The 243,170-nt window shown below is 38.5% G+C and overlaps 2 long non-coding RNA genes across 2 annotated transcripts; both read right to left on the bottom strand.

Moving 5' to 3' along the window:
- Positions 1-83,958: 83,958 nt before the first annotated feature.
- On the bottom strand, positions 83,959-140,686 carry LOC121074297. The gene is made up of 20 exons (XR_005822256.1): positions 140,490-140,686; positions 134,189-134,449; positions 131,230-131,310; positions 127,085-127,217; positions 124,937-125,065; positions 123,441-123,549; positions 120,530-120,657; positions 118,272-118,374; positions 116,708-116,811; positions 113,307-113,519; positions 111,227-111,388; positions 110,728-111,092; positions 108,991-109,067; positions 101,781-101,921; positions 99,102-99,235; positions 97,763-98,093; positions 95,577-95,669; positions 95,287-95,408; positions 88,389-88,502; positions 83,959-84,680 (listed from the first exon to the last, which is right to left on the bottom strand). It is a non-coding gene; the product is annotated as an uncharacterized LOC121074297 (long non-coding RNA).
- A 1,412-nt stretch (positions 140,687-142,098) lies between these two features.
- On the bottom strand, positions 142,099-219,649 carry LOC121074298. The gene is made up of 3 exons (XR_005822257.1): positions 219,557-219,649; positions 212,075-212,167; positions 142,099-143,786 (listed from the first exon to the last, which is right to left on the bottom strand). It is a non-coding gene; the product is annotated as an uncharacterized LOC121074298 (long non-coding RNA).
- Between the last annotated feature and the right edge of the window lie 23,521 nt (positions 219,650-243,170).

Below are 243,170 nucleotides of genomic sequence, written 5' to 3' on the forward strand. Positions count from 1 at the left end.
CTTGGTGGGACTCGTGTGTGCTTTTCAGTTGAAATGTGAAGGCTTTTCAACTAGCAGTCAGATGGTCTCTCTTGGGATTCTGCCTTTTGATATATAGTTTTGCTTCCCTCATAGTAAAATAAAAAAGCCACTTTTGCTCTCATAGCTCATGGTGAATGGTAGTTAAGAATACGCACTTTTCCTTCTGTGGCATCTGGACAGAATCCCACTGACCTTCCCAAGATCTTTCTTGTGAAAAGCTTGCACCAGCTGGTTGCAATGTAAGCCTTTTTAGCTGCTTGCTTTCACCTGGAAGGGAGGGAGAGAACCTCTCTGGGTGAGAGGTTAGAGAAGGTCTGGACATGTAAAATGGGCAGCTGAAGCCTGTTCCTGAAAAATAACTGCTGTAACTTGGGTTACCATTAACTTACTGCCATGTTTGGCACTTGTACATCAGTTCATGGGAGGTAATGACTGAACAATAATTATTGATTTTTCATTTCACATTAACGGTGTGGAAATTTCTGAATCTGTTAGTGAGGCTAGGATGCCACTGTTGACGTTCCTGTTTTGCTGTAAAAGAAGTGTCATCTTTTCTACCTGCACCCTTATATTTCTTATGTTCAGAAGTTGTATAGAATTCTCTTATTAAGGCATCAAAGTTTCACAATCTATAAAATGCACAAAAATTTGCAATGAATTTCAGTCCTGAAGCAAATATCCATTAAGCTTAAAATAAATAAATGCATTAGATCAATTATTTACCTAAAGCATACTGAGACAAATGACAAACACTGAATGACAGAAGAGAGATGGAATGGGGTGGAAGTTTTCTGACTCAAGATCAGTATTCAGGCAAATGAAGAGAGGCATTGGCTTCAGCTGGTGGAAATCCAAACAAGCTTTATCACTTTCTTTATAAAAAAAAACCAAAAACAAAAACAAAACAAAAACACAATAAACTAGAATCCTTTCCTAACTTATCCTGGTGAGAGCTGCTTTAGCGAACTCACTGACATTTTAGTTGTATAAAATATTGGGAATGGACAAGAGCTGAGACTTTGTTTTGAAGTTTAAAAAGTTTGGGAAATACACTAATTTTGCAGCAGACTAGGATTTTGGAAGGAAGTCAAACGTTTCTGTATCACATCTCCTATAGTATCATTAGACTTAAGAAACTAGCAAAATTCAACTGGAATTGTAGCTCAAAATGTTTCCACAACAAGAATAAAAGTATGTTTTGTTACTTCAAACACAAACATATTTATCTCTTGCTTCTTTGTTCTGTTACTGTCTGATCTTATTCCCTCCCTCCCTTTTGGCTTCAGATACCATTTTTCTCTTTTTGCCTGGTCCTCTGCAGTCTTCTGTTGTGGACATATTTCCTCTGGCTGCTGCTTCCCATATATCTTTGAAATCTTATTTTGGCACCCACACTAAGCACCTTGTGAAATACAGTTGTTGAGGTTGTTTAGCGTTTTCCCATGTTAGGCCTTTGTATTGCTTGCAGTAATAGCACTGCTGCTGTAACAAGAAATGCTTCTTTTGTATAAAAATGGGGTACAGTAAATATTCTTCATATACAGTACTAAAACAACAGCCTAAAGCTGTACTCCTTTGCATCATCTCATTTGGAAGAATAAGGATTGCTTCTAACCTTTGAGCTTGCACTGTATTTCTTCACTGCCTTTAACAGTGTTCTTTACTTCAATTGCAGCACGGTGGTTGGATTCCCGTGGTTTTGTTCTGCTGGAAGGTTGCAACCCACAATATTGCTTCAGTTACCAAGTCCCTCTGACGCTAGATGCTGGGGGCTGCCAGGGCCCCATTCCTGCTCTGTTCCATGCTGAAAACAGCCACGTGTGGAAAGGTCATCTTGCAGGGAGAGCAGTTCTCTGAGCAGAACAGTTCATGAAGCTCTAAACTCAGCGGTTCTCCCACATAGAGAGGCCCTGTTCTAGTTTGAAAAACAAAACAAACTAACCAAAAAGCTCTAACTCTGCTTTATCATAGATTCTTATGGGATTTTAAGCTAATCCTGATCCTGTTGCAAAAGATTGTTTGAGGAAAAGCTTTAGTTCAAGTAGCCATGTCAATATGTCTGGTTGCCTCGTACATGTGAGGTAACTTGGTAACATCAGAAGTGAATACAAATTTTTGGTACTTGGGTTTTGTTGTGTTGAATTCCATAAAAAAGATCTTTGAGAGGGTATTATTTCTTATGTGAAGCATCTGCTACACCTTGATTGCTATAAAAATAACTGATACCACTTCAGTACGACCATCCTACTCAAAATGTAAGCATCCTAGAATTTCCACGTCTGATTCTGCCAAACCATCTTTAAGTTTAGATGACTAGAAAATGCAAGTTAAAATGTTGAAATGAAACCTGAGTCTTTGGTGCAAGACCTCTGTGTGCACAGGGGAACTCAGAGACCTGTCAGTTTCACCGGTTGTACCTGTAAGCCTGCAGCTTTCTCCTTATAGAAAGTGGAAAGAACTAGCTTTAAAGCAGACAGGCCCGAGTGGCTGGATAGTAAATGAGATGATCCTCACTTTACAGAATCACAGAATGGCTGAGGTTGGAAGGGACCTCTGCAGATCATCTAGTCCAACCCCCCTGCCAAGCAGGGTCACCTAGAGCTCATTGCACAGGATTGCATCCAGGTGGATTTATCTTATTTGATTTTGTTACCCACAGTGTTGAAAGCTGTCTGCAATGTGTGGTACTTTGTACTTCTCCTTAAGCCTCAATTGCTTTTATACCATTGTTCTGAGAAGCCATTTAGAGAATTTTGAATCACTGTGATGATAGGACTCAGTCCTAGAGTCACTCCAAAGCACAAAGGCCCTATTGTCCTACCAGTTTCCTGAAGAGTAGTAAAGGAGAGTTTGCTACTTGCTGTTTTGTGAGTGGTTCATCACATGTTTTAAGCATGCCATGCAAGAAGAGAATCCTTAACAACCACCTAACTTAGCGATGAAGCCTACTTGGCACTCCTATACAGTGTGAACCTGCCTTTAGATCAGGCACCACTAATAGTATACATTTCTTCGCAGCAAGTGTAATTTCCAGGGTCATCCACCTGCTTTGCAACTGGGAACACAAACGTTCTAGTAAGGAGCTAGATTTTACTAGATACATTATTGGTTTTATTATGGCCTAATGGTCTTCACAAAAATTTGCACCAATTTTTGTGCAAGGTATGATGCTAATTCATGGTAGCGTTATTGGCAGATGTATTTCTATTGACATTTTAGTAGAAACAAGGTGAATTGTTATCATTCTGGCTGACACAATGGAAGTATGTTTGAATGCTGAGTTGTACTGACTTATCGACGTTTACCTAAGTGCTTTATCATCATCACAGCTTTAGTTTTATCCATCCTGTAACTGTTTAAACAGGACAACCATAACAACAGAAGGGGAAATTCACTGAACTATAACACAAATCTTTGGGATCAGAACAACATTTTAAAAAGAGACTAATAGAACTAGTTTGGCTGATTACGTTTCTGCTGGACTGAAGCACTCGGCTTTTCCCTCCATTTTAAATGGGATGAAGTGTCATTAGCTGAAATTCAGCAGATAACATGTTAGAGCGAAATGGTGGTGAGGAGAAAGCCTTTTGCTTCTTACCTTAGCAATCTGAATATCAGTAGAGCGCCACTCCACCTCATGCTTCTTGAATGACTGGGCAGAGATATCCCTTAAGTACCTAAGGAAGCAGCCTTCCTCCCACTGTCTGTATATGCCATCAATTATCCGTTTTAGGAAGAAGACAGGAGGCACATGTGTTCTTACAGGCAATTACATCATGTTCTGTGGACTCTTATGTTTCTTATTCTTCATATTCTGTAGTCAGTTTGTTTTTTTTTTTTACTTTAGTTCACCTTCTATTATTTGTAGTAATCAAATGAATGAAATCAAATCTTTACTGATGTTCAGAAAAAAACAGTGTGAGGCAATGCTGCTAGCATTAATATCAGCAGTCTGTAGAAAAAGCGTTTAGCTCTGTTAATAGGGAGGAACTATACTGTAGTAGAGTTTCCTGTATATCTGTGCTAAAGTGGAGCATATCTCATCCTAGTGAGGAAAGTGCAACATATGAAGCTATTAGAGAGGACCTGTAATATGGAGTAGAAAAAATGTCCAGATGAATGCACAAAAATTCCTTTATCATGCTGGTATTTGTGTTGACGCAAGCTATGTTATCCAAGCTGTCTTGATGGGCTTCCCTACCAATATAAATACAATGAGAAGACCGAGTAGTCTATTGAGCTGTTATGTAGCATAAATAACATGCACTGAAGCTCATTTGAAGTGTCAAAAATGTGTTTGATTATGTGATGTGATTTTACTCGGAAAAAACACCTCAGATGAGGTACGTATAACATGCACAAAGCAATGCAATCTTTTGTCTATCTTAAGGTGGTTAGAATGCTGTTGGTGAGCTTTAACCAACGTTTCAAATCATGATTTCACAGAATGTTACTAATATTTTGACACAAAAACATCACACCTGAGATCAGTGTTCCACTGTCAGATGAGACTGTTACATGTCCAATCTGTCCATAAGGTGGTTGTGCAATGCCAGTTAATCGCTTCAGGTAGTGCAATTCAAGAGTTTTGTTAAGTCAGTATTGAGTTGATTCATGCTTGCTGAAGATCTAGTCCAAGGTTCATAAAACATCGAAATACGAGATAACAGGTACCACAGAAATGCAAAATATCAATGAGATAAACAGATGAAAACTGTCTTTTATTTTTACTGATGAAAAAACCACAGAAGTCTGAAACAAAGTCTTATGCACGCTGGAATTTGCAGTGACTTCTAGGTTTTGGTGTCAGTTCTGTGTTTGCAATACAAATGCTTAATTCAACTCTATCCAGTATCTAGTAATTCACTTGAATTTGGAAACCTTGGTCACAGAGCTTGGGAGCCAGAATGGGAATGGCATGCATTTGAACTGGCAGGTACTGAATGACTGGCACTGAGTAGAAGTGACCCATGTTGTGAAGCTTTAGGGTGCTATTACCTTTGGAAAAAGTACCTACTGACAGTATTCCTGAAATACTAACTTTCTGAGGCATAGAGGTCTGTCCTTTTGAATATTCTTGAATAAAGCATAAGGTAATTCCTGTTCCAGGCATTATGTATGTGTATCCCACAGTGAAAAATGTGTGTCCTTGGGCCTGGTGGGACAAATTCTTCCCTTGGTTACATGAGAGAAAGTGCAGAGTAAAGATACTCTCTTGCTGAGTTTCTTCAGTGCTCAGTGATGCAAATAAGAGCTGAATTCATCCCATTGCCTGTATCTGGTGTTTTGCATAGAAATGCTCACTGTGCTGAAACACTCGAATTTGCAAGAATGTGTCTGTGTAAACCACTTCCAATTTTAATTTTTGAGCCATGCGCAAGAGACTCCAGGGAACAGTGTGTACTGTCAGCAGAAGTTATCTTTCTGATGAATCAGGCACATTGTTTGTACCCCTGCATTTGATAGACATGTTGTAATAAGGTCCTGAACTGCTTACTGTGTCTTTATGTACCTTCCCTCTCAGCAGTTGTAACTATTGTGCTGCTTGACCTATATTAATGGTACTACAAACAACAAGTTTAACCATTAACTTGAGAGCCCTGTTTAAATGGATTTTGCCAGGATATGAGAACTGAAGATTTAAGGAGGTAAAAATTAAAAAGAGGGCTACCCAATGCAAAGCTTTTTCAGTGCTTACTGAGTTGATGTGGAGAGTGGGAAGGAGTTCAAAGTTCTAATAAAACCTAAAGCCATTATTGCAGACTTAACAAGTAATGTCATTCAATGTATGGAAAAGCAGTATCTTAGATGTTTTGTTTGTTAATAACCTGTGGATTTTATCTGTTTGGTTATTCCAATGAGGCGTGCTTGCTGTTATCTATATCCACACATGCTCTGTAGCAAGAGAGGAATACGCAGAAGGGGGGGCTATATTGCCTGCTGCTGCTAACTGGGAAAAGGGAGACTGGTTCTCAGCTGCTTGGGGGGAGAAGGTGAAAGCTAGAGAGTCCAAGTGAAAGGAGCCAGTGTCAGAAGATGAGTGCTTTATACCGAAGGAGCAGTCTGATTTAGGTGAGCTGCATTTCAGGAACCTGAGTTCTTCATGCAGTGTGAATTCTAGGCTGCTTAATAAAAGCCAGAAAGCATTTCTGATGCCTATGCTTGTTGTCTCAGGAATAAGCTACTGTGCAGATCTGGGGTAACTGGCACCATGTGTACATAAAGCCAGTGGTGAATGTGTGATGGTTCAGTATCTGCTGTGATCTGTGCCTTCATGGAAAAGTGATTCCCTGTGCCTCTGAGGTCACTGACATCAGTGGTTTTTGACTGAGGTCCTGAATGGGCGGGCATTCAAAAGTTTAAGCGTTATGCTCTGGGATGCCTTGCTGAAAGCTTTGTCTTTCCTGATAAAGCTGCTTCATCTAATGCACGCAGGCATTTAAATCTGCTACTGTTCTCATTGGGTTATCTTGTTTGGCTGGGATTTCACCACTCTGTCTATATAGAACGTATGTAGGTGTCCTGTGCAATCAAACCGTGTGTGTCCTGCTGGGGCCTGGTAACTGACAGTGCCAGAAAGATGTGCTTCAGCTAAAAGTAGCAGTTGATACTTGTAAGTAAAAAAAATGGTTATGGTTCATTCTCTGCAGCTCAGCTGTTCTGATGCATTGTTACAGCTCTGAATTAAGAATTGGGTAGCCCTGTGCACAGAGCAAAGGAGTCTAAATGAAAATTCCACCTGCTTCTCTGAGAGACTCCTGCAAGAACTGTCACTGAGAAACAGATTTTTTTTTTTGTAACGTGAAGTGCAGCAAAGCATGCAGTTAGTCCTTATTCCTCTGAAGCTAAACTGAGATGTGTAGAATTCTGTCTCGCCACTAATACAGATATCTGGCTGAAATGGGTAAACTGAGACAAATGTGTCATCCTGTCTTAGGAGATGTTAACCGAGTAATGCTCTTTGGGCCTTGGTTTGAAGGTTGTAAACAGCTTGGTAAACACTTCAACCACAAAAAGCTTTGTCGTAGGAAGGGAAGCACTGAGCAGGTTTGTCACCATGTAGCAACATGTAAGCCAAGTCAGTGAGAGGAGCCCAAGACCAGTGACTTCCTTGTCTGTCCTGGATTCCTAAAGGAAGGCACGAAGCCACCCTGACTAGGAAGTGAGCTCGATTAGAGTCAACAGGAAAAAACAGAAACATTGGGAGCAAACAAAAGCACAGCTCTGCCAACAGAGTTGTTCTTGCCTCTACGTTTCTGCAGTTGTATGTTTTTCTTCAGATGCCAGTAATTCACATAGTGTTTGCGTTTAAGCAAATTAAACTGGTAAAAGCCCATGCATAGGTGATTTCTAAGGGTTATTTCTGCTCACATTAATTTCTCTTATTCCTGAAATTCTAAAGAAGCAAGTTTAGCTGAGGGAAAGCAGTTTCACAGTGTGTCCATATACAAAGCTACGATCATTTCTTAATGTGGATTAGCAGCCATGGTTTGACCCAGAGCAGCTATGGGAGATGGCCAGGCCCCTGTGGCTGCTGCTTCTCTCTTCTTGTCTCAGTCTATTCCTTCAGCTCATGAAACAGCTATGTTCAGAACGAGGGCACAGCACGGTGATTTAATTCCGAACATTAACTTTTGTTCTAGCAGCTGTGCTGGCTGGCACTCATGCAAGAAAACGTAGCATTTCCCCCTGTATTGGTACAACTGTATGATTTTTGTTTTGCTTTGAGCCTAATGGCATGTTCCGGCTTGTAATCATGAGAGGGCCTGGCAGATGAGCTTTTGAACTGCCTGCTTGACTGCAGCCCTGGTGAACAGCTCCCTACAGCTTTGTGTGCTCAAGGGAGCTTGCAAGTCACTGGAGTCTTCTCCTGGTGACTTTAGGTGGGGAGGCTTGCTTGCTAGTTTCAAGTCTCTCATTCAGGTGTTTGTGTGTTAGAGAAGGAAGGGAAAACTCTGAAGTTAAATAAACTTAATATTTCTGCCCCTCATTTGCCACTTTTCAGATGTGAGAAATGAACAAAATGTAGCTGCAAAGTGACCCGTATGTATATGGACAGGAGTTTAAATTGAAGCATTGTACTTCATGGCCTGTTGGAGCTTGCAAAGCAATTGTCTGCCAAGAGGAGTATTTGGGGACCAGGTGATGACAAACTGACACAACAGAGCTTAACTTGTTACTTTTTCTATTTTAGTCTGTCCTGCATTAAGTTATTCTCTCTATCATGCAGCAGTCATGATGGGATAGCATCTTTTAGTATCTTGATACTTTCTGTGCTAAAAGGTTAGAGTGAGCTGTCCTGAGAGAATTTTCTCTCATATCAGAGCTATAAACCTTATCTCAGTAAATAGAATAAAGCTGGCTAATGATCACCAACTTTATTTTCTTTTCTTTCAGGGGATAGGTTCGAAAAGATAGTAATTTTTTTCAGCAATACAAAAAACATCTTAGAGAAAATAGTCTTCATTACATATCAGTAAAGATAAGTAGTCTTTTTTAGGCTACTTATCACTACTGTTCTCATGTAAAGAGTGCAAGTATGGTGTGTGTAGCTACTAGGTGGACAGTTTGAGCATTTGTGTCTTGAGCCCACGCTCTTGTTACAGATGCAGACCTCCTATGGAAGAGAGTGGAAGTCCTGCATGTCTTAGGACTGTGATTTTTTTTTTTTTTTTTTTTTTTAACTGAAGACATCTCAGAAGATTAACTCATTAGAACCATCAGGGAGAAATGGGAACAACTTGTGTTCATTATGTGGCTCTTCTGAAATGGAGGGTTGCCAGCTGGAGGCAGCCGTATGTATGTACAGAATTGCAGCTGGGAGGATAATCTAAATTCCTTAAAAGCATCTAGATGGTGCTTGTATTATTGCAAACTATGTGCAAGGTAACAAGAACACTTATATCTGTTGTGGAATGGCAAGAAAAGTTTGGAAACAGCTACATTTCAAATAGCTCAGTGATTGAACATGAAATCCAGTTCTTCATACCTCGGGATCCCCATATGCACGTGTCAAACACAGGTTAAGAAAATGTGCAGAGCCAGATATTCCTTATTTGTATTGAAAAGACTGAGGCATATCAGTGACTCACTGAAAATCAGGACTTTCTGCAGCTTAGCATATTTGGACTTTTAATGGCATTCAAATTGACTCTCAGAAGCAGGTTTCCTACCTGAAGAAGCTTTTTTTCAGCCTCACTCAGTTGCTTTATCTATGAACTTCTCAACACTCTCCTTCTCATCACCAGCTCCTGGAGAGTTTCCCTTTACACAAGTTTTAATGCTTCTGTTCACTCCAGTGTTCTTATTTGGCAGCTACTCCAAAGGATGCACTGGTTTCTAAATGAAATCGTTCTGCTTCATTTGTTTCCTTGTGTTCATATCTTCTGCCTTATGAACTCTGCAGTAGTGCACACAGGTTATCAAAAACTCTTCTGTTAAATTATGCATTAACCAGAAGTATATGTTTACAGCGTGTGTTTAATGGCATATTACAAGTATTGCATAGTATAAGGACAGTGGCTCAGAAAAATAAAAAGTATGTTAGAGATGATAAACTGAACTAATTGCGATTTGGAACTGTGCAGATTGAAGTTTGGGAAGACCGGCCTCAGGAGTTGAGGCTGCTGTTCTCTGTGCAGGCTGTCTTGCAGCACATCTATCTGGAAAACCACCTCGGGTTCAGTGGTAGTTTTGCCTGTGTGAGGGTTACAGGGCTAGAATGCTTTTGCAGCACTATAGTACTCAGCTGTGTCAAATTATGTATTTTGGAGTGATTTGAACATTTTAATGATTGCTGATATTTGAAGAATGTTTTAGTGCTTTTCACAAAGCAATTGCTGTTATCAGCAGACCATTAAAGGGGTGCTGAAAGCAGACAGTAAATCTTACATGAGCAAATGTTGCAAACCTCTGACAAATAGGTACTGTTGTTGGGAGCCAATTCATGAGGAGGTTCAGAAGAGAAGAACCCATGTATTTCGGATCTACACCAGGAAATGCAGAGATGTATGCCTGCCTCTGTCCCATTGGTTGGTTTTGATCCTGTGAAAGTAGCATCCAGGCAATCAAACCAATCTGGGCCTGTGGTCTGCTAGCTACTAGTTCAATGCATTGTCAATATTAGTATTTGCTGAGAGGTATTTACGATCTGAGGAAATGAAGGCAAAAAGTAAGTGCTTGAGTACTTCTCTTATCCTATTCTAGTCATGATGAGTGTCCCATTTGGGGAACTGCATCTGGACCAACGTTTTGGGGACCCTGAATTGGGGTTTCGCTCAAGTTCAAAAGAAAACCTAGTTTGTGACATTGCTTGACGGTCTCAACGTCCTGAGGCCATTGTATTGCCCATAGCCATCAGAGAAAAATCTTCCTGGAGACGTACAGTAACTGAAATAGCTTTTACTTGAGAAAGATCCTGAAGTGCTTCAGGTATGGGGATATGGTAGAAATGTGCCCATAAAGCTACTTTTTTTTTTTTTTCTGTCAAATGTTTTACTGCTTCCACCCAAAACTCCAATCCTGACCACAAACCAGTCTGAAGTTGCATTTTTGTGACTGTCTCGTAAAAAGTGACACCACCTATTACAAACAACTTATTGGTACTTTTAACAAAGTTTTAAATATTTTATTTTTTGGAGAGGCTTGGACATGTGTATGATGTAATGGGCCAAATGGGTCTTCACAACAACTGTGCTAAATGTACAAGTGATTTTGTTGCTTTAAAAACAGGAAAAAAACTTGTGTTGCATCATTCTGGCTGGGAAGTGTTCAAAGTTATTGTGACAGGACTGTGTTTTGAGCAATTGTTGGTGATTTGTTTTTTAGCACACAAAGAAAGTAATAAATCTGTCACCCCGAAAAATCAGATTGTGACCTAAAGGAAGGAGCAAATTGTGGCTTTAGGTAAAAAAGAGTGACCTGTCTATGAGGGTCATTTATCATTATAACAAAATTGCTGGTGCTCTCCTAGCTGACCAGGAAGAAAGGCTGTGGTAAGCAGAATCAAGGGATGCAAGCATCCGAATATTTTTAACTGATCAATATTTTCAGGATTTACAAGCAGCCAAAAACCTGTCAGCATGCAGAGTAAGTGCACTGTGCATCTGTTCTAAACCAGAAAATTTGGCAATTAGAAATAAAATATTTTAGATTTAGAATAAATAGTGTAATTGAAAAGTGCATCTTACTATGGAAGCCCTTAGCAGCCTGGTACAGTGGTACAGAAAATGGGAATCAAATAAAGTTCCCAAGAAAGATGAAAACAATAAGCAAGAACATAAATCTCTTCAAGGTGGTGTTAGCATTACTTTTGAGTACTGCATGTGGAACACGTAGAAAGTCTCAGAAAACTCTCAGAACTCACTTGGGGTACGCTGTTTTTGTTTGAAAGCAGCAGTCCCAAACTGCTTCTAATTAAAAAAAGAAACAAACCCCCTAAACCTCTTTTTTTTTTTTTTCCTTCCCCCACACCATCATTTATTCTACATTATCCCCAATGTAAATAGTTGTACATGTTCTGCTATTTTTTGTAAGCCAAGTTCAATGCCCCAGCTGAGTCTCACACATTGCATTCATTGCAAAGGATATATTCAATGAGTTAGTCTGACTTGCATGAAATATCAGTTGAACATGCTTTGAAATACAAGATGGAAAAGAGGAATTCTGTTTGACAGTATTCTTAAGTATCAAGTCTGTCAGAATTAAAAATACTTGCAGTTAATTTTTGGAAACATTTTCCTACTGCTCAGTCTCTCCTAGCTGAGAACTTTCACTTTAATGTGTTTTTATAGAGTTCATGAAGGCATAATGAAAGGAAAGTGAAGGGGGGAACACAATCTCTTGTACAGTAATTTCCATGCCAATTGCTAATTTCAGTTGATTGCCTTAGTGCAGGACTCTCTTATCAGACCAGAACATCCAATGCTAAACCAATTCTAACGCATTTAGAAAAGCATTTATGATTCAGGCTATCACCTATTGTCAGGTATTACCAATATTGCGCTATATTAAGAATGCTTAACAAAGCTATTTTAATACAATTTACGAGGGCATTTCAATATATAAAGGCTGCTAAAGTACTGTACACTTGCAATGCATCATAGAAGATACTAAGATAAAAATAATGTAGAAGGTAAAATACTATATAGTTTGTAGTATGAGCTGTCTTTTTAATGCCCATTAATACTGTTTTCATTGTGCCTTTATTAAGGAAAACTGCTTTAGCGTAATTTTGTGCATAAATATTGAGACTTGACTGCATGACAATGTATAACTTCCTTGCCTGAGACCCACGTACCAAGCTCTCTGGTTTAGCTCTGCACGAACGTGTCCCTGTCAGGTTTTAGCACTTACCTGGAGGACTAGGCTGGACTGGAAGGATGGAACTGAAGTTTCATGACACATGCTCTAAATAGATTAGACTTTTTTGGCAGTTCCTTCCTTCTGGGTAGTCAACAAAGTTGGCCTGGAAAGTAACCCAAGCTTGTCATTAGATAACAGCCCTTTCATTTCACTCATTCCTGAGAATTAATATCTTGAGGTTGATCTTTATTCTGATGGCATGATTTTTTTCCCAATTCTAATTGGAAAAAAAAAAAACACAAGGAAATAAGTTCTATAACAAACATGTCTCAAATACAGTAATTTTGTTCAATTATGAGACTTAAGTTTTAGTACTAAACTTTGTGTGCTTCACCCTTGTGCTCAGGAATGTTTTCATTGTATTTGATCCACTTTTCCCTAAATTGATGCATATCCATAAAACAGAGTACTCTCCATGTCAGACTTGCATTCATTGAAAAACTGAACTGACTTTTCTACCCGAGACACAGCGCCAGCAAGGAGAGTAGCCTCATTAATACATTATTAACGGAGATCAGATTTTCAGCAGAGCTTTCATCTATTCTTTTTAATTACCATATGTATTCTGTTTTTGCTTTCATTAAAACCATTATCAGATAAGTTTCCAAATATCTTCCAACGTTTTAGTTGTAAACTCTGATTTTTGTGTGTAGAAAAAACCTTGAAAATCCTGGAAAATCCTGGCCAAAATTGAATAGGCAGGAGTTAGTTGCATGAAAGCCCTTTTCTGAATCTGGTTCTTAGACTTGTATCTGATTCAGCATATAGTAGCTATGGATTAGTAGAGAGGTAAATGTGTAGGTTAGTTGTTTTTTTTTTTTTTTTTTTTTTTTTTTTGGGGGGGGGTGGTGTGTAAATGTAGCATAAGTGTGGATTATTCTGGTCTTTATACCTAATCAATATCACCCAAAAAAGTAGGAGCATAGTTCTTACATGCGTTTGAACTAGGTCATTGCTTTCCTGCAAGATCTGGGCCTAGGCTGCAGGGAGGGAAGGGTCAGGCCTGCTGCTCAGCAGAGCCTGGGGAGGCTCTCCTCTCACTCCCAGCTAGCACTGCGCTGAAACCAAAACGGCTTCACCTGTGGCATATAGCTAATTCTTTCAGGAATGGATGCATTATTTTCTTCCTGTGCTGCAAAGATGTTTTCTCTTCCTGATACCTCAATGTTTTTCTTTTAATCATTTCATGAACTCTGGAAAAAAAATCCAGATTATGACGGTGGAGTAAGGCACAAGAAGAAAAGAAAACTAGAAAAAGCCTCCATGTTTGTAAGGTATTTCACCATAAATAGAGCTGTTTTCAGTATTTTTTTGAATGGATTTGAGCAAGGCTTGTCTGGAAATATGACATGAGACATCTAAGCAATACTGATATTGTTCTGTCCATAAGGTGCATTTGTATTCATTTCAGTAAAGATCTATTGTACTTTTGTCTGATTCAAGTGTTCCCTTAAGATTGAAGTTTACATTTTAGAAAGTGGTGAGATATTGAATTTGCTGTGCTGTTATAGCAAGTTGCAGACAGCAGCTGGAGGAGATATCTTCACACACTGAAACTTAGAATATTTCTAGTATTTGAGTATTAAACTTGATGCCGAATACTCTATTAACTGAGTAGAGGCTAAAGAACGTTTTTGGCATGCTCGTCCCTGAGAATTATAGTTGAGATTGAGTAAGCATGAAATAATTTAGGAAAGGAGAGCATGAATCAATTTGATATATTATCCAGGATTAAAACTATTAGGACTTAAAATTATTGTCAAATGTGTGGATAGTCATTCCTTCCCAATATAAATAAGTTAACACTGATAAATCCCTATAGAAATATTATTCCTAAAGACACTTTTTTGTGCATATCTAGATAAAATATCAAGAGTTTGAACTTTTGAATGCCATGCAAATACAGAAGCCACTTAAGGCCTGCAACACCACCACTGTTATTTTGCTCATATTCGTTAACCAAATTCTAAATTGCAATGTATTTGCCTTTAATCTCTTTTATGCTCAGTAGGAGCCATGCATGCTGCTAACCAGTTCCTCTTTAGCATTTTTAAGAACTTCCTGATTTGGATGTGAAGTTTTATTATGACAAAAGTGGCAGGTTTTGTCTAGCCAAGTTATCTTCTTGCTATTTTTAGGAACAACGTGCTTGTGTTGCGCGCCATAGAGAGGCACTTAGATGAGGCTGGGATGAGCAGCTAATCAATCATATCTAGATAATAGACATCAGAGATATTGCTTTGCAAGGTTTACCCTCTCTGATTTATACTAGGGGGCTGTTTTTTTTATGGGACTTTTAGAATATCTGTGACTGAATAATGCTTTTATGACCAAGCCACAAACACCTAGCCATTATTTCTTTGAAAGCCGTCGATCAACAGTTTGATTAAATTTGTACATATTTTGAGTGCATTCAGGCTGGATGCCATCAAGTGCAATGAACAGAAGGTGCTTCTAAAATAGTGGTATGGGGCCTGAATTGCTATTGACCATTGCCTTGCAGAGTCATTTACAACAGGGGGACGTAAAATACAATCAAGTCAGAAAGGCAGTGTTTATCAGGTGGCTGGTGCTCCTTTTACTCTGATATGAAAGTCTGCATAAACTTCAGCACAATGGGGATTTGAGCCAATGTCCATTAAACATCAAGGAACTCTCAGCTAAGACATTTCAATTAATTTTTTTGCCTGCTTCACTAGTCCTGAAGTGTTTAAAATCTTTATGTAACTCACTTGTAATACAATTACAAGGTTTAAAAACTTGTGAAAGTGAAAAAAGAAATGCACACCTACAGCTGGTGTATTAATACATGTCTGTCTTTCATATTTTGTTGGTAAGCAATTACAGGGCGGGGCTGCATTTGCATCTATCTGCTATTACTGTGCTGATCAGCAACTGGTTACTTCATCCACTTTTGGGTCCCTCAGTACAGGAAGCAATGGATGGACCTGGAGTGAGCTGTGTGGGCACTGCGGGATGTGTCCTGTGGAAGAGGCTGTGGGCCCAGTGTTCCTGCAGCAGCAGGGAAGAGGGCGGGGGGGCCTAATGGCAGGAGACAGAGCCAGGCCCTCCCTGAGGTGTGTGGAAGCAAAGCAAAGAACTGGCCGTAAATTGAAGCAGGGAGTTGGGAGTAGATCTGAGGAAAGAAGTCAGTGTAATGGAGCAATAGAACAGGTTTGGGGGGATGCTGTAATGGCTGTCTTGGAGGCTTTCAAGGCCCAATTGGAACAGCCCTGAGCAACCTGGTTTGGGTTCAGTGCTGAGACTGCTTTAAGCAGAAGGCTGGCCTAGAGAGCCCTGAGATCCCTTCCAGCTGGAAAGGTTCTGTGACTGTTTTTCCTGACAGGATTAGATGTTAAGTATGTCCTGGTGAATGTTACTGAGATTTTTTGGAAATGTCAGGGGGGATCTGGATCCTCCAGGAGACTTTGCAGGTGCGTGGAGAGGGGGCTGGAGCATAACTGAGCTGTCTTCCAGAGACAAATTATTACCAAAGAGCTGTGTCTGCAGGGACCCATTCTCATTTCTAGTCTCATTTATCTGAAGGGCTTTAGTTACTTTAGTAAACTCACTAAAATATAGCCAAAGCATACATTCTGCCATTTGATGGCAGTGTAGAACATAAAGCCACCAGCAGGGCAATTGCAGCAAAAGCTGTCGGGGTCTGTAGAAGGCTACTTCTGGGTGAATGATCAGGGCAAAATGCATGTGAATGTGAAGAAGATGTGATCAAGTTCCCTTTAACTAGAGTTTGGGCTGATGAGACTTGACTACCCTGATAAGATAAAAACAAGACATTACAACAGAAGCAATGGAGCTTAGCCTGTAGCTTACAGACAAAATTAAATAAAATACCATCTTAACTATATCCTTGAGGAAAACCACAATGTAAAGTGGAGAGAACTACATGTTCTTCAATGCTATGCAGAGGAGGCATCATAATGAAAAATCTTATCTAACTGTTTGTAAACTAGTGTTTTGTCTTGAATCCACCAGTGGACAGGCTATTCTGATGCCCTTCTGTTTGCTTTGGTCACTCTGGTCCTCATGTAATATTGCTTGCTTCAGCTCCAAAGCACCCTTCCTAACTAGGACATTTTTATTTAAACCCAACGTAAGTCTGATATCTTGGTAAGAACAACTGATAATGCTCAGTAGAAATAGACTGCAGCTTTACAGTGCCTAGCTTTATGACTGGTTACAAAACATTTACAGCAGGTATGGCCAGTCAGTCTGGTGGAGAGGAACAGCACCCTGATTCCCTGACGAAGTCTATCAGTAATGTATCATGCTTCCTAGTAAAAACCTTTGTATTTTAACGTGAATTAATATCTCCTGCTGTCTGACTGCGTATCCCTGTGTTGAAGTCCAAGAGCTAGGCTGGGGAAAGAACTCCCTAAATAAAATAGGCCTGCATTGTAAAAATGCTTCCGATTTTCCTCATTTGTTTATTATGCTATATGAAAGGGGGGTTATAAGCAAGTAGGCAATGTTATTTTTGGGGTCATGGAAATAAATTTAATTGCTCTGAAATAAAGCACTGATAAGAAACTATCACAGTGTAGCAAGAAAAACAGTGCTGTCAGTCCTATCCCTCTCATCTGGATCTCAACAGCTTTGCCTTCAGATGTGATGGATATAATGATCCACAGTGGGATGTGGAGGGATTTTCTTTATTGGTCATATGTTGATAAGGTGGGACTATTCAAGATGGCAGCAAAACTTTAACCAGAGTAGTGTTAGAGATCAGATCCAATAGAACTACTGTTACAGTTTAACTTTGCTCAAATGCCTTAAACAAGGCAGCCTGGAAGGAACAAAAAAAGTAAGATGTAAAGACCAGTACCAAAAATACAAGTACTAGAGTGCTAGTCTATATTAGTGTGATATATAACACTGTAGAGGGCATATCACAGCAGTGAATTAAATACAGAAAAAGGCATAGATCTGGCTCTAATCTGTTGCGTTATTGCAACGATTAGTAATTGATGCCTTGTAATGCATCTAGGACTCCTAAACAGGATCTGATTTTTTTTCAGTGGAGCAGCATATGGTGATCATGCATAGAGATAGCAGCATGAATGCTGCTAATTCATGGCATTTCCTCAGTGAAATGCTGTAGTTTCTTGATTGCTTTGGCTGCTACATCTCATAGCATCTGTGGTTTGAGACAATACAACCAGCAGTGGCTTGGTAATCATCTGGTCTTTTCCAGCTTAACGTGATCCAAAATTAACGTAACAGAGTATACACTCACTGACTGCAATGGGCTGGGGCAAACCAAATGAATAGCAAATATCTCAAAACATAAGCACGCACTGAGCTCAAGCAGAACTCACAACTTTCAGATATGAGTTTTTTGGCACTCTAAAATATACTCTTCATCTAATTATTGCTGTGAGCCTTTTGAGTTGTGTACTTTTTGTTAACCGGCCTTTATAGGTAGGTTAGTACAGTAGTGAACCATGTAATGTTACTGTACTTGGCAAATTTTTTTGGTTACTTCTGCCCTTGATTTACTATGAAGTGTTTTGGCATAGGTAATCTCCTCTATTGATATGTACGTCAGGGTTTGCAAATAGTATTCCTATAAACTTTTCTCCATTTTTGTTTCACAGGGTTTGAGCAGTTGTGTAAGGCGCCAATTTGCATAGTAGTGTACAACATACAACATAGTTCAGAAGTTGCTGGTTTACCAGAGATGTGAGATACTGTATATCTCTGAACGCCATGATGTGACCCTGTGGTTGTGGTCTAAAACCATCCTAGAACCCAAGGAACAGAAAAATCCTCAAGTTTCCATAGCAAACAGCTTTCTGTACTGCTTTACTTTGCAGAAAACACTTTTCAGCAGACCTGTAGCAGCAGCCAACTTCAGAACCAACTCATCTTAATGAACTACATACTAAATTACCTAGCTAGAATAATTTACAACTCAAAACCATTATGCATATCTAAGGACCAAGTATTTCTCAGGGGAGAAGACACTAAAACAGACCACTACAGAACTTCTGATCCATAGTTGGTAGTGGAGTGACACCAGTGTTAATGGGATGACATTCTCTGGGTTTGTCTCTTACATTCTCAAAAGAGAAGTGAAGCGGGATACAACCACTGCCAGATATTATTCTTTTCCAGTCTTGCAGGTGTTGAATATCTCATTATGGGAGTGATGAGGAGCAGAGTATCTTCAGATGCTGTAGTTCTTTGCACAGACTCAATACATAGAAATACTACTCCTCAATATTAACTATACAGATTGCAACCAAAATAAATGCACAAAACAAATGAAAAAACTGGGATCTGTGTCAAATGGAAAAGCATAAAATAAGCATGTAAAGGTGATCTAGACATTGTTTTTTTTGATAAGTTAGACAGCTTCCTTGCTTGCTGATGAAAGCAGTGATATGGACACTATTACGGCCAGTAATAAGCAATGATGTGAAAGAAGGTTTAATTTAAAACATTTGACACATTAGTTTTAAAAGCAAGTATATTTTCCAGTGCGTAGGAAGACCATATTGCTCTTGAATGTTTGCTTAGTAATCTGGGTGTAGCTATAGCAGGTAAAATGAACTTCATTAATTAAAAAAAAAAGAAGTTTAAGGCTAAACTTAATTTCTCATATCAAATCATGTTAATGTATCAGTTAAGCTTTAAGGTAGGGTCAAGATCCATTAACAAATAGCTGAAAATTTTGACTTGTAAACCTACACTGTTTTTTACCAATTGCAATTTATTCTAAGTCAGGAGTCATTTGAATTAAATTAGAAAAATAAGCTACCATATTGAGTCCCCACATTATTGTGGTTTCTAGGTCATGTCACACCTTGGTGTAATAGGGTGTGAAGTGTTCCAGTGACTTGCCTAAGATAGTACAGTGACCCTATGGCACATACAAAAATAAAACTCTAGTATAGCTCCTGATCCAGTGACCTATTCATGGAAGCATTGCTGCTGTAGTCTCTCTGAGAAGCAAAAAGCCTTTATGAATCACGAAAGATACATTTTAAAACATGTTTAGAGGCAAAGAAGTATTGCTACTAGGTAATATCTACTATTACCTTTTTTAGCCCCATCTCCAAGTCCATTTTGGCACAATACTGTTTTTTTTTTTGTGACTGATAACACCCTGCTTTGGATATTTGTGGAAGAATATTTCAGACAGGGACACTGTTCTGTACCCAGAGTAATTTACTACAGAGAATGCTGACTGAGGTGAAAGTCGTGGAATCTCCTGGCAGGCAGTCTGTGGTGCATACCTTTGCGTCACAGTGAAAATAACAGTAATGAATTGCATAACCCTGGTGTGGGGTCTCTGAGCTCTGGCATAGGTCTGGAGAACTTCTCTGGCCTTTAGCTAGATCAATTTAGAGGCAATCAAGCCTATACTATTACTGTTGACTAACAAAAATTACTAAGGGTCACGGTAACTACTAAGGGAGAGGAAAAGTGGGAAATCCAATTTCTACATGTAAATATATTTTCATATATGTATATATATCAACACAGTGGTTGAAACAGCTTTTTAGCCACAGTAAAGGACATCAAAGGGAGAGAAAAATCTCTACAGTGCTACTACTAGGAAAAGCAGCGAGGCAGAGCTTCCAAGATGCTCTGCTTGCTATGGAGCAGTGCCCCATTCAGCTCTTTCACACTTACTATATCCATGTCAAATGTCAGCTTGAAAAAGACAGGTCTGAGAGTATGCACATGTGTATAAGGTTAGATGCCAGCTGCATACCAGGCACTTAAGACAAAAAAGAAAACTCCTGACTCAGACAATGCTTCCAGAGCTACTGAGATAACAAACTGAAATTCTTAAAGTGCAGGATGTCCTGCTGCAAGAAGGGCTGTTAAGAAGAAGGTGGAAGGAAGCTGGACAATCCCAAAGAGAACCATTCACACAAACTTATTTTCAAGACCAAATCTGAAAACCAAATGTGCAAGTAAACTATATGAGAGAAACTATTGCAGCCGACAAACTTTGTCACCCCGTATTTTAAAGGAGATATGGCCAGTGTTTCATTGAAGGCGCTGAATTTGTTCTTAGATATTTGATAGGTTTTCATAAAATGAAGGTATGCAATTTATACTCCTAAGCTAATAGAAAAAATAACAGTTCTCATCTAGGCTTGATATGCATAAATATGCAACTTTAGATACACAAAACAGCATTGAAAGAAACCTTGGGTCTGCTACTACTTCCTTTCTAACAACAAAAATTCAAAATGTGCTTTAGGTAAAATTTTAGCTTTTAGGAATTTGTTTTTGCTTATTGTTAAGCTGTTCTTTTGTTTCTTTTGCCCAGTCCTCCTATAATCATGCAAATTGTTAAAGAAGAATTTTACTAACAAGTTACTGTGCTAAATACAAACACTGAATCAAAATGCCTAACACTGCTATTTGTGTGTATGTGTATATTAAAATGCATTTAATAAAGTTCAGTATTGGTGCATACAAAGATACATACACATGTATACATACTTACGAAAGTACAAACACTACAGCCACTTATTCCGGTTAGTGATCTATGGGGGGGAAGGAGGGGGAAAATAGGTTTAGAAACACTTAAAGGATCCATCCAATAAAATTGAATTACTTCATTTAGTTGACGGGGTGTTTTTGCCAGTAATAGCACAGAGTAACATACTTGACAACAGAAAACAATGTTAGAAGACTGCAGTTTGTGGAACATAAGGAAACAGCTTGTCTTAGTTCATTAAGATACACAGAAAAATGGGAGAATATCTTTGTTTTTATTCTAATCAATATTCATACATCTTAAATCTTTTACCCCCCCCCCCCCCCCCCCCCCATTATGCTTTCAATTATGTTGGAGAAATGTCCCAAGTCGATTTTTTCTGTTAGATGAGTATAATAGGACGGAAAAATATTAAGCTGAAGAAAAAATCCTGGAACCTTCTCACTGGCATCCATGCAATGTAGTTCTCAAATATCAAATGGATGTACATGAAAATTAGCTCAGGCTTTGCCTTAGAAAAGCGCGGGGGGGATGCCAAAGTTCCTATCCTATGATGCAATAACTTCTATTTTATTAGCAGAGCTTCAGTTTTCAGTTAAAAACAACCCAAACCTGTAATACATTCTTTATTCTGTTTGTGAGGTGACTCAATGCTTCTTCATGGAGCAACTGATGCAACTGTTCAGAAATTCCTTATGGGAGGACAGTTAAAAGAAAAAAAAAAATACCCAAAGTGGAAATTCAAATACTTTGTGTAGTTAAGATTGATTTATACTAGCAAAAAATATTGCAGACTATCCCATTGCTGGTTAAGCTTTTTCCTATTTATTCTACACACACGGAAAAGTAATATAATCTGTGGAACATCAATCATCCAACAGGCCCTATTTCCTCTGCAAATGCTAGTTTGTTTTAGATTTTCCATGCAAGTGCCCTTTGAGCAGATAACAGCGTTTAAGGTGTTTGCTTATTAAGCCAAATGCACAAATGATTTTGCTGTTGTATTCTCCCAATCTATGGAATAGTCTGCTACATCTTAAATGTGATGGGCATCTGTGGCATGCAGACAACACGTTTGTTTTGCACCTATATGTAGATAAATGTGTCAGTGCATTAGGAGACTTGACCTAATCAGGTTAAATGTGAGTTTGTTACCCATTAGGAGCAAAATGAAGTGGATGCTTAAAAACTGACTTTTCTGTGTCAGTCTGCGATATTAAGGATTAATTATACCTCATATATTGAGACCAGAGCTGATGGCATAATTCAGGTTCTGCTAAGGTTCTGGTTTGCTTCTACTATCAAATGGTTTGTTAATGGTCCCCAAATTTTCAAGTGCCTGTCATTTTGGAAACATTGAGAGTTAGCACGTTAATACTACAAAAACAATTGCACGTGCTGGTTTCCTTTACTTGCTTGGAGATCACTGGTTTTGAGGAAAAACGTGCAGATTTCACATTGTTTAAACTTGGACAGCTCTTCAAAATGTGTTTACATAGTATCTCTGTCATTTGGATAGTCCTTTTCATGACAATTGAAAAGACTTCACATCTGCACAGGTGGAATTTTTTGTTTGGCTTCACTAAAACCACTTTTTCATAGGTTAGATACCTCCTGTTATTTAGAAAAGTATCCTGTCTGGATTCTCCTGGCACTATTTTGGGGTAATAAGCGGCAATTTTAGCTATTCTAGTGATCTTGCAATATAGTTTCCAGTAAGTAAGGTTACCTTGAATTAACTTCTTTTTAATGACTGATAGAATAAAATAACTAAGCCTCTGCTGAACCTTAAAATCATAGAATATCGTAAGTACAAGGAACCCACGCTTCAAGTTCAAAACCATTAAAACCAATCAAAACCTCACACTATGTCAGTGGCTTGGCACTCCTGGTTTATTGTAACCTCAGTAAGTATTTTTCTTGCTTATTCAGGTAAAAGATAGTTCTGTTCAACACCTTTAGAGCTCCATGGAAGAGCTGAATGAGCAGCAGTACAGCCATCGCTACTGGGGCTATAGGGACTGCCTGGCGGTGGTACATGGTGAAAAAAAGCTCTTCTGAATGTGCTCTGTATCCTATGTGAGCACCTAAGTAGAAAAACATTTTCCTTATGTACATTTATGTATAAAACAAAAAAAGATATATGTATTAGATATGCACCAAATTATTACATTAATCACTTTTATTCACTATTTCTCAAAAAGGGCAGGGTCAGGCACTAGAACCACCCTGACCAAGCTAGCTGTTTTTCCCTGTAGGATCGGTGCTTTGCCACTAGACTGGTGAATTTCTTCCGTTTGGAATCAAATTCCTTGCCGCTGTAATCAGGCTGTTATAGGGGAGGCCATACACACATAGATCGATGTATCATTGATTGTCTGTTCTACCTCCTGTACCTTTTAAATGCCAGATAGACCAGCATGCTTTTCTTTGCTGTCACTGTTTTTTGTTTCGATCTGGTCTAGTATTCTTTTTCAGGCTGTAGCCAACAAGTGTTGCTCCTGAGTTGAATGCAGGAAACCACCCTTGCCAGTGATGGGTTACTGCGGCTTAAGGTAAAGTTTTTTCCTGAGGGCTGTTAAGAAGTTGCATATGCTGCTAGACAAGAGGGTCACTCCTCCTGTCTGTCATGCTAGGTTAATCTGCAGTCTGAAGGTGTCCTAGAGAAGGAAAAATATGTTCTGGTGTTATATAATTAGCATAAGGCAGGAGAAGTATTTAGGAAGTGTTTTATTGCCCGAGGGCAGCTGAGCATTACAAAGAGTCATTACTGAACTCTACCAAAGACTTTCTTAACTGAATATGAACCCTGGGAGCATCATCAGGATTACAGTGATTTCCTCTTGTCATGCTGTGCGTGCCAGGGAGAAGCACACAAGATAACAGTGTGCTGAATGTAGGTGTCCTTGCTTGTAGCCCTGCCAGCTGGTCTCTGAGTGCTCTCATGTACTGCTGCCCAAAAAAACCCTCTTGTGGGTGGATAGAGTCCCAGATTCTTCGAACTGTGGCCTATTGCTAGCTCTTTTCTGCACTTCCCTGGACAAGTTTAATAAATTAATTTATTACTCTTGTGTAATTGCAAGAGTTTTGGTATAACTTTTCTGTTCTCTCGTTCAGCTTCACATCTGGGTGGTTGTTTGGAAGCCCAGCTCTGCAGCACATCAGCAGGACAAAGGCGTTTCGTAAACTGACCAACGGTGCAGAAGCAATAATAAAATGAGTGAAAGAATGAGCTTGGGGGAGAACCTTCTTGTGAAAATAGGATCTCAAATGTGTAATAGTGTAGAAACATGCCACAACTTTTCTACCTTTCTCTGCTGGAAGCTTTGTGCTTGGGGGATTGGCTTCACACAACTGGGTTGTAAGTCTGCAGGATGCCTTACTGCTGGTTTGGTTTGGCTTGTTTGGGAGGCACGTGTGTTTCAGAGTATGGCAGGAGATGTAAATTCCTCCTTTTAAACATCAGGTTTCTATTATCTATTTTGTGGTGTAAAGCAGTTCAACTTATGGGTTTGAGAGGAATCTAATCATCTAATGGACCAGTTGAGCAGCTGTGGGACTTTTTCAGGATTTTATCCCTTGGAATAAACCAATTTTACAATATTTTGTGGTTCTAGGTGCATGCACAACAGAGGGAATTTTCAAAGTGAAATTGGTATGTTTTGGTGCTAAGTTTTACAACTCCTTGTTTTAATTCTGATTTCTCATGATAGCTGTTTCTTTTGCATTTTGTTTTGATTGTTGTATGTGCTGATGTGTGAGGTAGATGCTTATGCTGCTACCTGTGTAAAATAATGAGGCTGTGCAACTTCAGGGATGAACTCATGGCAGGAGCAGCAGAATTTAAACTAGGGCATATGCTGAAGCATAATCTCATATGCCTTGATATAAACTGATCTAATATGTACCTATTAAGAAACATAAAGCATGGACTGCTAGACCAAACCTTAGTGAAAAACCATCCCTATTTGGGAGACCTTGTAGGTTAGAAAAGTCAGAATGAGCTTTCTGACTCCAGCCTAGTGTCACTTGGGGTATGTTGCCTCCTTCCCCCTGCTGGCTTAGGTGCTGGCCTACCACCCCTGTGCTCTACAGTCATCTGGGAGCAAGACGGGGTTGTCTTCCTTTAGGACAGAGAAATCAGTCTAAGTTGGAGAACAAGAAGGATCTGGCAAGTCAGAGAACATATAAAAGCTTTTGAATGATGTGACAAACAGAAAAGAGCCCGTGTTACATGGGACTGCTGCTACTCCCATCCGAATGATTACCAGATAAGGAAAAATACAATCAAAGGAACACCATAATATTGCCAGAAGGTATGCAGTGCAGCACAGTACATGGCCATAAATTTGATGGTTATAACAATTTTCCCTACACAGTTACATACTGTATTACTGAAAGTGACTCTGAGCCCATCAGAAATCTTTTCATAATAAAGTATTAGAAAAAGAAAGGAAAACAGGAATGAGGAAAACAAGGAGAGTTCTTCGTGTTCACTTTTTCCTGAGCTATGAGGGAAAGTGTACCATGAACTCATGGGGGATAGCGATGGAGAACAGTAAATCTATGCCCCATAGCCACAGTCACACACAAAGGCAGAGACTAGCTCTTCTTCCTACGGTCTGTGCCAAGAAGAGACGAATACACCAGCAGACAGCTGGAGACTGGGGCATTCCAGATGATCCAGGTATATGGGTTTTCTTCCTAAACAGACACTTCACTAACTGCCATGTCCCTGCAACTGAGTCTCACTCTCTGTCCTGCTCTCTGTCCCCTTTCCTTTAGGTCTCCACCACTGTTCAACAGTGATGGGTACTGGCTGCTCCAGGACCAGAACTGGTATCACTCTTAGGTGATACCAGTAGCTCCAACACTATTTGGCAGGGCTCAGCTTTGTTTTCTTTCCTAATTCTTTCTTAGTCAATTCTTTCTTAGTCTTGACTGTCAATGGAGCTCTCTTCTTCAGAATGCATTTCTTTTTCTTAATAAATCCTTTGCTATGAAATTGTCATAAAATCAATGCGTTGGAGGAAATCCTCATTCTAATTTGACTTAGGCAACTACTGAAATCAGTCTACAATTCTTTTATTTTAGCACCAAAAATCACACTCATAAAAGATGTTGTAGTGTGCCAAGAGCTGAAGTTAGACTGAATAATAATCCCATGCAAGCTGATGACTGGTTGGCTCTCTGAGAAGAGGTGGTGTACTGCAGCAATGTGAAAAATGTGCGCAAGCTAAAAGTTGATGTAATTTTACTTTAAATATTGTAGAGGAAATAAAAGAAGTCACAATCTGCTTTAGTGTAAATGAACCAACTCAGTATCTTCACTGGCAGTTTGCCTGTTTTACTTAAAGGCCTAATTTGGCTCTGTAAGAACATACTCAATGCAAAGACACCGTAGAAGGAAGCCGCACACAATGCCTTATACTTCAGTTCTTCTGTCCCTTAAACTCCTACCAGGGGTGATTTGGCCAGGACACACACAGCGTGGCTAAACTTCCTTCTTCAGTATTGCACTTTTTTTCTTTTCCCTTTTAAACACGTGTTTTTTCTCTCCCTCTTGTACAAGCAGATGGTCTCCAGTTATATGCAGGAGCTCCTATTCCCTGGGTTGCTACGCAACAAAATGCATCCTATCTGCATCCTTTCTGTGCTGTATCCCGTTTCCGTTCAACAACTCAAAATAACCAGCTTAGTGCTTCAACATGCTGCTTCCTCTTTTCTACAGAGTTGAATATCTATCAAGTATCTTCCTGGGCTTCCTATCTCTTCCTGTTACAGCCTTGAAAAAAATGTGTTTGCCCTGAATTGATTTTCCTCATCACTTCCTATTTACATCAGTCCGCTTAGTGCTAAGGCAGGCAAAACATACATAAATGAGTCACGCAGCTGCTAGCCCATAAAAAAAAAAAGTGTCAGCCAATTGTGTGATGTTTGAAAGCAAGATTCTTCATTGTTGTCAGGTGTGGGGTTCCTGTTTGTCCTTTTTATCGTGGCTTTGTTTCCCTGCTGATACCAGAAAGTTGAAAACAAACTTTTTCCTTCTTTTTTCATACTGGACTTATGAAAATAATTTAATGCTGATCAGACTAAGTACAATTACTCTGTACCTTTGTTAATTTTTTTTAGGTGAACCTAATTCCCAGTTTTACCTAATGTTGGCTTTCCCCATAGAAGGGAATGCCAGCTCTGGAGAACCTCTCTGCCTTATTGCTTATCTTACAGATAATTTAGTAGGTTGGAGGACAGTGATTTATTTCACCTAATTTGGGCACTCTGAAGTTGAGCATGTGGTGGGTCCTCAGAAGCTCTGCTTCCTCTAGTCAATGGAGAAAGAGAGGCACCTTCAGTAATTGAATTGTAGTAATTCATTCACTGGGATAGGTGGGATGAATAGTTGAGACGCAACTTCTGATTTGCAGCTATAGAAAGAGTTTGGCTGATAGCTTGGCTGAAATGCCTGGTTCTTAGATTGCTGACGTGAACCTGGGTGTTAGCAGACTTTTTCTGTGTATCATTGTGAAATATTTCTTTGCATTTCTCCAAAATAATTTTAATTTGTTGGTATTCCTTGCTGCCATTTCCAGGGACAAATAATCCAACTAATGTTTTGGGGAGGAAATGAAAAATAGCTAAGAAAACTACAGGTATGAGTGACCACCCCGTCAGTCTGGCTTTTCATAATTGTTGTTCAGAGGTCATGTATACAGCTATATGGCTAAATATCACTTCTTTTTGTAGACTGCTTTTAGCCTATGTAACAAACTTCAGTCTTATGTTTCTGGAACAGCAGTGTGCTTTAAAAGCAAAAACACACTTTTTTTCTAATGGAAATTCCTGTGTTCAGATAATGATGATGCTAAGACTAGGTGAGTTTCAGTGACTGAATGTGATCTTCCAGCTTGTAGTTGAAATGAAGCTTTTGGTAGAGATTATTCAAGGCAGAATTTCAGAATGATGCTTATCCAGAGCTCTCTTTTAAGCTATGTATGCCTCAGGAAGCTCAAACCAAGACTGCTGCTACTCTCTTTGGGTGGTGGTAGCCTGTGCACAGGCTCAGCTCTGCTGGAGCACAGTCCCAGGGCTGCTGCTTCTCCTCCACCTCCCTGGTGTGCCGCAGAGGTGAGGAGGAGGCATGTATTTGTTGCTCCCCCCGCTGTACACCAAAGTTTTGGTTGCAAAGTTTTGGTAGTTCTGCTCATTCTGAGAGAATCTGCACAATTTAATGAACTTGATTGATTTTAGCTTACTACAGAAATAACAGTAAATAATATACAATAACTGTATTCATTTATAAAGTGCTACTTTCAAAATGCTGTGTATAGTACAATAAAATGAATATGCAGAAGATTTTTCCCCCATTGCATCTTTAGAAAACTATTTCAGTAACACAGAGACAGCATGGTTGCTGCAGTTCAGCAAGGTGTGGGAATTGCTGGATGCTATCTGAAGGGCCATGGGTGTGGGAATACAGCCTGGATGTTTGTTATGCTTTCTTCTAGCTTGAATGTCTTGGAAACTGTTCATTAAAAATAAGAGGTGAAGAATAGGATGGTTATAAGGAGGCTGGCAGAGATCATTCTTTTAAGTACTGTGAATCATTTTCTAATATCATGAAAAAGGAATGGAATTAAATTCAGGCGGTTTGAGGGAGTCCTACCCGGTATGAACTTTCACTGTAAAGATAAAATTGGCCTTGCCCAACGATGATGGAAGGATGCCTCTAGACAGATGTCAGTTGACAAGGTGGGATGCAAACTGGAAGTTAGATGGTGGCCCATGTGATTTAAGAAGGAACAACAACAACAAAAAAAGCAGTTCTAACCCATAGTTTATTCCTTCATTCCAATGAATCTGCTCATAGCCAAACATCTTTTCTCACATCTCAGGATCTGTGCACACAGGTACTTTGGAAACATAGGGCCCCACAGTCAGTAGATGCCTAACAAAAAGTAGTGGTAAATGCGGTAGGACTGGTATTGCTTATTTGATGTATGCATTGTAACGTGTACAGCTTTTTAAAGTCCAGTTTAAGATTTCTGGACTGAAATCAAGATCCGTTTTTACTAACGCAAGGTGAGCATAAGTTCTAGCAGCACAACTCATTCTTTTTGTAGATCTTGCTCTACTGTCTGACCTGCTTCCTTTTAATAAAGCAAATGTGTGTCAGCATTACCACAAAAGATAGGAAATGCTAGTTGTGGCCAAGTTATTTCACAATAAAAATTCTGTTGTGAAATATATGCTTCCTCTTAAATGAGGTCAATGCTTATTTCTTCCAAGTACAGAAACAGTGTATTTGCAATAATGCATATGAAGAAGATATTCTCTAGCCTTCATTTATAATTAGAAGGTATAAATAATATGTATATAAGGGTTATGACTCTGTAAAACTTACTAAAGAGAAGGAGTTCTGTGCTGTGTTGATATCTATCTTAGAGACAAGCAACATAGACAAAAACCAGCACAAATTATCACACCTTCAGTTCTCCTCAAGCAGTGGAAGTCTAGGTTTCATGGAGTGAAGAAGTTTGCTTGAAATACATTTGCCAAAAATTTCCTGATGCAATCAATTTCTATTTGAACTTTCAAAAAATAGTAGGTACCTTTCCTGAGCAATGGTGTGGTTGGTTTTTATTCTAATAAGAGAGATTTATACTCTCTCTAAATATAAATTGTCATACATGGAATGGGTAAGGCCTTTTCTAGGTCAGCCTGATAGCAATATGGAATTTAGAATCCACAAATTCTCATAGTTTTCTTTTACAAATAGAAATGCCACTAAGTTTATCAGAGTAAATATGAAGTGGACATTTGCAGACAAATAAACTCTTTTCTTCTGACATGCCTAGAGACTAGACAGTAGAAGATGATCTTTACTGATCTCTTCTGTGGTCAGGATCTGCATGTCTGCTACAAGATCCTGGAGTCAGCGGAACAGATGAATTCATGTTTTGTCTTGGAAAAAGCTGAACAGGAAGGTTAGGAAAAATCACCAGTGGGAAAAATCTTTGTGCTATCTTCATGTCAGCATCCAAGAAGTAAAAGGTATTCCTGAAGAAATTCTCTTCCCTATGTTTAAAAAAATAATTGTCACCAGGACTAATGCCTGGGAAGTGGAGAGGCCAGTCAGCGGGAACAGAAAGCAGAAATACAAAGCTGCAGCTTACCTAGCAAGAGATGAAATGATGTCCGTGCATTGCTCTAGTAGGCAATTTGCATTAATCATTTTTCTGGTAGGCTCAGGAGTGTGTGTCCATAGAGGGATTTTCTTTCCTGAACACTGATTGCCATTATACACAGAATTACTCTCAATATATTTCTGATAATTTTCAGGACCAACATAGAAAGGTTTGCAAAAGGAATATTGTACAGCCAGATTTTAATATGTGTCAATTATATTGAAATGTTTAAACACCACATCTGTCTCTATTATTGACACATCAATAGAAAATGGTAAGCATGGTAATTAGCAAAGTAATTGATTGTAGTGTTGTGCAGATCTTCTGCAAAGAAAAAAGAAACTCCTAATCACAAGACATGGATCCTTTGCTTGAGAAATGAGCTTTTTTGTTTCCTTGTTTCTTTGTGTAGCCTTATTATTAGGACTATTTAAGTCTATCTGGGAATTCGTACTAACTTTACAATACGACTATATAAAAATCAAGGATATATCAATATATGATACTTATGTGTAAACAAGCTATAAACAATATTGATAGAGAGACCAAGTTCTAACTTGGTCTGCTGGAATTTATTTGAAATTCATGAAAAGAATGAGTCCCATTAAAAAAAAATAAATAAAATGTACCTTCTCATGCACGCACACAAGCAGGGAAGCATTGTGCTGCCAGTTTAGCTACTTCAGATGCAAGCTAAGAGTTACGGCAAGCGTCCTTAAGAACAGTTGTTCCTGGCAGTGGTGGAGCTCCTGGCAGTCTTCATCTTGTGCAGACTACTTTCACTTCTTCAAGACTGGAAAAGACTGGAAGCTGGGAGTTAAACTGGGAGTGAGACAGCTGTGTGGGCATGAGTGTGGAGTCGGGCTAACCAGCTCAATGTAAATGTCCAGGCAAGGCCGTGGTGGCCTTCCGAAAACTTCAGAGCAGCTTCAAACTTTGCAGGGCATCACGTACACAGTATGTCCTTTGGTGCGGTGTCTTTACAGCACCGTGTATGTCCTTAGAGAAAGTGATTATGGTAGTCGGTCATACTGGTTTGATTATCTTAAAAGTGTTTTATTGTCCCATTGCTGGAGAATATATATATATATTTTTTTCAGATTCACTAACTGAACAATTGAAGAAGCACTGTAGTTATATAAGGATGTTACCTCTGAGTCCAAAGCAGTACTTCTCACTATATGTTTAAAAATATTTCTAATCCAAACTCTGTAGAAGGTGCTCACAAGGGACAAATAACTTAATATTGACATAGCCTTAAATATATTGAAAAGACATAAATCAGAATAATGAGATTCATAAATCTGTTAATATTAATGGGAAAACCTTTTGGGAAATGTAGTGTAAAATCAAAGAAAAAGATGAACTTGAGATGTAAGCAATGGCTCCAGTTAAATGAATAAAAAATTGGATATTTTGTTTCAATGCTTTCTCAAGTCAGAGGAAGTCATTACATCCTCTTGAAATTGTGCTTATGTCTTTAATACTGTCATAAACAGAACACAAATATTAGGAAAAATGCAGTAAAGGTATCTCTAGAAGCCTGCTAATAAATGAAAAGCCTGGAGCTATTTGTTTTTCGCATCATGGAATGAGGAAAGCACCATGAAGCCTTTCTTTCAAAAATTCTCTCCAGAATCGATAGACTGATTCTATGCTGAATTTCAAGGCTATAAAGCTTTATTAGCAAGAAGAATATGTATATTGTTATTCATCTGTTCACACTGCAATGGTTAAGGGACTGTCAGCATTTCCTTTAAAAAAACCCTATAATTTAACAGGAAATTCTAACACACAAAAATGCATTCTAGGCTGCATTTGACAAAGGGGCTTCCTTAACCATGTTTTCATAATTAATTCTGTTTAGATGCTTTATAGCTTGAAAAAAAGTGGACAGTCACATCCTTAGAGACGCATGCCATCTTATACCCACTGCAAAGTATTCCTAATGTCAGTAACTGCAAAAACAGTGCTCTTCATCTCTCCCCTACCTGGCTGAACCCCCTCTTGCCCATCCACCACCACCACAAGAAAGTTCCTAACTTAGTCCTCCTTCCACTGCCAGTTAACACGTCCCTTTGACTTCTCTGTGTTATTTACCTTTGTAGGGCTGCTGGAAATCTTTACTACACAACATGGAACAATGTCTTCTGTTAAAAACACTCATTTTTGGCTCTTCCATGGTGTTGAGGGAGATCCTAGATGCTAAGATCCTCGGTGGACTGGAAGCACTGCAGCTTGCAATTACCCCAAATAAGATGTTAGAACTGCTGCAATGAGTATGTTGGATGAAGATCCAGTTCTGGCTAAGGGTGAAGCACAGATCCACTGAGCCCAAGGTGGTGCTGGGCTGGCCCAGCCTCACCTCCCCCTTGTACAGGCACTGGGGTTGACCCCATCCTCCATCTTGCACTAAACTCAGTAACTGCTCTGATGTGGAGAGACCTCAGCATGTTTGCAGATGCTTCATAGTCTCCTCTTCAGGTAGTTTACCCAAATGATTAATCGTTCCCTCTGCAAAAAGCTGTTTTCTGTCTTAGCATCAACAGGTACTTTTTGATGTAGCAAGAAATGTTTTATCACTAGTGATTTAAATAGATGTTCATTGCACACGTGTCTAAAGGCAGAATATTTCTCAAGAGTGCTTGGGAAAGACTTTAGTAGCAAAGACAAGTTTGGCTGTTGGATCTAACATGCATTCATGCTTCAAGCACGTTTGTTCGGTGTGGGGATACCATACCTCTGGATATCAGATAAACCAAACTTCTGTACTTGTAACTGGTAAACTGCACTTGTCAGTGTGAGAAACAAGATAGTTCAGAAGTTCTTATGTTTCCTACGCATATCATAAAATCTTCAACAAATGTCTCAAAAATCTGTTTGATTAAATCTGTTGATTTTTTTTTTTTTTTCCTGAGGAATCATAAAGTGGAAAATATTTGAAAAAATTCTCATGTTCTCCATTTGTTAGTTGAACTGTCTCCATGCATAGGTGAAAGACCATAAAATACTGTTTGCCTCATCTTTAAAGTTCCCTCAAAGACAGTTTTCATTCATGTGTGGCTGGCTACCGTACATCAACAGTGTTTTCAAATCTCAGATCAATATCCTGGATGTTTTCAGAGAAATTAATTAGTCTCACTGAGGGGTTATTTTCCTAGGTTGGAAAAAAACCCTTTGCTCCATTTGATATTGACTACATAGTCAACTGGATAGACACAATGTTTACCCTCCTAAGAGGTCAATTTAAGTGCTCCAGGCAATACAGTAAGTCTAAGAACACACTTTTCTGCTGTTTCATTTGTAAGCATTGGATACACAGAGTCTTTGGTTAAGTAAAATTGTTTCAGGCTACTGCTCCACTACCTGGTTTTACTCAGGTTTACCCCTGATATAATATGATTCTTAAATTAGTTGTTTTCTGTTTAGGGATTGTCCCTTCTCTAGCATGAGTATATCTAAAAAGGTCTATTGATTTCAGTGCATGCAGACAGACTTCATAAAGAGGAAGTTCTGTGATCAAATAAGATTCCAAAGTATTGAATATAAAAAAATCTTACAGCATGCATTATGAAATCATTTTTGACTACAGAACACACTTATTTTTTCATTTTTTCACACCCCTAATTATATATTTATAGCATTTTGCAGCATAGGACTGATGCAACATTTGTTAGGGAGTCAGAAGCTGCAGTTCACATTCAGAAATGAAATGTTTCTGCAAGAACCTTCCTTGTCCACTGTGTAACTTCTCAAGATCCATCCTTTAAGACTGCAGAAAAAGTACATTTGTAAGATGTTTATGCTGTATTTAGAGTAGGGCAAAATTTTATCAGAAATTCATGTCTTAATCAGTTTCAGAATTTTCTAGAATTTGGACTAATGTTGCAGTGCCCCTCTTCTAGATGTGCAGGGCCCTCTACATGTTTGGAAATTGGAAATTTTCATTTTAATGTTTTATAATAATTTCTTTGGTTTTATTTCTTCTGCCTCCCCTCCAAAAACATGTTCTTAAAGATATATATAAAAAAATGTGATAAGTTTAAGTGACCTGAAAACAAAAGGAAGCATGGTGAACTACCACTGACTTTTAGTCACTAGTCTTGAAAGTCTACAATTTGTTACATTAGCAAGTCATCAGGAAATGAAACCAGTGATTAAATCCTCCCTTTATATGAAATGTCTCAGCACAGCTGAAGTTTACTTCCTGGGAGATATGAACTGCAAGACCACTAACCTCTGTTCTTTCTTTTTATTTCATATTTAAATGTTTTGGATCTTCCAAGAAACAATGAGACTTTCCTTTAGCTTAGTGTCTTGAATGCTTTCTGAGTTGATGGGAGGTGTGGATTGGGGTCCCCTTGAACATAAGATGAATTCAAACCCATGCTGTTTTCTGTGCAACAGTGCCCTTACCTCTGGGATCCTCCTGGCCTGGCAAGGTCTGCCTCTTCAGGATTATTATTTTAGTCCTCAGTTATTTTCAGTTTGTGACTTTGGAAATAACTGAATAGGTCTGTGCTGAAAACCACACTTGATGAATGCATTATTTGCTGAAAGAATTCCCTAACTCTGTATGAATAATTATGGGTTTAGGTGAATCCTCTCTGGAGAGTTTATCAGATCACTTTATTGTGCATAGAATAAAGTTAGAAACTCAGAACTTGTTCTGCAGTCAGCTTCCTGCCTGCCTATTAAAAGTGGGAAGCCCTGTTGGGTTTTCCTTCCTATGACAGCTTGCCCATAACTCTTTAATCAGTTTTCCATAGCTGAGAAATGTTGTTGGTTTTGTTTGTCACTGAGAACTACAAGTCTGTGTTCTCTTCTTGGTATACCCAACATGAATCATGGTTTATAAACATCCTGTTGGTACTGATGGAGTAACCGGGGCCTTAATAAGACTTTGATCTTTTCGAGCAGCTTACATAATAAGGCACAATGTTGGTAGAGTCTTCAAAGTGTTAACAAAAAAGACAAAAAAATCTTTTCTATGAGTGTTGGATGTGCAGTGAATACATTGAAACATTATTTAATGTGCCACTAGTGTTTCTGAGAACACCTAAAAAAAAAAAAAGACATATTTTCAAATTCCGGCATAAAACCTAAAAATAAATTTAACAAAATTATTCTGTAGTTCTGATCTAGGGACTATGACAACTGATTTGAAAATCCCCTCTATTTTACAATACTGTAGTCTAGAATTTCTTTCTATTCTAAACATAGACCATTCATAAAACAGTCAACAGTTATGAAACAATTTTTAAAAGTATCTTCCACAAAAGGTTTTTTTTTCAGACCAGACACTCCTTTAAAGATGACCCTGTGGAGTACAATAGATGGGACAAACAGTGAGAGACAAGTTTCAGATTGGTTTTGAATAACATCTGAAGCTTCATGGTGGCCTCTTTGATGTGACCCCAAGGGGACTGACCACCTGTGTTGCTTTGTGCAGTGATGATTTGTTAATCAGGAAAACAAGAAATACAATATGGCCTCAAGTAAATCTTTAAGTAATCTTAGATGAGATTTAGATTTTTTGGGGTGATTTTTGCATTATTCTTTACACAAAATAAATAATTTCATCAACATTAACTGCTTAATTCTGTGGTTTTTTGCATCTAGTCTTCCAAGATGATATATTTTTTCCATATATATATATTACTGTTTTCTGTAGACTGCATAAAACAGGTTACATTCTTGAAAGGTACAATCAGTTCATATGACCACTTATTTTCTACTGCTTTACAGATGTTAAATTTACTCAGGGTTTTTTTGACTTCACGAGTCAATACTGATTTTTGAATACATTTCTTAAGTCCCAGCTACTATAGCACAGTCTATCTATGCCCTCATTTTTTTCCCCCTAAGAATAGGCAAATGAACAAACTGTTATTCTTTTACAGTCATTTAGGAAAGACAAGGCAACGTAAACTGTCTTTATAGGATAATAAATGCTTACCTCCACACTTTTTCTTGTTTCCATGGATTTCAATACTGATCAATGAGGCAATGAGAAAAATTTCAATTTTTATACTGGTAGTAAATCGGTTGTGCTGCAATAGTCTAAAGTGGCTGTAAATACCTCCCTCTGTAATTTCCCAAACATTAAAAAGATATCTATTTCTTCAACTAGGCAGTTAATGTCAAGAGGATATATTGCATCTCGAATTTGAGTAATGAAGTCCTGGATTTGTAAGCATCCTGGTATTTAAGACATTTGCCAGTCATTTGTTTTCCTTTTCAGAGAATGATTACAAAAGGAGTAACGAGAGGATAATTCCAGGTGAGACTACAGAAATGTGAGACTATCTAGACTGAGCCATGCTCTTCTTCTCCAGAGAGCTCCAAACCATCATTAGTGTAAGGGTTTCTTTAGCAATGAGATTTTAGCTTAATTTTCATGATTTTTCTAGAACAAGTATCTGAAGGAAAACCCATTGCTGTTTAGGTAAAATTATAATTAGAGAAAAAGTTGCTAGGGAGTTCTTAAACTATGGATATACTTCGGTGAAGAGCTGAGTGATTAAGGAATGTCAGCTGTGTTCAGATGAGGACACAGAGTTGGGGTCAGGCCTGTTACACAGTTAGAAAGGAGTTTTAGGTCCACGGAATTATGCTGGTTTGAGTGGTATGGGAAAAACTCAGTGCCTTCTGGACTCATCTTACATGTTGTTAAGCCCCTACAGTGAATTAACTTTAATAGGACTTAAAGCTCTTCCTCACTCTTCAAGACCTGCCCTCAAATCAAGCTTTTAGGATTTAACCCATTAAGTGTCGAGACCAAGAGCTCAGTTCTGTGACATGCTGAACATCTGCTGAAAGATGAATGTCCTAAAATATTTCCAATTTCAGTCATCACCAGCGGAGCTATCAGAAACACAGGCATAGGCAAATATGGGAACACATGCCGATCGCACCCGTGGGTTTAGTTGGGTGAATTGCCTAGTTTCAGATCAGCAACCTGCCTAAGAGGTGTGGTAGAATACAATGACCAAATACTACGACATTGTTCTGTTAATTTAGTACACTGACATCATCAGATTAAGAATACATCGTCGTTTTGCATCCTGTTGTGCCATGTCTTTCTCTTGTTTTCTGACATAATGAGGTGGGGGTCAGGCTAACAGTCCTCTCCTCTGCTGCAGAATCCTTGCCCACCTCCAGAGCAGCGTCCTGCCAGGTCACAGCGCGAGGCAAACAAAAAAAGATCGCATCATTACTAGCAGCATCCAAAAGCATATGCAGAAATGCGGGAGTATAATCGAACTGCACAGGCAAACTTTTATTTCTTTATCCTGCGAGTTTGATTTGTAGAGTTAATTTTTCTTTCAAAGCATGCCTTTGTGATGCAATGCCATGGTAAGGATCTGCCTACAGTCACCCAGAGAAATGTATTTTTACCTAAATGCTAATGCAAACTCACAGAATCCACTTAGACTCAGTTCTGTTAAGTATTTTGAGATAGGTCCTTTTTTCAAGTGAAGTGTTGCCTTTTTTGCCTTGCTTACTTCAAATCTACCATTGGGATTAATTTGGTTATTTACTCTCAATAATGGAAATAAGTCAAAGGGGAAATGTTTTTCACACTGAGCAGGCACCATGTTCTTCTGGTATGAGCATTCTTTTCCTTTGTTTTTGAAACAATCTTTTGATTTCTAAGGCTTTCCTTTCATGACATTTAGGAGAAAAGGAAACTGCTGTTGAATACGGGATGCCTGGGATTTCTGTTTTATATTATACTTTTTAAATATTTGAACTCTGCTTCAGAACGGAACAAATTAGAGTTGAAACTGAAGGGTGGGTAAGTAGTTTCAAGGTTTCTTTATTTGATTTTCAGAAGTCTATATCTACCCTCCTCCAGTTTATATGTGAAGTACCTTTCTGCTCACTCTAAACAGTCTTATTATTGGTAACTTCTAATGAATAGTTACCTACACAGCAGCTGTTAATCTTCTTCATTATTAAGCTTTTCCAAAAAAAAAAAAAAAAAAAGCTCATTCCTCTGCTGTGTATTTTGAAAGACATATGAAAACTTTCCTCCTGAACAGTTTTATTTTTATTTTTTTTTGTTTATTTCATCTGTCTGTTTCAAAATACAGTTTCTATATCTCGCTTTCAGTTTAAAAATCCCCTTAAAACAGCATGTTTTCTCTTTCTTGGTAAGGAGCAGGCAAATCCTAGATCCGTATGTTGCAATTTTGTTCGGTAGAACACATGCACTGCTGGCACTGCAAGCTGGTACCTCCCCTGAGTCCTAGCTTGGCTCCACCTAGGAATTAGTGCCCAGTTCATATCCTTTCAACAAAGCGTTGTATAATCTCCTTGTAATTGTATTGGGCATATCTGCTGTACAATGGAAACAAACTTCAGAGATTCACGTGTTACATAGAAGGGCAATTGAGATGAAACTCATTTCCTAATATATTTTATCTATGCCAGCAATTTGGTGGTTATTATATACAGTAAGCAATAAAACTAGTTAAAAGATCATTAAATAACTCCCATGAAGTTATAATAATGCAATAAAAAATCTACCCAATACCGAGCACCGTGCTTCTTGGAGCTTTTTAATCAGTCTTTTCCTGGGCTACAGTCAGACCAGTGACCATAAATCTACCAGCTATCCAATCTCCGGCACATTTCCTCCTTTGCTGGGAGTTCTTGGGCCACCATGGAGAGAGAGCCAAAATCTTGTAATACTCACTATGGTGTGCCAAGCAACTGTTCAAAGCTAGAGAAATTGCTTTGAACAAGGCAGAAAGAAGTTCTGATTTTAAACTTCCATATTAAAGTGGTAATGAACTGCATTTTTGTACATAGCTTTGAAAATCCCCACTGTGGAATCATGCACTATCAAGGGTCATTTTAATAACATTGATTGTTAAAAGACACAGCTCCCAGTGTAAAACCAGAACTCATTAGAATTCAGGATAAAGCTGATTACAGAGGAATGCGTAAAATTGAATATTAAGAAGATTAAGAAGAGCTGGGCATCAATGCTATATTCCAAAGGGAAATCCATAATGTGCTTACTGTCCCAATCAGCGGTACCCAAAGGCAATGTGTACCTCTGTGAGTGTGCCCTACTGGAGAGGGAACTCTGAGAGTTTGGCCAAGGGTAACTATAAATATTAAAACCTTTATTATCAATGTTTGATAGAAACATAAAAAATTTATAGTTGTGTACAAATTCTTTCTTTTGCAGAGGAGACGCATGAGATTTTATAGTGCTCCTGATAAGTCACTCTCATTTTTTTTTCCTTTCAGAAAAAATCTAATTATTTCTGCCCAAATTTCTTTCTTTCTTCAATGGAGTTAGTGTCATCCGAAAGAAGCAAAACAGAATGAATAGCCAAAGCCCTGTATAGAGCTAATAGTAGATTCTGTATCAAGGTCATTCAGATGGGCTGCTGTGCTATGTTTTGTTTCTTCTTTTTCTTCTTCTTTTTTTTTTTTTAAATTTGCAGTCTCGTAGCCCCTCTGCCTCCTTTTGCTATTCAGTATGTGTTTGTCACAGACTCTCTCATTTAGAAACAAATGCATTCAGACATCTTTGGTACTTACAAAAGCATAGTCTCAAATTGCAGCAATTATTAACATAACAGTAGCACACAAGAGTTACTCCAGCATATTGCAAAACCTGTGAAGCTTTCAATGCGCTCTGTAAGTGTATGAGATAGAAACGAAAGGCAACTATCTACCTAAATGTAAATTTCCCCCTCCCCATAACATCTAAATGGAATTACTTTCCACATTGTTGAGAAGATTCATTAAGGGGACACAGAATCTTAAGAATGAAAACCTCTTTGTTTTGTAGTGGGAAGCTATATGAGACGTGGCAACCTTTATATATTTAAAATATGATTATTGTAATTGAAATGTAGAATTAACCAATCCTGCACTATTTATGATAATGGAGCATAAATACAGGCCTCCTGCACAATACAATGTGCCAAGAAACTAACTCAGAAGAGGTTATAGTAAGCCAAAGCAGATGTTTATTAATTTTCCTAGTAGCATTATAGGAATTAATTTTATAGTTTTGTTTTGAGGTACACCAGAACTCAGATAGGGCAAATCAGCTCTCCATGCTTTACTACTGTTTTCTGCCTTCTTATTTGATGTCTTTTAAGAGGTCAAAGAGATGGGGCTCACCAAGACCCTTTCCCTGCTCCAAGCATCACCTCCAGTGAGGCCCCAACTCAGATGAATTTCTTTGTGGCACTCTGCAACACGTAATCAGTAATCACCTCTTCGGTTGGTCATGTGCCCTGTGCAAGTATATTAACATTGTTGTTCAAGGAGCATTTGAGACACAAAAAAGAGAAGGAACCAGTCATTTAAAATATCTTCCTAGGCTTCCTGTTTTCCCATATAATTTATACTACTATGCCAGCATAGTCCTCTGCGATATAGTAGGCCTGCAGAAAATAATGTGAATTGTTTTAGTTGTCAGTGAAACTAGACTTCATGGACAACATGGTATACATAGCTGTATAAGGCCATGTGGATTTTCATACATTTTGAGAAAAAGTGCACTAACCTGCCATAGATACAGGTTTAGACATAGCAATGTGTTTGTGGTGGCGCTACTATTGCACTACTAAGTAACAATGTTCAGTTCAGCTACATTGCTGTAAGTTTATTTAATTTAGAATAACAAAAGCCATGATAGTATTAAGATAATCAAAACTATATGAATATCTGAAGTTTCCTTTGTATAAATCACTCTATTTTTGAATAGGCAAGGACTATAATGCACTGTGCTGCAACCTAGGACGAAGTACTGTGTGTTGGAAAGAGTTTCAGTAAATGTCCATGGACCCTCTCAGCTGTAAATGAATGTTTTTGAATAACACCAGTAATCTGAAGGTAATTAAAGTAGTTTATGCAAGGTGCAATAAACAGCTATTGTTGTGTCTACAGAACATTACTTTACGCTATTGTGAAGATGATGTCTTTTTAGCCTCCTAGCTGTTGTGAAAAAAAAATTCAGAGGCCACTAGTCTGAAAGAAGCAAGGACAAGATAATAACTAGAGACGCAATTAATGCCTGTGCTTTGGAATAGTACAAATTGTTACAACAATCACAGAGAAAGCTGTACAGAGGTTATAGGAAGGCAAGTTAATGCAATGCTTAAGAAAAGAATTAAACAAAGAGTGTTAGAAAGACCTAAATTACAAGAGCAAAGAAATGAAAATACAACTTAATAAGAAACAAATGTCGCATGCTGTGTATTAACAGTGGAATGCTTGCAGAAAATATGGAAAAGTCTTTGTTTACTCAACCCTGACTCATGGGTAAAGGTTTACATAAACTGGGCTTCTTTCCTGATCACAAGTATGTGGGAAGTCCTATGGGGATGGGTAGTCAATAGGGCTTCTCAGTCACTTGAAATCAGGCACATGTTTGGACTCAGTCATTTAGAGTAAAAACGTGGTCCCATAATTGTCAGCAAAAAGCACCCATTATATTACTGGGGCCAGAGTCCCACTGATGTACCAGGCTCTTCCTGTGTTACCAGTACTGGCCTCAAGAGCAGCAGCACAAAGTCCTGAAGTCAGGATCAGTCATGGGATTTCAGCCCTTACTCCTGTACATCAGCACATATTGCTGTGTGTATTCCCAAACAGTTTCTGGTGCTCTCTTTCATTTATTTGCAGGAATGAGCTCTTGTCTTATGTGAAAAGAGGGATACAGAGTGGCAGTAAAAATTGTCTTTAATGAACATACAGAGCAGATCCTGCTTTCAGTTGTGCCCTTTCAACTCCACTGAGGTTGAGGTCATCTTGCCTCTTACCAGGAGTCTGTCTTAAGCCTGCATCTCTTCCAGAAAGCCTGAGAGCCTTTGGGAGGATAAGTACCAGGACCAAGGAAGTGGGGGTTTATATAGAGGGACGTCAGAGCAGGAAGGAAAAAGTCACCTTTAAAGGACCACAGCAAGTGATGTAAGCCCTTACTGCAGTCTGTGGTAATGAAAGTAACTCAGAACAAGTAAGTATCTGACTCAGAACCAAATTGCAGCTGACCCATTCTGAATGGGAACTGGATTGTAGTTAACCTATTGCATCACTAATTTAACCTTCCCAAGGGAAAGGGATGAGAGTTACATACTTTTTTTCTGCCTTTCAAAAAAAAAAAAAAGCCCAATAATTCAAAGAAACGTCTAATGTTGGTAAATGTGCGTAGTAAGTACTTGATGGATTGAATGCATTCCCCCTTTTTGTGTGCTGACATCCTACACACTGCACAGGGAGATTCTACAGATGTACAGAAATGCTGCACAGGATGGGATGTTTCTTTATGGCATTTCCGTGTGCTTTAAATCTCTGAAGAGTTTTCTGTGTGTGTGTTTTATATTGAGTCATTAAGTACAAAAACAAACTTATTCACAAACCAACTTTGATCTAGATTTCCTGTGATTTATCTCTGCTGTCTATAGCATGCACTGAAACCCTACCTGATTGTTATTAGCTCCCCAAATATTTATATCATTCCAGATAATCAATGCTTATCACAGTTAATACAGATGTTACAAGTTCCTCAAAGAAAGGCACTGTCAGCATAATAGCATTTTAATTATTGCAGCATATGTTTTCAAATGGGCCTTTTGTTTACAGTATCAATTAAACAGAGTAACCATATATATCTAATTAATAGATGGTGTTAAAAGTATTGTACATGTAAATTACAGCTTTTCCCACGAAGTGTATGAACCAATAAGGCAATGTCTTGGAGGTATTAATGCTCACTTAATTAATTTAAATCATGTTGCTAGTGCTGCTTTCTGTTCTCATTCCCTTGCGTTTGCACTCTCTACAGGATGTTTTTCATTCAACTGATGTGTAAAACAAATTTGCTTGTGGGGGTTTGGTGATATAAAGTATCTGACTGGCACCAGTACATTAGTTATTCTACATGTAACTGAAAACATAAATGCAGTGTTTGGAGAAGTAGAGATAGCAGCATCTACTGGTTAGAAAGACTCAGAAGACATGGTCTTTGTTATCAAGTGTGCTGTAAGTTCATGGGGAAGTTCAGCAGAGAACATGCTGAGCCCTTCTGTCCCTTGGCTTCCCGGCTTTATGCAGCATCTTTACTCCCTGCATCTCTTTGAAGTTCTCTGAAAAGAAGTGCAATGTGTTTTGTTGTTGTTTTATTTTTTATTTTTTTTTAAAGAAATTTCAGAGAAAATTGCTGTCTTACCCACCTTGTAAGGAAAACTTGACATTCATCTATCTCCCTAATAGAATCTAGTCTAAGAACTTCACAAGGATATTTCTATAAGCAGTTCATTCATGCTTTAAAGAGGGAAATTATTTTTTGGTCTCTCTCTCTCTCTTAAAAAAATGTACTTGCTGTGAAAGATATCAGGAGCAAATTCTGCATTAAAAATATTGTTTATTTACTGCAGTTCCTAGTAGCAATTTACCATCACCTTGACAGAAAGGAACAATCCTTTCCTGGGAAGACAAATTAGTGTGGTGATCTTCCATACCTTAACTACATGCAATCACTGCAATCTCAAATCTGCTTTACTTGCAATCTGAAAATTGTAGGTAAAAGTTACATTTTGCCATGAATTATTATTATTATTTTTAATAGAGGAGCCTGCCATGTCTGGATCTGAAGTGATTTTGGAAAAACTTAAAATATTTACTAAGTATATAAAAGGCATACCTTGCTTTTTCAGGGATGTGTTTCTTCTCCAATTTAAATATATATATATATAATTTATATATATATATATATATATGTATCCTCTTTATCTGATATTTGATAGCCTGGAAGTTTGAAAAACAAAAACATGGAAGTATTTCCCAGGTACAAAGACTATTGACCATAGAAATGGTTTAAAGCCAGGAGAAATACAGTTCAAACAGAGGAAAGGCTCTTACCATGAGATTTCCCAAGGATCTGGATATTGGACCCTTTATGCATTTTAGCATCTTTATATTGACAGAGTACAAGAATTGATGTATCAGCCATTTCAGCAGTCTGACCTTCAATGGCAACTTCATTCTGAGCTGTAGTAGAAGTCTTATGTACATGTCTTATTTACTTGCTGTAGCACTGGATTACGATGCAAGACATTTCTAGTTTAATTTACTAAATACTTCAATAAAACATTTAAAATAATGTTTATATACATCTGCTCATATTCTTGGTACTTCTAACTCACAATGCTTACCATATTCAAAGTTTTCTTGCAACTCCTGGCTTTTGGAGTCAATGGATTAGTTGGAAATTTCAGCTACTGTTCAAAACACAGGCTTCAAAAACACCTGTGAAATATGAATTTTTCAGTTAAGATTCAAAAAGCATATAACATCAAGTTAAATGTGTATTTAGAAGAGAGAATAAGTTGGTCAAACATGTATTTGAGAATTTATAATCTGGCTGGATGTGTCTTTGCCTGCTATTTCTTAGCAGACATGCAGACCGAATATTTTACAAGTAGCTTTGGGCAATCACTGTAGATCTCTAGACTATATTTCTAGATTATATTTCTAGTTACATTATCTGTCAAAGGCATGTCTTTTCTGCTGGAAAATGGTCTCTTATATATCACATTTACTGTTGGTTTACTGTTGGTTAGTAGAACTCAAGTAAGAATTTGGATCAGGGCTGTTTTTTTTTTTGTTTGTTTTTTTTTGTTAGGCTTTTTTTCCTACAGGTTTGTTTTATACAGGACCTGTCCAGAAACACTTTCATTGTTGTATATACTTTGGCTTTATGAATTCAAAGGGATGTATTGAGCTCACTCAGATGGTTTCAAGATCATTGACCACCATCATAAGACTATTTAAATATGCAAACTAAAAAGTAGGCTAAGGTGAAGTTGACTTAGTTCAAGATTGAATGCCAAATCTTATTCCTAGAGGAAAATTGCACATATACAGATAATCTTGGATGCAGTGGAAATTCATCCTTTTTGTGATTCATTTGATTGCTTTTGTACAACAGCTCTGCTGAAGGTTTCTGGCTCATGCTGTGTGAGTGGCCGTCCCGTCCATATACAAATTGTACCAAATCAGGGTTAACATTAGGTGCACTGATATTATATTCACTTCCTAGGTGCATCAGTGAGAATAAAGGTCTAGCCTTTATTCTAGCCATTGACCTGGAAATGTAAAAATAAAATAAAATTGGGGAAAAAAAGAAAAGACAACGTTAGTATTGCAAATTCCATTTTAAGATTAAGGAAGTAGTCATAGGAGGTAGTTTTGATCATGCATGCTCCTCAGTTGATTTCTACTTGTTACATACCTTCATCATCTCTTTTACCCCTTTAAAAATATAGTGAAAGTGTTTTAACTCTGATAGTTAACTTCAAGCTAAAACCCCTTATTCTAATGTACAGACATGTATTTGTGAGCTGTATCCTCACTGAGTTCATCTACTTCATTGATCTCACTGAACAATAACAGCAGGAGATTCAGTGCTGCTGAACCTGTGTGCATTAGAAGGGCAGTAGATTAACAGTTGATCCACTGTTTTCTTTCAGCATAGATTGGTTCTCCTCAAGTAAAGTTTTAGGTCACTTCTGGGGCATCATTGCAGGTAAATGAGCACTGATTTTATTAGCCTCCCTGGAAGATAAGAAGGTTTTAGTTTTAATGAATGCAAGGTCAAATATTTGACAAAAAGTGAAAAGCAAAGACTGGAGGTATATATCTTAAAGTGAAAGAGGGAGGAGAATGAGTTTGAAAAGAATAAAACACATTGTTTAGTCAAAAAGAATGCTACAAAGGTCTCTGCGTGAATCTTGGGTTCCAGGAGTTTCTGCCAATTCCTTTTATTACTATTTCAAGTAACCAGGTACATATGGCATGTTTGTAAGTAAAGCAGTCAATGAAGTTAGTTACACCTCTGCATTTATTACCTTACCCCTGAGTATTATTAACTTTTACATTCCCCATAAAATATAATTTATCACTTAAATAATTTGCTTTGTGTCAGGGTTCAGTGTGCTCCAGTGCTTTCCTGCTCATTAAATGAGATATTTTTACTTAATGAGCCCAGAATGTCCTTTGCATTTAACATTAGAATTGATTTCAAACACTCCATTTTTATAACATATTTGTGTGTAATTTCAGAATGTGGACTTCATCCCACAATCTTACACTGAAGAAAAAATGAGCTACAAAGAATAATGATCCATGAATTCTAGAGAGGGACACGGTAAGTATGGGTGAGTAATTTGAAAAAAAAAAAAAAAGAAAAGAAAAAAAATCCTCACTATTAACTACCTGTACTTTACATTCTTTGATCTAGTTTGAAAGTTTGACTTATTCTTTGAGTCTGATGTTGCAGTTATTACACACACAAAACTCCATCAGAAAAGTGCGTTTTTAAAGGACAGCAAGGTGCTGATTGCTATGAAATTAACAGAATATAAAAATAATCCTATCTTTTGATGTACTCGTGTGATATGCTGTTTCATGTAACAGGTATTCTTTCAAAGATAGACAGTTCACATAGAAAATATGTATTCAGAGGATAAATGAATATCATGGAGCTATAGCAATATCCTTCTAATGGGGATCTGATTCAGCTCTTTGTGAATACTCACTTAGCAATTAATCAAAAAATGTAAGTAGAGAAGTCATCTGTTGTGCAGTAAATCATTTACTCATAACAGTTACTAGAACAAAAAAGCAACCCAAAATTCTGAGTTATCTCAATGATTCTAGAATAAATTCTGTATCATTGCACTTTAAATTTTGCTACCAGCTAGATCTCAGGGAGTCAACAAGTAGTTGAATCATGGATTCACAATTGGGTGTTCTTTTGAGTTCCATTATAACAAAAGTAGCCATCTACACATCAGCAGCACACCAATAATGTGCTGAGTGCTAGTCTGATCAGTAAGGGGCTCTTGATCCATGTCAATAAGCATGGCAAGAAAAGCTCAATAAAGGATAGTAAAGTTGAAATTTAATCCCATACCAAATGCTAATATTGTAATGTAAGTAATTTTTATTCTCAGTAAAAAAGTGAAAAAATTAGTAAATTAGAGAATAAGCAAAAATAAAACATTGGTATATTTAACTGAAATTAGAAGTTTCATTTTCAGACTGTTTTCAGCCTTGTATGTGTATTTATCCACTGTTGCACTTTCTTGCCTGATTAACAGCTTGGGCCTCTCACTCTGTCTGTTCTGCAGGACTAGGTGCTTTGGCTGGACTTCTTTTCCTACGGGGCATGTGCAATCATACAACTGCTGTGAGTCAGCTTGGTGTGGTGGAAGCTTATCCTGTGAGATGTGCAATGGTTACCATGGCATAGAGTGAGCGAAGGAGCACAAGCGCGAGGGAGCACAGGTCCCTTAACTGCAGGTAGGCAATCTGCGCCTGAGTGTAGCTGTTCAATACCTTCTTCACACCACCATTGTTGCCAAGGGAAATCTCAAAATTCTTATTCGACTGACTACCACGTTATCGGATACACGGATTTTAAATAATGACATAATAATAATTTATGAGGCCATGTCATGCCATATAAATCAGGGAAAAGTGGAACAGTTCCTTAACTGTGGTAATAGGAGTAGCATAGTAGTGTAATTATCCATACCGGTGTACTAAATATGAAATCTTTATCTTTGTCATGTAGTGAGAGAATAACAAACGTAAAATGTAGAATCAACTGTTGATTATAATTTAGTGAAGGGTGAACACACCCAGGTTACTTATTAACACTTTCACATAATTGTACAAGCTATTAAGTAACAGGCAGCTCTGATACGGATTGGAGAAGCAATGTCATCAGATGGGTAAAGTGTAAGGAAACCTACATTCTTCTTCTGGTGCTACCACCAGTGAGTGCATCGTGTTCCCACAGAAAATCACTTTATTTTGCTTCTCCTTACTGTTCTTTGTCCATTTTGTCCCTTTAAGCTGCAGAAAGTTAAGACTGGTGTGTTTGAACCTGTAACCCGACTTAAGAATACGGTTTTCTTTTTTTTTTTTTTTTCTTCCCTATTTTTCACCGTAGAAAGAGGGAAGAGTTTTTTTTTGTTTGGTTGTTTTTTTGTTTGTTTTCCCCTCAAAAAGTAGCACTACAGTTTGCTCCAGAGAGATACCGAAATATCACTTCAGATACTTAATGAAGTCCAAAATATTGTGGCATATTTATATGGACTGCTCAGACCTCAAAAGATAAAAGATAACTTTAGTACAGAATCAGAAAAAAAAAAAAAGTGCTCTTCATTTCATTACAGTTTTCAGGAGGGGTGCAAGGTATTTTAAATTTTGCTTGAATTATTTTACAAAATTATGATAATCGCTTACTGCTATGTTTCAAACTTCAATGCCAAATAATTTCTTTTTAAAAGAAAAAAAAGTGATTTCAGCAAGACAGGTAACTGAAATTGAAATCCATTAAAAATGAATTATCTCCTTTACTCTGGGCGAATGATAATTTGGTTGCTAAAAATAAAAATAGCGTGGATGCCTCAGTGTATGCAGAATGGAAAATGTGATGATTTCACCTACTTGAGAAACTACTGTGATGGGCCAGTAAGACTTCTGGGAGAGGGGTTTTCTACGTTGCTGAGTTAGAGTCAAGACTGGCCCAGGAGTTGCTCTAAAACAGGAGCCTTCCTTCTCTTCAGCCTGTACCAGTCTTACTGAAAATGAGTTTTGAGAAAATGCAGGAATGCTCTATAGGGGTCACTCCGTCTGTTCCTGTGACTGACCAAGACTTTCCATTTTATTACCTTGTGTACAGCTGAACATGGTACAGATAATTTTTTCCCACCAGGGAACTGCTAACACTGTTTTTTGATTGCTGTAATTGTTTTGGTCACAGTGATTTGGCAGTGTGAGTTTAAGACTGGTTAAAAGTATAGTTTCTTGTAGAAAGGCTCTGTCAGACCAGACAAAACCTGCAACTTACTGCAAACCACACACGTGATGTTTTGCAAAGCTGTCGTCATTGTCCCTAATGAAAATGGACTGACAAGTGCCCTGCAGCCTAACTGGAGGATCTTCATACAGGGTTATCTCAGGAAAGTGAGGAGTACATCAGTCTAGGCTAATACCCTGATATTCTTCTGCTATTCATATTTGCAAGTCTGAGACCAGAAATAGTTAAAGGGGAGATGGATGTCAGATGGGTACGTGTGTCCTTTAATCTGTATTCAGTGCCTGTATCAAAGGCTCCAATATGTGTATGTGTAGGCAACGAGTTTCACTTAGATTTATATTTGGTTTGTAAATCCACCATTCATAGTTGAGAAATAATCTATGCAGTTTCAGGAGAGGGTAAGATAAAGGTGCTTATCAGATTCCTATTGGGAATGGCAATAAGTAGTTTATAGCCAGTTTCAGTTAACATAAGCTTTCCATAAATAAGATACATAACTTTTTACATGTGTAGACTAAGGCCAAAGGCTCCCTTCACTCTTTGAGAGCACTGACATTAAATTTTTTATTAGTACCCGTGATGAATAATGCACTTGACTACAGTTTTGACTGTACCATTGAGAGAAACTACCATGTATTTCTTGGAGATGTTCATAAATAGCCAAGTTTAATGCTGAAAAAAGTTTTGTTTTTTTTTTTTTAATTAATTACTTCTTTTCCAAGTTTAAGTTTTTTCACCACTGATGTGTGCACCCTTTCTTGTAGCACTGGTATCCCTGTTGCTGCCATCATATTGTTTGTGTTCCTGTGGCTGGATTTCAGACTGTCACTTCTTTATGTCCTGAGGCTATGTGCTAGATCTGTCCTGGATCTAATATTGCTGCTGTCACACGCTTTGCCCATACTGTGTCTACTTGCAAACGCTCACAAACTCTTGCAGAGAAATGTACACTGCAGTTCTTAAATCTTCTAAACATTAACGACTGTCTTGTTTCGCATTACCTGCCTTGGTGTGTGAGTTCATTTGTGGGATTTGTGCACTCTCCTGCTTTTATATCCCAGATTCTTCACACTTTGCTATGAGTCTTTTAGTACTTGGACTGACTGTAGTATTTTGTTTGCAGTACTCCAATATTGGTTTCAATTCAACTGGAATAACTTCCCTTCACTACAAAATTCCAGGCTTCATTTTAGGTTGTCCATAGCCTCTTTCTGGGTATTTTGTACCAAACTGCAAACACAGTCTGTCTTTTTACCAGGAAGTTAACACTTCTCTCCCTATCATGAGATCATTGTAGTTCAGTCTGAGATCAATTACAGACCCTTCTGTGTTTTCTCTCTTTGTATTATTTGTGTGAAACTGAATTTCATGGATTGGGAGCATATTGCCTGTTGACTGATTCAAATCTCTTTGTAACCACTGGAAGTTTTAAAGGAACTTGAAAGTAGATATTTGCTGAAAGCTGTGAGTAATACAGGGCAGACTTTTACAGTGTCCCAAGGTCCTGAGAAGTGAAACTGCAGTAGGAAGTGCTAGCCAACCAATACATTTGATCTGAAATTCTGAATTTTCTGAATTTTGATCCGAAAATTGTAATTTAATTACAGAAAAAAGAATCTGTCAATGAAGCAAGTCCTGGTTTGTGTCTTAAAACTTTGCCAGTCTGCAACTATTTCCTTCTTTTACACGTTAAGTGCACAATGCCTTCACGAGGAAAATGGGCTTGATTCTCATTAGACATTGTACTGTATTAATGGCTTTGTCTCACTCATATTTTATTCATTAAATAATATTTGTCAATGTGTTTTTCTATTTTAAACTCTTACTGTAAAAGAGAGCATTATCACCTACAAGCATTTGATTCCTAGAGTGAATGCCAATACTATCCAGTCATGCCATAGTCTCCTAATTATGCTGAGGGTTTCTTTCCTAACAGCATTTATTTTAGGGTGTCAACAATACTTCAGTTAAATGTAGTGTAAAGTGCACTTATTTAGCAAACTTGTCCTTCAGAAAAGGTTTTTTTTTGTCTTTAAAACACCACTAGATTGTTTCTTTCTGTCAGTGCAGGATACAGTAGAAATCTTAAATCAATAACACTTTTTATTCCTACGCAACTGATGCATAACATCCTTCTTCACACAGAGGTTTAATGTGTTGTAAATTAATTATCTGGAATGAGTACAGGGTCAATGGACCTTGGTATGACTGGGTTGTAATGTTAAAGCGTTCCATTTCCTACCAGCCCTGCTCAGCTCTATTGCCGAGTCTTTTTTATGTGTCAGTTATGCCATCTTCTGCAGTTTGTTCCCTTAAGTGTTGTTAATGCCCCTCTAGGGCTTGATCAATAGGAAAAATTTGCTTTACCATAAATTTGTCCAACAATTTTCTTTCTTCTGAAGACAGAGTATCTTCATTAACTGTATAATGTTTCTTAGTAAACTGCTCTTACTCTTACAGAAGCTTAAAAGAATAGCCTTTCTTTTAAATCATATTGAAATTGCAAAAATTTTGAATAAGCAGATGTAGACCTAATTTTTGGTTTTAGGTACCTAAAAATAAATCAGCTATGCTTGAAGTTTCTGACAGAAGAAGTTTTGCTTTACTGCTTCTATGCAGTAAACCACATAGCTGAGTAAAACTGCTATTATCTCTGAAAAAATGACAAGAGAGATTCTCAGCCATGAACAGTGCAATTAAAACAGGTGTTCACTGGGTTTAAAGTAGTCAATTTCCTTTAAAAATCAGAGAGGCCACCTCCATTTTTTTTGAAGGCAGCTTGGCTATTAGTTGCTAGGGTAACAAGATCCAAGATAGTGAATAAGGCCTGTCCACACTGCACAGAAGTATGGGGTCAAAGATAAGAATGAAATGATGGTAGGAACATTCAATTGTAGATTGTTTCTATTTGTTTATTTTTCTTACTGGAAGAAGGATGGTCAAAATATGTACGTTCATAACTAAAAAGGTACTGATACTGCAGCATTTTAATTGTCATTGCTGTGTAACGGAATACACTAAAGTATTTAAGTAGCAAACACGTCTAATCTCACTGAAAAAAAAGAGATACTACTTAAAACTCATGGCATGTTGGTGGGATCCGTTTAATGTACTGTGCTGTGTCAATGTCACTTTCATAAACTTTTGCTGAAGTGCTTTTCCTACTGTATGTTGAATGATGTTGTCAGGACTGTGAGTCGGGGGTAGGGTGGATTCAAGTCTACTTTACTTCCCTTGATGAAAAGGTCACTGCCACTTGTAAATCTGTTTTACTCCCTGCACAGTTGTTAGTGTCAAAGTCTGTCAGCTCTGTGGGATGTTAAAGTTATACAACTGTGGTAGGAACAAGGATCACAAATTCCCAGGTGGTACGTCCCAAGAAAAAGTCTCTGATCTCTGTGTAAAAGTTCTGTAGAAAGTTTTTCATCCAGGATTGTCAGCTCACTTTGGCTTGATTGCAGAAATAAACAACATTTCTGTTTCATGCCTCCCATCTGGTGGGCCTTCCCCGATGATAGCTCATCACAGGGCCACTTATTATGTCTGTACACCACAGTTGCAAGTGAAACAATCTCCTCTGCTTTATTTTTTTAAGGCTATGAGGGCTCCAATTAGAGCACAATTAAATCTTGGCCTGCGTTGTGTTATGTGATTATGTTTTGACAAATCATCACAATAGATCAGCATCACAAGTCCTCACAATTATTCATAAATTTGAAAAACACAAGAATTAAACAAGAAAGAAAACAACTGACCAATGTGGAGGAGGGGGGGAAGAACCCCCAAACCAACTTTCTAACCAAAAAAAAGTAACTCTTTTTTTTCCCCCTTACTTAGAACATCATCTGAGCTGTTTTGTGTGTACGTAAGGGAAGGCTATAATTCAGTGGTTAGCCAGTACAAGTGGTCATAATTTACTAGTGAACTACAGCAAATGCAACAAGAGCAAAACCAGCTGGAGTGCCAACAGTGGATGCGTCCTGAGCTTGATTGACTGCAACATAAAGTGTTTTTCAGGTTTTGTACTCTGACTGAAGAGAAGATGGACATGAAGTTCTTTGCATGTGAAGTACGGTCAGCACTTTTAGGTGGTCAATTGTTTGCTTAATCCAAAGGCCACTGCTAAGACAGAGTCTTGAGTTTTTCACGCTGTGAGGAATTTCCATGTGACCTTGCAACAAAATTGATTTTTGATCTGAGTGGAGTGGTGCGCTGCTGAGGAGACAGAATGGGACCTGAAGGGGGCAAACACTGAATCTTTTTGGCTTGACTTTCAGTCAAGGTAACTCACTGGGGTCCTGAAGGTGATGCAAGTAAACATCTGCCAAGTGAATCTGTGTGTCAAGGCAGCCATTGTGGGCCAACTGGGGTAGGCGGCTGTGGGTGCATGTATATCAGTGTGCCAAGGAGCTATCAGCTTGAGAAGGAAGAGGGGACGCCAAGATTCTGGTTTCATTTTGCCTCATTTTTGACCAGCAAATGCTCTTCATCCATTCCTGGATCTGACCTAAGAGCTGCTCCATACATTCATTTCAATGATATGAAAGCAGAATCTTTAATATGAAGGTTTTCTTACTGTGTGTGAATGACTTGAGTGACAGATGAGCAAACAAACAAACAAAAATCACCCTAAAGTTTTAATTAATGAGGAAAAAAAATTCACTTCCATCACTATTAATCACTTATTTTTATAGATATTGTTCAAAATGACAGCCAGTTTGCCTTTAAGATCACAAACATTTCTTCTTAATTCTCCTTCCCTGCCTCCTGAGGGAATTAGCATATAAAAATTCACCTTTTCCCTTTCTTATCAGATTCATTTCTACTGTTTGAAATTGCTTAAAAAACAAATCATAGATTTTTTTACTTACATAATTAGAAAGCTGAATAGGTGCCTGTCATATCAGTGCTCGTATTTACCAAAGACTCACAATGTTAGACAGAGGGCATGTCTGAGGAATGTAAACAAACATCCACCTTATCAGGACTTTTACCACTGAGAAACAGAAAATAACATTTTTTCCTACCCTTCTGCCCTCCATTATCCCTCCAATTTCCTAGGCTTTTCTCAGTCTTCATATATTTTCTATTTTTCAACTTTTCTAGACACATGTAGATTAAGAACAATTAAGAACGGTAGGAATGATTCACCTAAGCAGGGAGAGAGGTTCCAGACTCACGTCTTCATATACCCAGAAGATGGGTATCTGGTATCTAGCTTTTTTATCACTCAAAATTAAAATGAAGGCATGCATATATGGTAATGTGTTTGTATACACTTTGGGGACAATTTCATCCCTTATAAAACTAGATTCTCATAAAACAAATGCTATACATATTTCAACAGAAAATTATATATCTTTTTTTGAGAACACAAATCCTGGCATCTGAGTAATCAGATTTAATTTGGACAAGTCATCTACATATATTTCTGGGCAAAAAGGGAATAAAACCTCGGGCAACAACTCTGCTGGTATTTAGAGAGCTTTGGAAAAGTTGCTTATTGATCAAACCTACTGACTAAATATTTGAGACCATTTACAGACAACAAAATGTTTAGAGCCTTTTGTGGGACTTACAGACTTTCTGGAGAAAAGGTGTGCCTACACATACAAGTATCCTGTAAAAATGACTTTTCCATCCCCTTAATACATTTATTTTAATTACTGATTTTTTAAAATGATTATTAAAGTAATGTGGTCCTTCTGATAAATGAGAAAAAGATTAAGTGCTCCTTGAGTCCGTGAGTCTTATTTAGCCATCCCATTCTGCAGGAAAAACGAATCCGAAATTGCCTTCTTGGATAGCCACTTTGCAGTTGTCTTGTTTGCTTTTGCATCTTTCTTGCCTGAACACCTGCGCAGCAGCATCTCCCAGTTATTGCTGATGCATGTCTCTCAGATTTAGTCCTTGCCTTTCTTCAAATTTTTAGTTGTATCTTTACTGCTTCCTTTCATGACAGACGTAATTCCACCCCTCTGGACTTCCTAAATATATTTCTTATGTCAGTCTCCAGAGCTCTGGCTATTTTATCAAAGTCTGAGACTATTATTATGCATCCTCTCTCTTTTGTTGTATTTTTAATAAAGCTTTCAGCATAAAAATGCACTGAAACACCCTTTCACATTCATCATGGTTTTCCAGCTCTTCTGTCTGCCTCAGTCAGTGCCATCCAAGTCACAGCCTCTTCTGTTTTCTTCTTCCTTCTTATTCAAAGAAGGTATTAACTCTTTTTAACTTCTGTTCTTAAATCTCATCTGGAAACTTTCCTTTCCATCTTGTTTTACCAGGTTTTGGAGTGCTCTGTCAGCTGGACTTGCATATGCTTTATTTTGTAGATGCAGTGACATGCTGGCAGGTTCCAGTGCAGCTTTGCTGGGTACTGCTGTAGTGTAGGCTGGGTGCAGTTCAAGGTTGTCTTTTCTTTTGGACTCTTAAGAGACTTCCCGGTCTTTCCTCCTGGGGGAAGGCATACCTTTTTACTTTCTTATTGCTCTCTAGTCTCCAGAGTGAATATTGACTTGGCGGAGTTGAACCTTTCCAATTTTTCCTGAGCTGTTTACTTTTGTGTGAGAATAAAACCAGTTGATATACATAACGTGAACCACACTAGGTGTGATGTTCCTAGGGCTGTCCAACCCCACAATGGGAACCTACTTACCAGTCCTAGCACATGAATTTATGAAAAAATTCCTTGTGTGAGTCCTTACTGGGGCAGCTCAAAAAAACCACATTTATTTGTGTGTCCAAGACTAAGGGACTTAATGCAGACATAAAAATTTGCAGTACATATTTGAAATACACATGAAGCATCAAAATGTTGTTGTTAGGCTGTATTTTTTTGAGAGAAGTATGGATGTGTGAGACCTGCGTCAATGGTTATGGAGTGAATAGACAACATTTTTAGAAAACATGGTTCAGTTTTAAAAAGAGGCTCACACAGGACAAGAATGAAGTCCCTACTCTTTTGGGATGGGAAGCAGGATTTGGTAAGGAGTAAAAAAATACCCAGGCCAAATCTTCAGCTGCTCTATTCCATGATAAAAGACCTTCTTTCATAAACTATCTTTTCTGAATGGAAGCCCTCAGCTACAATAGTAATTCAGGCTGGGAATGAGAAAAGAAATGCTGATCGAATTATGCTGAAAAAGAGAAAGTTTTTAAATGTTCTTAATTTGTGATAAACTTTCTGCTCTGATAAAAACAAAAACAAAACCGAAAACTTATCCTTTAATTTGCAGAAACATAAAGTCTTTAAAAAGAATGTGTCACAAAAACCTGTAACGCTTTAAAACCAAGTTCACCTAATTGCTTTTCTGCAGGCATTTTGAAGGAAAACAATTTAGATGAGCTAATGTATGCATAAGTGCTAAATATTTGAAACATTCACAGCCACCGCCACATGACAGCAATCCAGCCCTTGGGGTCAGGCTGTTCACTGGGAATTTCAGTGTGAGGAATCTCTGGCTAGCTAACCTGCCGGGGAAAAACTGCCAGCCCTTCATTCCCAAACCAGCATATGCTGTGCCATGTTCATTCAAAGAAGCTGGGCAACAGACCCATGTAAACTGTCTTTATTACTAAGATACTAAGCAGACTAATTTTCCAATCTGCTTCTTCTGGAACCATATATTTAATCATGTCAATCTTTTTATTGTTTCAACTGCAAGCTTTGGGTATGGCCCCACATGTTTAGTGGTATTCTACATTATTTATACCAACATTTTGATGTATCGTTTTATATTGCAAAAAACAGTGACACATGAGTTCCTTTATACAGCTGAACCAAAAAAAAAAAAAAAAAGAGAGAGAGAACAAAACCCTACATCATTTCCATACCCTCATCCTCCACTTACAGTTGTGATCTAGGTTGCCCCTATTGTTGGTTAATGTATGAATAACAGTGCATTTGCAACATGCGATCACATTTTACTGCAGGAATAAAGCAAGGTTGAAATAATATCTAATTTTCAGGCAGCATGCTAGTTCTCTCCCCATCAGCAGACTATTCTTAAATAAAGGTAACAAATTAGCATTAAAAGCTCTCCACAACAAGATGTGCTAAAATCAGACTGGATGCTCAGTGACCTGTGCAGAGAAAAGCATATGTAATACGTGGCTTTCTAGTGCTCCCAGTCCCAACTGCTGGGAGTGTCAATTATGTCACTACAGCTTTTCAGAGGTGGAACTGTCATGACTCAAGAAAATAACAAGAAAAAGAGGAGAAAAAAATAAAAGAATAAACTCCAGATGCAAGACGAGAGAGTGTTGCAAAAGGAGAGTGTTTTGTTCCAGCACTGGGTTTGAAGGGGCTGCCGTGTTTAGTGCAATGGGAGCCAGCTTCCCTGCTTTGTCCTCTGAAGTGGCTCATTGCAGAGCAGTAATACTATACCTTAATAAGCATAACACTGTGAACTGAGGCATATTTTTAAGTCAGACATATGGGAGGGAAACAGAGCAGGGCAGACCTGTGTTATTTTTAATGGAGCATGTGTTTGTCTTGTAAGTGTGTCAGAAGAAAAGGAACAGGTCTCAGGTTTCTTCTCACCATGTCTAACGTGGGATGGGCACTCTGCCTCTCCAAGTGAGTTTAGTGGTCTTTGATATTACAAATGACACAGGACAGTCTGGACTACACTAGCACCACACATTCTTTTCTACTGTTTGTGAATATCAGTGTTCATTTGAAGCTATCCTTCAGATGAAGTGCTTTAAAAACCGCAAAGACAAAGATAGTTTTCATTAGATAAAAAAGATGATAATGAGACTCTGTCCTTTTCCCAGACTTATTGAGTATGTGGTGGGGCATGTGTTCTGCAGGAAAACATATTTTCTTTTACATTCACCTGGAAGAGAGATCTTGCGGTGTGGAATTGATAGCTATCATGTATACCGTACTGCAGCCACTCACCTCTCATTCATAACATCAAAACCAGCATTAGAGTAAAAATGTTTGCAGTGAAATTCCAAAGGGCATTTTGAATTTCAATTAATATTGATAATGGTTTCTTTGATAAGTCTTGGGTCAAGATGTATCTTAAAACTATTTTCCACATTGCACAGAAAGTATATTCTGTCTTTGTGATATGACTGGATCTAGTCTTACGTCCAGCAGCCAGCTGAGGCTGCTTGTCTATTATAGTCTCTTCCACCATTCCTAACAAATGAACAAATAGCTAGATGCCCTGTGAAACATTTTAAATAGAACTGTCTCCTGGAAAAACTCTTACTGACAGAGACAGGTTCGATCCAGATCAAGGGAACCTGCTTTGGGATAGAGAAGATCAATACTGGTCACTGGCTTTTTTCTTTCTTTCTTTCTTTGTTTTTTTTTATTTTATTTTATTTTATTTTACTAAGAGGAGGTGAGGTAAGGATTATGATGAATAAAGTAAAACAGAAAACAAGCAATCTATGAACTGAAGTGCATCCTTCTTATTAAACCTTATTGTGCTCTTAAAGCAGTAGCAGAAGCTGTTGCTATGAACTCTATCATGCAAGAGGCTTTCAAAAAAGCATTTAAAACTATATATTAGCTAGAAACCACTTTGTCCACAAATTCTGAAAGAGCTGAAAGTAGCTTTTGAAAAGGAACCAATGTATTTGAAAAGGAACCAATATATTTCATGGCAGAGTAAATTAGCTGCTATTTTTTACTTTTTGAAGTGTTTGATCAAAATCCAGTGCTGAGCACAAGTGTCTTAAATTAATTCTATTTAGTGTGCTTCTCTGTTGGTTAGAACCTGGATCCTCTGACCTGGATCCTATATTACTAGCTGCCACACTTACTAACTAGTGCCACACACTAACTGCCACATATACCAGTCTTCTCTGGTATATGCATGAGAATGACATGTTTCCAGCACCAGCTGGAGGCGCTAAGGTTATGTTTTTATGTTTGGAAATAATGCACAGGTTTGTGTGAGCTAGACAGATCAAAACTATGATTGCTTTCTTTTATTCTAAACAGCATTATCTACTCTGATTTCACTTAACAATGAAGGTGCCAATTAAAAGGAAAGAATAGTCACCAAGACCAAATCATTCCAGTAATGGAAGATTATAAAACAGAATTAGAATGGTTTTACAAAGCAATGCTAGCATTATAGCCACAATATTCTCCATAGCCTTTGGCGAGGTCCAGGAATTCAGCCTACAATATAATCAATCCTTTGCAATCCATGAGCACTAAATTCATCATTAAAATGTTGTTCTACCCTTCCCAAACCTTCTACGTAACAAGCATCTGAGTAAGATGAAAGGCATTTATTACTGGTAACAGCCTTAAGGAAAGCAAAAAGAACAAATCTGGAAAACATATGCATATTTTTCTGGAAATGGGTACTATTCATAAAACATTTAGTGAGTTCAAGGTCAACTTGTTCTCTTTCTGTATACTATTCATAACAGGCATTTGACAACTCAGTGACAGTCAATCTAGCAGCTGAACTGAATATATTGGGTCATCCAGTTTAAATAAAAGCTAAATCTTCATTGTGGAATGATCACAACAAAACCAAGAACAACAAAAATCTTTCCTGTTTCTGACATTGCAATTAAAATCTAACAAATACCGTTACAAAAGAGAGGAAATAGATCTAATGTCAGTAAAAGGGAGCTACTTGAGCAAGCATATGTGTAAATGACAGGAGATTATGGTTCTTCACACCATAGTGTGAATTTTCTTCTAATTTAAGTGAAATGTTGTGATCCTGAGAATTCTACAGATTATTTTATTTTGCAGTATACATATGAGAAAGGCCACCGTGCCAATAAAACATTCAAATTTTGCAGTTACAATTATTCTGGACTTGCCTTCTCTTTTCACTCTCTACACAGGACCACCCTGAAGCCTATTCCCAATATTGACTATTTCTCAATATGCTCTGTTCTTCAATAAAAGGTATCCCATGGTGACTCTTGCCTACTGAAAAGTAACAATATTACCTTCATTGGATTGGAATCATGAGATTGTCATCTAATTTCAGAGCTGGTGAAAACAGCAGCCTGGAGAGCCAGCCAGACATATATTTTGGAAACCTCAGGAATCTTTTGTATCCATGCAAATTCTGAGGCCGAGTCCTTTTGTAATTTCAATATTATTTCTCCCTGCAGTTGTGTCACCATCAATCTTAATTTAAAGAATTTATTCTCTGTCCATGTATGGAAATGCATGGCTTATACCCATCTTTTATAAAAAAACCTCCTAACTAAATAAACAATAATCTGATACAGTATATGTTGAAGACAGATGGTCCTAAACAACGAGCTCATACTTTCTCTCCACCACTTCCAAATTGCAAAGCTATTTCTAACATAGTGAAAGTACATCATATCACCGATTGCCTTCTCTGTTTCAACAAGATATACAATAAAAAACAACTAGCAATTGTTTTGTGGGTGGGTTCACAGATTAAAGATCAACTATAAATTGAGAGGAGTATCAAGTTCACAATATACTTTGTTCCTTTTTGGAAACCATTACCTGGTTTTGTTTTTAAAGCTGCCACAGGTTTTCAACAGGATTCTTACTCTGAGAGTTCCATATCTTTCATCAGCTAGCACCCACTGAATGACTACCATTGAAGTTAGTGTCAAATTCTTCTGCAGACATTCAGTTGGACTCTCTGCAGGGATTTAGCTGAAAGGACTCACTGGAGGAATGATATTCCTAACAGTCACACCTCCCCCACCCTGTGTCTTTCAAATATCAGCTGTAAATATTTTGAGTATCTTCATTATTTAAAATTTTAGATCTCTTCCCCAATTTTGTAAGGTATTTTCGAAGTGGCTTTCTGCCTACAATTATAATATATGCTTGCAGTCCAGAAGACAGCTGACGAGCACAGTGAATCTTGCTTTATATTTGGAAACATCTGCTGTTTCATTTCCATGATGCACAGTGACGTGCTGTTTCAAGAGGAAGAACAGTCTGGTACAGGAGGCATTAGTTTCTGGTTATTTAATATGATGCTGAAGTTGGGATTCCTCTAATCTAACTCTTCTAAATCACCCTTTGGTGGTACGTCTCCATTGAGTAAAGGACTCCCAAAGAGCTGCTTAATGCCTCCCTGACTGTCAGACCATTTGCCAAGGCAATGACTGCCACCTCTAGTGGGCCTGCCTTTTCTGCTCTTCTTCCAGGTTGTTTTCTCATTCTCAAAAGAGAAGACATGTAGGCAATGTAACCCTGATGTGGAGGCAAAGCAAGTAAATTGACTGGTGGGACTTGTGTTTAAGGAGTCTCTGGATTCAAGGTGATGTCCTAGGGATATAGGAAAAGTTTTCCTTTACTACGTGTTCTACAAAGCAGTCATACCAAAAAACAGCTGTTTTCAAACATATGAAAACCGGGATGCATATTAAGGGAAAATGTCCTTTGATGAATCAAGACAATTTGGCAAAATTTTGTTCATGATAGTGGCAGAGGAAATACTGTTTTTGAATAGTCTATAAAATAATTTGAGCTGAAAACTGTTGCACCACTTTATGGGTTGGTGAAGCAAATGATTTCTGTCTTTGGTGGTAGGGATAGTTTTAACTCTTATCTTCAGCCGACTGAAAAAGGCCTATTTCCATGATGATCAACAGCAGATGAGTGCTGGATCCAGGATGGTAAGCTTGCTACCCCTGTGGTCTGACCGAGCGCTATTATGCTTATGGACTTTTGTTCCCATTAAAAGACTGGAGTTGAACCTTGGATAGGTTCAGAATCAGACCATATTTCTTTTGTTCTTTTCAGTAATAATTGTTAACGGTAAATTTAAATTGGATCCAGAAGAGAGCATGAGTGCTTAGGAAAACTGAGCACGTTTGTGTGGTGCTGGCTGGGGTCTGGATAGATCTCCTGCGTTTGTCTGTCTTCAATCACACTGCGTGCACAGAAATTTTAGACAATGTTGACAAAATATTATTTTGAGAACCATTTGTACTAATTTGTATTTAAAACTCCCTCATGCATTCATTATGTAGAAGCTTTACAATATATACATAACTTTTAGAGCAATGTAATTATGTAGGCCAGGAATTCTTTAATTTAAAAGGCTGGGACGGGAAGAGCTGCCTATTTCTACAGGGAGGGTAGACTTTCTTTTCCTCTTTAATTTAGATATTGGTGAAGTCTTTCTTCAGCGGAACTAAGGAGGAGTACATTTTGATCTGATTCAATTTGATTTGTCTGATTTCAGAATCTCTGTGATCAAAACTACAAAAATCAAACTATTCTATGAGCTGAACTGAAAGAAATACAATATAGTTTAATATAGCAACATTTTTTGGTCCTAAATGTTATGTCAAGGCTGTCTATCAATAATTCAGCTCCTATATAAAATATTCTTGCAAATAAGATACAGTACTTCAAAGGACAAATGATCAGCAGATATATTTTCAAAAAATATCAGTCTCACTGTTTACTCCATTGAAGAGTGAAAGAAACCTGAGGGTGAAAAATAAAACAATGCAAGGTTTTATGCTTGGAAGGAAAAATGATTCACATTTGGAACAGGTAGACTTCTAGCATGGAATGTGTCTTAATTATTCTATTGCTTTTTCTAATGCTGTAAACGAACTTACAGCAGATAAAAAGTGCCTAAAGAAATTAAACATCTTTAATGGCAAAAAAAGCTTAACTATGGAAGAAATGTATTACAAGTGTAGTGTATAATAATGAAATGGGCTGTGTCGAGGTAATGAACTCCAAAACGGAGAGCTAAAGATGAAAAAATAAAAAGAATTTCTTAAATCTCATTTAGAATACACAAAAGAATCAATACCTTGAAAAAAATCTATGAATTTGCCCTGAGGTGAAATGCTAAGGTGATGGGAAAAGTGTTTATTGTAAGACGACTATGTAAAATCCCTGCATTCATAGAAGCATGTTTCATGATTTTTTTTTTTACAGCTTGTTTCATGTTCACTTACATTATTTAGCAATGGGTTACATCTTCACCTTCTAAACAAGCTGAAGTGGCATTCTTCAGGTATCCATAAAGGAAGGAGTGACTGCTTATACCAGTGATTTTTAAGAGGTATTTTTGTTTTTGGAGTGATAGAAGTTATATCCCAACACCTGCAGCACTGCCTTCCTCTATTTTAATAAGATATGATTTAAACATCTAGAAATCATCAGATTGGCTTCAAAGCCATGGCTTAGAATTTAAGCGAGTACATTTGGCATGTCTAACCTTCCAGGCCTCATGGTTTTAGAAGTCACATTCTAACTTTTCCCCATGATCATGAGTATAGATGATTTTTTTCAATAAGTACTGGATTATTTTACACAGTCATGTGACTCTAGAAGTTGATGCTGAAGTATGCCCACCATAAGAAATTCAGATGCTACAGTAACTTGTGGTAGTGTATTGTTTTAAGTGTCATTTTGAAGGAGAAAGTTAAAGAAACAAACAAACAAACAAAATAACAAAATACTTTCTTCCAAGCCTGTTTTTATTTCTTACAGAGATCATCTCTGTAAGAATGATTTTTTCCTCCAGGCCTTTTTTTTTTTTTTTTTTTTTTTTGTTTGTTTGTTTGTTTTTAAAGCCAGATCCCTGTTAAACAGGGACCTCTGGCTGTTACAGACCTCTGGCTGTTAAATTTCATTTTCATATCTGTATAAGGAACAGTGAAGATAAAACCTCCTGAAGAAACTACCAAAGCTTGCTCTCATCCTGCAGGGACATTTTGGTGGGTTTCCGCTGCAGGCCTTTGCACAGCTGGGGAAATGGGTATTTATCCTGGTTTCCCAGCGCCTCCACTAATAATATGTCTTTTTATCCAGACTTACTTGTTTCTCCAGAGATCATTAGCACTATTGGTGATACACAACTTTATATTCCTCTAGGCAGCTAGCCAGCTTTACTGACCTAAGCAGTTATGAACCAAGATTTCCATATGGCCAAGACTAAAAAGGGAATATCACCTATGTCACAGAAAGTTTCTGAATTGGGGAAATGATGGGGCCACCTCACAAGTGAGAGATCATACATTGTTTCCAAGGACCCCATCAAACTTTCCAGAGGAACAAGACTTGGCTGGAGCAAAGGGCAGCTATCTTGCTTCCTCCCTTTCAGGTTACCCCATGGTCCTCATGTGCCTTTCAGCCCCCACGGAGTCATAGCATTTGAGGTAGGCCTCAAGCTACATGTGTTTACATTTTGAAAAGTGTTGTACATACCTATGATCAGAAAATGTAGATTTCCTCAGGGAACTGCATGCTGTGATACTTGAACGTACTCCAAGAGAGGCGATACAATAGTACAGTTAGAATACATCTACTACATCTATTGGATAGGCTCAACCTTGCCTTGGTAGTTAGTAAAGATCTTTAAAAAAACAATATTGATATGATGCTAGTGTAAACTGTGAAAGTAATATTAACCCAGTTGCCTCACCAGCCATGAGACAAATAATCCCAGAAAGGGATTGCTGGATCCAAAGCAGAATAATCAGTGTATTGGTGAAATACAGGGACTGAATGCACCAGTGAGTACAGATGAACCTCCCCCTTTCCCCTTGTTATTCCAAATAAGAAAGGTGAATTTTCAGGTTCATAGTGTTTCTCCTTTCCTCCCTCTTGCTTCATCTCTTTACTCCTTCCCTCTCCTACGCATTCAGAGTGGCAGACAATATAACTTCGTAAGATGTTTTGGTGTGGGTATGATGCTGAGATGGGATTTTTGTTTTTTCATTCTTTTGGTAAGGGAAGCTGAACAGACTCATATAGACAGATGGGTGAAGTGAAATAGAATATTATGGAATAATCTTCAGCCTTTAATGAGGAAAATGAGGTACAGGATGCCTAATGTTTCATTGACATCCATGAACAAAGACATAAAAACATCCAAACCTCACTGTGAGAAAGAAAGTTAAGGGGACCCCATGATGACCCACAGCTACGATTAGAAGGGTGGCCCTGGTGGCCATCAGGACAACAGGGATCCCACTTAAGTATCCCTGTGTGGCTGCAGGAGAGGCTGTGCCTGGTGCGTGGGGAGCAGCAAAGAGTGTTTGGTGAGTTCTCAGAGCGATGTTTTCCTCTTGTTTCTGCATAAGAGGTAATATTGACTTAAACAAAAATCATGTAAAACGGGTAGAACACAACTCCATGTTTCCTAATTTCTGTAGTAATTTCATGATTATGTTTCTAAAAGAAAGGATGCATCTTTATTTTCATAATTAACAGGAAATACATGTTATACATTAAATGTGACACAAGAGAGATGAATTATGCAGTAAGCTCAGTGTGTGCTGATCAGCACAAAGCCCAAGGCACATTCAGCAGAGTTTCTATGAAGATCTGTAATGAGTTTCAAGTACATCATTTCCTGATGGAGGGTAAGAAAACATCCATCAATGCTAATTTTCCCACAGTTTTTAGCTTTTTATGAATACTTTACAGCTTACAAAAAAAGAGATGAATTTCTAAAGTGCAACTTGAGAAAACTCTTTTAGTAATTAGAGAGCATTTCTAGCCAAAACTAATGAGGTCTGAACCTTAAACATGAGTCTGGTTCAAAGTTGACAAACCCAACCTCTCTTGTCTTCCAAAGGCTTAAATCAATTCTCCAAATCTGAACGTGGATATTTTGCTTTCTTCTTGAACTCTAAACCAGGGTTGTTATTTTGCCTTCAAAAGGTCATTTCAATTTGAATATAGGTGGTAGGCTCATTCCTGATTCTGTATTACTGTTTCACAGGATTAAGGATTTTAAATTATCTGAAAAAGTAAACTTTTGCTTTAGATTGGGACACCTCTATACAAAGATTGAGGGCTCTGTGAAGTAATGGTGACTTTGTAGTTGTGCACTTGATCATACACACCAGCTTACTCTTCTCTTAAGCTTCTGGAAAGCTGTTGCAGCAAAGACATTCAGACATATTAGGAGTAAGGTACTAGATTTTAGATAATGACAAGAAGAAGAAAGCAACTTTTCTAGTTAGAAAACTGTCCATTTTATATTAAATCTATTTGCTTAATTCCAGACTTCAGATAACCTAAACCCAAAGCCTGTGAATATTTTCCAGCTAATGCATGCTGCTTATTTAGTGAGGAGACATTAAATATATTCTCTTTATATAAACATAATATTAAACATATAGTATAAACATAATATATTAAATATAAAAATAATTCCTGTTATAGCATGGTAATTAACCCCTTAAGATCCTAGTGATTTTGGAGAACTTAGAGGTGGTTGGGTCAAGAGTTCTGAAGAGCTTTCAGAAGAAAGTGCTAAACTGGTTTATGTGGAGGATACCTCAGAGTCTGAAATGCATATATGGTTGGACCATGAGCTTACACTAATAAATGCATCAAAGCAGAGCAGAAGGCCATGCTGCCTTTCACAGTGTGTGTGGGACAATTATAGGAGGATGAAATCAGCATTCCTCCTACCAGTTATGCCGTCTTCCTTCTTCCCACATCTCAATAGCAGCAACAAGCACAAGAGGAACCACTGTCCTCTTTGCTCAGTAAAACTTGCCCTAACAAATAACATCTTGTTATTTGACTGCATCCGTCTCCTGCTTATGTCCCTCCATAATGTTAAATGAAAGATCTGTCAGGTCACCACTCTGATTTAATGATAATTTAAGACGATATTTTGTAAAGATAGAATTAAGTAATGTTTAAGTTTCTTAACATTGACTTCTTTCCAGCATCTTTCACTTGAACTAGAAGGTTTTTCTATATGCACTGAATAGACTTTATTTGATGAACCACGTAACCAAAAGGCATGACCTGTTGAAGGCAGGAGATGAACAACACCAAACAAAATAAATTCAGGTATACATAAAAAACGTAAAAGTGCTCTTAGTAATTAAAGTCACTTGAATTCTGCAAGACAGTCCTCACTTTGCAAATGTGCTTCAGTTCCAAAGCAGAGCTCCTTTCAATCTTGTTTATGTTTTTGTTAGTATTTACAGACATTTATGCGAATAGGTTTTTGTTCACAAAAGTGTTTTAAGGAAAGACAGCTTTGAATGAATCCAGGCATGACCAACAATACTGCACAAACACTGCATATTACTCTCTTCAAAACTTTTCAGCTATTCATTCAAGACACAGAAACAATTCCATGGGTCTGTGTGACCAAGTTATGAACGGTAAAAAATCATGCTTGATTACTTTGGATTTATACAAAGAAATAACATCCTTTTTCGCATCATCTATCCAGTGATCACTGGATATTCAGAGAAAGCTGGATATAGTTTCTCATGATGTGATATTAGGAAAAAAGACTAATTTAATCTTGATCAAAGTAGGCAAAAAGTCATTCAACTCTGGAACTAATACAAAATTATTTTCTGATGCAATATGGAATAGAAAAGTATTACTGAATATTATTCACTTATCTTTCAAGCAGACAAAACTTTTGTAGTCTAATATCACACTCATTGCCCTGTTCAGTATTTAGTATGTCAAGTGTGCACACTGGATCCTAAATTATACTGGAAAGCTTGAGAGTATATCAACATTTGCAGCATAAAAATGTCTTCCCTTTGATCATTCAAGCTTTCCATCACCCTAGGTGGTCCTAACTAATAAGGAACTGTGATCCTCTTTACTATTTGATTCCAGTAGCCATGCAACAGACCCCTTAGTGGTCCAATTAGTGCTGGCCATTATTGTTTTAGTCAACTGCTAAAACACTTATCTATAGATTCACGATCTTGTCTGTAAATCAGTTCCTTTTAACTGCATATTCATACGTCACTATATGAATGGGAAACAATATTTCCTGCTCTCTTAAGGATTTAAAAATTCAATGTCTTTTTCTTGGAGATATTTTTTTTTCCTCAATGCAAAAAAAGTGTGCAGGTGTTTTAATATATGTAATGTATATTACTGAGTGGGAGCCATAATCTGAAGTTCCATGCAAACATATACTATGAACAACATAAATCTTTGATTTTCTCTGGATATCTGTACGAAGTTCTTGGTATGAGAATCTGGTTTACAAGTCTGATATGCCAGTGTTATGCCCAGGCAGTCAGTGTTCAATCCCATGTCTCTGCTTCAGCAGCTCTGTCCCTTGTCTACCTTCTTATAGCTGCTGGGCACTAACATCCCTACTCGCTTTTTGTATTGAGAACTCAGAAAAATACACCTGCAGAGAAGGAATTAGCATCCTCAGAATTAAATACCTGCTCATGGTAACACTCTTTTGCCAGACAGCTATTCTGTAATGGATTTAATAAGGTGTAGTGCATGTTCTTGAAATCTTTGAACACAGGTGATCGCATACAGGACATCAGGAGTTAAGGAGAAGTTATGACAGCAGGATCACAATCACATTGAGCAGATGTCCAGCTGTGGAACAGGATGCTATGTATGTTTTGTTTAGATATTAGGTTTTAATGATAAAGGAAGAGGGCTTGATGGTAAAATTCATTAGCATGGTGACAGTTCCTAAATTTCTGGGGGAATTTCAAGCAATTGCAACCAGGCAGGTCCTCTACTAATTTCTTTCCTGTATTAAAAAAAAATAATAATTGAATTTGAGACTATTGAGAATGAGGAAGTTGCCAAGGGGAAAATGAGGAATGACCTATAGGTGCAGACCCACTCTCTACAGAAACCTTAGGCCTCCTCTTGCTTAGGTTATAGGTTGCTTTGATTTGCTGACCTAATAATTTTGGAAAATGTGTGTTTGTGATGCGATCATAGCAGGGTAAATGTTTCAGCTATGTAAGTTGCAGAAAGCCCTTTGGATACATAAATATTTCCCATCTTTGAGGTTTATGATAGTAACTTCCTCTCCTCAAATCTCGTGTAGGTAGCAGTATGCACCATGATCTCCCAGTACATGCCATGCCATGGCTTGTGACTTAGAAGCACAGGATAGTCAGTGGTTCCTGCTGTAGTGTCTACAGCACCTATGGCTGACCTTAACCTTATCTTCAGCCCAGTTATTCCATCAGGATACTTTATCAGGCTGAATTATCTGACAGTAGTCTTCCCAGTGCTCTGAAGGTCTCATGTCAGCAACCTGAAGCACTAAGTGCTGATTTTCAGCACTAGTCAGCTGAAAAAAAAAGTCAAACCTTTATAGTTTCGTTGCTATACAGTCCCTTAATTCCACATACTCCTTAGAGTTTGGGTTAAAACCTCCTGCTAGTGGAACATACAGATTTAAGACTTCGGTTTACTTCCATTTTAATATATAGGTGTAGATTTAAATATATATAGATGTGTTTTAAATATTTGTGAAAGAAATAGACTTAAAAGAGGGGAAGTGTCTAAGAGAGGAACGACAAAATAGATTTGCTCTGAACTGCCTAGGATCATTTAAAACCAATGAATTAAAAATCAGGTAGTCAGTGAGGGCTATAATTTACACTACAGAGGTGATAAAGCCTTTTGTGTTCATATTTACAAAGAAAGCATTAAACTACAGTGATTTTTGATTTTTTTCTTCCCACTAGGGAGAAATGTGAAACTCAATTTTACCCCCGATTGGAAAGGTGCTAATTTGTCTGACAAGTTGCTGGATTCTCAGCATGTTTGAGGTATCCTTGATGTATCAACACCTTCATGCTGAATGAAGGATGCCTTTAATGTGTAAATGTTTAGTACATATCCTATATCTCATTAGCCAAGAACAATACAAACCACACACAGGCAAGAAGGGTCAGAAACAAGGTCCAGTCAAAGAAACCATCTTTTATGTTCTAATTAAGTGAGCAAACATTTGGAATACATCTAATTTGCAAATAGTTCATCAAAAAATATGCTTGATGTTCATGGCCTAACATGTGTCCTAAAGGCCTGATAAGTCTAATATCCAATGGTGCATCCTGAATTCGTGTCGTCGTAATGTTGTTTTAAAGTTCTTACTGCAAGCAATATTGCAAAATATTTACTAAGAATAGTAGAAGCAGTCTATAACCAAAACATAAAGGTATACTTTTCCAAATTATTTCTGTTGTTAGTCTAAACCTTGGTAAGTTACATGTAACTTTAGAAATTTAGTTTCATTGGCTCTCTTGTGAGAATGAAAACATTTCTAGGCAAAATGAAAACATTTCCTAGGGAAATACCATCTCTGTTTGAATGAAAGGTGGAATGGAGATTCCAAAAGTATAACAACGTTAAAAAGAAGCCAAGCCGGTGGAAAATGGATACTTTAAAGAAAAGCTGGTAGAAATGTATGCATTTGCATTGAGCTGTAGCTCATGCAGAGCACAGGGCTGCTGGTGGTGGGGAGAGAGTTCAGCTAGATGTCTTCTGACGGGACTTTTCTGTCTGTGAGATGAGAAATGTGACAGCTCTGAATGAGGAATGGGAGGACCTGGTTGCCCACTGGTTATTCCTGCCATTTTCCTAGTTTTGAAAAGTTTTCCAGGCTGAGACAAGAGTTTCAAGTACAACAGGACTCTAAATTAGAATTTTGCTCATCTATGTTTCTGGTTGTTATCTTTAATCTCCTTCAGAATATACGGCTTCAGGTATTTGATTCCATGGTTTTGATAAATACAATAATTAACCATACAATAGGAAGGGAAACAAAGGGCAAACAAACTCTGCAATTTAAATATAGTAAAAAAAATAATAAAATCTTGGATTTTGCTACCATAGATTTTTACAAGGAATAGGAGGCACAGCTGAGTGGCACAGGCTGCTGAGCATAGCCAGAACTTCAGTGCAGCCCAAATGTCTGCTGCGGAGAGGGACAGGGAGACAGTGGTCTCCTGCAATCCATGGTATAAGGTCACAAAGTTTGCCACGTTTCTCAGTTACTGAGCTAGAGTATCAAGAACATGGCTATAGATGTGTTATATAGCAAAGGGTTTTTGCCAGTTGAGCTATAGCTACAGCTCAGCTGACCATCTGACTAAAATATCCTGCTTCTCAGCAGAGCTAAATAGTCTGTATAGACCCATTTACTGGTACAGCTATACCAATTACTATACTGAGCAATACAGAGTATGAGTTCATTGCAGTAGGTATTTCTGGGAAGTATTCCCAGCTTGTGGATTTTGTTTTATTTTTATTTTTTAAATCCCTATTTGACAATCCTGGGTACATGTTTCCCAGGAGAGGAAACATATTTTTAATACTGTGATTGAAAAATGGGTCTTGTTTGTAGTGCTGGTGAGATGCATAAAAATTATCTGCATCTATTTGCTTGTTATGCAAGTTTTGAAACTTGGTATTTAAATAAATCCCCATGATGTGTTTATGAAATTTTGCAAATTCCTTTTTCCAAGTTTAAAATTTTTAAAACAGCTCCCTCTGTCCTGCACCAGAGGTGGAGCACCTGCCCCCTCTAAGTAAGGGCACTGAGTTCTGGGACATGGGGTCAGAGTCTGTCCAAAGTGGCCTCCTCCCACATCCAGGGCACTCGGGCTCTCTGCCCAATGTGCCCCCATTGCCCTTCCATTGCCAGCAGTCGGGTGGTGCTGGGAAGCTGCCCAGCAGCCCCCAGCCGTCTCCTGGGCACCGCCGTCTGCTGTCACTGTTGTTCTCCTCTGGAGCAGCCTCCCCTGGTGGGCTTGTTACCTACCCCATTGCCTATCCCACTCTGGTGCTGGTTTAGGTGGTGACTCTTGCACTCTCTATAGACATAAAGCATAAGTTGGGCTTGAGCCCGTGGGGAGAAACATGGAGCTTCTTGTCCATGTGGAGCTCCTGGAGGGGGACAGTCATCTCATGTGGCCCTTGCCATGGTCCTTGCCAGTACCTGCTTCTCTGCAGACCACGTGAGGACTCTGATGTGCTGCACACTTCTGTCTGGCTGTGTTCCAGTGCTGCGCGAGAGACTAGAGAATCTCTTTTAATTGCTGTTTATCCCCACTACACAAAATCAAATGCCATTTGTCAGTCAGTTGCAATAGTGTCCTCATCCTGTATATGGGTTCATTCCTTCTTTCTGCTTCTCTTTTCCAGAGGTTGATCCCTTTGAACTGCCGAAACCTGATGACTTGCAATCAGTAGTCTGTAAAACAATAAGGTCAGCAATGTGAAGATTCGGATTTTCCTGCCTCTAAAAGCAGACTGCTGTGCTGGGCCAGTGAGGTGAGTCTGACTTTAGCTGACTGCCTGATAGAAGAACAGAGCGAGGAAAGGGATTAAAAGTACCTGGAGACGTGTTGAGCTGTTAATACAGTTTCTGTCCCTTCTTATATATAGATGGGGGAAATATGGCTGCATAACCTTCAATAGGTGTGACTGATAAATGTCATTTTCTTGTTCAATATTAAATCACTGACAGACCCTTTGACTGGAGATTTGTTTTCTAAGGCCCACGTTCTACACCGTAACCTTGCAAAATGATTAGGGGAATTTACCAGCCCAGTCATAAGATTGGTCTTTCCAATGAAGGTGAAACAGCAGTCCAGTTTTACTTATTTATTTTTAAAATGTTTTCTTACCAATAAGATTATACTTACTTGTTCCACGCAAATAGAAATTTTAAAGAATTGCATGAATGGCAGAAATGTTATATGCTGCCATGCTTTGATATGAAATACAAGTTTGGATACAATTCCTAAGATGGCCTAAATTCAAGTTTCTAAACTGGATCTCAAAATAAAGCTGGCACCAGCAGCTCTGGACAATTTGTTTAACTTCCATGCACAGGGGGGCACATTATGTAATTATATGTAGCACAGAAAAAACTAGCATCATACTTACCTACAGTCCAACAGGCCCACTTCTGAGTGGATCAATGCTGGCTCATACATCCATTTTAATCTGGCTCCCCTGAATGCAGCAGGACCAGGGGTTACACCCAAATTCATGTTGCACTCAAAAAAATAATAAAAAAAAAAGAAGTAAGGATCAGGCAGCCAATCAGTGAAATGATGCTGAAAGAAATTTTCCTCAGATTTGACAAACTGGCATATACATGGCCTCAAGGGGTGCTGAGGTATTCAGAAATGCTATAGACAGTTATGTCCACATCAATATGTCTGTTATTCTTCATCTAAATAACAGAGAGAATATCTGTGACATTAAAAAAAAAAAAAAGAAAAAAAAAAGATGAATTTGCCTAATATGTGAGCAGGGCTGGGATCACAGTCCTGCATTGATGGAATAGCAGGGAGTGTCCGGGGTCAGTGGGTGAGTGGCAGAGCTGTGTGGGGATGGTTGCATGGGGCCAGCTCACGGTGCTGCCCCAGCCCATAGGTTAGCAAGGCCGGGTGAGCTATTCATAGTCAAGAACTTGCACACAGAACATAGCCCTTAGAAAAAAGAAAATAAAGAAACTGTTTTTTGACTAAAAGGTTGAAGCTTATGTGGTTTGAGGTTATCGTCTGATGAACAGTTTGTCCAAGGAGTTATTGCTAAAGTGATTACTGAGTGCTGTGGCAAGTGTTCCAAATTCATCAGATAAATCACGAGCGAACCAGCCACAGCAGCTGGGTGACATGTTCCTGTGTCTGACTGGCTGATGAAAACTCTCTGGATTAGTTAACTGTATAAATACACATGATCACAAAGTAGCTGTAGGCTTTACATAAATTCACCGTGTTGGTTTGTAGTACTACTTGGAACTAGTAGAAGTTCCCACTAGTCAATTTACTAAGTGCTGTTAAACATTTATGTTACATTAGTGTCTGTGGCTTAAATCAGAAAAGCTGCAAGAACTAGCCAGCCTTCACAAAGTTCAATTTCTGCCTGGCAGAAATTAGCTTGCATCAATTTGAAGAAAACCTACTGTAATGAAGTCTTCCTGTTGAGAGTGACCAAAACAGATCATAGGAAGGAGCACAGCAAATAAGAAAAAAACAAACACCAAAACTGTTAGGAAGACAGACAAGGTACTTGAATAATTTTTTCATGGACACTTTGACTTTATTGTCTATATTCATTTACTTTATGTCACAGAGTTTTATGTCACAGTAGCAGTACTCTTAATAGGAACAAAACTCCATCTCTGACCTAATACAATAAGGACAAACATTTACATATTTAACTTCAATTTAGCTGTCTGTACTGGTAGGAGTGAGAGGTAGAAGAACTTAATTACACTTAGAGATCTTGTGGTTGTTCTCTTCAAATACAATTTTTCAAATCCACAGACAAAGTTATGTTTTTGTTGGGGTATTGATCGTAGATTGTTTGTACACTTATCATGGATCCAAGTAAATATTAATTTCAGATCTGAATCCGACTATTGGATGCCTACACATTTATTGCTGCAGATTTTGAAAAGATTTAGTGGGACGCATGTGTAGAATTGTGAAATCAGACCTGGATCCTTGGAATTGCTCATTGACCATAAGCGTATGGAAAGAAGAGCACTGCTGTTCTCCTCTGGCTCATTTTTAGTTTTGGGATTCCAGTAGGCAATGCTAAATGTGAATCCCCTCAATGCTGACCCCTCCTGCATTCCCCTATGCAGCTGCACATTCTGAATGCTGTAAAAGCACATCACATAGCACAGTGGGATCTGCAAACTTTTATACAGTAGATGAGCCACAGTAACTGTTCTGGTTTGAACTGGATATCATAGATAGTTCGTGCAAGTTCATGTACGAAAAGCCATATGCTGAAATGAAAACATAAAGAGGTAGGAAAAGACAAACCATGCCTTTGTTTCTGTGAAGCGTTTCATAGAATCAAAGAATGATAGATTATCCCGAGTTGGAAGGGGCTCGCAAGGATCATTGAATCCAACTCCTGGTTCCACGCAGGACCACCCAAAAATCAGACCAAGTGTCTGAGAGTGTTGTCCAAGTGCTTCTTGAACTCCAGCAGGCTTGGGGTCATGACTGCCTTTCCAGTGCCTGGCCACCCTCTCGGTGAAGAACCTTTTCCTAGTATCCAGTCTGAACCTCCCCTGGGTATTTTGCCCCAGATATCCAAATATTGATGCCCAAACAAAGCCAAAGAATTTATTGTTCCTCTTTCATTAATGGTGTTTGCCTGCATAGCGTCAGGATTATCTATAGCTGAGACAAAATTCACAGTTCCCAGATGCATATTCCACTTCTGTGCTGCTGGGAAGGTCTGGCAAAGCCTCTCCTTGTTTGTGGGCACGTTGCATTGAACCATCTCATGGTGCGAGTTCAGGCAGCTTCGTTGTGTGTTGCTGCCGGTGCTGCTGAGGGGAGCTGGACGGGATCTCTAGCCGCTCCAGCCGGCTCCCATGCCGTGCTCCTGGCCGCTCGCGGGGTGCGCTGGGTGGGTGTCTGTGTGGCAGCGGCCCCATTGAGCTGCTGGGAGTCAGCAGCACTGCAGAAGCCACGGGGTGGCTCCTGGGTGTGCCTCAGCTCCTCGCTCTTCCCAGATAACTGGCACTGGAATATAAAATTGCTCTGACTCCTTTTCTTTCCCTGGTGTATAGGGGCGTGCATGTATTTAACGTATACATTCACAAACCATCCGCCTTAGCACTGTTTTCTCTTTTCCTAGATTACCTAGAGCTTCAGCTCATTTACAGCACTGTAGTTCATTGACTCAGCAGCACAGACAGTCAAGGATACACCCCCTGGGTGCTTCATTTTTTCCACACAAGTTCCCAGGGTGCCGAGGGTCATTTTCAAGGCTTGTGTCTGTCTAAGGCATTTGAAGGTCAAACCCAAGTGGTCTGTGGAGCTGCTTCATGCTCTGAAATCATGTTCTTCCAAAACTGGTATCTCCTGATATGGAAACAGTATCCTGTATGTGGAGATAATTGATTTTGCCCTTGGGAGCAAGCAGGGTGACCTTTTCACTCCTGGATGGTGGGTCTTGGGCACAGCCTTCCTACCAAGGAAGCCGCAATGAACCAAACACCCACGCCTTATATAAGGCGTCCTGGCAACTCAGGCACAGCCAAGCTAATGTTGAGCAGAACTTAAATTAGTTATTGTAATTCCATTCAAACTGAAACTTCATGTGTACTGACAGTATTCAAAGCACAGGATTTTGTTTCAGTTTTTCTAATTTCTAATTTCTTCGGGAATTTGCCTACTGGGCGTGATGCAGGATTTGTGCCAGGTGTTAGCTTTTCCTTAGGCACCTCAGTGAAATAAGGGGCAGTTAACAGCTTCCACCACCTGACGCTCCTCTTGACTTCTGTGGGCAGATGTTCAGCTCTTTAAACTTTCAGAACATTTAAAGAAATGTGGCCGCTGACCTCTGAAGCCCAAGGGGAGCTGGGCGGCTCTGAGCCTGTGAGCAGTGTACAGGCCCCTGCTCCGCCCAGGTGCCCCCTGGCACAGAGGAACCGCTCTGCTTTCTCAGGGACATTTGGATGTTAAATTCATTTCTCACGGTGGCCTTTCCCTCTTCTCCAGTCTTCTTCAAAATGACCAGCAGAACCAAAATTGCATTTGATTAAAAGAAAGAGAACGAGCTGAACTCCTAGCAAACAAACACAGTTTGAAATTTTTACTTCAAAAGCACGGCAGTAGTTTACCAGCAAGGACTGACTTCATTAATATTGCCTTATTTGTGCTGTTACCATTACAGTTTTTCAGTGTTGCTGTTCAGAAACATTTTAAAGAGCCAACTGTTGTACTGCTTTGAAATCTCTCTGTCCAGGAGTGAATCTTTGCATTCATTTCCAAAACAATCAGCTCTTCCATGTGGAAGCTCTGCAAGCTGATGCAAGCTCATCAGTTGTCAGAGACAAATAAAAAATAACAGGCTTCCTTATTCTACACCACTTTGCTTTTCTATTCATCGTCTCCTTCCACATTTCCATATTTGCTCTCCAGCAGCAGCTACAACAGGCATGTGATGGGGTAGCACACACACGCATGCATTCATGCACGCATGTCAATAGGCTGAAAAAATGAAAACCATTGCCTTATAATTCCCCTATATATTACTCTTGTATCATTTTTCCTTCCTCCTTATCATCCTTTCTTCCTTTCCCGGTCCTTTATATCTGTACATCTTCTCTGCTAGCATTTAATAATGCTGTTAACTGCCCTGACATTGTGAATCCAGGGCTAACTGCGACCCCAAACTGCTGCCATTTCCAGGGCCTCGTGCTGCTGCGCACTGGCACTGCTTTTTGTGGTGCTAGAGCCAAATGCAGAAACCCGACATAGGAGCTGTGCAGGACACAGGGAGCTGACCTCCATGAAGTTACCCTGAAGTCATTCTGCCCAATTAGATCCAGAACCAGACCCTTATATCTTCTGTGTATGGCAACTGAGACCTACTTTAGAAGAACGTCAAGTAAGAACGTGTTGAAGGGCGATAAGGTGAGAAGCAGGCTTTTGTGCTGAGCTCTGGGGGTCCTGGCAGAGTGCAGCACTGCAGGAACGCACCCAGGTGAGCCCAGCTGCCTCGGCATCGCTGGCATGTGCTGAAGTTAGGTTTCACCACTTCAGGTTTCACCCAAGCTACTTGGGTTAATAGCGTGAACAGACAGCAAGCAAGAAACATTAATGCAATGTTGGCAGCGAAATTAGCATCATTTCCTTGTCGAAATGTTGTGCACACCAATAAACACAGCAGTCTGAACAGAAGTTTCCAGTCCTGAGCAGTTACGTAGCTTGCAAATATTTTGTTTTACAGTTGTGGTCTTTATGCTGAAGTAAACTGCAAAAACATTGAAAAAAAAACAGTTCTTCAGGGTTAAAAGAAAGAGTGGAGGTAAAATAAATATGGAACAAACTAAATGTGGGTGCAGATGTCATCACAGCAGATCCGAGAGGCTCCCACTTCTGAGTATGCTCCCACGAAAGCCTTTTTGATGAGTAGCCACACGCACGGAAGAATTTGGGATTTTTCAGGGTGATTGTGCGGTTGCAGGTAACATCTTGAAGGGACGGGAGGAGCCCAGCGGCAAGCACCGGGCGGGCACAGCGCGCTCCAGCCCCGGCTCCGGCCGCCACCTAGCGGCTGTGCGGCCCCTGCTGGGGACAGGAGGGGCTCTGCTGGGGGCGGCAGGGCTCCGGCCTGTTCTGCCCGGCCTCTGCTCTCTACCTCGGGTGGATGCAGAGCGCTGCTTGCCACCGAACCCCCTGTTTGGAGCGTCTCGATTAAGTGCAAAGTGGGAGGAACTGAACCTTAAGAACCCGCCCCCTCCCCCCCCCAAAAAAAAAGAAAAAAAAGAAAAAAGGAAAAAAAAAGAAAAAGAAAAAAAGAAAGAAAAAAAAAGGAACTCCACCACCAAACAAACTAAAAACACCTCCACCAAGCAAACAAAAACAAACCCCAGCCCCCCGTTGATTTCCTGTTCATTTTCACTGCTTTTCCTGTAGTCATTTATACTATATTATTAAGAGGCCCTCATACTCTGACACCATATAGCACGATAAAACTAAAACACAGGTTTTTAATCTGTTTTGTTATTCATTTGTACCAACTTGGTAAAGCTACTGAAAGCAGGAGTAAGGGCACATGCATTTCTAAAGACAGGCTTTGTAACGTAAAAATGACAGCAGCTCCTAAAATACAGCGCTGTTCTATAGAAAAGCAAGTAAAATAACAAAGTACACTACAGTTCAGTTGTTACACTGCTGCTGTCAGTCAATGTAATTCCTACCAGCTAACAATAAAAATGTTTTGACATGCAATCTTGTATACACTTCAGTAATAGTTACCTAACAGGAACTTTCAGCCATGGAAATATTTCTTTTTCTGCTGCCTTAGAATCATGAACATTTTGTTGCAATACAAGTCCTGCTTTACAGGACACCTGCCAATGGCAGCAGCCACCAGAACCAACTTTGTGAATTGCATTGTACAGAAGAGACGTAGAACACAACAGTTATATTTCATAATAAAAAACAGCTTATCATCAGGGACAGAAGGCTTTAGTTTCTTACAGAAAAATACCATCAGATCAGACGGTGCTTGTAATGGGAAATGGAGGCTCTCCCAGTTGCCTTTGGCTAGTTAAGTTCCTTTCAGGCTCCAGCCTGAGCCGAGGCGGTGAGGTGATTACGTGTTGGGTGATGATGGAGCTAAGGGGTGCCCAGCTTGTGCTTAGCCCCATGGGCATTAACAGCACCCAGCACAAGCAGAGGCTGACGCAGTGGTTGTGTCCACGATGCCTCCATCCCCAGCTCAGGAAGGCACAGGAGTCCACAGCTGCTGTTATGGTCACTCCCGCAGCGCTCAAAAAGCAGCTGGATGGTGCAGGAGTGCTGCTGTGCTGGGCTCCCCACCACACTCCTTTTGGAGTCACGCAGGGATGTGGTTTGCTCTCCCTGTGGAAGAGATCTGTAAATGATTTGAAGGTTCAGAGTTCAGGGGTGGTTTGGAAAAACACCCGGCAGGCTGCAATGCCCGTGGGGGAGCGGTCTTGTTAGATAGGTTGTCTCTGGGTATTTCTGGCATTTCACCTCCTGACTGAAGTCAGGAAAACTCAAAGAAAGAAAAAATATGGAAAAATACATCCAGACACTTCCAAAATTGGAAACTAGTTTCCTAACATTTAGTCAAAAGCACAAGTCAGTTCTTGTTTTAACTGCCCAGTCCTCCTTGGAGTAGAAAATATTCAGTGCAATTTCCTTTCAGATATCAGATAAGCAGCATAAATAGCCACCCAAGAATCAGAGATGTGACTAATTCCCATTCATTAGAAGTGTGCAACATAAATAAATATTTGTTTTGCTACTCATTAATTATACTGGGATGCCTCCAGCTCTGTCACATGTATCCATGTCTGCTTCCACACTGTCGCCTTCGAATAAATCTACGTCGCCATTCTACAGGTCTGTACCAATGAGAGGAACCAGGAAAGGCTGTGAGCTACGGGCATCTCCCCCACTGCCTCTGCAATGCTGGTTTCTGGGGATATAGGAGGAGGAGGAGGGCTCCAGAGGGTAAGATACAGCTACTAATTTTGTTACTGGCATAACATCCTGTGTCTGAGGTTCAATTCCCAGATGGCTTTCCTAAGCCATCAAATTGCAAATACTGCTGGGGAGTTTTGTAATTCACCTCAGCAGTATATGTAAACACTACTTAATGGATGGCTTTAAGGCTGTGTTCCTGCTCCCAGGATTTTTCACTGCAGTGTTGGAGCTTTCCCTAGGGCTGTGCACAGTTTGCCATGCATCCAGGGACCAGGGAAACTGTGCCATTACAGTCCAAGTTGATTATGGTTTTTAACAGAATTATTATTATTATTATTATTATTATTATTACTATAAGAACTTTGAGTCACCAAATCTAAAACTTCCCTTGTAAATGTATCAGTTCTGAGGGGAAAGTTTCTCAAACAGGATGAAATGTCTGTATAGGAAAAAAAAAAAATCTTCAGTGATTAGGGCACTTGCATATGGGAGCCCTACAGTCAGCAAAGAGTGGTGATTTATGAAATAGTAAGCCAGCAAGGGAATCAAGCAGAGCAAGGATTTGAACTTGCTTTCCAGACTAGTTTCCCACTCATTGGTTCATGGGCTCAGTATACCCTGTTAGTGCCAATCCATTTTGTAGAGCTAGCTAAATATTCATTAAGTTTGGGATAAAAACAACATAAGACAGCAGTTACAGTAGCTGCATGAGATATGGGCCGATCACGCTCAAGCCCTTGATTCACGCTGGTCAGAGGAAAGGCTCGTACACAGATATCATCTCACATACCGTGAGCTTATGCAGGACATGGCTCTCCATTCAGCATCACCCAGAAACAAACACAAATTCCTCACATATTTTTCTCTTGATTCTGCCTACCCCAATGTAATGGAAATGAATAAAATTAAAAATTGGGCTGTACATTTATATTCCCATTTTCTGTCTTACATCTCATTACTGTGTAAGCCTGCTTTTAAATTGTCCACAGTGCATTTCTGGCTATTCCAAGATTACCCTGAAAGAAGTCATTTTGTTTAACTTTGAAATTAAAGCTGGTGGGAATGGAGGATGCCCCAATATTAATTATATTAACAGAAAGTGATGGTGCGAGGTCAAGGGGAAGTGCAGAGCCAGAGTGCTCAAAGTATCATCAGCTATGTCACAAAAACAGATGTGCTCTGGTGCTTCTCCTTTCCGCGTATGGGGAATTTGCTCAAGATCAGGATCTTCCGTGATCAGTGCCTCAAAGGTTTTTGTCCCATTCTTCTACTTTCTACTTTTCAGAAGGGGTCATGTATATTTCTCCCTTTTCCTTTTGTTACCTATTTAAAAAAAAAAAAAAACAAAAAAAAAGAAAAAAAAATGAAAAAAAAATAAAAAAAAAGAAAAAAAAATAAAAAAAAGAAAAAAAAAAAGAGGCCACAGCATGAAGCAGTGGCCCAGCTCTGCCTGGTGCTGCAGTGCCCATTGACAGCAACCTCACGCAGAGGTCCTGGTGCTGAGAGGAGCAGCTCAGCATCACCTGCTGCACACCTGCCTGCCAGTAAGATGTGGTCAAAGGGGCCTTTTCAGGTAATCTGCTGAGCTAGATGGTAGCAGTAGCCCTTTAACATGAGGAAGACAAGGGGCAGTGAGGCCTCCCAGGCTCCTACTTGTGGTATTTCATCTGCTGGATGCTGCAGATGCTGTACGCTCAGTGAGAACGACAGGGGAAGCTAAGATTAGTTTTTAGCACAATTTTACATTCTTCTGTTCTGGGCTTGTGCCAGATCTTAGTGTTACTCTAATGATAACTGTAGGGGATGTGTACACACGTGAACTCACTTTACTACAAAAATCAAAAGAGAATGGACATTTACAGCTGATAATCCAAAATGTAACTGATCTATCTGTTGACAGAGAAGTGTTTATATGACCAGAGATTCAGAAACCTCCAACAGGTCGGCCAGCCTGCCCACAGCAATACCGTGTGAGGTACCGTAGCATGCTGCAACGCCTAACTCCTCTGACCTGAGCGAGAAGGTGTGCATTGCCCCACAGCTGCGCTTCTGTGCTGACTTGAAGCAGAGGGAACATGCGCTGTTGTGCTGGGCTTTGTTCCACGGGGCTAGGCTCACTATTTAAACCACATGGTGAATTATGAGTGTGTAAGTAGGAGGAAAACTAAAACATATTTCACTGGGTTCTAGAAAAGCTCTGAATGGCTGTCATTTTTATCAAGGTTTTGTGTGTTCTATCCAAACACCACACAATTGTGCTGTACCATCAGAGTAAGGTGGGCTACTGCATTACACATTGAGAGGTGACTACCTCAACTGCAGTGGGTGCAGCTTGTATCCCTGACTCTTAGAAATTGAGGCTGATGCTCAGAGATGAGTTTTTAGGTGGTGGAGAAGGATTGCTAAGGTTGGAGCTAGACAGTTCCTTTTCCTACCTATGATGGGGTATTTCTAGTGATTTGTAAAGCTGTCCAGGATGAGCTTTTGAGATTCAGGGAGCAGCAACAAAATGGCTCCTATGTTTTTCAGCTGCACCTGCAGTTAACAGGAGTTCTGTAGGTTGGTTTCACTGGTGATTTGAGGGATGACACCTTCTCCTGAAATGACTGTTCACAATTACACTTGTACTCTGATAATTAGGTGGCATTCACGGCCAGAAAATTGAAGCAGTGTTAGATGATTTTGAAGCTGTGTTAGTGCTGAGCCAGAGTGCAAAGGGTGTTGGAGCTTGGATCACTGCTGTAATGCTGTACCTGCCCTTGATTATATTACTGAAGCTCTGTGGGATGCGGTTCTCTTGTTGAAAATAGAAATTAGTGGTATTTGCCTATCACAGAACAGCACAACAGGCTGTTAACTCAAGTGGCTTGTATATGTGAAGATACGCTGAAACTGCTAAGAAAGCTCCACTAGCTAGTTGGGTTTTGGACCTGAGTTTATTTTGCTTCGCTGCATTCCAGTGTAACAATTGCAATGGTTCATCTTTAATTTTGTGTGTCTTTCTTCTAATCTATGCACCAAGCTTGGCAGCAATATCATCAGGAAAGGAATTGAAGAGTCAGGGTTTCTGACAATTTGGGCTTGAAAACATTGTGGGAGAGCTTTCAAGATTTTGCTGTCTTCAAACCAGAAATGCAGTTTAGCTTCAGTTTATCTTTAAACCTAACTTTAATGCAAAGCGTAGCTTCACATACTGCAGTTTTGACTTTACCTAATAAAAAATACACATAAAACAAGTAGAAATAGGAAGAAAAGACCTACTTTGCAGAAAAAATAGCCTGACAGTAGAGAATGAGGGAGCCTGACAAACTTGTGGTGTTCTTGTTCAGCTACAGCGAAGGCAGATTAGGGATAAATTACTCAGTGAGCAAATGTCTTGTTTTCTCAGTAACTCCACCTCTTTTGGGCATCCTGCCCTGTCCCCACCCCTTGCACTTGTCTGCATGTCTTAATGGCAGTATTCATGCAGCTGGTAATTTATGTGTCTGAGAGAGAAGATTTACACAGAGCCTTCCCTTCAGTTATTCAGAAAATTTGAGATACAGTATGGGATTTGTTAGGTCCCAAACTCTAACTTAAAAATCACAAACGTCTTGAGGGCTAGACTTGAGTGAGAGAAACTTTACATAGAATAACTCAACCAGAAGTTAGTTCTTAGGTCTTCACTTTACACCTAGTTACAAAAGTTTGTCTTCAAAATAAATACAATGCCTATTGTAACATAAGCACACAGTAATTTGGCTCCGACTGAAGCAGTTCGATGTGCTGCTCTGGAAGACAGACAGAGCTGATCCAGTTACTGAAACCTACTTGATTCAGTTGGTGTCTCGTGTCATAAACACGAATTGTTAATTTCATATTACTCATAACAGGCGCACTGTGAATGTTTGCAGAGTTTATAGGATATCAGTTACAAATGTAATTATACCAGCCATTCCTTAGGACTGACACCAGTTTCAAATTAGAAGCTGACAGGCCTCACCTGCTCCTGAGTTCACTGACAGGTCACCTTCTTGTCATTTTGGCTGTCCCCCCATCAAAATGACATCTGTGTTCATAAAAGGACAGTGAGGGACTCTAAGTTGTTAGAATTGTTGAAGAATAAGAATAAGGTGTCATCTACTCCAATAATGTAGTGCTTAACTTTGGCCTTTCAGATGGCGTGATGCTTGTAGCACCTGACAATGTTTCCAGATACAAGAATAGCTGGTTCGGAGGGGCAGCAGTTGTTCCCTCTTCTACCCATGGATGCTAGGCATTCAGCTCAGCCCTAGCCACAGAGTATAGACAATCCCAGAGACTTGAGCAAAAGGCTTCAAAATACGTTTACCTTTTACATAAAGGAACAGTACATTAGCTTAAATTGAAACATTCAGAGGAAGTTATTACACATTCAGATTTTTTAACAACCTATGAAAGGCTAAAGGTAAATACTGTTCAACAAACAACTGGATAAAATACATTTTAAACCTTTACAATTTGTTGGATATTTGCATTAATTTATTTACATGCCATTTATGTAGATGCAAACCATAATTTTATGTGGAATTGTCCTGGCTCTTGAGAACCCATTCCTTTATAACAGAAGATTCTTCATATTCACTCAGTTAATCTAATGCAGTTGAGGTAGGGCAGTCCGATTCCTGTGTCCTGACACTTCTCAAAACTAGGAAAAAGTGCATCCACCTTCAAACACAGACTTTGGAATTAGTTTGTTTCTGTCATTAAACAAATGGAAATGTCAAGATCCAAACAACTTCAAACTTTCCAGGTTAAAGATCTGGGCTCCCCTAGATTTCAAGTTTATTTTAATAATTACATGCACTAATATAGGTGTGCCTCCTATGGAACAGCTGTACATATATGTTCCTAAGGCTTGGGTTTTACAGGGAGTTAAGTAAATGTATACATATAATCCCATTGAAATTGCCTGGTCCGTTGCTGCTGTGTGCAGAGGAAGGTCTCTGGGTGAGCTCCCAGTCATGGGACATTAAAAGCTTTTCTCCTTGCAGCTCTACGTGCTGGACAGGCCCATTCTCGCCTTCAGCTCACGTGTATGCTGGTGGGAAAAGGGCACAGACATATTCGTGAGAGGGTAGGAAAGGATAAACAAGATGTTGAATTGCACTTTGCCAAATGAAGGGCTCAGAGCAGCCAAGGAAAATCTTTTTTCTTTTCCTCTCACTAAATTAGACCTTTATTTTTGTCTTAGACACTGTGGCTAGCAGAGCTGTAAGGACATTCACAGTTATCATAGTTGCCATCATTCTCTGAAATCTGTCCTTGATTTTATTTTCTGCTCCAGGAAATATTATAGTATTGTTATTTTATCTATCTTAAATAAACCTGAGGCCTGACTACTCATGGTGTAAACAAGCATGACTTCAGGAAAGCAATGCTGATTCATGCCATCCGTGTGTCTGAATCTTAATATAAAAGGGAACATGTTACTAGAGAGTAAACAGAAGCAAACCTTTGTAATAGAAATTCATGTCATCAACATAGACAACCCCATCCAGTGATCAGCAGGAAAAAAATACCCAAGGTAGATTTACACAGAAGCCACCACTTTTTTTTTTTTTAATGATTTGGATATTGATCATTTTTAATCTTCTTCTCAGAACAACCGGGAGATCTATTATAGCTTGAGCCAGCCATGAAAAGCAGGTCCGTTCTTTAACCTGCACCAATTCACTTGGACATATTTTATATCTCCAGGGATTCAGCCACAAAGTCCATTAGAGCATCAGATGCAGTGAGGTCAAATCAATTGTCCATACTGCAGACAAGGTAACCATCATTTACTGTAATTCTCCCCCGTCATGGTAGAGGAGAGGAAAGGTTAAAAGCTGTATTACCACGAGGCTGCCTCATCTATCTTTTAGTATATTGGTAATACCTAAACATTGCTTAAAGAACTGAATGTACAATCTTAAATCTATGTTAAACTGGATTTAAAGGTTAGATTGCCAAATCAAAAATTTGCTAATGATATTTTCTTCAAGGAAAAGCAGGAAAAAATACCTTTTTTTTTAATAAGAAAAAGCAAAAAGCTTTAAATATATTGTCACATCTGACAAGACCCATCCAAAGCAATACTGAACATTCATCTCAGAATGACCTGAATGACTGATATTTATCCTTCCCTATACATAGATATATTTACCTATGAAGTAATTTGCTGTCATCTCTTTAAGCTGGAGATGCTACGACAGTCCAAAAACAAAAGAGGAAGTAAATTCACGATGTATATTTTGCACTGTAAATCAAGTCCTTATGTGTTTGCACTCTAGGATGGGCAATAATAATTGACTGAAGCAATCACTGCTGTGGGAAAACAAACGTCCTGGCAGTGTCGCATCTGAAGGTCAAGTCTGATGACATAGTAAGCACCTGAACTCTCACTGACTCCTGGGGAGGTGGCGGTCGCTGAGCACCTCCCGGAGCTCGCCTGGCGGGGACAGATTTACACAGTCATTGGGTCTGGGGGTGAGGATGCTTTTTCTCCCCCACCTCCCTCTGTTGGGTCTGCAAAGTCATTTATTTCCATTACACTGCCATACTCTCTGGCTCCTCTGCTCTGTGTTAGCTGCATGAAACCAGAGAGAAAATGCAGTTCTGTGCTGCCAGAAACTATGTTCCTCCTCCTTTGAATAATTGTGCTGTCCCTGATTCACTTCACATGCGCTGATGTGTTGCTTGCATGCAGGGGAACCATGCCCACCCCTGCCATGCATGTGAGAGCTGTAGCGCTGCAGCCCAGTCCTTGTAGGACTCTGGTGAAGTGGGAAGCAATAAATCCAGCCTTTTCTAGGTTAATCTTTTCTCTTTCCCTGGATTTCTTTAATCCTGGTCTATTTTCTTTGAGAAAGTGATTGAATGAAGAGCTACTTAGATTTTACATGTTATAGAAATCTTTTCACATCTGTAGAAATTAGGCATTTTTTTTCCTTCTGTCTCAGAAGCTAAGTTGCAGAGCAAACATACACATGCATTTAAAGTAGAGCCAAAGAAGTAAGGAACAGAAAATAGTTGCTGTTACTAGTTGCATATCAAATATATTTCTATGGCTGACATACCTTCATGGTATTCATCTTGGGAGACAATGGGAATATAGTGGGAGTGTAAGAGCTGATGGTGTAGGTTACAGATTAATAAATATTTTTATAATGAAGCTTATTTTTAAATGTTAGGGTTTAGTACTCAGCATAGTAAATTCTAATTTCAGGTAATGTGGGTATTCAGTAACCATAAAAAGAAACTGCTGTAAGTTTTGTATGTGCTGAAGGAGAGAGAAATGTGCTTTCGATTAGGTATTACATACCATTCACTTAGCTGCTTTTCCTCTTCTGTTCCCTCTTTTTATCGCTTACCTTAACACAGACTCTTTGTGGTTCCTTTTTCTCAGTTTATTTTACCCATCCTTTCTGAATTCATCTCAATGCATGTCTACTCACAGGTTTTTCACTAATCCTCAGAGCAGTGCAGATTGGCATTGTGCCATAAAATAATAATGTTACAACTATAAATCTATAGCGGGTAACTCCTTACAAAGTTAAGTACCAGAACAGCTAATGTTATTCATTTATATTTTAATAAACAAATTATGAAATACATACATAAGGAGAATGTAAGGCTAAGAAAGAAAGAAATTCATCCCAGAGTTTGGAAAGAAATGAAAGGTTAAAAATATACTTTCCTTCATAATAGCACAAAATTAGGACTGCATGCAGTTTGCATGGTCTGTTGTTTTCCTTGTTCTGGAGTACCTCTCAGACAGCTCACAGTTTAGCAGTACCCTCACTGCTGGTACGTATTCTGCAATGCTAATTCAGAGAATGGTCCACTGGGTTATTTAGCTGAAACTGGAGTCTCAAAAGAGATCAGACAAACTTTGCTGTTCTTTGGCTTCAACGGATATCACAGCCCTGGCTGAAAGACCACTGAGCTTAATAGAAAGGCTTTGGATCTGGAAAAATGCTTACTGAAATCAATGAGAGAAAGAGCTTTAACTCCAGTGGTTAACACTTCATTCTGGCCCTTTTCTCAATAGATACAGGCATTGGCTCTGCAATGCCTAGTCATTTTATAAGATCAATACGACAAACCTGACTTGTCCAATGGGTGTGTGTTTACTATGTGCTGTCTTAGCATTACAAGTCAGATCAGACTTTTGAAAAATGAGTATTTGATTTTACAATAATTCCAGCCTGTGCAGCAAACAATTTTTTTAAGGAAATCTGTTTAACCAGGAAAATCACTAAGGAATTCCTTAAGAGTTATATATAGCTTTTAGTTGACAGACTTCCTTAAAGAACTCCTTTTTCTATGTCTACAGTAATTAAAATAAAAGTTGTCCTTCGAGTATTTGCTGTTGGCAAGATGTATTTAGTTTAATTTCCTCCAAATGCTAAAGAGCTTGCTACAGTTACGGAGTAGTTTGGTCTTGTGAACATGAGAGAGATTCAGATTCTCAGAATTTGTCATAAAGTAATATATTCAAGCAGACATTTTTGATTCTCCTGGTCACTCTGAGAGAGTGCAGTAATTGCCTGTCATTGCATCAGTAGTCACTGTCCTGGAAGCCGAGTTAATAGCACGACAGCTGTAGCATTACAGACAACATCAGTGCAGGGTTTGGGGGACAAAATTCCTCTCCAAGTAACCAAAAAAGGCAGGCCTGATTACATAAAATGGTGACATTAGACAGAACTGTTCTGAAAACATGCATGAAACAAGCAGAAGTGCATTTGTGAGCAAGTCTTACCCTGGGTGTGGCTTGGGTTATGTCACTGCTTGACTGTTTCATGTTAAAGATGAAACACAAGAGTTTCAGTAGGAGGTTACCAAGGTCATCTCTTCTTTTGAAAAGTAACTTACTCTGTTAAAAGTTGAAATGCGTATTAATGAAAGACATCTTACATCTGTATGCAAATGTTTCCTACAGTGCTATATAGGCCATCAGAGGAGACTTTAATTACAACTTTAATTCCTGCTGAATTCCTGATGTTCAGAACATGAAAATAAGGTGCCAGTATTTGTAACCAAATGAAAAAACAAGTAGCTTAGAAAGAACACACACAACCACAAACCAAACCTAAATGCTTAATTAAACATTTTGGTATTTGCTTCGGGATTGGATTTTGGGCTGAAATTTCTTGTAACAGTTCTTCAAGGGCTGAGGGAAAAGCATGGAAACTGGAGAGTTCTTGCTTTACACAGATGCATCTACTTTGCTTACGAGTTTGTTAACTAACTGTCATCGATGATGATTAAAAGAGCAATGTATATTTCTCCAAACCAGCAAAATGGTGAGAAAATAGATCAAAATGAAACATTACGGTCAACCATAGAGTCAACTGGAGAGGTCCCAGATGACTGGAGACTTGCTAATGTGACACCCATCTATAAGAAGGGCCATAAGAAGGACCAGGGGAACTACAGGCCTGTCAGCCTGACCTCGGTGCCAGGGAAGGTGATGGAACAGGTCATCTTGAGTGCAATCACACAGCATGTGTGGGACAACCAGGGGATCAGGTCCAGCCAGCGTGGGCTCATGAAGGGCAAGTACTGCCTGACCGACCTCATCTCCTTCTTCAACCAGGTGACCTACCTGGTGGATGAGGAAAAGCCTGTTGACGTAGTCTACCTAGACTTTGGCAAGGCCTTTGACACGGTCTCCCACAGTATTCTTCTGGAGAAGCTGGCAGCCCGTGGCTTGGACAGGTACACTCTTTGCTGGGTTAAAAACCAGATGGATGGCCAGTCCTGGAGAGTGGTGGTGAATAGAGTGAAATCCAGCTGGTGACCGGTCACCAGTGGTGTTCCCCAGGAGTCGGTGTTGGGGCCCATCCTCTTTAAAATCCGTATTGATGATTTGGGTGAGGGAACTGAGTGCACCCTCAGTAAGTTTGCAGATGACACCAAGTTGGGGGGAACTGTCAATCTGCCGGAGGGTAGGAAGGCTCTGCAGAGGGACCTGGACAGGTTAGATTGATGGGCAGAGGCCAGTGGGATAACATTCAACATGGCTAAGTGCTGGGTCCTGCACTTTGGCCACAACAACCCCATGCAGCGCTACAGGCTTGGGGCTGACTGGCTCGAACACTGTGCAGAGGAAAAGGATCTGGGGGTGCTGACTGATGCTCACCTGAACATGAACCGGCAGTGTGCCCAGGTGGCCCAGAAGGCCAATGGCATCCTGGATTGTATCAGGAATAGTGTAGCCAGCAGGAGCAGGGTGGTGATCGTTCCCCTGTACTCTGCTCTGGTGAGGCCGCACCTCGAGTGCTGTGTTCAGTTTTGGGTCCCTCAGTACCAGACAGACATTGAGGAACACAAGTCCTGTGAGGAGCGGCCAAGGGAACTGGGGTTGTTTAGTCTGGAGAAGAGGAGGCCCAGGGGACCTTATTGCTCTCTACGACTACCTGAGAGGAAGGTGTGGGGAGCTGGGGGTCGGCCTCTTCTCACAGGTAACTAGTGATAGGACTAGAGGGAATGGCCTCAAGTTGCACCAGGGGAGGTTTAGGTTGGAAATTAGGAGACATTTCTTCTCAGAAAGAGTGGTCACGCGTTGGAATGGGTTTCGCAGGGAGGTGGTGGTGTCACCGTCCCTGTGGGTGTTTAAGGAAAGGTTGGACATGGTATTTATGGAAATGGTTCAGTGGGTGGTATTGGTGGCTGGGAGGCGGTTGAACCAGATGATCTTGGAGGTCTTTTCCAACCTTAATGATTATCTAAAAGATCTTCTACTTTACCACATTCCCAGTTTAAACAAATTTGTCAGATTAATTCAAGGATAAATTTTCCAAGATTTTGAAAGACAGAAAAGCAGTAGAAATATTTCCATGAATTAGACAAAGAAATCTATTTGGTTTTGTCCTCAATGCCCTCACTTCCAGCTCTGAGGTCAGAGTTAATATACTTTGCTGCTGAATGGAAATCTGAAAGAGAAATTGGCTTTAAACAAAAGTGAACATAACCAATTTATTTTCATTACTGAAGTTGAGGAAAATGCAATATGTGTGAAAGGAAAAAGTTATATTATTGGAATAGGAAACATTTATTTTAAAAAAAGTAAAAAAAATAGGAAAAACAAAGAAATTAGATGGTTTTTAAATACAATTTTAAGTAGGCAAAATATCCCTTTCAGCACAGTGTGGGATATAACATTAGTCTTAATTGTCTGTGATCAAAAAAACTGTGTTTCCTCATAAGAACTTTCCCAATAAGACTTTGCTACCTTACCTCATTTTTACCCACAGAAGGCAAACTGCTAGATTTTTGGAGACTGCTAGCAATGTTTTCATTCCTATGACAATTAGTTCATTACTAATCTTGACCATCTCTGCGATGAACTCATGAAGAACTTTAACATTAAGAAGCACCTCATAAATCATTTACAATAAACCTGAAGGAATATTGAGCATTTGTAAATATGACCTCCCTTTGCAGGATTTGTCTGTCTTTTTTTTTTGTTTTTCTGAACCTTTCCTCTAATTATCTTTAAATCTCCATGAAAGTAGCTAAAGAAACTGGAACTGAGATTTGTAGTAATATTAGTCATTTTACTAATGGATATTCTATAGCTTGTCCGTTTTTCCACTTCCTCTTACCTGGTCCCTTCATAACTCAGACAGTTAGACAGACTCTTAATACCCTTTGGTTGGAGCCAAGGGGTCTTACGAATGTAATTTATACAGTAGTTGTTGATTTAAATGGCAAAACCCCCAAATCTTATGCTTTTTAAAAATGTAAATCTATCTGGATCTCATTAACAGAGGTTCTTGACTACAGTAGAAACTCTTTAATTTTTTCAAAAACTATTCGTTTTATTCATGAGATTCAGCTCTTGTTTTCCAAAAATACTATGGAATCTGTTGGTTTTTGTCCAGTGGATTCAGCCTAGAGTAGATTCTAGATCAGTAGAATGTAACAGTAGATTTATTTTAATTCTGAGACTGAGAAACTTCTAAGCAGCTATTAAAAAAAAAAAAGGTTAAAAAGGGTAGCTGCATATTAGAGACAAAACTTTGCCCATGAATAAAAAGCTTTGCTACTTTACTATTCCATTCTGACTGTATGGAAATCAAAACATAGCAAGTCTGCCTTATCCATAATATCTAGAAAACCTATGTGAATGAACCTCCATTTGGGAACAGCTGAGGATCTCTGATGGTAAAAAAAATTGTGTGTTAATTTGTGGATAAAGCTATTCTGATAAAGGTTGTCACACTGTTTATTAGTGGAGTCATAACTTGAGGAGCTACAAGGTTGCACTGACCTACTTCCTGAATAAATTTGGCACTACTCATTGAAGGTCCTAAATGAGAATTATGCTGGTGGTGAAGTATGGTACAGGTTTATTTTATTTATTATATTTTTGTAAAATCCAACAGTATCTACTACTTTACTTTTGAATTTGGGATATATGAGAAGTATGGTAAAGCAATGCAGGTGGTGTTTCTTTTTGTCTCATGCTGCTCTGTTTAGCACATTTCTGCTAACGAGACATAAAATACGCAGGTGGGCTTGAGGAGCCCCTATTGATATTTCAGATCTCTCAAGACGTCACCATCTACCAGATATTGTCGTCACACCTGGCACCTATTTTGGAAGGATACAGGTTTTCTTTTAAGAGGTTTTGCCATTTTAATGCAGAGAAGTCCATGGAAACTGCTTCTTCAACTTAAAGGATCTAACAAGATTTAAGATTCCACTTGTTTCCTCTCCCTGTTATGTTCAACAGTTTATAACTGCATTGCAAGTGTTCATAAAGAAGACAATAGTGCAGTATAATCAGTTCAGACATAGATTACTGGCTCACATAGTGGCTAGTTTTGAAATAAAAAATGAGGTATATCTTATTTTGCAGCTACGTATTTTATGAGCAAAGCATGATTTTATTGCCCCCACAGAAATCCCTTGCTGATATCCATACCGTGTCCTGCACTTGGTCTTGCAGCATTTTGCTTGCATATTACTAGTTAGTGTACATCTTCAGGTTTGGCTGAGAAATTATGAGATATTTGGATAAGCCCCGAAATGAAGATACAGAGCACTAGGCCTGCTCTCTTTTGCTTTTTTTTCCTCACTTGATCATATCAACTTCTGGTTTTAAAATGATGTATTTTGAGGGCAGTATAACAGAGCTCTGAGGTAAGATATATTTTTATCCAAAGAAAGATACAAAATCATGAAAATTATACTGACTCTGCCTTCCTCCCTTCTTTGTTTTTTTTGTCTTAAGCATCTGCATTATTGGAGGACAATACATTAATCACATATCTCACAAGCCAGAATCGTATGTGGCTTGATCAGTTTTGGGGTAAAATTTAGCTAGACTGCCTAAAAATGCTTATTGGTCTCTATGGATTTGTGCTGAATTTATTTAATATAAAGTGTAATATAAAAAAACCTCTCTGCAGTTAATTAGCCTCCAGGTTATTGCAGACCCAAAGGCATTATATTTGAGTTGTCACTGCAACTTGCAAAGATCAGCAGTATTTAATTTTTGTGTAGCACAAAGTAGATTGCATGTGCTTATCTGGCTAATGTTAGTTCATTGTTTTCAGAATCTAATTTCATTTTTAGTTTTCTTGGCCCTTCAAGTTGCTGCCAAACATCATGAACTTTGCTGAAATCAGTTATGTTCCACTGAGATAGTAGCAGTTGAAATGACAGCAGCAGTAGACCTGAAGGTTCCTCCAGAATGATGCTTTTGTAGCTAGCGGCAAGATTTGTTTCTGTTACATTATAAACCTAAAACAAATAGGGCTCATTCAGACTCCTTAGGGATTGGGCAGACCTAAGCTTATTAATTATTCCTGTTTCCTAAGGAGACAGCATCAGCTCTCCTTCATTTGATAATCCTGTTTTCTCAGAAAACGTTTACACATGTTCCAATACCAAGTTAGCAGTGGCAGGAACTCTTTAGTGGTTAGAGAAGTGGCAGAAGGTTAAATCATCTGACTTTGATGTTATGTTGATTGTTTACCCGTAGTGTACAGTAACATCTTAAAAAAATGAAGCAAAGTGGGTGTATTCATTACTGGACAAACACAGCTGACAAGTTAAAGAATATGCGACTCTCTTAAGCTGAGACCAAAGTGCTTCATTTATAATGGAGATTACGGTAAGAACCAAATGAAGTTGTCTAAGGGAAAATGATGTCTCCTGAGCCTTTATTCTGGTTTGGCCACAAGTTAATAACATGACCAGCACTTAACAACAAAATGCAGGACTGTATTATCTTTTAGCAAATGCCAGTCATGTGCAATCCAAACAGGTCAATTACTAGCAAATCTCTGAAGATCTCCTGAAACCTCAGAAGAGTTAGAGATGCCAAGAAAATGTCTAGATGCACAGAGACACAGCAACAGAAATAGGGCACAAACCAATTTGCAGAAATGGAACTTAACCCTTAGAGGGAAGAACCCTGGCTGCTACATATTCATTTCCATTTCATTAAATATTTATGAAGAGACATGCATGTAATGTGATTCTAAATTATGGAATAAGCAAATGGGATCTGTGATGTTTCACTCATGGTTAATCTATTTCTTTCAACTTTTCTGTATCTTGCAGGAGTAATGGACAAATGTGGCTTTTTTTTTTTTTTTGCTTTTTTTTTTCTTCCCACTAGCATGCTAGATATTTGAAAATTAACGTTCTCTTAAATGATTCTAAATCAGCACACACAAAATAGAGTGTAGAGGCCAATGATAGCCTATTCTTCAGCTCAATACGCATGTCTAAGACCTATTAATATTAATGAAACCTACACACAAGCATGTGGGGATAATTGACCCCATTAAATTCCACTTACTCATGAACTACTTTGTAAGGTTTGTTCCTTAGTTATTGTAGGTTTTATCAAGGATGAAAGTTGGAACAGCATGTATCCCAACAGAAGACTATTTCAAAAATAGCTTTGTGAAAATGAAAAGTAAGTACCACAAAGAAACATGTTTTCATCCAGACTTTCACTGTGTAATGAAAATAACTTTATCTTGCTTTAAACAGGATGGTATCATTAGATATTTTTCTCTTTCTTTGACTAGCTTTCATATTAAATGTTAGCATATTGCTAGTAAAGTAAAAAAAAATAAATCGTAAACCCAAGTTTTTATATATCGTTTGATTTAGTCGTGCCAACAGGCTCCTCTGTGAGATACCAGCTAATCAGCACTGGCAGCTCCAGTGGGAACTGGCAGCTCCCACCCCCTAGCACATTTCTGTTTACCTTATTGTTCTGAAACTAGCCATGATGCACAAACATGTCTTGTGTTTACAGACAGGATGGTGCACCTCCCTTCACCACAATAGCTTTGGCATGATGGTCAGTGCAGCCCCATTCATGCTTCTGGGTAAGATGAGGTCTCACACTGCCCATGTCCCTAGGCACACGGAAAGGAGACATATTCCTACACTGATGGGTGATAGTGTTGTCTTAAGGATTTTGTTTCCATTCAGACATTTGATTTATGTGAATGTCTCAACTGCAGCATTGTGAAGAAAAAACCATGCTCAGAAAGCACTGATAGAGGAACACCATTAACTGCATCTGCTCTTACCCCTTCAGTAACAAACTCATGGAAAGGGGGGGAAGCACAAGACAGGTATCTTCCCAGTGTTCATTAGAGAGACTGATAACATTTACTGACCTGATGTGCTCAGCTGAGATCACCAGAAAGCTTTACTCTTCCTCACATAATCCTAGTCACAGAGTTCCCAGGACCCAGGGAGATTCACAATGCCCGGAGAGTTCACGTGTCTCAGTCCATTCCTGTGGAGCAAAACACTGGTTGGGGCTCAATTCTCCACCCACATTTCCCTCCAGCATACATACTGTACAGATATAATTTGGGGCTGTGACCTTCAAAGGTAGCTAAGGAAGGGAAGGATGGGAAGGTAGCTAAACATGGGAAGGATGAGCAGTATTTCAAACACATACCTGGAAATCTGGCCTTTGAATATTTTTTTTCTTCTGACATTCTGGGAATCTTGTCTTCACTGAGTTTTCTTTAATGTTTTTTTCCCATTCTGTCTGAAAAGGGGAGTAAACCAAGAGAGTTATTCTGTTGTCTATTTAATGGCTTATCCCTAAATGTATGAAGATCACTAAGTTCACGCAAGAGAATGCGTCTAGCATCTCTCCTGATTAGTGCTAAGTGGAATTTGACACTGTAGACAACCATATAAGAATTACTATTGTCTTATATCAAATACATGTTATGTTCTCCCTGACCAGGAATGGCTGATCTCTTTCAAGCTGATCTTTTCTTTAGAAGAAGCAGTCTGTGTCATACAACTGGTTTTGCATTTACATGCAATCCCCCCAGACATATAGAGGAAGAAGGAATGCTAGTGAAAGAACTAGTATTGCTGTAGCTAGTTCTTTGTAATAGATACTATTCAAAATAATTTTCCTGACAGTACTGTTACTATTTTCTTGGTAACAATCTCAAACAAATATCACGAACAATAAGATCAAATCTTTCCCAAAAGGAGCACTCAGACAACATAAGTCGTTGCACTCCTTATTCTTTGTGCACAATACAGAAATTAGTATTTTTACAGTCTGTCACCTGGTTCACCTTTAAAATCCCCTTGTTCAGAGCTCCAGTGCACCTGAAGAAGGGCCCAAAAATCACGCTTACCTTCAGCTGAGTCTACACAAGAAGCAGTGTCTCCATAAGCTTCAGACACAATGCTACTTGCACCGGACCCAGAATGAATAATCTCCAGACATGAGTTACTGGCACAATTAGAGCAAGAGCACAGCTGACTGACATACTCAACAAAAGAGCTTTGGCAAAGGTTACAATGGAAAAGCATATAGAGGAAATTCACTCTTGGCGTTGAATGTACCCTAGTAAAAGCAGGACCTACTACTGATTAACAAGCTCAGACTCTGCAGACCAAATACCAAAGGATGAACAATGGCAATAACATTCTGTTATGTCTCTCTACGGCATGCATGCAATTTATCATTAACTTATATTCCATAGGCAGCTCCAGCAGTACATTTTCACAGTCTAATTGACGCATACGAGGTTTGGCTTGCAGCTTTCAGAAAAAATCACAAGCACAGAGAATGCAGTTCCATCCAGCAAGGAAACCAAAGCCCAGCAATATTAGTTACAACTGCAGTTGTGTCTCCAAGGGTGCACATTTAACTGGGCAGCTGGGGTTTCCTCATAAAGCATAATATCTTGCTGATTTCTCCACAGAGCTCTACTAGATTTGGGAAACATGACCGTCTTTTACAAGAGGCAGGAGAACCCCTCTCTGAGGAATGTATTTTTTCCCATGTCAATCATTTTGATTCTTTTTCCAACTTCTATCGGTGTGTTTGCTTCAGAAGTCAGGCTTACTAGTTCCTAGTTCCCAGGGTCACCTCTGAAGCCTTTCTCACAGACTTTCATCTTCCTTTTCCCTACCTGTGGTACTAAGGTCAGTGCAAACAATTGTTACTGGCAATTTCACGAGTACATTCAGAAATTGAGAGTGAATGCCTCTGCTTCAAGTGTTGTACTTGTTTGACTCTTTAATCTGTTGAAGTTCTGAAGACACTTTTGGTCTGACAGGAACCTCCCTGTCCTGATTACTGATGCATTTACTTTTCTTGCAATGGCTTTCTTTTCCATAACTGCTCTTTTTACACCTCTGTCATATGTTGGCACCACCAGTTCACTGGTAGCCTTCTATAGGCTGAGGAAACTAAATACAGTTTTATTATTAGATTTCTATGTTTAGCAAGTCACTCTTAAAAACATTGTTGGCTTATTTATTGTGGTCTTAGCTTCTATGAGTCTATTTCTTCACTGGACATGACTTACTTTCTTACATGGCTTTTTACTTCTCATAGCCTTATTCTCTGCTGTTTTGACAGGATAACTGCTTTTGATATTTGAAGAGGTTGTTTAATGATACACATTTATGCTGAACCTTTATTATTCCTTTAAGCAAACTCTGTAAGGACTGTGCTAGCTGCTCCTTTATATATTTGACTTTGCCATTTTAAGGTAAGTTGCTGCAAAGCTGGATATTTCTAACTTTGTCTTTCTGTGAGGAGTTAAATTTGAGAATGGCAATATTAGTACATAATTCTTTCCCTTGTAAATAGAAAGTTGGCACCTTAGCTCTGCTGAGTGTCTGACCACTAAGTGGTATTGGCATCCAGGTATCTCAGTTAGTGTCTTACATCATCCTTCACTCCTCACGTAAGCCTCAGCCTTCTTATTTTTGGTTATACTGTCATTCCAGAGCTGAATGGCGCAGCTGCTCACAGGAGTAAATGGACTACTCTGGCATGCAACCCCGCTCTTCTGCAGCAGCCATGGAAGAACCTTCTTGGGGTTACCCACTGTGAGGTAAGATGCTGGGCACACGTGCTAGAGGAGGCATAGTCCCCAGTGGAAGGAGCTGCAGACACAGATATTAGCCTGAGTTTCCAACTTCTCAAGTCCTGTGAGAAACAAAGTAATTTATTTTTTTGGTGAAATGCAACTTGTGAGGAGACTTCTTCTGAACTCAGTACTTGCATATTACACTTGACCTGCTGGTTGGGTAACACAATATGCCATTATCTGATTTCTCCAGTGCTTACAGAAAAAATACTTCATAATTAAAGCATTCACATTCACCCATACAACTTCAGAGTTTGCAGGACTGTTGTGTTTCTAATCATGAAAAACATGGCTTTATTTAGATAATAAAATAGCCATAAATAAAGAGTTCACAGGAGCAGGCTGACAAACTTTTTATATGTTTGGTATGTGTACAGTGATGTAGTTTGTAGTGACAGCACAGTGCTCAGAAGAGCAGGTCATATTCTGCTTCCTATTATACCACTGTCAGCCCAGAGAATTTCCATCGTCTATATTTCAACCAGTTCAACTAAGATAAAGATCTCTACGCAGGATTTCACAGCTTCCTTTTTTTCCCACTGTATTATTAAAAAAAAGGAAAGTACTATAGGAGTCAAATTACTTTCAATATTGTTTCTGATAATAAATAAATGCACTACAAATGGTTTAGTCTTAACCATTACTCATAATAAAATCATAAAAAATGGCTGAAATAGATTACAGTAAGGTATCAAGCCCTCCTCCTGCACTATTATGAAATTTAGGTATGTGACACAAGGCAGTGCCTATCAAGATGACTGTCACTGGAAACCAGGCAGGGTAGACATGCTAGGTCTCACAATGAGTGAGACTTTGGATCAAGGCCCCTGCCCTTACATTATTTGTAGCAAGAATAAATAAAGATGAAATTATAATAAAGAAAAGAGAGAGGGCAGTTCTGGGGGGCAAGTGAAACAAGCATTCAAAAAGCACATATACAAGAACCACAAGAAAGAAAGTGGGTAACTGTAAGCTGTGGTGGGATGGCAGAGAGGTGGGATGGCAGAGCAGGGTCTGGGAACAAGCACAGGTGTGTGTAAATGCAGGCTTGGCCTCCCAGCTCTAACCTGCGGAACCGAGTAGCCCAGACAGATGAGCTGGGAGCCCTCCCAGCCTCGGCAGTGGGGCGCTGCCTGCCTGTGCTGGCTGGACCCAGCAGTCCTCGCCATGCCTGCGTTCCTGTGAGTGCAGCTGCCTTTGTCTGAAAGGGAAAAGAAAGCATGAAATATATCACTGGTTGGGTGGGTACAGCAGGTGATGCTGTAGCCTATGAGTACATGCCAGCCCGAGCCCCATGAGGGTTCAGTTACCTGGCAGAGTAGAGCAGGTAAATTGAACTGAAAACCCACAGACAGCAACAAAAGTAGGGCAACATCCACACATGAAGCCTGAGCAGCTTAGCTTACACTAATGGAAAAAGGGATTTGAATAGCTAAAACCTGCTACATCAAACTGAGATGAAAATACAACTCTAAGCATATATTTCTGGACTGCAAGAGGACTGGTAGAGAGGAGAAATGATACCCATCTTACTCCTGTCCCGGACAATTTGCTTTTATTCCCCATTTTTTAATAACACAGAGAGATGCTGCTATCTGTCCAAATCACAGCTTTTTTGTATGTAAATTCAAGAACAACTGGAAACCTGGTTCCAGGCTTAGGAGTGAGATGTATATACGTACCTTCATGGCACGTATACACAGCATACACATACTTATCCCCAGCCCCCATGTTTGTCTGCTTCCAAGTATCTGTGTTTCATTATGCACCCTCACAGAAAGTGATGGCAAACAACTACACAGGAAAAAAGTTATTTTTAAAAAAAATCAAACCTGGTACAAGCTGTTTCTAAGAGATAAATATAAAACTGGTATTATATTTTGAACTCTCAATTAATCAAATGCTGTACATGAAAGAGCAAAGGGCAGATTCTGCTCAGATTTGTAGCACTGTAAAAAATCTGAAAAATTTGCTATTACTCTGTTCATAAGTACCACAGAAGAATCTGCCATTTTCTTGTAATGGAACTGTATGAAATAATAGAACTTTGAATTTCAGGAACTTGTTTCTCAGTGAAGATTCTCATTTCACAACTAAGATTAGCTGAACTCTTCACCCAGTCCCACAAGAGGGTGGGTGCCCTGCAACTAGACAGGTGGCTCCTGCAGAAGGTCAGCAGAAATGTTCATGTGTACTTATTTTTGCACAATATACATTGATTCAAACTGCTTCTGAGCCTCTCTCCCCCCTTTTCAATAGGAATTTTATCATGTTTTTAAATCTTTGCCAATATCAACGTGGGCAATTAAATTTCACACAAAATAGTGTGGGAGCAGCAGTCTCAGTTCCCCTGGATAAACACTGGACTACGTGCTGTTTGTGTTTGACTATGTCAGCCATGAGCTCTGTAAGTATGAAGTCCTGCCAGGCAAGACATAAATCTTTTGTCAATGAAAGGGGTACATTATCAGCTTCTCAGCTGTTTCTTTTCTAAACAGCTACCTGAGGTTTAACATAAACATTCAACATAGTTATTTAAAATAAAATAATAGTAAAAGAACACTTTCTCTCATGCATTGAACACTAATGGCAAATCAGAGAGAGCAGGAATCAGTCCTCACGGCAGGTCCCAGCTCAATCTAGAAATGTGGTAGTGCACATTTGAACTTCTGAAGAGGCAGAGACTTTAATAAGACTTTGGCTGTAATACACTTCATGCCTCTGGAGTCAGTCCCTTGCAGTGAAGGTGCCAGATTAAATCCTGAGAAAACTGGGTAAAACTTTGCTGGGTTAATGAAGCAGTCTCCCCTGGAATACGTTCAGTCCAAGCATGGATATTGGAAGAGAGGTATGATGAACAGGGATCCTTATTCTCAGTGAAAGTATTGTTCCCAGCTATCTTCACATCTAAAAGTATGAAGAAATTAAACTGCTGACCCACCAAAGACCAACAGCTTAAAGGTTCACAAATTTAGTAGCTCTCCATGGATCCAGTCAATCTCTACTCCATTTTCAACTCCTGTAGATGTTGAATTTGGAATTCTAGACTCACCCCTGAAGTAAAGTAGCAATTACAAAACCCACAGAACTGTGGGGAGTACAGAGCAAACAGGATCCACATTGAGATATGGCTTCTAGCCATCGGGTGCTCTAAACTCACTGAGAGCTTTACCAAGCCATGCTGGGTACAGAGAGTCAACTGTGCAGGCTTAAGGCACACAAAGGAAAATAGCATGCAACATGCCAAAATACAGAATTGTGCCTTAATCACAGAGTTCAAATTTGGAGTTAAATTTATTCAAAGCTTTGGAGCAACACTGCTAAAGGAGGCTGGAGAGGGACCGTGTTTTCAGGTGGTACCTTCCTTCACGTTTGCTAAGACCTGTGCTTTTTGCCTGATACCTAAGAAGTCTGATACAAGTATGACAAAAACGATGGATTTATTGTCCTGCTCTAAGGTGCTAGTATCACCCATGTCTCCTCCCAGGTAAACAACCCATCCCTAATTACTTTTTCCCATTAGTCCCAGTTTTGTTACATCCATGCACAACTTTGGTATTTGATACCACTGCAAGGGGAGCTAACCCTTGTGATATGTGCTAGGCACTGTTGGCCTTGTACTAGCCTGCTCCCCAAAGCATCTCCAATGCTCACTCTCAGTTTTCTGTGAAGTTTGACTGTTTCTCACAGAACATCTCCTTGTGTAATTGCTCTCAAAACCATCTTGAAATGTGCTAGCTTCTTACTGTGGGATCTGTTATCCTGTTCGGTTCGGGGCACCTCAGGACTCCATCACCTGCCTGCAGCCCTGGGAGTCAGCATTGCTACCTCAGTCTGCTGGCGTGCGAGAGAAAGGTATGTATTCTGCTGGGACTAAACAATCGTAACTGCAATAAATAAAAAGTAAAACTTACAAAGTTTGTGGATTGAAAGTGACAGCCTTTTCTCATGCTGATTAGTTTCTGATCACTTACGGAATGAGTTATTAAGTGGCAGAAGAGGATCTGCTATCTGGTCACAAATAAAGGTAAAACCTTCAGTAAAATGAGAGCTTGAAAGGGTCATAAAGATGTTTGTGATCAGTCTATGGAACTGGAGGTAAGAAAATTACAGTTCAAGAGAAATGTCTTTGAGTGAGGAAGAACAGAAAACTAAATAAAACCACAGTGTTTGTAGGAGCTGTAGATAAGATTATATGCATTGGATTTACATAGGTCCTCAGAGGAAAATAAAAACATCTCAGTATAAAAACATCAGCTACAACAGCAAAGTGGATAGGCTTGGAAGCATAGGTCTTTTTATATGCAATTTGGAAAAACAAGTTATGCATACATGATTTGTTGTATTTTTGTTGTAGAAGGCTTTAACCCATTTTTATGATTTTAGGATTAATAAATGTTATCCAAGTCAAGCATAAAACAAGCAGCACCTCATTCAGCACACTCACTGGAATTTCCAGTGTATTTATCATTTTCTACTGGGATCGTGGTTATAGCAATGATTAGAAAACAATATGGCAGGAAACTCTTGATGTTAAACATTTGAGTTATGTATCACAGATTGTCTCAAATTCTCTGACTTTTTAGATTTAAATCTTTTCAAAGTTTTCCTGAAGCTTTTGGCACGTTTTCTGCAAGATATGTACAAGAGAGACAGAAGAGTCATGGAGGACTCTTGCTTTCTGTTATTGTTTAAATGCTGATGCTTAAGGTTTAAATTTACAGAGAACAAATCATTCTACATCAAAACTAAGGTGTTGCATGTTTATTTACAGACCAAGCTCCAGTAGTAATGTGCATTTGTCATGGAAACTGATTTGAATTTAATTCTAAACCCTGTTTTGCACCAGGAAAATGTGAGTTTCATTTTACTCGTCTCTGTTTTCAATTATAATTTGACAAAAGAAATAACTGCATTACCTATTTGATTTGCCAGAACTTTATCCCAGCACCACCTGTTGAGCCCTCGGCACTTGAATCCTGACATATAGCAGAGAACAAAATTATGCGGTTGGCATACTAACTAGTAAGGATGCCAACAAAAGCATAATATAGCCTTTGTACTCAAAGTACAACAAAATATATATTAAGCTACCAACTGCAAAGGTTTAAGAAAGCCACATTTAATTATACATGAACATATCTTTCCAACAAATAATTCAGTAGAAAAATGGTATGGAAGTTAGAAAGGACCCCTTTTGTATGATTTGCTTTGGTAAATACTGCAAGCGTAAAATAAATAAAGTTTCACAATACCGTAGTAGATTTACATTAGAGATGGCAAGAAGATAGCCAGCTAGTTTATACAAATAGATGGGTTCAACGCTATCAGCTTCTCAGTTTAAACAAAATGCCCCATGTTCATTTCTAGTGGGGAAGCTGATTAGCACAGCCCTGGTCTCCCAGGAAGGTAGAAGAAGAGGCTCTTAGCACTAACCCCAACCAACACCTCTCTTCTGCCAGCGACTGGAACCAAAGGAGTAAGGATCAACTGTGTCTCAGAGACTCTGTCTCTTTGCCACAAAAGTCATCACAATTGCTTTCCTGGCACCAGAACTCTTCTGACCCGAGGTCTGCACAAAAGACTGGGTAGAACTTGAAAGGAGATAGGATGGGCCGGTAGGGATGAGGCAAAAAACACCGCTCCCCAGTTCTGCAGAGGTCGGAGGAGCTCTGTGCAGGGGTCTCTAAAGTCCCCTCCTGCCAGGGGGCTCATGGACTCAGCCTCTGTGGGAATGGGCTTTTAACCAGGATGTGAAGAAAATGGGTTCAGTTTTCCAGGGCCCTGACCTTCCTGTGATCTTTCCCAGACAACAGCTGCATCTGCCCCTAGGATGGGCTTTATTTCCCCAGAGTTTGTCCAGAAATAAGAGTGAGATCATTACAGACTTCATAAGGGAGTGTTTTTAAGTTTAAGTGTTTTTAACTGATGACAATGACAATTTACAGATTTTTGTCACCCTCAAAAGCCTAAGAACAAATTAAATCTGGAAATCTGACTGTAGCGTTGCTACTTCAAAGAGACTGTTGGCCAGGAAAATGACTTTGGATGGAAATGAGTATGTTCCAAGGTAGGAGAAAACAAAGAATGTAGTCTTGCTCCTGCTCACCCAGAAATCACCACAACTCCCCTCATACAGAACCAAGGATGAGGACAGGGTGAGGCAGAAAGCGCTAACTGACATGCAGGGGAGGGAAAAGAAGGTTGGGAAGCATAAAGAGAGGTTAATTGCCAGTTTTCCAGTGTTGCAGCAATTCTCCTGATGCATTTGTGCAGGGCTGAGCACAAAGGTTTTGATGTCAGCTAAGGCTCAATATTAGAGTATAAAGTATAAATGAAAGACCACTAAAACTTTGTATAAGAAACCAAAATACTGTAAGTTAAATAAAATATCTAGAAAATCTTTGAGAGAATTGTTGAGACAATGAAGGATAGCTTTAAAATAGCTTGGAAGAAAATAGCTAGCTTTGCAAACAAGCAAAAAAAAAAAAAAACCAAAAAACAGCTGTAAATCACAAAGTAACCAAAGGATTTTACTTACTAAAGCAACTTTTGCACTATAAGCTATTTAGCTAATTACTATCACCTAAATGGATAAAGTATCTCCTGCTACCTGTTAGCTATCACCAGACACCATGTTCTGATATACAATTCTTGAACAGTATATATGCAATCAAGAAAGTTCAGTGAGTGAGAAAAAACTCCGAGAGAAGGTGGGACATTTCAAATTGTATCCAGAAATCTGTAGAATAATTATGCATATGAATTAGTTTCTTAGTAATGTATCGCAGTAACCAGCATTCAGCATAGACTGGGGAATCTCTGCCTTTGGAGGGTTCAACTTGACTGGACACAGCCATGAGCAACTTGATGCAATGAGACCCACTTTGAGCAGGTGTTGGACCAGATGACCTCCAGAGGTACTGTGCAGCCTAAATTGTTCTGTGGTTCTAAAACTGACCTAAAGATATCAGATTTTTTTCCTTTAAAGATGTTATTAAGTTAAAAATAACTGAAATGCAACTTTATCTCTTATGTATTTCAAGGTTGGAATTATTTATTTACTATTAATAACTGTTTAGAAATTATATCTTTGTAATCCATAAATGGTCCTACTAATGCACAATGGGTGCCAATGGTGTAATCCCAATTAGACAATAAGAAATGATTTGCTAAAATGCTAAAATGTTGGCTTGAAACTTAGACCAATATCTTAATTATTCTATGCTGAAAATGTAAAATGACAATTGTTAATGAGAAAAACTTCTCCACAAAGTTGTAATAGCAACTGTAAAACACTTGCTAAGAGATAGACCACGTTTAGGAAAGCCAAATCTAGATGATCTTACCTTCTCAATTCCAAATATCCTTTGTGGTAACTACATTTCATTTAGGAAAATAAGACCACAGGAAGTACACACATAGCAGGTAGTTTGGCATCTGCCATTTCTAGATTTCTCAGATGTCTAGCAGCCAAGAAAATGTTCCAGCATTTAATTCATTTCAGATAGCTGATCCAATGTAATCTTTACTCTTGAAGTCTTTAGATGAAATATCTGGATAGTGTCCCAGTAGGGCACTAAATAAGCCTCTTATAATAGAATCCCTCATCTTCTCCTAATTTTTCCCTTGTTCAAAATAACTACAAAATCTGAAATCACATCAGGGAGCTTTGATAATGTTTCTCATAAACCACTAAGAAAACTCATTCCAGAAAAGCACGGCATTTTTTTTTTCCTTCTTTACAAATAGCCTCACAAAGACACTGAAAAGACACTGAAAATACTGGGACACTTCCTTGTCTGTCAGAGATGCAAGGAAGCTGCAGGTGGATAGATCAGAGCCTGAGAGCTCTACAGGGGACTTTTTCAGGCTCAACTGTGCTGTAGGGAATGTAATGAACCCATCTGGAATATTTTGAGGATATCATTTCAGCTTTAAATTGAAATTTTTGCATGTAAAAGTCATGAAAATTGTGAAAATTTACAGATAGATTACAGTGAGCTCTGCAAAAGGCAGCACCTTTTCAGGCAATCTTTGAGGTCTACTCTGAGTAACCCAAATGCCCCAGATATGCTCAGCTGTGTAGTCTTTCAACACGTTATTGCTTCTAGTCCTGTGTATCATTATGTAAGGTGGGATTCACTACTGAATTTAATTCCATTTAAATCTGGACCACTTTGGAGAATTCATAATTCTGGAACTAAATATCAATGTTTCTCATATTGAGTACTCTGATAGCACACACACATACTTTAGTAGAAACCTGTGATCCCGGGAATCCTTTCACTTTAAGCTTGAGTTTGCCTGTCAATGAAGGCGACTGAGGTCAGCTGGCTTAAAATGACTAACCTATAATCTACACTTCCTGAAGGGATAAGTAAATCCAAAGAGAGAGTCTCATAAATTCCTAGAGAGATCTTGGTATCATAAAAATAGATATGACAACACTCAAAATTTGTCCTCTGTCTTGACACAGAGGAATCACAATCAGTTTTGGTGCAGTTCCTCAACAGGAGATACTTCTCAATGTGCTTTTGAGCAGCCTGCACCCTCCTTTTCTCATGACAACTTGTCACTGATCCTTCTGCCAGCTTCCACTGATAGTGAGATACCACAGCTGGGCAATAGCACATGCCAAATAACAGATGTGGGAGAGAAAAAGAGCAAGGTGTGTTTTCATGCTTCCCCATCTACTTCACTGCATCTCCTCCTTTACATCATCATTTGTGAAGATGCTTCTGTAGAACTGCCTTGGGGGGATGCAGGGCACAGGCAAGTATTTTTAGAGAAAAATCCCAACATTTGAATAGGATTCTCTAAAAACTGCTCTAGGAGCTAATGTATTTAGGAATTAATCTTGGTGTGTATATATATATATATATATTTTTTTTTTGATCTAGCTATTAAAGAGCTACATCAAGAGTAATATTTGCTATTGCATTCTACAGAGTCTTTGCTCGAACTTGTCCTGTTCTGCATCCTGCCCATCATAATCACATCGTTTCTCCTGCAACCTGAGCCCTTCTCAGTTCTGGAAACTGGTTGAGATTCACCCAATACTGCTTCCCAACAGAAAGCGATTTCCTGTCTCAAATGACTAAACTGTTGCATTTAGAAGAGAAGAAATTTAATTTCACTGTCATCCTCTGAGCTAGCAAGATGATTCATCAGTTTGCATACGTACTGAAGGCTGCCAGTGAGGAGCATGCTTTGGTAAGAGGCACTAAAAAGGGTGATGATTTCATTTGGCAGCACCTAGTACTGACTGTTTACACTGGCACTTACCCATTTAGGCAGCTATGTAGACTAGGCAACTTAAGAAACAGGCATGAAATTATTACTTCAAATTGTCTTCAAAGACTTGTCTTGATTTATGATTGTCTTAGAATACATAAACACATTTTACCACAATGATTTTACCCATTTCAAGGGATACCCAATACACAAGGGATTTTTTTCCTTCGTATGGCTGTAAAAACAAAACCACCGTGGCTCTTGCCAAACTTGCTCAAAGTTTACATGGATTTGGTTGGACAAATGTGGAACTATATCCAATGTTTTGAGTCCTGGCCCATTCACCTCCTTATATCTCAGTAGTGCCTCTTCCAAATTTTAATGCAGATTTCTGACTGAAGTTTGTTTTTGTTTGAATTATAATATTTAAAAATCAGGCTATATGAAATAGGATGTCATTTTGGCTCTGTAAAATGCAGCTCTTCCTGATTTTTTTTTTCCTAATTGGAAACAGTAGCCAGTGATTTCTGCTCTGCTTTTCTTGGATGATGCTGTTTCAGGGTTATCCATTACCTGTAGGAGCAGTTGTTCCTCACATGCTATTGAAATAGATCATCCTGTGATGGCGGTGGAGGTGACGCAATATTATACTCATGGCATCTGGTAGAGTGGCAAAAAAACATGGGGCTCATCCTGTCTAACTACCAACTTCACTAAATTTCTGTGTGGCGGATACCTGACTGAAATCACTGGGGTGCTCTGCTGGACTTTGTGATGAATTGCGATGTGTGTTATTTTCAAGAACTATACAGTAACGGAGAAAATCGTGTTTGCCCTTAAGTCTCAAAGTGATACAGGAGGAGAAGGGAAAATAACTTTTTCCCAACAATTAAAACATATATTTCAAAGATTATGTTATTGTGCATATTTATAAACAAGTACAATTTTTTTTTTCAGTGTCTTTGGAAACAATCGCAACATAAATAATTGTCTGGAAGGAAAGATTGCAGACAGTAAGCTAGGACGTTTGCTTGGTTGTTTTTGGCACTCGTGATATTTCAATGTGGGCTTCCCGGCCTGTTGGTGCGTGCGGGACTCCTGCCGGGCGGTGTCAGTAGTGCCACCGGCTGTTCCTGCAGCGGGTCATCCCTCCGAGGCACAACTTAGGGCAGCGGCAGGCCGGCTGCCTTGTGCCTCTGCTGCCCCAGGAGATGGACCCGAGGCCGGGGCGAGCTGCGGAACCCCCCGGCGGTGCGGAGACCCCCGCAGCAGGAGCGGGCTCGTTCAGCCCCCACCGAGTCCAGCAGAGGGCGCTGCAACACCGCGCGCGGCACGCATCTGTGGTTTTTATTATTTCTTTTTTTAGTCAAATGAATCGCCATTCTTGCATTTTGTACACATTTGTGGCTGAAGATGGACTGTCCAAAAAGACTGTCCAAAAACAAGGCTTTGCATTTCAGCAGTTTAAATCTTTTTGTGCCTTTCCTCTCAATTTTTTCCCCCTTCATCTGAGAACTTTTCTCTTGCTCAACTTCAGGGCCACACTGGGCAGAAGGCGTAAGCAGCTCCCCAGGTGCACAGGCTACGAGGGGCACACATTATCCAGCTCCTTCTACTTTCTGGGTCATGCCCAAAGCTTGGAACCTAGCACAGGTATTTCTAAAACCTCTTCCTGCAATATCTCCACCTGCAGAGAGGAAAGTAAATTTGGTTTATTACCTGGTGCTTCTTCCTCTGTGGATGTGTTTCATATTGCGTCATCTCCAGTGCTCCTCTGAACTTTGTTTCATAAGTACCTACGTAAAAACAAACAACAAACAAACTACACATGCAGAAACCCCTGGGTGCATTTATATTATTTCTCTACTCTTGGATTCCTTAATATGAAATAAACTGAATCAACCATTTCGTTTTACCTTTCTATGCTTAAAACAATAATGAAATATGACAGTTTATGGCTTTTCTCCTCTGGATGGCAGTAACTCCTGCTTAAACGTTCATGACCCATGACTGCAATATCCCACAGCAAGGGATTTCCTTTTCTTTGTCAGTGTACGATCCAAAAGAAACATTTAATTTCATCCATTCCATTTTTTTTTTTTTTAAATCTAAATTTGAAAGCTAAGTAAGCTTTTAGATCAGGAATCTGTTTAATGTAAAAATCAAATTGCATGAGCTCAATGTATGAAAACAGAACAGGAATCAGAAGAAAGGAATTGATGCTAGGTATTTCTAGCTATTTGTATCCGAATACACAGTTCATAAAAATTAACAAATGTTCCTGAGAAAATCAAATCCCTTGGCATTAGACAATGAAGCAATACAAAAGATAGAAAAATGTACTGGTCTGAGAGTGTGCTGTAACACCTGCCACTTTAAAATGTTCTCATTGTAACAGGGAACATCTGGATTTCTGAACTGCTCATCGCAATGTGAAATTTTGAAACAGAAAATACGTACAGTAAAGGTAATTTCCAAACACCCACTGAGCAGACACATAGGTTAGTTTAAACAAGAGAGACAAGAGGGAATTTAAGCCCTCGTCCCTCCACAGCTGACCAAATAACAGTTTTTCAGTACCGGAGTGATGTTTATGTGTAGGACTGGGGTCTAGGACTAGCTGCATTGCCTCGCAGGGCTGGTAAAAGTGATGCAGTTCAGAGCAACAATTCCCAAAGATGAGAGCCTGTATTTATACGACGGAGCCCACACTCCAGGCAGGACCGAAGTCCCTTGACATCCTCCCACTGACACAGAGTGGCTGAGGTCTGACCTTCAGCCAGCCAGCCTGATTTCTGGGGGTCTCCAGCTGCCGGCTCAGCAACAGCCACTGGTGCGGCACCGCAGTGGCGTGAGCTCTTCTTTCTGAAGTCATGGAGGTGCGTTAGAATTGTTCTGCTCCCAGCCAAATTCTGCTTTGGCTTTCCTTTGAACTTCTGCCTCAGCAGCTGGCTTCATCAATGCTACATCACTTTATCATGCTTTGTATCCTAATGTACATAGCTATAGCAGGGAAAAAGTATTTGACCCTACATGAGCATTCAGTTCTTGGCCTGTAGGCCGAGATGGGCCATGGGGGTCTAAGAGTATTTTTGAGAGGTGGGTGTTTATCTAACATGAGCAAAACTTTACCATCTCTTTTTAATACCTTATCTGTTTTCCAATAGAGAAAAAACCTTACTAACCACATCTTTTCAGTGGAAAAAAAAATAGCAAATTTTGCAAGTTTTTTATTTTTTCTAGAATCAAGGCACTGTTTACATTCCGCCCCCCCCCCCCCCCCCAAATTGCTAGTGCTCAGAAAAGCCACTTATTTATACCGATGTGTTTCTACTACTATTGTCCTGATATTCAATAACACAGTAAGGTTTTGTCCATTCAGCTATTTTTCCTACATCTCAAAGAGGGAAGCAAAACAGTTTTGTGTAAACAAGCCTGTCCCATAAAGGGTCCTACCTAAGAATTGGAAGTCCTCTGTGGTAACAGAAACATCAGCTCAGCACTGAAACAATCTCCTTCAGGAAAGCACAGTGTCTCCTGGGATTCTTTAATATGTAAGGGAGCAAATTTTGTTACTGTCCTCCTGGAAAAAGAATGGCACCTACTTGCTGACATGAATCCAGCTCCAGAGTGTGGAAGGCAACAGAGAACCAGCAGCATACCAACTCGGCCCTCTCCTGCCTGATGGTCCAAGGTAATTTGCATTGGCAGCATAGCAGAGGTGCTCAATAGGCTTTAAAGACTGAAGATATCACAGGGAGATAAACTGCAAATAACTCCAAGCTACTGCCCTGGCCTATTTTTTTGGAATGCCAGAAAATCTGAAAAATAACGACATGGGTGCAACTAAGAAGGTAATATTAAAGCTTGCCACAAAGCTGATCTTTCAGCCTTTCAAGAGATGAATAAAGGTAAATAAATCATCTGTTACAGCAGTTTTACTGCAGGTCCATACCTTTGAGATTCCTTGATCTGCCACAAAATTTTCTCTGAAGACTTCATTAAGTTCTGGTCCTGGCACCAGTTTGTCAGCAAATGACAAAGCACTCTGAGACACCTTCCCCAAAGGTTCCTCTAAAGCACATTTGTGAATGCCCGTTACTGTTCATACTGACTTCTGAGCTCAGAAAAGCAAAGAAACAAACAAACAAAACAACAAAAAATCCAAGTAAAGAGAAAATATATGAATGTTGGCATATAGAAGTTCTTTCCTGTCCTATCAAACATAACTCCCTCTCCCCACTTCATAGCATTAGTTTGCCTCCCTTCATTCTGGTAGCAGGTGAAAAAATGACAGAAATAAGTACAAAATATTAAATGGATGAAATGGTCACCTGCAGATTTATTTTTACGGTATAATTTTCTAGGTATATGATTTGTCCGAAGCGTTAGAAGGAGGTTTCTGCCATATAAAACATAGCTGGGCTATGTAAATCTCTCAGAAAATGCAATTTGCCTTATGAGTAATTTGAACAGCATTCTGTACAGTCTCTTTTTTGAAAAAAATGCGATTCCTTAATCTCTTTCCCTTAACTCCAGTGTCTGTACCCATTTCCTAGATGGTGATATGTACTTGTGGCATGGCATGTCAGAAGTACAGAGAGAACACATGCAACAATACATAAGTTTTAAAGTTGTATTTTTCATCTTCCTGAAACACTAAAATGGAGGCCAATGGAAAACAAAACGCTTTCCTGCAGGGTGCCGCTGTGACAGCTGAGGTCAGGAGAAGAGAAGGCATGCAATACGTTTCAGGCTGAGGTCCAAAGTCGAGAAATTTCAGGTTTATTGTGAGGACAGAAGAGCACTGTGCACTTGAATTTCTATCTGTTGGCACTATAACTAGAGCCGTCTAGTCAGAAGGTTAGGTTGTAACTAGAGCTCAGTTTGAAAGGAGGTTTCAAACAGATTGCAAATTCCTTTTATTACGAACTCCTAAATTAAGTGAGATTATCTAAAAGACAGGTTTATTTTTGAATCCTGAGTCACTCTTTAAATTATGAGTTATGGGATATGGTCATTTTGAATTATAATTTAGAAAAATATGTATGGGATTTGTGCTAGCAGACCTAATGTCAGAAGTTACAGAATTGCCAGTAGTTTGTCCAGAAAAACACTCACTCTTGACTCGTTTTAAAATAAAGAAAAATAATTCAAAAATCTGCTTGAGACAGCAGTCCTGTCTCCCAGACTGGAGATGTTTTGCACCCCTAGAACAGAACTTAACTGCAAGATGACTTGTTCTCTGTCTAAGAAACGCGATGTTTCTTTGAAATATTTCCTCCTACTTCCCCAAACTAATTAGCAAGAACAGAAGTCCAGAGCCTTACAACAAGACATCAGCTTTCTTGTTTTCTAATGCAAATACAGTGGTAGTGGAGCCTTACAGCACAGTCTTCGTGCTTGGAAGGAGCGTAGGCTTTCCCCTTCAGTGCTAGAATAATATTGAACATGCTTTCTGCTAAGTGCCACATGTGTTATTGAGTTCTCTGCAATGTTATATGAAAAGACAATACAAATAATATTCATCACTGTTACTACTACTTTCAGGTTTGTTTCATCTGAGCAAGGTCTCTTGTTGGCTTATCTTTATGTGCAACATCAACATGCTGATTCTACCTTCAGGAATCAAAGAAAAGAAGTTCATCTGCTTGGGATATGCACTTGTTTTTAAAAGAGTTATTTCTTAAAAATAAAAAAACAAAAACCAAAGACTATGGGTTGCTGGTTGATGGAGTTTCCCAAGGCAGACTTGTCATTGTTGATAATGCATTAATCACAATACATCAGGATGTCACAGAAAGAGATTTTCCAGGGTTGGCTATGCCTTTTGTATAGCACTAAGCAAGAATGACTAAGGCATAAAAGGACATACTGTGGTAAGGCACTTTTGTGAGTGAGGAGTGCAAGGGCAGAGAAGACACATGTAAAACTAACAACTTCTGCAAGCCATGAAGAAGTTAGCAAGAAAAGAAGTATAAAGGGGAAAGCAATTAGAGGCATGTACAGAGAACAGGTATGCATCCAAAAATCACCTGTAAACAAGGCTGGGAAGTCTGAAGGATCCAGAAGAAAGAAACTGTTTTTCATGTGATAGCTGCAGAGATCTGGTTAATTCAACGTCCACGGGCTCCCTTGTGCTGAAGCTGCTGAATCTGAAGAATTTATTGCAGAACAATCTGAGAAGTATCTTGAATCTTGAAACTCAGTTTCACACAATTAAACCACAGCACCTCAATGGTCAAGGGCTATAAGCAAAAAGAAAGGACAGAGTCAATTTGCAAGAAGTATATGTCCTGTGGTAGAAGTCCAACTTATATTTAAACTCATTTGCAAACTGGTTTCTTTGCAAATCAGTAGTATACAATATTTCTCTCTGCTCCTAGCTTCCCCACTTATACTGTATGTACCTACACTATCTATCTGGTTTGATTTCCTTTGCTCTGCCTCCTACTGTATTCTGTATGTTAAGGTCCCAAAGGAGCCTTCAAATTTACAAAACAGTCCCTGATATAGTTGAGTTGTAGTGCTACTTTTCTGTGAAACTCTAATTCATAAGTTTTTTATGACACCTCAGTTTTTTATGCACCCCCAAAGACCCCTCCTCCTCAGGTGGGTGTACATACTGGGGTGTTCTGAATTGCACCCAGGTAATCAAGGTCTCAAGAAGCCATTTCAAAGGTCAAAAATTGCCAAGGTATATAGTTCTTGGCTAAGGGGACTGCCAAGTCTTTGCTTCAGTAACCATTCAATCTAAGGGGGTAGGGGCTGCTTTAGCAATCTAATGTCATCTATCAACTGCCTTTTAAGACGTATCTGAGAGCTAATCTGCATTCTACAAAGCAGCTGCAAAAAAGGACCAGTGATGCTAAATCACAGATCAACAAGCCATTAGTATATCTGGCACACACTTTTCTTAGATTTTATCCAAGATTAAAGGTGTTCTTTTTTTTTGGTCATCTTTGTTGGCAGTACAGAAGAAAGAATGTCAGTTACAGAAATACTCCCTTTTGACTGATGGGAGTTGTTTGCTTTAAGCAAACTACATAAGATTTACATAATAAGAATTAATACAGGAGGTTTTTTTTAATCAAAAGTAAAAGATTGTTTTTGATTTCACATCCTTAAATAGCATTAAGCCAAACTGTCTGATGGCTAATGAATAATAATAAAAGGAATAAATATGCCTTGTGTGTGATCCCCTGCTGAAACCTTGGATCAGTTATACCATTCGGGAAGAGACAATTGCAGTTGAACATTATGCACAAGACTTATCCCCACTTCACTTCTGATCTGGCCTATTTTCCTGCATTCTCATCCTCAGAATCTAGATACCGTGTTTCATTGAAGATAACACCTGAAAGATCTTCCAAAGAGTGCATGTCTGTGCATGCAAAACAAAGCAGCTCAAAGCCCTCTTTCTGGCTCACATCACCAGAACAGACACAGAGGGAAAAAAACCTCTCTATGACCTGGCGTTTCCTTTGCTGCATCTGTGTGTCGGTGTGTGATTGGCATGAATAGCAGGAGGGGACAGAGTATGGCTTTCAAGCTTTACAACTTAGCCCTAGACAGGCTGCCTCCAACAGGTAAGTGAAATGAAGGAAGAATGGGCCTCTTTTTATATTGATAAATCCAGCCTACTCATGAGCATTCTTGAAAGCGTGCAAAGTTCTGTTAAGAGTTTTATCAAGCATGTATTACATCAACTGGCTGCTACACCAGCCTTCTAATCAGCTGTTTTTCCTAGCAACAGTACCTAGACAATAAGCTCACGTCTATTGAAGAAGCACTTCACTGTCAGCAAAGATGTTGTTACAGTAAATCATGCTTGAGACCAGGTGTACAACCAGAAGGACAGCCAGGCCCGCAGGTTTAAATATGCTCAGATGCTGGGGGAACTGAGAATCTTTAAAAAATTGTCAGTTCTGCATATCTGAGAGTCCCTCCTCGTGAGGAAGAAAATGTATTTAATAAGTTAGTGGGGGAGTCAACAGAAATAACTGTCAATAATTAAACACAAGCCTGTGAGAAATGCCCTTTCCAGATGCTCTTTTTTAATACAACATGGGTTTGTAATTAAGTTTTAACAAGGTTTCTTCAGCTCTATAAGGGCTTTGCATAAAAGCTTTTGTGGAAATGCAGAGGAAAGAACTCCTGATCTAGAAAAGAGAAAAAGGCTGATGAATATAGTTTCTTTTGTTACACTGTGACTGTTTTCAATTTCTTGGATTAAACCAGGACAGACTTTGAGAGACTCCAAAGATCTGAGCATACCGAGAGACTTTGAGCATTCAGTTTTTCATCACTAGCAATATTAAAATCCCTGCATAAGATTATTCTTTGTCTCGTACTTATATAAATAAGGACTAATTCTACTTAGGAAATGCAGTAGCTTGATTTAAAGGGAATTATTTCTGACCATTGAAAATGGTAACAGAACGTGTCTCACACTGAAAATAAAAGCCAGGCCATAATCTGCTCTGCCCAAAGAACAGTAACGTATGTTGCAATCCATATCTATGCACCTCATCTGAAAGAAATCTGATGAGTTTTCCTGAGGCTATGCTGGGATAATTGTATCTTTGTCCATTATAAATTCACTTATATTTTTATAAGCAAAGCAAGGGTCCCATTGGCACTATTAGTAATAATCCCTTAAGAGTTTTCCAAAGATATGTCTTGCTTAACTTCAACAGGGAGTTAACTAAACACTCTACAGAAATTTTATTTTTCCTCATAAGCAACAATAGATCCCTGTAAATGTAAAGCAAGTCATACACAATCAAATACGCTGGCATAGAAGTAGTCATGCTCTCACTCCTATAAAAAGTAAATAAATGGTGCCAATAAAGACATGCCAACATGTAAGAATAAACCTTTTGTTTTAAAGCGTATATAACTAAAGAACGTTTTATAAGCTTTTAAAAATTCATTAAGACTCAGGCCTTGGCTGTTTGGAAAGCTTTCTCAGTGACTGGATCACCAGAAGACTGTTTGGGGTGAATTCTGCGTTTTCATGTATAGAGGCCACAGAGCAAGAAAAAAGCTCAGTTTACTTGAAACTGGGTTCTATACTCATTAAGTTGTCATAGAGAATAGAAATAAATTGTCCTTGCCTGTCCTTTCCATGCAACCCTATCCGCTGTAGCTACAACCAGGGAAGAGTAGTTTTTCCATCTACACCCTGAGCTTCTTTTTGCTGTCTTGGGCTCACTCCAGGGGTGCAGGGAACTTTCACAAGTTTCCTGAAGTACTGCTTACTGACTTCTTACAAATTTATACAGAGAATGTAATGGCTAATGCATCTGTGGTTATCTGCCAAACTAATGAGTATTTTTTCACCTAGAAAGTATTAAAATGTTTTATTACAATAGAAAGCTGTCATATAAAATTCACATGACAGCTATTAAAGTGGAAGTGTCATAGGAATTACCATATAGGAACAGCTCAGTACTCCATCTAAAGCAATATCCTCTCTCCCAGTGCAATCAGCCACAAACATCTCAAAGAGCGGGCAGGCAGTAATCAGGACATGGTCTAAAAAACAAGCAACAATATTTGGATCCATATACAAATTTTCCCAGAGAGCACTGGAGTACATATTTCAGCGCAATCTTTGTGTTCTTAACACTAAAGAAGGTGCAGTCATGCACAGAGGAGATCTCCTAGCTTACATACTCATGCACAAACATTTTCTACACTTTACAGTTAGGCAAACTTTGTAAGGTAATTAAGGGCTTGGGGATCGCTCCTTTACTGTACAGTGAACTTGCATGCAATACGTCCCAGTCATTACAAGTAACTGAGATGTCTAAACTGCAATGGTGCTTACAGCTGGGCTTGTTCTAGGAGATAACTGTGTTACAGAAGCAGCCCTGCCCTTTTTCTAAACACTTTCAACCTGGCAAAGCTGAGATGTTGCATGAGACAAGACAAAGACTAACATCATGACTTGCAGATGATGACACAGGATAGAAAGGTGCTTCTGCACCTTAAATTTAACTGAAATAAATGCAAGTTTAAGCTGCCACTCCTACAGTTAGACTTTTATACGGTTCTTCCAAGGTGCCTGTTTGTACCAAGTATAAATGTACAATACCATGATTTAATGCTGAAACTGATTTACAAATAATAAAAAGAATCGCATCAGTCAAATTTGTACCCTTTCATTTAGTATCAGTAAAAGTGCATATACCATGCAATACCTAGATGGATTTGCCAAGCCATCTGAAGGATGTTTATTAATATAAAAAGGTGAGTGTATTGCCTTTGGTAGACAGTTCACTACTTTATGAGGTAAGCAACAGTTGTTTCAGAAAATCAAACAAAACCCATGACTGCTTCCTTCATTTTCTGACCATCTGCATCCCTTTGGAATATTCACATAAAAATGACATATTTGAAAAGTTTTTTTTTTTTTTTTTTTTTTTTACAGAAACATTTAATTCTCATTCACAGTTTACTGTGAACAAAAACTTCAACACTTCTAAGAAATTATAAAAGAAAGTGATGAGCACATAAGATTCTTGCTACATCTGTTATGGAGCAGAAAAAAACAACACAGAATCCTAGAAGCCTGGGCAGAGGAACAGAAAAACTGGAGGAAAGGGCTGTATCCCAGGGACAGGTACATGTGTGACTGTGTGGCACAAGCTCTTACTCCAATAAAGCTCAGAGTACTTTATAATGAGACAGTAAATGAAGCACAGGCTATACCTTCCTAGTAAGAAAATTTCAGAAAACTCCACTGAATATTTTCCTTCTGAAGGACTTTTTTTTTCAGGTTGTCTAGTCAAGGAGAATGATCTAAGCTAATATGTCTCACTACCACTAAATGAGCATAACATGTTGCTTAACCTTCAGTACATTAATAGTATCTGGTATCCAACTGATACGAGGCAACTCATATTTCTAAGATGACAGAACCCTGTGGCTCAGTTGTGAGATTCCAGATTAAAAGATTTACAGACCATATAATAATTATAATACACTCTTACCTAGATTCCAGGACTTCCTTCATGGTTTCAGTGATAGTATTTCTCTCCCTGGTATTAACTGACAGTAGGTTCATTGTTTGGCGCTGTGAAATTTCTTGTTGCCCTATTTAGCAAAGACTTATTTTAGATATTTTAGTAAACAGTAATATACAGTTGCTGTATTGGCAAGGGATATGTGGATTTGTTCATCTAAGTTTTGTAGGGTGGTTATACACAATGGTGTCTGACAAACGGAGCTGTGGAATCCATGGCTTTTGGGCTCTGGAGCACTCTTTTCTTCCTGGGCATTCTTTGCAGTGCTAAAATCTGATAATGTGTAGTTGCATGTTAATCCGCCTTGTCAGCATTTCTGAAATAATCTAGCCCAGTTGTTTTTGACCTTTTTCAATTTGCAAGCCTTTAAATGTTTTCCAGTGAAATTATGAACCCTCTCTGCACTCTGAATTTAAGCTAATGGGTAATAAATAGTCTTACATTCCTTAGTTACTTTTCAGGGATTGCTTGGAAATGGTCCCTTGCAGTGGTTGCAAGCCAGGGGTTGAAAGCCACTTGTAATTTATGGCCAAAGTCACAGCTAGATTAACTTGGCATAATTCCACTGATTTCAAAGGAAAATCTTTTGATAGTGTCAGTTAGAATAATGCCCAGTTTATTGGACATTAGCTGAGGAACTTCCCCTGGTTTTAGTCCTCATCTGTAGCTTTTACTGCAAATAAGACTGAGCTCCATTTCAATGTAATTAATTATACCTCCTTTGGGAAATATTCCTTCCTTACTACCCAGACCAGAACACATCAAAAAGCCCAAGAGGAATCTTAAAAAAATTTACTTAGGAAAGCTCATCAGACAGTTCTTAAAATTTTAGTTAATGCTTGTTCTTAGCTGTGTCCTAGATGTCTAATTTTTAAGATGACTTCAATCTGCTAACACCTTTTGCCTCAGTGGTACAGTGTAACATACATACAACTCTATATAGGCTATACACTTAATAATATGATTTTTGCTTGGATTTCAAGTAGTTCTACTGTTGAAGTCTTGAGGTCTACTTTTAAGGTCATGGTATCAATGTCTCTGAATTGAATTACATCAATTTACACCAGATGATCCTATGCCCAATTAAATTAAGATGCTCGAGGTTCCTCATAAGTGCAAAGGAAATAATGTTGCTGCTTCTTCTGTAAGGGAAAAGCTCAAATATGAAGGTGGGTATTAAGAAAAGTAACAATTAGGTCTGAAATGTTAAAAACTGGATATCTTTTTTGAAGATAGTTAAAAGTATTTACATTTTAAAAGACAAGAAAATCTCTGAAAAATTAGAGAAAAATGGAAAATTGTCCTTTATGCTGTTACTGCCTAGCTCACTTTGCAGCTCCACCACATGACAACGAATAACTAAAGAAAACTATTATTATGCAAACCACTCTAGCACAAAAGGGTATTACATATCTGCTACAAAAGGGGATTTCTTTAAAAAGCACAGCACATTCAGTGTTTAGGGTTTGCAGTTGAAATTCATGGCCTTGCTTGCCAATATTATCATGCAGCTGGGTATTATGCTATTGCTTTACTCTGAGGGGAAAAAATCACAATAAAGATATTCAAATGGATTCATATTAAACTGTTGTATTCTCTTATGTTGCAATATCAGTTTTTAATGATTTCTGGCATCTCTTCTCTAGCGCAAAGGTCACAATAAACACTAGCCATAGAGACTTCGATTGCAAACAGAAAATGCCAAAAATGCACATCTTTTGATTTAAAAATTATCATTGGAAAACAGTGTTAGGCATTATTATTAGAGAAGGCTTCTGACAATATCTTAAATTGGTGCTGTAAATAAAAAACAGGGTTAAATATTTTATTTTATTTATTTTTTTAATCTTCCCAGAAATTATCTCCTATTTAAATTAAAGCAAAATCAGCTGACCAAAAACTTTCCTGGAAGTAAAAGATTAAATGTAGCCTCTCAGAAATCATAAGATCTTTATGACACAAATATTTGAACATGAATTTGGATAAGTAATATGTCTTTTCAGGGCTAAGTGCTTCCTGCTTCTTCTGTATACAGTCTTAGTCTCATGACTATTTTGAACCACCTTACTAAGCATCAATGATTTTTCTTATATTCTTTTTAAAGAATGTTTTGTAAAATTCCATATCAAGTCACTCAGTACAAGTCAAACAATTTAAGAGGAACAGCTTAAACTTTTTTTCATTTGCTTATGCCATTTTCCTCTCTTTGGCTCTTAGATACATACATCTCTGGGCATCTATCTTCAGCCTTGCTTGCAAGTCCGTCATGGTTTTGTGTTCTGTTTGTCCCTCTGTTGCCTGAGCATTGCCATCACAAGGCTGAATGATATGCACTCTGTGGTGATTTAATGTACTGAAAAACAAAGGAATGGCAAAAAAAATGAACGTTTTGGTTCTAAATTGTATGCATGTCATCAGTTATTTAAATTCACTACATGTGATTCTGATTTTCTGTCTTCTTACCTTTTCCTTCTAAGCAAATTATTAAAAAATATAGTTCCAAGCTTGTGTGTCAAACATAGATCAAAAATAAACACCCACATTTTGTAGTCACCAGTGTGTCTGGTACTTATGCTCGCTACATCACTGCAGCCTGGTTAATCAAGATTCCTGCTTTCAGAAACCTAAGGAAACAAGTCTATGTAATCAGCAATACAGCTCTGTAGGTAATGTAATATTTCCTAAATTACTGTGTGCAGCAACAGGACACCATGACATAAGCCCTTTTAAAAGAGGTAGATCTTATTATCTTATCTTCTCCATTTTATTGATGGAAGATTTATTCACAGAAGCTTGGAGTAGTTCAAGGTAAAGCACCTCTTTGCAATGCCAAAGCTACTCTACCCTCATGTGGAAGGTTTGCACTGTTCTGATGATTTTGATGACTGACCATTGCACATAGTGCAAGCTTGTGAACTTGTGACATTGGCAGTGTTGCGTACAACCTCCTGCTAGACTAGCTGGATAGTGTTCATATGCATTCCTGTATAAATTATCATTTACTCATGCTTACATTTAAGCATGATACTTTTTTTTTTCTTTTTCTATTTTTAAAGAAATTGTCCAGCTTTCTGGAATAACCAGGAAAACAATACATAACGAATACAAAATGAAGAAAATGCACTAAACAAGATAAACTAATTGCTGGTTGTAATTAATTAGTAATTATAAGCCCCCCTCACTCCCCATAGTCTCAACCGCTAGCAAATAATTTACTTTCATGAATTCAATAAAAGCAGGCAAATTTCAAAATATCTTAATCATTATTATTTTAATTGACAGATAAGGTCATTGGTTGTGATTGCATCCAAAACTTTTATTTTTTAAACTAAGAAGGGACACAAGTAGGGTCCTGTTCTTAGACTGATAAGAGATCAGAAGCCTAACCAAAAACCTGTAGCCAATACACAAAATATTTAGTCTTTATTGTCTACATTTTGGTTTCAGGCTCTTCTCAGCTGAGAGTTGATCTGATTTAACTGGCTGCAGCAGAGGGGAGCATTTATTGCTATGTTTTCTAGCATTCTTCAGTTCTAATGACAAGAAGCATGTCAGGCACTATGACAGAGTCCTGGCCATTTGCAAACCCCTCGTGTGATGGCTTTCTAAGGAATTAAGTCACAGAGGCTTAACAGCGTTATGGTCCTGGATATCCCTGGTTAGAAACTAAGGGAGCTCCTTGTGCTGCGCTGGTAGAATTGTACTTCTGTCTAGTGCAGCATCATTCTGAGGCCAAATGCTCTTACTGCTCCCATTTAAGCTGTATCTGCCTTACACTTTTTGTCTCAAAATACCCTTCAAAACATTTCTTCAGATTGTCTAGGCTGTGTTATTAAAATGTCTTGCTTAATCTCTGTTAATCATCGTAAATTCTGCTGAAATGTGAGGGTCAGTTTTTACGAAATAGTATTTGTAATTACTGCCCCACCGTACTGTTCCACAAGCTGAAATTGACCATAAGCTTAAAACCAGGACACACAAGTGAACCATGTAGTTTTTCCTTCAGTTAACCCGTCAGCATGGCTTCAGAACAAGGTTTTAAAATAGCACTATCTAAAAAAATAATGATGTTATGAATCACCACTTCTTACAAGACCTTTTGAGGTTCTCCCTTTTCCTGTTTGTAAATCCTTAGTCTTTGCATTAAAATTTTCTCAGACAGGAAAACAATAACAATTGATTTACATGGACAAAAGCAGCTTTTCTCAGTTTTCAGTCCAGCTTCCTCTGAGATCTCATTGACCTCCAAAGTTCAACTTCTTCCAAGAAAGTTTTCTTTGGGATTAATAGCCTTCAGCATCAAATCACTGTTGAGTGCTACAGCCATTTTCAGTGCTATAACTAAGGCTGTATCAGCATTTCCACATAAACTCTTATTTCCAGAGATTTATAGCTTGCCTACAAAAATATAGTTTTATGCTGAAACTTGGCAAAAAAAAAAAAAAAAAAAAGCTCAGTATGGGAGTGATTTTACTTTTTATTTTGGGAAATTTACACAAATCTGTGGGTGTTTTTAGACTGAAATTCAAAAGAGACCTTGACTTGCTATCTACATCCTATTGGTGCCTTGGAGAAATCCCAGCCTGGCTTTCTAAGATTACAGATCTACTGATAAATTATGTAAGGGCAATAAAAACTCCATAAAAGGAGTTTTTAAATGGTTATTCCCTATACTAAAGATTCCCAGATTGAATCTAGTCACTTATTCTCTAGAAGACATTTTAATCACTAGAAAATTCCAAGACTTATTTGAAGATTTTAGTCAGCCATGCTAACGTGATACCAACAAAGTGCTCTGCAGTAAACAAAGAAGTCTGATGTTTCTGTTACATCCTCATGCTGACTAACTGAGCAGCATTCTGCCCCTTCTGCAGTTAGAAATGCTGATGGACTCAGGGATGAAGATGCTGTTGACTACACAGAAGAGGCTCAAGAAAAGCAGAGGTGAGGAGCTTGGGGAAACCGTGGCCTCCTGCCTTTTCAGGACCCGTGACAGTTCCCTGGTGGCCCCGGGGCTGAGCACCAGGACATCACTGTGGGAGAGAGGAGGAGGCAGGCACCTTTCTCTCCAGCATCGTGAAATAAATCTTCATGAAAATTAGAGCCACTTACAGCAAGATAAGAAGAAATACCTACACAACTCTGCTCTGCACAAGCCCTTTCAGAAGAGATTTGGAGGCACCATCTGGAGGTAAAGATGACAGAGAGATTCCATGGAGTTTCCAGTTTCCTTTATAGGTAATTCCTGCAAAAGGGTGATTTAGTCCTGAGTCATTGCTACTAGGGATGAAAATACAAACATGACACAACACACAAACATGTTCAAGGCTACAGGCTACAAATTTAATTGCTTCAAAGAAAAACATACTCAGCTACGATGATGACCCAGTGCAATACAATGGTTCCCATGACTACTCATTTATTCCACAACAGAAATCTGAGCAAACCAGAGACAATACCCTGTCCCCAAATCCCCCCAAACTGGTCAACAAAACTGAAAATGCCCAGGCAATCTTTTCTGACAAGTATGGGATAATTTCTAATGTATGTGTCCAGCTACAGGATCACTATTTCACTTCATGAATACAAATCATGTATTTTCCTGTTGATCACCTGCCATATGAAGGGAAAGGCTAAGTCACCCCTTGGACCACCCCTTGTTTCAGAAATGTCAGTGACTATCACATTTGCTCGTACAATCCAGACAGATCACCCTTAAATTCATTCCATTGTTTTCAAGCAGAAAGATGTTGGCCCCCCAAAACAGCAAGGCAACATCCTTTGAAAATGAGGCACTGGTTACCATAAAGAACCAACAGTGCTGCATCTGAGTAGGAGATACTAACCTTCTTATCTTTGGGAGTGATCCATTTGAATTTGATCCAGAAATCTTTTTTGAGAGCTGCTCGTTATAACTAGACAAATACAGCCTAAACTCAGAAGCTTCTTTTGAAAGCATAATGGCAGGGAAACTTCACAGATGGGATTAGAAGTAAGATAATGAGGTAGCTTTGCAAATGTCTAAAGGAGCTCTTTCCAAATGTAAGGAATGGCATAGGATAAAGCTTGAAACTGAGTGACTGAAAGTCTAAGAAGTAGATGGAGGAGGCTGGCATCATGGGCTAATCAGTGAAAGAAGTGATTTCTTGATCCTGAATGAGAGATGATAGGTAGGATGAGGTGAAGCTATGAATGGCTTTGAAAGGCAAGACAAGCTGCTTATATCAGATAGAAAAGGAGTGTTATATTTGACAGTCAAAGTGATGGGCTAGGAAAATGATCTCTGCAGTGCTATGTAGTATAAAATCATCCCAGCAAAATTGCATTTGTCAAAACCAGATGAATGGATATTGCAGTAATCAACTGAGCTTGGTGACAATTTACATATATATTAATTCATGTATAATAATCATCATATAGTAAGTTCTATAACTCACTTCCATACAATTATTTTTAACAATTTTTGGAAACTTACGCTGAAGCATGTGCGGCATAGTGAAGTGGACAGTTTGTTGGATGTTTCTTATAAGATTCTTGTGCAACATTCTTGTAAAATTTCTAGTTTTCTAAAAGAAAGAAAATGACAGTCAACATTTTTTTTTCCCCTAAAGTCTTTCATTTAAATACAATACCTGAGGACAATGCTCATATCCACAGCATATTACATAATGACTTTGCTGGTGGTCTTGGTTTATTCCTCTCTGGTAGCAGAGAAGAGGTTGCCCATGACAACTTGGAGATGACTCTGGGAAGTCTGTATGCTGGATAACACAGAGATCAAGTCACTAGCATACCATCTCCTAGACATGTAGATTTAACAGCACTTCTCCACTTTGTTTGGAACAGTATTAGGTTATAGTGGTCCTGGCTGTAATACACAAAAAATTCATTTTATTCCCTATTGTATTATATCTTTCATTTCCCCCATACAGAGACTGACTGCTGCATGCACATTCTTCCAGGGCTTTTCCTATTAATAGACAACTTGGCTTCACACGCTGAAATGAAGGAACAAGGTTTCGAGTGCCTGCCTAATTTAAGCAGACCATATGTCATAAGTTATAGTATCCTGTAAGTAGAGAATGAAATAAAGCAAGATTGAGAGGAAAAATAGCTTCCTACCATTAGCTGGCCTCTCTGACTCAAATTTTCAAAGACATTTATTTAAGTGTGCTCAGAACTATTTACTTGTTCTACGCATCATGTGAAGTTATGCATATTTCTAATGTATTCTTAATGGGGGTGCTGTCTCAGAAGTAGAAATTCTGAGCAGTACTAGAACACAACTAATAAGGTAATGATCCTGAATTTATTTTATTTATTTATTTATTTTCCTGGAACTGCCTTTAACATTTTTTAGTGTGTCCAGCTTCACATTTTTCTGCTTTGGCTTTCCAGCTTGCAAGAACTGGAGTACAGTTGTTTACTATTTATTCAGTGTTCCATGATTGTAGCATAATGCTACAAAAGCTATTGCAAATTTTTTTTTTGCTAATGTAAAATACACTATTGGATGAAGTTTTTTTTTTTAGCAAATTAAATTAATTATTATTGCTTAACCAGCCCATCTCTGCTGCATAGTTGAAATAAATGTGCTCTTTCAGACTCTGAGTGGTTATCTAATCAGCATTCCTCACAAATATTTGTCTCATTAGGACTAGCAATCACATTTTCCTAGCAAGTTGTCTAGTGCTGGGTGCAAACACAGTCAGAGAACTAGAAAATGTAAAAATCAGGATTTCCATTTACTTCCTCCCACTCATCTCACACATTTCTACTGTATTATTTCTTGTTCGCTTTGTCTTTCTCTAGATATCTCTTGAGAAGCAACATTGCCAGATCATATCTTTCATGTCAGGGAATGAATAAGAGCATGGTCAGCTGACAGGCATGCATGCTTGCATATTCTCAGGTTTTTAGGAAGTGTCATTCTGTACTTTCAGTATAAATCCAATTTTCATTACCTTTATGATCCAAATTGGCATTATCAGAGGTTTATGTTGGTATGAAAAACAGAAAAGGAAGAAATTTCATAGCAGACATAGCTAAAAACTTCATTGTTTTCTTATTAGTACTACTTGTGACCAAAGAGAAGAATAAAACATTTGTTGTCTCAAATGGAAGAGAAAAATCTTTGGGGAATAAAATCTTTGGATAGAAAAATTTGTTGGGAATGAGGAGGAATTTTTTGTGCATATTTTAACCAGTCATCATCTGGCTGCCTTATGAATTTGTAATACTGCATATTGTCTGCAGTTTAGATACTCAAAAATCAGAAATGAATAAAATTTAACAAATAAAAGCCACACATGGGAAAAAATATCTTCCCAATCAATTATTCACACTTGAAAATACTATAATTAAACCTCACCTTTTTTTTCTACTTAATTTAGTTAGTAACTTAGACTTGAAGGTGATGTCTATAGCTAAAAGAAAACAGCAAATATGGGAATAGGGAAGTCTGATTTTAATCAACAGTTAAACTTATGCAATACAAAGATCTAAGATGTGGCACACTGTCCTTGGGAACATGTCCATGGAAACAATCCATGGCTCCAGTCCTATAAACCCTTCTGTGCTTTATGCCTGTTTTATGTCCATGAGGACCAAGTTCATATTTGTGTGATATCCAAGAGAAGGGAAAAAACATTGAAAAATCACCTTTGATTGTATATTGGACAGACTGGTCATCCTGCTCTATTTCATGGTAATGCATCACCCCACTGCAATTATCTGTGAATTTCTAGTCATTTGGAAACCCACTAAAAAGGTAGACTAACCTGATATTCCGTGCAGAGTTTATGGGCCAGGAGTCCGCACTTTGCAGCCATGTTAATCTGCTGCCTAACTGTATAAGCTCATCTGCATCCATACAACAAAATCGGTGTGTTTGGGTCACGATGTCCTTCATTTCTGCAAAAGAAAACCAGGTATTTTGGTATTTCAGTTTTAAAGCACTGAGAAAAAGACTTTTTTTTTTTTTTTTTTTTTTAAATGCTTCCCCTTTTGCTTAGACTAGTGGAGATGTAATTTAAGGAACCATGTTGGCACATCGCATAGACAACATCTTGGAAGTTTCCTTAGAAGCCTAGCAAACAAGGGCCTGGAGTTGCACTGCTGAATTTGCTTCAGCTTGCTCAATGCAAAAGAGAAACTGAAAAGTCAGGCTTTCCCTGTGTTCCGTTTGAAGAAAGAATTGTGATTGTTGGCAGAGGAAGGAAGGAACTAGGACAAAACAAGGGAAGGAAGAAGTTGTTTTTTATTTTTCACCAGCCAGCTCCTTAATTTTTGCTGCCAAGAGCATAACTGTAATTTACAAGACAAACATAAATCTATTTAGATATTATTTAAATTTAACTTAAATTACAGAAAATGACATGTCATTTGGGATGAATTCTTTGAGTATATGAATTCTTTGAGTATATAAAGAAGGGAAAACGAAGAAAATACACATATGAGACAAAGGTCATACTGATGTCAATAGCAAATGTTTCCAGTCAAAAATAAAGTTTCTGTTCACATTTAATGTATTTTTAACACATTGCATATTTGTTTGTTTTTAATATTATCTCTTATTACAGAGATATGGTCAGAGATCTAAATGTACTTAGGTGTTTCAGTCTATAAATATTTAAACAAGGTATCCTTGAAGCTTGACACTGAAGGAAGCCTCCCTGTTGTCCTCCTTGAATAACGTATATATATTTTGGACATAACTAGGACCAAAAAATGTAGAAACAAAATAATTATCTAGATAAATTAGTTAATTGCTGCAATTATTTAATGTAACATCTTTTAAGATTCATGATGATGGTATAAAGGTTGATGTCATGAGATAAGTTGTGAAGATCTTTCCTGCAGAAACATTACCGGAAAACATTACTCCAGCTATTATAGACAGATTTTGAATATATTAATATTATTTACTAAAGCCCATCTGAAAGATAGGCAAAACCCATATTTTTGGGTGGGGACACCCTATTAAACCACATTTTGTAATGGGACACCCCATTACAAAAATTGGCCACTTAATTACTTGCCTTAAAAATGACCTATTTATCCAACCTTCACAGAAGAAATGAAAGAAAAAAAAATGTTTACAAACATTAAAAAAAATCATACTACCTTATTTTTTTGTTTGTTTATCACATTATAGCTACAACTCTGACCACAAAGAGAAACAAGAATTTAGACTTCAGTATAAACAGCCTCCAGAGTAACAGAGCACTTCATGAGATTCCAAGAATCACTTTTAAGCTGAAAGATGGAAAAAATCAATTTCTGCAAATTACGTACTTCATAGAGTAAGACTTCTATAACACATACTTTATGATAAGGACACAGTGTGGGAATACAGTTAAAGAAATCTGCAGCAAATTTAGTTAGACCAACAGTAAGGAGGCTATTTAATTCGGTTTCCATTGATGTAATGCCTTACATTTATTGGAGGACTAATACCTTCCATACATTATGTTAAAATTAGACCTTCCATTCTTTTTACTACATACTTTATATATATAGCGTATAATAGCGTATAATAGCGTATATATATATACGCTACATACTACATACTGATTCTAAAATAATTCTTTTCACTGCCATTAAGGAGCACGGGTGGAGTAATGGGACCATGCCTAGAAATATAATATGAAAAATTTGTGAAAATAAAAAGCATGAACATAAGAGAATAAAGCAGTGTTTCAAAGAAATTAAAAATCAAGCAGCCAGACTTTGTCTTTAAAAATTTTGGAGTTTTGTTAGATTAAATCCAACAGAATTATATATTCAACCAGATTTTGGATCAATGTGCATATTCAATATTTAAGCTAAAAAATTATTTATGATTATAAATGTAGTTCAAAACCTTATAAGAGCGTCATCACAAATGTTAAGATGTCTCATAACCAAAGTCCAAGTAGGAAAAAAATCATGTTATCCAAATGATACATATTAATTGGAGTCTTCATTTCAATTGCAAAATACCTCAGCTACAACTTCTTTGAATGGGGACTGAGGATGTGCAGCACTTCTCAGAAATTCCCCCTTAATCAGGACTAAAGAAGCAGCTGCAAACATCCAAATAGGCTTCAGCTTGGTGATGTGTTATGTTATTTCAATTTGGATCTTAAGTTTGACCAAATTTCATAGTGAAATCATCTTCATTTTTTAAAATATGGAAATGACTATGATCATCAAGAGGTAAGACACTGATTTTATTTAGTTTGAGTTTCTATGGGAACTTTGCAGGTGCTCTCTTCCTAATGGATGCTGAAAGACGATGGGTGTTTAGTGTTGTGTTTCCTTCCTTCCTTCCTTCCTTCCTTCCTTCCTTCCTGCCTTCCTTCCTGCCTTCCTGCCTGCCTGCCTTCCTGCCTTCCTTCCTGCCTGCCTGCCTGCCTTCCTGCCTGCCTTCCTGCCTTCCTTCCTGCCTGCCTTCCTTCCTGCCTTCCTGCCTGTCTGCCTTCCTGCCTTCCTGCCTGCCTTCCTTCCTGCCTGTCTGCCTTCCTGCCTGCCTTCCTTCCTTCCTTCCTGCCTGCCTTCGTTCCTGCCTTCCTGCCTGCCTGCCTGCCTTCCTGCCTGCCTTCCTTCCTGCCTTCCTGCCTGCCTGCCTTCCTGCCTGCCTTCCTTCCTGCCTTCCTGCCTGCCTTCCTTCCTGCCTTCCTGCCTTCCTTCCTGCCTTCCTCCCTCCCTTCCTTCCTCCCTTCATTCCTCCCTCCCTTCCTTCCTTTCTCTCTCTTCCTTCCCTCCTTCCCTCCCTCCCTCCCTCCCTTTCTCTCTCTTCCTTCCCTCCTTCCCTCCCTCCCTCCCTCCCTCCTTCCTTCCTTCCTTCCTTTCTCTCTCTCTCTCTCTTTCTTCCAATATGATAACTGCATTTTAACGTAGTTGGGAAAGTGGTGATATCATTTCAGTGAGTGGTATTAAATGAGATTTTGAAGCAAGATAAGCACTTCTACTTCTGTAGTGTTTCTTTCCAGATCCAAAGAGGACAATAAGCTCACAAAGCAGAAAGAGACTAATGGCAGTATTCATTTGGCTTATGGTCTGTCTGGAAAAAGGTCACCTAGCTGTGCGATCTGGGATTTAACTATGGAGTGTTTGCTTTTTTGTGGGAAAGAAACAGCCTTCCACAGTAAATAAATATATAAATAAATCATTTTCTCAAAGTATTCAAGGATGCAAAATTCATAATAAAAGTATTCAATGTTTTCTCTGATATTTTTTGGGCAAGTATCTCATGTGAAGCCAGGATCTGGTGCATGCCTTAAAAACTATACAGCCAAAAAAAAAAAAAAAGGCAGCAATCTCTGAGAAACTTCCTTCCACTTTTCAGCTGGTGGGACTTGGAATCACCTAGGATGTCATAAAAGCCAGGTAGTCTCTGAGGAAAGCACCGTGAGGTGGAGAAAACAGTGTTACATTTTTGACATTTTCCTCCAAAAAGTTTCATATTTTAAATTATTATTTATGGTCCATTAAATTTGAAATAATTAATTTTTAGACAACAGTGTTTCCCAGCACAGCCATAAGCATTGGAGAAATGGTCTACTATTAGAAATGGCATTCTCTCTCTTTCAGAAATTTACTGATACCCACAAAAACTTGCAGTTCTGTAAATTTTCCTCAGCCACCATTGTCAAATGGAAAACCTTTGCCCTAATGTAGTCTGAGGTCTTAGTATCTGATATGGAAAGATTTTGAAGCTAACATTCACGTTTTCAGTGACTCTGCCACAGTCACTGTTTGTACAAATATGTAAACCCCCTAATTGTACAAAATATCAGTCTTTAATGGGAACACCAGTGCTTGTAATGCCTGTTGCATATCTTTCTCATTCTATTCAAAATCCAGACTTGCATTTCACCCTAAATCTGTCTAGTGTATGGAAATGTCTGAATGCTCTTCTCTCTTGTACCCGGAAAAATACCTGTTGAAGGCTGAATTAAAACTTCTTTTACTTCTAGTTGTATGAAATTTCATCAGAAACCTTCCCCTGCCGTACACAGACCTATTGGGAGAGAGTTTAAACAATGAAAAGATAAAAAATGCTAACAACATACAAGTCATTGACAAGTACTTTTTAAATTCACTAATAAGGGGAAAACTTTCAATGTGAGTTTCACAGGACTACATTTCAGTATTTTGAAGTACTTGTCATTTAATGAATACGTGTTCAGGCCCAATCAGGCACAAAGTCATGGTGGAATTACACTGCTTGATACCAGCTGCAAATGAAGGGGTGGATGGGCCAGTCATTTCCTACCTGGAGAACTGACTATCATCAAAAAAAAGGGAATGAAAAGCAGCATACAGAATGCAGTAGACTAGCAAGCAGGGCCTGTGCTTCCACACTCTACTCTTCCTTTAGAAGCAGTGAAATAGTAGCATTTTAAGGACATTTCCTGAAAAGATATTTCCATTTAAATACACATAAGTGCCTACAAAAATATGGACTTAAAATATCTTGAAAAATAACCATTAGTCTAATATTTGCTTATTTTTTGGAAGCTATAGGTGAATTCACTGTTGTGACATGTTTCCTCTGAATTCTCCTATATCTTTCACAGTAAACCATAGGAATTAAAAAAGCATTGCTGCACTTTCTGTAGGGGGCAGTCTGATCAAAGTTTTTATTTTGTTTTCTATTAGGAAAAATATTGGGAAAAACTATTTTGCCAAACCAACATGTAGAACATTAATGGTCAATGTCCAAAATGTTTTCAGTGCTGGTTAACTAGAATTATTTTAAAATTTGTCTAGTGGAGTATTCAGAATGAGTCATGTAGAAATGAATATTGATGTTGCCTCTGACCTCAAACATTCATGGTCTTGCACAAGGTCACATAAGGAGACCATGGAAAGCTTCCACATAACTGACTTGATAATTTCTCTCCTTAGTTCAGCAAGCTGTATATGTGATATATACCACATGGTTTTCAGAGCATTCAGAATCACATTAAGTTCTCATAAAATTCATTTTGTAACTATTTAATTGTGAATGACGATAACTGAAAATATACAAGGAATGTTGGGGCAGGGAGACAAACTGCAAGGGATAGCATTTTGCTGCTGCTGCTGAGGTTATTTTTAAATCTGGCAACGATTCTGTCACCATTACAAACACTGTTTTTCCCAAAAAGATATTCTGAACACAGCAAAAAATTCCAAAACCAAAGACTAAGAGTTTTAGAAAAATAAAATGCAAAAGCAGCTGCTTTGCTTCTTGAAATCTTTCTTGGATCTCCTAAAATTATTTTTTCTAGAGCTACTATGCTTCTGTGTGTTCCAGACATATTTAAAGTTTTCAAAATATTTCTTATGCAGATACAAATGCACATATTAAAGAATATGATTCAGACCAGAAAGAATGATGAGTCAGTCATATATGCAGCAACATAATGAACCAAATGACAGGAAAAAAGGAAATGGCAGATTAAGGATTCCTTAAAGCCTGAATAAGAAAAACTCAGATCACACCGAGAATTATGTTTCATACTGGGAGTTATTTAAAATGTGGCAAAGGAGACAGAACCCAGAATAATGAAATTCCAGTACCCAAGAACCCTAGGCACCTCTGGAACTGTGTGCAGTGCTTAGCAAGAAAATGAGAACATTCAGGGCCCAGTACTTTTTTGCATTACAATGTCTTTCAAAGAGCAGGCTGAAACAAAACTGTCCTGCTACAGTATGAATCTTCAAAAGTACATGACTTTGCCTAGAGTGGGAATAATAGAAGCACCAGCAGAAATAACATTTTTGGATCAACTGAACATTATGGAAAATATAATGAAAATTAGATTGGTCAGGAAAAATTAGATGAGGGTTGAAAAGGATAGAAAACCTGCATTAGCTTGGAGGACAAACAAGAAGGTCTTTACTTACTAGGTCCCATTATGAATTTGCTCTGTTAACTTTAGGCCAAAGCAACAACAAAGCAACAAACAAGTGTTTTTGTGTTTTTTTTTTTCCTTGAAAAAAAGAAAAAAGAAGGAAAAAAAAGAGGAAAAAAAAAAAGAAAAAAAGGAAAGGATTGGAGTGGAATAGTTAGAAAAGGTGAGTTTGGGTGGTCTTCACTTGGCAGCCCCAAGGAATTACTACACTCTATAGATAGTAGGGATTGAGGACAATTTTCTGATGTTCTCCCAAGAGTGGCAGCCAAAGATCAGGGTGTAGCTGTGTCACTGCTCTCATCTTCTTCCCTCTACTGCAGCAGCAGCATCTCAGGGCTCTGCTGGGCTATGGATGGGCATGAAGCCTTCCCTCTCTTTTCCTAGAACATAACCTGGGAACTGTTATTATTCTCTGAACAACTGCTCCTTGCCTTCTCCAAGAGAAGTTTGTTATATGAATAGATAGAAAATAGATAGAAACTAGATAGATAGAAAAACAGATAGAAACTATGAATAGATAGAAAATAGATAGAAACTAATTTTCTTGATAGAAGTCCTTTTACAGATGTGAAATGGATCCCTAGGGGGAAAGGGATCCCTAGGGGGAAAAATAAAGGAGGGACCAAATCCTCTCTCTACAGAAGACCATAGCTAAGCTTCTACTCAGTTAGCTACAAAAGGGTGAATTACAAATGGTGGGTTTCACGCAAAGCATTTTTATGGCTGGAGAAAATAACAAATAAATATTTAAAAGTGTAAGATACCTCATTTCTATCTAAAATACTTCTGTTTTCATATAGTTTCATAAGGCCTGTGGCTATCTACTATCACATTATACTGTGACTCTCATTTGTATTCGTTATACCCTGTATCCTGGTTGGGGGGTCTAACTATTAACCTCTACCTGCAAAATATTATGCAATTAATTTACACAAGTGAGATAGTTCTCCCAGCTCATAAAACCTATTAGCTATAATGGCTACATTAATTACTTACAAGAGTAAGACCAACTTGAGGCTTCATTTGGCATCAACTTTTCTTTTCTAGGAAGAATGTTGCCAGTTGCTGACCTGCCAGAACACTGTGTTTTCCTTCCTTGATTTCCTCCTGCCTTTATCATCACTAAATCTTGCACGTCTCCACAGATCCAGAACATGAAATGCTATGGTCCTGTGGGATGCTCCTCTGGACAGCAGTTCTCTGGGATAACATTTCCAAGTCTCCCTTTTTGACTTCCTTTTAGAGAATCCTACAGATCTGTAGACATGAGCACTTTTATAAAAGCTTACTGAATTTAGGAAAATATACTAATCTTCTAAAATTGGGTCATTTCACTGAAATATGCTTGTTATGGAGTTATCAGATCCATCTTCCAGGAAAATTGTCAGCTCTCGATAACAGCACTTAGTCACTCTTCCACAGCATGACTCCCGTCCTTAATCATCATCAGTAAAGCTAGGACTTACCTGTTTGATTCTGCTCGGGAAGCTATTAAAGCATGTTACTTCAGCTGAGCGATATCTTAATGGGGAAATACCACAAAATGGAAAACTTAACTATGTCCTGAAAGAAAGCTTCTAAATCAAAAAGAATGCCCCCCAAACCAGTCAGAAGGTACAGTTATTGCTCATCCATTCCTGCCTGTTTTCAACATAGAAGAAATAATAAACAACATAAAATGCTGAAGACCTACCTGAAAACAGAAAGGGTAACATCATTATTGTCAGACACTAAGGAATATGACTTTGTCAATTAATGCTCTTATCTTCCACAGTCTAATTGGGAGCTTGCATGAATAGTTAATGGCTGAGGCTGGATAGCAGAGAAGGGCAAGTCAAGATCTGTCATGCTGGGATCGCTTGCTGTCAGACAGGCGAGGCGGCGGCTCGACCGCCACTGCTCCCCATGCGATCTGGCTGCGTCTGCCAGGATGGGGGAGCATGCTGGTGCCCTAAGGCAAAATTCTACCCAGCTGATGAAAGCATGGATGGGTAGCTCGTGCTTTCTCTAAGATATTTTCATATCATTAGTTTTAATGAGGCAGTACCCAGCACCCCATGCATGCCTTCACTCAGCCATGCCCTTTGTGCCTTGGTACACATCATTTAAGTCTCTCAACCCCGCACATTCTCTGATGCTTCATTTCCCCATCCTTAATCCTGAACAGGCACAGGACTTCAGCATGGATCTCACACAAGTGGATGGCCTACTGAAGGGCTAATGCAAAATGCTAATACCCCCCCACCGCCCCCTTCCCCCAACAAAAAAACAAACCAAACCAAACCAAAAAACAAAGGGGAGACCGAATCTGGCTGAGCACCAGCACTCACCAGAGATGTGGCATCTAATCAATGTGTCTCTAGAGCAGGAAAGAAAGGTGAAACTGGCTGACCTGCAAAGCAGTTTGGGCTGACACTGTCAAACAACTACATAGTTCTCAACTTGAACACTGTCACATGAATATCACTGGGGGTCTGCCAGCAAAGAAAACAATCCGCTGCATCAAACCGAAATAAGGACAAAATAATCCTACTTAATGCTATAGAAAATTACTGCAGGAACTCAGATCTGTTTAGGCCAATACAACATTGTTTGGTACAAGATAAGCACTGGTGTAGTCAAGTCTTAAATAATACAAAGTAGGGACCACAGAAAACAAGACTAAATTAATTTGCAAACCATATGGTTCTCAATGAAGGCATATATTAATATGTTTTAAGAAAATATGTTTTTAGACACATTCATTATCTGTTAAAGGATACCGGATAAAAAAACTATGCTTGCTGTTTGTGTTATTAAAGGCATGTTTAATCTCTAATTTATATGAGGATTGGTGTTTGTGGGTCTATAATAAACACAGAAGGAAAAGAATAATTGGAGGGTTGTAAAAGTATTTCAATTAACTTTTAATTGTTATATCTTCAAACATGTATTGTAAGTCCCGTCCTTTATCCAGAACTAGACATTCACAATAATTATCTTGTCATTTATGGTAAACTCTTGTTTTTAAGAAATATATGATGCTTGTTTAAATGGACTTTAGGAGTGATTAATAGAAGTTCATTTCTTTAAATGGAACTGCGATTTGCTGTGTGTATTGCTAAAGGATGCAGTTGCTAAGACACTAGTTAAATAACTGGAAGTTGATTGCACATGTAAATCCATGGAGATTGCATTCTGTCATGCATTTGTGCAGTTTTTAAAGATCCCAATGAAATATCTTGAATGCTGAACAGGCAGAAGCTGCATAGATTTAAACAGACAAATCTTCATCATTAACTCAAATAAAAACAAGATAAAATTAAAATTAGATAGGGAGACTTTATGTGACCAAGCCATGCACCCCTCCCCACCAGCTCTATTTTAAAGTTTAAAGGTTTAATTTTTTTAAAGTTATTATTATTATTTTCTAGTGATATCTTATGGTAAAAGACACAGATATTCTCTGAGAAACCAGAATATAACTGCTTTCCAGCTGTCCCCTCCTTCCCTTCCTCTCTTCAGGTGAGTGCCTTGAAGAGCAAACCGTAGTCATGTTCCTTCTTGCTTGCTCCCATCTGTCTCAGTTTCCTTCCTGCAAGCCCCACTCGGTACTTAAATAAAGAACTCCCCACACTGAGGACAGGACTTTGTAGCTCGAAAAGTTGAAAGGTTCTTCCTTCCAGCTTTAACTGAAGACAGAATTGTAAACTTCTCTTCCAAAGGGTTAAAGGGAAGATATTTGCTTTTTCTTACACAGGTTTTCCTACATATGAAGACATTTTTTCCTCTCAGTGTTCAAAACCAGAAATACAAGGGAAAAAGCCCAACTACTATTTTCTGTCCTAGCATTTGCATTCCACTTCCAATATTTGCATTGGGCATGTTTAGACATGTCCAGATTTGACTTTTTTTTTTTTTTTTTTTTTTTAAAGTTTCCCAAGTTCATCTAGAGCAACAACATTCAGATATTGCATCAGTTGCATTCTCTGGTTGAGAAAACAAATCACTACCTAAAATCTGAACAGGCCTTTTTATCACTTGGTTAGATACAGCTAATTAGGGTAGCTGATCTGATTGATAACAAAAGTATTTAATACTTTTCCACCCAGTTTACTATGCGCAGCTAAAGAAGTTTCTAGGGGCAGTACGTGAAGATGATTCAGTTTGGAATATGTGAGTGCAACTTTGATAATAACGTTCAGCAATAAATCATTACTTTTTAAGAACAGCTGTTGTAAATTTAAAGCTTAATGCTTTATATTTATGATATGTTTAATAAAAATAGCTTAAATCATTTCAAATAATCTAATGCATTAATATTAGCAACCAGATATGCTTCTGGAATTAAATATTACCAAAGAATTAATATTAAATTGGATTTTATATATTAATCAAGGCAAGTCTTTGTCTCTATCCCTGATGACTAGATAGCAAGAAAACCATGGCTGGATGCTGTTTCCTTTAGAGGGCTACAGTATAAACAGGGATCTGGTCATTGTGATGAAAGGGATTCTAAAAGTCACAACACACTCTGCAATCAGAATGAGATAAATTGGTAGCTGAATTGGACGCTGGCTCCACAAGTGAGCAGAAGTCATCCTCCAAGGGCAAAATAAATGTACAGTGCCTCTGGCAACTACAGAAGAATAACTCCAGTGTCATTTGTTTCTGGAGCAAAACCAAGCGCTGCCAAAAGGTGCCAATGACTGGGACCCATGAGCTCGGCCTGGTGTTAGTACCAACATGCTCAGACAGAAGATTGCATACACTAAGCAGGGCGAGGGAAAGGAAATATTACTCCTCCTATTTCACAGACAGAGGATGGAGAAGCTGTAAGAGAAGCTATCTGCTGCTACTTGCAGTGAGCACAGCTGCTTTCAGTAGCCAAACTAAATGCAGAATGGCACCGTGCCACAGACATCTCCTAAATGACTTTCTTAGGCAGGGACAGAAAATGAATCCAGTCAGATGGTCGCCAAAGCCACTGCCTTAACCACATTTCCCTTTCCGTTCCTCGCTTCTCCCTCCTCCTGCTCTCTCCCCCTCCATGGAGGCAGTTTGCACAAGAGTGCGGGGAAAATGGGCTTGGCCAAAAGACCGTCCTGTGCAGTTCCTTCTGCTTTCCTCACTTTTGGGTCATTGAAGCAGTGTGCTCAAAATTCAGCTTTTATCAAATTTATCACCTTCAATCATTCTCTATTAGACCCAGTAGCATTTCTCTAAACTGTTGAACGTCATTTTCTACTGGTTCCTTTATATTGTACAGTGTGAAATAACAGATATTATATGTTACCTGCAATTGTAGATAATTGGGTCACATCCCCAGAAGCAAATTAAAAAATAACACACTTGGTGATTTCTTTTGGATCTGAAGAGGACTGGTTGCGCCATCTCACTTTAGTGAGTTTATATATATATACATCTCTATATGTATGGGAGTTACTTATGGAAATAACAGTAGCAGACCTGAGTGGTAAGCACTGTAATTCAGCAATACAGCATCACTGTCACTTTCTGAACTCTGGACGAAAAATATCAAAGAGCCTATTTGTGCCCTATTATGAAGTAATGAGTATATACAATTTCACGTCTCACAGCTAGAATACTGCCTGTCAGAAGATACACTTTGATTTTTGTTAAGTATAATATCCACATTTTCTTTTTGTGCCTTTCAGGCATACAAAACCATAGGGTCCATTGGGATCTATGTTGTTCTGAGAGAATCATGCAAAAAGAGAATATTTGTGTTTTGGGTGGTGGGTGGGGAGAAGTTTCCTCCTCAGTGTTCCAGGCCTGATCTCTTACTTCATGTAAAATAGACCAGAGCTACATCCTTGTCTCTTTCCTGCCCTCTCTTGATAGTATTTGCATGGGACAGGAAAGGAAATGCAAGTGTTTCTGTTTTTTTTTTCTGCTGCTTAGATAGACCCTGAAGTGGCTGGCAGCAGGCATTTGAGGTTCTTTTTTATCTGAGTAAATGACAGTAAAGGGAAGTCAACAGTCGTGGGGCCAGAGTACGCACTTGCCCTGACTCTATGCCTTGCCTGTTAGATCCCTGTGGGTTGGTGAAGTCCATAGTTGCTGCAATGTAATGGCTACCAGCCTGTTTTTCGTGACTTACCACCTCTTGGGCTCCATTGCCACAGCATCTTCTTGGAGACTCTGGCAACCAGGACAGGTGAGAGTAGCTGTTATGGACAGGGATACTGAAGCAGCTCTCTTTGCTCCCTCCCTCCTTTCTTTCTTTCCCCTCAGCACTCTAACCACAGAAAGTCACTTGTATTAAGCAAAGACTTTACATTAATTAAATTTCAAACAATTAGACAAATGTAATATTTCATTTCCACAATTAAAAAGAAAAACATGCTTGTCATGAACTGACAATCATCAACTTAGTGCTTTGGTTCCTAGGGGAAAAATCACTTAAATACATTGCACTTGACCAGCATTTCTCTTTCTCTACACTTTAATGTGTTGGTCATAAAACATCCATCAGAGAGGATACAGGTGCTATAGATGATTGCATGTATAGACAGGAATAGGCAGGAGCTTGAGCATTATATTTATTGGCTTGGCTGTTTATCCTTTAGGCTAAGGTCGTATGCATTAACCTAGCCACTTCCTAGATTTATTTTAAAAGAAAGAATAAAATACATGCCTAGTAAAGCTAGAATCTAAATGATTCCAGGTGTGGTGTTCAGTGACCATACAGCTAGGCCCCTGTAAGAGATTTAAGTTCATTTAGGCCCCTGTGGGGCATGATGACACCCTTGAGCTATCTATGCGGGTAGTGCAGGTCTGAGGGCACCATCCCCAATGCCCTGAGGCCTGCACAGCTGGCAGCAGAGTAGGTGCCTTCATGTGACACTAGCACACCATGTGCTCAGCCTGAATCTCTTTGCTTTCCGTGAACATCCTCCTTAAGTTGCTCAGCTGTCTAACAGTGATGGCTTAGCATCATTGACTGCTGACAGCCAGGGTGCAAACTATGGGCTATGTAACACAACTGGAGGAGGCTGCCATTACTAGGAAAGTGGAGGCAATAGAAACCTGGTGCTGATTTGGTGTGTTGAGCTATTTGCAGTAGAAAGATAAGTGTTTTGCAAATCAATACCTGGGAAGAACACAAAGGAAGTAAGGGAAAGAAAAGGGATCAAAAAAATGGATCCGTATCTGAAGGCAGTGGGAATTATAGCACATATTGATAGACCTTTTAATGGATAATTCATTAATCTGTTTTACTCACACTTGCACTAGACATTTAGAGGTCACTTAACACCTCACTAAATTATGCTATGTACATCAAAAATCATACCATCTATGTAGGGAGATGATCACACTTCTAGCTTCCTGCCAGTCTTACGTGCTTGGAGACAGCTTCTGCTAGGTTGGGTTAAGCATCAGCTGTATAGCCATCACCACATAAGAGAGCTGTACTGGATGTTGGGGAAAGAAAGAGAATGGAACACGGAAAACATCAAAGGGAATCAGCAAGTATTTTAGAGAAGGTAAAATTATGGGGCCCCGAAAAACATGAACAATTTTCTTTGACTAAAGTCCTTCTATCAAGTTCCCCAGAGCTGTTCCAGTTTTCCATTTCTGCCACCAGCTTCCAATGTACTTTCACAGGCCACTTAATCTTTGAGAATACATAAAATATATATATTATTAGTTTCTAGAAATAAAAATATGATCTCCAGGGTCCTCTCCTCCCTAATCCAAACCTCATGACCTTCCAGAGAATAAATCTCTTTTTGAGATTTCAGTATTCTGAAGAGCTCTGAATACAGCTGCAAATCACCTCAGCCTCAGTTCAGATGTATGGGGCCAGCTCTTCCATCCAACTCACAGTAACACAAGAACCGTACTTAAAACACACTGCTTTGCTGTTTTCAGTGCAGCAGACAGCCTCCTCACAGCCATCCTCTGAAACAAAAAGGGTGAAAGTAAATTGCATTTCCTTAGGTGTGGCTAAGCCACATGTAACATAAACAGTTCAATTTTCTCCCTGCTTTTCATTTATCCCCAAGAAAAATACTTCCTGGTTATATTTAGCATTCTAAACCAGTCTCGAGAAGGGGCACTGGGCAGGGTTTGTGGTTTCTGCAAGCAATCTGCTGATCACGCCATCTTGGGTAAGTCATCCCTCATGCACAGCCATGGACATGTTGTATAGTGAGTTCTTTGGGTTTGCTTCTTTTGTCAGGTCAGTAAAACTCCTTTCCTTTGTTTATAAACAGAAAAGCCTTACCCAGGAGGACAGCAGAGCATGCCTGGCAGGTGTGTCGATCCCACCTCAGGGTCCTCCAGGGAGCTGCCCACCTCTCAGGCCAGAGCACACAGGGGGCACAGCTAGCTCTTCTGCCAGGAGGCACCAAAGTTTGGCACAAACCCTCTCTCTTTCAGCTCCTCTCCAGCACAACCAGGTCAGCTGTATGGGAGACATATATTTTCTTCCTCCAGCCAGTGATTCGTCAGAACTGTTTCCCATGGGCTGGGGATCTGCAGGAGGAGCACAATGCCACCTGGTGCTCCTTCTAGGGTGAGGTGGCTCGCACCCCCACATTAAGTAGCAGTTACACACCAAAATGTACCTGTGAACATTAGTGCCATTATTTTAAATACAGAAGTAATGCCAAAAAAGGACAAAAGTTTTGTCCCTCCTCAAGAGCCTGAGGTTACTTCTCATACACTGAGGTTCCTCAGGCTTGCAACTCTGTAGCAGGGGGGCGTTCCTGGCCGTTTTGATCAGAATCTCTCTCCCAGGGACTGGCCATCATTTCTACAGTTTAAGGGATTCACCTGTAAAACCACAACAAAGCCTGCAGAGAGATAGGAGAACTTCAAGAAAAAAAAGTGCAGCTGTTTTCCTTTGTAGTTCAAGATAAGAATCATATTTTTACTTTAAGGAAATGAGTGTAATTTTTAAATAGCAAAGAACAGTATGAACATTTTTCTGACCAAATGCAAACAAAATATTTTTCCAATGTAGTAGACATGCTGATTATTACAGGTAGTCTCAGTAATCAGTACAGGGCCGTCTTAATTTTCTCCCCTGAAGCAAAAAGAACTTTATTATCTGTAGTTGAGATGGAATTTGTTGAAATGGAGCTCAATAACTATTAAATAAACAGGCCAAAAAATGAAAGAATCTAGGGGAATGAGTTGAAATAGTGAGATACATCATGAAATGTGATTAATGACACCCAGGGAAATATAAAATAACATGTTTCCCTGGAAATGGGCTGTAAGTGCACAATGTCTGCACAATATTGTGCATCTGCAGTTCTCTGTCCTGCCACCTAATATCCAAATTGTCTGCCAGTATAAACACAGCTGCTAAATGTCTTCTACAACTGCAAAAATAATGAATCTCCACTTTCTTCCCAGCTATTGAAGTATATTTTTACAGAGACAAATGCAATGTTTACCCTTGTTCAACAGAAGACAAAGTTGATGCCCAACATATATGTCTTATTAACACATTCAGATTCAAATATCATAGATCAAAGAAACAGGATGGTTGTTTTATAGTATCCACGGATGAGATGAGATTTAATGTTTTTGGCTTGAATAATTTCTCATCTGGTTTCTGCATAGATATATGCCTACCCTTCAGTGCAGAATCACTGTTTTAATTATATTTGACCATCACTACAGCTTTACTGTATCTAGTGGGATTGAGGGGGAAGGATAAGAGATCTCCTTTATGTAAACTCCACTTTCCACATTGTGGATTGGCTTGCAGACTCTGCTGGATAAGTACTGTGATCGGTTTCTCCTCAGCCTGGAGACATAGGTCTGCAGCAGCCGGGGGCGTGGGAGACTCCAAGTAACAATTTTCCTGTTATAATACTAGCCTGGACTGTAAGAAGTAATTTAAGATAATTTACTATGTTGCATTTACTTAAACAATTCCTTTTCAGAAAATATAACTAAGGCAAACCCAAGTAAAATGGAAAATGATAGTCAAGATTTTCAAACACTGTACTCTGCTTGGTCTTTGCCTAGATAAAGACAGCATTAATGGAAGGTGGGGGGACAGGAAAGAAAGAAAGAAAGAAACAAAGAAAAAAAAGAGAGAAATAAAGCTACATAACCTTAGGAAGGGTACCGATCTATTTATATGCTTCCTGGAATGCTCAGAACATTTACTCTTACTGGCCACAAGAAACCACTTTTGTTGTGCAAAAGGTTTCACACATGAACTGAAGCCAAAAACTTTTTTCATAGTACTGTGGGAAGAAAAAATATTACTGTAGAGTTTTGTGAACTACAGAGAGAAAACAGTCTGTTGACCTGATAAAACTTGTATTTAAGAAAACACAGCCACCCCCCACAGCCTCCTTCAAATCATACTCTTGAAATTCACCTCTTCTGTTATATGGAGAGAAAACTGGCACCTAATCATCATCAGGCACATAAGCAAAGAAAAATTACATCTCTAGACTAGCTAAAAACTAAGCATATAGTATCATTTTTTTTGTCAGCCCGTCTCTCACAATCTATACCTCATTCTTATCTTATCAATCCACCAACTCTTCCACTGGGATCCTGTAGGGAAAGGAATATGCCTTGCACGTGAACCAGCTACAGCCCCCTTTTCTACTGTCTGTAATAGAAATACCAAAGAATTGTAATACTTTTTTTTTTCCTATTAGAAAGCAAGACAGATGATGAATTTTAATAAAAGTACAAAAAAAATATAAAATTTCAACCTTTACATGATACTTAAATCATTAAAGACATGTTAGGAAGATTTGGTCAGACCGTTCAATTGAGGAATAAGATACAACTTCAGTCCTTTTGGGGATCTTCCATCTATCTTTCTCATTTTCAAAATAACTTTTCCAGCTATTTAATTGCTGGTGTTCCTAATCTGATGTATTATGAAACAAGATACGGCTTTTGGATATGACTTTGCCAATGATCACTCCTGGTCTGTAGTTGTGCTTGATACAGTTACAAGTTGCCGCATGGATCAGACTGGCATGTTTGGGAGTGGGGAGGGTCCAAGTCCTCTAAAAACAGCCAGTCCACCTTTCCAGCAGGTAAATATATCTGAACTCTTGTATCTGAATCTTGAAGTACCCACTTTGAGCATTGCAGCTGGGAGAATACAAACTGAAGTTGAATCCAGACTTTCTTGTTGCTAGCCTGAAATTCATAATTGGATCTAGGAGCCCAGCTCTCTGACTTAGCTATGAGTTTGTACTCCAAGCCTTTGCATTTTTGTTCAAGAGCTTCACATTTTTAAGTAACGGTTAAAGCTGAAACAAACAGCTGCTCCTGCTGAGAAGCAGTGTTTGCATGCTGTTCTCATCCTCTGGGCTGGCCCCGAGGAGCAAACCTCAGCAAGCACGTGGTAGCGCTCTTCCGAAGGGGCTTTGGACATGGCTGCACTGGGGTGGAATAAGGTCCTGGTGCCAGGTACAGCTGTCGATTTTGCTAGAGAAAAGGCAGGGTAATGCCTTCAAAGCCTGAGGATTTATGCTACCCCACATTTATTCTGACATAAATCACAACAGGAATTTAACTACAGTAGCATTATGGGCAGATGTGGGCACAAAATAGAGTGAGAATGGACATGCTGGGAGACAGTGTCTGATGAGATGCCCCGAAAGCAGGCAGGCAGGCAAGGGAGGTGGGGATGAACAGTGCCGACGTGAGTCCTGCCTTACTGACGCTGTCCAGGAGAGCAATATTTGACAAGTGTTCAAGTACCAATTAGGAGGAAGAATTGAACTCTCATCTCTTTTCACATGAGAGGCATCATATCACATCATGAAAGAAATGGGGATGATTTTTCAGCCTTTACTCACTATACATTTCCCTTATTCACTCCTTTCAAACATTTTTATTTCAAAAAACAAGCCTCTCATAGTTATTAATCTGCTAAAATATATAGCTTTTCACAGACAAACATGACAGCAAGCTGTCAAGGTAACAAAGGAGGCTTGGAAGAGGACTCGGGTCACTGGGAAGGCATGCACTTACTATGAAAAGCTGTTGGACAATGCTGAGGAAAAGCTTGCCAAAATGCATTGGAAAAAATGAAGTGGCCTGATCATTACAAGAGATCGGTGTGTGTACTTCCCAGCAGCTGTGGTAGGAGTTGCTCATGGGTACTGTCCTCTGATGGTTGAGCTCGAGGGATTTTAAAAAGCTACATAGAGAAGACCAGACCTGCAGAGATCTAAATCTATTTCGCCAGTAAGGCTACAGGAGAAAAAAAAAAACAAAAAGGAGAAGCAGTTTTCAATGCAACTGTCGTCTTCCTGCCATAACAACGTCTTTCACGTTGCCAGCAAAACAAATCCAAATGATCACAAACACACACCTCTCAGGAAGTCTGCCCTCACTGCTGGCTTCAAATATTCACCAGGTTTTTGCAGCGCTGAAATTATTCCTGCATTGAATCCCAGAATTACAGTGAGACACCACCCGGTCTGTGGTTACAGGCTGCAAAAACGAAGCCTTGGAGCGGGTGCTGGGCGCTTCCATCGTGGAGCAGAGGGCTCAGGCTGTCCTCTGCTTCCCCACCCCTCACCATGGCTTTGACCTCCAGCCAGGGAGTGCAGGGAAACCCCCAGACCCCCCTCTTTCCTCTGCAGTCATCCTCACCGCAACCTGTCACCTTTTTCAAGCAGCCTCACAACATTTTAAAGAACAAAACGGTTGGTATGACACCTTTCATAATAATAAATACGAATAGCAGTGCTTTTGTGAATTTAGGTCAATGCATCACCCTTAGAGCGCATTATAAATTCATCAGAATCACAGCCTGAAGAAATTTTTTTCTCTGGCATCAGCTGCTTTTAGCCATGCCACAGATCTTTAGCAGAATTTAAACTCCAGATTAAGTATTGATTGAGTTTAAATAAATTATAATATGTTATAACCAGAAAGCTGGGCTGTGACTGGTGTAAACAGTTTCCCTTTTTACCTCCCTTCCCACTTCAAATATTGACAAATTTATTCACTGCATTATGACTGTAATGAACAACCAATTCCAAAAGGTGTAATACTGAAGTAAGTACTAATTTAAGCAGCACCTTCACCTACTTGACATATGAATGAATAGAAATTATAAATTAGGTACAGAATAAATATATCAACTTAAAGGATTATGTGAACAGGAATAATTCCTAAAGAATTAGCTACAGCGAGAAAGTAAATCCAAAACTGCAGCTTATATTAACATTTGATTACATTTCAGATGCTTTGTTCCCTTTTTTAAGGTTCAAAAATCTCTCTGTAATGATGGCTACCAACGAACTGTAACACAACAATACACTTTTCTGTCATGTTCAGTAGCATCAGCTGCTTGTGTATGCAGCACGTTATTTCTGGACGACTAACAGGTGAGCATACCATGCCACGCTATATTTAATAGGAACTGAAAACTCACACGAGCAGGTATTCAAAAGGTAACTAAGGTATAGTTACCACAGCCAGATGAGAAACAAAACAGGCCTAAACTTTATGGAAAAGAAAACAACTATGTGCTGTACTGCTAAAAAGAGGACAAGAGGACACATAAGGACATATAGTTTTGTGTTTGACCTATTTTGGTTGATTTAGTTTTCAGATTTTGTAAGCCAAGCTCCAGTGAGTTCCTGAGGAAAAAATTCTAACTGGCATTTTAGTGTGAGTCAAACCTCACACAAAAAGTGCTTTGTGCATCAAGATAACATTAGGAGCTGTCTAGCTGCACGTACCAAAGGACCAGTTTGAACAAAGCAAAACAGAGCTGTAATGGACTTCTAATAGCAATAATACTTGCACTTCTGCAGTACATTCCAATCTGAGACCTGAGTACTTCGCAGTGTGTAAAAATTAAGCCTACTAGTTGGAAACTACAATAGAAAACCATTAACACAATTTTACTGATGAAGAAACTGAGGCACAGAGAAGTTAATGACATTACAAAGGTCCTACAGCCATCGGGATGCCAGCCTGCTTTTTGGACCTCCACAAGGGCACCAACTCCCTGCTCCAAACAGCTCACCTGCCAGCTAAGTTGCTTGTTTGACTAATATTTCCCTCGCTTCACAGACAATAAAATACATCTTCTCCTTTAGAGGTAGCTTATTTCCTGTTGCTATTCCTACCAAGCTGATGACAGGAACATTCATTCTTTTAATGAAAACACAGAGGGTTTGGGGTATGAGAGCAGTTCAGATAAAGTCTGCTTAAGTTGGAAAGAGTGACTGAAATTGCATATATCACCATATTGCAGCATCCAGACATAAAGTGTGACAAACTTTATTCCAGCTGACATGGTGAGCAATTGCCCATTTTAAGAGACATTCTCAGAACTTTACCAGCAATATTCTCTTCAGACTGTACATGTAGGAGGATCCTGATATTCTTTCAACTCCTAAGTCATTCACTGTGAATAGAAGTGGCAAGCTTTGAATTTGACTGTTTTTTTTTTTTTCTAGTTGCCAGTGAGCAGCTGTGATATTTACAGCTTTCTTTCCATTCTCTGCTAAGAAAGCAGAGACTCTATGTGATTGCTTTATTCTGAAAAATATAATAAATGAATGATTTTTTGAAACATGTCTTTTTCTAGTTAGATCTCACACTGCAGTTAGAATAATCCAGTCCTCTGAGGCATTAATAAAATCAAGAGTTAGATTTACAGCGCTTTGCATTTTCACCTGCTACATCTAGCTTAACCACCACTGAAAGCTTCTTGGAATTTTACTCCACGGAAGCCAAACTTCTGTTTGGCCAAGCAGGGCTTCCAGCAGTACTGGTACATATAAATGCATAGCCTCAAGGGTGTATCCAAAGGCCTTCAAAGATTAGCACAGAAATGCCACAAAGCTGAGAGGGGTGAGGGACAGAGTTCAAAGATCAGGCAGTAACAGGAGGGAATAACAGTTCTACCTCCTATGCCATGAGAAGCATTAGGAACTTGTCATTTCAATAGGGTTTCTTTAACATGAATCCAGAGCTGCTGCTTTAGTGTGGTTACCCAGGGATATGTGAGGGACCTTCTCATAGTCTAGATGTAGCTTGTTCTTTTTGGGGAATGAAATACGTGTAAATTCAGTAATCCACCCTAAAAAAAACCAACATAACTATGCACCTTATGCTACTAAACAGTAGATACTTTAGTTGGAGAATGAGGTTCAAGATGTATATCCTTGTATTTTTCATACATGTATCGTACTTATATGATATCACGTGTATCCTTTTCCATAGATATATATGTGAAAACATTCCGGAAGGAAAAGTAAAAGGTACTGCTAACAGCACTTGCAGTGCTAACCTATTAGGGTCACGGCGCAGTAGGGTAAAGCTGACTAAGACTTCTGTATTTGTAGAGCATGAGTATTTTAGTGATTTCTAAAATTGGTGTCCTATTGCTAGGAAACCTTTAGGCTTTGAAAGAAAAATTCAACAGCGCAGCATCTCCCTTTCTCTATTCCCCTATTCTTTAGGGGTATAACAACCTTCCACATCCTTGCACAGAGAATTGCTATAGTGCACGAAGCCAATCCTTACAGTGGTCACATTAACATACGTATCTGACACATCAGAAGTGATCCTTTTCCACACATTTATCATGCTTATCTGGTGCCTTTAGACTAACGTTGTCTTGCTTTCTCTTTGCTTGAAAGCCAATTAATTTTATATTTGTAAAATAACAAAGCAGCCACCAAAGCCTTGACATCTCTGCATTAGCTCATATTTGGTAGACTCCTGCATTTACTGCTGTGCAAATGCAAGACCTGTGTGATGATGGCTAGCTGTGTTTGAAAATTCTTTAGCCCGAAAGCCTGGCAAGAATCTGAGAGGAAGTGTTAAAGCAACCTGACAGAAATCCCCTGCAGTGCTTAAGAAGAAAAAAAAAAAAGAAAAAAAAAAAAAGCAGCCTTCCCTCCTCCCAGCTAAACCCTGAAACAAGGTCAATGCACTAGAAGGCTCTGAAAGTAATTTTTTATAAATAAATATCCTGGGGAATTAGTGCAGTCACATCCCTAAAATAAAGGTAGTTATGAGTATATAAGCATTTCCTTTACATGTTGGGGATAGCACACATCAATCAATGTGAGATTAAATGCAGCTCTGACTGCATCCTACAGAAGAAAGCAATATTTTTTCTCAGGAAGAAAACTGGGATCAGAAGCTTGAATCAGCGAGTTGTTTAAATGCATGCCTAATGTTAAGCCTGTGAACAGTCCAACCTCTTTCGACATGCTGTAGTCACAGACCCCTGAAAGGGCAGTTGTGGTCCTAAAAAGCAAAGCCAACGGCGCAGCAGTAAATGCAGGAGACTACCAAACATGACCTAATGCTGAGACATCAAGGCTTTTGTGGCTACTCTGCTCCCAGATTCAGTCTCCCTGATATTTACCTCTGACTGATTCCTGCTGGTCAAGGAAAGTGTCCCTTCTACACAACTGGTCAGCTTTAGTGCACTGGAATAATTTGTTTTCCTTTAAAAGGAACCAAAAGTTTTAATCTCCTCTGACTGCAGTCAATAGCAACCATTCTTCTGGTCAACAGAGTATGAATTACACAAATATTCACTGTAAATCTAAATAAAACGACTGAGAAAGGGCATTTTCAGGTTAAAAAAAAATTACTTTCTCTTGGAAAGGATGTAAAAATTCAGGGAATTTACATATTTTGTGACATCACTGGGAGGTTTTCACTCAGTGTAGAATGGTTTTCTGACTATTATTTCAACTCTTCCTCCTCCCACTTTAATTTTATATAGGTTCATTGCTTATACAGATTTCATTTGCTTAAAGGAGAAGAGTATGGAAGAAAGGGGATCATTAAGTCACAAATCCACTTATCTCCACTGCATCTGTGCTCTTGTTCCCTAAGCAGCAGTAATCTCCTGCACTCTGGAAACCTGCACAGGTTTCTCACGGGAGAAGCACAACATCTGAACCAGGGTGAACGCAGCGGTCGGCAACTGGGAGAAATAAAAGCAAGCAAAACCCAAAACTAAACAAAAGCCCAAATCATAAACTTTTAATTCCTCTTCCATGAGAATATCAAGTAACAGTCATTTAAATGAAGAAGATATTTAGGCCTTCCTATTTTGGAGGTAATTTTCTAAGGTTTAACATGCAGCTAGAAAGCATACCATTCTGTATTAGCACTGCCTGATCTTCAGTTCTGCTTATCGCTGCCTGCCATGCAGCTGGCTTGCTTTCTCTCTTTGAAAGTCTCAGGTTCTTTGCAGAGAAATTATGTTTCCCAAATACAGATGAGAATCATGATGTTATAACCATTTTTCAGAGCCACTATGCACATTACTAATTGTGTACATGACTCTCTTGACTGACTCCATTGCATATGCTGAGATTAGCGATTACCAAAACATCATTATAAATTATAAGGTAAGGCAGCTGAGGCCAGCTTTATATTTCTGGCTTGGTTAAGGTGTTGATAGCCTGTACTGAATGGAAATTCGTGTGAAAAAATGAGGTTGTAAAATGTCCTTTTTCCTGAACTGTTAAAATGATAAATACTAAATAAACATCTGCAAGTGAAATGGTTCCCTGCTGTCCAGCAACTACTCATCTAAACACCTAAGCAAGTAGCCACAAATGCAGCCAAGTTCAGGTGTGGCATCCAAAGCAAACAGGGAACACACAGAGCAGTGATCACTTCATAGTTTTTGGGGTGTAGTCTTTTAAATCACAAGCAGAAAGATCTCTAATTATCCAGAGGCCCCAATTCAGAAGATTTGCCTGGATATTTTAAGTGGATGTTACCAAAACACTGAAATTACTATAAATAGGACAAATTCAGAAAAATATTTAGCAGAAAAAGAAATGTATGTGCACAAGTAGGTATAGCAATGGAGTGTATCTCATGAAGAAGAGAATAAAATCTGAATCTTTTGTTGTTGTTACACAGCAATTTGAGCATGTTGGGAGCTGAACTATGAGCTAACACAGATTTCAGATACTATGAATAGTGGTAGCAGAAGAAAGAGAATTAGATGCATCTGGCCAATTTAAAATGTATGATCTGATCTAGGACTGCAAACATTTATATATATAAATATACACACAAGCCTTCCTTATCTTGAATATGATCATGACTGTCTCCAATATGTAGACAAGAAATTGCTTGGCACCCCGTGTCTTTTAACTCTTAACTCTTTCTTTTAAGAGGAGCTAACACAGTCCAAGTTACAAAAATTGTGGGATTATATTCTTTACAGAATAAAGTAAACAAACATTTTCTTACTTAATCTATTTAATGAAGTGCTGTTTACTGCCAGTGTCTAAAGCACTTCAGATAATAAAACCTAAATCCTTGATTCTAGTGAGAATTTTAAGTGCAAGTTTTGCGTTTTTTTTATAATGTTACCTATTAAATGCTTTAGCTGTGGCTTCAGGAATTTAAGGAAATCTCATTTCTGAATGTCTTTATCCCCATGTCTTAGAAGTTAGGTCATTTTTTGACCTACATTAACCGATTTATACTCCTTCAATGAGATACGCGATCAATACATGACTAACATCCCATGCATTAGCACTGAATATACCAGAAGGTTAAAAGGTGCACATTTTTTTCCATGAAACCTTTTTGATTTTTCATTTTCATGATTTTTATAAAACCAGGGGTGAGTAGACCAGTTTTAGACCTAGTGCTGTGGAAGCTGGAAAATGATGCCACTTAGGCATTTTTACCCTATAAAATATCATGTGGCAGATAGTTTCAAAATTCCCATACAGTGCCCACAACAGTCTAGCAGAAATCCACATGCCACATATGAGAAAGGTCACAAGCTGCCCAAGAGAAGCCACTGATAGGGCATGAGATCTAGCAAGGCACTGTACACAATTTGCAGAACTGATTCGGGATTGTATTCCGTTTTAGGGCATTCTTGAAAGGAATCTTTTTGATAAAGAAAAGGTGTAGCATGCTCCATGCTTCCCTGAGCAGTTTCATTTTGAAGTCTATTTTCTTCTTTTTCTAAGTGAAATATTTTTACAAATTCTGTATTCAATGGAATAGAAAGAAGAAAATAAGCATTATTTCTATTTTATCAATTTCTAATTTTAGTTCTTTTCACGTTTTGTTTGTTAGGCATAACTAGGTCAACATTTTCGTTCTTTCAGGTTGAAAATCCTGTCTGAAGAAAAGCAAAGTTACTTGTCATGAAGCAAAGCAAATGGCTGTGAATAATTTATAAGAAAGTAAAAATATTCTGCTTTTGAGATTTTAACAGAAGAACAACCTCAAGTTATGAATTATTATAATTACACTGAAATATGCTCTTCCTCCTCTGATTCCTTTGCTGTGATCACTGCCACAACACTTTTTGCTCAGATGGCTAGCACTCTCCTGAGCACTGCAGACATGGATGCTCCAGGCCCATGGCCAGTGCCCTTTGGACCATGATTTATCTGTGATTACAACCCTGCTTTACACTTCCCTAAACATGTTCATTAAGATTCTTGTAGGTTTCTCTCCTTACAGAGGGTAACATGTAGGTGTTAAATGTCTGGTGGGCTGGGAGGTGATAACTATAATGCAGCTGGGGCTCCAGAAGCAAAACCAGTGCTCACAGGAGGTTCGGGGCTCATTAGTAAGACAGCACGCAGAGATCTGCACACCCACTGCTCAGGTACAAAGCAACAGCGATATTAGGTAGGTGGGTAAATTCTTGGCATTTGTTTAGCTCCAGCTCCTAAAGCCAGTATTCAGAGAGATTTGTTGTCATAATATTAACAAGGTCCTTCTCTGTATAGAGACGGTAAATTTTAGAAACACAGTACATTGAAGAGAACAGTAAGATTACAGCAACTTGATTAGGAGAGAATTCAGTTTCACTAATGCTCTTATTAAAACGCCTGCAATTAATGTGTGAATTCTCTGTGGTTTCAAGAGAAGAAGATGAATTATTTAATAATAAACTCTGTCACTTCTTTCTTTATAATCTTTTATACACTTTCTGCAGTACACCATCTTTAGCATACTAAAGTTGACATAAACCACCATGATTCCCAGCATCTTTTTCTCATTAACAGAATTCTGATTTTTAAGGGTGAACACCTAAAAACACAAATTAAATGACTAAAATGTAGGAATGGATATATACATAAAACAGCTTCCATAAATAAGTCAACATAATTTATTGCAGTTGGCACTGGAGTCAATAAGTTCATGTCTTTGTGTGACAAATAATCTCCTACAATCCTGACACACTTACACTGATAGCTAACTGGAAAGAAAGGGCAAGGAAGGGCATCCACAGGTTCTTATCAGAATGACTGATTCCAATCATTTGCACGTGTAAGATTTCAGCAATGCACGCAATATTTTTACATAAGGTGTGGTCAGATACACTAAGAGCAGTTTAAAGTGTACAATGCTCATCCTTCTTGCCATGCCATTGATTAATGACTGTTTGGCAATAGCTTGAGTCTTGAAGGAACCTGAACATCTCCTCTTGTTCTTCAACCTTAGCCCTGGATCAGCACAATAAATCCTAGTTCTTAATATGAAGCTTCTACCCAACATTCTGCCTTCATAAACAACTGAATTCCTGACTGACATATTTCTTATGGTTGTCCTTTCACTTTGCAGCCAGTGATATTAACATTCTTTGACCAAAAATGGGTGGTAGACATTAATTTTGAAGTAGGAGATCTAACTAATAGTGCAGGACAGACAGACTTGCTGGAAACAGTCCTGCTTCAGATCTGCATTTTGGGGGGACTCACAACATAAAATATAGGCCTTTAAATTTTAGACTACAGAAAAGACAAAATATCTATGAACAGATTCCGAGAATCCCAACTAACTGGCCCCCAGACATACTGAATGCCATGTATGCAAATTATTTTTTTGTATTTTTGATACTGTACTTATATTTTATGGGTGACTATAACAGGAATATGAAATTTGGATATTTCAAAGCTTCCCCCAAATTGAAAAAAAAATATTTTCTTTCTCGTGAAATGCCACAGAGTTATTACCACAGCTCCAAGTAAATTTCAGATTAATGTCATGGTGACTTCCCTTGCAGAAGGGCTACTGGATATCATCTCACATTTATGTGCTATTAAATTGTTTTCCTTCTTCCACAACTCGCCATTTCTGTAAAGATCATGCAGAACATTACTGGATTGGCCTTGCTGGGCTTACAACACACCATGACATACCACAGAGGGAGTTCAAAATTACTCTTCATTCAATTCCTTCACATTGCATGGCAAAAAAAAAAAAAAAAAAAAAAAAAGAATCACATTTGCTGTGGTTGCCCATGCCTTTAAGGAATTCTTACTGATTTGACCTTCTATTCCAGGTCACCAATTCTCTCAGCTTTGCAGTCTTAAACAATCTTGGTGGAGTTACACCTTTCTACAACAGAATTATGCCTTCATCTTCACTTTTTCTCATTGCTACTGTCCTGGTTTCAGTTAGGACAGAGTTAATTTTCCTCCTAGTAGCTGGCAGGGTGCTATGTTTTGGATTAGAATGAGAAGAGCGCTGATAACATGCTGATGTTTTAATTGTTGTAGAGCAGTGCTTACACCAAGCCAAGGACTTTTCAGCCTCTCTCTGTCCTGCTAGCGAGCAGGCTAGGGATGCAGCAGAAGCTGGGAGGGGACAGACCCAGGACAGCTGACCCAAACTGGCCAAAGGGGTATTCCATACCATCTGACGTCATGCTGAACAATATATAGGGGTGGCTAGCCGGGGTGGAGGGGGGGCCGGCTGCTCGGGGATAGGCTGGGCATCGGTCAACGGGTGGTGAGCAATTGCATTGTGCAGCTCCGGTGCTGGGACACTAGTCGACGACAGTGCTGAGTACAAATACCAGGTTAGAGTCATGACCAGATACTTCATCATTTCATAAGCCATCGTTACACCACACAGTACCATAACAATCTTAACCCAGGGCCCGGAAAGGGTAAACAGCACGACAGGGAGCACATACGGAAAGTAACTTGCTATAATACTCAATTTGGGAAACAGGCACAGCAGACTTGAGATTAAGGCAATCAACATTGTGACTAGCAACTATTAAGCAGGTCGAATACTTATACCAATTTTAGTTTAACACACTCTGGTCAAATCTGTCGATATCTCAACCCTTCGAGCCCCACGTTGGGCGCCAAATTGGCTGTTGTGGTTTAGCCCGGCTGGCAGTCAAACACCACACAGCCGTTCGCTCACCCTCCCCCCTCCCTCTCCGGGATGGGGGAGAGAAACGGGAAAGTGAAGCCTGTGAGTTGAGATAAAGACAGTTTATGAAGACAGGGAAAAGAATAACAACAATAATAATAATAATAATAGTATTAATAGTAATAATGTGTACGAAATAAGTGATGCACAATGCAATTGCTCACCACCCGTTGACCGATGCCCAGCCTATCCCCGAGCAGCCGGCCCCCCCTCCACCCCGGCTAGCCACCCCTATATATTGTTCAGCATGACGTCAGATGGTATGGAATACCCCTTTGGCCAGTTTGGGTCAGCTGTCCTGGGTCTGTCCCCTCCCAGCTTCTGCTGCATCCCTAGCCTGCTCGCTAGCAGGACAGAGAGAGGCTGAAAAGTCCTTGGCTTGGTGTAAGCACTGCTCTACAACAATTAAAACATCAGCATGTTATCAGCGCTCTTCTCATTCTAATCCAAAACATAGCACCCTGCCAGCTACTAGGAGGAAAATTAACTCTGTCCTAACTGAAACCAGGACAGATATCTACAAGCTTAAACTAAACCTTTCATGCCTTTCACCACTGTGTAAAAGAAAAATGTGCTCAGATTCTTCTACTCAGAATAATATGCTGAACTTCAGAAATTAAAGTTTATAAGTGACATTTGCACTGAGAAGTAAAAGTAAACTATCCCAAGTAGCCCACCATTAAGCGATATCCAGCATATGGCTATACTGCAGGATTTTCAGGACTGCACTTGCTGAGTATCCTCTAAGGAACTCTTTTCTCTAAGCTAAAAGCAGCCTTAGGTAGGTGCTGATCACCCTTCTTGTAATTTTCAAAACTCCCTCTGAGTTTTTAATACCCAATTCCGTTAACTTCAGCAAGAACTAGGCCTGCTAATCCTATAGGTAGGCTAGAAAATCTTCGGCTGTATGCAGGTGCTTCAGAGATTAGAATGCTAATCACTCACACTTAGCTGCTACTGTCAATAGAAGAAGGAAGGCGGAAAGACAGCAGAAAAGAGAGACAGACAGGCTTGGATTAGCAGAGAGGCATATCTATCCCCATGTGCTTTTGCCTTTTCCCAAACAAGAAAAAATCAATCTTCTCTCCATCATTATTGTCCTAAAGTTCCAGAGCCTGAAGCAGAAGACAGCTTATAACAAACCATACCTGAGAATACAAAGCAACAAGGGGTGGGGGGGGGGGGGGGGACGGGACACGACACGACACGACAAGTGCCTTTTCCCCTTCAATGGATCATTTCCTTGTAATACTTTCAAACAGATTATCATTTTAATTCTAGAGAATTTCCTAAAACCAGAACACACTTCTGCAGGAAATGCGTAGGATCTACTCATATCATATAATCTTTGGATATTCAGAGATCTTTGGAGAGGCTGCTCTTTCACCTAAAAGTTGATAGCTATTGATCCCCCTCCCTTACATAGTAATGGCCTTCTGAAGATGGATAAATGAGTACTTACATTTTCAATAGATTTTACACCAATGCAAGCAGTTATTCCACCGAGTCACATGTGATTTCCTCCTTAGAAAGAGGTGGGGGAGATGAAAGGGAGCTATTCTGTGACAGTAACTGTATTTTTACTTTTTTGGTTTTGATTTATGGATTATTATTATTATTTTCTTTAAGAAATAATATCCATGACTTTTCATATTTGGAAATGTTTTCATATGGGAAGGTGGCTGTTACAGTGAACAGCTGAATCATATTGCAGGGACTACTGAGAGCTGCCAAATTAAAACCAGGTCTCTCTGAGAAGCTGAAGGAAAGCAGGATATCCTATAAATTAAAATGAGAAGTTCTTTATACAGTCTAACAGAGAATCATGAAATGCATGATTTCCCTAGGTTTTGGGGTGGAGAGAAATACCAAAGACAAATTCTTGTTTTTTCAAAGACCTTTCAATGCCACTTAAAGAAGATATTTAAGAGATTGTAAGACAGCATTTATGCCCTCTCATGGAAAGGAGGCATTCGTGTTACAGGAAAATTAAGTCTAGAAAGTTTATGTTCTGATGCAAGATTTATTGGTACTGTAGCCAAAGAATTCCCACAACCTCTTGTCTTTGTCAGAAAATGTTCAAAAGAGAGCTCAGTGATGTCTCTCTTCCTCCATACCTGGTCTTCTGGGGCTGAGCTGCTACTTGGCTTTAAATGGGTCAGTTTAGGACATTATTATTATTATTATTATTATTAAGTTAAAATAGTGCATTGACTCTTACTGTGATGATTATTTTTTTTTTTTGGTCGTGGTGGTGGGCTAAAACAACACTCTGTGTGACTCTACTGCCTTGAAGCTAATATAGAAATTTACTGGTAAGAAAAGTGCATGGACAACTGTGTTTGTAGAAAACTCCCGTTAAACATCCTTTGCAAAAGTACAAAGGACTTAACATGACATAAGGCAGCTAAGAACTGAAATATTTGCCATGATAAATTACTTGTTTCAGTGTAGCCATATATTGGGGCAATTACTGAGAAAGCAATAATGCAAAATAATTTATGCTGGTAGATCCTAGTCTAATAGAATTGCTGACAATTTTTCTTTACTTCATCCTAAATAACTTTTATTATGGCAGCTACTAATATCTGCAACATAAGAATGTGGCAGTTTTCTGCTATGGGCAGAAGAAATAGAAAAATTCAGTGTGTCATGGACTCAAACAAAGAAAAGTTGTGGTAAGTTCAGTTTTCTTTGAGTGAGATTTTCCAAACTGCATGTGGAAAACCACATGAAAAAGGAAGGACATATGTATGCATTTGAAGAAAACTGCTTTTGTCTTCTGTAATGCCAATTAGAGAGTAGAGATGGGTCTTTTTTTCCGCGGGACAGTTTGTGTCTTCATAACCATGGTAGGAAACAAGAGGGAGGCAGGAGATGGCTCTAAGCAGAAACTTAAATTTATTCCTGTCAATGCTGAGAAAAGTATCTGGACTTAATTGTTTCCCAAATGAAGAAAAAAGAACCTGATAAGAAAAGGTTCCAGACCTCCTTGGATGAGAAACCATGACTGAGAAGACATTAGGAGGAAAATGAAGAACAAATAATAAAGTTAAGACCTACAAGAAGTAAAAGAAATCACGTTGATCAGCAAGCAAAGGTACTTCTTAAGGCTGGGAAATGTATGAACAAACATTTGACAAAAGTCAAGTTTAGCTCGTATTGCAAAGGAAGTTAAGGCAATCACTAAGGGATTTTCAACCATACACAAATACAACAAAGTAAAGGTGTTATCACTAAGCATTTGACAATAAGGATGAAACATGGACTAGACTCAGATCTAAATAAAAATGTAAAAGCACGAATGTATGAAAGCACAGAAAAAATGGGAAAAGCGATAAAATGCTTTAGTGATTTAAATGATTTAGTAGAGAGATCTTATGCTATATCAAGCCATCGAACTACCTGGCAGAGCTGATTTGCTTGCCAAAGGAATTATAAAAGATTACTTCCTTCTGATTAAGGCATTTGAGGGTGGTGCCACATGAGAAATCATTAGTTCAGCTGAGAAGAAGAGTACAAGGGGATGGAACCGGCGGAGGGAAGCACAATTGTGTTATGCAGAAAACAACTGCTGGACTCACGGCTCCCTGGGAGCTGAGCTTCCCCAAGGACCAGTGTGGGAACAGATGTTCATGTCTCGTGTTTCCAGTAATGGTTGTCATAGAAAAGAGAGAAGTATGTTAATGCAATTTAATGATGACACCAAAGTGGGATGAACTGTACATATAAAAGATAGTCCAAATATCATGGAGGAAATGGTAGGTGATAATGAAAAAAGTGAGAACCTTTCAATCTGAAATGATAGAGAGGAAAAAGGACAGGATATGGGATGAAGACAGGACAGTCAAACATCCCTTGTAATTCCTCCGTGAAAAAGGCAAATGCTGACCCAGTGTGTTTCAGTAGTAGTATTTCCAGTGATAAGCAAAACCAAACATTTTTGACAAATTGTGTAGCATATACAATTCTGATCACTCACACTCAGAAAAGCTATGTTAAAATACGTGATATAGGAGTGGTATGGAAAAAACTACACTTAGTTTACTCAGGAAAAGAGGAACAGCACTATTTTCAAAGAGAATGTCTATAGTAAGCAAATCTGGCAAAGGACACATCCTGGTTTCCATTTTTCTACAGAGCCGTCTTAATTGCATACATTTATAAGAAACCTGCTCCCCCTTGCTTAGACCTTGGCAAGTGACTGGCTGCAGCCTCTCATTTCCAGGATGTTGCCTCATCCTTGTTGCTGAGCCACCAACCTACATTCCTCAGAAATGCAGAGAAACAGGAGAGACCAGCAAGCAAGCACATCTCTGCCTGATTACTTCATTGCTCTTTCTCAAGCCAAAGCTAACTGCTGCAGTGTGAGCCATGAGGCTTTTACTTGGGTAGACCCTTGGGTACAGCTCTGCTTTCTCAGCATGCCTCACAGCGGGAAGCAGACTCTGCAGTTAAGTGAGTGCCTTCCAGCTGAATGAACTATCACGTACCGAATTTAAGAGCTTTGGTTGGCACGCATGTTTATTTACCTCCAGCATTAGATGTAAATGACAAGGCAGCAAATGATCATCCTTCCCCTTAACAAAATGATCAGAGTAAGATATCTGCAGTACAGCAGTGACAAGGAGATGGAAGAGGAAAATGTGTTATCCATCTGTGACATGGAGCCATGTGGCTAATTGCTTCATCCTATAACTGGCCACTCATCAGCACAGAGAGACACTTTCCGTGACAACCAGCTCCTTAATACCTGTTCTCATTGGTCAGCTCAGAAACTGCACCCTGCTGCAATAGTCAGTGAAGTGGAAGGTTTTCTAAGCAAAATAACCACCTGCTGATCATGTGCCTGCTCTTTGGTACTCCCTTTCCACCAGACAGTGAGCAGTTCTGTTGGCCATGAGGGGCAGATCAGCAGGAAGCAGCAGTTATGGTTTTGCAGGGTGCAGAGTCAGCCTGGTGCCCTCCTTATCTGAAGTCGGATGCTCCTTGGGAGCACTGTGATACAGATAATCCTTTGACTTATTTCAGAGCTGCTCAACAGGCAAGAATCTGTTTCAGCTGTCATAAAAGAGAGCTCTTTCATAAAGACAGTGCAAAAATAAGAAGTGTGATTTTTCTGATATTCCAGTTATGCTCACATGCTCGTCCAGTGCACCCACTGGTCATATGGCTTGTAACTATGTTTCTTTTCTTTCTTTCATCATTAATCTCTAAGCAGTGAATCTATGTGCAGGCAATCCTGCATGAGACAGAGCCAGCAGGAGACAAAATGAGGCAAAGAGGATTGCATTTGACAGAGCTGTTTAAATTAATTGTTAATTTTCTTAGAATACCGGGGACCTGTCTATAGCTCCAAATCTCCATAGCTTGTAATCTTATGAGCCATCTGTCTCCCTGTACGCTAGAGAAGGCTGTGGACTTCAGAAGATGATGAAATATTGGGATATAAATATTGAGGGGGTGGCAGATTATTGCAATACCTAATCCTGCATCTTGCAAGATGATGGGTTCCCTGGCCTCCCACTGTGGTAAGGGAATACAAGGCATTCAGCATCTCCAAGGTCTGAGCTCCAAAACACACACACATTTGGTAAATTGGATCAATTTTACTGTTAGATATGATGAATGGACGTGCCTGTGTTTCTGTATGTTTACTTTAAATTTAAACGTATATTTTACCCATTAAAAAGAAAAAAAATAACATTTTATGTTGTATTCAGTAATACAAAACAGGAAAAAAAACCACAAACAACAACACTCAATCTATTGACCTTTAAGATATGCTGTAAAACTGTGTCTTCACTCAGCTTTGTAGAGGACAGGGACCGGGTTAAAACTAACCAGTACTTATCCATTTTTTATAGGAGGGATGTCTTGGATGAAAAGAGCTCATATCTTCTTAGTGGGTTAGGGCATATATTACATTTATGTCCTAAAATGCATAAACTCAGTACATAATAGGAGATCTTCTTTTTAATGTAAATTAAATATTTACAGTGAGGTCTGGTCTGTGGTGATGAAATTAATTTGGCTATATATCATCCTCCTGAAAAATGTGACTTTGAAAGACAAATAAATGTATTTTCAACTCACAAACTCTTCAGTGTAATAATTCACGTCCTCTGTGGCTTTGTATCTCAAGAGAGACAATATATCTTGTAGTAGAAGATCAGAGAAGAAATTTAGGAGACCTGTGTTTCATTTCTAGTTTAAGAACTGAGAGGTTTAAAAGAATAGGAGCTACATAATATCTTTAGAACTAGCCTTCAATCACCTCTCTTTAAGCTTTCCCATTGTAGCAGTATTTATCTATAAAACAGTTTGATATCATTGTCTGAACTGTATTTTTTATACGATTATCTATTATGTATTAATTATAATTTACAAAGAAACTCAGACACACTTCAAGATATTACAATTATGTTTAGATTCATACTATGATATGTAACTGTGACATTTTAACAAATAATAAAACAAGTGCCTTCTCCCAAACTCTGAAAATAATCAACTGTGAAGCACAACACAAAATAACTCAGTTCCTTTTCTTTTAGCCATCTAATTAACAAAGCACCAACAGAGCCTTCTCCTAGGAAGTCCAAATGAAGCACTGCACTTGTTACCTTAGCCCAGATCAGCCTCGTAACACTGATTTTCCAATCCTATGTTGCTTTTTTTAATTAACTACCAATCCATAATATTTTCTTATATACAGTTGATTGATAGAGCTTTTATAAGACAACTATCAACAAGTCTTTTAGTGAAAGAAATTGCACAAATAACCAGCTTCACTGAATTCCAAGAAAAGTCTTATAAAGTAACTAAGAAATTGAAATTTTTCCCTTCAGATAAACCCCAGTGAAAATATGGACCACAGATGTTTAAGGTCACTAGCTGGACAGCTGTTATTATCTCCATATGAACATCTATATATATATATTGTCACCTACAGCATTGTCCAGACTTTTCGCAAGTTTATTCTCCTGTATAGACGATTTTTCTTTCTAGAATTCCACAATATATCAACAAATGCCACTAAAAGAAGATGCCAGCACGTTAGGCTTCTCAGGTGGATAGCAGTGATGAATATTGACAAAGATCAGTGTTATTATGTAATATTAGCACATATGTAAACGTGTTGAACCAAGAATCAGGCTTATGTAATCTTTATAAAGATAGGATGGCGTAATGTACAAATTTGTAATGTAATTAATGGGCCATTAATGAAAATTCTTTTGAAGCTTTGATAATTCAGAAGTTCTCTGAGGAATGTTAAAAATGGATTTCAGGCATTTGTTACAGAATAAATCATGTAACTACTAAAATGGTTCTAATGCACTAGAAAGCACACTGCAGCAGACAGAAAATGATGCTACCAACCTTATCAAAAATTCCAGAATTGAAGTATCTATATGTTATATAACAATACTCTCACTGGACCTTTATTTGCACACACTACAAAAATTAAAAGTACCCATCTTTGTCTGAGAGGTGTCAATTTTGAGAGCAGTTTAAATCCTACTAGCTTTTTGAAAACAATGAATATGCAATTCAGAAGAATACAGATTCTTTTCTTCTGACTACAGACTATTGGAAAATGTTATAATCTCATTGTTCTAAAAGAAACAGCAAATTGAATTCAAATATCTAGTACACAAAACCAGTGTCCCATTAAAAAATGTCGATCTACAAATTCTGCCTTGAGAAGAGGTTTTCAATCATAAATATTCTAACCATGTTACTTGACAGCTCAGTAAAGACCTGCTGGATGCACATCTTAACTTCATCCATGTTATTCTAATGCTGAAGGAAAATTGCTCCTTAAAAGCATCTCAGCCCATGTATAAAAGAAGGGAAGAGAATATATATTTTCACCTCATCATGAGATATTCCGTCCAAAACCAAAATAGTGCATTACCCAGTTTGTTTTTTTCACAATTGCTAGTTGTTTCAGTAGGAGGTTGCTGGGCCTTGAAATGAAAACTTTGACTTATAATTACATAAAAATTCATCCTAGTCTTAGTTTAACTCATGAACCAGAGATGCAAGTTTATTTTAACCACTTTGCACCCCTCCAAATGCAAAAAAATATATAATATACTGCAAGGTGATTTATAAATATTACAGAAGAATTTTTCTTGACAAGGCATAAGAACACAGATACGTATGCTGTTGTATACAGAAGACCTTTCTTGCATTTGGATTTCTAGGCAGAATAAAACAAATACCAGAAAGCTTTAACTGGCTTGCTTTTGTTTTTTGCATTCCTTCATATTTATATTAGGCACTTCACTTTCTAAAATTATTGGCCTTATTTTTGAGCTATGATTTATGTAACAGTGGCTTTTTACTTTTCATTGTTTATTTTTCTTGCCTCATATTTAGATTGAGCATGCTGCAATGGATAATATAGCAAATAACAGTTCAAACTTTCTGTACGTTAACATTTTGGGAGCTGGAGAAAATATCCTTTGAACCTAGAACTGTTACTCACCTAAGGCATCTGCACAGGACTGGCAGATATGACCAGCACTTACAGTGCACTTACAATGGCAACTGGAGGTCAGGCAGAATTCCTGACATTTAGCTACATAAATTACTCTCCTGTTCATGTGAAAACATGCATAAAAGCTTCCAGATACAAGAGATAAGCTGCTTTATGCTTGTATTTGTCATTTGGTCAGGAAATGAATACGAAAAATGTAAACAGCACAACTTAGAATTCAACATGAAGAATAAAATTGTGGGCCTACAAATCTTGGCTCTCACATTCATCTCACAGTGTAAAACCAGTTAATTGTACACACCAGTCTGGCAAGTGTCACAGGCAGTGACAATTCTGAGCTGCAGGAGTCTGCCTCTTGGTATTAATACTTTTATCTATTACAAGGTTTGCAGATACTTTAACTTGCAGTATGAGAATACACTAAGATATTCTCAAAAATTTGTTACTACAGGCAAAAGCAGATGCTACCATCATCAAGCAAGCTCACACGGTAAAAGAAACAGGCTCCCAATCTCTCTCAGAAAAGTACTATAGAAACATTAAATATTTTCCATAAAACAGTGAAATCTCTGCAAGAAATGATCCTTCTTATGCAACCTGCTCTCTGAATTATTTTTACAAAGTTATCTCCATATCTCTCCAAGCTGAAATTTTTGCACCTCTGTCAGGAGACAATCTATCTCAAACACTCAAGTTTTGTCAACTTCTTGATGGTGACACTGGTCCCACTTAAAAAACTGGCACATATGGCTGAAATGTTTTTACACTACCACTGATAAGTGATGGTTTACAGCAGCTGAAAGAACTTGCATCTTGTATTTTGGTACAAATTCCCAAGAAGGTGTTTTTGTTTTATGGTTGGAGATTTTTTTTTTTTTCAGTGAAGATTTATGTATGAGGAATAAAATACAATCAGAAAAAACAACATGAGATGGGATCTCATTTGCCTGGGAAAGCACATGCCTAGCTATATGACTTAATAGTGCTCCATTACCTGTTTCCAACACCATTTGTAAGTGCCCAATATTTTTTGATTGTCACATTTCTACAGACAAAGTTGTTCATTGTAATACCTACTGCTAAAATAGTTTTGTGTGCTCAGGTTTATTTTTAAATTCAGTTTCCATTCAATTTCAATTCCAATATAACTTAACAGCTCAGAGTGACACCAGATCAAGGTAGCCACGGCTTTGCATGATCACCTCTTAAAAACCTCCAGGGATGGAGAACCCATGGTATCTCTGGGCAGCCTGCTCCGGTGCTGCTCTACCCTCCTAATGAAAATGTTTTTCCTAATGTTCAGTCCAAAATCTCTCAAGGTGCAACTTGTGGCCATTGCCCCCTGTTACATGATTTGCCACTATGACAAAGTGCCTGTCCCTGTTGTCTTTGTAACCCCCTTTCAAGTTGGTTGCCCTTAGCTTCCTCTTCAGCTGAGTAAACAAGCCTTTCCTACTTTAAAAAAAAAAAAAAAAAAAAAAAAAAGCATTTATCTTTGTGGGGTAAATTAAAATAACACTTTCTATTTAATAGCTGAATCATCATTTTCTGTGTATTTTTAGTTTGCTGTCCTGGAGAATAGCAGATGTCACTTAATCTCTGAACAGGGCCTGCTTTCAACAGCAGTCTTGCTACACATTTGATGGTAACAGGTGAATTTAAAGATAATATTTCTGGTACTAGTAACAGCATAAAAATATCAGTTTAACTTACAATGCTATCAATACCTAATAGTGTTCTTTGACATAGGTAGTTAATGCTATTCTTTTGTAATTCTATCCATAAAAATGCTACATCCCCAAATTACCATCATCAGCGGTTGACAATCTGGCATCTTTCTCTTGAAAGCATTACTTCTCTGACATGCTATAGGATACAATAGCAAATACCTGGTTCTGGGAATCCATGAGTACTTTAAAATAAATCTTATGTTACATCACTGTGAATACAAAGCTCTTGTATGTGACTTGCTATGTTTCCTGTGCTATGTTGAGATATTACAAGCTAAACTGGATCAGGCTGCATTAGTACTTTCAGGGAATACCAGCACCTAGATTCTTCATACACTGGTACAAAAAAAAATAAATTAAGTATTTGAGCATTTATTCCTATATGAATACCCCCAAATCACACCAGCATAGAGTATGCTATGTTCCTCAAAATGGCCACCTGTAGAAAGAAAACTCCAGGTAAATTCTGATTACAACTGTGGTGACATTGGGACATAAAAGTGGTAGCTTTCCAAGCTATTTTTAAGACAAAAAGTAAATAAAATGATATTTGAAGGTCTTACTTTATTCTTCTGTTTTGTAACAAAGTTTCTCATTGCTTTTGTTCTCAATGTGAAGCAGGATGTGCAGGAGTTTATAAAACGATGCCCTTCTGCCAAGCTTGCTGTGAATGGCAGGGCCTGTTCTATCACACACTACTACTTCCTTCAAAAAGGTTCATCCATGGCCAACCTTTCATTTACCCACTTATCACAGAATTCAAAGAAAATCACTAAAGGCGGAAAACATCCAAGACACCCTATTGTAGAAACTGATTGTTATGACCTGCTTGAAAATATCTTCTACATATAAGCGAAAGGCTAATTAAAACAGTGAGACCTTCCAACCCATGCCCATACTGTCCATACGGTCTTCAAGACAGGACCGAGTAATTGCAGGTAATTATATATATATTCTCTACCAGCAACTGCCTTAAGGTTCCTCTCACATTCTGGCTGAGGCTTCCTACAGGGTTTCAGGCCAAAGCACATAGAAGGACATGAAGCATTTGGCCCCTGAGCAGCTCGGCTGGGCAGGGTGGAACAACTTGTTGTCCACGCAGGGTGTAAGTGCCGGGAGGGAGGTGTGGGCTCCCAGCAGGGCGCCTCCCTTGCAGCACCCTCTGCCACTTGCTTACCAAGACGAGGCCACTCCTATCCTCATCCCTTCTCAGGACTGGGCTGTTGCAATGTAGTGGTCACTACAACATCTCTACCATACTCCTGTGAATGACTACAAAGATAAAAGGGCAAAGAAAGCCATCAACTTGTACAATGCCAGAGCACTGTTTTAAGTTAATGTAACAAAATCAATCACAATGAAAAAGTTTCAGAAACTTTTATATGCAATGCTCAATAAAACCAAGAATTTTGGGAGGGCTTTGGCAAATAAAAATATCAGTGCTATGAAATCGCTCTAATCATGTAACAGACTTTTTTTTTTTCTGCTTAGTTTTCATCACATTGTAGGCATATTGTTTATATATTGCTTAATGGCACAGATTTACAAGAGAAAGAAGGTGCTGAGTTTTACAGAGGATACATAATTTTATTAATCTGTCTGTGCCCTTGGGCAGTTACTGCTGATCCTGGGTCATCTTTGCTCATGATTTTTTATGACAATTGGAGGATTTCTTTCTAAAAATGAAGCTATAAAAATCAGAAGAATTTACTCATCTCTCAAATGCAGCTGACTGCAACCCCAACATAGAAAACAAGAGTGCAGAGGACAAGCCAGATCAGAGAGTGACAGGGAGTACTATAATATGTTTTCTTTGTAAATCAGACAAAAGACATGTTTACAACGAAAAAAAATAGGAAACCCTTCCATAATATTAATTTACTGTACTAATTTAAATTGAGCTGTGATTTATGAGCTCTGCTGCCTCACCAAGAAGTATTGTAGAAGTATTGTACCCTGAAGCCAATACTTCGTCTTTAGATTGTCTTTTGGGACTGAAATGAACTACAACAAAAGACATTTTACATATCCTTGTTTCAATCAGTTTCTTCCTATTGATTGGATAATTTATTCTTCCTTTTGCTGAATTTGAAGGGATTTTAACTTTTAGTACTCATTTATATCTAAGTTTCAAAATTCACATTAGTAAAGAGTTTTTAAGAAGTAATCACTGTGGCAATTCAAATATCATCTATGTTAATCCTAACAAACTGCATTCAGATAACATTAATGGGCTGATTTACAAGTAATAAAGCAAGGATGGAACTATTTTTAATTTATCCTGCTGTGTTCAGATATTACAACACATATGGCAGAGGAGATTACCAGCGGTTCTCAGACCCTCACGATTCTTGAGGCATAACAAAGCAGATTAATGATGGAGTAAGAAGGTCAGCTCACGTATAACGCCACCTTTTCTCCTGGATTAATTCAGGGCTAAATTTTGGCCCAATTTAACATAAATTTTCATTTTACTTGCTGATTGGGGTCATTGTCTTATAGCAGAATAGTAGTGAATTCTTTGTCTGAAGGAGATGGAGGATTCCCAATCCAAGAGGTTAAATATCTCATTTACTCTCTCACTAGTTCAGGTTCTGGATAACAAAAGTCAGTACTTGCCTTCACACAATTGTCGAGGAGATAATGCTTTGCTCTCCAGATGTAAAAGTTAATACTAAAGTAGCACCACTGCAACATAATGAAATAAATAGGGGAGACAGCACAGACAATATTTCTGGTGAATTTCAGGCCATTTGGGAAGAATAAAGCCAATCACGTATGCAGATGAAAATAGTTAATGTCTGCTTAAACAAACTGCTCATCTTCTCTGTGAGAAAGAAATGAAAAAGAACAGTAGGTGAAGAAACTAAAAGTATCTGATAACACAACTTGGTCTCAAATGAATTAGTCGTTAGAGAAGATAGTTATTACCCATAAAATTAAATGTTATAAATATAAATATTGCTTGAGAAAAACTGATATATCTCCAAGATTTCATATACAATCTCTAGCTGTTTTCTGATAGATTAATTATGTCCTAATCAAACCATAAAAAAGCATTTAATTAAATGCAAAGTCGTGTACTCCCATGTAATGGAAACATCAGCATGATAAATGCTGTGCAGCTGTAGTGAATACATTGTAATATCCATGTTTATTGGAAGGCAAAGAGAAACAGGTGTGGTCTATGGAGTAAGCAATGGATTTAAGGCTAAGAGAACAGGTTTCTAGATCAGGGATAATTCCTGACGTTTATTTTGTTTATGGTTATATTGATTTTTAAGCCTCAGTTACAAAACAAACAAAAAAATTGCTTCATGGCACTATGGGAGACTGAATTCCCCATACTTGGTATTGCCTCTTGAGATGCAGAGTGCTCTGAAAATTAACTTACCAGTTTACATACAACCCTTTTTTTTCCTTGGCTTGAAAGTCAACATCTAAACCCAGTTTTCAGAAGGAACCCGGCAGATCCTTCACTTTCCTTTAGAAAGCTGTTTGTACTAACATAAACTGTCAGCCTTTACTTCCTCTCTTCATCTTGGAAGAGACAAACACAGCTTTTGACTGTAGGAAAACAACAGCCAGCTTGGGTCAGCACACTAGCCTTTCCATTGAGTGGTCTCTGTTAAAACCCATGAATAGATGAGGGTGGCCGTGGTAGCACTGTGACCTCCCGTAGTTATTAATCAGAGGTGAGATACGACTGCCTTCTGCATGCTCCAGCCAAGCACTGCCTGGACAGGCATGACAGGCAAGGAGAGGCTGAGCTGGCAGCTCTATGTACGGATGGCTCCCAGATAAGAACATAGGTGTCCAATTTATTAGTGGTTACTCTCATTAGAAAGGCCCATGATCAGTGCCAGAATTAAAGCCCCCTGAAGCTAAAGTGCAGCAGTATAGGTGAGATGGATAAGAAGACAGACAGTGGAAAGCCACAGAAGAGAAGGAAGAGAAGACAAGCAGAAGGGCAAAACATATGATCAGGAAGAGAAGCCGAGCCAGTGAAAGTCTCTCATAAGCAGCAGGGAATTGTTCAGTGGTGCTCACATGAGCTGAAGTTATACAGACCTTGAGCACAAGAGTGACAAGTTCACTTGGGGTTGTGCTGGACTGAAGTATGCTACAGAGGAGCTCACAATATCATCTGGACAAGGGTGACCTGCCTCATTTTCTTGCCTTTGGTAAGAAAAGCTGCAAGCTCACAGAGTGTTTCTGTGCTATCCTGAATGATCCCTGTCATTAAAAGTGATTTATTAAGCGAGATGATGAAGACTAATGCAGAAATCAAAATAAACGTCTACTGTTACAGATACTAGAAACTTATATTTCCACTGTGTTGTATGAGGGAATTGGAAGGCTGCCTAAAGATTCAAAAAGGGGTATTGTGGTGGAGTGCCTTGTGCTCCTGCTCCTCCACCTGGAACATCTAAAATATCTTAGTGTCCCTGCTTAATTTGCTACAGCCTCAAAAAAATATTCAAGAAGCATTAATGTCTCTAACCAGAGCCTTGAAAGTAAGGCATGGTTATTTTTGTCACTAAGAACCTTTTAGGAAAAAACATTGGTTAGATTATTTAGTACATGAATAATATTGTGCATCACGATTTCATCTTTTCCAATTCATTCAGATTTGAATGAAATCGTTAGATACACAAATTGTCAATGGTTTCTAAAAGGCAGAAGATTAAAACATTGTAATGTGAACAACATTTCATCTGCAGATTTCTTAGGCCGGTTTCCTATATTCTGTCTGAAAACTTCCTGGTCATTTGAACTTTTACTATGAACGACTACTTATCCAAAGTGATCAAGACGCTACCTGCAAAGAAAAGTACCTTTCCTACTGAAGAGCACTGAGAACAAATGCTTTTATCACAAGAGAGATCACAGGACTTCCTAAAGCAGTGCCTGGGGAATAAACCGAAACACACAGCACATGGAAACACAGGCGTGTGGAATGGTTCCTTATGGGCTTTTGCTCAGGGAGAGGAAGACAGGAGATGCTAAGAGCTCTGGGCAGAACTCAGTTAATCGAGCAGACACCTAGACTCAGTAATCAAAATTAAACTTTTATAGAACCTATTTGTTAAAATAGAAGATAATGACATTTCCAAGATCTTATAGACTTCATCATCACCAACCTGGTGCATACTTATGCCCCTGTTATATTTCTGTTTCTTCGGGAAGGCTGAATAAATAGCATTGGTTTTAAATTGAGTGGGGGAGGAGTGAAAGGGGAAAGAGGAGGTGCACACAGAGGTCACTCGAGAAATCTTCTACCTACCAGTAAAAAAAAGTTGGAAACATTAGTCGTATTACATAGTAAATTAAAATAGAAAAATGAAGTATCCAGAAATTCAGCTGGGGCTCCACCAGCTGATGATACTGCTCAGACTACTTGATGAATCCTTCCTTACTTGACTTTTTGCATCCCCTCACTCAAGATACACAACTCTCTGTCAACTCTCCACACAACAATGATAATATTCTTAGCCAAAGATGGTTACTATATCATACGGAAAAGAATATGTATATCTATAATTTTGTTAGTATAGTTTTATATTAGTTTTTTCCTTCTCAGATGTGAAGGAAGGAATACAGACACAAAGTCACATTAGCACCATATTACGATGTCTCGCAGTCTGCCCCAGTTCTGCATTAAAGAAAGTCTTACTGTTAAAGTTATTTCTGTGGACATGGGGGAGTGCAGCACATTTTTTTTCTTTTTATTACTGGATTAAAGATTTTGCAGCATACTCTAAAGCACTTCAGGGCTTCCTTATGAAAGAAAGCTATAAAAGCGTATTTGAAATGCTTCTCCTCTATGACAAACAGTTGTATTATAATAGAAAAACGACAGGGTATGAGCTAGAATTTATTAAGCTTTCTTATGTTGAATAATGTTTAGATTAATAACAATTAGGTAGAATAAAAGCATGATGTGAATGTGACTAAAAAAGAAATATTTAAGCCATGTGGTAGTTATTAATAAGTCAACATAATTTTTGACAGCTATCTAAATATCTTAAGAACCTTTTCAAAGTCATGGACCATCTAGATGCAAAGAAAGAAATATCAAAATATCAAATATCAAAAGAAAGATAAATATGCAAAAGGTAAACACCAAAGTATGTCTATATTCTAAAGAAAACAAGTTAACCAATGGGGAAGCCAGTGGAAAGTTTCTGATGGTACTTTTAATAAATTTTTAAAGATACTTTGGTGCCAAAAGATGCTGATAGATTTGTACAGGATTTTTAAAAATGTCCTAAAAGTCCTGAAGGATTTATGTACTTAACATCATTTATGAGAAAAGCCCTTGCTGATGATTTAATACACAATTACTTAATACTACATAGTATTTTCATCAAAGTCTTAAACTCTAGTCCAGCACTCCATTGATTTACCTGGGGCCCAATATTGGCTTAAAGGTTGTTTATAGGTTTAGGGTCATGATGGCTAGCACTTAGAAACTGAATAATAAAACTCATCTAAATTATACATGGCTACTTTAAAAATAGAGACAACACAAATGTCACTGGCATCATTAAATAGTAAACAGTACTGTCTTTCAAAAACTGGAGTTATTTATTATGTTGTGTGTCCATAGACACCATATAAGAAAAAAAAAAAAGATGCTTACACTTCATTCACTTTCTGCCATCAGGTTAAATAGTACATGCATTTCTGACAGACTAGAACAAGTCCAGAAGGTATTATATAATAAGGCGAAATACACAGATTTGTACTTGTTTTGATAGTGTTCTGCACAAACTGACTGCAGACTGGCTCTGCCAGACCCGCTGAACATCTCACCCCTGGGCAATGGGGAAGCCAGTGGCCACGGAGAGCCATCACAGGACGTGAGGCAGCTCAGAGGTGTACAGCAAATGCAATCACTATTTGCAGCAACAACAATTTTCCACTGTGAAAAGTTAAGGAGTGGAGCATGTTGCCCGGAGAGAGAGAATTTTCCATCCTCAGAAATTGCCCACATCTGACAGAACAAAGCTTCAAAGACCTAGTTTTGAAGCTGTCCCTGTTTAGAGCAGGAGGCTGGATAAGGTGACCTCCAGAGTTCTCTTCCAACCTTAGTTTTCTATGAATCTTTTCTTGTGAAGCCTAGAGGGAATGGACAAGATCATTGTATCCAGTCCTCAGCTGGGTGCTGACTGAGGCTTGCCCAGAAGATGCTTAGTTGAAAGTTTGATAGCTGCCAGCAAAGCAGTCAGTATGGACACAAACCACTGAGACCCCAACAGAAGTTGTCATTTTTAAGGGAACAAATTTAGCCACTAATTTGAAATAATTACCCAAAATGATAAATATGGCATTTATTCTTTTATAATATGCTAAAAATTATCTTTGTTTGGGTGCCTCAGCATGACCAACTGAAATGTAACTGTTCTTTTTTGTTCCAAAAATTGCACAGACCCTCTGTCAATTTGCCCTTGCTGTATGCTACACCACCTCAGTGACAAAATCAACTTTTTAGTCACTTGGAAAATAAATAAGCCACAGAAAAAGCATAGGATAAATTCAGTCTAAGGAGCTATTAATTTTAAATAAGAAGTAAAATTAAATTTTACCTGTAGTAACCTGCTGCAGCCTTTCTAAAAAAAATAATATTAATTTTGCAAAATCCTGTTGGAAAGATTTGCCAGGTGCTTCAGGTTAAGAATGCACTTAAACACATGCTTAACTTATAGCATAGGCTTAAGTTACATGAAGTTACACACACCTAATATTAGGTATTTTTTCCAATGCCTTTTCTGAATGAGTACAGTTGTTTCACTTTTCTGCATACATTTAGTCCCTTCTATTTAAGGGACTTCCTAAGGCTACCAATCTTACAGACAAAATGCTGCCAACTGAGAACATTTCATTCTGCTACCATTATTTTCATCAGTATCTGATGTAGTGGTGGCTGCTATCGCTGTCCTCCAAAACAGTGCAGTAGAGGCTACTTTGCACAGTAAAAGAATGAAGAAATGACATGAGAAAGCAATTATGTGGGAAACATTGAATCAAGCATTCCCAGATGGTATATTTATATTGAGAATAAACTGTAAGGGAGCCAAGTTGGAAGTCTGTGAAACTTCCACCATTGTTAAAGGGACACTGTCCATTGGTCATGGGCCCCCAAACTGCAAGTGAATTCTGCAAAACTTGGGATGAAATACAAAATATTAATTAAAACTCAAAGCAGTATTTTTATTTATTTATTTATTTTAATAAAAGTATCAATTTCAAGTCCTAAGAAGTCTAACAGCAGCATTAAGCAGAGGTACGTGAATCCAAAAATAAAACTGGATGGAGACAGAAGTCAGGCTGTTTTCTCGTGTCATAGACTAGGCTTTGTGAAATACAGAAAACAAAAAGGAAAGTGATAGATCCCAAAAGAGGTATTTGAAAACTGTTTCCATTGTAATGAACTGCATTGTCAGGTCAGCATTTTTACTTTTATTTTTAAAGTACAAGCTTGGTTGACAGCAACCCTTTAAAGTCCATTACATTAAATGTCAATGAAAAAGAATGAGTAATTGCTCAGATGCAGCAATGCCAGCAGCAAGAGCAACCAAAGCAGAAAACAGATTGGGCAAGATCTGCAAATACTCTCAGGACTATTTACATCACAACTCAAGATATATGTAACTAAAAGCCCCATTTTAATAAGAACAGACATTCTACTTCAGTCCTATTTAGCTTTTGGTGTAATGAGATGTAAAATTTAAAAAATAACAAATCTAGCAATTTTATACTCACCAACAGAGGTAATGTTTAATAGCATATGTTATCTTTCAGCCTTTTTTTTTTAAAAAAAGACCAGAAATGGACTACATTCAAGACCTTTGGTTTTTTATTTCAATCAGTCAGAGGTTTGGGTCAGAGCAACTTTCATCCCTCATAGAAATGAAAAGTCTCTGCATTTTGCATTTGAATAAGTATTTATATCTACCTTATGACTCTAAAATATAGGCTGAAAATGTGCATTTTCTAGTGCATGTTGCCTATAATTCGAGCAAGAATTAGAAACTGGAAAAAAAAAAAGCTTCTTTAGATGTGTTTAAACCTCCCAAATATCTGGGTGAAGTTCACCAGTTATTTCAGCTGAACTTGTTCACCCATATCGAGGCAAACCTACAGCAAATCTGAATGGAGCAAATTAGAAATTCATTAGAATTTCTTCACCATTATTCTACAAGATTATGTGTGATGCAATGAACGTGTAATCCAGACTGTAGCAATGTTGAAAAAAACCTGGGACCCGTGGAATACTCCTAAATATTGCAAATACTTCAGTCTTTTCGTTCTTAAAACAGAAGTTGGTTAACTGCAGAGAATGAAGTTTGAAAAGAAGCAAAACCAAAGTGACATTATCGTAATCTCAGGGCTTTATAGACTACTTTCAAAGTCCCATTGAGTTATAGCAGGCATGCAAAATTGTCCCTTTCCTCTTAGTGCTAAGTGTGGCTGGGAATGACTTGACATCACACCTCCAGCAGCTCTGTAGCGATCATGCCCACTTCTCACACACACAAGCAAACTACCTGCTGTGATATATCATCTAGTTTATTCACAGACCCTACAGCCAAACGAAATATTTTGTAAAGCCACTCATCCATTCCACTTGACAAAAAGTTATGCTGTTAAAAAGATTTGAAATGGTCATTAGAGAAAAGGAAGATGGTTCTGGTGAATAGCCAGAGCCTGGGACAAGTTGAGTTTTGGACACCAAAGACATTACTCATGTAAAAGCCTGGGCCCAGCTTCCCTCAGAAATGGGCAAAGTTCCCAATTCCTTCAGACATCTGTTTGATATTACTAGACTCACCAGGGAAGGATTCAAGGAGAGCAGAGCTGGCTTGGCCATGGAGGCAAAAGTCAAATTTCCTGGCTTGCCAAAGAGGGTTTAGGGGGTCAGAGGGAAAGGGGACTTGGAGGGGTAAGCTGGATTCAGGAAGAAATGAGGGACAGAGCAGCTCCAGGGTGGGAAGGACCTCCAAGGTTAACACAAAGACCAGGATTGAGAGAGGAGGGCACAGTCTCAGGAGGATTGAGAGGAGCATCAGATGGGGCTGGGTGGGAAAGGGTTACAAGGCAGAGTCATGGAGCACAATGAAGGTGGATGCTGCCCTTCCTTTCTCCTTCCCTGCCTGTCCTTCTTCTAAGCTCTGCCCTGTTTGCTTGAGGAAAGGAACTGCTACTCCTGCTGGGATGCCTGAGATACCTGCTCTCCTCAGCCCCATCCTCTGCCTCCACCCAACATGAGCAGAAGCAGCCTCCTCCTCCCTCCCACACCCCAACGGCTCACTCTTGATATTTCCAGCCCCTGAAGAAAAAAGAAGAAAGACTGGTCTGGACCTGGCACTTACAGTGGGGAGGGAAGACAAGGGATGGGCTGAAGTGTTGAAGGCAAGAGTGGGAACAGTTTTGCAGCCAGCTGCAGAAGGATGAGAGTCCCCCAGCAAGAGACCCCAGCCCTTCACTGCGGGGCAGGGGTGGGACACTGCTCGGGATGAAGTGATCAGTGCTCATGTCCACAACCTCAGAGGGCACAGACAGACACGGTTCCTCCAGGGGACATCAGAGAGCTGGCAATGGACTGTCCTACTGGGCTGCCAGTAAATCCGATGAAGAAAATAAAACTAATGAAAAGAGTGCTTTTTAGGGAGTTGCAAGAACTAAGGGGAAAAAAAGTGCATCAAAATGATTATATAATCTCCTGGAATAGATCAGTGAAATGGACTAAAAAAGGGAGACTTCATCCATGAGTAGGAAGATATGTTTCTGCACTATGCAGCATGAACAGATAAGTTCAGGAACCAAGAGATAATGTGAATAATCGTTTCTTCAGATGATGCCAGAACATAAGTGAGGCTTAGAGAAAGCACCGTGCTGGTGAACACCCAGTAAAATGAAAGCAGAAGGCTGGCAGTATACCTGAAATTACTTTTATTTATAAACAGCCAGATAGTCTGGCTTTTTTTCTGAAGTGCCCTGGATATTTGTTAGTAGACAAAAAGACAAATAAATCACTAACACCTGAGCAAGAGAACTGAAATGAGCACAGCACTGCTTTCTTGTTCTCCTCCAAACGGGTGAGCTCACAAGTTACCCTAAATCACACAACCAGCATATGGTGCGTCTGGCAGATTAGTGGTGGCACACACAGAGCTGCATGGAGCTGGCCCTCTGGTGCATCAGTTGGTATGTGCTGGCCAGACAGGTGCTAGCTGCAGCCCCAGAGAGCCCTGCCAGAGCCCTGCAACGGGCAGCAAGGCCCAGCTGCTCACAGTAGCTGGCACCAGATACAACGGCAGCAGCACAACGCGTCCCACAGCTCCCACTGGGGGAAAAACTCCACTGAACTCAGTGGCTGCTGGTAGGAGTAAAAGGTCAGTGTGGCCACTGCGGTGTGAACCAGGGATGGGTGAGGAGCAAAACAGTGGTAGGTCACAGGAAAAAAAAAAACAACAGAAAACTTCTGCATCTGATTGGAAGAAAATGCAGCAGCAGAGTCTGTTATTGGCACAGTTTTCCCAAACAAGCTATGGGGCTGCAGTCCGATTTCAGACAGCAGATCTGGGTCTCCTCTAACTGAAACAAATGGGTATTTGCCAGCTACTTCAAAGGAAGTGTTTAAAATGAGACAGTTAAACAGCTAGGAGAGCTGATGTAATCATATGTTAACCCAATTATCCTTTCCAATATGTATTTGTCAGCATTTAAGCCCATCTGCCATTGTGGGACCCAAGAGCCTAAATTGTACAGGTCCCTCTTGAGTGCTGGTCCTGGCTAACCTAACAAATTCTGTGCCATATGCAAATTTTAATCTGCAAATGTTCTCTCTCATTTCCAGACCCTACAAAACAACTGGTCTTCTTATGGGCACTCCACAGTTAATTCTTTGCCACTCTGGAATTTCACCAATTTTTCTATTTTATCTTCTACTGCTTTACAAATCTCTAATCTACAGCAGCAATCTACCTCTAAGCCTTTGAACACATGGCTATCTTAATAGCCTCTTTGGAGAGACTTTGCAAAAACAATAAAAAATTAAAATACCATAAAACAAACAGCTCCTTTATTCACTCTGATGTTGACACAACAAATAGATGCTGGTAATGTATTTTTTCTTTCCAATAAAATATTCCTGTTTATTGCTTTTATAACTTCTTTCTTTTTCTGCAGGTGTTTTATTATTCTCTCTAGTTACTCTTTTAGTCCATTTACCTGGGACTTCAAAGAAATTCCCTGGTTTCCAATTTCTAGAAATATGCTATGCTTTTCCGGTAAATAGGTGCAATGTCTACTATCCAAGCTGATATAAATTCAGGTAATGTGATATCTTCTGGCAGCAAATAATCTGTGCCTCAACCAATCTAATTTAATTCATATGTAACTATAGCCATAGTGGGACAAACAGTGGGACAAAAACTCAGCTAAAATGTTTACTACAATATTCAGAGTTATGAGCTGTAATACTAAATGACAGTTCTGTTTTTATGATTTAAGGTAAAATAAAAGGCCTGTGATGTATTTTTTCAGTAACTCTGATGCTGCAAGACATTTTGAGGTGAAGGATCCTAATTCTCATTTTTACTACAGACTTGTCAGTAATACTCTTGCAGGAAAAAATAATCTTTTAGTGTGAGTGAAAATCACTTCCAGTTGGATTACAAGGATACTTGAGTACTATGTTGAGTTGAGGTTTGAGAAAAAAAATATATATTTCATGTGCATGAAAAGTCAGTAGATATAAACTGAAGTAGGAAACAGTTTTCATTTGTATCAAGCAGTTTTCTTGCAGAATAGTACTTTGAATGGTTATTACAGTTCATAGATGTAGGTAGCTAAATTTGTTTGAGCATGTAGACCCTGTGTTTCAGAGACAGCCCCATGCTAAGAGCATAATTTAACATTTGGAACCACAGGAAGGGTTCATTAGTATAAATGTCTGCAATACTAATCAAGGGAAATAATGTTCTAGTCTGGATAATAATTAACATTCAACCGACTCGCAAATGTAAAAACCAGGACCCTCAAAATACAGGCATCAATGAACTGAAGGAAACAGACATCTAATTTTTTTAACTACTTGAATTCCCTCTTCTAGCAGACTACCGTAAACGCTTAAGGGAAATGATAGCAACAGCATGCTGTGCTACAGTGAACACTGCATTGCATCTGGTGAATGGAGTCTGTACCTTCTGTTGTGCCTGGTATATCTTTTGTACTCTGAGAGACAGCCAAGTTTACTGTATCTGAATAGGGAAAAAAAAAGTAGAGGATTCCATCACGAACCTCAAATGTGAGTTAAAAGCAACAAAGTGACTGCGGTGTAATCCTCACTGCTTATATATGCCAGAATAAGATCAACAATTTTTTTCCAGTACAACCGCCAGAAAGCAAGCAAGGAATAGTACTAGACTAAACACAGAATGTAAAAGAGCATAGAGAATTGGGGTCTGTGCTAGAGGAAACATGAAACCCCAATGAATGGAGCAGAATAAATCGCAGACAGTTCAGAGCAGCGTTTTAGGTTCCCCACGTGGGCGCTAACAGCGGAGTTCCATGAGGTTTTAGCAACGATACATTATGCTATGACAACTAAAAGAGTTTGCTAAATTATTTAGGCATGAAATCAACACACCTCAGACAAAAATAGCCAAAGTACATTGAGCAAAATAACTTAAAAATAAAGCACTGAGTCTGAGAGGGAATGCAGTGGGTTTTGTTCACCCAACTTGCTATGCTCTTGTTTCTCTGGAAACGCTCCTCAAGTGTAAGCGAGGATATCCGAGCAGAGTCTGTTCTGGAGGTAAATACGCTGAAGGGGTTTTCATGCTGCGTGTCCTCTAGGGTGGGCTGGGAAAGGGAGGAGTTCTACAAGGAAATGCACCTCCTCCTCCTCCCTTCCTCTCGCTCTATTTAGCTTTGATTAATTCCTAGTAGTGCTGTCCCTGCATTCCCTGGCTTTATTTGTTTGTTTAATGTTGTTGTTGTGCACAGAACACAAGTGCCTGTGTTTTTTCAGGGACGATGTTAGCTTTGCAGGAAATGCATCTTTTCCCTTTCCCCCCTCAATAAATTTTCTTCTAAGAGAGTAACAATTGCCTTTTGCTGGCAATTCATATTTATTAATTCATTTTCTTTTCCTGCATGCTACTCTCACAATATAAACATAGTGGGTTTTTTGTTTGTTTGTTTGTTTTTAACTTCTGTTGGATGTGGCATGATCCTGCTTTCAGCATACAGATTACACAGGGAGGGCTTGGGAGAAATCAGAGTTGAGCGCAGAAGCTGTAATGTATTCGTAGCCCTTGTATGTTCAAAAGTGTATTGCATGCAGTGCATCACAAGCATTCACACATTTCAGATGATGCACTGCCCAGACCCTCAAACAGAGGGGCAGAAAATGTGAACTATCAAATATGCCCAGCATTTGTGGGGGAAGACATGCAGCAGGTCTGGATTCTTGTTTTAAAAATTAACAAATAATCAATTTCAAAGGAATACTTGTCCAGGAGCTTTCCTGAGAGGAGGACAATTAGCCAGGAACCTTTCAGACCTCCTGTCTTTTCCCAGTATTGGCAACCAGGGCCTGGACTCTGGGGAAAGACAGTATTGAGTTTATCAAACTTGAAAGGCAATATAAGCTGGTGGTGCAATCCTATGTCAAGGGCCTCAGAAGTAAAGGATAACATCAGGCCTTGGGACGTTGAATAAGAGAAGGGAGACAATTCCTCCCAAAAACATGGCCTAGTTTAGTGGCCAGTTCACTTTTCTCATTAAGAACTTCACCATCTTTCAGGGCAGGAGGTATTTCCTTCACAGCCACCTGTCTCAGGCACTTTTTCACTATGACAGCTCATTTTCCTTCTCCTGCAATATCCCTACCTACATCTCTAGCTCCCTTTTGCTACTTACAGAAAAGTGGGCTTCAACAGCAGGCTCCTCAGGATATTCCAGGCAGAGCCATGTACTAGCAAACTATCCAAACAAGGGATATGCGGTAAGACAGAAGGAACGAGCTTGCCAGGCCTTATGGCTGGGAACGGTGAGTTATATAGAAAGACCATCAATTCTTCCAAGAAGGAGACGAGGTGACTTCTGGCAGCTTTTGGCACTGGGTGTTGGTTTCCATAAGCTGAGGACAGTTAGCTCTAGAGGAGGTCAGCAGGACCAGGAGCCACTTCTGGAAGCCCGTTTCTATCTTACTAGAGAAGAGGAAATCACACAGGCAGCAAGACAAGTTTTCTAGCATGAGTGCTAAATGAACAAGAGAGCTGTACATTTTGGCAGCTCTGCACCATACTGACACCATGACATTTTCATAGTTCAGCTGGGCTGAGCAAGACCCTGATTACCAGATTTAGCCAAGGTAGCCATGATACTAACTTCATGCCACTGACTGTGCCAGGCAGTGCAGCCCCAGCAGCACAGCTGAGCACGGCTGTGGATATTTGGCTTTTGGCTTTCACACAGCTAGGACAGTGTTGCTTGTCTGGTACTACAGCTGGGAGGCCTGAGGCTGCCCGAGGCTTTCCTTTCCTCTCCTCCCCTCTCTCTCTCCCCAGGAAAGCACTGGAGCTGAACAGCAGTCGCTGTACAAACTAGGGGTAATATACGGGACCTGAGAAGAGAATGAGCAGGAAGTCCTAGTGCCCATAATCCTACCCTGAGTTGGAAGTACTGCCAGAGACAAAGTCCTCCAGAGAGCTGGTGGCTCCTGCCAAACCTTGCTGAAAAGGTATCCTGCTGTGGTGGAGAGTGTGGTCGGTTGTCTGGCATTGTGAAAGCTCGCAGCTCACAATTCATTAGAAGTCTACATTAATTGCATTCTGTAGAGAGCACAGAAATGAAGCTCTCTTATCAACACAGTATCTAAGAAATAATAACAGCAGTCTAAATCAGAGAACAAGCTGCAGCAAAACTGGCCAGTAAAGCCTTCTAAAAGCAGATGATAAAAGATCAAATCATCATTAAATCACTTTAGTTAGATACAATACTTAGAAATGAGTGAATACAGCAACTTCTTACCCAGAAAGGATGTCATTAAGGGAACAAATATTACGATTAAATGTGAAAATAAATTTCTTTAGTCCTCATTTCAAAAATATTCTGGAATTACCGAGTTTTATGATGAAGAAACAGAAGAAAAAAAGTTAAATACACACTTACAGGACAAAGTTTTCGGTTAACAGAAAGAAATGTCTAACATCAGAAAATCATGTGCCAGTGATCTGACAGCAGAAAAATAAAAATGTCTTTTTTTTTAGGGCATTGAGAAGGTCGGCTCTTTCTACTGCAGCAGATCAAATGTCTCAGCTTTAAAGAATGACAGAGAAAATGAAACGACAAGAAAGCAGCCAAAAAGGAATTTGATTATATGAAAATAAACAGCAGCAAAACTGCTATGATACTGCCATTTTGGGACTAGCAAAATCCCATGTTTTAGTTTACCAGTTCTCCAGGAATCCTAGCCAAAAATTCTCTTTGATTCCACTGCTTATAGTAGATATACGCAGAGAGCATGCATGTACAGTTAGACTTACACAATAAATACTCAAATACTAAACTCCCCACACCCACAGACTTCACCCTTTAATTCTCTTGGTGGTATATATGAATGGAGTATTTACTTTTCTACAGTGATGTAAAATTAAGTTAGTGAACATGAGAGTTGGGCCCTGATGCTTTGAAACTTGTGGTCCTGCTTCCCGGTTGTGCAAGGCAGTGGGAGTGGGAAACTGCAGAGCAAGAGGCCGCCAGTGCCACTGCTGCTCCTCAGAGTATTCGGAAGGGTTTCAATTCAGACCACTGTAGTATGAGCTATTGTTTCCACTGTTGTTTCTCTTGTAATCCATGAAGGCTATTTAATATGGTGTGGGAGGAGAGTATTTAAATAAGAAGGGGAAACTAAGGGCATGAGAAAGAGTATGCAAGTGCTTCATGAGGGTATTCAGCATGTGACTATTTCTTGCAGTCTCAAAACAAAAAAATACCAGATATGTGAGTTTTAGATGTTACAAAAAAAACTGTGCTTGTCAATCTGTCGTTCCTAAGGTATTTTTTAAACTTATGCTCCTTAAAATTCTAGTGGAGATATACTGAGTCTGCATTCATACAAGCTTTAGTGGGACCAGTGCTGTACTGCATAATACACCCTCAATGTATTGATCTCATTTCACTGCAAGGTAAAGAGCTGCATTTTAAGAATCAATACACTCACTCTTCCCTAAAGTTACTACAGAGATACCAATTCTAAGTTGAAAAATAGTGGTGGAGTCCTCATGCACAGACCAAACTGCTAGAAAATATATGATGTGAATAACATTCTATCTTTTTTTCCACCACTGTCTGATTTGTATACAGTTTGAAATTCAGTTTAGATAGGTAAATAAAATGAAATTTTATTGGTGTCAAGAATGTATTTTTTTTTAACTTAAAAGTTCATCCAAAACCAGGTTCTTGTAGTTGAGAATCTGTTTTCCTCCTGCTACACAAGAATAACTTCTATCAAATTTCAAGAGATCATAATATGCATTAATTGCATTTAGTAATTTTCATCGTAAGTTTCCCTTGATACTTTTGCTTTTTTTTTTTTTAATTTATATTATTATCATTATTTTTTCCCTGACAGGCAGGCCAGAACAGCTTACCAGCACCAACTTATTCCCTTATACAACAAGAGAACTTCTCCTAGCTTGCCCCTTTTGGTTATTTATCACCAGTGATCCAGGTCAGAGGCCCTTTTGGAAGTGGAATCAAGTGCCTGCAATTCTATAATGCCTTGTAAAGTATTTTAATCTTTTTTGGAATTTCCCGTTCTGGACTTAGTAACACTTTCCAGGGGATTTTAAACTAAGATTTAAACTTATAAATCCAGTTTAGTAGAATGGATTTTGAAATTTGTAAAATGACAGCCAGCAGAATCTACCTTAAAATAGTCCTTTAATCATTCCCTCTTAATGACCAGGCATTATGAAAATGACCAGACATCCTGCACAGTGTTTATCAGTATAACTATCAGCATATCAACATTAGCATAAGAAAAGAATGTAAAAACTAACTGTCAGCATTTTTAAATCAACTGTTAGACCCGCAGATGCATGCAGGATTATACAGCTTCTATTCATGCTCATACTGAAGAACAGAAAAGTCACGTAGGTACAGGTCCACACAGAAAATTTCTTGTCTTACATGTGGCAGGTACGATTACTACAGGCCATAGGAGCCTGCCTGGAAGAGCAAGGTCTGATCTGATAGGTAAAACCACTTGATAGGATCAAGACATCTAACAGTCGCCTCTCTAATCTAAACTGAAGAGGTATAATTTCCCCCTGAATCACACAGAGATGAAATGATACAGCAAAATAAAGTGTGGAGATGTGCTAGATTGCTTCTAGTACACAACCTATCCTGAGAATCAGTCTCCTAAATTGCTTTACAATTGCTACTTAAATAAGTGGAGCTAAAAGTACATATTAATGTTTTCAGACTTGTGAATATAAAAGATAAAACGTCCTATGCACATAAAATCAGAAGTGATTTAAGAAAAAAATACTCACATTTGATTGACTTCACATTGGCATATTAAACAGTGAAATAAAGATTCTAAGGGTTTAAGTCTGAAAATCCATTTGAAAATGTGTTAGTCCTTTTCTCTGAATTTTTATTTCCATCTATTTGATATGGACTTTGTAGACTTAGTGCTACATTCAAGGAAGAGAAAAGAATTAGCTGCTATGTCACTTATTGACTGCTTGGGATAGACAGCACAGAGAGGAAAGAATCAGAGTTGTGCTGTCTGCAGCAAGCAGTAAGTAGCGTCATCTCTGTAATAAGTGCTCAAATCAGATTATTTCTGTTCTCAAGTTTTAATCTGTTTTCTTATGTTTGCACTTGGATTTTCATCTCTAAATAGTCCCCTCCTGACTACTAGGCACCAATATTCCAGGTCCCTTTTTTTTTAAAAAAAAAAATTTTTTCTATTTGAAAAGGTCAGCTTTGTAGTTTAGCATGAGCTCCCTTGGTTTTGTAAGGCCGTTTTAGAGTCTGTGCTTGCAAGGCTTCTACAAATTAAGCATTCATTGGCTTGATGAGGAACTGTGTGGAGACATTTTAGGAATTTGGTAGTACAGCTTTTATTTTCACCTTGCAAATAGAGAGTGCAGGCATATAACTTCATTCTTCCTGACGGAAGAATGCAAACAAAATGCAACAAAGCTAACGGAAAGGTGAGAGGCCTATGAATCTGGAAATGATCTTCATTTTGGTGTAATCTAAATGAGCTTATTTTTGCTGAACCATGAGCACATTTAAAGACTTTTATTTATTTATGAGGGGTTTGCTGAAATATACATTAAGGTCCTAAGGTCTCATTTTTCTGTATAGAAAAAAGGACACTGAAATAGTTGGAAAACTGATGTGCAGTAAATATCGTAAGCAGATTGGAGGAGGCTTTTTTAGCAGTTTGAAGAAGAAATAAGATCACGGAGTTCTGTACTTGCATCAAAATGGATAGTAAGCAGAGTAGTGTCTGTTTGACTGACATAAAATAGCTGAAATCATGTGGCTAAGAATTGCTGTTTTTGCTCTGCCCCTTGGGTTAATGTAGAGAGAACATTCACTGTTTGAGTCTTGATCTCTCCAACCATAAAATGTGAAAGACAACATTATCTGGCTCAGGGGGATGCTGGGAGATTACATAATGTTTGCACAGCTATTTTAAAATGTGAAGTACTGTGAATTATGAAGTATAATTGCTAAGAGTGAAGACTTAGCCTCTCTAAAGAAAATGAGAGAATGGCAGATTCTGCAGAACATTGTTTTAGAGAGTGCCCTTAACCACCATAATCTACACTATTTATCTATTTATGTTAGAACTGATCAGAACAATTTACATGAAAAAGACACCTGACTGTAGTTGTCACTGAAGTGTACTCAATCCGATGAGAAAATCATTAGCAAGTTAGCACTGTACTTTCAAAAAGTCCTCCTTTCTTCTACGCCTAGTCTTTATAAGCTACTTAGTCAATAATTTAATTCTTTCTATGTCTGTGTTTCAAGTTGGTTCAATCTGGGCTGCTAAGTGGTGCTTTCCTTCCAAAGGATTCATTTACTAAGGAATCTTCTTCGCCTTAAGTCTTTTATCTTCCATGGGTGCTGCTTTACTCATCACTAATTCACACTGCGCATTGCAGGGTACATCAACATCTGCATCTTCTGGATGGAAAGTTTTCATTTCTCCCCCTTTAAGAATATCTGTCATTCTGCAGTCCCAGTCGTCAGCTCCTAACAACCTTCCCAGCTGTACAGAAATGCATTCTGAATAAACATTGGAAGGAAGGAAGCATAAATATTTGACAGCATTCACAGTCAAGGCAGGTTATTAAGCACTCTGCATTTCAGAAGAATACTCAAGACTGTCTTCCAATGAAGTATTACAAGTGAGGCTCCAAGTGTTTTTTAATCTAAGTAAGCTTTTAGTTTGGAAGAGGCTATTAGTGACTGGATATGAGAAGAGAAGACTGTGGACAGGCATAACATTTTGCAATTTCATTTTCATTTTGACTGCTTTTGTGATTATTATATTCCACATACCTGACTCTTTGTTACTTGGAATTTCAAGCATGTCCGAAACGGACACTGTAACAGAAGTTATAATGAGAAATGAATGACTTCTTCCCAATGGAGTTAGTTAATGCTTATCCCATAGGTCCAAATTTTAAGTGATTTGGTCATCTGAAAGACAGCTTGGTTCTCTCATTCTCCATATGGGAGATGTTTAATGCTACGGTGTAGTCATATAAAACTACAGAGGGAAGCATTAAGAAAGAGAATAAGCTGCTTTTATTCTCTGTCAACACCCTCACTAGAAATTCAACTATTTCTCCTATAATGTCTATGTGAATGCCCATTTAAGTATCAGTTGGGTAGGAACTGAAGCATAATACAGAAACATTATTGGAGGGACACTCTAAGGAACATGTAAAAATCAAATTCTGAGACATCAGACTCAACAGTTACTTGGCAGAACTCATCATTTCTTTTAAACTGAATTCTAAAGTTTCTAGCTTTTCTCAGCCTGCTGAGTTCAGACCAACTTCAATAACTTCATTTAAATTAGCTCCAAATATGTTTTTCTTCATTAAAATAATAGCACAATTACATGCAAATCTTCCCATGTTCATAGCAACACCAGCCATTTGTTAGAAATTTACTTGGTATACACATACATCATCAAATCATTGCAATCATTATCATACTCTTAATCTGTGGTCAAGTGCCCTTCATACTCTTCAGAATATTACATCTCTACTTTGGACTTATTCAGAATCACCTTAGACTTAAGCAGCATGTGGTCACAAACCAGCAAGTATCTGTTTAATTTCTTTTCTCAGAGGGTTCTGTCTGCAGGCATAAACTTGTCTCTAATATGAACTACTAGTGCTATTTATTGTATCCTCCATCAAATAGGATAACCTTTCTATTTTATAGTGCCATTAGTATACATCTCCCCCAGATGCACTGCCAAAACTACCTGGCAGCATGGTCTACAGTCCTTGCTCTCCCCACTTCCATGGAGCACAACCAAGAGCAGAGCTGTCAGCAGGTCGGTGGGGTGCCTCGCTTCTGCCTGTCCCAGGTCCCCTGGCTCATGCCTGAAAGAACTTACGCATGCATTAATGGCAACAAGTGCTACATCCTTTTAAAAGTCCCACTAAGCAACCTTCACATCCTTAGGTACCTAAAAACACGTCCATAGCAGTTAAACTAGCTTTCAAAAACTGGGCCATCTGAGATAACGAGGATATCTGTCATAAACCCTTGAGCTTTGCAAGCACGGAAGCGAACAAGAGCACTAAGGTATGTTCAGTATCAGAACATGCATTTGCTTTTCTGATTGCATGCATTCTATGAGTACGTAACAGAAAAACATTGTAGAATATTCTATGGGAATGGAGAGCTCCCTGGGAAGTTTATTAAGTAATTTGTTGTTCTGGACTGTCCTGTGAGGGACAGCTCTTGTGCTGACACTCATTTACACACTAGAGTCCTCTTAACAGTAACTTGCTGCCCTTACTGCTGTGGTCAGTGATCTATTTAATTTCTGAAAACATTATGGTCCGGGCTGCTGGAAGGCAGAACATCCTCACTCCAACCCTCCTACACCTGTGCGGAGCTCTACTGTGTCGTCATGGTGAGTCCAGCTGGGGCTTCTGGCACGTGTCTGCGCTGGCAGAGCCAGTTCTTCAGACTACAAAAAACATAGATTACCAAGATTTTTCCAGTGATGTCAGTAGAGCACTTTCAATGTTGGAGTTTGGCAGGATAACATTCTATATTAAAACATGGCTTTTTTTGACTAGACATTGGCCTAAACTTGATCTCTTTTCCAAACAAACCCAATCACTGAAAAATTACATATAGAAATGACTTACACAGTGGATCTCTTTTGTGACCAAATAAACACGATCAAACAAAATTTCCTATCTGAATTTCTTCTGCATGCTCTCTTTCTGTTCAGATTAATGTGAGATTTGCCATATAGTAGGGGATGCAACTTCTGAAAGTGCATATGCTCCAAATAGTGTCTACAGAGCATCCCATTCTCAGGAACACACTCGTCACATAAACAGCAAATCCATTTCCAATATTTTTTTTAAGGTAAGATTTAGGTTTGGCATAGTCTTTTGACCACAAGCTATATTGAAGCACAGAAAACAAAACACATAACCAACAGAAAAATACAGCACAAGAGATAGTCCAGTTAACTTGACTGTACATTTACAAACCTTAGTAGAGTAGGAATGACATTGTACGTGCAAAAAATCTCACACTCTAGCCAAAAAGCAGACAAATTCAGCACTAAGCACTCAGCATTTAAGCATTTAATTCCTTTCTTCTAATACAGCAGCTATAACTAAAGGACAATGAGAGATCAGGCATCAGAATAATCAAGCATGTCAGTTCAGAATTTAATGATAAGCTCCTGACAGAAAAGGACAAAAATCAGATAAACTCATACTTCTGGATTTCCTTGAGGTAGAACTATATAGGCTGCAGCAGCTTCTAGTTGTTGTTCTGGTTGTTTGTTTGTATAAGGGACATCCATACCACTGCTTAAACTCAATTATTGGAGAGAGCAATTCAGAATATAAAATATCTTTTGGCATTAGCATTTATATACGAATGTATGATTTCTGGTATATCAGTATTTGATTGATGAATCTGGCTTATAGCAAGCCAGATTTGGGAATGCAAAATCCTACAGCAAGCAATGGTTTACAAGCAGTACTAGCCAACACAAATTTGGCCAGGCACAGTAAAATGTGGAAGTTGTTTAAAACTTTTTAGAAAAACATTAGTTGTCTGCGGATGAAATGTAGTTAAATAAATGTTTTTTTATTTGTTAACTAGTCTCACATGCCCCAAACGTATGTACATTTGAAAATCCTGTTTAACCTGTTTTTTTTTTTATAAGTATCTTGTTCTATTTCAATGTAATCTTTTAAATGTGTTGCAGCAACAAGAACTCATGTGTCACATAAATTCAGCATCTTCAACTTGATGAGCTAACTAGCACAGTAGCATAAATTGCATTTTCCTGCTTTAAGACTAAGCACATTATTTTTGTCTAATCCTCTATTTTATACCAAATCCTTTCCGAGGAATCTTAACATTTCAGAAAATAGAACAACATAATTTTATACTTCCAAACGGGGACATCTAAATGGGCTGTACCATTCCCTGTGACTACCCGACAGAGGCACACAGCCTGCAGACTTACCTAATGTGCATAATAAAACAGACTTGATGCATCTCCAGCCCTAGTGGGGTATATTATGGGCAAGACAATGTGGCTAAAGAATACTTACATAACTTACATCTAAAAATTAAAAACACAATAGGGATGAAATCTTAGTCCAGCTAAACACAAGGAATGCTTTGTGGCTCGCTTCAGCATGCATCTCTTAGTGTTAGGACATGCCAGAAGGCAATGCCTTTCTTACCATGTATTTGCAAGCACATGACTGGCAGCTATAGAAATGTAGCACATGCTATGCTGACACCCCAGTAACACTCTCCAAGCTTGCATGCAAAGTCTAACGCTGTTTCCAGAGCGTTACTGCAAGATCGGATCCTAACCCACACAGGCTCAACTTCCAGCATGTCAGGAACAAGGCAGTCTGGGCTATGCTGTCAGCTGTATTTACCTATTCTGGTTGCTAAGCCAGTGACACTGAGATCCATTCAAGTGTCCTCCCTGTAGCTGCCGCTTGGTCAGTGCAGATACACTAGGGTAGGTCACCTCCTTCACTTCATGTTGCTGAAGTCTAATAGCCAGCCACATTCTCTGGCAACAAGTGGCAAAATGGTATCTTTTAGTACTAACAAGTGACAAAATTAATCATCGCTGTTAAAATCAGATGAAGCAATATGGAAAAAAAAAAACAACTCTTTATAGAATGAACACTGAAATAATTCTGGACAGTGCATGTGCACTCCTTATGTGGAACTGCAGCTTATTGATTAGCACTGGTGTCTGCATACATGCTCTCAGTGGCTGTCGGTGCCAATACCAAGCAGAGCTGGACCACTAGGTGGGGTGCAGAGATGCGCGGGGAGCTCTGGCTGGGGAGATGCCTTTGTTCTAAAGCCCATCTGCAACTTCGTTTTTTCATTACGGCTTTTTGAAAGAGTCCTTTTCAATGCTTTCGGCAGAACTATTTTTACAAAACATCATATAATGTACAGTAAACATTAATAAAGTCATAAAGCCCTTCGCTAGTTTCGTATATGTTCCTTTAGTGAAGAATCATAATTTATTCTAGGTTGGAAAAAGAAGTACAACCCCCACATTTTTTAAGATGTACTGCAGAATAAACCTGCAAAAGATGGAACAGAAATAGTTCAGTGATCTATAGATACTGTTTTCATAGGCAATTGTTCCACAGAGGGTCCACGGGGTTCACAAACATAACTGTGAATGCAGGGTTTATTACAAGTGTGTTTTATATAAGACTTGTCAAAAATGCTATCATTATGCATGGATGGATAGAAGGTATAAATTAAATATTTCAAAAAAGGATCAGAGAGTTCTCTTCAACAGCTACACAAGAAATTGAAGTCAACCAGAAAATGAGTTCTGCTGTCCTTGAAATTTCTAAACTATTAGGTGAGGTGGGCATTTTAAGGCAAATTGGCTCTAAGAAAGCAGCCTGTTTACATTTGAGAAACTCCATCTTGCCAAGATAAAAATGATGTTAATTACCTATATCCAAATGTGTTTGTTTAGTTTAGAACCACGGTTCTGTCTCCAAACCAAAACCAAATGTAGATGCCTCAAGACTGGCTTGGTTGAGTGCTATGCTCCTCAGACGAAAAGAGGAAAACTCTAATTTTGGTCTGAATGGGTTTTATTTAATATTAAAGACCACGATGTCTTCATTTGACAGGACACATTATGTCTTTTACTCTACATTTCTCCATCTTGAATGAATTTGCACACTCTCCATAGCCAACAAGCAAGGAAACTCCCAACAAAAGCTGTAGCATACAAAACACAGAATTGCAACACTCCTGTGTCTGAATAACTAAGGAAGCTCTAACAATGCCATAAACTAAACCTAATCTAAAATAGCACATCCCTAGATGGAACAGAAGGGACAAAAATATCTGTGGAACTTGCCAAGGCTTACTATGGATGAAGCTGGTTTTATTTTTTTATTTATTTTTTTAATACAGCATAGTGTATTCAACTTTTTTTTTTTTTCCCCTCTCTCCCCAAAGAGCAGTTGGTTTAGAGCTAATGCAGAGTCTGTGGTCTTCTGAACTGCACCCAGTCATTTGGGGGAAAGAAAACAGTTCACTCATACTTAATCATTTCATCACAATGACCTAGACACTTGTGAAGCGCTTCAACTTTCTACAAATCAAGCCAGGAAAATGTAAGTACACTCCACAAGGCGCATAATGATCTTCACCATGTTTGCTGCAAAGAACTATTCCCTGGAAAGTTAGGACTTTATTTTGCACAAAATCTCTCTTAAACTCTATTTAACTGTATAATTTGTTAAAAGCTGTTCTGCCTTGATATCTGAAAAACAAACAAACAAACAAACAAACAAACAAAAACAGGTGCTTCTGGCCAACATAATAATCCTCTCTTTCTTAAAAGTATTGCAGCAGGACATACAAAGTTCTTTTAAGGACTCGGAATGAAAAGTAGAGTCATTGCCTGATGGCAGTGGTATCTGCAAAACCTTTACAGAGTCCCGAATCAGCTTTTCTACTGATGAGGACTGCTTGAGGCAAGGATGACTGAGACACACACTGGCCTCTTCCTTGATGTACTAGTACAGGTTGATGTACTTTGGAGCAGCCTCTAATGGTCCAGGAAAACTTCCCTGGATTACAGAGGGCACATAGAGATTCTTACTTGATGAGCATCCTAATTTATGTCCATCTGATACAAACTTGTCCTTTCTAGTCTCTCAAATTTATCTACAACTCTCTAATCTTTCAGATTCAGCGTGCATTGATATTTTCTACACTATCACATCTAATATAGATTTGTATGAAGAAGGCATGGATGAAATGTGAAATGGGACACTAAGGTTCAAATGTTCAGTCGGAAACAAGTATTGCAATGATTCCTTGGTAACACTTCCATTTTGGCTCCTGCCTGTTTAAATTCATTTAATACATGTCACTTCAACTTCATTTTTCAAACTTCTGTACTAATCTAAGCTGAAGGCTTTACAAAGCAGATTAACACTATAATTTTATCAATACATTTTTGCAAGTAAAATAAACTGGTCATATAAAAACTCAGAGCCTCTGTTAAAAATATTATTTACAGTAACATTGTTTCATCCTGTACTAAAGTAATGCCATACAGGCCATGCTATTATTTCTCCCACGTCTTAAGTCATGTTGACAAGACCTATAAACTATTTGATTTAGCCCTTTTAAGTAAGAGGATAACATAATTTTTTTTCTTATGTTGACAACTTTCACAGTTTTCGAAGAATTATTAAAGATAAAAATTAACTGTCCAAAAAGCTCAAGAGACATTTTCTGAAACTCCCAAAGGAAAATTCTATACCTGTTGATTTAGCCAATGCTATTAAAAATGCCCTTGAATAACTGCAGAAATGGAAAAGGTTTCATCAAACTACCATGTGAATATATCATCTACCTCTTTCCTAGTTGTAGAACAGAAATATTTATTGAACATGTCTGCTCTCCCCTGGAATAAGGACATTACCTTTTCATCTAGTAATGGAATATAATTGCTTCGTTCCTTTAATTTAATATATTGCCATTCTGTACTGACCAGAGACCTTTATACTAGTTCTTTTGCTTCCCTTATAAACTTTCTACCAGTTCTACTTTTCCATTTGCCAAATTATCCCTTTTCTGCATTTAAATACTTCCCTCCCACTCCATATGCTTCTTTTTAAACCAGTGTAACATTTTCTTTCCTAACTTTGAGGTTTTAGGCCTAGGGATAGAAAAGTAAAATATTGCCATCTACTTCCAAAGTATGATCAATATTTATTTTTTTCCCTTATGACTTAGCTCATAATCAATTACAGATTTATGAGCATTAGCTAGGATTTTATTATACTCATATATACCTCAAGTAATCATTTCATAATCAGAACAACCACCAATATTTAGTTCCCAGATAAGTACCTACATAAGCATTAAGAAGAAGATTACTATGGATTTCCCATGGAAGATGCAATACTTATCAAGTAAGGAAATTGATATTTATAATTTATATATTTTTAAAGAATTTCCAACATTCTCCAGTACAGAGACTTGAGAGTCTGAAGGTCCATGATGGTCCAATGATAAACATTTCCCACTACGCTTACAAACTCTGTTATTTATGTTGGTGTTTGCCACAAATCCCCAAATCATACAGATACTACCAGCAAGAGCACTCTGACAGCTAATCCATGCGGACTCAGGAAAGTATTTTCCAGCTTGTGAGGAACTTGGACCCCATTTTTAAATAGTGAATGAGTTTTAATCATATGGATTTTATTACTAGCAAAGTTGAACTTACGCTTACAAATGATGGTTTCCAAATTGTGTTGTTATTACCCAAGCTCATGACAAAGAATCTCTTCTCATATATCACGGCGCCTTAAGCAGTTTTGTTCCTAATACTTTGATTTTGTACCAATACTTATTTTCTCTGCCTCCTCACATACATTTTGTTCTAATTAGTTTAATGTGCATCTGATTAGCCTAGAATGACGGTCCCTTAGAACAGACATTTTCAACATGCACATCACATAGCACTAATGGTATATGAATCACTTCAAAATGATCTTGGAGCACAGGGGAGCGGAGGAGCCAGGACGACTGCTGCCGCCACCTGCACAGAAGTAACTCATCACTGCAGGACTAAGCCCAGGAGAGGGCTGCACCCAGCTCTGAGGTTAACGGGGATGGTGCTAGCCTCGTGTAAAAGCAGGAAAGGAAATACAGTATGTATCTTGCAGATTCCAACCACTACCCAACCACTGCCATTGCTGGCCATCAACACTGAACTGTGACTTGAAACAATCTTCTTGCATAGCCTAGGCAAACTTCCTCCAAAAACTCTGCTGTATATTACTTACCTCTGTTTGTCACCCCTCACACAGCAGATAAATTACTTATCTTTTTAGAGAATCTGTTGGAATGGGGATTACAATTATTTCACTGGCAGTTACAACTGTCTAAAACTACTGCCTCCCTCCCTGTGGCAGGGGTGTTGAAATTAGATGATATTTAAAGTCCCTTCTAACCCAAGCCATTATGCGTTTCTGTGATTCTATAAAACCTTGAAAAACTAGGCCATTAAGTTTGCTAGGTTTCAGTTAACCCATCCACATAAAAACATTTTCCTGTCTTTGTGAAATCTTTTCATATCCATGAATCAAAAACAATAGGTAAGAATAATTTATCATTGCTTTAGTTTCCCATTTCAACTAGAGTACAAAATTACTGCAGAATTCAGATGAAGTTATTCATTTGTTTCCATCCAGACCAAAGGCTAAGAACACTAGAAATCTTTTATTTTGAGACATCCACCTTCCCTTTCTGAGCAAGGAAAATTTGATAAGGACACCACCTTCCAAAGGGTTGTCTCAATAAAAGCTCTTAACATTTTGAATAATTCTCATCTGTAACTAAAACTGGAATGAAGTGAACAATTTCCAGTGACAGTCAACATTGTGTTACTCTTCCAGCGATACTTGCCACTGAACTACATCTAATTTGTTGCTACTGTCCATGGCTTTGCCATGACCCATATGACATCTAGGTCTGCTGCATGACATACAGCAATTCCAGTTCTTATCAAATATGTAAATCTCCATTTTCACTCTGGAAACTCAGGTTCACATTTGGATATTTCACAGAGATATGCACTTTCAACCATGGCTGCAGGCTAGCGTTCCCTTGTGTAAGACATCAACTTTTAGAACTAAATGTACAATTATGAAGCTCAAGTCATGCAGAAGATTCATGGGATCTGTGCATATTCCACATGCAAGGGCTTTTTTTTTTTTTTTTTGTTAAAGCAGTTATTTGTACATAAATAGATCTGAAACACAGATAAATGGCTGTGTTCAAATAATCAAAGACTGTAAAAGAGGACATGTCAAAGGACATTTTCCTTGGGTGGCTGAAAGTCAGTATGGTACATAACACTAAATTACAGAAGGCTTTTATTAATCAGTAAATTGCAGCATTTCTTCACATACCAAGGCACTTAGCAAACATTTCTCACATTAGGCAATTAAAAAGGCAAAGCACCATTGTCTGGCAACTTTGGAAGCACTTAACTTCAGAATTGCAAATTAAAACAAAGACTGAAAATAAAATAATTATCTTTTGTTGCTTTTGACTTCTGGACTCGCGATCAGAAATTAGGAACGTGCTGCATCAAGGCTGCCTGGGGGTCAGTGGGGAAAGTGATTTCAATTAACTATTGCATGTGAAGAGCTTCTACACCCAAATGAAAAAGAATGTCAGAGAATTTATTTATGAAATTGGGTGGACTTCAACTATGGTTAAAGAGGACTTGATGAGACTGACACTTATTACTCAGTTTAAGGAATAAAGCTGTGTTTTAGTCCTGTGTCTAGCAGAGAGTACCCTGATAGTATTTAAATCAAATGAAATGTTAAAATGTGATGGGGACTATTCTGAATAACAGTAAGAGGAGGAATTATTGATGCTAAGAATGCCATGATAAATAGAAACAGAAAAATGAGTGGAGGAAAATAACCATCATGGATTTTGTACAAGCCCTAACCCAAGCAGGTTTTTGAAGTTCTGGTAAGTCCTGGTTCCCTAAAAGTACTTCTGAAATTCCCTGGCTTTAACAGCTTTGCTTGCAGAGCCCCTCAGCAAATAACATATTAATTCCCTTTTGATGATACCCAAGAGTTTCTGAAATGTGTTGGAATTCCCGTAAATAATGATAATCTATTTTTGGATGACTTGTAAAATTGTATGGGATTATTACCCTCCAGAAGTTAGACATTTAACTGAATCTCTTGAGCAGGCTTTCTTTCTCGATTTTATATGGAAGCTCTAATGTTATACCCAAACTCTGTCATTTGGATGGTTTAATTTTCAAAACTGATCACAGTGGGAGTACCCCGTGCTCATGCATTTTGAAGTGGGGACAGTGATGAGAATAATTTAATTTAGATGACTGTCTTTGAAAATCTTGCACTTCAGCCTAAAATTTGTGTTCAATATCTCTTGAGAATTAGCTCTCTCACAGCATTTCTACTAGTGTCTTCTCATTCTGGCATGAAAAATGAGAACAGCTTCTCTCTGTGACTAGCAGTTGTATCTCTTGTATTAATCAGATTTGGGCCGGGGGGTGGGGGAACAAAAGGAAAAGACTTAAAACATTCTTGCCATCCTTCCTCTCCTCCTCCTGTCTTGCTCACAACCAGTAAAACCATTCTTGATCAAGTTTTGGGCCACGATTTCACTTGAGTCCTGTTTTAACCCACCCCAGGTTCTCTTTGTAAAAACACAGCCCAAAGGTTGGCATGCTCAGTGGCCCAGGCTACCAGAAATTCCCAGAAAACATTATAAATTAACAGGTGGGAAGAGCCTGATGGCAGAATCTACCATGACTCTGATTCTTGTCTGCTGAACAGTTGACTGACTGAAGCTGTCACACAGAAAATCTCTCTCCCCCTGGAGCTGCTATCCAGCTCAGGGAACTGGAGGACGGGCCGGTCCTGCAGCAAGTGGGCAAACATCAACCAAAGTGCAAGGTTGCTTCCATTATGGGCAAAGATTTCCTTCATAGCCCGCGTATCTCTTCTGCAGCAGCACTGCCTCTTTAAAGACAACACTTGGAAAATTCGCATTTTCACTCTTTGGTATTTTCCCCTGTTCTGCCATTGACAGCCCTTTTATTTTCTTCCTATTCAGCCTGAGCACCCAAATTCTCCTATTCCCACCTTTTTATCTTTTTCCACCAGGGCACTACTGTGGATGTCTTTCTCCTTTCCAGGAGCTGCCTTCTTTGTTACTGGTTAACAGAAAGCCTTAGCCTCAAGGTGATTTTTCTCTGCCATTTGTTTTTAGGCCCGTGTAATCCCAACACAAGTCTAATACGGAAATGTAAAACTGGCGCTGAGCTGTTTTTAAAACAGTGTTGGGGGGTGGAGTTGGCTGGAGTTCAATTCTGTGCTCAGCAGCTCACTGTAGCTCAATACTCATGTCTGTGTTTCTGTTTATATGGCCGGAATAGAGCACAGAGTATACTTTTTCATTTAAAATCATACACGGACACATGACAAACACTTTCTAGCTTGTTAGAAAGACAGACCATAAAATGAAGTCCTAGGAGCTGTGGAAACCTATTTTATCAGTCTTTTTCTACTGAAAGTAATGCCCTCCAATGCATATGTTGCTTATGAAAATTACAGATTCACATCTTTGCAAATACTTGCTTCCTCTAAATGACCCAGGGCATATTCAGCAGCACATTCACTCAATACACCTATTTTACACAGTAATCAGTGACACGACAAGAGGGGAAAAAAAAAAAAAAAAGGAAAAAAAAAAGGAAAAGATAAAACATAAATCAGAATGGTCTACATTACCCCAGAGCAGTGTTTTCTGCATGTATGCATGGGTAAAAACTGGCCTTATAAATCCAGGACAGTGTCTAGTTGAAAACCAGATTGTCATGCTTAATGCATAAGTCCCTGCATACTGCTGTGTTCAACAAACACAAAAGAACTTTCAGCACATAGTTGATGTCAGGTTTTAACACTTAACACTGTATAGAGGAACAAGTATAACAGATGATGATGTTGCAGCCTCTTTTGCTACGGTCCAGTGCCAGCTGATGCTGTCCCGCCCCATGAAATCATCTGCCCCAGTCACACTCCCACTTTTGCAGTCAGGGCCATGCCTGCTCCTTGCAGCCAGGCTGGGACCTTCAGCTGATATTATCCTGGAATCAGTGACCTTAACAACAGGGACAAATACATACTTTTGCATGTGCACAAATAGATACATATAAACACACACAGACTTATACATATTTATATATATTCGTTATGAATATATAAAGAATTGTAACCTAGGGACTGCAATCCTTCTGATTAATAGGCTTTTGCTTCAAATCCTGCTTAAATTTGGGACAGGAACACTGAAAAATGGCACAACTCCATGGCTTTTCCTAATCACACTTTAGGACAGCCTCCCAAAGACATGCTGGCCTGGCAAGAAAAACTGCCACACCTACGGAGAATTATCCAGGTCATTGCAGGGATCAAGCCAACGCAACACTTCTCAATTTGTCTTCAGAGCAGGTTGTGTGGTGCAGCCCCCCCCAATCTCATCCATGGTAAACAGGGACTCCACTAAGAATTCCTAACACATGCATGTCTGTCCCCAAACTACTCACAATAGGGATTAAAGAGATGTACAATTTAACCTCAATTCATAATCCCGCTTAAATCAGGAGCAAAATAAATCACTAAGAGCGATGACAGTACTGTTCTCAGTGCTCTGCATGTGACCCCGGCAGATCCCTTCGGAAGAGCAGGAAGGAGCGCTGCATTCTCTGAAGGAGCATGTTGTGCATACAGTGAGTGCTGCACACTTGCCATGCTTCCAAGATGCAAACCACAGTGTGCTTAGCAATTGTATACATATTGAATTACCTTTCTTAAAGAAACAGCTGACTTACTAGACTGAAATTACTGACTTTCTAGACTGAATTTACTGAATCCCAGATATATTCCGATTTCCTAGACAAAGCACGTCTCTATGAAGATATTCTCAACAGCTTCAGCAACTGTTACTTACTCACAGAGCCTATTCCTCTCTCTGCTTTTTCATTACAAGTATCAATAGACATCTGATTCCCCAGTTCTGAGCGCCAAGTGTGTCAGGATGCTCTATAATCAGGATGCTCATTTTACCAGGCACATTTACAGAAAGAGTGCAGCAGCCACTTAACAGCTGACATCACTGAAAACTTCAGGACTTCCATCATTTTGGGGCATCTTAATGCTTACAGTTCACTGGGCACAGTTTCTGTTCTTACTAAGGTCAGAGTTGGCAAAGCATAAAATTTTATTTTATTTTTCTTAACAGTGCATTCCTTCTCCTCTTTTTGTGAGGAGGCAGGATTTTTATAGCATTCATCCAGACGGCTACTGAGCCATAAAGTCATTCCAGTATTGGCACGTGGATCTGAGCAAAACGGGGACGAGCCTGCGGTGCAAAGCACACACTGTGTACCACTCCCTGTCATGCTGAAAAGAGTTCACACTCTGGCTCAGTCTCCATAGGTGTCTCCCCTTTGCCATTAAAAAAGTGCATCATCTCTGGGGAATAACTAGGATTTTACTCCCTGCTGGAAACCTATGGCTCAGAAAAAAAATAAGAATTGCTTTTTAAGGAAGAGCCTAATCCCATTATAAGGTCTGATACAGCTGCAGGAGAGATAAACTGGAGAGCCATTTAAAAAATTTAAGTTGGTTATAACAGCCTAAGCTAATCTATTTCTTACCCACTGTATTTCCCAATTCCTTTCCTAACACATTGCCTACAGAATTTCATAGCAAATTATTATTTTTTAAACAACATTATATGTTAGCAATAACCTACCTGTTCAGATCTGCACTTTCAGAACATTTGAAGGCATGTTCAGAGATGAGGTTTTTCACCAAGTGTTCTGGAAGGGGGATGGATGTAAAGTATATATTGATCAGATTTACTCACAGAAATAATTTCTCAGAAATTTGATATTTGAGCTGATTTTGATAGTCTTTAGGAATGATTAAAAAAAAAAAAAACACAAACACAAAATCTCTCTCATTCCCTAAATCCACACTCAGATGGTCTAGCCAGTAGTCTGATCCAGTCGTGCTCTATTTTTGCTCTGAGTGACAGTAAATGGAAAGGAGCATTTGCATCGCGTTGTGCTAGCTGCAGTCACACAGCTGTAACCACTTTGACTCGGATGGGATGAGACAGAGGAAGTCTTGTGCCATGGTGACTGCAAAAGTGCTTTTCTAAGACAACACAATCCTGTGTTATATAGGCACACAGTGCACATATACCATGCATATAAATATACACAGGGCACAAGGACGGTGTAAGATATTGCCATTCACATACAGTTAAGAATTCATGCCTGCCATGCTGAGATCAGAGTGGCTTGCTGTTCTGGGTCAAGAGCAGCAGTGGATCTGTATCACCCTTGCTCTGCATACACCAGTAAAAAGATTAGGCAGTAAGAAGAGAGACTTTTTGAATGTATTCTGTAAAAGTAGAGAAAAAATATTTTTCTTCTTTAGTTCCACAATATTTCCTTTCAGATTTGTAAAATATTTGTAGGAAAAGTTTGCCAGAGAATGCAACTCCTTTCCCTGCTCAAAAATGGGAGCATTTGTTTAATATTTTTTTTTTTCCCAGGAAATGTTTTTGGTCATTTTGACTCAGCTGTTTGCTGCTTCATTTTCAATCAGAAACAGAACTAAAGTTACAATTAAAACAAATTTCCCATCTAAAGAAAATTAATTACTACTTTTACCAGACAAAATTTCTGGTTTTGATTTCAACTCCAGTTTTTGCTGGCAAAAAGTTTTCAGGCAAAATGTTCCAGACAGCTTGAAATTTGAAGATAATTTGAGAATTAGAAACATGACAACCTACCACATCTTTAAAAGCTACTTGTTTTAAACTTTTAAAATGTGAATGTCCATCCATGCAAGAAAATGGACCTGCTCATGGCCAGACCTCCTTTTTTTTTTTTTTTTTTTTTTTTTAATCATTTGTAAATTGCCAAAAGCTCCTTAACTGGGTCTTTCTGGGGCTCGCAGTAGTGGTTTGGCATTCCTCAGGATCACTTGTGCTATGTGGGAAGCTGCAGTCAGCCTTGCTGTGCACAGGTTTTGGGAGCTCTGTCGCCCATGAGCAGAGGCACATGCTAAACGGCCTGGATGATCACAGACCCCGTGCCTCTTGGCTCCTCGAATTTCCTCAAGTTCACGCTCAGCTTTTACTCCTGATGCAGTCCGCATACTAAGGAGGAGCAGATCAACCTTTGCAAATACCGCTTCTCCTATGCAACTTTCAGTGCTCTCTTTTAAATCTAAACACATATTTTAATAGATGTAAAATACAATATATTCAATGCCTAAAGTCTTCCATTTTAGTAGACACATTGTAGTCTCAAAACCCATGGAAAATAATTGTCAGTGTCCACCTCAGTGCAGATGCACTGGGGTGGATTACAGTAAAATACATTTCATTTCTTTCCTTTCTTTGTTCTGCCCTAGTGCCATTTAACTGCCTCCCTCTTTACACATATACACATTTCTTTTCTATATCCTTCATCTTATAAAGTGTGCTTAACCAACAGGCTAAGTAAACATTTACAGTGATATATAACGCTTACTGACAACGTCAAGCCAAATAGACTGTGATCCAAAAGCAGGCTTGATTTCCCTCAGTCTCCTCTCCTCAGGAAAAAGCTTGAGTGAATAGATGAGTCCTGTTCTGCACCTTGAAGGTCAAAAGAAGAGCTCTGACAAACCAACAGGGAAACAAACGCTGGGGCTGACAGACTTCCACCAGAACCATCCGCCTCCAGCGTCCCAATAACTGAAATTCAAGATTGCTAAGAAAACAACTCGTTTATTATCTGTTATTGCCGCACAGAATGAGAAAAAATCACCAACACCCAGATAGTCAGCAACTGCAGAGACCCATGGCTTCGAAGCAGCATTTCAGATTAGGCTGGTCCACAGCTTTAGTATTTAGGAGCAGGTTCTTGTTGCTGCTACTGGGTTTTCATGCAACTGTATAGGCTTGATTGCTCTAGCCATTATGTTTTTTAACCCCGTCAATATTTTTAAGGTAATTAAATATTAGCCTGAATTGGCAAGTTGCAATAAGCCATCTTCTGCATACGATCCAGCTACTTCACGCTTGGCTTAGTTTAACGCCCACTTTTAACTCTTCCTTAGATGCCTCATTCCCTCAAAAAAAAGCACTAAATTCTCTCTTGGCCCACTCTCCCCCTGCCTCTGCTTTCAGATTTGTTTGGCAGAGGCAGCAGCGGTTTGTCCAACAGAGAGCACAGGCTGGGAGGTGTCTCCCCAGCCCTGCACATGCTGCGCACCCCCGGCACCGCAGGGCTTCCGCAGCACCGGTACATGCCTCAGCCTCCGTCTGCACTCGGCTGTGCCCAGCAGAGGCTGTCCTCTTGTGCCACGCATGGAGGCCACTCCTGCGGCCTCCCTTTTCCCACACCCCGGAAGCGTGGGCTGGCTTCTGAGGCTCTCACACCAGAGAGGTACTAAAGGAAGAATATGGCAAAGAAAAGCCAACATCATGCCTTCACGGAAAGCGATGGAAGACAGATGGAATGAATGTTTGGGGGGTTGTTTTTTCTCCTTAAAGTCCCTTATTGATAACATTGCTATTTAAAACTGGTTACAAGACAGTACATCTGTACTCTCTTTCTTCATGGGTTTTGGGAGTCAGGGATTTAAATATATATATATATATATTTTTTTTTTTCAAAAACAAAAAACATCTCGAAATATTTCAGAACTACATTCCCCTGTTTACAGTACCGATCTCACTCTTCATTTGCATGGCAAGATCACCATAGCTTCTTATGCCATTTCACAAGTCCATGCAATGGTACTGGTGGTCATAACCTAAAATTTGAGATACCCTATGCTAACTTCCACTCCTGCAACCTTTTCAGAAGTCTTAATTAAATGCTCTTCTCTGTTGTCTTTTATGTCTGTTAATAAGGGAATATAATATAGTCCTGTGCATAGAATCACTGAAAATTCCTTATTTCAGGTGTTGTCATATCTTCATTCACTGCAGGAAACAATGGGGTCTAACCTGAGACTTTTCTGTAATATTAATATTAAATAGCTGAAGGTTCAAATTCATGCAATTCATGTCTAGTGTCTGATTTTCTTAATTTAGTTTATTCCTGCGCCCTTCATTTCAGTGATTTTCCCTAAGTCTTAGTAGATAGATAAATAATTTCGGTGCAAAAGAAACTACCCATATTTCAATAATTTATTTCCACATTGCCAGCTAGCCAGCAAAGAAAGAGAATGAAAATGACTGCTGGAAATTTAATGTAGCTGATTATTTTCAAGCAGATGGACACAGCAACAAGTGCTGTAGCAAACATCCACCTAACCTTTTAGCAAATGAAATTGCAAGGAAAGGTGACAGCCTGCAAATAGTATTGCATTTCTACAACTCAGCTTTGTTTAAATACTAGCTAATTTTTGTGTTCTCAGTACAGGCCAGAATGCAATGCACTGATTGCTCTAAGTAATCTAATTTTTGGTCAAAGAAAGAACATTGAATTTCAGTTAGGAATCATGCTAGCATTACAGATAATAAGTCTGTAAAATGAGATGGAGCCATGTTTCTCTTTGTCAACAACTAATGCAGATTTATATTGATCATGTTCTTGAAGCCTGTACCCAGACACTTTTGTGAATCATCTGCCTAATATCTCTTTTTTTTTTTAGCAATGAAAGTTTTATTTTCTCCGGTGACTTGTACATTTCCTTTTCCAGAAAACTCTGTTCGAGAAAATACCTCTTCAATGCACATCACATAAGAGATGCTTCCTAACCAACTGACTCAACTTCTTAATGGCTGTGCTTTTAAATGATATCAACATTTATTTATTTATCAAATTTTAGTTAGGAAAACTTTCAGAGAGGTTAAGAGGTAGTGTCTAAAACTGTCTGGGTTACACTGAAAGTCTAGTTGTGAGCTGTTTTTTTCCAGCCTTGGGTTATCTAATTACCATGACAGACTGACAACTTTTGCACCATCTCAGCATTTTGCAGCGTTAAGACAAACTCACTTTGCACAACACAAGCAATTCTGGCTTGAATGCATAGAGGCATGGTTGGCATTTCCTTCAACTTCACCCATGTGAGGCTCAGTAAGGTGGATTTGCTGTCATCACAGTGCTGGCCAGAGTGGTCCCAACTTGCCAGAACAGGCAGGTATGGCACAACTCATCCCCTTCCTTGTAAGGCACAGGCAGGAAAATACCAATAAAAAATTCTTTTTAAGGGAAGTTCTACTACATGTGAGTCATTCAGGTTGTAAAAGACCTCTAAGGTCATCTAGTCCAGCTAACCTCTGTAGAACCAACTAACATCTATAGAATGGAATAAAGAAAACGTATTTTAAAACTCAGAGCAAGAAGTCAAAACTTGAATAATGTGGTATGAATATGAACCAGTTATACTGACAACTTGAAAGTGGCAAAACTGTGATTTATTTTTATAAGATCTTTGCAACTCAGTAATGTCATCTAAATAGAGCATGGAAACTTCCTATATTAGTTCCTATATTTAGACCCGTTATGTCCTACCAGTATTTGCCAGGAATATGTTCTAAAATATAATTACACTTTGCCCTGTTATCACCTTTTTAATTACAGAACTGGTGTCATTTTAAAAGTAAAATTGCTATGAGTAACTGAACACATTTTAAAATTATCCTTGGTTTAATACAAAGAAAATATAGATAAATCAAGGTCACAGGTTCCTAATCTTATATATAATTTTTAATTTTTCAGGATTGTAAAAATAACATAAGAACTTCAACTGATCTCCTTGCGCTTTTACACTCATCTCCCAGTGTATAAAACATGAATACATGTTCTATTAATAGTTGCACTAATATAATTTTAGCAGTCCTTAGGGATCCCCGAGGCTGGGGAGGATCCTTCTCCCACGTCCCACAGGCTCCATGGGAGACCCAGCACTGGTCTTCCCGTGCAGGTTACAGCTGTACTACACAATACTACATTTATTTATGCAATTCGAACTCAGGTTGCGGTGCAGCAAGCCCAGGACAAGGAAGGCAACATGTCCTGCGCCTGTGCCACCCCCAAGCATGAACTCCATCCTAGTCCCACTGCCTACCTCATGGCCACCCTCCCCAGCAGCCAGCTTGCCTTCCAATGCTCAGGCAAGATCCAGAGCTCTTCTACTCCAGGTTTTAGCAATATGAGAAGTACAAGTACAAACAAAAAGCATGGTTCAGAAAAAAGAAAAAAAAAAAAAGACTAGATACTTAAAATAACCACAGAATTAAAAAGAAGGGAGCAATGAGAAATATGTCAAAATAATAGTAATTTACAGCTCCTGAGTGTTCAGAATTGCCATGAATCAGAAAGAGGTATTTTGACAGAAGAAAACTAAAAGTACTGTAACATAGGGAAAATTCTGCCATCAGCTATGAGACTTAACTTACATTAACTCGTTTTGTTCAATATTACTCATACTGATAGCAAACTCCCATGATTTAAAATTATGTCCTACCATAAAAGACCGTAGTAAAAAAAAGTTCACATATTAAATACACAACACTAGAAATTGCAGTTCTAATCAAGGTAGGAATTAATTTCAATAGGTGTGCATTTTGAATAAATACTGCAAATTTGGACCTGGAAACAATTCAAATGGCAAACCATATAGCTGGATGCTGGCAGCTGATGCAATATGCAGAAGCATTATTTTGTTTAATAAAAAGAAAAAAACTACACAAACAAACAATAACAACAAAACCCACAAAATCTACCAAACAACAGGAGAGGAGAGGAGAGGAGAGGAGAGGAGAGGAGAGGAAAGGAAAAAGGAAACGAAAGGAAAAAGGAAAGGAAAAAGAAAAGGAAAGGAAAAAGAAAAGGAAAAAGAAAGGAAAAAGAAAGGAAAAAGAAAAGGAAAAAGAAAGGAAAAAGGAAAGGAAAAGAAAAAAGAAAACTCCCAGTCTAAGAAGAGTTTAACCTCTTTTGACTTGCTAGGGTGGAACTACTAAGCATGAGTTGAGCTGCTGGAAAGCAGAAAAAATATTTAATCTGTGGCATTTCCAGGGCAGAGAAAGGCACAAGCAAAACACCCAGCATTACAGATGACGAGTGATTGTGAAGGTCTGCAAAAAGGCATCTTTGGCATCTGAGATGATGGAAATAGCTAAGTAGAAAACGAAGAAGTAGTCAGAGCAAGCACTTTTTTTTGGAGTAAGATAGTGCTTTTCCTTCAAGGCTAAGGCAAATGTTCTTGTGAGAATAAGAAATATTTTTATGTTCATTGGTCCTCTCAATGGCAGAGAAAGTCCTGTTTTTTTTTGCAATTTGTTGATCTCTGATGCTTATCTGACTTTCATGAGGAGGGTGCCTGAATGCTACACAAAGACTATTTACCTTCACAACATTTTAGTGAAATAGGGCATTCGCGCTCATTTTACAGATGGAGAAGACAGAGAAAATCAGTTACGAAGCTAGTGTGAGACAACGAATTGCACAAATCAATTAGGTAAAGCACAAAATCAGGCCTACATCCTAGGACTAACCTAACCACTGCTTCTTTTCAAGCTGAATTATGTCACCAATTAAATAACACCATAATGAGAACTAGATTATACATGCAGCTTTGGAGGTTCTCTCTTTTTTTTTGTTTGTTTGTTTTTGTTTTTAATATACCAAATGTGCCATTAGCATGCACGACAGTTTGGTGGGGGGTTGCAACTGTAAGAGGAGAGTACTGGCTTGATGATGGACAGCTGAGGGTTACAGTATACATCTTTATGCCATGATTTCTTTTTACAGAATGGTCTAGTGAAGAGATGCACAGAATGCTTAATCCAACACTGACACCAAACTGAGCACAACTGAGCAGGGCCTCGTATCTCTCAGTAAGGTATAAGGGAAGCTGGGAGGCTAACTGAAGGACATGTTTGCCCTACCATTCCTTATAGATTAGAGTGGGTTATTTTTTAAAATTTGATACCCGCATTCCTAAACTCATAATTTAAAAAAGTCTAGGCAGAAGCAATGCACTAGGACCTATCTGAAAATACTAGAATAAAAAAAAAATCACTGTCACAAAGAAAGTGTATGATCTAGTCAACATAAAAATATACAAAACAAGTCAAAAACATGAACAGACAACTGTGCATATCGCCTACAAAAAAAACCTTGACATACCATACATACATCTTCAGTATCTCGAGGACTCATATGACAAAGGCTCTGTAGCCAAATGAAAAAGAACAAATGTATAATTCATGAGGAATGTCTCTTTAACACACTGGAGATTTTGGATGTCTAAAAATAGAATTGTGACACATAAGAAGCGATAGTATTGTCTCTAAAACTACAATCATGTTTCATTTTTCTAATATCGTCCTTAGTAAAACCTATGATTTGGAGCTCAGCCCTGTATTTTGTAGACAGTTTTTCTTCTGTTGATTTATATGTCTTTACTGGAAGGCATAGCCTGCTTCTTACCTTTACTGTGTTCCATGTAAATGAGTTAGAAAGGAGTATATTTACTAGTAGGTTTAAAACATTCCTTTCTGTTTGTTTGTTGTTCTTTTATGTAGAACATTTATCGTGAGATAAACAAATGCAGGAAAATATATTTCACAGTCAAATCTTTCTCCCAGCGGTACATCATATATATTATATAAAGCAACAGTTGGGAATTAATGCAACATAAAGACTTTCCAATCTGACCTTCAGTTGCCCTTTGGTCCTTCCCCCCCCTTTTCTCTTTTCTATTTGACATAAACATCTGCTAGGTAAGTGAATTGAAATGTTACTAATAGAATCGAAATGTTATTAAAAGTTTGTGCAAAAATTAGAGCAATTAAGTGCTATCCAACTGGACAACACGAGCAAACAATATCAGAAAAAATGCAGAGCCTGCTAAAACAAAAGAGTAATACTTGTAAGAACATTTATAATTTTTATTTTTTTTTACTATAGTTGGCAGGCTTTAAAAAATAAAATATATCTCTTCTAGCTGACAAGGAATCACCTTTTACAGATTAGGCAAGTACACAACTAAAGTTAAATACTAAAGATTTCCATCTTTATGTTAATTCAGAGACCCAAACTTGCTACAGCCCAATGGACATACAGTAGCTCAGCCCCACAACTGTCAGGCTATATTATTTTCAGTACAGTAATTGTTTCAGTGACCTACTTATTCCATGACCAGTTTCTTACTCTAGGCAAGAATCAAAGCATAAAGCAGGGAAGTTTTTATTAATATTATCAAAGATTTCCTCTCTGTTGTAGACTCTACATTTGAATCAACAGGAAAATTTGATGTGGATATTTTTGGTGAAATTATATTGAAAATCAAAGTGGGTAACACAGTCAGTGTTTTCCCCTGTAAGACATGCATTTTTATGGCAATTTCTCATCTAGATTTTCCAGTGTTTAAATGATGAATGGAGAGGTCAGGGTGTGGAGCAGCGCACATCATTTTGCCTGCTGAGGATCTACACCATAGGAAACATTGTAGTGTGACTTAATGCTGCTCATTACTTTTAAGATGTACTTCCATTTTGAGAAGGAAGACAATTAATAGCAGTCTCAACATTTAGATTTCATGTCCTTATTAACATAGGTTTACATTTCAGTGTCATTCTCTGGTTCCTCCTTGCCAATCCCTTTATGCAGGACTGCTTCTTTTGGCTCTGTTTGGGCAGGCCAGCAGAAAGGCTCTATTCTTTTGTGAGGGCTGGGATTCAGTCCTAGGTCTAGACCTGCTTCCTACTGCCTGCTGGTGAGTGTCACCCGTTAACAGCATCAGCCATCATAGCCTATCCTTCAGCACTTTTCAGGGTATGAAAACTAAGGACTAATCTTGTCCCAGATTACATCTTTTATATGAATCAATAGAAGTTTTGCTCGTTATTCATCTTTATATGTAGAAAGAAGCCTCCTTCACAACTGCCTGTAACCATTTCTCCATCAAAACTGTCACTACTTTGATACTTGCCAAGGGCTACTTCTCTGAGCTCTATTGTCACTGACTCATCAAATCTGAAATGATGTCTCTGACCTTTGAATCAGTTGTCTTACTTCTCTTTTGACACCAATGACAACTAGAGGAAAAATGTAGATGTAACAGTCAAAAAATAACAGTGAAAGCAAGCTGACAATGCCAAATCCATCCAGGAAAGCATCAGTTTCTAAAGATGTTGAATGCTCCCTATGAAATAAGGATGCTCTAATCAGTTGCTGCTTCTCTTGAATTCAGTTATTAGGTCCTAAATATGTTAAATAAAAAATCTAAAATGTACAGAAATACCTACAGGCTACTCCAGTGACTTCCAGTGAACACTGAGGAGTAAAAACCCTTGCATAAGGCCCAGTTTTATGTAAGGCTCAAATCTTTCATCATGCAGTGAGGCAGGGACCAGGGAAGGAAACCTCACTGTATGCATCTGGGAAGAGCCAGGGCCTTTCAGTTCCCTCTCACTACCACTGCATTCACTATACCTAGATTATTGCAGCGCTCATAAATCAGACTCTGAGGACGCTTCCCCAGGGAAAATGATTTCACCTCTCCATGTACATAAGGAGGATATGTTTCCCCTTTTGTATCAGTTGAAATGTCACAAAAATCATGCAACACGTATAAAACAGAGCAGTATACAATTAGCTTCACACGAAGCCCAAAGTTTTAAATTTGAATACTAATAAGAAGCTGTTAAATCCTTATTTGGGGTCATGCAGCCTGAAATGCTGTGCTGAGCTTTAAACAGTCAAAATTCACACACTATTGATCTCTATGATGAATCTCAACTACAAATCATGGCTCCCTTTGTAAATTCCTTTGAGTTCTCCCAGGCAAATGGATGCCATGACTTTCCTACATTTAATGGCCAGTGCTGTCCATGAAGGCAGGCTGGTTTTGCATTTGCCCACAAGCCAGTTCTGAATAATTCTTACCCCAGAGTCTGTCCTTCTGATCTTTGGTCTCCTTGCAGTGTTTCTGAAATGAGGACACCACCCCTCCTTTTTTTTGTTCTGTTCTCACTGGCAGAGATTATCAGCACAAGGTAGTAAACATTTCAACAGAAAATAAAATGTAAAACTCAAGGGACAGTGCTACTGTGAACTGTCAATTACAATAAAACTTGAGTATGTAACAAGTCTCAGCAAGATGAATGCATTTCAACATACTAGCAAACCTCAGGTGCTGGAAGAAAATGCATTTTGGTAATATGAAGTTCATGGAGGAAAAAGAGAGAAAGGCCAGAAGAGGAAAGAATATCTGTTACTCCTGTGACTTCTTTAACAAATGACCTATTTCTAGTTTGAAGCTGAATTCCCCCAGTGAACTACCTTTCAGAATTTGTACCACAAACTTCAGGCTGTAGACTAATCATCTATTATTGACAGTGTTACAGAGAGAATTTCCTTTAAAATAGAGAAATCAGACACACATAGTTTCATTGATGATTACTAAATTTAGAAAATGGATGTGAAATTGCAAAACACAATATGTTAAAAACTGTCACTGCGTGATATTGTCTCAGAATATTTAATTCATGTACAGAAACAGAAGGAGTTTAGTAATAAATGACAGGCTCGTGCTCCAAGTTAAATTGGGTACCAGTGCATTCACACAATTTGTGGTGGAATCCTAAAAGATAATTACTTGTTCCAAACAGAAACTTTCCTTGCTCTCTCTTCTCAAATTTATCTTTAGAAGTTTTGAGTCTGTGCTTCCTTTGGGAATTACTTTAATTTCTGTTTTAGCCACAGGGTTAAGCCTTCTAAATATCAATTTTCAATAAATATTTTGGAATAAAGGTGTTTTATGAGTCTCACACACCTGCTTATAGACATTTAATCACATTTTAATTGATTTATTTTCTTGCAATGTCATTTTAGTAAAATAAATATCTAGATGTTTCTAACAGGAGCTTTCAGATAGCCTTTGATGGAAACAGAAATCTAATAAAAACTCTCATTTTCAGTGCAATAAACTATATAACGATAATGTTTTTACCCCATACAGTATAAGAAAAAAAGAGTGAGCATAGTTTTGTGCACAGCCTAAACCAGTCTGTAGTTCAAAAAGAAAATCACAAACCACGCTTGAATACTCCATTTAATTCTTCTCCACTTAAAACTTTTAAATCCTGAAATCACTTATCCTGCATATGTACCATTTCCGAATTTGTGGAGCATACAGAAACTTTCAAGTAAAACTATGCAGTCACATAGAACAATATATTTTTAAAACTTCCAAAGAGTTCTGCACTTGAGCATAATACTCTGAACTATGCAATTTGCTGCACCAATGTGTAACACCAAAGACTTCAGGAAATGTCTGTCATGCTAAAGGTCAGCACGGTACCTTAAGCACTATGTAACATCTTGTGTTACTGAACAAAATAAAAACCAGCATATGTTCTATACTTAAAGTGGATGGCACAGATACTTATGTTGCATTTCTGAAGAGAGTTTACTCCTGCATGACTTCAGATTTTTTGAATATGTTTTTCAAATCTTTATAACAGACAACTTCATGATTTCCATTAGCACCATGAACTCTTCCCTTGACCCTTTTCTGACTCATCTGATGATTAGGCATTAAATTTAAGTACTGAAAGTATTCAGAGTCTGTCCATTTAGTCACAAGAAACCCATGCCAGAATAAACTACCACAGATAACCATCTCAATAAAAAGAAACGAAGATTGGGAGATGACTTTATACTCAATAATGTGTTTCATCCAAGGCACAACTGTGTGTTACTTTGGTAGGCTGGGATTATCAAATCTATATCAAGGACATGGACACCAGTTTCTTGAGAACAGGGCATTCATATCTCTTGAGCATGAAAAACGTTACTCGTTTTATGAAGAATTATGGCAAACGTTGGTTGCCACAGAAGCTAGTTAGCATTGCTAAAATTATTACAGTTCTGAATGTCAGGAGCATCCTGTTCTCCAGGTGGGAGAGGGAAAATTCCTATAAGAACACTCGGTTTTGTTTGAAGCATTTAGAGAATTAGAATAAAAAACATTCAATTTAATCTTACTGAATTATGCAAAAGAAATAATATCTACTTACCAAATCAGTTTGTTGGGATATGAATCAGGCATTTCAGGTTCAAATATTTTTGGTAAAAACAGGTTTCCAAATGCATACATGCATTCAAAGTCTCTGTGGAGACAACACAGAAGGAACATCAATGATTTTGCAGGGTCTGTTATTTAGGGCTGTTACAATCTTTCACAGTGTATCATAGATATTAGCCCTATAACAATTTTGAAAACCTCTTTTTATCTAAGAAATTGTAATTTTGGTATGTATTTTCTGTTTCATATAGAGTCAGTCTGTCACTTTTAGGAACAGGGTGTCCTAGAAAATGTGCAATTTTTTTTTTTTTTTAAAACAAGAGAACAGAAATTATCTATTCAGTTACAATAATCACTTTCCAGCTACCACATTCATCAAACAATGAGCAATTCACTAGGGTAACATATGCAGGAGCTTGCTTGTATATATTCATAGTGTCTCCTGCCCAAAAAAGAGTTAAATAGAGCATATAAATGACGAATACAGAGCATCTTGGGATACAAAGAAACTAAAATGGGTTAATTAGTGAAAAACATGCATCGGAGTATAAGGCTCAACTGTAAATGCTATATTTTTTAAACCTATCATATTTGCAGATAGTATTCAGGATTATGGACAATTTCAAAATAAGAGATGTTAATTTTCCAACTGAGTTGATTAGAACATATTAAGGACTAAGAAATATTCATTCTTTGAATAACAGTTCAGATGCATTCACATTAAACATACATTAGTGAAAGCATTCCTTTGACGTGTTCATATACAAGCATAATATGTAACTGACCTAGAAAATACAGACATCACATAATCCATGACGAAAATATTGAGACAGATAAGCCCAGAGATCTTTGATCAAGTATATTCTTTGGCAAATAAACAAAACACATGATCCTGACAACAAATTTTCTTTGGAGCATAGGCCGCGTGACTTCCCAGGCAGCGCCCTGCAGCAGGCTTGCTGCCTCCATGGATGTGTGAGAAGGTGGTGGCCTGGCTGAGGGCACCCCCTCAGCCCCAGTGCCCCTCTGCAGGGGGATACTGTAATTCTTCTCTGCTGCCAGCTTTCTGAGTGAAGCCCTTTGTGCTTTGTTGTGTAGCAGGGATCTGACCTGACTGCTGGCATTTTGACAAACAAGAAATACATTCCTGGGCTGGTAAAAAGATAAGTTTTATGCAAGAGTTAATGACCTGTTTCTTCTCTATTCAAGCACTTCAATGTGTTTTAGGATTTTAAGCACTTTTTTCTTTATCTGAAAGGGTCCTCCCCAGTGCTGTTGCTGCTAAATTCGTCTACACTGTTTTTTCCACCAAATAAGTGAGATTCGCAGGTTGGCTGAAATGAATACTAATATGCTATTGGTATTTAATTCAAAATGCTTCAAGTTTTCTCCTATGCCTCATACATGCTGTATATGTGTCTGTGGGCTTCTGAAGAAAGAGACATCAGAATATTTCTTCAGAACAAATCAATCTCCTCAGAGGTCTGGAGTTGAAGACAACAGACGCATGAGAGCCTGAGATACGTTAACTCAAGACAGTAGCAGTCAGATAAAACAATCTAAGGGAACTGAGAAAATTTGCAGACATAATACTGTTTCATAAAGTCTTTAGAATATAATGCATTGTGACATACTTGTGTGGCTATCTGTGACCTGTGATCACCAAATTATATTTATCTTTTGTACAATATAATCAAACAGAACCCTAAACAGTAGAGATGTGCAATGCTGATAAAACATTAACTTGCCAACAGAGTAGTAAAGTTTGCTGCAGTTAAAATAAAAGAACTGGTGAAGTTTTCACTGTTTAAGAAATACTTGTGATTTTTAATCTCAACACTAAAGTAACTGTTAAGTCCTCTTCTTCAATGTATGCGTTTAAAAAGTAAAAAACAATAACAATTCCAAACACGTAGATAAAGTCTTTTTTATATGTATGTTCTCAATTTGTGTTAGGCATTTGACATTTTAAATACGGGTTGGAAGAGGATATACATCAGGGTATGCAGATAGAAATGTTAAAATACATATTTTATTTTGACAAGTAAAAGCTCTGTCAGAAGGTCTTTGATTCACAAAGCTGGAATACATTCATATTTTTGAAATACGATCTTCCACCATATTCACTTCTTGACAGGTTAATGTCTTAAATACAAACAAATGCACATCAGACAGAATCCTATCCTGATATGCTTGAGGGGCTGTAAGAATAATAAGAAAGAAAAACAAAAACAAAAACAAAAACTATTATTAAGTGGATTTAGCATTAAAGGGAGACATAAAAAATTGGGGAAAAAAAAAAAAAAAAAAAAAGAAAAAGGGAAAAAAGACCAATCTAGAAAATGAACTCTGTTGTTACCATGTATAATACATGAGGTATCTAATAATAAATAGTCAAATTAACATATTTTTTTTTATTATTTACAGGTGCTGTCTAAATATTGCCTATTGTCCAAATACAGCTGAACAACTACATTCCAACCAAACACAGTCTAGAGCTAACTATATAAATTCATCTGACAAAGAAAGTAATTATGGTTTATAATAATTCCATTGAAGAAACCAGACTGCAGCTGATACTCAATACGACACTTTTTGAAGAGAAGTATTAAATCACTGCATCTTCTGGGCACATCACCTTTCCAGTGCTAACTGTATTTCAAACTCTTGTTAAATACTGTAATTGCAGGGGCTTTTAGTTTATTATTTTTAGTCATCTTGTGAATCATCCGGACAGATCCAATATTTAACTAACAAGTAATAGATACTAATGCAAAACATACTAATACTCATGGATAAAATACATAGAAACTAAGAATGTATTTTTTTTTTCCTTTTTTTTTTTTCTCCTCCTCCTCTGCAAATAAATACCTTTTCTTTCAAAAGACTGACTGTGTGCCATCCCCGGGCATAGTGTGCAGTTCCTTACCACACCCAGGAAAACCCGCATACTTTAAGTACCAGTGCTACAAGCTTTGTACCATCAGCACAAGTTGGCAGGTATTCAGCACCTTTGGATTTTATTTTATTCATTTTTAGCACCTTTGTATATAGTTTGCTGCATTCTCTAATGAGCAACAAAAACACAATCAGACAGTTAAAAGTTTCTTGTAAAATTCAGCTGATATATTTATAAGAGACTCACAAAGCTATAAATTAGAGTAAAAACATGCTGAAACCAAAGGCCCAGCTGCAAAGTTGCTGTGGCTCTGGTGCCTGATCAATACACAATAGTACAGTATTTTGTGAAGACAGCACGTAATAAGAAAAACGGGCACAACAGAGCAGAAGTCTACCCAAGGAATCTGTATTCCCAAAGCACTGACAAAGCCACTAGATACCATTCTATCTGTGTTATTGTCAACTCCATCCCCATAAATACCAACATTCTTATTTGCCCATGATGAAGAAATTTTGAATCAAAGATAAATAAAGAGGAAACCTACCCAAGTAAAATTTCCAACACAAATTTCTATATTAGCTTTCAGAAATCTAACTACCTGCCAAAATCTTTGTAATTTCCAACCTTTATCTTAAACTGTCTTGAGGCAAGACATGTTTTATTACAGTATAAGCAAACATGCATCCAAATCACAGCAGACAAACTAGTGAATACTACCCCTTCTGTTCTGTGTCCTCAGCTAGTCAGCCATGGACTGAAATAATGCATGAAGACTCTCCAAAAACAGTCAGAGCAATGAAAGGACTTTCTGACCTCACATCTAGAAGACAAAGGATCTTTGCCTCACTGATCCCTCTTTCTTTCTTTTTTTCTTTTTTTTTTTTTTTTAAGTCAAAATTAAAGCCAGCTTTTTATGAGCCAGTATCTTCTTGAGTCACGAACTGAGTAAAAAGGTTACTTACAGCCCTGGTGAAAGAAAGAACTATCCAATCACTGTTAAAACATCTCCTTTATCCCTACAGGATCAGAGTCAACAGCCTATTTTTTATCCTTATAATTATGTAAAGACTGAAGCTTCCACTAACCTGAATGTAAAGAATTCATTGGGTTGATTAAAAAAAAAAAATACTGTCCAAAACCTGTCCAAACACGAGCTGGTACATGGAGAGGTTCATCTGCTTTTATCTCACTTTAAGGGAGAGGGACAGCACATGGCTGGAGCCAGCTGGAGCCTTTGCCCTCATACCAGAGCAGCCAGGGTGTTGTCAGAAGTGGCACCTGAGGGTTGCCTGTTATCCCCTGAGCTGCTGCTCAGCTGGAAACCCCAGATGTCACCTTGGTACGGTGGCCACGCAGAAGTCAAAAACAGGCAGGCAAAGAAACAGGAGAATATGAGCTGTAGTGTGAACACACAGAGGCTTCACTTCTGGGAGATCAGGTGGTGACAGCACATTCTTTCTACCGCCACTGGAGGAGGGATAATTCTCAAGGGATTTTAGGAGGATTGTAGGATGCAGAGCCCTGTTAAGACCCTGGAGCAAGGCCCTGTGTCTACACCTACACAGACATGCCTCAATATTATTTCTTGGGAAAATCCCACACCACATACAGAGTAAATTGAAAATTTTCCAGATGCACGTGTGACAAATCAGTAATTTTTATGTATTTATTTATTTTTGGCCATGCAGTTCTACAGTAGCCAAGATGTCCTACACCTGCAAAGTATGACTCCTCCGTGTGGTTATTGGCATGATCCGATTGCACGGCCTGGAAGTACTAGCATTACATTTCTCCGCAGATGGTCTGTTAAGCTCTTACAACATGAGGAGCACCTGGCTTTATGAGTGAGTATTTTTTTATTTTGATATTGCTCTATACAGTCATCATGTCTATCTCTTAGGATGCTTTTCCCCACTTTCTTGCTCCAGTAAAACCAGCTCAGGTTGTTAACCTTATCCTCATCCAACAGCTACATTGCTGCAACTGAAACAGCCACCTGCCTTCTCCCTTTGGCAACTGAATTGATGAATTGGCCACTGACATTGCAGAAGAACAATAGGGACAACCCCCTATATGCTTGTGGACTGCATATAGTCAAGACAACAAGAAGGGTTTTTTTTTAATATTTCCTTGTATCTCAGTGAGGCCCCAAATATCATGAGAAACGTACCTATTCAAATAGGTCACTACTTCTTTAGGAGTGAGACATTCCAGGAAAACTTGGTTAAAAACTTCAGTACTTAATCAAAGACCTAAGTAGCAATGCCCTTATCTTATGCTTGGCTAAAGAATTCCTTCAGGAATCTGCTGTTATATTGCAATTCCAAATGGAGGAACAAAACAAATCAGCCTACATAAATTTTCTACTAGAAACACTAGAGTTAAAGATATGACCAGGAATAACACTGCATTTGAAAAATAACTGTGAAGTTTGGCTTATTAAAATCAAGTGTGTTAGCCACAACCACAAAGGAAGAGTCTGGATTTTCATAATAAAATTTCTATTCCATTAAAAAATATACATATTTTCCATCTTAAAAACAATTGATTTGTCTCTTATTAAAAGAAAATGCAAGAATCAATTAAGTGTTAAGGAAATTAAGATAAAATAAAATGAAAGAAAACAAGTTGAAATGTCAACAGACACACTCTGCCATTTCAGAGTTTAGGCTTTTCTTGTAGATAATTAATACGCCTGCACTATTTAATTGAAACATCATGCATCCTGCCACATGTTGTTCCTTTGCCAGTCACCACATATGGACTACGCTTTTATGGGAGGACAAAAATGACAAATGCATTTTTAAGTGAGGATGGATATATAGTATTGAGGAATTAGTATGGTCACTTTAATTAAAAGCATGGACATATGATGTGTTTATGTTGCACAAGAGGATTACGAAACAGACACTTAGATAAATGTTTGCATTCTCAGTTTTTATACTTTGTCAGACTGCATATAAACTCTAATTCCAGTAAAATACATCATAAAGCCTTGCAACCATTATGACAAACAGTCTTTTAAGTGGCTTAGTAATTCCACCATTATCTCTCAAGTTTAACTTCCCCATTAGTGGTGCTGCAATCTGATAAATGAGGGTAGCAAAATGAGTCAAAAATTTCAGTTCAGCTTATTCTAAATAAAAATTGAGTCCTAATTTAAAAAGAAAGAAAGAAAGAAAGAAAGAAAGAAAGAAAGAAAGGAAGGAAGGAAGGAAGGAAGGAAGGAAGGAAGAAAGAAAAAGTCCCAGGACTACTTTCCAGTAATTACATCTGAAGAATAGAAGTACTACATTTTTGTTTTTATCTCAGAACCCTTTTACCCTTTTGACTAATTACAGTGTTTTTTTCAACTGTAGATCAGAAATATAGACCCTTGTCTTGGTGTACAGCTACCTCAAGGCTACCTCCCTGCCAACATATATTCAGTAGTGCAACTTGACCCTGTTTGCTCATGAGGGGGACTGATAGGACTGATAGAAAATGTGTTTCTGCCTTTGATATTCCACGCAATACAACCTATTTGCAAAATGTAGTTGGTTAATGATAAACCATCTTTCAGAAAGCTCTATGGCATTCACTGTGTGAATACAGATTATATTAAAAAGGTACAAGCCAATCATCACATTTGACTTAGGGAGGGAAGGAGCTGGTGTTTGATAATAAATTTACGATAGAAAATCAGTGGTCTACTTTCTTCCTCTTTCCAGGAAATTTGGTTGTCTGGACTTGCTAAGGATTTCTCTCTTCAATTTCATCAAATACCACCTTCTGTAACTGTGGATGAACCTTTCCCACAAGAAATTACCTCTGAAACTATGTTTAAAACAACATTCCATTGATAACTGACCAGTTGTTGAACTTGATACGGACCTGAAATAGCTCACTAAAGTAGATAAAAATGACATAGAAGGCACAATGAATAAAAATAGAAGGTAGTGAGAAAGAGCATGTTCTGTGTATGCATAAAGGCAAAAACAAACAAACAAAACAGAAGATATAATCCTGTTGTCCTACAGTCATATGATGCTCAGAGAGAGACTGTTTTGTCATATGACTAGAGAAGGAAGGCCCTGGGTTTGCTTGCAGCTTACGCTGTAGTGAAGGAAGACAAGAACAGTTAAACACACTTGGCAAATTTTGAAGGATCTGAGTATGTCCAGAGGGTTTCTAATTTTGCCTAGTAATTTTATAATAAACTGTAAAGAGCCTTTTATCTATGCTTTGTGTTCAGTGAAGTCACATCAAAGGAAAGAACAGATCATTTACACCCATTTGGAAGCTACTCATGGTATGCCTGGGCAAAAGATACTGTAGCACTACTAACCCCTCCCCCAAAACACCCTGTCATTAAGAGGAAAGCTTGTATACATATAAAATAAAAGTCCAGCAAATCCACCAGCAGCCCTCTCTCCCCACGTTCATCTCTGATTGTTCAACGTATGCAACCTCTAAAACCCCTATGCCAGTTGCTGTGGTTTGTGCTCCCAAGTGTCCACCCAGCCACTTCAGCTCTAGGTTACAGCAACATCTTTACGTTGAAAAAATGAGATGCAACTGTGAGAAAGATACCTTTAAGAATTTGAGAAGCTGACTGACCAACCTTGTACTGCATCTGGACTCACACCAATGTCACTAAGCTCACAAGGTCCTCTTACCCATATTTATCTGAATAAAGAGCAGAAACCTACATCTGTAAGTAAAGTCACTTTACATGACAAAATGGGGTAGGGTTAATTTCAGATGAAAGCACATATATCAGTGAAATACCTGTCTAAAGAATTAAAAATATAATTATTTTTAATTTAGATCATAGAATATCCCAAGTTGGAAGGGACCCACGAGGATCATGGAGTCCAATGCCTGGCTCCACACAGGACCACCATCAGACCATGTGTCTGAGAGCATTGTCCAAACTCTTCTTGAACTCTGTCAGGGTCTATGCCATGACCGCTGCCCTGGGCAGCCTGTCCCAGTGCCTGACCACCCTCTCAGTGAAGACACTTTTCCTAACACCCCGCCTGACCCTCCCCTGTCCCAGGTCCATACCGTTTCTGTGGGTCCTGTGGCTGTCCCCAGAGAGCAGAGCTCAATGCCTGCCCCTCCGCTCCCCTCGTGAGGGAGCTGCAGGCCGCCATGAGGCCTTCCCTCAGCCTGCTCTGCTCTGGGCTGAACAGACCACATCACCTCAGACGCTCCTCATACACCTTCCCTTCTAGACCCTTCATCATCTTTGTTGCCCTCCTTTGGAGGCTCTCAAATAGTTTTATACTGTGGTGCCCAAAACTGCACACAGTGCCTGAGGTGAGGCCGTGCCAGCACAGAGACAGGGACAGGGACAATCCCTTCCCTTGAGCGTCCGACAGTGCCGTGCCTGGTGCACCCTGGGGTACGGTTGGCCCTCCTGGCTGCCAGGGCGCACTGATGACTTAGATAGCAAGTATTCGTGTAATTTAAAAATGTAAATAAGCATTATACTAAAGACACATAAAATAAACCAAATTAAATCTCAGTAACTATTACGATAATCAACTATGGTTTCCCTGTAATTATTGCTTTGAATTCTAAAATATAAATTACAGTGGTTTTGAAAATTAAGAATGAACTATGACCAGAAGCATTTGTTAAATATTTCACAAAGTTTCAGGAAACGGTATGACATTTCCCTAAATGCCAAATAAAACCAATTGTGACTGTGTATACCCAGAAAGAAAGGCCTGTAGCGTTTAGAAACCAACAACCATAGCAATAAAACAAGCCCTTCTAAAATAGCAACAACTTAAACTGTGAGCTTTTTTGGCACAGAGCACATGAGAAAAAATGAAGCTCCAGCCATGCTAACAGTGTTAAGTTTTCACAATTTGGAATGTAGTCATCAGTTATGCTGAAAAACAGCCACCAAATCAGGCTGTGCAGAACAGAGCCTTTGTTGCACTCGATGTGCACTGACAAAAGCCTAATTCTTCACATTGTTAGAAAGACTGACTGCCTCAGAACAAACCACCACTATTCCAACTTGTCAGAACAAGCTTGGAGAAAACTAGATAAGAGCACTTGAGTGATATGCACACTGAGACAACTGAACTGGAAGTGAAGTTACATACACGAATGAGCTATTGTGTGGTGCAGCTTTAATTGTCTCAATCAATTCCTGAGACTTGTTTGTAGCAATGATACTGCATTTACTAAAGGTCTTACTTGATGGACATTTCAGGGCATACAGCTTACATGCTACTGGTCTTTAACAAATAGTATGCTGGGCAACACATGATATGTATTTCACATATGGTATGAAAATATTTTCTGAAATATGCAAGCTTATTTGAATTTAGTTTAATTTCAGTGCAGTAATTTATGATTTTAAATAACTATGCCGCACAATAATCCCTGTACAGCACATCATATTCAGGAATGGCTACAGATGGAGCTTTCCTGTACATAAAATAGATCATTAAGAATTGCATCTGTTCTACCAGCCAGATGATCTTGCACTGTAATTCTTATGTTGCACTAATAATTATCAGATTAGTATTTAACTGTTCTTACCCAACAGTTGGTATAAACTAGGGCACATGCAGCCCTTGAGAGTTGAGCCAGCAACAGTCTAAGCATTGTTGTTACTGAATGTAACACATGAAAACTACACTCTTGTAGTTTCACTGGGATGTCAAATAAACTTTGACATGAAAGAGAAAGCTGTGTCCATATAACAAGGAGCTATCTTTCTACCTCTGGAGCCCTGGCTGGAAGAGGCTGCCAGGGAAAGTGTTAGTTCCTTGAAGTGTAAGATAAGTGTGGTGATATTTATATATGGGACACAAAAAGAAGGGAAATGGAGGAACTGTATTCATGCTGATGTTGAAATTAAGATTTAGAAATAAAGTATAATTACACGTATGTGGTCAGCCAACAGTAGCATCCCAGGTAAGTGTAAGTGGCAATGATCATACTTCATCCATAGCTATAATGAAAGAGCACCTTTAGGAAAAGACAACCTCAATTTAATATTAAAAGATTTCCTTGTCTTGTCCTTACTGTAAAAGCATAATCAACTGAGATATACTGTAGTTCTAGTTCTAATGTTTATAACATTTGACGGAATATTCATAATATTTGCATAAATGGCAAAGAAAACGACACAACTTTCCTCTGAGGTTCTGCAAGCCACAGGAGGTAACATCAGAACGTAAAAAGTACCAGCTGAAAACTACACTGAGAGCTGATTAACATTTATTTTGGACATCATGGCAAGTGTATCACCCCTACTGTTCACTTTAAAGGTTTAGTGTAAGGGGAACTAGCAAAATACATGTGCGGGAGGGTGTACTTCAGATGCTTGGAGAGTAAGTATAGCTAAATAAAAGCTTTTATTGTTGTTTTTACGTCTAAAGAATAGGTTTGTTTTTGTTTGTACTCAGAAACTGTAACATTAAATTATTTTACAATTATTGAAAACATTTTTAAGATGGAAAATAGGTCAGGCAGTGCATTAGCAATACTACAACCGAACTTGTAAACCCAGATGCTTCTTTGAAACTATTAGAAAACTTATTGTATGCATCTCAAGACTTTCTCATACCTGTGACCTTTTGCTTATTTGCACAAATATATTCACATTTCCTGTGATGGTGTTTGACTGCTCTAACCCTCTGAGCTGGATTTTTTCTATAACTCGGGTATCTCCCCTATGAACAGTTTTCTTGTCTTTTGAGGGGGACAGCTTTCCAGTAAGAAGGCTCCAAAAGATGCAATCAGAAACACTAATACTAAATAAATATGCTCTTTTTGGTATTTTCTATAGTTCATTCACTTCAGTATGAATAATGGGTGTCTAATCCAATACAATATTTTCTGATATCAAATCATTACCAATTCTTTACTTTTCAGCAAGTGTTAGCTTAATTAGCTTTTTATTATGCATATATATATAACTATGGTTCATATTTATCTGAATAATAGATATGATCTCTACCGTCTGGGTAATAACACATAGAATTGGATCAAATAATAGCTTTTGAAATAATTCAGTGCATCAGCACTTCCATACCAACAAGCACTTTGTGCTTATTTTCATGCTTGGAAATAGAGTAGGAATGTCACTTGGTCATGTAACTTCTGTAAATAAATGCATAATACTGTATTATGGCCAAATGTGCAAAAAGTCCCACACACAGAAGGGTGAAATAATCAAATCTGCAACAAAATTCTTGGTGTTTGGCATTTTTACCCCAGCCTTAGGAGATAACATCACTTTCATAAAGGTCTGTTGGGTTTCTTTGTATGTTCTTGGGGAACTCACATTTTAGCTATGAAGGGGTAATTTCCTTACATGGCATTTCTCAGTGCTCGCCTTACATGGTAGATTGATGACATAAATGCTGGGAGAACAGCATGATTAGGCGAGAACATGCTTTTCTCATTATAGATATTTTCACAGCATTGTAGATGACATTTTTAAGGGTAATACTCTTCATATGTTGAATATGATATTCATAGGTGAGGTGTGCTTTACAGAAATCCAGTTGCAATAATACAAGTTGAAGCTGGAGTATGTATCTGAATGTTTAAGGTGCATCTTTATCCAAATTTAATACCAATGTGATTTCAAAAAAAAGATCATTTTTTAAATTCTCATCTTATGTTTCATGCCAATTTCCTTTTGTGATTATAATTTGCTCTTATTGTGGGAATGTAGTAACTGACAGCTTATTCATGAATTAGGCCCTGCATACTGTTTGCGACAGCTGTAGACTTGAATCATCCCCTGTGTGAGCAAAACACAAATTTCCTAGACATGCATCAAGCTACGTTCAACCTAAATGTGAGCGAGATGACTGTTAAAACTATAGCCCCCAAGCCTTTGGCAAATGTAAATCTTGTCATGTGAAATTCAATGTAGATCTTAATGCATGGCTACTGAGCTACTGTGCTTTGTTCAGAACTAAATTTAAGTATCAGAGAAAAAAATTATAATCACAAAGCCTTAAAGGGAAAAGAGAGAACACAAGAATAATGCTTTTCCTTTTCTTCTTAATGTAGTGGTAGTGAAGAATCTTTCCATATAAAGATATGTTTTTTTGTTTTTGTTTTCCCCCCCCCCCCTTAAATTCCAAGGCCAAATTTATTCCTTATGTTATTCAACTGATCTTGTTGTTTTTTCCAGCTCTTATAGTCTTAACTGTCATTGTTAGCACTTACCACCTTAGGAAAAAAAAATCCAGGAAAACGATGTCTCCATTCATATGTGAAGTGAATAAGCTTCGACAGGGGAGAAAAAAAAATCTACCTGAATTTAGTCATTGTGAACAAAACACTCAGAGATCAAAAAACCTACTGTAAGGTAGATTGGAAAAGTGTTCATGCATAAGAAGCCCAGGTCAACTTTCTGAAGAAAGCTTGAAGGTTTCCAGGACATCACACAAACCTGAGGTACAGTATACGGTATAAACTTCTATTGCTTTGTGGCCATATTAAAGGAGGAAAAAGCTTTGTAAAAGTTTACTGAGGCTGAAAAAGTGTCAGTGCTTTTATATGAAAGCTTCCTCTTTGTTCCAATAGAGAGAGAGATGTGTACTTTAACACTATTCCCAGCAAGCAGACAGACGTTTCCTTTAAGCAGTCATTACTCTTAGGTGCTGTAGTAAACTATGTGCTATGTAGTTTTCCAATATTCTCAGTTTTCAAAACTCTAATTCATTTGCTCAGAACAACAATAATTTAATTTCTAGTTGCACTGAATTAATTCCAAAAGATTGCAGGGAAAAAGTAATTAGAAACCTGACAAAAATTGTAAGTGTATTTCAGGTTTGTTTGGCATTTATGTACTTGAAAAAAGTTTAAGATATAAATCTTTACCATCAATTACATTATGCCCATAGTTACCAAATGTAATAATAATTCTGCAAAATTATTTTCAGCCTGGCAAGTTCCAGTCACTTGGGGAAACCTGGAAGCATAGCAAAGAGGCTAGGGATAACAACGTAAGAAACAAGAAAAGTGGAGGGAAACAGGAGATAAGGGCATAAGGAGTATAGTGATTTGGGATAAAAATTGGATTAAAGGATCCAAAAAACTGACTCTGCTGCTCATAGAAGACCTTGTTTGGGTACATCCACTTTGTGGATAGCATAGCTTCAAATTAGGCAACATGTAGAAATCCTATAAAAATTCACTCAACCACACTAAATCTATACTACCTGTAACTGTGCTCCAAATCTATTTCTGTCAAAGCTCAAGAATTGCTATTTTTACAGCTCGAAAGCAGTCACAGTATACAACTAGAGTCAGGTGATGTTTGAGTTCAACCCCTTTCAAACCATAGCATTTGGCCTTTGTTTCTGGAATGGCTGAGCTGAAATCCAAGATGGAGAGAACTCACACTGGATTTAGAGCTGAACTTTTGGGGTGTTGGGCTTAGGTAGTTTGTGAGCTGGTGTCAAGGATCACAGAATGGTATTACCGTTTTCACTACTGCCACCGTAAGGCTAATTAAGACTTTTGTTTGTTTGTTTGTTTTTGTTTTTTTTTTTAAATCTCTCTGAATGTAAAAGCATGGACATACATAGCTATACTTATGGGAGCTGAGAGGATTAAAGCCTAGGAACTGTCACACTGAAATACAGACCTGGACTGCCTTGAGTAAAAAAAGAACTCCGTTAACTCACAACTCCATCACCCCATCAGACAGTGTGGCAGGGACATTTCCCCTTCACACTTTTGCAGGATGCTGTATCACCTTCAGGCCCAAGGAACATCACTAGTAAGTTTTTCTGGTTCATTGTTTTCAGGCTACCAAAGCATGTTCACTATCTGAGAATACACATGGAAACTCTTGTCTCAGTTTTCTGCTTAAAAATGCACCAATGCTATGGTTTATATAAGGCTGGGATTAAGACAGTTGCATAAAACAGCAATACATCCATCAGAAACTGAAATTAAGCCTCTTTGAACATCTTAAGCAGAAAGGAAGTGGGTCACTCAATTATCTATATGCTTAAAATTAGGCATTTAACTTATTTCAGCTTACATCAAGTTCTTTAAATCATTCATGGGAATTCACAGATCATTCAAGTTAAATATCTGAATTAATGAGAACTAGGCAACTAGAGACATACATTGCTTAATAAACAGGTTTTGATTTAATGACCAAAGATGCATCAAACTTTTTAAGGACACGTTTGAATTATCAGAGCTTTGAGGAGAAAGGATGAAAACATAATGTGCTTTTGTTTTGCTCTGACCTATGTGGGGTGGGAAAGGAAGGGAAGATTATTCAAACAAGCATGATTAGTAACCACCTCAATAACTGATTTAGATCAAGCATTATTTGGAAATAGGCTGCTCTCATAAATATTTGCAAAGGCAAGTACTTAAATATATAATTTTTGCAGAAGACATTAATTTTTAGCTTTTTACAAAAAGAATATTTTGGGAAATGTCTAATGAGGATACCGTCCAAATAATACAAGTGATGTTGCATTCTGGTTTTGGTTTCATTTCACCATAAAAGAAGCCAGCTGCTGATGCTAGACGTGGATGGGCTTTGATCATCACTAAAATATGGGAGAAGACCCTTTTCTACATTTCTTTCTAGTCCCACACCTCATGGTCACGGTGGCCAAAATCCAGAGCACCTCACGTGTCCAACCTAACTGCAGGGTGGGAAGAAGGACAGAGCACACGAGGTGCAACTCTCTGCAGACATGGAGCATTTCTCTAGAACATGCCACGTCTCAGCAACCATCAGCTTTGCTTTCCTTCCCCAACACATCCACATCCCTATGTCTTAACACACAAAAACACTGCTCATTCTGAGCAATCTGGTGCAGTGGAAGGTGTGCTTGCCCATGGCACGGGGTGCGGAGCTGGATGATCTTTAAGGCCCCTTCCAACCCAAACCATTCTATGACTGTATGAATACAGGCCAGCCTCCTCCCACCACAAAAATAAATTTCACTTACACACTTGGAAAGCACTGGGAATTCCTATAGGATCACAACTGCCTTGGAGGCCTGTCCTGAAGTTGGTTCCAGTTTGGGCATTTACTTATACCTCACACCTGCTAAATAGCAAAATCCGAAACCGAGCAAAATTCTAAAGAAATGAGAACCAAGAGTGCAAAGGGGAGGTATTTTCCGCACAGATTGGGAAGTATTTTTTCAGTATGATTAGGAAATATGTTTTTCTTTACACACGACTTAAGGGAAACATCATTTAGAAAACATAAGCTGTTTGATTCCTACATTAAAAAGAAGCATCTGAAATGTAATACACGTGGAGAAAAAGTGATAAAATTACTAGTGAAATAGAAGACCTTCCTTATGGGAAGCAACTGACTTGTTTAGCCCAATGGAAGCAAACTGAGATGTGACAAGATGACTCTTTACATAATGTAAAAATGTTTTTGCTTGTATACAAATATCAGTGCTGGGAGTACCAGATCTTGACAGAAGGTCAAATGGATATAGAGATTAGACATGAGTTCATATAGATTTGAACATCAGAGGTTTAGCCTCACCAACAACAACAAAAAAAAAGGCATCGCCAAGAAGCAAGCCCATTTCAGGACAGTTTGATAATCTGGCGAGGGGACTGAATGGAAGGATAGGGGGATAAGGTTGCATGCTGGAGCTACATATTTAAGCTGATAGTATGAGACCCCAGCCCCGCAGTTTTTAGTATACCCTGTGAGGGTGGTGACAAGATGGTTCAAAAGGACATTTGTATTAGACTTGTATTCCCTCTTGCTTCAGTGATCCACTGATCATAGCAGCTTCCAGCAGCTATTCTTTCCATCACCTTCTCTCCCCCACACTTTCCCCAAGGTGACATATTAGCTAACGTCAGGGGCATTTTTCTGAGGTAACGTAGTTATAGCTAGAAATAGAAATAGGATGCTTTGGCTGATATAAAAAATCTCTGACGCTTGTGTTATGCTTGGCTCAAGCACTTGCAGACTGCCAGATTGCAGCCAGGAAGGCATTTCCCCACAGTTCTGCCCGGCCAAGGAGCCTGGGCTGCGGCTCCCCCCTGCTAGTGCAGCCCCTGCCTTCCAGCTGGGGCTCACCTTGGAATTTCACGTAGCAAGCTCCCTGCTACTGTGGTGTCCTGGGATACCAATAAAGCTTCTGAGGTCTCCTGCCTTCTCTCTGTGGCACGTTGTAATTGTGACCATAGGTCTTTTATCATGGGCTTAAGCTTGTTACAGGATATTAGAAGTGCCATGCAGACTCAGGGAGGAGGAACAGCAGATGTCCCCTGGGCCCGCCGGGATTAGCTGCTTGTCACACAATTGTCAGCCTGCCAGCCCAGTCGGTCCCTCTCATGCACAGGTTTCTAACTGGTAAATCACAAACCCGCCCCAGTTAAAAGAAAGAAAATGCTCTAATTTTTTTGTTGTTTCCTTGTTCTGCTTTTATTATTATTAGTTTGTTTTTTTTTGGGCTTGGCAGTGCCTTCTATAGATCCACTTTTTTTTTTTTTTTCCTCCTGCACAGGTTTTGAGGTTATCTTTCTTTAGAGACAAGTCACAAGCAAAATCAAACTAAAAAAAAATCAATTCATTCTATTAAACAGATGGTTTAGAAAGACTTACTAACCAAAGTAAAATAACATTTTTAAAAGGAAGAGCTAGATTTCATAATGTTACCCATATATCTTACAGGAAAACAGAAACTGAAGACAGAACCCTATCATAATTAATTCTCTGCCAAGGCATTTCCCTATAAGTTTTAAATAGTTGAAAAGGTTTGAAAGTTAGGAATGTTTAAAAATTTGAAAGGTTTTAAGTACTTTTGAATAGATCACAAAGATATTTCCTTCGCTTCCCAGCAAGATAAACCATAAGGATAATAAAGCACTACTCGAGTCTCCCTGTTTATGTTTCTGTCTTGGACTGTTTTCTTTAGCTAAAATATAGTCTTTACTCAGAATAACTAAGATTAATTTTTGTTGCTTTTTTCATAACTATATAAATGAAATATTTGTAGGGGATAGATTTACACTGCCTTCTGTAAGGATGGGGAGTTTGGACATATAACCTTATTACAGGAGATGGAAAAAATACAAACTAGATTGCAAACTTTCCTATTTGTGATAAAAAGACACATATCATTGGTAAGCCAGATGTGCAGTTTCCTGTTTCTTTCTCTTCAGAGAACAAAGAGGTTGATAAACATATTTGTATATATAACTACATAATGTTAGTCATCTTCTGTCAAAGGTTTTCAAGCCACATGACACTATAATGGCATAAAAATTAATCCTGTACATTTCAATAATCAGCCACAAGAAACGATGTTGCTCTGACGTTTCCTTGCTACCTGCACCCTTTGCACATATATCCACAACTGTTGCTCCAGCTTTACAATATGCATTTCTATATTGCAAATGCCAGTTTAAAAACAAAATTCAAACATCTATTCAGCGAATAATAAAACTATATCATATACCATGTGATACAGTGGCCAAGCAAATTTGACTTTTGTAGCACCATTATAAAAGATTAAAGCACAGCTTTGCTAGTGGTCTGTGAATTTTTTTTGTATAAGAATGCTTCTGAAAGGTTACTGAGCTGTAAACTGTGAAACTGTGTCATAAAGAACCCATTTCTCTGGCTAAGAACTAACAATCTATACTTAAAGCATAAAACATTTCATCTGGCAAACATCACTTAGCAGTGTATTCTTAGACCAAATTAATATACATATAATACCGATAAACAACATGTACTTCATGTACCATTCTTTCAGCAGCGGTCATGTCTGCTGCAGACTTCCATTTTAGATGCAGAAAAGTTTCAGAAAAATAATGTCCTTGATATCAAACTTCATTTCAATTAAAGAAAAATAAAAACACAATTTTTCAGAACAAAGCAAAAAAAGATTTTTCCCTTCCTTATAAACTTTGAAGCCTCATGATATTTTAAACTTTTAGTATCTAGTGGGTAAGGAATCCTGAGCAACATGTGAGAGTCATCTATCTTATCTTTACCTTGGTGAAGGGGGGGATTGGTTTTAGATGAATCTGTGCAAAAGGCAGAGCAAGAACTCTTGTACTTGGACCTCTTCATGCAAATCAGGTCCTCCCTTCATTTTCCACGCAGGGAAGATGAAAGTTTGATCTACCTGACTAGCTTGATCTATACAATCTAGAATCAAAAAACCTGTCTTGATACTTTGTAATCCTGAAAAATAAAGGATAAGAGACGAAGTGGCAGTGTTGCACATTTCTTCCATTAAATATTTCACTTTCTGCCAAAGGTGAGGCTGCCCCTCTGCTTCCCTGCATGTTCGGTCAGCATTGAGCAAAGGACAAGGTGCTCCCTCTCAAACAGTGACCACCTAATGTCTTTCCATACCCTTCATTCTTCTGCTCTATCCAGGAAATTAACTTTACATTTCATTCAATTTACGTAGTATGGTACCAGGATTTATTCATTTTTTTCCAACTCCTTACTGTTCCACTTGGAATACTATCACGGAAACTATACATACAGTATTAATTACCCAGTAAAATTTAATGCCCTTCCCAGATTTGTTACGTGACTTATCGTGAAAGAGAATTTTGTGTTTGCAGTCTTGTGTAGACTGTAGGTCAAATAGAAGGTTTGTTTTAGATAACTTCTGTAATTATTTCCCAGCTTCAGTGAGCATGCTCACTCAATACATCCAACAAATTCCATTAAATTCTCACTGGGGTAAAGAGAAGTTTTCATGCAAATACAACGGTTAAAACATATAAAAGACATCTGATGCCTGTTAGACAGTAAGTCTTTTTTGGGGGATTTTCATTTTCAGGTTATATATAATTCAAATGTACTTTCCATATTCACTAATTTCAAAACAGGGCAAAAAGAAAAGGAAACAACACATTAGGATGAGGCACTGTGCTACATAATCAGTTTTCAGCTGAGACTTAATTTTAACATATTGAACAAGTTTTACACAGTAAGACAACCTTATGACCAAAAAAGACGAAAGAAATTCCCTTGTGGCGATGTAGCACTGATCAAGGGAACTTCTTTTGCCAGAAAATACAGTTTCATCATGGCAGTTAGGGGTTTTCTGACTAGAAAGCAAATTGTGTTGGACAAACAATTCTGCTAGAAGTGCATATACTGCACTGTTATGACAGGGACTTTAATTTATTTTGTACTACGCTGGAGTGTAGCTCTACCTAACAAAAGAAAATATTAGAGGATATCCTTATATTCTAGCAATAAAAGGAAACGGCATCTTTACATGAAATGCTTTTTTAGTTAAATATATTATATATTTTGATTCCACTTTGATAAACTAATGCTATGAATTATACTTTTATTTAAAAGATGCTTTCAGTCCTTTGTCTTAAAATGCTAGATTTAAATAGATCCAGACACAAACAGCCACAAATATCTAAGTGATCCCAACCTTTGTGATGAAGCCTTCCTTCACAGCATTCCCATGGTAGAAGACAGACACATGTTGAAGGTTTATCATGTCAGACTGCTTCATCTTTGCTGCAAATTCTAGTAAATATTCAGTTAAGTTACTAAAGTTTTTCTGGGGGGAAAACTCAAGTTCCCTGATAGGGAAACTTCCACTTTGTAAACTTAACAGAAGCACTATCTTGGACCAGAAAATAAAACCCACAGAAAAGAACATACATATTTTACTGTAGGCCCCATATTGTTTCTGTAGCTATATCACAACAATGAACTCTGTATTTCTCTCATCACAGCATATTATCATGCTGGTCCTAACGCTTGGAAAAAGGGAAATGCAGAACACACATGAAATAAAAGAAAACACATACGTTTTAGATTAAGCTGTTCTCAAGATGTTAAATCCCAGACCTGCTCCACAAAAGAGCAAAATGGGTATTAGCACCATATGATAATTATCCAGTTTAGAACAAGAATGTAAATTGTAACATGGTGTTTTTCCTAGATAATGCATGCTAATTCTGTTCCATCTTCTGAGAGACACTGTCTCACCGACATTAAATCGGAGAGTTACACTAACAGCACCAGTAAGAAGTGCAGCTATTTCTCTGCAGCCTACTGCTCCCTCCTTTTGTCCAGTGCCAAGTGAGATCATTGTTCTCACTTGCTGAGAGTCTAGCACTGAGCTACTTACTTCTCCTGACCTTAAATATTTATTGGGCTACAGAAGTATTTGATTCTATAGATACCCTTGGTTTGGGCCTTCAATTACGATGCAGAAGATTAAATATTTGAATTTCCCTTGATAATTTGTGTTTCAAACATACTTTACCCCATCTACTCTTCTGCTGTACTACAGCTGAAAAGTGAAACATATGAGATTTTCATACCTTTTCTTACCATATGGACTTCCACCCACAGGAAAAAAATATTTATCCTTATTATTTAATATCTTCTGATAGTTTTCTATATTTTTCTTTCAGACTGTAAACTGACTAGGTCACTGCAATATTTGTTATATGCTTTTGAGAACCTCAGCCCAGCTGTGAGTGAATTATAATAAAATTTCCTAAAATAGTTGTAAAGCAATTCATACATACGTATTTCTTTACAACTTAAGTTGAAGTAATTAATAGACATTCATAATTAAAATGACATAACTTGCAATAAATATCATTAAGCAATTATCTGTTCTAGTCAAGAAAGAAAAGGAAACAATAGAATTACACAAATTGTTTTTTTCCCTACATAAGTCCAGTTGAGTATGCCTGGCAAGAAACCAGTAATTACCAGGTTTATAGCATTTTTGTTGCTCCATTTTTATTTTTCTTACACATCAAAATAAAACAGACTTTCACAATCCATTAAAAGTACAGAAAGATTAAGAGAAGTGGTTCACATGTTTTCCGAATCAGAGCTTGGACCTTAACCTGTGTCACCTCATCGGGAATTAACACAAATGCCTGAGTATTCTGGGCTCCCCTCTTCTCTCACTCTCTTATTTCCAGCATAACTTTCACCAAAGTCAAGAGCTTTCCATTAGGAGTTTTGTTTTCAGTAACCAAGACTTCTGTATAGAGGAATGTTTAATTAAAATAAGCCTGACTGCATGCCTTGGTTTGGAAAGAACCTCTGAGTATCATCTGGTCCAACTCCCTGCTCAAAGCAAGGCTAACTTCCAGCCAGTTGCTATACCTTCAGATTAAATACAGATGCTGATTACCTTCCTACAGATTTTTCTCTTCCTTAGCTATGTCCAGTAATTGCACACACCTTCTTGCAACTCTGGCAACTAGTAGTAGATAATTTCAAGCCAGCACCTATGCAATTCTTATTTTTATATTAGATATCTGCTTTGTTCAATTCCCTAAAAGCTGTCAGTCAGAAGCAGACCGTCCATAACTCTTACACACAAAATAGTTTACAGTTTACTGAGACTATGTATAGGACGTGGTTTTACAGCAAATCAAACTAATTGTATAACTGAAAAGTCAGTAGATAACAAAGAAATTATTTTTCAGGTCACTATATCAAAGATTGCCCCTCTGAGCTTACTATAATTACTGGTGGACTCCAACACTTTTCAGTTGCCCACCAGCTCTCCAGACTCTCTGCTGGGGTACCATAAGGAACAGTCTGTACCATGGGCAGAATGGTCTGGGTAAGAGGACCAGCACTGGTGAAATGGGCCACAGCCCATTGCGGCAGACTTACCTGCACAGAGCAGGCCCAGCTTTTGGTCAGTGCTCTACAACATTATTACTCCCCAGTAATTACACGGCTACCGTTATTCACTAAAATAAATTCAGTCCTTCAAAACGTCACCCTTTGTACTGGAAATGCTCAGAATTTCGGAGAGGGGGAAGTACTTTCCAATACTGAATACCTCTTATACTTCCCCCATTCCCAATCAAAGTGTAATCAGGGAACAATCCCATACCACAATGCACTGCACAAGCAGTTTATGAACAATTTGCAACAATACAAGAAGAAAACTCTATCCTGTCTACTCAGTGAAATGAAGGAATAATATATATATATGCAGAAATATATTCCTTTCCAAAGCAGGCATTTTTACATTACCTTTCTGGTTTAGTGATTAATTAACCAGTTCCTAAATGCTATCTGAAGTGACTTTAACAAACGAATACTAGAGTTCAAGCTGAATAATCTGCCTGAGAGCCTAGCTACTCAGGCTTCGAGGTTTAAACATGACCTGTGTAGAATTAAAAAAATAAAATAAAATAAAATAAAATAGGGAAAAAAACTTCAGCTACTAAAGTGTTGTCATTGTTGTTTTAAATGACAAATTAGTGGGATGGAATTCAAATTCAAGACACTTATCACATTAGCTAGCCAGATGGTTTATTTGAAATCTCAGCAGACAAGAGTATCAGATTTTTGCTTTAAGTTGGGCTCAATAAGTCAGCAAAGGCAAAGGACAGTAACAGTCCATGACTCTCTCTTTTGCTTGTTTTAACATGTAATTTTTTTTGTATATCTCCCCTGAGCAATGTTTCAAAAAGCTTATAAAAATAGTGGTAGCCCAAGGAATACAAATGTTCCACAAGCCTTGAGATTTCTTTGGTCACTTAACAGACTTGTTACCTTTCTGACAAAAAGTTTCCACTATGCTTTTCAAAGAAATGAATTTAGAAGCAAACTTCCGTAAAAAAATTGAGACTTTTTTATAAACTTGAAAAATGGTTTAAATAGTCCTTGCCATTTTTTTTTTCTTCCTCACCCCTAAATGTTTTGGCAACAAATAAGATTCCTTGTTGGATGCCTTTGGGGGTGGTGGGGAGGAGATAAGTCATGCATCAATAATCACAAAATAAGAACTGGTGGTATGACTTGGCTTAACTGTGCTGTTTCAGCACTTAGCTCTCTAGTGGCTTGTTCACATGGTCTCAGCACATTCAGAAGAGTTTCCATTAGTGTCTGCTCCAGACGTGAGAAGAATCCATCAATTTCGTTTTCAAAACATTATAGCATGTAATAACCACCTTTGCTCAAACAGCTTCTCTTAACAGAGAATGTTGAATTCTGTCTGGTAACTGCATCCTGAATAAGTTTTTCTTGGGGAGCAAGTCATTTTTCTTGGAAGAGTTTCAGAAGTTTTTTGGCTTTCACAGGCTGCCTGAACTATTGACAGATACCATCTGCTCTTATGTGAATATACATTTCCAGTGTATCATCGTACTCATGTATGAAGTATACAGACACAGAAGGGCAGCTTCGTTAGCCCCATGCCCACTGTGAAAGTAAGTGGCAAAAGTCTTGGCACTTGTTTCTTTCAGTGATTGAATTACAGGAGTTGAAACGTACTGCACATCAATTAATTGCCACCAAAGTATTTCTCAGATGGCACTTGGGAAACAGAAGTAATACCTGATGCACCCACTTAGGTGCAGTCCTTGACAGGGCTCTCTTCTCCAAAGTTATAATACTGGTACAAATACGCAGAAAGAGTTCCTGTTGAACAAGGCAACCATGTATATTTTACATACCAACATAAATACAGTAGCCTCTGTAAGGTGTTATTTCCAAGTAGGGAAATAACATGATTTGCCTTTGATTAGTAGAGGTGTGAGGAACAGACATATTAGACAACTGGTTTGAGATGACATAGGGATCTATGGCACAGAAGAGAGTTATGTCTTGTTTCTCATGTTTCAGACCATATACCTTCTGGATTTCTACCTAAAGAAGTTTTATTTATTTTATTATATTTTTTTAATGCATTGCTCTGATGTAGTAATTGGTGAAACTTAAAAATAAAAACTAAAAAAAAATCAAATCCAATTATTTTCAATGAGACTACAATTTTTAGAGATGAAATACAAGTACTTTTGAGGTGTTGCCCAAGAGGATCAGCACATGGAAATATCAACAAATGAAAAACTTTAGCTAGGATATCCAGTAAAGGCAGCACAGCTGGATCCAGTTCTTAGCATCAGAGACATTAGCAACATCTGTACTATGGTAGGTATACTACCCATCACTTTTATTTTCTTATTATTTTTTTACTTCACATAAAATGTAGACTGTCAACATGAGAGAGAGAATTTCTGGGTCAGGAGATTAGAGTCAAGCTAATGCATACTGAATGCATCATCTATGCATTTTTAGGAACTCTGGAGTTGCCCACATGGTAGAAAAATTGCTTTTCCTAACATTATTCTTACAGAGGCTAGCTATCAGGGAGAAGAACCACAGACTTTACTGTGTCCTCCTTTCTCTTCAGTTGACATACAAGTGCTCAATTCTGTCTAGTAATGACAATTTTTTTTTATTTTTATTTTTTTTGCATCACTACCACCCTTCAGGAGTTTTTTTCCGAACCAGTACACCATTGTCTTTTTCCCTTCTCCCAAGAATGATATCCCTGGAACAGCAATATTGTCTACAAACTATATGTGCATCACTTACTATGACCACAGTTTGGGAATAAGCAAAGTAAACTATAGTTAAATTATAGATTATTTGCTAACAAAATTCCCAGTAAGGCTCCTGTTGATTATTGTCTTGAGATGCTGAATCTGAAAGAGTAATAACATAGATGGTCAAAATGATCGTCTGACATCTTTAAATTTTCCTTTCTCAGTTAGGTCCCACTTCTCCTGTCTGTAGCACAGTCTGTGACTTTGCACCTTTCGATATGTGTGCACTATCTCTAGTATGTCTCTCTCTACCTTTTTTGTCATCCTGTAGTATTTGAAATTATGCAGATTACTCCTAGCATATGGAAATTATGTAGCGTACTCCTAGGTAAAGACTATACTTGCTAAGTTAGAAGCATGCACCAATACGATGCTACAATTATCTCAAAATTATTATAAACCAGTGAGTAAAAATTATTAAGTTATGGAAATACACAATGCATAGAGAAACCTGTCAGTAGAAGAAGCATGAAAAAGATCGAGTTCTGTTTAATAATTGAGACTGCCATAAATCTTAGAGGATAGTTAACCACTTCTTGGAGAGTGCTTTTGCTTCAGAATGTCTCCACAAACATGCCACCACAACAGCAGCTCCATTTTGCTATCACCAGCAGCTCTCCCATGTGCTTGAGAGATACCATCATCTGGTTCTCCCCAAGAACTACAGACATGGCTTCTATGTGAGGGTGAGGGGGAGACAGCCTGCTCTTTGTAGAATGACATCACTCTAAGCTGTCACTGGGGGAAAAAAAGCTTTAAATTTTAAACATGATGACCAAAGATAGCACTGCAAGCCTGTGCCATTGTACATACACAAACAAACATTCACTACACAAGGCACAATTTACTAAATGCTGCTCAAAAAACTACAGGGAAAAAAAAAAAACAGTGACCACCATTGCCTTGGAAAGCACAAAAACAGAAATGAAATATCTGTCTATGATGATGTAACAGGTCAGGAACAGAAGTAGGACTATAAAATGCACCATCAGTTCAGTGATTCATGTACTGCTCTTATAAACTATCATATTGCTTCACTTAAATCTTATTTGAAAGAAAAATATTGGTTTAAAGTGCATGCTGGTCTGCTTTGTCTCCAAATACATACTTCAAAGAAAAGTTGCAAATATTTACTCCAAGGGTGCTAGTGGGCAATCTTTTAGAAATGGAATAGCTACCAACAATATGTCACGTGAAATAAGTGTTAAAGTTACTTAATGGCAGAGTACTGGACAGTTATATGGGAAAAATTGTCTCTCTAGTTGTTGAGACAGACCTGAGGGAGCAGGGGAAAGAAAGAGGAACTTGGAGCTGTCAGCTCATAGCCCCTGCAGATAGCTGAATGACTCTGTTGAAGTCAGAGGGAAATCTTTCCCAGCCCTTAACCCAAAATGTAATAGCTGTGAGAGTAAAGAAATCATATGACTGGATGAAGGGGAGCTACTTACAGTCATAAATGCCTTTAAATGTCATTTTTGTAGAAGTTTCGCCAGCTGTTATTTATTGGCAAACAGGTTGGTAGTAAATTATGGAGCTACATTCTGTTTCAAAAATCATAGATCCACTGTTTATTTTTCTTTCACATTTCGTGATTTTCATTGTAAAGCTTGAAAGCCATCCTGTATAAATTTGATTACATATTCACTATTTATTGTTTCCTCACGGTTAAACCCATCTTTTTTTGTGAAAACATGGAGCATTTGTGAGAGCTGTTAAATGAGTGCAGCTAATCAGTCCTTTTTCTGGAAGGACTCTCTCAGCTAGAAATGAGGTATAAGAAATGTGGCTTTCAAGTTCTACTGTGTAAATTGTTCTTCCGCAACAGCTGGAGAAAATGCTTTCAAGAGTTTTATGCTTCTTCCTGTGTGGTGATGCAGCTTTCCTCTAACGACAATTTCTCATCAATACCCACAGACACCTACCTTCTTAACCACTGTTTTAACGGTTTCTCACCACTTCCACCTTTCCGAAAAAAGAAGATTCGTTTGGGAGAAGGTTTACAAATATCTGCACACCAAGCTGTTGAATGAGATAATATCTCAAAGACCTTAAAATTAGGTGTACAATTCTGGTCTGAACAAAATAACCCCAACACTCCTGAATGTCACCAAAATGATCAGTATATGTTCTTTCCCATGCTATGTCTACAATGGTCATTGCTGAAAACTTCCCAACAGGAAAAAGTAAGTGACCTTTCTCCAAGCAATATAACAGTTATAAGTTTAAAAGTTAATATAACAAAGCACATTGTTCTGAATTATACCATTTTCTTTTCAATGACAAGAAACTTTAAAATGCAAAACTTTCCTAAAAGCAGTAATAGACATGAGAGTTCTGTATTTTCCGAGAGCTGCTATCTTTAGATAGATGCATGCTGACTCTTCTGGGAACTTTAATGTTTGCTCCATTTTCTAGAGGACTCTGAAGATCCACCCAATTCAACTTACACTGCATTAACAAAGGTACAGTTTAACCTTACTAGGATAAAACCTTTGCCTACACATTTATTCAAAAAATGCAGTAAGATATTTAACTATTTGGTATTTCCTTAGGCAGTAACTTAGTATTTTAACAGCCCAGCAACTAGTGTACTTTAATACTGATATAATCTAAATCATTACAAACATTTTACACTCACCCTCTCATACAACTAGTGTATTTATTTGTTATAAAGAAAAGCGCAAGGACAGCTGCAGCAGAAGAGCCTGTATATGACACAGTCTGGTAACTGCTCATATGGAACACTATTTCACGGAGCATGCCTGAATTTCATTTAAGGTAAAAGATGATTATATAATTCAAAACTGTCACCTGTTTTTAGACCTGACTCTAAAAAGAACACAAACCAGTTTCTGTACAGAATGCTAAGAACTGCCCCCCACTCCAAAAGAGCAGTAATTTTTTTTTTTATTTGAATTAAAACATACAACCTGAGAGCAGTGACAAAATGTCACAGAAATGTCTTTATTTGTACAATCAGTCAATAGTTAATTTGAAAAAAAGAATATAATATAAAGCCATTGCTGGCATCCTCTGATCTGGTAAAACACAGATTGTTGCCAGCACTAAGGGAATGTTAAGTAGGTGGGCTGTAAGGACTTCTCTATGGAAAAGCACTAAAGGATGTTTACTGACTAGCAGGAATACTGTCTGCAATAAAAGGAAAAAGAAATGTTAAAATACCTATTTTAATACAACTTTTTTCTATGTGAAAGTAGAAGGCTGCTCACAACCAAAGTGTTTTACTGAAATTAATCATACAGAGAAGTGAACTAAATTTAGATTAAAAAGAAATTCTTATTATCCAAAAAAGTCAGTTCAGAGGCATTCATGAGCAAGGCAGCAAAATAAATTATCAGGATTTACAGAGAACCAAACAGCCTGTTGCTCCAGAACTAACACGTGCACAGCCCAGAACCTCAGCTACAAGGCGCATGTCAGCCAGGAGCACTGCCAGGTTCAGTCTCTGTGGCTCTTACAGGCTCAAGAGGGAAAAATGATGCTCTGATCAGTATGGCGGCTCAGGTTTATCGTCATCACTTGGTTATGAAATGTTTGTGCCATCACTTAAGCACAGCTGTCAGCATCTCCTCTCCCTCCCACAAAAAAAAAATTACAAATGCATTAATAATAAGATTGATAACTGTTGTTATGTTACAAATATTACTGTTACTGTGCAATTTTTGTATGCCAAAAGCAGCAAAACTTTTAAAGGAACGTATATCTTAGCATTCAAATGAGATGCTGCAAATTCAGTTTGTCTGGCTACAACATGCGTTCAAACTCATTAATTCCCACTCTTGTGAGGTTTTTCTTATTACTGGAGTACAGGAAAGCTAAAGAATGAATTTTATAAAGAAACAGAACAAGACTGAAAGCTAGGTGAACTGTTCAAATCCAAGTAGAGTTTCACAATTAATTCAATTCTCAGAAAGCTTTTTATGGTCTAAGACCGAGAACCATTTGGGCTTGGCTGCTACAGCAGTTCAGGAAGGTGTGTTGGATATTGATTTAGAAGAGTTAATAGGAAAGGATTAAAGAACTTGCTGTAGGAAAAAAGAAAGAACAACGTCCAGAATCTGCTGCAAAAAAGACGCAACAAAGACAGTAACATGAGTAGCTGAAAGTATTTTTATTTCCCCTATTTATTTAGAAGAGTGTTTAAAAATAAAATTCTGAAATGCCAAGCTAATATTTTTCACTAAAAACATATAATGCAAAAATCTCTAAATGACTATCAGCAGTGTTTTTTTTTATAGGATTTGGTGAAAATAGCTTTAATTCTACTTCAAATGCATAGTTATCATTTTTAGTTGGATGTCAAGGACCTGGTCTACTTGTTCAGCAGTAGCTGAAGTAGTAATTTGTGTTAAAACAGACAACTTCATCCTATGTTTTCACTCTCCTAATTCATAAAACATCTCATTGATTGTCTTTACGCAAGAAAGTAGAATCAGATGGCTAATAGAATCAACATAGAATCTTTCTACTGCAAAAATCTGTCTGAATTTCTGCATTTACTACTCACCAAAAAACAAAACAAAACAAAAATAACAAAGCAAAAAACCCACAACACTTATTTCTTTAATATTTGCTATTTTCACACTTTTACATTAAATAAAGCAATGGCTATGACCTAAATTCAAATTAAATCTGAAGTTTAAATATAGACTCTGGGAACTCATTTAAATGTTTCATTTTAATTAGAAGTTTTATTTTATAACCTGCCTTTTCAGTTAATCAGGACATCTTCCACTTTAAAAAAGTAGACTGTTTTTTCTTGCAACACTCTGAAAATTACCACGTTTTAATTAAACTGTACCTTCAACTAGACTTGCAAAGTAACAGCCAGTTTATACATTTAAGTTTCATTTTTAAAACTACAAACTTGTAAACCACTGAAATTAGAAATAGCATGTAGTTTCATTGTGGAAACCATACAGTTGTAATGAAACGAGTATCAGGCTTCAGCATGCACTTTCAACATTTTAAGTAAATATATGCCTTTATCAGACCATAAATATTTGATCACGTATTTTTATACACAGCTAAGAGGTTGTTTGGACATTTCTCATGCATATATTTGTCGGTGTGAACACTAAAACCCAGCTTGCTAACTACAATGCTTTCTCTCCCTCCCTCCCTCCCTCCATGAACATGCACTGAAATAAATGCACCCTTTCCTCTCTCCAGCTCGCCAACGATGTGCCACAGGCACTTTGTCAGCACAGAGAACCTGGCTTTCATTCTGCATTTCCAGACTTTGTGTAAACTCATTCCGCAGTATCAAGATAGAGCATAGATAGAGTATAGATATTGTAACTAATATTCATACAAAACCATTAAGATTACAGGAATGTAAATCAACCTTTTCTCATTTCTGTGTCAGCAACTGCAGTAAAACAAGGAGCTTTCACTGACACTCCTTTCAGGCCTCATTCGCTGCTCCCTTGCACTGTTATGCACAATTTATCCCTGCTTTCATGGGTAACAATGGCATCAGCTGATAATATGCCAAACCAATGGAGTCTTATTTCATTCACTTAGGGGTAGCTTAAAGTCTTAACTGTTTTTTTCTGGGTTTGGACTGAGGAAAGTGGGCTGGAGGGAAGGTTGGATTTTACTGTTCACATGCTTTCTTTTGTATAAGTGAGAGAGCATTAGCAGAGACTGAGATGCACGCATTTTTTGAAAGTAAAAAATTAACATACATAATCCAAGGGGACAACACAATAACTTGAATAGCATCCATTCACACAGAAAACAGAGTAGAATAATCTGTGTATGCTGTAGGTACCTTATGCCCCCATTTGTATCTGGTCTTTCTGTAGATAGCTGATAACCTGTCTGCTGTGGCACTGCTCCAAAATCTCACGGCAGAGAGAAAACTTTACTGCTTGTCTTGCAGCCTTTTCACTAAAACAGTCTGCAGATAGCTCCGTACCTTCAACACCACTAGAAGATGCCTGACAACACCACTGCACTTTTAAGGTGATTTGTCCAAATAGTACCAGAAGGAATGTCCATAAACAAGGCGTGCAGCTGCCCAAGGTACAGGTGCTAAAATGTGTCACAAGTCCAGCCTCCACTAAGGATATATATATGACAAATTACACAAAAACACACCATTAAGCTTCCTTTGAATGCATAGCATACAGTTGAGGAATTCAACCTTTGGTCATTCATGCTGGCAGCTGCTACTTTCAGCCCACACTGTACGAATAAAGTCAGCACCGAAACATCTCACGTTACTGCCTGCGACCACAAGAAGGACTCACATCCAGACACAAAATCCCTGCTATGGAGGGTCACAAGAGCTTCTGCTATTCTGCTGCATATTATACATCAAATTTTGTATCTCAATTTAGTCATCTTTGGTGAGACAAGAGGCCACTGGTAAAATTTCACTAATTCTCACTGGTCTTTAGGTTGGCATATATAGCTGACAAAATACATAGTTGCTTTTTTTTTTCCTTCCTTTTTTCTTTCCTTCCACCCCCCACCTTAAAACATAAACCAAAAATACTACCTTTTTATTATACAAGCAATCCCTTTCCTGCACAGCCGAGAGCTGCAGGCCTTCCATCAATCTTTTTCACCACCCTTTTAAAGCCACTTCAACATTAAGGAGCTCCATAACTGCATGGCAACTGGCCGGCTGCCAACCAGCTGCAAAATGAACGCCCCTTGTATTGACATTAGAGGTTCCTTGATCATACTCAATAAAGCACCTTTGATGTTATCACTGTTGGCTAATATCGTCTTACAGGGTCTTGAGGGAGAGCTTATCGAGTCTGTAAGGCAGATTGTAAAGCCAGAA

The sequence above is a fragment of the Cygnus olor genome, chromosome 8, assembly GCF_009769625.2.
Source record: "Cygnus olor isolate bCygOlo1 chromosome 8, bCygOlo1.pri.v2, whole genome shotgun sequence".
Classification (NCBI taxonomy): Eukaryota; Metazoa; Chordata; class Aves; order Anseriformes; family Anatidae; genus Cygnus; species Cygnus olor.